We start from the raw sequence: 288,358 nt of genomic DNA, 5'->3' as shown, positions 1-288,358 counted from the left end.
TACTGCATGAACTATCTCCCGTTTAATTTGTTCAAAAGCTTGTCGTTGCTCAGGGCCCCATTTGAAATCATTCTTCTTCCGGGTCACTTGGTAGAGAGGGCTTACGATCAGACTGTAATTTGGAATATGCATTCTCCAAAAACCCACAACGCCTAAGAAAGCTTGTGTTTCCTTTTTGCTAGTTGGTGGAGACATGGCTGTTATTTTGTTAATCACATCCATTGGGATCTGACGACGTCCATCTTGCCATTTTATTCCTAAAAACTGGATCTCCTGTGCAGGTCCCTTGACCTTACTTTGTTTTATGGCAAAACCGGCTTTCAGGAGGATCTGGACTATTTTCTTCCCTTTCTCAAAAACTTCCTCTGCTGTATTGCCCCACACGATGATGTCATCAATGTATTGCAGATGTTCTGGAGCTTCGCCCTGTTCCAGTGCAGTCTGAATCAGTCCATGGCAAATGGTAGGGCTGTGTTTCCACCCCTGGGGCAGTCGATTCCAGGTGTACTGAACACCCCTCCAGGTGAAAGCAAACTGTGGCCTGCACTCTGCTGCCAAAGGGATTGAGAAAAACGCATTAGCAATATCAATTGTAGCATACCATTTGGCTGCTTTTGACTCCAGTTCGTATTGAAGTTCCAGCATGTCCGGCACAGCAGCACTCAGGGCGGCGTGACTTCATTCAAGCCACGATAGTCTACTGTTAGTCTCCACTCTCCATTAGACTTTCTCACTGGCCATATAGGACTGTTAAAAGGTGAGCGAGTCTTACTGATCACTCCTTGGCTCTCCAGTCGACGAATCAGCTCATGGATGGGAATCAGGGAGTCTCGGTTGGTACGATATTGCCTCCGGTGCACCGTTGTGGTAGCAATTGGCACCCGTTGTTCTTCAACCCTCAGCAACCCCACAACAGAAGGGTCCTCTGAGAGACCAGGCAAGGTAGATAGCTGCTTAATTTCCTCCGTCTCCAAGGCAGCTATACCAAAAGCCCACCGGTACCCTTTTGGGTCCTTGAAATACCCTCTCCTGAGGTAGTCTATGCCAAGGATGCACGGAGCCTCAGGGCCAGTCACAATGGGGTGCTTTTGCCACTCATTCCCAGTTAGGCTCACTTCAGCCTCCAAGACAGTCAGCTGTTGGGATCCCCTGTCACTCCACAAATACAGATGGGTTCTGTCCCGATATAGCTTGATGGCATTAGGGTACACTGTGCACCGGTGTCTACTAGAGCCTTATACTCCTGTGGGTCTGATGTGCCAGGCCATCGAATCCACACAGTCCAGTAAACCCGGTTGTCCCTTTCCTCCACCTGGCTGGAGGCAGGGCCCCCTAATTCTGGTCATAATATTCATTACCCATTTCTTGTATATACGAGTCAGGAGTTTCTTCATTAAAATCAGAAGTAAGATCAGCCCTTTTACTCTGTCTGGGGAATTGTCCACTGGAAACCGGAGCAGCAATTTTCCTGGAAGAACCCCCTTTGGTGATTGTTTTTCCTTGCAACTCAGGTACCCGTGCCTCTAGGGTTGAGGTAGGTTTTCCATCCCACTTCCTCATGTCCTCTCCGTGGTCACGCAGGAAAAACCATAGAGTGCCCCGTGGTGTGTACCCTCTATATCCTCTCTCTTGAGCAGAAGAACGCTGACTCCTAATAGCTGAGACACTGGTCCGTATAGGTGGGGAGTAGGACATATCTTCTTTGAACCGTTGGAACTCCTGGGACAGTTTCTCCACAGCTGAGACAAGGGAGGAAGAGATACTTTCTTCATATTCCCGGAGGTTACTAGCAGCTTCATTCACTGTTGGACCGTCTCCGTCTTTCCAGGTCAGTATTGCCAATGAGTTGGCACACGACGGTGGTGCGTTTCGTACCAACTTCCGCCACATAGGTCTTGTGCACTGGACCTCATCTGGATCTGTGGGTGACCGCACGTCATTCAGGTCACTATAAATCACTTCCAGCACAGCTAATTCCCTCAGGTACTGGATGCCTTTTTCCATGGTGGTCCATTTCCCAGGGCGATATACAACATCTTCCTTGAAGGGATATCTTTCTTTTATAGCTGACAGGAGTCGCCTCCAGAGGCTGCGGGCTGGTTCCCCTTTTCCAATTGCTTTGTCAATGCCCCCTTCCCTAGAAATAGATCCCAGCTGCTTGGCTTCCTTACCCTCCAATTCCAGGCTACTGGCCCCACTATCCCAGCATCGGAGCAGCCAGGTGACAATGTGCTCCCCTGGACGACGGCTGAAATCTTTTCGCATATCTCGCAGCTCACTTAGGGATAGGGATCGGGTGGTTTCTGTCTCATTTACGAGTTCTTCCTCTTCCTCTCCCTGTGATAGCCCTGCTCTTTCATCTTCCCTTTCTAAACGAGCTGACTTTCGCTTCCAGGATTTCTTTTTATGTATAGGGGCGACTGATACTGACACGGGTTCGTTCCCTGTTTGAACCGCAATGCTTGTAACGGAGTTATCCGGAGCAGCTGCAACTGCAGTGCCTGTCGCAGGGGTAGTCGGAACAGCCGCAGTGCCTGTCGCAGGGGTAGCCGGAATAGTCGCAGTGCCTGTCGCAGGGGGGGCTGGAGCAGCCGTAGTGCCTGTCGCAGGGGTAATCGGGACAGCCGCAGCGCCTGTCGCAGGGGTAATCGGGACAGCCGCAGTGCTTGTCGCAGGGGTAATCGGGACAGCCGCAGCGCCTGTCGCAGGGGTAATCGGGACAGCCGCAGTGCCTGTCGCAGGGGTAGCCGGAATAGTCGCAGTGCCTGTCGCAGGGGGGGCTGGAGCAGCCGTAGTGCCTGTCGCAGGGGTAATCGGGACAGCCGCAGCGCCTGTCGCAGGGGTAGTCGGAACAGCCGCAGTGCCTGTCGCAGGGGGGACTGGAGCAGCTGCAGTGCCTGGCATTTTGCCACCGGATCCTTGAGGGTACTGAATAGTGTTGAACAGGGCTCGGTAGGCATGGGCCAGACCCCAGCACATGGCAGTGATTTGTGTCTCCCTAGAATTGCCAGGGTGACAGCATACTTTTTCCAAATAGTCTACTAATTTTTCAGGATTCTGCACTTGTTCAGGGGTGAAGTTCCAAAACACTGGAGGTGCCCACCGTCCTAGGCATTTGCCCATGCTATCCCATACACCCTGCCACTCATAACTATCCAGCCTTGGGGCAGATCTCTGAATTATGTTCTTAAATTGCTTACTAACCTTGGACAAGATCGAAACAATATTCCCAAGCAATACCAATAGAAGTATCTTAACTACCCAAGGTTGTTCAAAATACTGAAAAGTTATTGTAATGAAGGAGGAAGCATTGTAGAAGAAAGTAGTGAAGGTACAATTCTGCATTTCCTCCATAAAAACCTCTCAGAGGCAGAGGTATAATTGCGAATTGTCTCCATAAGCTGATACCCGACATACAATAACAGTTTCAGTACAGCACTTAGATACCAAAATAAACCCAAGGTCACTGTTTTAATAACAAATCTCACAGGCAAAACATCACCAATTAAAGCAGAGCACAGCAAACTGCAAAAACCAACACCGATCTTTAACATGTACAGCAAAAAAATGAGCATGGTGCAGATCAGGTAAACCAATGCTAGGAACAGATGGATCAATATCACGTCCCACAACTACTAACAGATCTGAATTCCTTAATACACTCTGGTTAATCTGTTATTATCTCAACCCTTCGAGCCCCACGTTGGGCGCCAAAAAGGACTGTCGTGGTTTAGCCCCAGCTGGCAACTAAGCACCACACAGCCGCTCTCTCACTCCCCCCCGGTGGGATGGGGGAGAGAATCGGAAGAGCAAAAGTAAGAAAACTCGTGGGTTGAGACAAGAACAGTTTAATAATTGGAACAAAATAATAATAATAATAATAATAATGAATTATAATGAGAAGGAATACAATGAGAGAGAAAGAGGAACAAAACCCAAGGGAGGGAAACAAAAGGGAAAGGGAAAAAAAAAATAATAAAATAAAATAAAATTATACAACCGCTCACCACCCGCCGACCGACGCCCAGCCAGTCCCCGAGCGGCGATCGCAACCCCCCGGCCAACTCCCCCAGTTTATATACTGGGCATGACATCATATGGTATGGAATAGCCCTTTGGTCAGTTTGGATCAACTATCCTGGATGTGCCCCCTCCCATTTCTTGGGCGCCTGGCAGAGCATGAGAAGCTGGGAAAAAAAAAAGGTCCTTGACCAATGTAAATACCGCTTAGCGACAGCCAAAACATCAGCGTGTTATCAATATCATTCTCATACTAAAATCCAAAGCACTGCACTATACCAGCTACTAGGAAGAAAATTAACTCTATCCCAGCTGAAACCGGGACACCACCCCTGGGGCAATCGATTCCAGGTGTACTGAACGCCCCTCCAAGTGAAAGCAAACTGTGGCCTGCACTCTGCTGCCAAAGGGATTGAGAAAAATGCATTAGCGATATCAGTTGTGGCATACCATTTGGCTGCTTTTGACTCCAGTTTGTACTGAAGTTCCAGCATGTCTGGCACGGCAGCACTCAGCGGCGGCGTGACTTCATTCAGGCCATGATTGTCTACTGTTCGTCTCCACTCTCCATTAGACTTTTGCACTGGCCATATAGGACTGTTAAAAGGTGAACAAGTCTTGCTGATCACTCCTTGGCTCTCCAGTCGACGAATCAGCTCATGGATGGAAATCAGGGAGTCTTAGTTGGTGTGATATTGCCTCCAGTGCACCATTGTCGTAGCAATCAGCACCTGTTGTTCTGCAGCCCTCAGCAACCCCACAACAGAAGGGTCCTCTGAAAGACCGGGCAGGGTTGACAGCTGTTTAATTTCCTCCATCTCCAAGGCAGCTATACCAAAAGCCCACCGGTACCCTTTTGGGTCCTTGAAATACTCGCTCCTGAGGTAGTCTAGGCCAAGGATGCACAGAGCCTCTGGGCCAGTCACAGTGGGTTGCTTTTGCCACTCATTCCCACTTAGGCTCACTTCAGCCTCCAATACAGTTAGCTGTTGGGAACCCTCTGTCACTCTAGAAATACAGATCGGTTCTGCCCCATATAGCTTGATGGCATTAGGGTACACTGTGCACCGGTGTCCACTAGAGCCTTATACTCCTGTGGGTCTGATGTGCCAGGCCATTGAATCCACACAGTCCAGTAAACCTGGTTGTCCCTTTCCTCCACCTGGCTGGAGGCAGGGCCTCCCTAATCCTGGTCATAATATTCATTACCCACTTCTTGTACATACAAGTCAGGAGCTCCTACATTAGAATCAGGAGTAAGATCAGCCCTTCTACTCTGTCTGGGGAACTGTCCACTGGAAAAGGGAGCAGCAATTTTCCTGGAAGAACCTGTGGGATAATAGCTGGAGGTGACTTAGAAATTAAACTTATATTCACACTTTTAGGTAAGGTACAGCATTGAAGACGACAAAATGCTGTCCTTTGATGAACGTTGCTCATTATAACATCATTATAATACCAAAACACACTTCCATCCCAAAAGCTACCCGCCTCCAAAGGTGCGACCACCCCTCACTGAGCTTGTGCTTTGAATTTTCCTAGTTTATACCTTTAAAAGCAAAGCGAGAAAAACTTTACACCAATCCTAAACAAAGGTATGTATTACTAGAGTCACTCAAGCTCCACCTGAAAGGTGAAAAATAGTATAAAATGGCTTAAGAGAGAGAGAGAATGTTAGGGAAGACACCATCGCGTACCACTCTGACCTCTGGGATCCATCGATGGGCTGAGCCTCTCTTCCCCCTCATCGGGATGCCTTTGGGTAAGATTCGAACACTTGATTATTCCAAGTGCCTCCCCGGGAAACTTAGAAATCTCTCTAGAGTCGCTTTATTATCTTTTAACGCGTTTGTAGCCGGCGGTGTCGCTCATACTCTTGGTATTTGCACGTGCTTTGCAGACAGTGAATTTATCACCGGTAATCCAAAAGAACCTGTGTGTCTCTTGCTCTAATAAACTGCACTCTTCATTGATCTAGCCATGGTAGTTCTCATTGAACGCAACCAGACTCTTTAAGTGTGGCCGTGGTAGTTCATGCAACACGACTAGACTGGGGGTGCATCGCGTTATTTTTGAATCCATAATCGTGAAAGTTCAGTACACTGAACGCGACCGGACTTATAACGTTGTCAAATTACTTTAATGCTGTTGCCTTAATCAACTTTGTGAAGCTGTTTCAGTGAAAGCCCTGAGAGGGCTCTGACAGGCAAACGTTGACTCTGATGGGTGGCTACCTATACCGTCCTTAGAAAAATAAACCGTTGACCAAGTCTGAGACTGGATTTAGCCGCACCTAGACTCCTCTCTGAGAAGGAGTTTAGAAAGCAAGGGGGTCCTGTCTGAACCTCGTGACTCAACGGGAGGGTTTCCCCCCCAGCCACTCCTCAGACTCCTACACAACAGTAACTTTTAATGCAACACCCAGCAGGGTATTATTTGGGCTCCCCCTCTTGCCATTGCCTCTCTGAGCTCCTTTGTGAGTGTGCAGATGAGCTTTTATCACGTAACTTAACAGAGGGCATCCAAATACACTTTAAAATCATTTAAAAATCATGATGCTGTATGTCATATACACTTGTATTTCTGGGTGCTTTTTCTAAAATAATCTATGCTGTATAAACATACTCAGAGATTTTAATATTTTGGTCACTCAGAATAATCTACCTATATTTTAGAACCATTATGGTTACTACATTAGTGAGGGTTGTTTGATTGCATATGTGCAATATGCACTTGCTTTAAAAGGTACACTTCAGTTAAAAATTAAGTAGTGAAATTTTATAGCAGAGCATATTAAAAAACTTAGCTATTCACAGTACCTCATCCAAATTACTTAAAATGCAAGCCATTCAAGTATGCAGAGTTTCAAAGGAGACTGAACTAAACACTGTGCAAGTTCTAGAAATTATACAGATGTAGGCTTTTATCCTAGAAAGGCTTAGTATTTTTTTTCTTTAATGTCTGAGAGAAGCTAAAGTTGTAAAGAGACCTTCCATGCTATTAGTTACCCCACGACTGTGAGGTCGTTTACCCAGTGTGCGAGACGCCAATATACACACAGGGCAGAGGTATTTTATTTCATGTCTGTGCAGAGATGGGTGCTAGGTGGTAGCTCCACAAAGCTAGCACAAAGTTCGGTCATGCAGGTACAGTATTTATACAGTCCAGTTATGCATATGCATAAGTAATTACACAAAGCAGTTTTCTATTGGTCTACATTTCTCTTGTTTCAACTTAAAGCTACAGTGCTACTTTAATATTCTGCGCACGCTCAAAGGTGAGGGGTCTCTGCTTGGGCCGGGGTCTCCAGCTCAAGGGGTGTGACTTTTAGTATTATAATGAGGATAGTTTGCATGAGGGTTCTTCTTATCACACTTCTACTAGTTGTTTCAGATGGTTCCCAAAACATCTTAATTAGCTTACATATTTCTCCAGGATGTGCTTTACTCCCAAGGACAGTAATTCTTGTTTAGACATTCCACTTTGCAGCCTGAATCCCCCTTATCAGCTTTACGTAAGCCTTGGCCTTCCACCAGCTCCTGTTAGACTACACTGTTAGACTACATTAAAGTGCAATATTACAGCTGAATTTTCAATCTGCATAGACAGTGCCTCCTGACTGAAAAAAAAAAAAGAAACTTCTCTTGTAATCTCAGATAGTTAACAAGAATGACAGAGCTATAAAGTAAATCACTTACTTTTTTCACAACTCTTTCCTTAAATAAATGCAGAAAAGAGACTTTATCTGGTTCAGACATTGCTCTAAGGGAGTTGCCATAACTCCCTTATTCAGTGAGAGTTTGGGAGAGAAAGGAAGGTGAAGAGGCAAAAAGGTAGTAGGTGACAAACTTAAAGATTGCTGTGGAACAAAGTTTCAGGAAAATGGATCCAGACCAAAACTCAATTACTTAATGAAAATGATCCTGTTTCACTGTTAAAGCTTCTGGTAACCCATTAGAATAAGTCCCTAACCTATAAATCACCTTGTATTGCATCCTCAGGTGATGACCTAAAACCCTTTTAGAAACTTCCAGTGAAGTTTCTAAAACCCCACTAGAAACTTCCAGTGACTAGTTTCTTCCTTTTTTAGTTCAGAAAAAGAGTGGCCAAAATAAATCCTCCCCTTTATTATAGGTCTGAAAAATATCGGAAATTACTATATGTAACCAAATGCCAAAGGATGGCCCCCGAGCGGTTAGCTCTCGCTGCCACCCCGGGCCCCCCTGCGGGTCCTGGAAGGCAGTGGGCCCTGGGCTCTGGGCCCTGTCCCGGGCCCTGGGCTCTCCCGAGTTTCAGGAGAGGAGAGATCTCCTGTGACCTCTCCGATGGCCTGTGGGCGTCATCAGAGCGTCGGAGCGTCGCTGGACAGCTCCGGAGCGCAGCGCAGTGCCCATGTTCTGGAGACGGCGCAGATGTGTGCGGCGGCGGCGGGGCCGGGAAGCCCCGCCGCAGCGGCCCTTTCCTCGGCAGAGGGCGATCCCGGAAGCGAGCTCAGCGAGCGCTCTCCCCGCCCACCTCGGGACCCCCCAGGTTTCTGTGGCGTGGGGCACCCCGGCGGCGGGGCGGGGGGCGAGGGTAACCCTTACCTGCGGGAGTGGTGGGAGACGGGATCCCCGTGCGGGAGGGGGCAGGGCGGATGGGGGATCTCTCCCCCACCTCACGCCGCAGCCGGTCTCCCCCGACGAGATGCTCCTTGTTTCGGTCCTCCCGACCAATCGGACGCAGCGGCTGGATTCTACGGAAGCCGGGATGGGCCCTTCGTGGCGGCAGCAGAACTCTCCCCTGCCGACCATAACGCATTGCGCAGGGTGCACCACCACCACCTGGTCCTCCTGCGGCTTTAACGCCTCTGACATGGAAACACCATTGCAGTTCCAGCCGGGCTTCTGCTCCGAACAGCAGCAGCAGCAGCAGCAGCAGCAGCAGCAGCAGGGCCAGGACAAGCAGAGTCTTCTCCAGCAGCCACAGCAGCAGCAGCAGCAGCAGAGCCCATGCCTCCAGTGCAACAACTGCACCTACTATGGGGCCGCTGCGGCAGCAGCGTGGGATAACCTGCCCTCGCTGCTCCGCACTTCTTCGCCCCTCTCGGGCGCCTTCAGGACTCACTCCTCGCCGCTCTCTATCTCCGCCTCCTCCCGGCAGGGCAGCCAGTTGAACGTCAGCGAGCTCACCCCCTCCAGCCATGCCGGCTCGTCCAGGCAGCCCCACCAGTACCCCCAGTACCCCCAGTGCCATAGCCTGCAGCAGCAGCAGGCAGCCAGTCCCAGCAGCAGTGTCAGCAGCGGCAGCACCCACCATCACCACTACCAGCAGCGTCGGGAGAGCCATCCCTTCGCCGAAATAGCCATGAGCAGCTGCAGGTACAACGGCGGCATCATGCGGCCGCTCAGCAACCTGAGCTCATCCCGCAGGAACCTGCACGAGCTTGACTCCGAGTCTCAGCCGCTCCAGCCACCGCTCGCCAGCCCCATAGCCGCTGCCCCGGAGATCGTGGTCTCCAAGCCCGAGCACAACAACTCCAACAACCTGGCGCTCTACAGCTCCGGCGGCACGAACAACGGCGAGGGCAAGTCCAGCAAGAAGAAGAACCAGAACATCGGCTACAAGCTGGGGCACCGCCGGGCGCTCTTCGAGAAGCGCAAGCGCCTCAGCGACTACGCGCTCATCTTCGGCATGTTCGGCATCGTAGTCATGGTGATCGAGACAGAGCTGTCCTGGGGCGCCTACACGAAGGTACCTGCCACGCCGTCGGGCCGCCTTCCTCTCGCTCTCGGCGCCGTCGGCGAAGCCCGACCCACGCTCCCCCGTCCCGTCCCGTCCCGTGCCCCTGCCGCGGACTCCGTGTCCGGCCCGGCCCGCGGGCGAGGCCGGCTCGCGGGAAGGCGGCTCCGCAGCCAGCTGCACTCTCCTGTCAGCCGTTCAAATCCGTGAGGTCTAGCCGCCCCGCGCCGCCGTCCTCGCGGAAAGGCGGCTGCCGCCCGGCCCCGACGTCACTTCATTTCTCTTAGAGCCCAGCGCAGCAGGACTGTTCGGCCTTCGCCGGGCCCCGACGTCACTTCATTTCTCTTAGAGCCCAGCGCAGCAGGACTGTTCGGCCTTCGCCCGGCCCTGCCGTGAGGCGTCCCTCGCCCTGAGAAGTGCCCTGACCCCCCGGCACCGCCGTGTGGGGCCCACTGGTCCTCCGCCCTGAGACGAGATGCTCCCCCCGCGGTTCCGCAACCGTGAGGCGAGGTGTCCCCCTTCCCCGGCCCCACCGTGAGGCACCCTCCCGGCCCCGACACCGTAAGGCGAGGCGACCCTCCCTCCTCCCATTCCGGGCTCCGCTGCTCGCAGTGGGGCTGGGGATCCCGGCGGGGTGGGAACGGTCCCGTGTGTGTGGGTCTCTGACGGACAGTGGTGTCTTTCTGTTGCAGGAGTCTCTGTATTCCCTCGCTCTAAAATGCCTTATTAGCCTCTCCACGATTATCCTGCTTGGGCTCATTATTGTATACCATGCAAGGGAAATTCAGGTAATGTTTCACTTTATTAATTGCTGAGTGTTTACATATCTGTGGTTGCAGAGTCAGTTTTTCTAAAGGCTTTATTGTGGAGGAAATATAGCCTTTCTAAAGGCTATATTTGCACTTCCCGCTGATTCAGAAAACAAAAATAATCACTTAGTGCTTCCTGAAGTTCAGTGAATGTATTTCATCCCTGGAGAGAAATAAGATAGGCTACAGGGACACATTCATGCTAGGAAGCATTGCCTGTTAGGGACTGTTACCTGCGATTATGCTAGTAGGATCACTTAGTTCTGAGGTTATAGCACACTTTCTCTATGACATACCTTCTGTAGCAGATGTAGGGCAACAGTCTTATTTCCCAGTGACTAAATGTCATACTGTGCATTTTCTCTGGATAGCAGGGCTGATTATTAGGAAAGAGGCATCAGTAACTTCTAGGTATGTAATCTTCACTGTGCTGTTTCAGATACTAGCATACACTAGAATATTTAAAAGAGAGGGGAACCTTATGTTGGATTTTTTTAATTTAATGCCATAGAAATTACAGCCACTAGGAAATGTGACAGAGGAAAGCTGTCAAGACAGGTAGGGCTAAAGGTAGGGGGAATTTAATGATCAAAGCTATAGAGTAAGTCTAAAAATACTGTCACATGTCCTGTCCCAGGTACTTAGTTCTAATTTCAGTTGTCTTTTTTTTGGATCAAGAAATTACAATTTGACATTTCAGTTAAATTGAAACATATAAGAGAGAGAGTTTTCAAAGTTTTGAAGTGAAAAATACCTTATTTGTAGATACATTGGTGGTTTTGCTATGTCTAATTAGAGATACCTTGGGCTACAGGCAGAAATGACAGTTTTCAAGGGCAAAGACATCTTTTTCAGCAGTACCAATTAAAAAAAAAGATAAATTAAGAATTGTATAGTACCCTTCTTCTATGCTGTAGTTCTAATATGAAAGGGCACCATAGTCTCCTACTTAGACTACTGTTAGAGAGGTATTGTGTTACTGAAGACTCTTTGCCAAATGGGATCCTGTCCTGCAGTCCTTACATATGAAAACCACTATTTCTGGCTCAGAACCCAGTTTCTTTGCATTAATATCAAAGATGGGCAGCTGTTTAACATTATTGTACTCAATAAACAAGTGTCTGGTGACAGAGTATCACTATAAACTATTGGAATACTGATGAAGAGGTTTCTTTATTTGTGTAAAAATAAATAAATGTAGCTGCTGCAATGTAGGAGCCTTGTTCTCCAGTGTACCTTGCTATAAGTGGTGCTTGAGGCACTAAGAACAAAGCTGAAAAAGCCAAGCTCTGTAAGTATTTGAATTATTCTATGTATTTTCAAGAAACTAAATAGAAAACAATACACAAGATAACCAAATAGTCATAGGTTTCTGTATGCATAAGCTTACAGTAGGTAGTTACTCCAACATTTGCATATTTTTTTCAGCTAATTAGATACACATTTTCATTCTTTCAGAGATTTGTTATGGATCAGAAAAATCAATCTTTTAAAAAACTTCAGTTGTATTTCTGATTTTTTTTAATTGATCATTTTAAAGAACTCCTTCATGTATGAGACTACATGGAAGGAGTTGTGCAATCATGTGACTTAATCAAGGTTAATGTAGTTTTCAACACCGCCTGACAGTATAGAATACAAGCATACCTGTTTGTAAAACAGTAATACTCTATGTTTTTGTCTGAGAGACACTGTAGGCTGCAGTGCTCATGTCAGAGCCTGGAGTAAGCTGCAGCTCCAAGGGGCTCTGTCATTCATCTTGAAAATGAAAGGGAAGTTTTGTTTTCAAGGACACTATTGGAAGGAAAGGCCATTGTACCACCCTTAGCTGTTAGATATCTGATAGATTTTTAATTTAGGCACAGTATGTTTATATATGCACACTTGACTTTTTAAAAAATAAGATGAAAAACACACAGAGAAATATTTACATCCATCTATGGTGCTAAATTTATGTTACACCTTAACTCTGAAAACAAGAAGTATCTTTAAAATACTTTAGCTTAGAAATGTACAGAACCTACTCCAAGTGAAAGAAAATACTGCATAAGCCCGATAATGTAACGATTTTTAAATAATCTTTAAAACTGACTGTTTTCTGAAGGGATACTTGCCTTTAATTCAGGCAAATATCCTGCTATGTGCAGTGGAATATTTATTGAATCAGGTCTGTAGAATCATGCCCATAGATGGTTGATTGTGTCCTGGAGCACCAGCTGTTTGCTGATCTTGTTCAAATTTGATCATTCCTTTCTTATTCTTCTCTGAAAGGTACTTAGACTTTATCAGTAAGTATAGTGTAAATTTGCAGGAATTCATCAAGACAATACATTTTGTTGTACAGAACAGAATGGCAATGTATTTTGCTTGCAGTGTGGTATGTTTCATAGTCTGATAGGAGCAAACCTACCTGAAAGAAAAGTAGATTTTCCTGCAAAACACGAACTAAAATATGTTGGGAAATAAGATGAAAGTTTAGCAATTAGTAGTGCTTGCAGATTTAATATTTAGAAGCACCTGGTGACATAAAATGTCTGCTAACCAAAATCAGCTGCTGCTTTTTTTTTCAGTAGTCTGTGCCCTTGATTTCTTGGTAGGAAGTCTGAACAGCCACGCTGCAAGCAACTCTATGGTAGTGCCTAACAGTATAGCAGGTGACTGTAGTCTGTCCATTTAAAAGACCTTGCCTATGTGTTCTGTTTTGAAAACAATCAGCTCGTCAGTTAAATCAAACTGTGAGTTTGCTTGTCCCAGACCTGCTGAACATCCTATTTTAAGGGAGTTGGAAGGGAGATTTAAGACTTATAGGGATTCTTCACAAGAATATTATATGGATGTGAGATAAATGGGGGGGTTTTTTTTCCTTTTTTGTTTTCTTCTTCTTTTTTCTTTTTTAGTTTATAAGCAGTAGAGGAACAGGAGCACCTTCAGTATATAAGGGGGTGGGGGGTGGGGGGTGGGGGGGTGTCCTCCGCCTCCTTTTCAGCACCGCAGACAGCTCCGCACGTTGCACGTTATCCGGGGCGCCCTTGGCTGGGCTGGGCCTGGCTCAGAGCAACCTGTGCTGCGGGGAGGGCGGCTGCCAGCCTCCCCAGCTTCCCTCCCGCAGCACAGCCAGGTGAGTTCTGCTGCTGCCTGACGGCACATGCATAATTTTGGACATATTTTTAGCCTTGCATTCTAAACCTATTAGCAAAACAGATTCATTTTTGCATTCTATGAAACAGCTCTGCATTTGACAGACCAAAGTCTCCAGAATGGCATAGCTGCAGTATTTAGACAAAAATAACTGTTTGGCTGCTGTGCAGATTTTGTGAAATATTGGAAATGTTAAAATGCTTTCTTCAAATAGGTTTTCAGTGATTGCAGCGTATTAGTTATTCTGTATTATTAGCTATTAGTGTTATTATTAGTATAATAATAAGTACAATTAGTGTTATTATTAGTTATTCTGTATTATTAGTTATTAGTGTTATTATGTATTATTATTATTAGTTAGTGTGATAGTTATCCTGTTATTCAGGTGCTATTATATTTATTAAATGTGACTTAATGTTAAGACTATAATAACAAACAAATGAAACCAGGTAGTTTTAAATGATAATTCTTAGCCTACATTATCATTTCCAGAAAAGAGGATAAAACCACAAACAATGCTTCCTTCACCTCCCTCCCTCCCTCTCCCAGGAAAAAAGCCAGATGAACAACAGTAATGATGTTGGAACCAAGTATGGTGACAACCCCAAATCTGTGTATTCTCCTTTTGGTTCATTGTTGTCATGCTTGTAATGTTGTTAAAAACATCACACTTGGGAGATTATGAAATATTTATTACTCACTCTCTAAGCTTGTGTGGTTGTTGATTCAGTTTGGAAGACTGGTAGGAAAAATGTAACTCATTGTTATCCCAACCTAGAACAGGTATTTCTCTGACTACTGTTCCAGCTGAGAAATACACTTTCGAAGAGGTGGAGGAGGGAAGAGCTAAGAAGATAGTATCATCCGATTATCATAATAATTTACAATGTATAAATTGCCCACTTCATGCATAAACAGTTTGTTACTTCATGATATTTTACATAATTAAAATAGCAGCATACAACATGATTAAAATTGTTGTTTCTAGACAACTTATTGTCCCATTCCACATTTCCCTAATGCAATTTGCTGTTAGATTAATAATTGGGTGGAAGTTAAGAAACTTTTTGATAACAGTTCACATGGTAAAGCTGCAATTTTTTTCTACTTTTACTGAGAAAGTAGACCTCTCTGTCTCTCTCTTGTGCTGCTGGAGATAGATAGAAATGCTTTTAAAATGTACAGTTCCTGAAGTTTTACTGGCACTTCCTTATATTACTCAAAACAAAGGATTAAAACCAAAATTCTCTAAGGTTGCTAATAAGATGTCTTTAATTCCCTTTCTTGGGTATTCTGTCACAGCCTGGTATTTCCTGAAAGATGGCTGTCACAGGGTAGGAGGACTATGTCCACTGGGATACTTTTGCTTTGGTGCTGGACTACTTAGGGTATCCCTTCTGTAAATAAATGTTGCCCTTCTATTGCCTTTCTTGAATAATGGTAACCTGTGTTCTTCTGGACTGAATCTGAACCTCTTCTCCCTCTTCCCTTGATACAGATGCTCTCACTCATACAGAAAAATGAAAATTGTTGTTATTTGGCAGAAATTAATAGAAATCTTCATTTTTTTGTATGTGAATTGAGATTTCTGAACACACATAAATTGGACTGTCAGTTCATGCTCAAGTAGAACTCCTATGGAAAGTCATGCAAACTTCAAAGTTAAGGTTAAGCCATTGTTGTCACAGCAGAGTTCATTTTTAGAATTCAGTCCATCACTTTCCAGGTCTCCAGGGAGAAAGCACCCTCAGTCCCTAGATTGTTCTGAAGTGGTGGGAAAATCATGTGATACTGATGGATTTGGAATGAAACATTTTCAGTCTTCATTAACATTATGGAAAATTATCACACATGTGAGCCCAAATATCTTGCTGAAGACTCAAGAGTCTTTTCTCCTTTTCCCTGTCTCCCGAAACCTTGAAGAAATGGAGCAGGCAGTACTAGGAAACATAAGTGGATGTTAATAAATACATTTCTTGACTTATTTATTGTGCAAATAAATTCCATAATGCATGATTCTAATAAACACTGCTTATGGGGCTTTAATTATCTTACTGGAAAGTTCTTCAGAAAAAATCCTGCATTCCCTAAGAAATATGAAGTTAAACTCCCTTACAGTTTCCCATCACAAGCACTAATGGGTATTCTGCAGGCAAACTTGTTTATATCTATGTAATCCTTTTGCCTTCCCTGTGGTGGTACATGTTTATCTCCTTGTCTTTCTTCTTCTGTTGACTCCATGCCAAAAGAAACAAAAGTCTAGCTTGCCTTTGCTTAAGTACGCTGAATCATTAGCTAAGACTGCTGCTGCAAAAACAAATGAAGATTAAGAGCACAGAAAGCAAGTCTGTTGAATAACAGGTGAAAATCAATAAATAAACTTTGAGTGATAATTTTATTCTGATCTAAAACCTGTTGAAAATTACTGAAATTTTTCTGTTTATTTTAATAGGCCTTGGATCAGGTGACAACAAATCTCATCATGTGCCAGTTTTGGTCCAGGATATAGTAGCTTCATGTACAGGCTTGAAAATTACCTTGTGCCAGTGAAGCTTAATACACATTCCATACAACAGAAAAGCATGCTGATTATAAGAAATCTAGAGACATCATATCTGTTAAATTATCACTTTAGGAGTATTTATTTGATAAATATTTAGGTTTAGTTCCATTCAGTACATTTTTGAATAGATTATATCTGCAGAGCATGTTGACCCAGGAAAAGTTACAGGTGCCCACTGTCTCTGAAAAGCAGCACTGTAATGCATAAGACACAGAAGGCAGGATAGAAAATTCTTTAACATTGGTCAAGCATCTAATGAACAGTGACTGAAAGGATCTGAGGCCTTTTGCATGGAAATTAAATGTAGAAGATGCTTGTTTCCAGCAGCCTCCCTTAGGACATAGGAGGAGGTCGTATCTAATGGTCAGGCCACTGAATGGTTGGCCTGACAATATCTAGCATTGTTCATTCAAATGCACCCTTGTTCTGAGCATTTTTTAGTGAGGCTGTTAGAAGTTTATCAGGACATCAGGTTTATCTTTCCTTAAAAATACATTCTTAAGTCTAGAGTCACAGGTGTTACTCCTTTGGCAGAATGAATAAATTAGCTCATTTTATCTAGCTTCAGATTCAGTATTTCTTCCTTTAACTTCTGTTTCCCCTATTCCCTTGCAAAAATATTGCCAATTTCTTCAGTGAATATATCCCTTTTTAATTGGTTCTAGTTTTCCCGGTAGTAATGAAGCTGATCTTCCCTGAAGAGAATAAGGCTTCTCTCACATTGGGAACAGTGGCTGATGGCAGCCGTGTTGGGAGATGGCAGTTCTTCATGCAGTGATCTGTAAAACAAATTAATTTTTGTGATGAATGAAGAAAACTAAATCCTAAATCAATAATTGTAAAAGGATCATTTAAAATTAACAACATAAAAATACTGAAATGTAGATAGTTCACCTCAGTGAATTTTGCTTCCACAAGAATATTGTAGAATTAGAGTTACTTTATTTCTGAGATACTTGAAATGGGGAAAAATATGACAGAGAGCACTAGGTTTCTTACAAGATGCATTCTAAAATTAGTTCTGTATAAAAGTACTGATATTTTGTGGGAAGATGTGCTATGTTCTTCATACACAGTCTTGGAATTGCTGCTTCAGTGCAAAACTAAATTAATCCCTAACTCTGGAATCTGACTAATGTTTCTATCCCAGTACTGCTAAGATTAGTGCACTAGTTATAGCAGACCACCTACAAGACCAGAAAAGGGTTTTAAAGAGATGTTTTTGTTTTGGAAATATTTTATTAGTATACTAATTTTTTCAATGTGGTCATTTGTTGTTCCTATTTGTGAAGGTGCAAAGGGAACCTAAGCAATCCATTCAATATTTCTTTGCCACTTTCCCTTTCAGGTGTAATAAAGCTGGCATAGCTAACGTCCAGCTACACTCTCAGCAGTGAGAGTGAGCCAGAACAGGCCAGTAGAAGTAGGGGTAGTGTGGAGCGTCAGCAGATGGAAGTCAGGTTCTAAACAAGTTGTATTTAAGTTAGCTTAGCTGGTGGAATGTTTTGTGAAGATTTGCTACAGGCAAATAACCTGCTCTGTCCTTAGATTCCTGGGAACAACAGCATGGTTTTAAAACTATGTATGTTTTTCATTCCGTCTCTATCAATTGTATGGAGCAGCTACTTTGGATTGCTCTGGGTCACCCAGTCTATTTACTAGCAAACATATCTGTTATGTAATAACATGCATTTCCTTTTCTTTTTTAGTCTTTACTTTTTAAATAACAGAACAATACATAGTATGAAACAATAAAAATACTTCTTTAGTGCACTGGTCCCATTTTCCCGTTTTGCATGTTTGTGCAAAGGAAAGGAACAGGACTCCTACCTAAACCATTCTTGCTGTATTAATCTTCCTCCACTTATGCTATATTCAGAGCTTTACTAAGTCGTGTTCCTTCTGCATCTGCTTGGAGAACATTTTTGACTGTCAACCCCGGTCACAGGAGCTTTTGGGAACTGTTGGTGCTGGATGGAAGTTTTCTAAATGTTGTAACTTAAGGAGCTTATTCTCATTGTGTTTTACCTTGCTGGAGGGAGTGGGGTCTGAATATATTATATAATAGAATAAGTGTTAAATGAAGAATATTATTTAAATGAAGAAATACCTTTAGTGGACACTGACTTTGAAAGAACTCCTTATTCAGTAACTTTAATTCAGTCACTTACTGATGGGTCTACTGAGTATCTCAAATGAATATGGTAACCCCGAGTGGTGGGCTTCTATTTCTGGACCTCTGATTTGGTTCAAAGGCTCATAAAAATTCATATAAGTAAATATCTCACCATTGTTTAAAAATCTGAGGAAGCTCAAGTGTGATTGTTCCATCAAGAGTCCAAACTAAATTAAAGTAGGAGATTGCCTCATGAAATATCTTTTTAATAATGCTTTTCTCGGGAGTTTCTTCTTCTCTGTAGCACTGGGGAAGAAATCTGGATATCTAGGAACATCCTTTTTTTTCCCTTGGAGTCCTTGGATTTCACTTCTTGACACTATCACCTGCATAGAAGGTTACTGGGAAGAAAGAATGGCAGTTTTAGGAGCATCCCACCCTCTTTGGGTCCCTGAAGCACATACATACAGGGAGAACTACATGAAAAGAAATTCCATATGTCCCAGCAATTGCTGAGTGTTGTAATGGTTCCTTGGCACCACAGGCTGTCAGGGATTAAGCCATTTCACAGTTGTTTGAGACAAATGATAGAGCTGAAAGTCTGGCCTGTAGCATTTAAAAATATTGAGCAATGCCTCAGAATATCTTTGGAGAGAGAAAGCAAAAAAGAATACTGTCAGTATCTGATTTAGAACAGAAGGAAAATATGGGGAGGCAGAATTTAACCTTATGTTAGTTTATGTGATCGTGTCCTTTCTTTGTTATCTCATAGAGTATTTGGGCTAGTGTTTTTATAATGATCCGAGGGACAGAGGTTAAAAAAGACATGGACAAACCTGATAAGTGTGTTGAGTAACACATATACGTTTATTGAAATGGTTGTGGCTATGTTCCTCCCTGCGTGCGCCCTGTCATAGTAACTATGATGTATATTATTCAGGTGTATTTTAATGTGCAGGTTTTGATGCTGCACATTGGAAAATATGGTACACAAAGACCATAAGTAGTCTGAGCCTCAGTTACACATCTCTTCCTGAGATGGTCAGATTTAATGCTGTCTTTGAGGGAAGCATTTCGAGCCTACTTAGCCACCAGCACGCATTAACATGAAATTTTCTTTACATGCACTGACATACACAGTGTGTATAGTAAGATATCAATAACCATGAAAAACTCATTTTGCATAGAGATACCAAATTTAAATAAATATGCTATGCAAAAAATCATTTTTATGATGAAACTAAGTACCAGACTTCTACAATCATTCTTTTAAATTGGCATTTTTATAATTAGGGGGGTGTGTGTATGTGCATATACATGTATGAATGATAGTCTAACTTCCCCATTTGAACAAACTAAGAATGTTTCATTCGTGTAGATAGCTATATCCACAAGATCTTGTGGATCAATTTCTAATGACCTACTAGAAAATTTGGTCTTAACTCTGGATGTGGGAAACATTCTGGAAAATATAAGATAACAAGGCTTTCATGTAGTTTTGTCAAAAACATTATTCTTTGCCTTCTGTGCTTTGCATGCAGAAGGTGTTCGATGCCTCATGGCTTTATATAAGACTTAAACTTGCTAACTTCTCTGCTCTGTGGCACTGTATTCAGGATGTAGAGTCCTCAGGAATTCCTACAGGCTCTCCAAGATCGAGGACAGGCCTTTGGATAATTTATAGACCACTTGATTATATGCCTTCTGATGATGGAAGAAGGCGTTTTCATCCCCTAGTTAGGGAAAGGCTTGAGATGTCTATCTCCAACCACCATATGATTTTCAATCATTTGTACTTAATAGCTTCTTCCTCTCTGAGGACTATAATGCTGTTTTTAGTTGCCTAAGTGATATTTTGGGGACTAGAAGCTATAGAAAAATGTTTGGTCAAAACTTTGGTAGAACAGCAGCCACAGAGGCTATATTTTACTAGTCTGTGTCGTAGTTCCATCAGTTCTTTTATAAGGGTAAAGCGACTCCAGTATTTAAGCATTTAAAATTTGGATTTTTAAATGAAACAATTTCCACAATGCCTTTGTGAGTACAGTTGAATCTCCTTCTGCAAGGAATGCCTCAAGGAGTACAGCTGATGCTACTTTATCATTGTTTATCGCTTCCTTTTTATTCCTTACAGCAGAGCACTGATACTGTTTTCACATTTGTTCTTCTACTGGGATTGTAAAGAAACTGGCCAATTTCCTTGTACTTTGCATTCACCAACATCCTCAGATAGCCTGCTAGGAATTTGTTTTCATATACTAATGATTTACAAAATTAATTTCTCTACTTTTCTTTTAAGTAGCTTCAGGGAGTCTCTGATCTAAGTTGTCATTGTGTGCAATCTGTCTACTCTGAATTTGTTTCTCTTTTTCTAATCTGGTGTTATATGAATTTAACACAAATTGTTATGTAAATACACAAACACCCATTAATATCTATGATGTGCTATCTGTTTTTATATTTATACTGTGTGGTGTTAGAAACATCAAGTTTATTTATAGTTTAAGATTCATGTCTTATTTTTACATACCACATCTTGGAAGTGCATTATATAATTTCAGATGAAAATAACTTTTAAAAATTTGTCTTATAGAGTGCAGGCTTAGTAAAGGTAGATGGTAGTTCTGTATTTGAAGAAGCTTTACAGAACATTGATGAAGAACTTAAATTAGATTTCAATGTTAGACTAATAATTAATAAGAAATTTGAAAGCTATGAGCAGGCATAACATCTTTGACCTTGACTGGAGTTTGGCCTTCTGCATAGGCTGCAGGACTCAATTTTATAGGAAGAGCTTGTTCTCTTTTTATTACTAGCATCATTCCCCATTCGAATGGGGAGTAGTATCATAAAATGAATGCATGGTTATTATAACAGAATTGACTGAAAGCAGCTGAGAGGGGATATATATATATATATATATATATATTTAAAAAATTTAAAAATATACACACACACCCCCCCCTTTAAATTGTGCTGTTCAGCTGTTCTTTCTCTCCTTCATTCATTTTCCCTCCTTGCTTTCCAAATAGTAAATGTACACAACCAAGCAAGCAGGAACACGCAAATACCACTGCATTTTCCAAATTAAAAATTAACAATTGCATTTAGTAGGTTTTGCAAGCATATAAAATGTACATGAAATCCTGTACTAATTTCTATCTATTTTCAGTACATCCCAATTGACTTTTATCCACAGCCTATTTTGTTCCAGAATATTTGATATTCCTGTATTTCATGGACTGAATTTAGAGACACGGATTTGTATGGAAATTTACCTCATAAATATGATTTTGAAATGTTACTATTTTTTAAAATAGGAATATTTGTACTGGATCTGTGGTCTTCTGTGGCTTCTGGTGCTTTCTACCTTCTGTGTTTTCACCTCCTAAATCTCATTATGTGACAGCTGAAGACATTATCACTTTCAAATATTATTTTTCTTAGAAGCAATGGGCTTAGCCAAAGTCAAGGGAAGTTGATAAGGATTTTCTGTGCCTGCAAACATAACCCATTCCACTTAGCACTACTGAGAAACTTCTTTCTTTGTAGCATATTAGGATTTCTTCTGCTGACAACTGAATATGTTCTTAAGTATATGTTTCATAATGATATCCTAAAGTTTTTTTAAAAGTGATTAAATATAATTTTCTTTTATGAAAATTGTAATATCAAATTTTGATGTCTAAGTTTAACTCAACATTCTTCTATTCTCATCTTTTGAATCGAATCAATACTTAAGGTATCATTTTTCTTGAATTGCCTTTCTGCATATAGTATTCATATTGAAATCTGTGAAGACGGTAGGTAAAAAGGGAGGACAAAAGACCATTGCTTTTCCAGCATATTCTGCAACTTTAAAAGAAATTTTTAAAAACTGCTGATTTACATGTTATTTGATATGTATCTGAGAACTGAAATGGTCAGCTGTGTCATTCGTTTATTCTTTTCTTCAGAAAACCACACAACATTTGAGGGATTTGATATTATCTATCTCATATTCAGTTAAACTGGTTACTATTCATCTGTATTCTGGGTGCTCTAAATACCTGGACCTCTTTATAGCTGTTTTATCATTTGTGTGATCTGACTGACAGCATTTAGAGGCTAATCACAAGAATCAAATGCACTTGAGCCTCATTGCATTTTGAAAGTTTGGCCCTTTATATCAAATAGTACATTTGCTAAGTGCAAACCAACTGTCTTTTGGTAATAAATAAATAGATAGATTTGCCTTCCTACCAGTATGAATTTCATTTTTATATCTAGCATACAAAGTCTTCAGAAAGACCACAGGTAAAAGAAAGTGTATGTGCTCATGTTGCATACATTGAATTCACTGAGTGTGTTTCTTTAGCTTAATTCAACACTATGTTTCTTTGGCTTTAATAGTATTGCAGTGGAGGTAAGAACTATACCTAAAATAAAGAGAAGGAACATGAAGGAGCAAAAAACAGGTCCAAAAATAAAAGAATTTGGGTTGGATTTTTTGTTTTGTTTGTTTCTCACTGTGGTTAACTTCTTTCTTTCTTTTAGTGTCACTCCAACTACAATAAAGCTAATTTATTGTTATCACTTTCTTAAACAAAGAACTGGAGCAATTTTCTGGAAGACAAACTGAATGTGTTGGGAGGAAGACGTAGAATGTGTTTTTGGATCTCTAAAGGACATATACAGAGAGTTCAGGCTTGCATTTCTAAACTTTTGAAGGATGGAAAGGGGGAAAAAGCAATGCAGATGAGGAATTGCTTGTTTGGCCCTGTATATGGTGTGTAGCATGCTGGAAATAGTTTTCTTACGTTTGGAAGGACATTCTTTGTGTATTTCACCTTCTCACCCCTTAAATTACTTCTAAGTTTTTGAATAATCTAATTTTTAAAATCCTACAAAAGTTTTTTATTTCCGATTATATATTTACTGAACAGCCTTGTCTAGATTCAGACTAGAAGTGGTGTGAAGGTCTTCTCCTGTTGCTGAGATTGCATGTTCTTTGTCATTATGGATTATTTTCCTTTTTTGAAAAGTTACCTTGCATATCCCTACTCTCTACTAGTGACAAATATTGTTCAATTAAGTATTTAGTTAGTAAATCTTCAGGAACAACATTTACTAAACAGTGTGAAGTGGTTTATTACTTTTGTTCCTGGGTGGTAAACTGAAGGCTTTGATTCTGCAAGGACCTACATACATGTGCATTTAATTTTCAGCTACTAATAGACCTCACCTGGCTACCTAGGCTACTCTGGTGTTTGCAGGCCTCTGCTTTTCATTTTTGGTTTTTTGAAGGTGTGACTACAGTTCATTTAGACATGGTCAACCTAGCTTTAAAACAGCTAGTTCAGGTATTGCTAGTAGTTGAGGTACAGTTGAACTGATTTTTCACTATGAGTTATCTTTTAGTGTCTTTATGTAGTTTCTTGGATGGTTTTGCAGCCTGCGTTGGTCTATATTGGTACCTGAAATTTGAAGAAAGCTTGAATAGTTCTACTGAAGCTATAATCTCTCCTGTCTGAAGCATTGATGTGCTCTAAAGAAGTCTTAACGTTGTACTGCAGAAAGCATTTTCAATTTGTAATTTAGATTTCCGTCCTGAAAAACCTTTCTTAAATGCTTCTTGAGTCTATGAACTTTGAATAAGCAATTGATTTTGAAGGGACGAGGTTTAAATTGGCACAGAGTTTTGTTTTATCAAAAATGACAATTAAACAAAAATATGAAAAAATCTTAGTAAATAATATGTGGAAATTCAGTTTCATATACAGTTTTAAAAATAGTGCACAAAAACATTCTTTTTGGCTTAACCAAAATCACATTCACTTAGTAGTGACTTAGTAATGTCATTTGCTGAAATGGCATATTTATCTTGGTTTTAGTGGTCATTAGCAGCTCTGAAAATGATGGTATTTTAAAATGGAATAATAACAACGTTTGTTAATGGCATACTAAAGTTAACCTTATATTTTATCATTTCAGTTATTCATGGTGGACAATGGAGCAGATGACTGGAGAATAGCCATGACTTATGAGCGTATTTTCTTTATCTGCTTGGAAATACTTGTATGTGCTATACATCCCATACCTGGGAACTATACATTCACATGGACGGCCCGGCTTGCCTTTTCTTACGCTCCATCCACAACAACAGCTGATGTGGATATTATTTTATCTATACCAATGTTCTTAAGGCTGTATCTTATTGCCAGAGTTATGCTTTTGCATAGCAAACTTTTCACTGATGCATCATCTAGAAGCATTGGAGCGTTAAATAAGATAAACTTCAATACCCGTTTTGTTATGAAGACTTTAATGACAATATGTCCAGGAACTGTACTGTTGGTTTTTAGTATCTCATTATGGATAATTGCTGCGTGGACCGTCCGAGCTTGTGAAAGGTAAGGTTGTTCTGTTTGGTTGGTTGGTTCTGCCTGTCTGTCTTGTTTTGCTGCTTTGGTTTTGTATTTGAAGGACCTAAATATTTAATGGAATGGAGCTTCCTGGTCTTTGATATGTTGAGTGCGGGTTGGATTTCACTCTGTCACAGACTGTCAGAAATGCTTTGCCTTTTAATCTGAAGGACTTACGTAGAGAAGTTTGTGCCACAACGTTTATTGTAGTATTGCCAGTCGATTTCAATGTTTTCATTTAACTTTGCTAAAACACAGTGGGATACCATAAAATGTCTTTTAACAACAGTTACTGTTGTTGATATTCTGTGTTGATAACAGCTTTCATTTATTGTGTATGCGAGTTAAATTTATTGAGAGTAATGTAGATAAAATAGCTATGGAAAATTCCATTGAAAAATGTATTTTTTTCAATTAGACTTTTATTGTCCTGTTTCTTAAAAAAAAAAAAGAAAGAAAGTGAAAAAATGTTATTGGGGAGTTGGCAAGATCAAGAAAGGGTGATGTACTGGTTTTGACTGGGGCAGAGTTAATTTTCTTCACAGTAGCTCGTATGGTGCTATGTTTTGGATTTGTGACCAAAATAGTGTTGATAGCACACCCATGTTTAGCTATTGCTGAACAGTGCTTACACAGCATCAAGACCTTTTCTATTTCTCACTCTGCCCGCCCCCAGTGAGGGGTGCACAAGGGATTGGGAGGGGACACAGCCGGGACAGCTGACCCCAACTGACCAAAGGGATATTCCATACCATATGACGTCATGCGCAGCATATAAAGCTGGGGGAAGAAGAAGGAAGGAGGGGACGTTCGGAGTGATGGCATTTTGTCTTCCCAAGTAACCGTTACACGTGATGAAGCCCTGCTTTCCTGGAAAAGTAAGATGGGAAGTAGTGAATGAATTCCTTATTTTGCTTTGCTTGTGCATACAGCTTTTGCTTTCCCTATTAAACTGTCTTTATCTTAACCCATGCATTTTCTCACTTTTACCCTTCCGATTCTCTTCCCCATCCCACTGGAGGGGGACTGAGTGAGCAGCTGTGTGGGGCTTAGCTGCCTACCGGGGTTAACCCACAACAGAGGAACGGGGGAGGGAGGGAGAGAGAAAAACAGAGGGGAAAGAGATAATTAGGGGTGAGAAAGAGATGGAGAGAGATCAAAAAGAGAGAAAGCAAGACAGAGAGCAACAGAGACAAAGAAGGAGAAAGGAAAAGTTAGAAAGAGACAGAGAAATAAAGAGAAGGGGGAAGAAAGATAAAAAAGAGGGAGAGGAAGAGAGAGGTAGAGAGAGTGGAAGAGAGAGAGAAAAAGAGGAACAGAAAAGAGAGCTACTAAAAGAAAGATAAATAGTTCTGAGGGATGGAGAGAGAGAGTTAAAGAGAGAGAAGGAAAGGGAGGGAGAGTAAGATAGGAAGAGAGAAAGAGAAAGGGAGGGAGAAATAGTGAGAAAGAGAGGGGGGGAAAGAGGGGGAGCAGACAGACAAACCAAGAGAGACAGCAAAAGCGAGAGTGTGAGAGAGAAAGAAAGCATGAGAAAGCACACAAGAGACCAAGCGAGCTGAAGAGAGAGAAAGTGGGAGAGAGATAAATACTGAGCAAGCAAGAGAGAGAAAGCGAGGGGCAAAAGCAAGAGACCGAGCGAGAGAGAGAAAGCAAGAGAGGGAAAGAGAGAACGCGATGGAGCAAAAGCAAGAAACCATGTGTGTGAGTCAGCACAGGCAGGGCCCAGGTGTCCATTTGGGCTTGTGGGGTGTAGGGCAGGGTGATTTACAGAGGCACATAATAAACACATGTAGAAAAAGGAATAAACATATCCCTACAATAATGCTTTGAATCAGGTCTCCCACCTATCCTGTCAGGGAATTAAACCACTCAGCTAGCCAGGCACCACCAGTAGATTGTTTCATTTGATGCATTAAGTCCTGGAGATGTTGAATGTCGCTGGCTGATTCATCAGTTATGTTGAAGCAACGCATGCCTTCAAAATCGGAGTGGCGTTTATGGTGTCGAAGGAGGAGATAGTCCATCGCCAATCGATTTTGTAATGTTCATTGGCATACGGCCGTTACCTACTCAGAAAAAATAGCAATGAAAAACATTAATATCAAAATCACTTAGCATAGTATAATTCTGTAATACTGCTACTGGGGTTGGCACGCCAATGAAACACGTTGTCAAGAGATCTGCAGCTGTTAATCTTCCCTTAATACAAAAGGCAGATGAGTTAGTTACAGTAGAGGCCAACCAAATCCAAGTATTTACATGTTGATCTCGCGGAAATGTATCCAGGGCATGTGCTTGTAGTACAAGACGACAAAGCACGATGAGCCAACCTGTGATAAGGGAGGAAAACAGGAGTGTCATCTCCTTCCAGTAATAGATATGCCGTTGCTCCAGCTCCTTCAGCTAATATTACTCCGGGTTTGATAACTTGATGTGGGGTAATTGCCCACACAGATTGAAGAGCTATGGCTTGCGCTTTTTCAGATTGAACTTCAATTTGGTGTTGGGTTCGTGACACCAATAACACCGTTCCAATGCTATCTCCTCTAGATAAGGCACAGGTATTCGTCGAAGATACCTGAAATACAAGAACTCGAGAATCTGATATCAACAGAGGATGTAAAATAAGAGGAGAAGTTGGGGTACAGAACCATACAGCATTCTCAGGGGTTATTATATGAATCTTCACATCTAGACTAATAGGTTGCGGTCCCACCACGCAATCTGTTGGTGTAAACAATTCCATTTCCCCTGTAGTTAATATTTTGGGAGAGATACCATCTGGAAGAACGTCAATCCTCACCATGTTTTGTACTGGAGGTGTTGTAATATGATCATAGGGTGTTTGATTATGAATATTCCGGCTGTTTAACAAAAAAAACCTGCTTTAGTAAGATGTGAACTCCAATGTTGTAAAGTTTTAGTACTGGTTAGCTTTTTTAATTGTTCCTTCAGCATCTCATTCATTCTTTCAATCAAGCCATTAGCTTGGGGATGGTAGGCGATGTGGAATATCCAATCTACCCCTAGCCCTTGAGCCCAATCTTGGACATTATGCCCACTAAAGTGTGTTCCTTGGTCACTTTGTATTTGGTGAGGAGGTCTGTAATGATGAATGAGTTGTTCTAATGCTTCGGTTGTGCTATGTTGATTAGCATATTTGGTGGGTTTAGCAAAAAACAGTCCTGACACTGTATCCGCAGCAGTGAATACATATCGCCACCCCCTCGAAGGGGGCAGGGGGCCAATGTCGGCCCAGTCATCTGCCACAATCCCTTCAGAGGTGTATCTGCTGTGGCACAGACATAACTACGGCCACAGATGCTTCAGGGTGTCCTGCTCCCATGTGGACTCATCCACGGGTCACAGTCCCTTTGACTCGAGTTCACGCTGGAGTTCCAGCCTGTCCAGTACAGCAGCACAGAAACAGCAGCGATGCCCTGGCCATCTGCCAGCCCAGACACATGGCCATTGCTGTTATCAAAATGTTCCCAGGCACAGCAGAGTAAGGTGATCAGCAGTACAGCAAGAAGCAAAAGCAAAAAGCAGCCACTAATGAGCACTAGACTCTAATATATAGTAAGGCAAGCAAGCCCCATGGCAAGCACAGGAGCCTGCCTGTGCTAAACAGCAATAACAGCTATAAATTCAATCCAGCACTTTCCAATCAAATCTGTCATCATCTTGAACTCTTTCAGACCCCTGTTGGGCGCCAAAAAGGACTGTCGTGGTTTAGCCCCAGCCGGCAACTAAGCACCGCACAGTCGCTTGCTCGCTCCCTCCCCCAGTGGGATGGGGGAGAGAATCGGAAGGATAAAAGTGAGAAAACTCATGGGTTGAGATAAAGACAGTTTAACAGGTAAAGCAAAAGCTGCGCACGCAAGCAAAGCAAAACAAGGAATTCATTCACTCCTTCCCATGGGCAGGCAGGTGTTCAGCCATCTCCAGGAAAGCAGGGCTCCATCACGTGTAACGGTTACTTGGGAAGACAAACACCATAACTCTGAACGTCCCCTCGTTTATTAGCAATACGCACTACCAACCGCTCTACAGTACCTTGCAGCCCATGGCACCGCTCTGCTTGAGTAGTAATTACTTCTTGCGCAATCGCCTTTGCATCTTGTAAAGTCCTGACTTCCCTTTCCAACTCTCTCATTTTACTCCGTAATGCCACAGCTTCACGGTCAAGAGCTCTAAGACCGGTAACTAATAACCATCCCAATCTCCCCACTAACTTGCGAGAAGACTCCAATGCCGCTTTCCATGGCAATCCACGCATAGCCGTTTCAATTGTCTGGGGGGAAGTAACCACCGCCCCGTCATCTATTTCAGGCCATGCTTCCGGCGGAGCCCATGTAGCCAGGAAAGTGGCCACGGGGGTCCAGCGCTCAGTACTGGGCCATCCCGGAATACGGGGAGTCACTGTCGTGGCCTCCCCGTTCCCCGACTTTTTTGCCGGCCGTGGCATGGCTGTTCCTGGATCCTGCCGACTATGCCAAATGTGTGGGTCAGCACAGGCAGGGCGCAGGAACAACCACAAAACCACAGATGAAATGCAAAGAGTAAATTTATTTTCGTTACCTCGCCAACTGGGGGATCCCTGAAGCAGCACCCGGGCAGAGGCACGCAAGCGGGGACGCAGGCACCGCTGAGCTCGGTCCATGCTGGAGGATCACCGAACCTGCTGGTTTTGCCTGTTTATCAGGGATTCACGCAGGCGTAGTTTACCACTGTGCTTTGATCTTTCCCATAGCAGGGCAGGATTCTCAAGCGTGTTCAATAGGGTGCCTCTAAGTCTATCACAGGCCTATGTTGTCTAAACACAGATGTTCTAACAAGGATAAACAACAATTAGAATGTTATATGTATTTTTCTACACCCCAGCTGCAAGTCACTTGAGCATGTTTACAGTCCTCCTCGCCAATCTTCAGTTATTATCCCACACCATGTGAGAGCAAGAGCAAAAGCTAGAGGAAGAGAGAGCAAGAAAGAAAGCGAGAAAGGAAGAGGCAGCAAAATGGAGGGGGAGAGCAAGAGAGGGAGAAAGCAAAAGCGAGAATGTGAGTGCGAGACTGAGAGTGAATGAAAAGGTGAGATCGATAAAAAGCTAGAGAGAGAGAAAGGCTAGTGAAAGATAGAGAAAGCGAGAAACAGACGTGTTTCTTTTCCTCTTCCTTTCCCTGTTTGCCCACTTTGGAAACTGTTTAGGGAGTTATTTGTGACAGCTAGCTGATATAAATCAGCAGTTAAAATGCAAGCTGACTGTTATGGTCAGGTTACTTTTGGAAGTTATTCATTGCATTACTTCTCAATTTGTTATGGAGAAAAATAGCTTATCTTATAAACTGAATGTAGATATTATCTTGACATTGCTGCTTTTATTGTTCATATTGCCAGAACTGTGGAATGCAGTTTGTTACAGTAGATGCTTAGTGTCAATGTTGTTCAATTATGTTATGGCAAGACTAATCATGTTCTGAAAATGCTAACAGTGACATATTATAGTTTCAAAATATTTCCCATACCTGGGACAGAAGGAACATTCTAGGGGTGGGTTGACCTTGGCTGGCCGCCAGGTGCCCACCCAGCTGCTCTCTCACTCCCCCTCCTCAGCAGGACGGGGGGAGAAAATACAATGAAAAAGCTTGTGAGTCAACATAAGGACAGGGAGATCACTCAGCAATTACTGTCATGAGCAAAACAGACTTGACGAAGATTAATTTAATTTATTGCCAATTAAAAATAGAGTAGGACAGTGAGAAACAAAGACAAAACTAAACCCACCTTCCCCCCACCCCCTTCTTCCCGGGCTCAACTTCACTCCTGACTCTTCTACCTCCTCCCCCACCGAGCAGCGCAGGGGGGTTGGGGAACGGGGGATGCAGTCAGTTCATAATGCTTTGTCTCTGCCACTCCTTCCTCCTCATGCTGTTCCTCTGCTCTAGCGTGGGGTCCCTCCCACGGGATAGAGTCCTTCATGAACTGCTCCATCGTGGGTCCTTCCCACAGATTGCAGTTCTTCAAGAACTGCTCCAGCATGGGTCCTTTCCATGGGGTGCAGTCCTTCAGGAACGGACTGCTCCAGCATGGGTCCCCCGCAGGGTCACAGGTCCTGCCAGGAGCCCGCTCCGGCGTGGGCTCTCCACGGGCTGCAGTGTGGATATCTGCTCCAGTGTGAGGTCCTCCATGGGCTGCAGGGGGACAGCCTGCTTCACCATGGTCTTCTCCACGGTCTACAGGGGAATCTCTGCTCCGGCACCTGGAGCACCTCCTCCCCCTCCTTCTTCACTGACCTTTGTGTCTGCATAGTTGTTTCTCTCACATTTTCTCTCTCCTCTCTCTCACAGCTGCTGTGCAGCATTTTTTACCCTTTCTTAAATATGTTATCAGAGAGGTGCCAACAGCATCGCTGATGGGCTCAGCTTTGGCCGGCGGCGGGTCCATTTTGGAGCCAGCTGGAACTGGCTCTATCCGATGTGGGGGCAGCTTCTGGTGTCTTCTCAGAGAAGCCACCCCTGCGGTTTCCCCCGCCCCGCTACCAAAAATCCTTGCCACGTAAATGCAGTACAAGAAGTAACAAAGTGTTAGAAGGAAAGATGTTTTGCCTTCTAAATTCATTGCAAGCGACAATGCGCTCTCTCATTTTGGCCCAAAATACAGGAATTCCAATATTCCGACACTAGTATTTCCGGAAAGGTTCAATTTTATTTCTGCACTGAAACCCAGACACCTTTTTGAACTTTGTTTATACTAGTATAACAGTGATGTTATACCAGTACAGAGCTCGTAGGCTGATAAATCAAAAACATTCCCGAATTAGAAAATAGAACATGAATTTACTTGTAGTTATTTTTCTATAAAACAGTGGGTTTATCTCAGTGATATCCAATATTTGTTTTTAAGCCTTGTTCTGTATTAAGTAAAATCCATTGGTAAAATTCCTATGGGTTTCCACGAGTGGTCCACTGAATCCAAGTATGTTAATTGAAAACTGAATCTATTGCTGCAACATAAATTGGACAACTATTTCAGATTACTTAAGTTGCGAGCTTTTGGGTCAGGGGCTATCTTTGTTCTATGTTGCGCACTGCTTAGCACAGTGGTATCAGAGAATAACACTTCCATATAATATATTGCAGTACTAATAAATGTAATTTTTTTTTTTTGGGGGGTAAATAAGAGCTAAACACTTCTGAAAGCTCCTGATGTTCAGATGAAGATGAATGCTTTCATGTGCTGATATGGCAGTTTAAGACTAACTATTCAGTTTCGACTGATGCTGAGTGTGCTGACAGCTTGTGCTGAGAACACTGCCCAGGCAGGAGTAATACCCGAAATCGGCATTGTTTTCTCCTTGGAAACATGCTGCCTGAAGTGGAGAAGGCTGAGGTGAGAGTCTGTAGTCTTAATTCACTCACAGAGGGGAACACATCCGCCAGGTGGTGGGACCTTAAAATCCACCATTTAGTAGCGTCAATCAATTTGACTCCTTTTAGATCTGTACTAGCACTATGCACAATGCTATGCTGTGAACATATATCAGGTTGAGTTGGAACGGGCTGGCACTAAGCAGGTGTCGCTGTGCTATGCTCTCATTTATGGGGTGTGTGTGGCCAATGTGGGACACAGTGCATAAGCATATCTTCTGATGCCAAGCTGAGACAGCGAAAGAGACCAGTCTCTGACCACTGGGAAGAAGGATAAAAAAATATTTCTTATGCCCTAGAGTGCCAGCTACCTGACTAGGACGACAGCAGGAACAGGAATAGATGATGTTAGTGTCACAGGGCTATAGCCTGGTTTGGAAGCTGATGCAAAGCCTGTGGAAGCCAATGGACTTTCATTGACTTCAAGGCCTTTCACGATGGATGCAAAAATGGTTGTGTCCACTGTGTAGTCATGCAAATCATGCCAAGTGGTTGGGATGAGCCTTTGGATACAAACTTAAGCGTCAGTTGTAAGGAACTGTACATGTCTGAAAATATGCTTTGTAATGCTAGGAAATGATTAAGGGACTGGAGCATCTCTCCTATGAGGAAAGGCTGAGAGAGCTGGGACTGTTTAGCCTACAGAAGAGAAGGCTTGGGGGGGGATCTCATCAATGTATATAAACACCTGAAGGGAGGATGCAAAGAGGACGGAGCCAGGCTCTTTTCAGTGGTGCCCAGTGATGGGACCAGAGGCAATGGGCACAAACGGAAACACAGGAGGTTCTGTCTGAACATCAGGAAACACTTTTTTACTGTGAAGGTGACTGAGCACTGGAACAGGTTGCCCAGGGAGGCTGTGGAGTCTCCCTCCTTGGAGATATTCAAAAGTCATCTGTACATGGTCCTGGGCAACCGGCTCTAGGTGGCCCTGCTTGAGCAGGGAGGTTGGACCAGATGACCTGCAGACATCCCTTCCAACCTCAACCATTCTGTGATGCTGTGACGTTGGGATGCATGGCAGAAGAAAATCTGCAACCACTGTTACTGACACGTATTGGGTTTACGTGGCAAGGTTTTTTTTTGGGGGGGGCTGCAGGGATGGCTTCTGTGAGAAGACGCCAGAAGCTGCCCCCATGTTGGACAGAGCCGGTTCCAGCCAGCTGCAAGACGGACCTGCCGCTGGCCAAAGCTGAGCCAATCGGCAACATTGGTAGCGCCTCTGTGATAACATACTTAAGAAAGGGTAAAAACCACTGCACAACAGCAGCTGTGAGAGAGGAGTGAGAAAATGTGAGAGAAACAACCCTGCAGACACCAAAGTCAGTGAAGAAGGAGGGGGAGGAGGAGGTAGAAGAGTTAGGAGTGAAGTTGAGCCTGGGAAGAAGGAAGGGGTGGGGGGAAGGTGTTTTTAGATTTGTTCTTATTTCTCATTATCCTACTCTGTGATTAATTGGCAATCAATTAAATTAATCTTCCCCAAGTCGAGTCTGTTTTGCCCGTGACAGTAATTGCTGAGTGATCTCCCTGTCCTCGTCTTGACCCGCGAACTTTTAGTCATATTTTCTCCCCCGTGTCCTGCTGAGGAGGGAGAGTGATACAGCGGCTTGGTGGGCACCTGGTGACCAGCCAAGGTCAGCCCACCACAGGTGTGCACGAAGAGCAATTTATAATCGTCTTGGTGTGTTTATCAGAGAGAGAGGGAGAGGGAGAGATGTCTGACAGTTACTATGAAATAAAGCAGCTGTTTGATTTTTTTTAATTTGTTTTTTAAAGACTTATTTTTTTCCATTAATACACTAAATATTTACAAGTAACTTTGACTTGCAGAAGATTACAGAAGGTAGTCTGTGAACTGCAGAAGGTGAAAATACCTGTAAAATACATAGTGTATGCTGTCTTTGAAACAATACAACATATTGTAGTACATAAACAAGAAATGACAGAATGATTAAAGATAAAGCATTAGGACAGAAGGTTTGCTGGTGTAAGTGTTCAACAGAAGGATTTGATGTGAAAGAGAGAAGAAAAATATTAGTCCCATTGCAGCTTGATGCTGTTGGAGGGGAGAGGAGGATGTTGGCTGAACACTAGTTTTCCTTGTTTGGGCTTGTTTTCTACTGCTGCCACCTCTCTAGTAGGACTGGCATAGGACATGAGATTTAAAGAGGAGAAGCTGCTCTCTCTTTCCAACTCTGGAGAAGAGCATGGAAGAACATGGAAAGTATCTTGGTTAATAATCAGTCGTGTCAGAAAGTTCAATGGCTTCTTTTCAAATTTAATATTTGGCTATGGTACATCTCAGGGGGAAGCTTAAATGTGATTATAAAACATTGCATGCCAACTGCTGGGTTTGCAGTGGGGTTGTGGTAGGAGAATGTGGAGTTTACACCATTGCAGGTGCTGTTTGGCAAGTGCACCATCCATTTGCTGCTTCAGGCTTGCTTCTGGTAGTTACCAAGGGATGATGTTAATCTGTGTCCCTTTTCTTTCAGTCAGACACATTTTCTGTTGTTACTGAACAACCTAAATTTATCAGTTAGTTTAATTGACTTGACCTGAGAATTATCCAAAATGTTTTCCTTTGTGACCTAAGTGTCGACCAGGGGCTAGGCTGCGTATTTCTGAGTCTCCAGTAGCATATGTGGGAAATGACATTGCAAATGATTTACATGAAGTAATGGTCTTCTAATAAAAAACAAATTCTCTCTTACCTGTGTTTCAGAAAGAAGTTACCTGCTGTTCTAATTCCTTGAGTTAAAGGTGATCTCTTATGTTATCCTGTATTTTGAAGAATGCATTAGATAATAGCCTGAAAAATCTTCCCACAATCCATAATCGTAGAGATGCAACATTATCTGAAATTGAACAGTGAGATTTCAGATCAAATATTTGTGCCCAAGTGTCTTTTTACTTTATTTTTAATCATTCATCTTTTCAGAAAATCATCATACACCTTCAGACTAATGAGCTTCTAAAATTGTATCCTTGCCTGTGAAAGTGGAATCTTTTGCAGTTGATTCTTTCCAAGGCATTCAAAACATGATGTTACATTTAGTTAATTTACACCAAAGAGGCTTTTCAGCTCAGTAATACTTGCAGCATTAATTTTCTTCCTTTTCCAAGCATACCAGCATTTGCCAAAAGTTTTGCTTGATAATACTGCATTTAGAGTGGTATTTGCTCTAATGGTTACATCTCCTTGCAAGCAGATGGCATTGATTGCCTTCCCTGTTCTTTGTGTTGGAAGGCAGAAGACCTGCTGATGCAATCAGTGTACCTTCAGTGACTGTATTTCTGAAGGCAAGGCATGTGATTTCTCTTGATTTTTAGAAAATGAGATCTTGCATAGACAATCAGTCAAGAAGCAGATGCTGTGGCATGGTGTTCCGGTGTCCATTGGAGACACAACAATCTGCACCAGGAACTGCACAGTAGAGCAGTTAATTTTCATTTTCTTCAGAAGGAAAATAAAAAATGTAGACTCAAAGAATGTTAGTATGGTTTTAATAGGATCAGCCCTAATACTTTGCTATCATTCAGGTAACAGGCTATAGTTTTATGGATAGTATAGAACACTGAAGTGAAGGTTTTAGTATACTGACCAGAGTATGCTAGATGTATAAAAATATTTTATAAATTCATAAAAATATAGAAAATTAAAAGTGACAGATAGAGAATCCATCCTATAGATATGTTGTGACCTTGAACAAAGTCACTTAAGCTCTATTTGTCTGTTCCATGCATATAATAATATTTATCTTTATTGTTTGGTGTGGTATCCTTATACTGAATAATAAAATGGTTTGAACTTACCCAGCTATCACCCGACACTAAGGGGAAACCCGACAGGTTCTTTTAGGGATCCTTGGCAGAATGATGATGGTACTAAGTTGTAGTTACAATTAAAGCTTTATTTTTTAACAGGATTTTATGATTAGCATAGCATAGCATTTATGATCAGAGTAGCACAGGATTTTTATGAGCAGAATCAGTGTAGCACAATTTTATAAGTAGCACAGCACAGAATTTTATAGCACCGCTTAGCTTATGGTTTCTAATCACCTGGACCCTCTGCAGCAGATCGGGTCAAATCTTAATACTTGGCTTGCCGTATCAATATAGCAATCATAATCTAGACTCGAAAACACATAAAAGAACATGAGTCACTTAGTCCTTGGAGGAAGCAGATGACAGTGGAGACGTCCCTGGCCACCGGGAGGTCACGGGTCTCACTGTCCAGCAGCAGTTCCGGTCCAAGTTCCCACTTAGGACTTGTAACTGCTTGATTTTATAGACAGTGCTCTGTGTGCTGCTGCGCTTCCCTGTTCTGTGATGGGGTCATCACCACCACCTGGTTGGCCGGGTGCCTGGGACCTTCAAGGCCGGTAAGGAGGGGAGTAGTTGGCCTGGCACCCAGGAATCTTGAGGCCGACAGGGAGGGGAAGAAGAAGAAATCTGTTTGATTTGTCTACTTGGTTCACAGGACCTTCAGGGCCTGATAATGAGGGGAAAGGGGACTAATATGTGACCCGCTCGGTCACAGAGAATGGCCGTTTGCCTTATAAAATGGTGTTAGTTATGTCCTAACCATATTACCAGGGGTCAGGAGCAGGGGGTACCGGTCACAGTAATGTGAGAAAGCGAGCAAGAAAGTAGTTGTCGTGGTTTAACCCGAGTCAGCAACTAAGCACCACACAGCTGCTGGCTCACCCTCCCCTCTCCCGGTGGGATGGGGGAGAGAATCGTGGAAAAAGAAAAAGTAAAACCCATGGGTTGAGATAAAGACAGTTTAATAGGACAGCAGAGGAAGAGAAAATAATAATAATAATAATAATGATAAAAGAATGTACAAAACAAGTGATGCACAATGCAATTGCTCACCACCCACTGACCGATGCCCAGCCCATTCCTGAGCAGCGATTGCTGCCCCCCAGCCAGCTCCCCCAGTTTATATACTGAGCATGATGTCACATGGTATGGAATAGCCCTTTGGTCAGTTTGGGTCAGCTGTCCTGGCTGTGCCCCCTCCCAGCTTCTTCTGCACCTGGCAGAGCATGAGAAGCTGAAAAGTCCTTCACTTAGTGTAAGCACTACTTAGCAACAACTAAAACATCAGTGTGTTATCAACATTATTCTCATACTAAATCCAAAACATAGCACTATACCAGCTACTAGGAAGAAAATTAACTCTGTCCCAGCTGAAACCAGGACAGTGGTAAAGCGAGAAAGTGAGTGCCAGAAAGTGAGCAGGAGTGAGCGAGAGCACAAGAAAGTGAGTAACAGCAAGAGTATGAGAGCCAAGAGGGAGAGCGAAAATTTGAGAGGGAGAGAGCTAGAAAGCAAGCAAAGTGAGAGCATGAGAGAAAGTGTGAGCGCGAGGTAAGATGAGAGAAAGTATGAGCGCGAGATAAGATGTGAGCAAGGGGGCGCAAGCGAGTGCAAGTGAAAGAAAGCACAAGCAAACGCTTGTGCAAGAATGTGTGAGAGAGAAATCAAAAGAGAGAAAGTGCAAGAGGCCGAGAAAGCAAAAGATGGAGAGAAAATAAGAGCAAGAGAAATTGATGGAAAGCAAGAGCGTGCGAGAAAGCTTGAGAGTGAGAAAGTGAGTGCAGGCAAGAGCACAAGCAAGAGAGTGGAGGTGAGAGTGAGAGAGAGTGAGAAAGTGAGTGCAGGCAAGAGCACAAGCAAGAGAGTGGAGGTGAGAGTGAGAGTGAGAAAGTGAGTGCAAGAAAGAGAGTGAGCAAGAGAAAGCAAGCTCAAGGTGAGCGATAGCAAGAAAGCACGAGAGAAATCAAGAGAACAAGCGAGAGATAGTGAGAGCATGTGAGAGAAAGCAAGCGTGAAAGCAAGTGTGAGAAAGTGAGAAAACAAGAGCGAGCAAGCACAGCAGTGAGTAAGCAAGCGAGAGCGCAAAAGCACTAGAACAAGAGAGAAAGTGTGAGAGCATGTTAGAGTGCAAGTGAGGAAGTGAGAGCAAGAAAGTGAGAATGAGAGATAGTGAGAGAAAGTGGGAAATCGAGCACAAGCAGATGAGCAAGAGAGAAAGTGAGCATGAGAGAGAGAGCAAAAGTGACTGACAGCAAGAGAAAAAATGAGAGAGAAAGCAAGAGTGAGAGAAAAGCAAGCGCAAAAGAAAGAGCAAGTGAGAGTGCGCCAGAGAAAAGGTGTGAGATAGAGTGAGAAAACAAGAGATAAAGCGACAGAGAAAACGAGATAGCAAGAAAGCAAGAGAGCAAGAAAACTAGCATGAGAGCGAGCGCGAGAGCGGCTGAGAGCCTGTGAGTGAGAGGGAGACAGCATGCAAGAGAGCATGAGAGAGAGAGACAGCAAGAGCAGCACAGAGTTAAGGACAAGGTTTGTGACATAACATTGTCTCTTCTATCTAATTCTCACATCATAATGATTTCCAGGCTCATGTTCTCCTTACTTTGGGGAGACAGCTTTATTTTGAAAAATATTTATTGTGTGAAATATTGTTTCATAGTTTATTTTGTGCTAATTTATATTTGGACTTAAACTATACATTCTTTCACTTTTCCTACTCTTGCAGTACTGCCCCTCTCCCTCTAAGGTTTTTCTCTTTTTCTTCATCCTTTCTCCCTACATATTCTGGTGGATTCTCCTTTCTGCTCTCCCACTCTCCACAGAAAAGGAAAGCACTGTGCAAAGCTCTCCATGTTTGTCCTCTCCCTCTTTTCACTCCAGATGAATTCTTTGATGAGTAACATCAAGCACATGTAAATTCAGACAACTATCTCCTAAAAAAGGATTAAATGCAATCAGTTAATTTACTTTTGTCTTATTTTCAAGTCAGCTGATTCTGTTTTGTTTTTTTTTTTCCACAGACTGCCAGTCATCTTTCTTCAGGTCTTCTGATGTGGCCTAGATAATTTCTCTGTACATTTTCCTTGATTCTCTACCGCCAAACTACTAAAGCTAAGAATAAGTTAAGAAGGATGCAAAACAGACTGCTTCCACTACTGGAGCAGCAGCACTAAATCTTAACCACTGCCATGAAACCAGACATTCAGAAGCAGCCAAATGCAACAACCAAAGGCAACTTCTGAGGAAGGAGAGTCATTGAGAATGATCCGTGTGTTCTAGATGGGGAAATTAAGGTGATTGTTGATTGATTTAAGTCATCACTCTGATGCAAAGAAAAATGGCCAAAGAATTGCTTGATAATGATTTTTCAAACACAAGATAATTTTTATGAATCTGTGATGCTTCATAGCTCAGTTACCTGCATCTCATAACTTATCCTGCACCTCCCAAGCTACTCCCATGGTTACAGGCAGACAAAAATGTCTACAAAAGTAGCTCACATATTTCTATACTTAAGTATCATATATTTAACAATGATGCCCAGCTTTTACAAGATTAGAAGTGAGTACTTCAGACAACTAGGGACTACCACTGCTCCTTTCAAAAAAAGAAAGTTTTCAATATTCTAGTCCTGAAGATACAGCTAGATTTTGCCTGAGAGCCCTTATGATGGAATAAAGAGGGAAGAACAGGAAAACTTCACTGGCAGAATAACTGGGGGAAAAAGCATAATCTGTCTGAGGGTTCTCAGGAATTTGAAAAGTTGGAATTAACCTCTGGCTAAAAACTGTGATGCGATACAGACAAAAATCAATTATGCAAACTTTATTAAATGTGTTCTTCTGAGGATCTATCAGATATGTTTTTACCACACTATTACAGTGTTCAGTGTAATCACCCATCATGACCCAATTAACAGACAAAAGCACTGCAAACCACTCATGCAAACTGTCAATCCCCAAAAAGGGTAATCAATAAAATCATATTTGCTAACTGCTCAGACTACACGCAAAGAAACATGCACTTTTGTCTGCCAAGCTTTAACTTTAATGGTATTAGCATTGTAATAACTCTACTTATCTTTCAATTTTAGATCTGATTTTTCCTACAATAGCTCAACTTAGTACTCAGTTACATTTATGTAACATAGAATCACAGAATCACAGAATCGTATAGGTTGGAAAAGACCTTTAAGATCATCGAGTCCAACCGTAAACCTAACACTGCCAAGACCACCACTAAACCATGTCCCTAAGCACCTCATCTACATGGCTTTTAAATACCTCCAGGGATGGTGACTCAACCACTTCCCTGGGCAGCCTGTTCCAATGCTTGATAACCCTTTCAGTGAAGTAAAATTTCCTAATATCCAGTCTAAACCTCCCCTGACACAACTTGAGGCCATTTCCTCTCGTCCTATCACTTGTTACCTGGGAAAAGAGACCGACCCCCACCTCGCTACAACCTCCTTTCAGGTAGTTGTAGAGAGCAATAAGGTCTCCCCTCAGCCTCTGCTTCTCCAGGCTAAACAACCCCAGTTCCCTCAGCCGCTCCTCATAAGACTTCTGCTCTAGACCCTTCACCAGCTTTGTTGCCCTTCTCTGGACACGCTCCAGCACCTCAATGTCTTTCTTGTAGTGAGGGGCCCAAAATCGAACACAGTATTCGAGGTACAGCCTCACCAGTGCCGAGTACAGGGGGACGATCACTTCCCTAGTCCTGCTGGCCATGCTATTTTTGATACAAGCCAGGATGCCATTGGCTTTCTTGGCCACCTGGGCACACTGCTGGCTCATATGCAGCCGGCTGTCAATCAACACCCCCAGGTCCTTTTCCGCCAGGCAGCTTTCCAGCCACTCTTCCCCAAGCCTGTAGCGTTGCATGGGGTTGCTGTGACCCAAGTGCAGGACCTTGCACTTAGCCTTGTCGAACCCCATACAATTGAACTCGGCCCATCGATCCAGCCTGTCCAGATCCCTCTGTAGCGCCTTCCTACCCTCAAGCAGATCAACACTCCCACACAACTTGGTGTCGTCTGCAAACTTACTGAGGGTGCACTCGATCCCCTCATCCAGATCATTGATAAAGATATTAAACAGAACTGGCCCCAATACTGAGCCCTGGGGAACACCACTTGTGACCGGCCGCCAACTGGATTTAACTCCATTCACCACCACTCTTTGGGCCCGGCCATCCAGCCAGTTCTTTACCCATCGAAGAGTACACCCATCCAAGCCATGAGCAGCCAGTTTCTCCAGGAGAATGCTGTGGGAGACAGTGTCAAAGGCTTTACTGAAGTCTAGGTAGACAACATCCACAGCCTTCCCCTCATCCATTAGGCAGGTCACCTTGTCGTAGAAGGAGATCAGGTTGGTCAAGCAGGACCTGCCTTTCCTGAACCCATGCTGGCCTGGCTTGATCCCTTGGTTATCCTCTACATGCTGTGTGATGGCACTCAGGATGATCTGCTCCATCAGCTTCCCCGGTACTGAGGTCAGGCTGACAGGCCTGTAGTTCCCCAGGTCCTCCTTCCGGCCCTTCTTGTAGATGGGCTTCACATTTGCTAATCTCCAGTCAGCAGGGACCTCCCCATTTAGCCAGGACTGCTGGTAAATGATGGAAAGGGGCTTGGTGAGCACCTCTGCCAGTTCCTTCGGTACTCTCGGGTGGATCTCATCAGGCCCCATAGACTTGTCAATGTCTAAGTGCTGTAGCAGGTCACTAACCATTTCCCCCTGGATTATGGGGGCTCCATTTTGGTCCCCATCCCTATCTTGCGACTCAGGGGTCTGGGTACCCAGAGAACAATTGGCCCTGCTATTAAAGACTGAGGCAAAGAAGGCATTAAGTACCTCAGCCTTTCCCTCATCCTTGGTCACTGTGTTCCCACCCCCGTCTACTAGGGGCTGGAGATTCTCCTTAGCTCTCCTTTTGCTGCTAATATATTTGAAGAAGTATTTTTTGTTGCCTCGTACAGCTGTAGCCAGATTGAGCTCTAGCTCAGCTTTGGCCCTTCTAATTTTCTCCCTGCACAGCCTTGCTACACCTTTGTAGTCCTCCTGAGTTGCCTGCCCCTTCTTCCAGAGGTCATAGACTCTCCACTTTTTCCTGAGTTCGAGCCAGAGCTCTCTAGTCAGCCAGGCTGGTCTTCTTCCCCGCCGGCTCGTCTTTCGGCACCTGGGGACAGCCTGGTCTTGTGCCTTTAGGACTTCCTCCTTAAAGAATGTCCAGCCTTCCCGGATTCCTTTGCCCTTTAGGGCTGCCTCCCAGGGGACTCTGTTGACCAGTCTCCTAAACAGGCCAAAGTCTGCCCTCCGGAAGTCCAAGGTGGCAGTTCTGCTGACCCCCCTACTCACTTCTCCACGTATCAAAAACTCTATCATTTCGTGATCACTCTGCCCAAGATGGCCTCCAACCATCACATGGCTCACAAGTCCTTCTCTGTTTGTGAACAAGAGGTCCAGCGGGGCACCTTCCCTAGTTGCCTCACTCACCAGCTGTGTCAGGAAGTTATCTGCCACACACTCCAGGAACTTCCTAGACTGTTTCCTCTCTGCTGTGTTGTATTTCCAGCAGACATCTGGTAGGTTGAAGTGCCCCACAAGAACAAGGGCTAGCGATCGTGAGGCTTCTCCCATCTGCTTATAGAATAGTTCGTCAGTCTCCTCATTCTGGTTGGGTGGTCTGTAACAGACTCCCACCACAATATCTGCCTTGTTGGCCTTCCCCCTGATTCTTACCCATAGACACTCCACCCTATCGTCACCATCATTAAGCTCTAAACTATCCAAACGCTCCCTAACATACAGGGCTACCCCACCACCTCTCCTGCCTCGCCTATCCCTCCTGAAGAGTTTATAGCCATCCATCGCCGCACTCCAGTTGTGCGAGTCATCCCACCATGTTTCCGTGATGGCAACCATATCATAATTTTCCTGGTGTACAATGGCTTCCAGCTCCTCCTGCTTGTTGCCCATGCTGCGTGCATTGGTGTAGAGGCACTTCAGCTGGGCTGTCGTCCATGTCTCCTTCATAGAAAAACACCCCTTGTGTGCTTTGAGGTGTTTCACTGGCATTTCCCTCTTGGCTCCTATTGCCTCAGTATCCCCTAGCTCAACTCTGTTCAGCTGTGCCCCAGTGTACCCAGCACATCTCAGAGACACAGGCTGAGTGCCCTCGCTGGCACCCACTCCCTCTAACCGTGGCACGTCGTCCCTCAGCTTCCCTCGGGCAAGCCTGATATTATCCCCCTCCCCCTTCAAGTCTAGTTTAATGCTCTGTCGATGATCCCCGCAAGTTCCTGAGCAAAGATTCTCTTTCCCCTTTGAGAAAGATGAATCCCATCAGATGCCAGCAAACCTGGTGCTGTGTAGGCCATCTCGTTAAAAAAACCAAATCCGTGGCAATGACACCAGCCTCGGAGCCATGTGTTAATAGATTGGGTGTCTCTGTTCCTTCTAGTGTCACTGCCCACAACTGGAAGGAGAGAGGAGAAAATAACTTGTGCTCCAGAGTCCCTTACTAGCCGTCCCAAGGCCCTGAAGTCTCTTTTGATTGCCCTAGGACTTCGTGTTGCAGCTTCATCGCCCCCCACATGGAAGAGCAGTAGAGGGTAATAGTCCGAGGGCCATGCCAGGCTAGAGAGTATCCTAGTGATATCCTTCACCCGGGCCCCAGGGAGGCAGCAGACTTCCCTAAGAGGAGGGTCCGTCCGGCATAGCTCCACTCTAAGATTAGTCTTCCTCTCAAAGATTTTTTTTTCTAGTTTTTTTTCTGCTGTTCTCATTGAAGCTCATTTTTCCTATTGTTTTAGTATATATTCCTCTTTAAAATGAAGTTTAACATTAAAAATTCACTTTACTCAGACCAACCTCCCAAGCATCCACAATTTCAGAATTTGATCATGTTGTACATTTTCCGTTTCAGATTCTTTGGTAGCATTGAAAGAGGTGGAAACAATAGTGATGTTATCCATCAACAACTCTTTGGTTAGGAAATATTACCTGCACTATTGACCTTCATACTACGAAGATCCATTTGATCCATAAAACTTAACATTACTTTGTCATTGACCTTAAGGTTGTGGTTTTGGTGGTGGTTTTTTTTTTAACTGTGATTTACCAAATGAAAATACACTTTGAAACACACTTTGATTTTTTTCAGACCATAGTTTTGTGCTCTGGATAGCTTTTTCATCTTTTCAAAAGCAAATTATACAAGCTGACATGACCTAACTTTATCTGAAATTAACCTGTTTTTATCATCTCACATTTCTCCAGGTACTGTGGTTTTTGGAAATCTTTTTTATGCAGCTTATGGCCCTTCTGCTGTTTTCTTGTAATTCTTCTTAAAGATTATATTTGCTCACAAAAACCCCAAAATTATTTATGCTGCAGTCACTGAACCACTCAGAACCTTCCTCCATCTCCAGACAGTAACATCTGCATTTTGAGCAGTTTTGAGAACTGTTCTCTACTCACTCCTCCATTCTTCCCAGAAGAAACAATATAACTAGTAGAGCACTTTTAGAAAGAGTTTTAAGAGTTTGGCCATTACTTGTTTTGCAATACTTTCTAGTAGCCCCAATCAGCAATTAAGTCCCACTGCAATAAGCACGCTCAGCAAGAGAGAGCATCACCCAAGAAAACTGACCAAGTATGAGTCAGTGTATATTTTGGTATATTTTAAAATAGGCCATTAGTGTCCCAAAATTTAAGATTTGGCTCAGTATCCCAGTTTATGCACTTCTGCTTGATTCCAAATTTGCTTTGGTATAAAAGGTCTGTCAAACAGAAGATTAGGCGAGCAGCTCCGGTGCCGGCACGATCCACAGCGGAGCACTCTAGCATGGTGTAGCGATGGGTTTCCTGAACTGGGGAAACCTCAGGGGAGCGGAGAGACCCGCCAGGAGCCCGTAGCTCGCGTGAGAGCAGCTGACAAGACCTGAGCGGGGCCAAGAGCAACTGCGGCCAAGCGCCCACACCTATAAAAGAAAGCCCTAGGGAGCGCTAGCGACTAGGAGTGCCGCAGAGTGTGGTGCGCTAGCAAGGGCGCGGTGCGGCAGTTTGCACGGAAGGGCGCGCAGGAAGGACGCTGTAATTCTGCCAGCTCAACCAGGGAGCAATGGTATCTACCTGGCAGAAGGCCATGTCCTCTCTAAACTCTGCACTTGCCACAACTGACGCAGCTTCCCAGACAGAGCTCCGATGGGAACATGCTGCTACGCAGGTGTCAGGCTGCAGGGTGTGCCCTACTCTTATGCCAGTACTGGATGGTTGTAGTGAGCACACCTGTGGGAGGTGCACCCAGGTAGAGGAACTCCTTTGCTTAGTGGCAGAGCTCTGGGAGGAGGTGAGTAGGTTGAGGAGTATCAGGGAGACTGATAAGGAGATCGACTACTGGAAGCACACCCTACCTTCCCTGGGACAGACCTGTCAGGCAAACAGGACACATGATACGGAGGATTCCCTATACTCTTTGCACCTGGCAGAACGTGGTGACTTAAGGGATAGGGGGCAATGGTGACAAGTTCCTGCCTGGTGCAGCAGCTGCATCTCCTCTGTGACTACCTCACCTTCCCAGGTGCCTTTGTACAATAGGTATGAGGCTCTGCAAGTGGAACCGAACAACAATGAGGATGATGGTCCACCTAGGTTGAGGATGTCACCGAGGTTAAGTCGGCCGATGCCCTGCATCAAAACCACTTCCATTAAGAAAAAAAGACGAGTTATTGTCATAGGAGACTCTCTCCTGAGGGAAACAGAAGGCCCAATGTGCCAACCAGACCCGCTTCTTAGGGAAGTATTCTGCCTCCCTGGGGTCTGGGTTAAAGATGTGAAGAGAAAACTTCCTACCCTGGTATGGCCCTCGGATTGTTATCCATTATTGCGTTGTCATGTAGGCAGCGCTGAAGCTGCAATAAGAAGTCCAAGGGCAATCAAAAGAGGCTTCAGGGCCTTGGGACGACCGGATAAGGGATCAGGAGCACAAGTAGTATTCTCCTCCATCCTTCCAGTTGCAGGGAATGATGAGGGAAGAAACAGGAAGAGCCAGATGATCAATACCTGGCTCCGTGACTGGTGTCACCAGCCAAATTTTGGGTTTTTTGATCATGGGTCGGTCTACACGACACCAGGCCTGCTGGCAACAGACAGGGTACACCTTTCTTAAAGGGGGAAAAGGATCTTTGCACAGGAGTTATCAGGGCTCTAGCTTTAAACTAGATTTGAAGGGGGAAAGGGATAAAACCAGGCCTGCTAGAGATAAGCCTGGGGGTCATGCACCAATTTTTGAAGGACAGTGTGCTAGCGAGGTCCTTCAGTCTGCTCCACAATGTGCTGAGTACACTGGAGCACATTTGAAATGTCCCTGTACTAATGTGTGCAGCACCTTAGCCATCTCAATGGAGGTAAGGGATGGAGATCCATGCGGCAGCAAAGCACAAGGGTTATGGATGAGTTAGAAACCACGGAAGCACCTGAGAACAGTCACATAGGAATTAGGGCTTCTCCCCCAAAAAAGGTGCCAGGATCAATGGCCCAAATGAAGTGCATCTACATCAATGCATACAGCATGGGCAACAAACAGGAGGAGCTGGAAGTCATTGTGCAGCTGGAAAACTATGCTATAGTTGCCATCACAGAAACATGGTGGGATGACTCACACAAGTGGAGTGCTGCAATGGATGGCTATAAACTCTTCAGGAGGGGCAAGGAAGGAGAGGCGGTGGGGTAGCTCTGTATGTTAGGGAGTGTTTTGACTGTCTAGAGCTTGATGATGGTGATGAAAGGGTCGAGTGTTTATGGGGGAGAATCGAGGGGAAGGCCAACAAGGCAGATATCATGGTGGGAGTCTGTTATGGACCACCCAACCAGGATGAAGAGGCAGATGAAATATTCTATAAGCAGCTGGGAGAAGTCTCACAATCACTAGCCCTTGTTCTCATGGGGGACTTCAACTTACCAGATGTCTGCTGGAAATGCAATACAGCGGAGAGGAAAAAGTCTAGGAAGTTCCTGGAGTGTGTGGAAGATAACTTCCTGACACAGCTGGTGAGTGAGGCAACTAGGGAAGGTGCCCTGCTGGACCTCTTGTTCACGAACAGAGAAGGACTTGTGGGTGATGTGATTGTTGGAGGCCGTCTTGGGCACAGTAATCACGAAATGATAGAGTTTTTGATTATTGGAGAAGTAAGGAGGGAGGTTAGCAGAACTGCTGTCTTGGACTTCCAGAGGGCAGACTTTGGCCTGTTTAGGAGCCTGGTTGACAGAGTCCCTTGGGAGGCAGTCCTGAAGGGCAAAGGAGTCCAGGAAGGCTGGATATTCTTCCAGAAGGAAATCTTAAATGTGCAGCAGCAGGCCATCCCTATGTGCCAAAAGATGAGCCAGCGGGGAAGAAGACCGGCCTGGCTGAACAGAGAGATTTGGCTGGAACTCAGGAAAAAAAAAAAAAAGGGAGTTTATGACCTTTGTAAGAAGGGGCAGGCAACTCAGGAGGACTACAAGGATGTCGTGAGGTTATGCAGGGAGAAAATTAGAAGGGCCAAAGCCCAACTAGCCCAATTTAATCTGGCTAGTGCGGTAAAAGACAATAAAAAATCTTTCTATAAATGCATTAACAACAAAAGGAGGGCTAAGGAGAATCTCCACCCTTTATTGGATGTGGGGGAAACATAGTGACAAAGGATGAGGAAAAGGCTGAGGTACTTAATGCCTTCTTTGCCTCAGTCTTTAATAGTAAGGCCAGTTGTTCTCAGGGCACCCAGCCCCCTGAGCTGGAAGACAGAGATGGGGAAGCAGAATGAAGCCCCCATAATCCAGGGGGAAATGGTTAGTGACCTGCTACACCACTTCTTAAACACACACAAGTCTATGGGGCCGGATGGGATCCACCCAAGGGTACTGAGGGAGCTGGTGGAAGTGCTCACTGAGCCACTTTCAATCCTTTATCAGCAGTCCTGGCTAAATGGGGAGGTCTCAGTTGACTGGAGGTTAGCAAATGTGACGTCCATGTACAAGAAGGGCCAGAAGGAGGATCCGGGGAACTACAGGCCTGTCAGCCTGACCTTGGTGCCGGGGAAGGTTATGGAGCAGCTCATCTTGCGTGCCATCACACGGCATGTACAGGACACCCAGGTGATCAGGCCCAGTCAGCATGGGTTTGTGAAAGGCAGGTCCTGCTTGACTAACCTGATCTCCTTCTGTTGACAAGGGGACCCGCTTACTGGATGAGGGAAAGGCTGTGGATGTTGTTTACCTGGAATTTAGTAAAGCCTTTGACACTGTTTCCCGCAGCATTCTCCTGGAGAAACTGGCTGCTCATGGCTTAGATGGGCGTACTCTTTGCTGGGTAAAAAACTGGCTGGATGGCCGGGCCCAAAGAGTGGTGGTGAATGGAGTTAAATCCAGTTGGTAGCCGGTCACAAGTGGTGTTCTCCAGGGCTCAGTATTGGGGCCAGTTCTGTTTAATATCTTTATCAATGGTCTGGACGAGGGGATCGAGTGCACCCTCAGTAAGTTTGCAGATGACACCAAGTTTTGCGGGAGTGTTGACCTCCTTGAGGGCAGAAAGGCTCCACAGAGGGATCTGGACAGGCTGGATCGATGGGTGGAGGCCAATTGTATGAGGTTCAACAAGGCTAAGTGCAAGGTCCTGCACTTGGGTCACAACAACCCCATGCAATGCTACAGGCTTGGGGAAGAGTGGCTGGAAAGATGCCCAGCAGAAAAGGACCTGGGGGTGTTGGTTGACAGCCAGCTGAATATGAGCTGGCAGTGTGCCCAGGTGGCCAAGAAGGCCAATAGCATCCTGGCTTGTATCAGAAATAGCGTGGCCAGCAGGACTAGGGAAGCGATCGTCCCCCTGTACTCGGCACTGGTGAGGCTGTACCTCGAATACTGTGTTCGGTTTTGGGCCCCTCACTACAAGAAAGACATTGAGGTTCTCGAGCGTGTCCAGAGAATGGCAACGAAGCTGGTGAAGGGTCTAGAGCACAAGTCTTATGAGGAGCGGCTGAGGGAACTGGGGTTGTTTAGCCTGGAGAAAAGGAGGCTGAGGGGAGACCTTATTGCTCTCTACAACTACCTGAAAGGAGGTTGTAGCGAGGTGGGTGTCGGTCTCTTTTCCCAGGTAATGAGTGATAGGACGAGAGGAAATGGCCTCAAGTTGTGCCAGGAGAGGTTTAGATTGGATATTAGGAAAAATTTCTTCACCGAAAGGGTTATCAAGCATTGGAACAGGCTGCCCAGGGAAGTGGTTGAGTCACCATCCCTGGAGGTATTTAAAAGACCTGTAGACATGGCGCTTAGGGACATGGTATAGTGGTGGTCTTGGTAGTGTTAGGTTTACGGTTGGACTCGATGATCTTAAGGGTCTTTTCCAACCTAAATGATTCTATGATTAGTGTTACTACCTTTTTCTGCTTCTACCAACTTCACTCTTCTAATCATCTGGAAGATATCTATAGGCCACAGGGAAACATTGTTTTCTCAATGCAATTTTTTCTTTTAATTTATTAGAAGAATAGTGAGAACTCTGTATTCATAGAATCATAGAATGGTTTGGGTTGGAAGGGACCTTTAAAGATCATCTAGTTCCCACCCCCCTGCAGGGGGCAGGGACATTTTCCACTAGATTAGTTTGCTCAAAGCCCCATCCAACCTGACCTTGAACACTTCCAGGGATGGGGCATCCTCAACTTCTCTGGGCAACCTGTTCCAGTGTGTCACCATCCTCAGCGTAAAGAATTTCTTCCTTATATCGAATCTAAATCTACTCTCTTTTAGTTTAAAACCATTGCCCCATCTGTCATGCCAGTGACGGATGCACTCAACCTCTTAACCAAACTAACAGTTGTTTGGTACAGGCTCCAAAGGAGGTAAACACCTGAGCCGTGGCCAGACCAAGAACTCCTCTGGTCCCGATCTGTTCTCTGAAAACCCACAAAGAAGCTGAGTGGCACAGTGAGCATCGATGCATATGAGCTTGGAACACCGATCATGTGATTGACACATGAATAGCGGGTGGCTTTTCCAATACTCATTTATCAAGGAACAAAGAAGTTGTGGGTACTAGGAGACTCATGCATACTTTCCTATCGCATGTAATTTGACTATGAGCCAACCACTTTATCCCATAAATATGACAGCCAAAGTGAGCCTTCTTTGAGCTCTCCCTGCTAGGCAGCATGGCTGCATGGTGGTGATCTCCCCTTGAGCTGGGACACCTCTCAAGGTTGCTCCTCGAGGCAGAAAGACCTTTTACCAATGGCAGATCTGTGGTAAGCGACCGATATCGTGCATAACCTTGTAGTATGGTAACTTCAATTTTGTCTTGGTAACTGTGATTGCATGCTGAATTGATAAATCTTGCATATATAATCCCTTAGACATAAACCATTGTCCAAGTCTGAGACTAAGATTGGACCTAGCCACATCTAAGCTCCATCAGGAGTTTAGAAAGCAAGGGGGTCTACTCTGAACCTCGTGACTCAATGGGAGGGTCTTCCTTACTCTTTATATTCCTTCCATTAGACATAAACCATTGTCCAATTCTGAGACTAAGCTTGGACCTAGCCGCACATAAGCTCCATCAGGAGTTTAGAAAGCAAGGGGGTCTACTCTGAACCTCATGACTCAACGGGAGGGTCCTCTGTACCCTTTTGTATCCTCGGTCTTTCTGTGAATCATTCTAAGTCCAGTGTAACCCAATTTTCCTGTGTATGTTTCTTCCATGCAGTAATTAATAGAGTGAACCTTGCCATCGAACTTCGTTAAGTCACACTTTTACATCATCATATTAAAACCACTTTTGCTAATACCTTTGACGGTGATTTTTAAAGCAATCTAAATCACTCATTCGCGACACCCTTTTCCTGTCACTACAGGCCCTGGTAAAAAGTCTCTCTCCATCTTTCTTATAAGCCCCCTTTAAGTATTGAAAGGCCACAGTAAGGTCTGGGCCTGATATTTAGTAAAGATCTCACTTTGAGAAGTCAGTATTGTTCACATTCGATTTCATTTTAGTAGTCTGAAGAACCGTCTTGCCTTTAATTTTAATAGATTAGTTTAATGTAAGACATTATAATTATAAAAAATAAGACAAGATTAAGAGCTTTCTTATGTCTGAGATTTTGCTTCTTGTAGAAGTAAAAACAGGAAATCACTATATGAATTTAAGAGTTGTAATTAAGAACATTACAAATCCAACTTAAAAAAAATATGGCTCTTGAATGATTATGTACTATGCAAGTGTAACTGCAAGTGTAAAACAGTTAAGCAATGTTATCAGGTGCAATCACTTTCACAAGCAAGCCACCAGCTAGAAAAAGTACTAACAAATTTTTCATGTTTGAACTTGGCAAGACAGCCACCAGCCTCTCTATAGATGTAGCTATACAATTACTGTACAGGACCAAAGTAACAATATGCACAAAATGTACTAACAATTGTATGTCTGATTTCCTGAAACAACAGAAGAATCCTAACTGTCTAAATATTTCACAGAAGTATAAGATTCCTGCTTTCAGGTTTTAATGATTCCTGGTCTAAAGTTGTATTTTTAAATGTCCTCATTCTTCTACACAGCAAAAGACTCCACAAAAATAGGTATTTATATCACTCTCTTTATTTTTCAGCCAGAAATACATTTTCATAGGGTATTTCAATAAATAATGGTGTTTGTTTATTCCTTAGACAAAACCTCAATCTCTTTGGCATCTGACCATATTCTGTTTTTCAAACTAAAGGCTACATAGGAAAAGTTTATTTTAGAGATCTTTGTTCAATACATTAAATTTACAGAGGTGCAGTTAACTCTTTAAAATACACATCAGTTGTAAATATTCTAATAAGCCAGAAAACATTAACCAAACCAGTAAAACATAGTCTACTGGGCTCCTCTTCACTGCCTTCAGTTACAGTTGGTGGAGTAAGTGGCAGAATGAAAAGAATTCATTTTCCACAACACATGCACTGACTAGTGCTTGCTATTCATTCTGAAGGAGAAGCAAAAAACCCCTGAATTGTACCAGAAACAACTGATCAAATAAGTTATGTTTCAAAACAACGGGATCTTAATTTTAACTTCTAAATAAGTAAACCAAAACGAAGTTGCACACTGCTTCAGTAATAGATTGCACCTAAAAATGTCTAAAAATTTTTTAAATATTTAAACATAAGTTACTAACATGTTTTAAATATATCTAAGAATACAGCTGTCAAACCTGCATTTGATGTCATATTTGGACAAAAAATTCTTAAGCAACAAATCAAGCCAGTGTATTCAATCTACTCTGTTGAATAATCCGGAATCAACTCTTCAGGCCTGATATAGAAACACTTCACTTGCACTCCATCTAAAAATCTGCCTTCTGGAAATTAATAAAAGTGTTCAGTGCTTCAAATAAACTAAATTTCCAAAGCAATGCTAGAGTTATTTGACATCTTCCATTACTATACTATAGAGAAATCATGAATTAAAATGAAAAATTTTATTGACGTACTGATGCAGACATTCTAGTGTATTTACTGGATCTGAAGTGAATCCTTGTTTACATGTCAAGACAATGTAAAAAATAAGTCATATTAACAAAAAAACCAAACCCTTCACTCTCAAAAATATTTTTTAATATTCCAAATACTTATTCCAAACTAGTTTTATAAAACAGAGGAGGCAAAACAATTACTTCCATGCAGAAACTAAAAAAACCAAAATTTAATAGGTTTAAAGTAGCAAATGAACAAAGGTTTATTTTATGAGTGAATTTCCCCCTCACCACCAGTGCAAACCCAGTTTCAAAATGTTTGAATGGGATGGTTTAAAATAACAAGTGATCCAATTTAGCCAAGTTCACATTCCTTCCCATGATGTAAAAAATCATACATACATTTTATTGTAGAATATAGGAAGAAACAAAAAGATAACTTGAGTACTTATCCAAGAGCAATTTCTAACATCAAGCCAAAATTAGCAACAACCAAGCAGACCATCATTTTTTCAGTATTAAATTACCATAAATACTAGATAAGTGTACAACCCCCCCCCAATCCAAAAACCAGAAGCGTTTCTTTGTTAAAAGGTGTCCAAAGAAATATCCACCAGCTGCAGTCAAATTTGCATTAGAAGCTGCTTGCTCTGGAAAAAATTTTTCCCTCCAAGTATTTGCAACACAATGCACTGTCAAAATTCTGTTCAAATAAATTACTTTCTGATAACATTTAGCTGATACCACCTACAATGTGGACAGTCATGTACACAGTATGACAGTGGATTTTTGCAAAAACAGAGAAATAACCAGAAACTGGTTCTAAATTCTAGATTATAGTTCATAGTTCATGTGTTATTTCTTGCAAACATATGGTCCCCTCTAAGGGTAAGGTGTTGGAGCTGGTATTGTAGCATGTCTGTGTCAGCAGGTTCCTTGATGCTCATTTTGTCTAAATTGAGGTAGTCCAGGGATTTAGAGTGAGCCCCTTTACCTTTTAAAAGGCAAAGAGGCAGGGGACCATGAAGTGCCTTGTAAGGTTCATATGGTAAAGCCTTAGTGCATTTATCCCCTGAGCTGGGCATCCGTCTCCTCCTCCTCCCATTTACTGCTGGGATCTCATATGGCTGATAGTACCTACTTCTAGTTTTGTACAAATGGGAGGAACATGCAAGTCCTGAATCAAGCTGTTTAGAGTGTAAGTTAGGCCCGGATTCCCCTTTATTATCTTCATTTCCTGTATACTTTTGGGCTAATTTTAGCAGCTCCTCTCCAGTTGTGAAGCCAACCAGGTAGTTAGAATCCATACGAAGGATCTGATAGCCTGAAACTGTCCGTCGCATTGGTGAGCAGGGGGTACTGGAACATCGTGGTTTCTCTGCTTCTGTTTTGCCTGCAGAACTGACTTCTGCAAGAGGTACAGGGTGGGTAGATATGGTAGTTCTGGACTCTCCATTTATGTCCATTTTAAGCACAGTGCTATTCTCCTAAAAATAAAACAGAGATTGATTGCAAATAGAGCCTTTAGCCAATAAAGGAGCTGAGAGAGGATCTCAGAAATCAGATTTTTTATCACCCAGAAACCATAACCAGTACTTCTCTATTCAGTTTTGTCTTACACTCTACAGAGCGTCTCATAAAAAAACTGACATCTGCCTTTTAAAATTATTTTGGCCCCCTTTTTAATAACAAATACTATAAATATACTCTTGATATTCTTACTATAAATATACTCTTGATATTCTTAAATATGTTAAAAACATATTCTTGAGTAGTACAGTACAAAAAACTGAAGTATCTTTTCACTCTATTTTTTAATCCTTTAAGTCTATTTGGTCCTTTATAACCCCTTTCCTTTGAGGCTATCTACATCCATTAGCACATCCACAGTAACATCTCCTGTACTCAGCTGCATATATTTTCCATTCACAATAATATCAGTAAACATACCTTTAAAAAAAAAAGGCATCTAACAGTTACTACCTCAGGCATAACCATAGACTAGACCTGACCTACTGGGTACTGCAATGTTTCCCTGTGGTGGGTTGACCTTGCCTGGCCACCAGGTGCCCACCTAGTTGCTCTATCACTCCCCCTCCTCAACAAGGACAGGGGAGAAAAATACGATGAAAAAGCTTGCAGGTCAAGATAAGGACAGGGAGATCACTCAGCAATTACCGTCACGGGCAAAACGGACTTGACTTGGGGAAACTTTTATTGCAAATCAAAATCAGAATAGGATAATGAGAAATAAGAACAAATCTAAAAACTCCTTCCTCCCACCCCTCCCCTTCTTCCCAGGCTCAACTTCACTCTCGAATTATCTACCTTCTCCCCCTGAGCGGTGCAGGGGGATGGGGAATGAAGGTTGCAGTCAGTTCATCACACGTTGTCTCTGCCGCTCCTTCCTCCTCACACTCTTTCCCTGCTCCAGTGTGGAGTCCCACCCATGGGATACAGTCCTTCATGACATTCTCCAACGTAGGTCCTTCCCATGGGCTGCAGTTCTTCATGAACTGCTCCAGCATGGGTCCTTTCCACAGGGTGCAGTCCTTCAGGAACAGACTGCTCCAGCGTGGGTCCCCCACGGGGCCACAGGTCCTGCCAGAAAACTTGCCCCTGCATGGACTCCTCTCCACAGGCCTCAGTTCCTGCCAGGAGCCTGTTCCGTCATGGGCTCTCCACAGGCTGCAGATTCCTTTAGGGCACATCCACCTGCTCTAGCATGGGGTCCTCATGTGCTGCAGGGTGGATATCTGGTCCACCATGGACCTCCATGGGCTGCAGGGGGACAACCTGCTTCACCATGGTCTTCACCACGGGCTTCTGGGGAATCTCTGCTCCGGCACCTGGAGCACCTCCTCCCCCCTCTGCTTCACTGACCTTGGTGTCTGCCGGACTGTTTCATATTTTTCTCACTCCTCTCACAGCTGCTGTGAAGCATTTTTTACCCTTTTTTCAATATCTTATCACAGAGGCAGCACCAGCATCACTGACTGGCTCAGCTTTGGCCAGCAGCAGGTCCGTTTTGGAGCCAGCTGGAACTGGCTCTGTTGAACATGGGGGCAGCTTCTGGTGTCTTCTCACAGAAGCCACCCCTGCAGCCCCTCCCGCTACCAAAACACTGTGGGATTTTTGGTTAATGTACTTATAACAAAGTAAACAGTATTCTAGTGTTCAATAAATATACCATAAGATTCTTAGAAGTATCCTAAGAATAAGCAATATCCAGATTTCTATGGAATTTTGTTTGTTTGTTTGTTTATTATTTTAGGAAACAGACTACTTTGCCCTGACTTTTCTCCCCTCACAGCTATTCCACAATCTTCAGTTCAGTGCCTTTACAGATACAACTTTCCACTGCTAGCCATTACCATCTTTAACGTGGAAAGATAGGCTTGATATCACAGCAATTATATGCAAGTGGATCCCAGACCACTTTGAATTCTGCTTTGAATGTCATCTACACTATCTCTGTGTAGCTATTTCACAAAATGCAAAGGTCACATCTGTTTCCAATCCAGCTTTCCTTCATTGTCAGCCTCACCTTTGCTCTAAACAGTAGCTAGTGACTCTCTAGCAAATAGAGTTCAGAAAAAAAAATCTACATAGCTTTGTAATGTTTAAAGGTAACGAGACTCAAAGAAGAAATAAAAATTAGTATGTAAGTGTCCAGCAGAAAAAAAGTTCATTATAGGAAATTGTAAGACACATGAATGGTTTAGTAACATTTCACAAATGAGACTGCCTTTACAGCGTGCTATTACCAGTTTGCAAACTTTTAAAGCTGCTACTTGCTCCCATCCTGAGGCTTGAGAGGTCACAGACAGAGAAGCAAAGATGCAACAAGTAAGGGAAGGAAAGTACCACCTCCTTTTCAGTACTTTATTCAATCATTTGGAATTAGACACCCCTATATAAAATAGGATTAAAGCAAACAAACAAACAAATCCTCAGCAAGGTTAACCACTATTCAATTGTCTTAAAATAAGAGGGGAAGCTTCGTGCAAATCTCACTTGCAAAAAAAAACCCAAACCTATCCTAATGCAAAATTTAAGCCTACTTTGTTTCTGTTCAGGGATTGTGAAGGAGCAGCTTAAGTAACGCTCCCGCCTCTACTACCCTGCTTAGTCTCAAATCAACCTGCTGCTTCACTCCCATTCTAATTAAATAGGAGTAAACAAAATTCTCATAGTTTTGCTAAACAGGATTTTATTTGCCAGTCATTGACAAAAAACTTCTATTAGGGACACATTATTACTAAAGTTTCTTCAGTCTTAAATGTCCTTTTCCAGTTCTCACTATAATTGTGGTATACTTAGGATTCTTCACTACGAGTTTTGTACAGCATTGCTTTGACAGATTAGTAGATACTTATTTTAAGTATAAAGTCTTAAAATATTACTTATTACACTTTACCCAGCACGTTTTAAAACATTTTATATTAAAAAATGCAGATAATGCAGCAAAAATGAAACAAAAAATGAAAATACTATATTAAACGTAACACCGACATTTTTCACTGAAGAAAAAACTGCATTAAAAACTTAATAATGTTGCTTGTTATATTTAATTGGCTTTCCAAAATATATTTATGGAGTCAATTCAAACTTTCAAAATAGCAGAAACAAATGTTATTTCCTACTTTAGCACCGTATCTAGACAACAAGACAATAAATACAGTAAGGTTTCAGCACACAGAGTTAAAGATACTAATGACAATTCCTTATGTAGAAATTATCGTTCTGTCCTGGTTTCAGCTGGGATAGGGTTAATTTTCTCCCTAGTAGCTGGTATAGTGCTGTGTTTTGGATTTATGATGAGAATAATGTTGATAACACACTGATGTTTTAGTTGTTGCTAAGTAATGTTTACACTAGTCAAGGACTTTTCAGCTTCCCACGCTCTGCCAGGTGCAGAAGAAACCAGGAGGGGGCGCAGCCAAGACAGCTGACCCCAACTGGCCAAAGGGCTATTCCATACCATATGGTGTCCTGCTCAGTATATAAACTGGGGGGAGTTGGCCGGGGGGCAGCGATTGCTGCTCGGGGACTGGCTGGGCATCGGTCAGCGGGTGATGAGCGGTTGCACCAATTGGTTTTTTTGTTTATCCCTAGGTTTTGTTCCTCTCTCTCCCCCTCTCTTGTTGTTTTGCTTTTCATGACAATTTTTTATTTATTATTATTATTATTATTATTATTATTATTACTTTTCCACAATTATTGAACTGTTCTTATCACAACCCACGAGTTTTCTTACTTTTGCCCTTCCTCTTCTTTCACCTGTCCCACCAGAGGGGGAGGGGGAGTGAGCGGCTGTGTGGTGCTTAGTTGCCCACTGAAGCTAAACCACAACAGTCCTTTTTGGCACCCAACGTGGGGCATGAAGGGTTTGAGATAATAACAGATTAACCAGAGCGTATTAAGGAATTTAGATGTGTTAATAGTTGCGGGTCACGATATTGATTCATCTGTTCTCGATACTGGTTTACCTGATCTGCACCATGCTCATTTTTTGCTGTACATGTTAGAGATCGGTGTTGGTTTTTGCAGTTCCCTGTGCTCTGCAGTGATTAGTGATGTTTTGCCTGGGAGATTTGTTACTAAAACACTGGCCTTGAGCTTAATTTGGTATCTGAGTTTTGTACTGAAACCATTCCTGTACTTCGGGTACCACCTCGTGGAGACAACTAGCAATTATACTTCTTCCTCTGAGAGGTTTTTATGGAGGAAATACAAAATGGTACCTTTGCTACCTTATTCTATGATGTTTCCTCCTTTGTTACAATAACTTTTCCATATCTTGAACATCCTTGGGTAGTTAAGATACATCTATTGGTATTGCTTGGGAATATTGTTTCAGTTTTGTCTAAGGTTAGTAGGCAATTTAAGAATATCATCCAGAGATCTGCCCCAAGGCTGGATAGTTATGAGTGGCAGGGTGTGTGGGATAGCATGGGCAAATGCCTAGGACAGTGGGCACCTCCAGTGTTTTGGAACTTCACCCCTAAACAAGTGCAGAATTCTGAAAAACTAGTAGAATATTTGGAAAAAGTATGTCGTCACCCTGCCAATTCTAGGGAGACAGAAATCACTGTAATGTGCTGGGGCCTGGCCCATGCCTACCGAGCCCTGCTCAACACTATTCAGAAACCTAAAGGGAAAGAACAGGCCTCTGGATCTGGTGACAAAACGGCAGACACCATAGCTACTCCAGCCCCCACTGCGACAGCCACTGTGGTCACTCCAGCCCTCTCTTCGACAGGCACCGTGGCTGCTCCAGCCCCCCTGCGACACGCACTGCGGCTACTCCAGCCCCCTCTGCGACACGCACTGCGGCTAATCCAGCCCCGGAGACAGATAATGCAGTTGAACCAGGGAACCAACCCGTGTTGGTATCAGTCGCCCCTATACACAAGAAGAAATCTTGGAAGCGAAAGTCAGCTTGTTTAGAAAGGGAGGATGAAAAAGCAGGGCCATCACGAGGAGAGGAAGAGGAAGAACTCAAGGATGAGATGGAAACCACCCAGTCCCTATCCCTGAGTGAGCTGCGAGACATGCGAAAATATTTCAGCCGTCGTCCAGGCGAGCACATTGTCACCTGGCTGCTCCGATGCTGGGATAACAGAATCACAGAATCACAGTATCGTATAGGTTGGAAAAGACCTTTAAGATCATCGAGTCCAACCGTAAACCTAACACTACCAAGACCACCACTATACCATGTCATAAGCACCTCATCCAAACGTCTTTTAAATGCTTCCAGGGATGGCGACTCAACCACGTAACGGGGCCAGTAGCCTGGAATTAGACGGTAGGAAAGCCAAGAAGCTGGGATCCCTTTCTAGGGAAGGGGGCATTGATAAAGTGATTGGAAAAGGGGAACCAGCCCTCAGCCTCTGGAGGCGACTCCTGTCAGCTATGAAGGAAAGATATCCCTTCAAGGAAGATGTTATATGTCACCCAGGCAAGTGGACCACCATGGAGAGAGGTATCCAGTACCTGAGGGAATTAGCCATGCTGGAGGTGGTTTATGGTGACCTGAACAATGAGCAGTTATCCAAACATCCAAATGAAGTTAAGCGCACATGACCCATGTGGTGGACGTTGGTACGGAGTGCACCAGTGTCGTGTGCCAACTCATTGGCAATACTGACCTGGAAAGGCAGAGAGGAACCAACAGTGAATGAAGCGGCTAGCCAACTCCAACAATATGAAGAAAGTATCTCTTCCTCCCTTGTCTCATCTGTGGAGAAACTGTCCTGGAAGGTCCAGCGACTTGAAGAATATAGGTCCTACTTTCCACCTGTATGGACCAGCATCTCAGCTATTAGGAGTCAGCATTCCTCTGCTCAAGAGAGAGCATATAGAGGGTACTCGCCACAGGGCACCCTGTGGTTTTACCTGCGTGACCACGGAGAGGACATGAGGAAGTGGGATGGAAAACCTACCTCGACCCTAGAGGCACGGGTACGTGAGTTGCAAGGAAAAACAATCACCAAAGGGGGTTCTTCCAGGAAAATTGTCGAGTCTGTTTTGCCCGTGATATTGATTGCTGAGTGATCTCCCTGTCCTTATGTTGACTCACAAGTTTTTTTCGTTGTATTTCTCTCCCCCTGTCCAGCTGAGGAGGGGGAGTGATAGAGCGACTTGGTGGGCACCTGGCATCCAGCCAAGGTCAACCCACCACAGTGTGTACCCTGCTAACAAAAGTCAGTCAACTTGTGAAAATATCTACAAGCAGGAGGGAAGGAGGCAAGAGGTCTTTGTGGAACAATGACCCCCTCACTGGTGAAGAACAGTACAAAGGAAAATCAGGAGAAAAGTCTTCAAGTCAGCAACCAGTACTTCCATTTTAAAAGATTATTTCTTCAGATCACAGTTGCCCCTTCTTCTTGCTTCTCAAGGAGAATGAGAGCGATGTCAATTCAACACAATTTATAATTAAATCTTTACTATAGAATCAAAACAAGAAGATGAAGAAAATGGCATATGCTTTTCTTTGCTTCTTCTTCACACATTTAAAAAGAATAGGAAATAATTGAAAATAAAAGTTAACAAGAAAAGGATTCACTTGACCAACAAACATTAAAAGTGCTTCCAGAATACAGTTCACTAGATTAAGAGTTTACAAGATTTTCATTATTTTCTTTCAATTATAAAGCAGGCTTTCCATATAAATTAAATTATAAATTAATCTGACCCAATCCAGCTAAATATCAAAAAAGTTGGCTAAACCACAGAGAAAAGGAATAATGAATATGAAAGGGTTAAATCCCTGACAATCCCTGACTAAGACCTTACTGTGATACATAGACTTGCATTTTTTTTTAGTTTCACTGGCATCCTTGTTCTCTTTTGTTCTCTTCCCCTGCAAAGATAGTTTTAGTTACCTGCTGAGCAGAGTTGATTATAGGACATTTCCTGTAACTTCTTACCTGATAAGACTAAACAGGCCTTGAGCAAGCTCGTTAGGCTTCCTAATTAAATCACTGATAACAGGAACTCAGGACCTTTGTGCTGAAGATAAGCACCAAAGAACTAGCTTAAATCGACCCCCTTGTAACATTCGGAGGCCGAAGGACTGATGAGCTAACTCAATGACTATATATGGACAAAGGAAGCCCAAAGTTCAACTAGTGGACAATGTGAGGAAGACTATGGACGACCACCGGGGGGGGGTGTGTGAAAAGACCCTAACCCTAATTTTACTGTGCATGCTTGGACTATGTAAATGAATTATGGGAACTCATCACCATAAGACTGCCCTTTCCAGGAAATCTGATGAATACATATTATTTTCTGTATATGAACTGATGTGTTGTGCTGTGCTAACCTGGGGGAGCACTTGATACCCCTTTCATCAGATAAGGTACCCCTTATCTGATGAAATGACCGTAGGTACCCCGAATCGAGGTATTATTTCATTTAATAATACCTTAGTTACTTCTCTCGCTTTGTTTGTCCTACAAGGGAACGCCTCTGGCCATCCAGAAAAGGTGTCTGTGAGTACCAATAAGTATCTGTACCCCCCTTTTCTTGGAAGTTCAGAGAAATCAATTTGCCAGTGGTCCCCTGGTATATTTCCTCTCCCAATACTTCCTAATTGTGCCCGGTTACCTGTATTGGGATCATTTTTCAAACATATTTCACATTGCTGAGTCACCTGTTGAACTGTAGTATACAAATTTCTCCCTATTAATTTTTGATTTAAAAATGTATACAGGGAATCTGCCCCCCAATGTGTCTTATTGTGTTCTTCTTTAACAATTCCCCATACCTGTTTGGTATAATTCTGCCATCACTCAAGTGGGCCCATCCTTTGGAGGGAACCTGCCCTCCCATTTCTTCTATTAATTCTTTATCAGCCCTAGAATATTCAACATTTTCATGGTCACCTAGACTCCTACTTCTATTATCCGGAATTAAGGTTAAAATCTTTTGCATTCTCTCCGCTGCCTGTTTAGCCTCATAATCAGCCAACCTGTTACCTTTTTCCTGGTCAGTGTTACCCTTCAGGTGTCCTCGGCAGTGCGTGATGGTGACTTTGGTTGGCAATTGGACTGCTTCTAATAGGTGAAGGATTTCCTCGGCATGCTTGATCTGTCTCCCTTGTGTGGTCAGTAGTCCTCGTTCCTTCCAAATTGCTCCGTGAGCGTGGACAACTCCAAAGGCATATTTGGAGTCTGTCCATATATTTATCTTTTTCCCTTTTGCCAATTCCAGGGCCCTAGTCAGGGCAATAATTTCAGCCTTTTGAGCTGATGTTCCAGCAGGTAATGACTGAGATTCAATTACTTTGCTTGCTGTTGTCACCGCGTACCCAGCCTTTCGAATACCTTGTCGCACGAAGCTGCTTCCATCCGTGAACCAGGAGTCTTGTGCATCTTCCAGGGGTTCTTCTTTTAAGTCTGGTCTGCTAGAATATACAGTCTCTATGGTTTCCAAACAGTCATGTATCAATGATTCAGATGTCACCCCACTGAGGAAAGAAGCTGGGTTTGTAACATTAGTCACTTCAATATTAACATCGTCTGGTTCAACTAGAATAGCCTGATATTGTAAAACTCGGGATGGAGAAAGCCAATGATTCCCTTTTTGTTCTAGTACGGCTGATACTGTGTGTGAAACCAGCACTGTGATTTTTTTGGCCTAAGGTAAATTTCCGGGCCTCTTGGATATTTAGTACTACAGCTGCCACAGCTCGTAGGCACCCTGGCCACCCTTTGCTTAGAAAAGTAGGCCACAGCTCTTTTGTAGAGTCCCAGTTGTTGAGCTAGGACTCCCAGAGCTATACCTTGTTTTTTGTGGGAAAACAGCCAGAAGGGTTTAGTAACGTCCATAATTGTAAATCCATAATCTACACCAACCTGTCATTCCCAAGAAGGTCCTGAGTTTCTTTACTGTTTGAGGGAGGGGGATTCTGCAGATGGCTTCTTTTCGCTCCATTCCTAATTCTCGTTGTCCTCCAGATAGCTCGTATCCAAGGTAGGTTACTTGCTGTTGCACCATCTGAGCTTTCTGGTGAGAGACTTGATACCCATTCAGGCCCAAAAAGTTCAACAAATTAATAGTCCATTGAATACAATCAGACTTTGTTTCAGTTGCTATTAATAAGTCATCCACACACTGTAGAAGAGTTCCGTCTCTGGAGGGAGGATCCCATGTCTCAAGTTCTCGTGCTAATTGGTTCCCAAAGATGGTTGGACTGTTCTTAAAACCTTGGGGTAACACTGTCCAGGTAAGTTGGGTTTTCCTACCAGTAGTAGGACTTTCCCATTCAAATGCCAATAGGTTTTGGCTCTCCTTGGCCAGAGGCAAGCAGAAGAATGCATCTTTCAAATCTAATACTGTAAACCATATTTGTAATTTAGTAAGTAAAGTATAAGGATTGGCCACCACAGGGTGTAAATCTTTAAAAGTGAGGGGTTTTAGAAAGAACACCTTTTCCTGTTGGCCAGTAGCTCCCACTATAGTCACAAAGTCTTTACTCACAGATATCAATTCTTGATTTAAAACAGAGAAAGAAGCACCTGTGTCTACTAAGAATTCTACTTCTTTCTCTTGTCTCCCCAGTCCTCCTGTACTTTCAGAGAGCCTTCCCCTTCCTCGTCCTCTAAATCCTCCTCTATTCACCATTCCTCTCTGTTCCAAGGCTGCCTCCGTGCGGCGGGAGGTTAACACCACAATCCTTCTGCCACTCCGGGCGATTCCGCAAAGTAAAAAACATATCCGCATACATAACCTCATCCCATTTTCCTTCTCTCCATAAGAACAACATTAACTACAATATAGTATTATGATTTAAAGATCCATTAAAGGGCCATTTTTCACCATCTTCTAATTTGTACAGGGGACACCACTGATTACAATATTTGATTAGTGTTTTCTTATTCACACTCCCACCTGGTTGTCCCCCTATCTCTTTCCAGTGTGCTAAGATACATCCTAGGGGGCTTTTCTTTACAATACCACCACTTTGCTGTCCCCCCATTCTACCTTATTGATTCTGTACTTCCGTTATTCTCCCACAGATTATTTTAATAACCTCAACCTGTCGCGCTTTATCCTCCCACTCTGACCACGTTCCACAATTCTCACATTGAGTATCTCATCCAAATACAACCCATAAATTTTGGTCACAAATAAAACAATTCACGAGGAAAAGCGGTTCACATTCATTTTCAGGATGAGACACACAGGTCTCCAGGTTTTCCACACTCACTTTGCAGTCACACCGCGTCTCAGTCACTCACCAGTCACACCAGAGTTAACTCAGCTCATTCACACTTAATTGCTGATTTCACAGTGCCTAACGAATATATCCAAATTCAATACCAATAAACCAATATCCGAGTTTGGTGCCAGTAAATCCGTACCACCAACAGTACAAACTCATGCGGGTTTCATAAGTGTACCAATACCAAAAGGCACGTTATTGCAGAAGTACAAGGCTTAACCCGTGCCTGTACCAACGTACCAACAGTACAAACTCATGCGGGTTTCATAAGTGTACCAATACCAAAAAGCACGTTATTGCAGAAGTACAAGGCTTAACCCGTGCCTGTACCAACGTACTAAATGCCAAATGTATACCCTCAGGCACTAGTAGCCTGGTATACGGCGCTCAGCGTAGGACGTCTCTTACGACTTACGAGAACCTTCCAAATGACTGGTCCCAAATTCCAAAACAGAAAAGATTTAAATAATACCTTTTTCCTTTAGATGGTCCTTGTCTGCTCCCGCAGTGATCAGATTGAGGCGAGGAGTCCCTCCGGGAAATCCTGGGGGTACCCTAGGGAGTCCTGTTCTCAGCGGGTCCTGCAGCCGAGCAGAGCGGGTCCCATCTGGGGTGCCAAATTGTTGCCGTGAAAAGCCAAAATCAGGACTCAATAGTTGGGATTACTATTAAGCAGGTATTCTTTATTGCAGCGCTGGGCAGCACTGGGCATCGCTCCGCCACAAGTGCTCCCCCAGGTTAGCACAACACATCAGTTCATATACAGCAAAATCATACATATTCATCAGATTTCCTGAAAAGGGCAGTCTTATGGTGATGAGTTCCCGGAATTCATTTACATAGTCCAAGCGTGCACAGTAAAATTAGGGTTAGGGTCTTTTCACCCTCCCGGTGGTCTTCCATAGTCTTCCTCACGTTGCCCACTAGTTGAACTTTGGGCTTCCTTTGTCCATATATAGTCATAGAATTAGCTCATCAGTCCTTCGGCCTCCGAATGTTACAAGGGGGTCGATTTAAGCTAGTTCTTTGGTGCTTATCTTTGGCACAATCGTCCTGAGTTCCTGTTATCGGTGATTTAATTAGGAAGCCTAACGAGCTTGCTCAAGGCCTGTTTAGTCCTATCAGGTAAGAAGTCACAGGAAATGTCCTATAATCAACTCTGCTCAGCAGGTAACCAAAACTATCTTTGCAGGGGAAGAGAACAAAAGAGAACAAGGATGCCAGTGAAACTAAAAAAAAATGCAAGTCTATGTCTTAGTCAGGGATTGTCAGGGATTTAACCCTTTCAATACTATTTCTATTTTATTCTAAAATAGTCTAAAATACATACTCATATACTAAAATATTCTAAAATGCATACTCGTTATACATGATTCAAGGTGACAATATGATATTTCTCTGTAAAACATTAGGAAAGAACACAGGAAATAAAGTCACCCACCCAACACATGTAATTATAAGAGATCTGCAACAAGTGAAGCCAACAGATTTTTTATTAATTTTTTTTATTACATAATAGATATCCAAGATAAGAAGTGAGAGATACCCTGCCCCCAGCTTCCGGCACAAATCCCCCCCACCCCCCGCAGGGAGAAAACTTTACCATTTGCCCCGGAAGTCACTCCCCTCTTCTGGTCATGTCATCTGTTGTGATTGGCTGGCAGGACCAGCCACCCACACCAGTGTACCCAGAAGCATGACAGAAAAGGAAGCCCCCGCTTTTGACAACGTCATTCCCCATGTGTTTTCGCACTGCTTTGTGATTGGCTGACAGCTATTTTTGACACTGTCATATCCACATATTCTCAGATCTCCCTTTGATTGGCTGCCTGCTTCCTTTGCACTAGGAAGGGCTCAGATATAAAAATATACACATTTATATACAACAGATGGAATATAAACATATATAGAAATATATATATAAAGGAGTGTGCAAAGATGTATTAAATATATATTTTATTTATTTATCCATAGATGCATTATTTTCTATATATACTTATACATGTATCTACATGTGTGTGTATATATATACACTTATAAAGATATATAAATTAAATGTATATAAATGAGTAAAAGCATAGGTATAAAATGGCTAAAACATTCTTTAATAAGAGCTAATGGCATGAATAATTACAGTTTAAATCACAGCATCACAGAATGGTTGATGTTGGAAGGGACCTCTGGAGGTCATCTGGTCCAACCCCCCTGCTCAAGCAGGGCCGCCTAGAGCCGGTTGCCCAGGACCATATCCAGATGGCTTCTGAATATCTCCAAGGATGGAGACTCCACAACCTCCCTGGGCAACCTGTGCCAGTGCTCAGTCACCCTCACAGGAAAAAAGGGTCAATCAGTGACACTGGTGCTGCCTCTGTGATAACATATTGAAAAAAGGGTAAAAAATGCTGCGCAGCAGCTGTGAGAGGAGTGAGAAAAATGTGAAACAGTCCGGCAGACACCAAGGTCAGTGAAGCAGGAGGAGGAGGGGGTGCTCCAGGCACCAGAGCAGAGATTCCCCTGCAGCCCATGGTGAAGACCATGGCGACGCAGGTTGTCCTCCTGCAGCCCATGGAGGTCCACAGTGGAGCAGATATCCACACTGCAGCCTGTGGACAACACCACGCTGGAGCAGGTGGATATGCCCTGAAGGAAGCTGCAGCCCGGGAAGAGCCCAAGCAGAAGCAGGCTCCTGGCAGGAACTGCGGCCCATGGGGGACCCACGCTGGAGCATTCTGTTCCTGAAGGACTGAACTTTGTGGAAAGGACCCACGCTGGAGCAATTTGTGAAGAACTGCAGCCTGGGGGAAGGACCTACTTTGGAGAAGTTCATGAAGTACTGTATCCTGTGGGACCCCACGCTGGAGCAGGGGAACAGCGTGAAGAGGAAGGAGCGGCAAAGTACAAGAGTAGGGAGCAAAGTTGAGCCCAGGAAGGAGGGGTGGGGGGAAGGTGATGTTTTTAGATTTGTTCTTATTTCTCATTATCCTGCTCTGTGATTAATTGGCAATAAATTAAATTAATCTTTCCCAAGTCAAGTCTGTTTTGCCTGTGATGGTAATTGGTGAGAGATCTCCCTGTCCTTATCTCGACTCATGAGCTTTTTCATCTTATTTTCTCACCCTGTCTTACTGAAGAGGGGGAGTGATACAGCAGCTTGGTGGGCACCTGGCAGCCAGCCAAGGTTAACACACCACAGGTGCCAAAAGGTGGTGGGGGTGGGGCACAGACAAGTTAGAATGTGCCCAAGGGCTATGAACCCCTCCTAGGAATGACACCAAGCAGCCCCTGGGAAAACCCTGTCACATGCAGAAAAGAGACCAATCCTGTGAGCTGGACTGAGAAGCTCCTGCATCTGGGCCCAGCCCAACAGGATGACCATACAGTGTTACTGGGGCAAAATTTGGGCTTTGCGCAGTCCTGCAAGGCACAGGCAATGCTGGCTGCAAAAATGGAAAACCAGAACAAAATGCCAACTTCAGAAGAATATGCGTGTGAGGAAAATAAGAAAAAGACCCTAAGGCATTCCTGAAAAAGGCCACGCAAACCAGAATAACTGGCCAATGGGCCTGTGAATCGCAAACTGGATTTTGACTTGTCACACAGATACCTTTGCCCATGGTTGTGAGGGATCTTACAGCTACTACCTGTAAGACCATTATGGGGTGCAGGCTGGTGCTATATGTTGTTAGGAAAAACTCATTCTCTAAGTATTATACCAATTAGTCTTTATAGTATGAAATTGTATTAACTTTCTTAAGAGAGATATATATAGTTTACATTGTATACTGAATAGCCACACTTAAGCAAGCAAACTAAAGGACCCCAGCTCATCACAAGGAGGAGAAGGACAGTCCTGTCCTGGAGATAAGAACTTTGCTTCTTGGAATCTTAAAGCTGTCCACTACGGATAAAAGATACCCCTGGACAACCAAGATAATGCCAGCATCCTAGCCCCTCTAACACCTCTGTGAAACCCTCCCATTGTCTGGCATCACAGATAAGTAACTATAGCAAGACCAACTCCAGGAAAGTCTAGATCAATAAGGAAGCATGTGGATGATGACATCATAGAAATATAGTTGCTTTGCGAAGTTTTACTATGATTAGTAAACAGTAGTGTGTGTGTGTGTGTTAAGTAGCGATTAGTCAATTAATGTTGTACCTGAACGCTTGAAAGGTATAAGAACCATGTGTAAAACCACATTTGGGGTGCCCACGTTTGGATGGGACACCTCATGCGCATGAATAAAAGAATTACTCTTATAATTCTATACTTTGCATCCTAGTCTCTCTCCTCAGTCGGGAAAAAGGGTTGGGGGATTTTTAAGCCAAATGACAGTCTTGGATATCCCAAGACCTGTTTCTTCCTTTTACATGATGAACATTATTATGGTGTTAAGGATGTCAGGAATGTATTTAGGGCAAGAAACTTTTGTGAGCTTCGTCATACATTCTATAACCATGGCCACAGCTGTAAATGTTATTGCCAGCTCTGCTTGTCTCGCAACTATGCAGTTAACTTGGGGACAAGGATAAGGTGCCCCAGCTGCAGGCTGTTGTGCAGGTATGGGAAATGTTTACAGAGGCACAAGGCCCTGGCTATTAAAAAACAAATTGATTGTTTGGCTATGATTTTCTGTTAAAAGTGTAAGACCTATATAGAAAAATAGCATGAATGTAAAGGCTGGAAGTGCGGAATGTGCTATGAAGAGATCTGTAACGTAAACCAGTATCAGTGTTTCATGCCCGTGATCAAAACTCCAGAAGCAGGGCAGGGCTATATTATCTATGACATGGAATGTATGCAGGAAAGCAGAACACATGTCCCGAACTACATTTTTGCCATGGAATTACACTGGATGCCCCTTGGGATGAAGAAGAAGGGGCAGAAAGGAAAACTGAAGGAGAATGGGAGTTTAAAGGGGACACATACCTGACTTGCAAGAAGAACTGAGTTACTATTGCTAACAAGATGTAAAAAGTCTGAGGGAGGCCTGCAGATCATACAGGAATGAGATTATGGTGAATACCCATTGCACATTCTATGAGAAAGAGGATGATGAAAAGGTGAAGGTTTATCGCCATATAGATCCATTTCAGTATACGACGCTGGCCTCTACTTGCATGTCCACATACTGGTTTATGTTCCTTAAATGTAACACGGTTGCACTCCTCCCTCCAGATGACTAGCACTGGAGGAAAAAAGATATCAATCCCCCTCTATTCAATAGCTTAAGTATGCAACTGAAAAGGCAAATATTCAAATCCTTCATGCATTACAAGGTGGTGAATATCAAGTAGGATCCTACTTATTGGGTGGCTATGCAGTCATTGATGGGGTGCCAACAGCTTTTTAATTTAATGGGTGCTTTTTCCATGGCTCTATCAAATGCTACCATGAAAATGACTGGAATCCTCTGGTGGGGGCCACCTTCAGATATTTGTATTGCACAACACAACAAAAAATGGACTACCTAAAGAGAGCAGATTTTAACATCAGATCTATATGGGAGCAGGAGTGGGTCACTATGACAATATCATATGGGGAGCTTGCAGAGTTCTTAGCCAGGACCAAACTGTGTGAAAGGCAAGATGCTAACTACAATATGACTTGCTTAGAAGAAGGAACACTACCTGAGACTATGAGCTTTTACCTCAGGGTCAATGTGACCTGAAGACCCAACCTAAGCCAGCTCTCACCAGCTGAGAACACCCCATACAGACAATAAAACAACAGAAGATTTGCCTTTCAAAAAAACCCAGGCATATAACCATGGCCAGAACCACAATTGACCAGAATCCAGGATAAACCCCCACACACACCTGCATGGGACATCGGTTTAGAACAATGAAGATGAACACACCACTGACCATATGTCTACACCACCTGCACGGGACAAGCACGTACTGATTCTGCATGGGACAAGTGCATACTGATTACACGAGCAATAGTAACTGATTAGCCCACCCCTTAACATGAGTAATTTGACTGGTCTACGCAACTGTATTGTAACATATTTAAACCCTACTTTCCTCTGTATCAGGGTCCTCCATGCATTAGGCTGGGGCACTGCTATGCGCGTACCTAAAATAAGATAATAAATTCCCTTGGTAATTTTATGCTAAGTGTCCTTGTCTCCCTCCTTGGCTGGCGAAGAACTGACTTTTATAACTGCCCACACTGTGCAGAGATGTACTTTTCGGCAGCAGGACAAATGCCATTTGTCTGTATTATGAAGAAGTCCCTGATGAAAAGATACATTACAATGATTTCACTAGTCTCTATCCCTTCATCAGCAAAATAAAACAATACCCTCTGGGGTACCCCAAAGTTATTTTTGATAATTTTGACAACTTGACAGCCTACTTCAGGATGGTCAAAGTAAAGGTGTGCCCGCCTTATAGGCTCTTTTTCCCTGTGCTTCCCGTGAGGGTAAATGGGAAGCTATATGTTTCCCCTGTGCCACACTTGTGCTGAAACCTGCCAGGCTCTCTGCACCCGCAGTGATGAAGAAAGAGCCCTTGTGGGTACCTGGTGTTCCCCAGAACTGAACAAGGCTCTGGAGAAGGGTACAGTGTTTGTGAAATCTATGAGGTTTGGCATTTTGAAAAGAGAGGCAGCAGCCTTTTCTCAGATTATATAAAACTCTACCTCTGTCAGTGTGCTGGTTTTGGCTGAGATAGAGTTAATTTTCTTTATAGTAGCTTGTATGGGGCTATGTTTTGGATTTGTGCTGAAAACAGTCTTGATAATACAGACATGTTTTAGTTGTTGCTGCACTGGTCAAGGACTTTTCAGCTTCCCATGCTCTGCCAGGTGCACAAGAAATGGGAGGGGACACAGCCAGGATAGTTGATCCAAACTGACCAAAGGGCTATTCCCTACCACATGACGTCATGCTCAGTATATAAAGCTGAGGAAGAAGAAGGAAGGGGGGACGTTCGGAGTGATGGAGTTTGTCTTCCCAAGTAACCTTTACGCGTGATGGAGCCCTGCTTTCCTGGAGATGGCTGAACACCTGCCTGCCCATGGGAAGTAGTGAATGAGTTCCTTGTTTTGCTTTGCTTGCGCGCGCAGCTTTTGCTTTCCCTATTAAACTGTCTTTATCTCAACCCACGAGTTTTCTCACTTTTACTCTTCTGATTCTCTTCCCCCATCCCACTGGAGGGGGAGTGAGCGAGCAGCTGTGTGGTGCTTAGTTGCCGGCTGGGGCTAAACCACAACAGCCAGAAGCAGGAACCTTCAGGCTGCACGGCCTGGTGCACAGATAATGATGATATGTTGAAGCTTACAGGCAGAAAGAAGGTGTCATTTTGTGGCCTGAACATATTAAGAAAACCCCTGCTGAAATGCCAAGTTGCAAAGCAGTTTTTCTCTGTGGAGAAAATTTGGACAGAGATCCAACCTACCCAACACCACCATAGTAAGAGAACCAGATGAGGTCTATGGTTACCTATTTTCTCTAGCTTATGATGTGTCTTCTTTTAATTTTATTGACAAGGATGTGGCCATTGTCTCATGGAAGAACGCCAAAGGACACATGACCCTGGAGCATAACACTAACATTTTTATACCTTGCTTCACCACAGCATATGTGCGTTTAGAGCTTTACAAATTCTTAGATGCCCTGCAAGACAATTGCCTTTATCATGACACAGACTGTGATATTCGTGAGTCGTCCATGGGATTGAAACCCACCCGCTCAGGCACTATTTAGGCAAGCTGACAAGCAAGTTGCTGCCAGATGAGAACATTACTGAGTTTGTGTCATCAGGCCCCAAATCCTACAGCTACGTGCAGTTTGAAGTAAAGTGTTGTTTAAAGGTTAAAGGCATCATTCTAAATGCAGCAAACAGAGAAAAGATCAATTTTGAGGCCCTGAAGGATCTCATGTTGGATTACGGCATAAATCCAGACAGTGATGACCTTAAAAAGATCATGATAGAGTAGCATTCTATCGTCAGGAACAAACAAGCGGACAATAGAAACCTGGCACCCCCGGAACATGCAGAAGGTGATCTACAACAAGAGTACTGACTAAAAATTTGAAAAGCCTCCCCTATGATTTTTTATCATGGACACGCACTGGATGCACCCCTTTTCTGCTATTCCAGCAGGGCCTAGCAACTGTGCAAAAAGTTATTTTGTAAAAAGTATTTTGGAGAATGTTGACTGCTTGCTCTCTGTTATGCCTGAGAATATTGTGTGGTGTTACAGATGTTGGCAACCGTTGTATCAGGAACCACTCTATAAATATCCTTTTATCTAATTTGTGGAGGACTTACCTGAAAGCCTTACTGATAGCCATTTATTTCTCCCTAATGAAGTAAATATGGTCATGATATATGATTTGATGAACTGCTTGCATGAGCAACGAAATTGAGAAAGCTTTTACTATGTGCATCACAGGTATCTTAGCATCCTGTACAGTGTCCAGAATTTTTTTGCCAGGGTAAAAAGAGCTGCGCCATCACCCTCAACACAAAATATATGGTGTTATTTAAGAACCCCCAAGATAATCTCTAGGTTGTGTCCCTAGCCAGGCAGATCTATCCTAGCAAGGCCTGGTTCTTTTTAGAAGTGTTTGAAGATGCTATGAAGGTACCTGTGGTGGGTTGACCGCAGCTGGAGGGTAAGCCCCCACCCAGTCGCTCGCTCACTCCCTGCCACAGCAGGATGGGGGAGAGAATTGGAACAGAAAAAGCAAGAAAAAAAAAAAAGTGGGTTGAGATAAAGATGGTTTAATAAATGAAGGGGGGAAAAAAAAAAAAACACAAGTGATGCAAAACCAATTACCTGCCACCAGCAGATTGATGCCCAGACAGTCCCCGAGCAATGGCTACTCTGGAAAAACTCTCCCCCCCCCCAGTTTTAATTCTGTGAATGACATTATATGGTATGGAATATCTCTTTGGTCAATTTGGGTCAGCTGTCCCGGCTGTGTCCCCTCTCAGCCTCTTGTCCACCCCTAGCCTACTTGCTGCAGGGGCAGAGTGAGAAACAGAGAAAGCCTTGACTCTGTGTAAGCACTGTTCATGAATAGCTAAAACATTGGCGTGTTATCAACGCTGTTTTGGTCACCAGTCTGAAACACAGCACCATAGGGGCTGCTATGAAGAAAATTAACTCCATTCAAGCTAAACCCAACCCCCATATGGTACCTGGTTGTCAATTAAAATGCTTCGACCCCTTAGGCTTTTAGGCTAAGAATTGGTCTTTTCCCACCAGAGTGCTGGTCATTTACATATTGGGAAAAAAAAGACCAGTTTCAGCACTGACTGACACCCTGTGTTGCTATCAGTACAGACTTGGGAGCATGATGTCCTACTGTCTGAAGAGTAACCTGTCCCTCCTGGAAGTGTTGATCCAGTTCTCCCCCCGGAAGAGGAAAGCAATACTCTACTGCTGATGACCTGATAAAGGTCATTTCTGAAATTGCGCTGAATACCTTGAAGGGGAACATTCCATTAACACCCCACCAGATACGCATTCTGAAAAAGGGGCACGAATTCATTAAAAGCCTGAGTAGTAAAAGTGTGTCCTTCAAAAGAAAGAAGCTACTGGTGAAGGAAGCTGGTGGCTTTATCGGTCCTCTTCTAAGTTTTGCTCTTCTGCTCATCAGGGGACTTTTGGTAAAGCAGCGATCGAATGTGCAGAAAAAAATTTATCTGGTGCCTGCAAACTCTTTGGAGCAGCTAAGGATGCCACTATTACCCAGGGAAGACATGATGGCTGATGCAGTCCACTCTTTGGATGCTGAAATGGGACATTCTCCAAAAACCAGTCTTGACAGCCTACAAGAAAGCTAAAGTGTATACAGTCACTCTTCAAAAGTACTTGGCACACATGAAGGAGACTGATCAGGAAAGGGGGGAAAAAACCCTCTTTTTCCAGAACAAAACAAGGCAGAAGCAGAAAAGCCCTTTGGGACTCCTGAGAACCCTGACCCTGTTGTCCAGGAAATGTTTGATAATGTGCATCCACGATATAGGAAGAATGCACAAGTGCTCTAATGTGAGCACCCAGAAAGATGGCCCGGTTAGAAGGGGAAAACTGCTGAACAAAGGAAAAAGCCTGCCAGCCTGGGAGCTGTGAGCCTGGGAACCCGGCCCTGAAACCAGAAACATCCTTGCAAAGTGCAGCTGGCCTCTTTGAAGTATAGCTGGGGTACCTAGAAACCAGAGACATCCTGAGATACCACCAACAAGCACAAAACCAAGAAACTGTAACTGCAACTTATCATCTGAGAAGGTGGAAACAGTAATAAACTGGTCCGAAACCATCAGACAGAGAAACAGAAAACATCATCACTGTTCCAGGTGAAAAATAGAAATTAACATCACCTACTGGTTGCATCCTACGCCCTCTTATATCTCTATAAGATAAAAAGGACTTAATTTTTATCCAAAATGGAGCTTCTCTCTCTGAGAACTTCCTGTGCTGCACATAATTTTCCTTTCCTAAACAGGTTGAATTCCGCATGAACTTTCTATGAGATCTTGGACTCTCACCGGAGACACCTGTCTGACTCCAGACTCTGTGACATGGATCATCTCTGAAATGAGACTCTGTCTGTTATCTTATTGGTCCCCCCTTGGCCCCACTTTTGGGGTTGGTTTGGTTTGTCCTCCCCACCTTTGAAATGGTTTGGCCCCTTCTGAAATCAAATTCACTTGATACTGGTATTATATATCCACAAAAGTAATCTATCATAAGTATATCAGCTATTATATTGTTGATAAGTTGCTTCACTAATGTTAAGTTTGTAGTAACCTGTAATAGTATATACCTCCTTGGTTGTTGCTGTTGTTGATTGTTCCTATATTATTAGTTGCTACTATTATTGACTGTTGCCATACTAATGATGATTGATATTATATTATTGATTGCTGATAGTAATTTGTAATAGCTTGATTATATATATTCACTTTATTAATCATAGGTAAACTTGCTAGTGGTGATTTGTGTGGTATTTGTGGTAATCTGTAACAAAGCAGAGAAATTTAGAGCATAAAAGCCTCTGTGTCCTTGTGTATTACGGAATCCAATGAAATGACAGTTGCGATCTCTACACATCTGCAGGGCAGGTAACCCTTTAGGTCATGACATGCTCCTAGGTAAACTAGAGCAACACAAGTCTATTTCATCTTGGGACAACCAAGGAAGTTTTGTATACAAAGGAGATGTCATCAGGGGGTCCAGCCTGCTTGACTTCGTACAAGGCATCCTTCAGACTTGTACCCCTTTGTCATGGTTTAGCCTCAGTTGGCAAGTAAGCACCACACAGCCGCTCGCTCACCCTCCCCATCCAGTGGGATGGGGGACAGAAACGGAAGAGCAAAAGTAAAAAGAATCACGGGTTGAGATAAGAACAGTTTAATAATTAAAATAAAATAAAATACAACAACAAAAACAACAATAATAATAATAAATGGTAATGATAAGGAAAACAACCATGGAAAGAGAGAGACAGAAAAAAAACCCAAGAAAAAAAACAAGTGATGCAACTGCTCACCACGCACCAACTGACGCCCAGCCAGTCCCCGAGCAGCGATCCCTGCCCCCCTGCCAGCTCCCCTCAATTTATATACTGAGCATGACGTCATATGGTATGGAATAGCCCTTTGGCCAGTTTGGCTATGCCCTCTCGCAGCTACCTGTGCACTTGGCAGAGCATGGGAAACTGAAAAGTCCTTGATTAGGGTAAGCACTACTTAGCAACAACGAAAACATCAGTGTGTTATCATCAACATTATTCTCATACTAAATCCAAAACACAGCACTATATTAGATACTAGGAAGAAAATCAACTCTATCCCAGTCGAAACCAGGACGGTATCCAGCCCTTATTCTATACAATCTACGCCATGCCCAGGTTCCACCCTTTCTAATACATTCCAAGAAAACACCACCACTTTCCCTGTCTTTTGATATATACACACAGATATCATTCCCTTGGTCTATGGGCCATCCCTCTAAAATGTCCATTGAGTTCATTTAGTCCATGACTATGGGCTCCATCTGTCATAACAATCTTTCAGGGCAGAAGAGATGGTGTGTGGTGTTGGATTGTTGCATGCTGAAGCCAGTTCTGGTTCCATCACTGCTGCAATTTGCTCAGTTTCATCAAAGTTCATTCTTCATTAATCTGGGTGATTCTTACTGTAATACTGTTGATATGGCATACAGCAACCATAAAAGTGATGACATACAGTATTATATAGCAATTAACATCATACCAATCAGTTCATTGGCTATTCTCACCCAAAATCAAATCCCCTTGAGGTACACAGCGGACTTCCCCATCCTTCCGCATTACCCACCAAGTGCACCCAGGTCCTTGAGCAAAAGCAATCCCACGAATGGGCTTGCCTTTGCCCGAGGCAGGAGTAACCCAGACTGTCTTCCCCAGCATGTTTTTTATGTGCACTACAGGGACCTTATCCCCTTCTGCAGTACCTAAAAGTTTTGATTGGGCAGGGCCAGCTCGATTGACAGATCCTCTAGTGTTGAGTAACCAGGTGGCCTTTGCTAAATGTGTATCCCAATGTTTGAATGTCCCACCACCCATTGCTCTCAGTGTAGTCTTTAACAGTCCATTGCATCAATCGATTTTTCCGGAGGCTGGTGCATGACAGGGGATGTAATATACCCACTCAATGCCATGCTATTTGGCCCAGGTGTCTATGAGGTTGTTTCAGAAATGAGTCCCGTTGTCTGACTCAATTCTTTCTGGGGTGCCACGTCACCATAGGACTTGCTTTTCAAGGCCCAGGATAGTGTTCTGGGCAGTGGCATGGGGCACAGGGTATGTTTCCAGCCATCCAGTGGTTGCTTCCACCATTGTAAGCACATAGCGCTTGCCTTGGCGGGTTTGTGGGAGTGTGATATAATCGATCTGCCAGGCCTCCCCATATAAATATTTCATCCATCGTCCTCCATACCACAGAGGCTTTAACCGCTTGGCTTGCTTGATTGCAGCGCATGTTTCACATTCATGGATAACCTGTGCAATAGTGTCCATGGTCAAGTCCACCCCTCAATCACAAGCCCATCTATATGTGGCATCTCTTCCTTGATGGCCTGAGGTATCATGGGCCCACCTAGCTATAAATAATTCACCCTTATGTTGCCAGTGTAGATCCACCTGAGCCACTTCAGTCTTAGCAGCTGTCCTGGTTTCAGTTGGGATAGAGTTAATTTTCTTCCTAGTAGCTGATATAGTGCTGTGTTTTGGATTTAGCATGAGAATAATGTTGATAACACACTGATGTTTTAGTTGTTGCTAAGTAATGTTTACACTAGTCAAGGACTTTTCAGCTTCCCATGCTCTGCCAGGCGCACAAGAAATGGGAGGGGGCACAGCCAGGATAGTTGATCTAAACAGACCAAAGGGCTATTCCATACCATATGACATCATGCTCAGTATATAAACTGGGGGGAGCTGGCCAGGGGGCAGTGATCGCTGCTCGGGGACTGGCAGGGCATCGGTCAGCAGGTGGTGAGCAGTTGTATCACTGTTTTTTTTTTTCCCTTGGGTTTTGTTCGTCGCTTGCTCTGTTGTTGTTTTCCTCCTCATTACAATTTATTATTATTATTATGTTCCAATTCTTAAACTGTTCTTATCTCCACTCACCACTTTTCTTACTTTTGCTCTTCCATTTCTGTCCCCTATCCCACTGGGGGGGAGGGTGAGCGAGTGGCTGTGTGGTACTGAATTGCCGACTGGGGCTAAACCACAACAGTCCTTTTTGGTGCCCAACGTGGGGCTCGAAGGGTTTGAGATAACAACAGATTAACCAGAGCATAATAAGGAATTTAGATCTGTTAGTAGTTGCAGGCCATGATATTGATTCATCTGTTCTTGATACTGGTTTATCTGATCTGCACCATGCTCATTTTTTTGCTGTACATGTTAAAGATCGGTGTTGGTTTTTGCAGTTCCCTGTGCTCTGCAGTGATTAGTGATGTTTTGCCTGGGAGATTTGTTACTAAAACAGTGACCTTGAGCTTGATTTGGTATCTGTGTTTTGTACTGAAGCCATTCCTGTACTTCGGGTACCACCTTATGGAGACAATTAGCAATTATACTTCTTCCTCTGAGAGGTTTTTTATGGAGGAAATACAAAATGGCACCTTCGCTACCTTCTTCTATGATGTTTCCTGCTTCATTACAATAACTTTTCAGTATCTTGAACATCCTTGGGTAGTTAAGATCCTTCTATTGGTATTGCTTGGCAATATTGTTTCGGTTTTGTCTAAGGTTAGTAGGCAATTTAGGAATATCATCCAGAGATCTGCCCCAAGGCCGGATAGTTATGAGTGGCAGGGTGTGTAGCATAGCATGGGCAAATGCCTAGGACAGTGGGCACCTCCAGTGTTTTGGAACTTCACCCCTGCACAATTGCAGAACCCTGAAAAATTAGTAGAATATTTGGAAAAAGTATGTTGTCACCCTGGCAATTCCAGAGAGACACAAATCACTGTAATGTGCTGGGGCCTGGCCCATGCCTACCGAGCCCTGTTCAACACTATTCAGAACCCTCAAGGATCTGGTGACTAAACAGCAGACACCACGGCTGCTCCAGCCCACCATTGCGAAAGGCACTGCGGTCACTCCAGCCCCACCTGCGACAGATAATGCAGTTGAACCAGGGAACCAACCCTTCTCAGTATCAGTCGCCCCTATACACAAGAAGAAATCTTGGAAGCGAAAGTCAGCTCGTTTAGAAAGAGAAGATGAAAGAGCAGGGCCATCACAGGGAGAGGAAGAGGAAGAACCATGGATGAGATGGAAACCACCCAGTCCCTATCCCTGAGTGAGCTGTGAGTTATGCGAAAAGATTTCAGCTGTCATCCAGGCGAGCACACTGTCACCTGGCTGCTCCGATGCTGGGATAGTGGGGCCAGTAGCCTGGAATTAGAGGGTAAGGAAGCCAAACAGCTGGGATCCCTTTCTAGGGAAGGGGGCATTGACAAAGCAATTGGAAAAGGGGAACCAGCCCTCAGCCTCTGGAGGTGACTCCTGTCAGCTATGAAGGAAAGATATCCCTTCAAGGAAGATGTTATATGTCACCTAGGCAAGTGGACCACAGTGGAGAGAGGTATCCAGTACCTGAGGGAATTAGCCATGCTGGAGGTGGTTTGTGGTGACCTGAACAATGAGCAGTTATCCAAAGATCCAGATGAAGTCCAGTGCACACGACCCATGTGGCGGAAGTTGGTACGGAGCGCACCAGTGTCGTGTGCCAACTCATTGGCAATACTGACCTGGAAAGACGGAGAGGGTCCAACAGTGGATGAAGCAGCTAGCCAGCTCCGTGAATACAAAGACAGTATCTCCTCCTCCCTTGTCTTGGCTGTGGAGAAACTGTCCTGGAAGGTCCAGCGACTTGAAGAATATAGGTCCTACTTTCCACCTGTATGGACCAGCATCTCAGCTATTAGGAGTCAGCATTCCTCTGCTCAAGAGAGAGCATATAGAGGGTACACACCATGGGGCACCCTGTGGTTTTACCTGCGTGACCACAGAGAGGACATGAGGAAGTGGAATGGAAAACCTACCTCAACCCTAGAGGCACGGGTATGTGAGCTGCAAGGAAAAACAATCACCAAAGGGGGTTCTTCCAGGAAAATTGCTGCTCCCGTTTCCAGTGGACAGTTCCCCAGAGTCAAAGGGCTGATCTTACTCTGGATTTGAATGAAGGAAGTCCTGACTCATATGTACAAGAAATGGGTAATGAATATTACGACCAGGATTAGGGAGGCCCTGCCTCCAGCCAGGTGGAGGAAAGGGACAACCAGGTTTACTGGACTGTGCAGATTTGATGGCCTGGCACATCAGACCCACAGGAGTATAAGGCTCTAGTGGACACCGGTGCACAGTGTACCCTAATGCCATCAAGCTATATAGGGGCAGAATCCATCTGTATTTCTGGAGTGGCAGGGGGATCCCAACAGCTGACTGTCTTGGAGGCCGAAGTGAGCCTAAGTGGGAATAAGTGGCAAAAGCACTCCATTGTGACTGGCCCAGAGGCCCCGTGCATCCTTGGCCTAGACTACCTCAGGAGAGGGTATTTAAAGGATCAAAAAGGGTACCGGTGGGCTTTTGGTATAGCTGCCTTGGAGACGGAGGAAATTAAACAGCTGTCCACCCTGCCCGGTCTTTCAGAGGACCCTTCTGTTGTGGGATTGCTGAGGGTCGAAGAACAACAGGTGGTGACTGCTACCACAACGGTGCACCGGAGGCAATATCGCACCAACCAAGACTCCCTGATTCCCATCCATAAGCTGATTCGTCGACTGGAGAGCCAAGGAGTGATCAGCAAGACTCGTTCACCTTTTAACAGTCCTATATGGCCAGTGCAAAAGTCTAATGGAGAGTGGAGACTAACAGTAGACTATCGTGGCCTCAATGAAGTCACGCCGCTGCTGAATTCTGCTGTGCCAGACATGCTGGAACTTCAATATGAACTGCAGTCAAAAGCAGCCAAGTGGCATGCTACAAGTGATATCACTAATGCGTTTTTCTCAATCCCTTTGGCAGCAGAGTGCAGGCCACAGTTTGCTTACACTTGGAGGGGCGTTCAGTACACTTGGAATCGACTGCCCCAGGGGTGGAAACACAGCCCTACCATTTGCCATGGACTGATCCAGACTGCACTGGAACAGGGGGAAGCTCCAGAACATCTGCAATACATTGATGACATCATTGTATGGGGCAATACAGCAGAAGAAGTTTTTGAGAAAGGGAAGAAAATAGTCCAGATCCTCCTGAAAGCCAGTTTTGCCATAAAACAAAATAAGGTCAAGGGACCTGCACAGGAGGTCCAGTTTTTAGGAATAAAATGGCAAGATGGACGTCGTCAGATCCCAATGGATGTGATCAACAAAATAACAGCCATGTCTCCACCAACTAGCAAAAAGGAAACACAAGCTTTCTTAGGCATTGTGGGGTTTTGGAGAATGCATATTCCCAATTACAATCTGATCGTAAGCCCTCTCTACCAAGTGACCCAGAAGAAGAATTATTTCAAATGCGGTCCCCAGCAATGACAAGCCTTTGAACAAATTAAGCGGGAGATAGTTCATGCAGCAGCCCTTGGGCCAGTCCGGGCAGGGCAAGATGTAAAGAATGTGCTCTACACCGCAGCCGGGGAGAATGGCCCTACCTGGAGCCTCTGGCAGAAAGCACCAGGGGAGACTCGAGGTCGACCCCTAGGGTTTTGGAGTCGGGGACACAGAGGATCTGAGGTCTGCTATACTCCAACTGAAAAACAGATATTGGCAGCATATGAAGGGGTTCGAGCTGCTTCGGAAGTGGTTGGTACTGAAGCACAACTCCTCCTGGCACCCCGACTGCCGGTGCTGGGCTGGATGTTCAAAGGGAGGGTCCCCTCTACACATCATGCAACTGATGCTACGTGGAGTAAGTGGGTCGCACTGATCACACAATAGGCTCGAATACGAAACCCCAGTCGCCCAGGAATCTTGGAACTAATCATGGACTGGCCAGAAGGCAAAGTTTTCGGAATATCACCAGAGGAGGAGGTGACGCGTGCTGAGGAGGCCCCACTGTACAATAAACTACCAGAAAATGAGAAGCAATATGCCCTGTTCACTGATGGGTCCTGTCGTATTGTAGGAAAGCATCGGAGATGGAAAGCTGCTGTATGGAGTCCTATATGACAAGTGGTAGAAACTGCTGAAGGAAAAGGTGAATCGAGCCAATTTGCAGAAGTAAAGGCCATCCAGTTGGCTTTAGACATTGCTGAACGAGAAAAGTGGCCAGTGCTCTATCTCTATACTGATTCATGGATGGTGGCCAATGCCCTGTGGGGGTGGTTACAGCAATGGAAGCAGAGCAACTGGCAGCGCAGAGGCAAACCCATCTGGGCTGCAGCACTGTGGCAAGATATTGCTGCCCGGGTAGAGAACCTGGTTGTAAAAGTACGTCACGTAGATGCTCATGTACCCAAGAGTCAGGCCACTGAGGAACATCAAAGCAACCAGCAGGTGGATCAGGCTGCTAAGATTGAAGTGGCTCAGGTGGATCTACACTGGCAACATAAGGGTGAATTATTTATAGCTAGGTGGGCCCATGATACCTCAGGCTATCAAGGAAGAGATGCCACATATAGATGGGTCGTGGTCGAGGGGTGGACTTGACCATGGACACTATTGCACAGGGTAGCCATGAATGTGAAACATGCGCTGCAATTAAACAAGCCAAGTGGTTAAAGCCTCTGTGGTATGGAGGACGATGGATGAAATATTTATATGGGGAGGCCTGGCAGATCGATTATATCACACTCCCACAAACCCGCCAAGGCAAGCGCTATGTGCTTACAATGGTGGAAGCAACCACCGGATGGCTGGAAACATATCCCGTGCCCCATGCCACCACCTGGAACACTATCCTGGGCCTTTAAAAGCAAGTCTTATGGTGACATGGCACCCCAGAAAGAATTGAGTCAGACAATGGGACTCATTTCCAAAACAACCTCATAGACACCTGGGCCAAATAGCATGGCATTGAGTGGGTATATCACATCCCCTGTCATGCACCAGCCTCCGGGAAAATTGAACGATACAATGGACTGTTAAAGACTACACTGAGAGCAATGGGTGGTGGGACATTCAAACATTGGGATACACATTTAGCAAAGGCCATCTGGTTAGTCAACACTAGGGGATCTGCCAATAGAGCTGGCCCTGTCCAATCAAAACTTTTATGTACTGCAGAAGGGGATAAGGTCCCTGTAGCGCACATAAAAAATATGCTGGGGAAGACAGTCTGGGTTACTCCTGCCTCGGGCAAAGGCAAGCCCATTCATGGGATTGCTTTTGCTCAAGGACCTGGGTGCACTTGGTGGGTAATGCGGAAGGATGGGGAAGTCCGCTGTGTACCTCAAGGGGATTTTATTTTGGGTGAGAATAGCCACCACCCACCGACCAACGCTCAGCCAGTTCCCGAGCAGCGATTGCTGCACCCTGGCCAGCTCTCCCCAGTTTATATACTGAGCATAACATCATATGGTATGGAATAGCCGTTTGTCCAGTTTGGCTATGCCCCCTCCCAGCTTCTTGTGCAGCTGGCAGAGCATGGGAAGCTGAAAAGTCCTTGACTTGTGTAAACATTACTTAGCAACAACTAAAACATCAGTGTGTTATCAACATTATTCTCATCCTAAATCCGAAACACAGCACTATACCAGCTACTAGGAAGAAAATTAAGTCTACCCCAGCCGAAACCAGGACACCCTTCTAGCCTGAGAACACCTAAAAGCTGGCATGTTTTTATGAAAGTCATGGCTGCAGTGAATGTCCAGTCTTCTGCTATGGGTCATACAGCAATCCGGGATCTCTTGGAACAACTAAAAGTGAGAGAGGTGGACCAAGATGCACCACACACACAACCTAAGAAGAGAAAGATACCCAAAGCAAGCCCAGTGGCTCACCCTGTAAAATTTACTGTTGAAAATAAATATTCATAAAATCCTTAAACTTTGTTGTCTGTAGCGTCCATTTAAAAAAAAAAACATATGGGGGGTGTGGGATAATGGCTGAGGTGACTTAATTAGAACTTATATTCACACTTTTAGGTAAGGCACCTAAAAAAAGGCACCTTTTAGCAGCTTCAAAAAGGGGATTTATATCCCCAAAGCTTCCCACCTCCCCAGAAGCACAGTAAATCTCTTAACAGAAGTGGCATTGTAGACATGTCTACTGACATGCTGCTACTACACACATGTATGAAAGGAAACACTGGACAATCAATTTAACTCAAGTACAAAGAAACTTTGTTAACAGGGTATGAGGGGACTTGGTTGCCATTCAAGACTTCTCCCCCTTGAACATCACTGTCACTTCTATGCCCTTTCTCCTTTCTTCAGCTGCTATAGGCCCAGACAAAACACACAAACAGATAATAGTACAATTTGACTTCTCCCTCCTCAGTCAGCTGGAGCTGTTTGATATGTTCTATAAAGCTATCATCAACCTAAGGACAAGGAAAGACATAGCACCAGCCTGCACCCCATAATGGTCTCAGGTAGCTGCAAGATGCCCCCCCCAACCACGGGCAAAAGGAGCTCCCCCAACACCACCATCACCCACCCTCTGTGATACTCACCTCAAATTCTAGTTTGTGATTCATGGGCCCATTGGCCAGTTCTGGTTCACATGGTCTTTTTAATGAATCCCTTAGGGTCTTTTCCTTACTGTCCCCATGAATGTGTTCTTCTAAAGTTCACATTTTGTTCTGGCTGTCCAATTTCATGACTAGTGTTGCCTGTGCCTTGCAGGACCACGCAAAACCTAAAGTTTGCCCCAGTAACACTACATGGTCATCCTGTTGGGCTGGCCCAAATACAGAGGCCTCTCACTCCAGCTCAAAGGATTGGTCTCTTCTTTGCACGTGACAGGGTTCTCCTTGGTGGGCCTCCTAGGAGGGGTTGGTAGCCCTTCGGCACATTCAGACTTATTCATGCCCCCTCCATCCTTTTGGTGCCCCTCCACCCTCATGAAGTCCCCACCCCAGACATGTTAGGGCTTGTTCTGTAGCCTTTTAAAGTGGGGGACCCCAAACCTGCCTTTTACTCTTGTTTGCTTTCTATTCGCATTTAAACTTTAATTACTCATGCCATTAGCTCTTATTAAAGAATATTTTAGACATTTTATACCTATGCTTTTACAGATATAATTTCTATATCTCTAATCATGTATATATACACACACATATAGAAACATAAGTATATTAAATATTGCATCTATATAAATATCTATTTAAAACATATATAGAAATTTATATAAGGAGTGTGCTAATGTTTATATTTTTATATCTGAGCCCTTCCTGATGCAAAGGAAACAGGTAGCCAATCAGGGAGATCTGAGAATATGTGGGTATGACTGTCAAAAATAGCTGTCAGCCAATCACAAAGCAGTGTGAAAACACATGGGGAACAACATTGTCAAAAGTGGGGGGCTTCCTTTTCTGTCATGCTTCTGGGTACGCTGGTAGGGGCAGCTAGTTCTGCCAGCCAATCATAGGGCTGTCTGAAAACACATGGGTATGACAGTATCAAGAAATAGCTGTCAGCAAATCTCAGAACAGTATGAAAACACGTGGGTTATGATGTTTAACAAAATGGTGGTCCCCTGCACATTTAGGGGAAGGGTTTTCCTGGCCTGATTTATTTCTGGGTAAACTGGTAGGGGTTGCTGGTCCTGCCAGACAATCACAACAGATGACATTACCAGAAGAGGGGAGTGACTTTTGGTGGGCCAGAACCATCATATATGAACATTTTCCCCCATACACTACATTACTAAGTTGATGCTCCTAACCAACATCAAGATAGCTGTTTGCTATTACTCATCACTAAACTAGGACACATGTAAAAAGTTGATACATACATAGTGTAAAAGTAAAACATTGTTTCTCTAGTTAGTAACAATTCAAAACAGTAAGTTAAAAAGTTTTTCATTGTTATTGCATTTTATTTTTCCACATCTTTTACTTTCATCTTCTCATCAATTGAAAATTAAGTTTAACTTTCAAAGTCATCTTCCCAACATCTTCCCATCTTCCAAGTCAACATCCCAGTTTCAGGATAGTTGACTTGGGGGAAAAAAAACAACTGACTTGTCAGAAAACATTCAATTGACTTCATTTAATAAAGACAGAAGGAGAAAGCTAGAGTTTTAATGTATTACAAATTTCACTGAATAAATACTGCTTTTTTTTTTTCTTTAAAAACTAAATGCTAATAGCAGTAAAGGTCTTCACCACTTTTATGTTGGACAAGAAACATGTTTGGTAGTAAATTATGTTGTCATGCCTGAAAATACAGATATGCAGAAATTATTTTGAAACTATCAAACTAAACAAAAGCTATATTATACTCAGCCTTTTTCTAGGGACAGCTATTCAAAGACAGACACTATTTTTAAATAAGACTTACTCTTGAAGTTATTAGGGAAAAAAATATCATGTTTAATCAACACAGTTTACTTTGGGGTTTTTGGAGGAGGGTTTTTTGGATGTGTGTGTCCCAACTGAAGCACTTGAAATAACTAGTTCTTTGTCTTAATGCAATTGTGGTGGGTTAACCTTGGCTAGATGCCAGGTGCCCACCAAGCCACTCTATCACTCCCCCTCCTCAACTGGACAGGGGAGAAAAAATATGACGAAAGGGTAGTGGGTCAAGATAAAGGAGATCACTCAGCAATTACCATCACAGGCAAAACAGACTCAACTTGGGGAAATTAATTTCATTTATTGCAAATCAAACATCAGAGTAGGATAATGAGAAATAAAAACAAATCTAAAAAACACCTTCCCCCCACCCCTCCCTTCTTCTCAGGCTCAACTTCACTCCCAGCTTCTCTACCTCTTCCCCCCAAGTGGTGCAGGGGGATGGGGAATGGGGGTTGCGGTCAGTTCATCACATGTTGTCTTTGCTGCTCCTTCCTCCTCACACTCTTCCCCTGCTCCAGCATGGGGTCCCTCCTATGGGAGGCAGTCCTTCACAAACTGCTCCAGCACAGGTTCCTTCCATGGGGTGCAGTCCTTCAGGAACAGACTGCGCCAGCATGGGTCCCCCATGGGGTCACAAGTCCTGCCAGCAAACCTGCCCCTGCATGGGCTCCTCTCTCTCTCTCTCCATGGGGTCACAGGTCCTGCCAGCAGCCTGCTCCAGCACAGGCTCTCCACAGGGTCACAGCCTCCTTTGGGCACATCCACCTGCTCTGGTGTGGGGTCCTCCATGGGCTGCAGGTGAATATCCGCTCCACCATTAACCTCCATGGGCTGCAGAGGTACCACAGTCTTCACCACGGTCTCTGTTCCAGTGCTTGGAGCACCTCCTCCCCCTCCTTCTTCACTGACCTTGGTGTCTGCAGAGTTGTTTCTCTTACGTATTCTCACTCCTCTCTTCTGGCTGCTGTTGTGCAGCAGTTTTTTTCCCCTTCTTAAATATGTTATCACAGAAGCCCTACCACCGCCACTGACTGGCTCAACTTTGGCCAGCAGTGGGTCCATCTTGGAGCTGGCTGGCACTGGCTCTATCAGACATAGGGGAAGCTTCTAGCAGCTTCTCACAGAAGCCACCCCTGTAGCCCCCCCACTACCAAAACCTTGCCACACAAACCCAATACAGTGACATAATCTGCAGCAGGTACTGTTTCTTGGAAAGGTGCGTCTCATCTCACTTACCCCATCCACACTTCAGAAGGTCACTTCCTCAAGCTTACTAAAACTATGTAATAGAATGACTTCAAGTTTTACTCTCTGCCTCCTTCTCAAATGTCCCTCCCCATACTTAAATGCTATCTAAAAATTAGTGTTTGTTTACATGCAATGCCAGTACAGGACAAACATTAATATAAGTCCAACAGCTCACTCAAATATAATAAATATGATTTACACTTATAAGTAGTGCCAAGAGAAAACAGTGTCAGAGTCATTTAGATTGGAAGGGACCTTTTAAAGATCATCTAGTCCAACCCCCCTGCCATGGGCAGGGACGTCTTTCACTAGATCAGGTTGCTCAAAGCCCCATCCAACCTGACCTTGAACACTTCCAATGACTGGCCAAACATTGACCAGGAATACTCAGTTCATCTGACTTTACCATAATATATTGCATTTGCATCTGATTATGCAAGCCTGGTGACAAGACAGGCAGCATATGGTTGGTCAAAGATGAAGAGATTACAAAGAAAACCATGCTACAATGCCAGTACAATCATACAATAATTTAATTTCAATGATCACACAGCCATTGTCCACTTCTCTCAATTTCAGAGTCACTGCAAGTACCACCCCCTCCTCCATCCTCATAACCACTCTCTCAAAAAACAACAAACAAGAAAACCCCAAAACACCAACATACCACATAAGACAGAATATGTTTCAAAATACACCAACAGCAGCAACATTAAGTTGGGTGGTGGGAAAAGAAGTTTTCAACAAGGGAAACAACAGGGGAAAAGGAGGAGAGGAAAAAAAAAAAAACAAACCCCCCACCAATGCTGCACACCTCTATTCCTTGCACCTCTTTATGGGAATGTTCCAAGGAATTCTACTGTATTCAGAGCAATGTCAGAAGGCAGCCAACTACTGGTAGAAGCAGCAAGTCATTCTCCCATCACAGACCTTCTCCATCATTCCTACTGAGATCTGCTTAACTGCAGTCTTCTAAAATTAATTCATTTCTACATGCAGCTATGCAAGCATGTATGTACAGTGATGTACAGCACCACCCTAGACAGACACCTTAACAAGCCATGTTCACAGAAAACATATACTAATATACATTATTTGCTATTTTCTGTGCAATAGGTACACATGCACTTTCACTTATGTCAGCTAAAACCCTACATGAAATTGCATATAAATAATAACTAGATAAGAAAAATTAAGACCAAGACTATTTTCCTACATAGCTGTAGGACACTTGAAACATTAGTACTTTAACTGTTCAGAGACACCCCCTTCCCAATATCTTAATAGGCAAAAGAAACCTGCCAATAAACCAAAACCACTTAGCAAGCTTCATATTCTGTAAAGCAACATTTTAATCTACATTAGAGTGCACAAATGCAATCTGTGAGTATCATGGGTGATATAACTGACATTTAAACAGAGCTTTGACTCTCCATTTACCTTTCACTTAAAAAACCAAACCCATCACCTTTTACTACAGTGCAATATAAAATTACCCATAGAAAGCTGGGCACTAGTATACCTTGTTACTATTAGACTGAATAGTAAGGTTATAGTCAGGTTTAGCACTTGTATAAGAGTATTAAGAATGGTATAATTGGGACTGCTGTTGGTTGTAAGTTGCAACTTAAAAGAATTAAGCAGTTATGAACAGATACAGGTGCTAACATATGTTAATTCTGGCTTTCCCACCAGTTTAGACTTAACAATAGCTGGTGCAAAAAATACACTTGATCAATCTAACTACAAGCTTAAGGATTTACATAAAAATTCCCAAGTTTTCTGCACAGAGGTATCAGAATTAATACCTTTTTTCCCCTCCTAGATTTGCCAGAACAGCTTAATTGCTCTGCTCTTCACTGCTTAATTCTTATTTCCATTATGTTTTAAAGCATTTATAGGAAGAGAAGAAAATGTGAGTCAGGAGAGAACACAGGGCAAAACAGGCTTGCAGACCCTTCCACTGTGGCAGGAAGAGTTCACCAAATTCATTCCTGTCTTGCTGACAACACTATAATAGCAAGTACAGAGATAGGAACTCTACTCAGAGAAAAGGGAAGTGAAAACATATATATCAGGATCTCCGTGCTGCAGGAGAAAATCCTATCTAGATAAGAGCACCGGTAACTGCAAGGGCTCAAGAAGCACCGTGCAGCTATGAGAGGACGGCTGCTCAGCCACATGAAGAACGTGTCTGCTACCTACCCTGCACCCCTTGCCCCACGTAACCGTATTTCAGACGCCTCCTGACCGCTGGCTGCCTGGTCTCACGGCGCGGCCCCGGAGTGATCGAGGTCTATTCGAGAAGCGACTTCAAAAACAGGGAGCAGCTAGCGGAAGCTGCCAGCCCTGCCGTGGAGCTCAGCTGCGTTACAAGGGGGCAGCGGCGTTACCGTCTCCTGCTGAAGCGCCAAGCGCGAGCGCACCCCACCCCCACCGCTGCCGCACGCGGAAGCGTAACGCTGCACTAAGTGGATCGCCAGCTCCCTGCGCTCAGCACCCTGACGCGACAGGAAATCCGCAGTTAACGCCGCGGCCCAGCCAGTACACGCGCACCCGCCTGCCCGCGGCCCGACAGCCGGGAAGCACACACACTCCGAGCCGCACATCTGTGTGATTTAATCGCACCGCCCCAGCGGGCCCCACGGGGGACGCAGCCTCACACGACCTTCGCGAACAATGCTAGGCACCCCACTACCGCCACTCCGCAACACCGCCCACTGGCGCTTTACAGCACCCGCCCGCCGCCCTTCGGTCCCACCGCACGGCACCTTTCCCGCCAGCCCCCACAGCACCTTGGCCAGCCGCGCAGTGCGCTAAAGTCTGCCCGGCTTCCCACGGCCCCTCCCCAGATACCACCCGTCACCCGCGCTCCAGCAGGTACAGGCAGGGCCGCGGAGCCCGAACTGCAACCTCGTCGGCTCAGCGAACCGACGCCGATACCACTCCCACCTCCTACCAGGGGTCCAGGGCGGCAGAACTCCGACACGCAGCGAGAATAGGCAACAAGGCTCAGAGTACAATGCAGTCTACTACGCTCGTTAGGCCTAAGGGTGAAAATAAATCCCCCTCCCCTGCGCTCGCGGCCCGTGGGGTAATGGATGCTTCCAGCCAATCACAACAGACCATGTGACTGACAGAGGGGCGTGACATCCGGAGCAAATGGTACAACTGGCTGTCTGCAGGGGCGGGTATTTCACCAGAAACTGGGGCACTTGTCATTTCTTATCTTGGCTAAAAGTTGTCCCTGTACTACTCGCATATATATATATCATGCATACTTGGAAATTCCATTTTTCTTTTGCTGTCACCAAAACATGCTGTTGGAATTATGTACTTATAGAGCAAAGGTTTTTGGAAATAATTATTGTCAATGTTCAATAAAAAAGGTGAAATATTTAGTTGAAAGGGAAAAGTCAGGTTAAAACTGAGCTATGTAAGAGTATCTACAAAGGTGCCACATTGCACTATCTAGAGCAGGGGCAGCTAGCCTATAGACCTTGACCTGTATGCAGCTTACTGGCTCTTCCAGTGCAAGCTGGTTATCCTGCTGTATGCACTGGTAGCCCCAGATTACACACACAGTGGTGAGGAGTTGTCTCCCACCAAATTGTGCCCAGAGTCACCCTCTCAATTTTCTACATGGTTGTTCATAACCATATGACAATTTTGTATTCAGCTGAAGGGGCTTAAAAAATGTCACTTCACTATGCTCTTGAAGGTCCCCTAGAATAGTCACAGATACAGACAGATACCATGTTTGCAGAGACGGAAAAGGGGGGAAAAGTCACAGCAAGACTAAAACTAGAGATAAAGCTCATGAAAGGTACCAAGGAATTGTAGACATTCTTCACCAACTCCTGCTATTCCTTGAGATGGATACAAAACTATTCTAAGACACAAAAAAGCAAATAAAATATTAAACTGTTGCATCGCGTGGAGCAACATTCAGATGGAGCAAGAACAAAATTTAACACAGATTTTTTTTCAAAATTAAACAAAAGAAAATAAAATTATGCATAAGATATATGTTACGATCCTGTAGGCCACAAGTATCGTGGTTTAACCCCAGTAGGCAGCTAAGCCCCACACAGCCGCTCGCTCACTCTCCCCCCAGTGGGATGGGGGAGAGAATCAGAAGGGTAAAAGTGAGAAAACGCATGGGTTAAGATAAGGACAGTTTAATAGGGAAAGCAAAAGCTGCATGCCCAAGCAAAGCAAAATAAGGAATTCATTCACTACTTCCCATCGGCAGGCAGAAGGTTAGCCATTTCCAGAAAAGCAGGGCTTCATCAAGTGTAACAGTTACTTGGGAAGACGAATACCATAACTTTGAACGTCCCCCCTTCCTCCTTCGTCACCTAGCTTTTATAAAAGAGAAAATATGAGAAAAGGCTTGTCAGTCAAGATAAGGACAGGGGAATCACTCAGGAACTACTGTCACGGGCAAAACAGACTTGGCTTGGGGAAATTAATTTATTGCAAATCAAATCAGAGCAGGATAATGAGGAATAAGAACAAATCTAAAAACACCTTCCCCTCACCCCTCCCTTCTTCCCAGGCTCAACTTCACTCCCTACTCTTCTAGCTCCTCCCCCCAAGGGGCACAGGGGGATGGGGAATGGGGGTTGTGGTCAGTTCATCACACGTTGTCTCTGCTGCTCCTTCCTCCTCACACTCTTCCCCTGCTCCAGTGTGGGGTCCCTCCCATGAGAGACAGTCCTCCACGAACTTCTCCAACGTGGGTCCTTCCCACAGGCTGCAGTTCTTCAAGAACTGCTCCAGCGTGGGTCCTTTCCACAGGGTGCAGTCCTTCAGGAATGGACTACGCCAGCGTGGGTCCCCCACAGGCCACAGGTCCTTCCAGAAAACCTGCTCCTATGTGGGCACCTCTCCATGGGCCACAGTTCCTGCCAGGAGCCTGCTTCTGCATGGGCTCTCGCCACAGGCTGCAGCTTCCTTCAGGGCACATATCCACCTGCTCCGGCGTGGGGTCCTCCACGGGCTGCAAGGTGGATATCTGCTCCACTGTGGACCTCCATGGGCTGTAAGGAGACAACCTGCGTCAGTGTCACCATGGTCTTCACCACAGGTTGCAGGGGAATCTCTGCTTCAGTGATTCAGAGATTCAGTGATTCAGTGATTCAGAGCACCTCCTCCCCTCCTTCACTGACCTTGGTGTCTGCATAATTGTTTCTCTCACATATTCTCACTACTCTCTCACAGCTGCTGTTGTGCAGCTTTTTTTACCCCTTCTTAAATATGTTATCATAGAGGTGCTACCACTGTCACTGACTGGATCAGCTTTGGCTAGTGGTGGGTCCATTTTGGAACTGGCTGGAACTGTCTCCATCCAACACAGGGGCAGCTTCTGGCATCTTCTCACAGAAGCCTCCCCTGCAGCCCCCCTGCTACCAAAACCTTGCCACATAAACCCAATACAATACTTTACAGATTTGTCTTTTTTTTCCCCCACAAATTGTGTATTTTAACATTTAATAGACTAATATTTAATAACATTTAATGTGCTGACAGAATTATTGTGGTGGGAAATTCTTTGAAATGTCTAGGTACCAAAACAAAGGTAGATCCTGAAAACATCTCCCAAAGATTACATTTATGCTCCACACCAAATATTTGGAAAAAAACCCTGTGTCTTCCTGAAAACCCACAAATTTCAAACTTCTTTGTTTTCCATGCAAAAACCAAGGCCATTAACCTTTACCAAGATTAAGACTACTGTATTTCACTGTTATTGCAGTGCTCTTAAAATCATCTAAGATTTTACATGCAGAACAAAGATACATTGAGGTACTTGGGCTTTGTTTTCCCCACTTAAAAACTGGTTAACAGTATTGGATGCTGCTTCAACATGGAGAAAAACATAGACCATTACAGGTTAGCAGCTACTTTAGATTTTCTTTCCATTATCACCCTGACCAAAATATCAAGTACCTAAATCTTATGATAGCTTTGCTCACCAGTGAGTACCTGCATCAATAACAGTCAATTGCACTGACAATCGGGCTCCATTTCTGTTCCATTATCTGTAACTTCTTTTGTATTTATTATCCTTAGACAGCCTTTATGAAAAGATTTTTCTTCTTTGCTTTTCTATATTCCAAGCTTGTACTGTTATGGTGATTTGAGAATTAATGAAGTTACTAAATCACAAGGGCTGAAAGCTGAGCAATTGAAAGAATATTTAATTCTTTGGGTTTGTGCCCATGGATTTAATTCCAAAGCCTGACTGGCCAAACAACATATTTTATTAAATATTCAGTCTCTTTTCCCTTATTAGGGATTATAGCCATTATCCTGAAAAAAATTATTTTTGCTGGAAATCCATAAGGACATTTGTGGTTTTTTGGAAAAAAAGAGGAAAACAATTCTTGAAACATCCTAAACTCACAGTAGTGGTGCATAATATTAAAAATATATGTATCAAATTTAAAAGATATAGGAAAAATTGGTTTTAAAATTCTAAGACAAGTTAAACAACAACTGGTAACAGGAGAACATATATGTCACACTCAAAACTGAGTAACAGATTCCTATAATTGAAATTATCTTTGCAAAAGCTAACACTGCAGTAGAATAAAAGAAGCATAAATTTGGCAATGCAGCAGCACTGAGAGGGGTATGTTTGATGTAGTAGTATAACTTTTACATTGTAAAAGATCATAAAAAACCTGAACATTCTTATATTAAAACAGTCAAAAGTATATGTCATGGTTACACAAGTATCCATTCAAAGGAAACAATGTTTTGGAAATATTACGTCTATGTCTGCCATTGTTATCAGGAGAGCTAATAAAATTGGCTAGCAGGCAGAGCTCAGCCCCTTCAAGCTACTGCCTGCTAGAGCCTTCGAATCCTAAGGTTTTGTCTCTCATCTTGAGCCTGCCCTGACAACTAGCTCAAAGAGATACCCTCACTGCCGGGAATACTGGGTGAAGATGTCTGGTCCCTAAGCCCCTGCAGGTGCGTCTGCAGAGGATGCTGGGTGAGATATGAAAGAAGACTCAAGCCTCAATAGAGCAGCTTCTTTGTGTGGAGGCTCTAGAAAGGGCAGGCGCTGCTTCACCTCCCCTTTCCCCCTCCTACAACTATTCTTTTGCGGGTTGGGGGGGTTCCTCCATGTCTGCTTTTTGCCTCCCTCCCTGTTTTTCTGGGGATATGGATCCCTCTCTTTTTGCATTTCTTATGAAAGTTTTCTTGGAGGGTTGGGATAGTGCTTTTCACAGTGATTGTGCAAAGGTTAGCTTTCTTTTGTCCCGTTTGGGGGACAAGGCTCAGTCTTTGCATGCTCGAGGAGATGGGGTTTTGGATGATTCTACCTCCTTGCTTGTGACATTGACGGATTTCTTTGGGGGAAGTTGTGCTTCAACCACATTTTTGTAAGTGAAGCAAAGAGACAAAGCATTATGAACTGACCACAACCCCCATTCCCCATCCCCCCATGCCCCTCGGGGGGAGGAGGTACAAGAGTTGGGAGTGAAGTTGAGCCCGGGAAGAAGTGGGGGGGTGGGAAAGGTGTTTTTAGATTTGTTCTTATTTCTCATTATCCTACTCCGACTTTGATTGGCAATAAATTAAATTAATTTCCCCAAGTCGAGTCTGTTTTGCCTGTGACAGTAATTGGTGAGTGATCTCCCTGTCCTTCTCTTGATCCGTGAGCTTTTTCATCTTATTTTCTCCTACTCGCTGGCAGGGCAGTGTGAGAAACAGAAAAGGCCTTGACGCTGTGTAAGCACTGCTCAGCAATAACTAAAACATCCCTGTGTTATCAACACTGTTTCCAGCACAAATCCAAAACATAGCCCCATACTAGCTACTATGAAGAAAATTAACTCTATCCCAGCCAAAACCAGTACATCCGTATAACTCCCCCGTGTGGCCTGTCCATAAGCCTAACGGCACCTGGTGTTTGACAGTAGATTATCGTAAACTGAATGAAAATATTGGTCTTTTACATGTTGCCGTCCTATCTATCACGGATCTTGTTTTCACTATAGAGTGAGTGGCCCATCCTTGGATGGTGGCCCTGGATGTAAAGGATATGTTTTTCATGGTCCCATTACAACCTGAGGATCAAGAGAGATTTGCCTTTACCTGCGGTGGAATGCAGTACACTTTTACCTGATTACCCCAAGGATTCAAACATAGCCCTACATGGTCACATCAGGCTTTAGCTAGGGAATTAGAACAAGTCCCATAGGAAACAGAGGTAATAGTATATCAATATATAGATGACATTTTAATTGGAGGAGATTCCCCCAATAAGGTCCAAATAATGTGTGATCCCATCCTAGTCCATCTGGAAAATAAGGGAATTACTATCCCTGAAGCTAAATGACAGGGACCTAGCCAAACAGTTCGATTTTTAGGCATAACTTGGCAAAGTGGCAGGCAGTGTGTTCCCTCTGATACCTTGCAGCAAATATCAGAGTTGAGCTCACCCTGCAATAAGAAGGAGCTCTGACAAGTCCTAGGAACTTTAGGATTCTGGCGAGCTCATATTGCAGGCTTTAGTATAATTGCATGACCCTTATACGATCTGTTGAAGAAGCATGCTACCTGGGAATGCACAGTTATGAAGAGGCACTTTGTTTATTAATACACAATGTTTTAGAATATCAGGCTATGGGCCTGTCCTGGTTTCAGCTGAGACAGAGTTAATTTTCTTTATAGTGGCTGGTATGGAGCTATGTTTGGGATTTGTGCTGAAAACAGTGTTGATAATACAGAGATGTTTTAGTTGTTGCTGCACTAGTCAAGGACTTTTCAGGTTCCCGTGCTCTGCCAGGTGCAGAAGAAGCTGGGAGGGGACACAGACAGGATAGTTGATCCAAACTGACCAAAGGGCTATTCCATACCACATGACGTCATGCTCAGTATATAAAGCTGAGGAAGAAGAAGGAAGGGGGGACATTCGGAGTGATGGTGTTTGTCTTCCCAAGTAACCATTACGTGTGATGGAGCCCTGCTTTCCTGGAGATGGCTGAATACCTTCCTGCCGATGGGAAGTAGTGAATGAATTCCTTGCTTTGCTTTGCTTGCGTGCACGGCTTTTGCTTTCCCTATTAAACTGTCTTTATCTCAACCCTCGAGTTTTCTTACTTTTGCTCTTCTGATTCTCTCCCCCATCCCACCAGGGGGGAGTGAGCGAGTGGCTGCGTGGTGCTTAGCTGCCAGCTGGGGCTAAACCATGATAGGGCCCAATAATACCAGGGGCCCCCTTTAGCCTACATAAAGGACTCGCAGAAAAAGGATATCAACGGGGATTGTGGCAATGAGCTCCTGATAAGGCCCAATTAAGTCCCATACAGTTTGGGTCAAAGGGGTGGCAAGGTTCACAATCACAGTATTCGCCCTGGGAAAAATTGCTGCTGGCTACTTATGTAGCTCTATTAGATACTGAACCCATCACGTTAGACACACCCTTAGAAATACGGATGCCATTCCCCATCCTCAAAAGAATCAGAGTCTGCTCCCATTCCCCAGGGAATTGCACACTCCAGTACAATCCAAAAGATGGTAATATACATAGCACATCGCAGCTGGGTCAAGGGGAGAACAGGACTTACAGGGAACTTGACAAAGTACAATATCCAGTGGCAAGGGGATGCTGAGCCACCCCTTGACATGCCACCCTCACCCATTCAAAATGCACCACCCCCATATGATTTACAAAAGGATACCAAGGTTTGGTCTAACGTCTGGACCATGTCTGCTCAAAGGATTGAAGGGGAATGGAAGGGAAGGGCTGCCCTCCTGCGGCCCTTGGATGGGACAGCCAAAACACAAGAGACAGAGGAATCAGCTCAATTGGCTGAGCTCCAAGCGGTAGTGCTAGCTGCTGAATGGGGCACCTGCACAATGTAAACTGATTCCTATACAGTATCGGCTGGGGCAACTCAATGGCTCCCATACTGGAAAGCTGAAGGATGGAAAATTAAAGGAAGTTTTCCTTGCATATTACAAACACTCCTTTGAAGCACCGTGTGGAAGGTGCTCGACCACCAGGGTAACAAACATCTTGTTTCTGAGTGGTGGATATCTAAATTATCTAATATCCAAAAGGAATGAAGCAGTTTTGTTTTTCTTTCAGGTAACCCTAACTGCAACATCAGCAACTGAAAATTCAGATGATCTTCCTTGGATTCTTGATTCTACTGTATTCGGCCTCTTTGTGCTACTACCTGGTAGAGCCTTTGACTCCTAAAGTTTTCTCTCTTGCTTTGGGCCTGCCCTGACAGTAGAAATAGTATCTATTCCCATATGATTTATTAACATCTGCAATCCAAAACCAAAAGTTTAGTCATTTTTTAACAGATCTTATAAGGATATTTGGCTAAGTTGAAATATGGTAACAATTTATTTAAAACCTAAACAAAATGTCTTAAGTATGTCATTTAATAAAACCCTATCTTTATTTTTTATGTTGCAGTAGTAAAATGAATTTTAGAGAGTGTAACTTCAAATTCCTTGATTTGCTTTTTTGTCCAAATTCATTTTTAGCATAATTAAGCTGACTTTAGTAGGAATTAGTGGCAGTTCACACAGAAGGGTGCAAAGAAGGGGGCCTTAGCTGAATTCGTACCACACTAACAGTCTTGGATATGGTGGTGACATGTCACAGAGCAGTTTCCCCAGCAGGTGTTGCAGCAGCTGTCCCTGCCGGGGTAGAGTCTTCAATGCAGGCCAAGCTTCAGACTGTGGATGCAGCCCTACAAGTCCCAGGATGCAGGGAGTGCCTGGGGCCTTTCTGATAATGAGAGAGATGTCCCTCTGTCCTGTAGGAGGTGTGCTGTCTTGGAGGAGCTGTGCCACCGAGTGGAGGAGTGTGCTGGTTTTGACTGGGATAGAGTTAATTTTCTTTATAGTAGCTAGTATGGGGCTATGTTTTGGATTTGTGCTGAAAACAGTGTTGATAATACAGGGATGTTTTAGTTGTTGCTGCACTAGTCAAGGACTTTTCAGCTTCCCATGCTCTGCCAGGTGCACAAGAAGCTGGGAGGGGACACAGCTGAGACAGCTGACCCCAACTGACCAAAGGGCTATTCCATACCATATGACGTCATGCTCAGTATATAAAGCTGGGGGGAGAAGAAGGAAGGGGGGACATTTGGAGTGATGGTGTTTGTCTTCCCAAGTAACCGTTACACGTGATGGAGCCCTGCTTTCCTGGAGATGGCTGAACACCTGCCTGCCAATGGGAAGTAGTGAATTAATTCCTTGCTTTGCTTTGCTTGCGTGCGCAGCTTTTGCTTTCCCTATTAAACTGTCTTTATCTCAACCCTCCAGTTTTCTTACTTTTACTCTTCTGATTCTCTCCCCCATCCCACTGTGATGGGAGTGAGCGAGCGGCTGTGTGGTGCTTAGTTGCCGGCTGGGGTTAAACCACAACAGACCTTTTTGGCACCCAATGTGGGGCTCAAAGGGTTCGAGATAACTACAGATTTGATTGGAATGTGCCAGATAGATAGAATTTATAGCTGTTATTGCTGTTTAGCTATTAATTGGCAGGCTTCTGTGCTTGCCATGGGGCTTGCTTGCCTTACTATATATTAGAGTCTAGGGCTCATTAGTGGCTGCTTTTTGCTTTCGCTTCTTGCTGTACTGCTTATCACCTTACTCTGCTGTGCCTGGGAACATTTTGATAACAGCAATGGCCATACGCCTGGGCTGGCAGATGGCCAGGGCATTGCTGCTGTTTCTGTGCTGCTGTACTGGACAGGCTGGAACTCCAGCGTGCACTCGAGTCAAAGGGACTGTGACCTGTGGATGAGTCCACACAGGAGCAAGACACCTCAAAGCATCTGTGCCCATGGATAAGCCCATGCCAGAGCAGGTACATCTTGAAGCATCTGTGGCCATGGTTATGTCTGTGCCGCAGCAGGTATACCTCTGAATGGATTGTGGCCCAAGGATAAGTCCACGCTGGAGAAAGGTACGCCTCGAAGCATCTGTGGCTGTGGATGAAGTCCATGCTGCAGCAGGTACACCTTGAAGCATCAGTGGCTGTGCATGAGGTCATGCTGGAGCACCTCAAAGCGTGTGGCCATGGATAAGCCCCGGACAGAGCACGTACAGCCCTGGAGGGACTGCAGACATGGGTAAGGCCATGTTGGAGCAGGTTTACTTCTGAAGGGACTGTGGCTGTGGGTAAGGCCATGCTGGAGCAGGTCTATCTCTGAAGGCATTGAGGCCCATGGAGAAGGCCACGCTGGAGCAGGTGCACCTCAAAGCGACTGTGGCTGTGGATAAGTCTATGCCGCAGCAGGTATACCCCTGGAGAGACTGTGGCTCATAGATAAGGCTCCACTTGGAGCAAGTACTCCCCTAAGGGACTGCGGTCTGTGGATAAGTCCAAGTCAGAACAGGGGCAAGGGGAGGAGTTCATTGCAATGTTAAACCCGATGGTCTGGTCCAAGGGGACCAGGGGTGGAAACTGTAATGGATATACCTTTAACTTGTTGTAACCCATGATTTGAGTTGCATGTTATAGGAATTACTATAGCCGGAACCACCTGAACCAATGGAGGAGAAGCCTTACAAGAAGCAGTGCAAGTGCAGCAGTGACCCGACCTGAGCTGGCTTTGGTGCCCAGTAACTCCAAGCAACACACCACCTCTCCTGTCCTGAGTGACAACCATAAGAGATGGAGCCCAAAGTCAAGGACTAAATGAACTCAGTGGACATTTTGTGGACATTTATGGACATTTTACAGACATTTCACAGGGGTGGTCCATAGATTAAGGGAATGATATCTGTGTATTATATCAAAGGATGGGAAGGGTGATGGTGGGTAATGAGAACCTATTGGATAGCATGAGACCTGAGCATGACGTAAATGGTATGGAATAAGGGGTGGAGAATGTGCTGGTTTTGGCTGGGATAGAGTTAATTTTCTTTATAGTAGCTTGTATGGGGCTATGTTTTGGATTTGTGCTGAAAACAGTGTTGATAATACAGGGATGTTTTAGTTGTTGCTAAGTAGTGCTTATACTAAATCAAGGACTTTTCAGCTTCCCATGCTCTGCCAGGTGTAGAAGAAGTTGGGAGGGGACACAGCTGGGACAGCTGACCCCAGCTGACCAAAGGGCTATTCCATACCATATGACATGCTCAGTATATAAAGCCGGGGGGAGAAGAAGGAAGGGGGGACATTTGGAGTGATGGTGTTTGTCTTCCCAAGTAACCGTTAGGCGTGATGGAGCCCTGCTTTCCTGGAGATGGCTGAACACCTGCCTGCCAATGGGAAGTAGTGAATTAATTCCTTGTTTTGCTTTGCCTGCACGCGCAGCTTTTGCTTTGCCTATTAAACTGTCTTTATCTCAACCCACGAGTTTTCTCACTTTTACTCTTCTGATTCTCTCCCCCATCCCATTGTGAGGGGAGTGAGCGAGTGGCTGTGTGGTGCTTAGTTGCCGGCTGGGGTTAAACCACAACAGTCAGTAAGTATATGAATTTTGCAAACTTCTCAGAGATATGATTTCTACGAATGGGGCCACAACATAAATTGACATTAGTATGTGATATGAATGTATCCAAAGGGCTTTAGGTATGATGGTGACAACAACAAGCAGATGGACTCTTGTGACATGGAATTTCAATGTTCTGTAGAATTTGTAGAGTCTTTCAGAGAATCAGAACTGTAGAAACAATTTAAAAAGCTCCCAATAAACACAATGAAGCAACCTTACACTTCACACATGTTTTGAATTGGGAGGGCTATTGACTATAGGTGTAAGAGCCTTATATACAGTGCATTTAAGATTTGAAAGCAACTATACACACCATACATCTGTCATCTGATAAAAGGAAAATCCACCTTTCACGTTTTACAGTTTAATAAGGGATCATGTTATTAAGCAAGCTAGAATGACTTTTCCAACTACAGCAATGCCAGTGTAAATCCATGGTAACTATGTTTTGATGGTAAAATGAAAGCACTGATGATAAAGTATCAATGGAAAAAATATTTATTTTCCAAATATGGGCAAATAAAATTTAATTATTTAGAATCAGTTACTACATGAATCAGAAATTACATATATTTTATGGAGATGAAAAGTGCTGGTAACATCTTCAACTTGCACACTGCCAACTTTACAAGGTATGATCTTATATTTAGATGTAACACTGTCTCACTGGGCTTAATGGGTCAAAATTATTCAAATATTGGTTTCTGTAGAGTTAAAAGTAAGGTCACACACTTGATCCCCTCCCTGCCAAGTCCCTCTCTGCTTTTGCATAGGCTGAAATAGAAATATTGCATGTATTATGATAAGTTAAAGTTAAAGTTCTCTTATGAAATTACACCAAATTGTGAGAATAATACTAATAAAAAGGTAGTTAGATTAAGAATGATGTAATAGTCACCTGCTGAGTGCCTGCAATGGCTGTGCGAAATAGCATTAAAGCTGATGCAATTAGCTAGGTAAGATATTCCACGTAGGTGGCAGGATCCACTGATAATGAGGAAAAAAAAAAGCAGGGACAAGAAAGGAAGTCATTAAGTTTGTGTGATCTCCAAGTTCTGTAAAGACATCCAGAAAGGATGGATAAGTGAATTAAGGGAAGAAATGGCTTTCCCAGCTGTTCTGTGGTCCCATCCAATATTTTCAACATGTTTAACAGTAATAAAAATTTTGTTAGGGAAAAAAAGCCCAAAAAAACTCCATCCCTTGAGGAGGGACCCTTTACTGGAGGAAAGGCATGCAGCAATTCTCGCTTGTTATTTCTTAAGCTCCACCCCCATGAACTAAGGCAATCCCCATTTTGAAAATCCTGGTCAGAATTTTAGAGCTGTCAATCCAGTGTCCTTATCTTTTGCTTACCCTAAATGTCCCTTATAATGCATGATGGTTTTGATCTAGAGCAAATCCGCATTTTCATTGGTGATGCACTGGAGGAGCAGAGGAATGTGCAGATTAGTGGAAGAGTAAGAAACCAAAAGTAGAAATTGTAAAGCATGCCTCCTTCTAATATGTAATTGTGCTATCTGTGTGGAATAATTATTTGGTATTTCTTCTCCTTCCTCCACTATTGTGGAATGGTATCATAAAGTCTTAGAAATCAGCACAGGTCCAGCAGCAGTGGGATTCCAATTAGAGCATATAAATAAGTGACACAAGTTGCTGGGATGAATGTGGGATAGGTTGACCCTGGCCAGCAGCTAAGCACCCACACAGCCACTGGCTTGCTTCCCTCACCCCCACAGCAGGATGGAGGAGAGAATAGGAAGAGCAAAAGCAAGAAAACTTGTGGGTTGAGATAAAGACAGTTGAATAAGTGAAGGAAAAAGAAAGAAAAAAACAAAACAAGCCATGCAAAAACAATCACTCACCACCTCCCACAAGCAGACCAATGCCCAGCCAGCCTCTGACCAACAGCCGCCTAGGAAGACAAAAAACCCCACCCTCTTCAGTCTCTGCTGCATGTTGGATGTTATGACAGCGATAACATCCTAACCTTTCAGAAAACTTTCTATTAGCTGAACAGCTTGCTAATATAATCTGTAACAGTTCCTCTCTTCCATGCCTTCCTCCTCACACTTTTCCCCTGCTCCAGTGTGGGTCCTCTCCACAGGCTGCAGTCCTTCAGTATAAGCCTGCTCCAGCATGGGTCCTCCACAGGCCGCAGTTCCTGCTAGAACTTGCTCCTGTGTGGGGCCCTCTCCACGGGCCACAGTTCCTGTCACGAGAGCCTGCTCCAGCATGGCCTGTCCACAGGCTGCAGTTCCCTTCAGGGAATATCCACCTGCTCTGGCGTGGGGTCCTCCACAGGCTGCAGGGAATACATGTTCCACCATGGTCTCTTCCACAGGCTGCAAGGGAATCTCTGCTCCAGTGCCTGGATCACCTCCTCCCTCTCCTTCTTCTCTGACCTTGGTGTTCGCAGGATTGTTTCTCACATTTTTTCCCATCATTCCTCACATTGCCATGCAGCCTTTTGCCCCTTCTTAAATATGTTTTCACAGAGGCACCACCAGCTTCGCTGATTGGCTCAGCTTTGGCTAGCGGTTGGTCCGTTGCCAAGCCAGCTGGAACCGTCTGTGTCTGGCATGGGGCAGCCCCTGGCCGCCTTCTCACAGAGGCCACCCCTGCATCACACGCACCACCCCCACCCCCCTAACCTTGTCACATAAACCCAATACAGTGTGCTACAGCAAAATGAAGTCTGGATGAGTCTGATCAGTAATTTTAGGGCACTGCGAGGGCCTACAGCTCCCTGGGGGTCACAGAGGGGGAATCCCCAAGCCAGCAGGGCATGGGCCTCGCCAACCAGGGCTTGCCCTACTGCCTCCAGTGAGGGAGCAGGGCAGGCCGGAGGGAGGGCACCTTCTTAAAAAGAATTTCAAGAATTAGGGTGATCAGGAAGTTGAGCTTCAGGGCCCTGCTATGCCACATACTTTCTGTGCAAGTAGCAGTCACAAATACACTCTGTGCCTCAAGGCACATCTGACAGAGAGCGCCAGCTCATTCACAGCAAGGTCAAGACACATAAGATGTCCCTTTCTCTCATCCACATCATCCCTCACAGCCTACTCCAGAGCTGCTTTATCTCAGAAATATATACACAACAGAAAGAGGGTATCCTTTTAATAATTTGAGGAGCAAGTGGTAACAAAATTGCCTTCTTACCACAGCTTCTGGGTTCGTACTGTTTTTGCGCCTAGGAGCAGATATCAAGCTCAAGTTTTGCAATATTGAGACTCAGCCAGTGTGGGCTTCACAGAGGCACTGAAGATGACAGCAGTTCTCACACTTGCCACCTGCAGAAGGAGGGACAACAGAATCCCCATATTATATATGAACCCCAGGCTGGTTCATTTTTCATCTCTAATGTAAGCAATGGCAGAGAGAGAGAGTTTGATTAGGGCATGCTAGAATAAAGTGGGAGAGGAGGTCCCAGCAGAGTCAGCTGCATGTCAGGCTCCCAATTCAGTCTGCCCAGCCCTGCCACTGCACGATGAAGATCATCGTGCAGTCAGATCCTAGTCTTACAGAAGAAATCATATGGGATGGGGAAGAGGTGATGTGGGGGGTGAGGAGAGAAAGAAAGCAGGGAGAGAGGGAAACAGCCCTTTTCCTTTATAATAGAGCAGGTTCAGTTCACAACTGACACTTGGCTCTTCGTTACAGCGAATTGTACAGAGGCAGCCTTTTCACCAATTATTAATGATCTGCTAAAGCAGCCACTCTAAAGTCATGTATTTCCAAACTGTACAACTAGGAAATATCTTAATGAAATGTGCTGTGGTCCAGATCCACAACTGGTATAAAGCAGACAGTGAACATTCACACCGGTCCCCTCCTACAAAATCCTTAGCTCCTTACCCCAAGCTATAGTAGTCCATACTTTCAGCACTGAACCCCTGTGGTGGGTTGACCCTGGCCAGCAGCCAAACACCCACCCTGCCTCTCACTCACTCCCTTCTCCTGTGGGATGGGGAGAAAATAGAAAGAAGGCAAGACGACTCGTGGATCGAGATAATGACAGTTGAATAAGGAAAGCAAAAGCTGTTCACGCAAGCAAATAAAAAAAAGGAATTAATTCACTACTTCTCATCGGCAGGCAGATGTCCAGCCACTTCCTGGAGAGCAGGCCCTCATCATGCTTAACGGTTGCTTGGGAAGACAAATGCCATAACCACGAATGTCTCCCCGTCCTCCTCTTTCCCCTGAGCTTTTATTGTTGAGTGCGACATCATATTGGTCAGTTGGGGTCCGCTGTCTTGGCTATGTACCCTACCAACCTCTTGCTCGCCCCCAGCCTACTTGCTGGGGGGGGGCAGGGGAAGAGAGTGAAAGCCTTGACAGTGTGCAAGCACTGTTCAGCAATAGCCAAAACAGTGGTGTGTTACCAACACTGCTTTAGCCACAAATGCAAAACAAAGCACCATACGGGCTGCTATGAAGAAAGTTAACTCCATCCCAGCCAGACCTAGTACAACCCTCCAGTTCAATTCCTGATGAAACAGCTGGAAGAGATTAATTTTAATCCTAAACTGAAAGAGCTATGGTACACATCATGTATACACATCGAGGTTTCTTTGGCCAAAAGAAATGTGTAACCCACCGGTTAGCATGTTAGAGGGTTCCCTTCTGTGTCTTATCCAGTGAAGATGCTAGTTGTTAGAGCTACCAATTACAAAATGTTATTTCAAACCTTATCAGCAGTTTATGCAAGTAGCCCGGCAAGTCCCTGATGTCCTGTGTGTCAGCCACATTACACATAAAAGGAAACAAAACAGAAAAAAAATAAAAAATCAAAGACTTTTTGGATAGGTACTGTGTATATTTGACACTTTAAATAACTCATATGTCTATGCAAAGTGTAATGACAGGTTAAACAAACATCTAGCTTTTCTAAACCAAATTACCAGTAAATGTCAGTTCTATATTTGAATAACAGAGGTGATCAACTTGCATCCAAATTGAACTTTTGAGTCTGTGAAAGTTTCAGTTGAAACAGAAAAGGAGGATTCAAGCTGCTTCATATCTAGACACGTTGGTTGCTTTTGTATTTAATAAAAAATAGCTTTCCCAGTTAGAAAATAGGTTCAGGGAGGGGGCAGGTTGCTTTCTTCAATACTATAGGAATAATTTTCTAGAGAAGCCCCTCAATAGGAATAGTGATGACAAGAAGTTTAACTGATTTCAAGAGGTAGCCACTACCTAAATTTTATGAAACTGGGGCCATCTACAGCAGAGGGCTGGCTTCTATAATTTATAAAGTCATTTTTCCTAGGTTAAAAATATTTCACCCTCTAAAAAGGTAAATATAAAAACCTAGATAAACCACCTATTTCAGTGGGATTTGGATGAGCCACCAGAAGATAGCTGACTGAATGCCACTATGTCACTTACTTTTTCTCTCATCTAACTCCGTCCGTATTTTCAAGATCACCTTCCTTGATGTTCGAGTCATTTATCCACTGTACCATGAACATGTCTTTAATTAGAAAGAAAAGCCCACAATGTCTTTTATTCTTATTAAGTGAAGTATAGAGGCTATTCTTCAACACATATAATGAATTATCCCATTTTGGATACACAACAGCTTTATCTGAGCTTTTCACTTGCTTTCTTCTACTATGCTATGACAGACACCACAGCATTTCTGTTACAGAAAGTTTTTTGTTTGTAAACTTCCATAACTTCACCTTGCTTTGTTCTATTCACCCAGAAGCAATGGAAGAGTAACTGAAGGTTTTCATCCTCTCTTTCCCACAAGGGAAAGTCTGGCCTCACCCTTGATCTCTGGACGACATCAGTTTAGGAGATTTTAGACTGACTATTGATGAGCAACTTGCCATGGATCCCACCCAGAACATGAGAATCCATTCTCAAGTGGGAAAGCAGGAAGAAAATCTGAAATTATTTCCTTTTTTTATTTCTAGCCAAATGCCCAGAGATGAGCACAGAAGGAAACAAGCCAAGTGAAATCATGGACTTCCTGAAGGAAGTGAGGATTTTGGCAGGTACAACACTGTGGAAAGGATTTCATACACCATCATTTGGAAATTCATATTTGAACACCCAGCCAAGCTACTGCTGCAAGGTCTTAATCATCTTTGCTCTTACCAAAAATCAAATTGCACCTTTTTTAAATAATTCAAAACGCTAAATACTACCCCCTTTTTAATGTTGTTTCATTGTTGCTTTTTTTGCTCACAAACAATATTTTTCTTTTAATCTATTTTGGAAATGTATTTTTTCTTACTGTGACTCTGCTTTCACTGAATGGCATCTTTCTGTGTATATACTCAGTATATATATATATACTTGCTTGGACAAGACTGTTTCCTTTAGTGCTTTCTAAAAACTCCTAGATCTTGTGCAGAATATGCTTTGAGTCCAAAATACTGTTATAGAATGGAATTTCCTTGCTTTTTTTCCCCATTTCTTTTGGGTTTTTTTGGTCATTTCTTTTTTGTTTTAATTTTTCTAACTATCTTTCTATATCTTTGGACACTTTTACGAGCACAGAATTCTCAGTGACTTTAAACAGGAGTCTGGCATGAACAGGAGTAATAGGATAAGAGCCAAACCAGCTTTCTAATACCTTTTATTGTAGCCTGTAGGTATTGTATCTTCATTGGATGTTGTTATGTGAGCTTTTAAAATATCTAGCCATTAGCTGTCACTTCAGATATTTTATAGTGTTTCTTTTCCTCTCAGAAATCTAATTTTTCCTGTCTGTTGAGCTTCCTGTGCTCCTATTGGTATAGGTCTGATTAAGTATTTATCTCGTTCTTGCAATTAGCGGGTTTAGAAAAAAAATCTGTTTTCCAATAATAATAATTCCAATAATAATCATTGTGTCACGGTTTAGCTTCAGTCAGCAATTAAGCACCACACAGCCGCTAGCTCACCCTCCCCCCCGGTGGGATGGGGAAGAGAATCGGAAGAGCAAAAGTAAGAAAACTCGTGGGTTCAGAAAAGAACAGTTTAATAATTGGAAAATAAGAATGATAATGATGATGATGATAATGATGAAGATACTACTACTACTACTACTACTACTACTACTACTACTAAAATTTTAACAAAAAGGAAAACAATGAGACAGTGAGAGAGGAACAAAACCCAGAAAAAAAACAAGTGATGCAACCGCTCACCACCCGCCGACCAACGCCAGCCAGGCCCTGAGCAGCGATCGCTACCCCCCAGCCAACTCCCCCAAGTTTATATAGTGAGCATGACGCCATATGGTATGGAATAGCCCTTTGGCCAGTTTGGATCAACTATCCTGGCTGTGCCCCCTCCCAGCTACTTCTGCACCGGGCAGAGCAGGGGAAGCTGAAAAGTCCTTGACTAGTGTAAACATACTTAGCAACAACTAAAACATCAGTGTGTTATCAACATTATTCTCACACTAAATCCAAAACACAGCACTATACCAGCTACTAGGAAGAAAATTAACTCTATCTCAGCTGAAACCAGGACAGTGCACTTGGTGGGTAATGCGGAAGGATGGGGAAGTCCGCTGTGTACCTCAGGGGGATTTGATTTTGGGTGAGAATAGCCAATGAAATGAATTGTATGATGGTAACCATTGTTACATTGTTACCAACCACTGTACTTGGTAACCATTACGCGTGATGGAGCCCTGCTTTCCTGGAGATGGCTGAACACCTGCCTGCCCATGGGAAGTAGTGAATGAATTCCTTGCTTTGCTTTGCTTGCGTGCGCGGCTTTTGCTTTCCCTATTAAACTGTCTTTATCTCAACCCTCCAGTTTTCTTACTTTTACTCTTCTGATTCTCTCCCCCATCCCACCGGGGGGGAGTGAGCGAGCGGCTGTGTGGTGCTTAGTTGCCGGCTGGGGCTAAACCACGACAGTCCTTTTTGGCGCCCAATGTGGGGCTTGAAGGGTTTGAGATAATGACAGATTTGATTGGAATGTGCCAGATAGATAGAATTTATAGCTGTTATTGCTGTTTAGCTATTAATCAGCAGGCTTCTGTGCTTGCCATGGGGCTTGCTTGCCTTACTGTATATTAGAGTCTAGGGCTCGTTAGTGGCTGCTTTTTGCTTTCACTGCTTGCTGTGCTGCTGTACTGCTGATCACCTTACTCTGCTGTGCCTGGGAACATTTTGATAACAGCAATGGCCATACGCCTGGGCTGGCAGATGGCCAGGGCATTGCTGCTGTTTCTGTGCTGCTGTACTGGACAGGCTGGAACTCCAGTGTGAACTCGAGTTGAAGGGACTGTGACCTGTGGATGAATCCATGTGGGAGCAGGACACCCCGAAGCATCTGTGCCCATGGATAAGCCCATGCCAGAGCAGGTATATCTTGAAACGTCTGTGGCCATGGTTATGTCTGTGCCACAGCAGGTATACATCTGAAGGGATTGTGGCCCAAGGACAAGTCCCTGCTGGATAAGGTGCACATCAAAGCATCTGTGGCTGTGGATGAAGTCCATGCTGCAGCAGGTACACCTCGAAGCATCTGTGGCTGTGGATAAAGTCCATGCTGCAGCAGGTACACCTTGAAGCATCTGTGGCTGTGCATGAGGCCATGTTGGAGCAAGTTTACTTCTGAAGGTACTACATTCTGTGGATAAGTCCAAGCTGGAGCAGGGGCAAGGGGAGGACTTCATTGCAATGTTAAACCTGATGGTCTGGTCCAAAGGGACCAGGGGTGGAGATTGTAATGGAAATACCTTTAAATTGTTGTATCCCGGGATTTGAGTTGCATGTTGTGGGACTTACTATAGCAGGAACCCCTTGTTGCTAGCCAGGCTAGGAGCAAGGGGAGGAGTTTATTGCAATGTTAAACCCTATAACCTGGCCCAAAAGGACCAGGGGTGGACATTGTAATGGATATACCTTTAACTTGTTGTAACCCAGGATTTGAGTTGCATGTTATAGGAATTACTACAGCCGGAACCACCTGAACAAATGGAGGAGAAGCCTTACAAGAAGCAGTGCAAGTGCAGCAGTGACCTGACCTGAGCTGGCTTTGGTGCCCAATAACTCCAAGCAACACACCACCTCTCCTGTCCTGAGTGACAACCATAAGAGATGAAGCCCAAAGTCATGGACTAAATGAACTCAGTGGACATTTTGTGGACATTTATGGACATTTCACAAATATTTTGTAGGGGTGGTCCATAGACTAAGGGAATGATATGTGTGTATTATATCAAAGGATGGGAAGGGTGATGGTGGGTAATGAGAATGTACTGGATATTGTGAGACCTGAGCATGACGTAAATGGTATAGAATAAGGGGTGGATACTGTCCTGGTTTCAGCTGAGATGATAGAGTTAATTTTCTTTATAGTGGCTGGTAATGGGCTATGTTTTGGATTTGTGCTGAAAACAGTGTTGATAATACAGAGATGTTTTAGTTGTTGCTGCACTGGTCAAGGACTTTTCAGCTTCCCGTGCTCTGCCAGGTGCACAAGAAGCTGGGAGGGGACACATCCAGGACAGTTGATCCAAACTGCCCAAAGGGCTATTCCATACCATATGACATCATGCTCAGTATATAAAGCTGGGGAAGAAGAAGGAAGGGGGGACATTTGGAGTGATGGCGTTTGTCTTCCCAAGTAACCATTACGCGTGATGGAGCCCTGCTTTCCTGTAGATGGCTGAACACCTGCCTGCCCATGGGAAGTAGTGAATGAATTCCTTGCTTTGCTTTGCTTGCGTGCGCGGCTTTTGCTTTACCTATTAAACTGTTTTTATCTCAATCCTCGAGTTTTCTTACTTTTACTCTTCTGATTCTCTCCCCCATCCCACTGGGGGGGAGTGAGCGAGCAGCTGCGTGGTGCTTAGTTGACGGCTGGGGCTAAACCACGACATGCACCCAGGTCCTTGAGCAAAAGCAATCCCACGAATGGGCTTGCCTTTGCCCGAGGCAGGAGTAACCCAGACTGTCTTCCCCAGCATGTTTTTTATGCGCGCTACAGGGACTTTATCCCCTTCTGCAGTACCTAAAAGTTTTGATTGGGCAGGGCCAGCTCGATTGACAGATCCCCTAGTGTTGACTAACCAGGTGGCCTTTGCTAAATGTGCATCCCAATGTTTGAATGTCCCACCACCCATTGCTCTCAGTGTAGTCTTTAACAGTCCATTGTATCGATCGATTTTTCTGGAGGCTGGTGCATGATAGGGGATGTAATATACCCACTCAATGCCATGCTATTTGGCCCAGGTGTCTATGAGGTTGTTTCGAAAATGAGTCCCATTGTCTGACTCAATTCTTTCTGGGGTGCCATGTCACCATAAGACTCGCTTTTCAAGGCTCAGGATAGTGTTCTGGGCAGTGGCATGGGGCACAGGGTGTTTCCAGCCATCCGGTGGTTGCTTCCACCATTGTAAGCACATTGTAAGCCTTGGCGGGTTTGTGGGAGTGTGATATAATCGATCTGCCAGGCCTCCCCATATTTCTATTTCAGCCATCGCCCTCCATACCACAGAGGCTTTAACCGCTTGGCTTGTTTAATTGCAGCGCATGTTTCACATTCATGGCTACCCTGTGCAATAGTGTCCATGGTCAAGTCCACCCCTCGACCACGACCCATCTATATGTGGCATCTCTTCCTTGATAGCCTGAGGTATCATGGGCCCACCTAGCTATAAATAATTCACCCTTATGTTGCCAGTGTAGATCCACCTGAGCCACTTCAATCTTAGCAGCCTGATCCACCTGCTGGTTGTTTTGATGTTCCTCAGTGGCCCGACTGAGGAACATGGGTACGTGAGCATCTACGTGACGTACTTTTACAACCAGGTTCTCTACCCGGGCAGCAATATCTTGCCACAATGCTGCAGCCCAGATGGGTTTGCCTCTGTGCTGCCAGTTGCTCTTCTTCCATTGCTGTAACCACCCCCACAGGGCATTTGCCACCATCCATGAGTCAGTATAGAGATAGAGCACTGGGCACTTTTCTCGTTCAGCAATGTCTAAAGCCAGCTGGATGGCCTTTACTTCTGCAAATTGGCTCAATTCACCTTCTCCTTCAGCAGTTTCTTCAACTTGTCGTACAGGACTCCATACAGCAGCTTTCCATCTCTGATGCTTTCCTACAGTACAACAGGACCCATCAGTGAACAGGGCATATTGCTTCTCATTTTCTGGCAGTTTATTGTACAGTGGGGCCTCCTCAGCATGCATCACCTCCTCCTCTGACGATATTCTGAAAACTTTGCCTTCTGGCCAGTCCATAATTACTTCCAAGATTCCTGGGCGATTGGGGTTTCCTATCCGAGCCTGTTGTGTGATCAGTGCAACCCACTTACTCCACATAGCATCAGTTGCATGATGTGTAGAGGGGACCCTCCCTTTGAACATCCAGCCCAGCACCGGCAGTCGGGGTGCCAAGAGGAGTTCTGCTTCAGTACCAACCACTTCCGAAGCAGCTCGAACCCCTTCATATGCTGCCAATATCTCTTTTTCAGTTGGAGTATAGCAGACCTCAGATCCTCTGTGTCCCCGACTCCAAAACCCTAGGGGTCGACCTCGAGTCTCCCCTGGTGCTTTCTGCCAGAGGCTCCAGGAAGGGCCATTCTCCCCGGCTGCAGTGTAGAGCACATTCTTTACATCTTGCCCTGCCCGGACTGGCCCAAGGGCTACTGCATGAACTATCTCCCGCTTAATTTGTTCAAAGGCTTGTCGTTGATCAGGGCCCCACTTGAAATCGTTCTTCTTCCAGGTCACTTGATAGAGAGGGCTTACGATCAGACTGTAATTTGGAATATGCATTCTCCAAAACCCCACAATGCCTAAGAAAGCTTGTGTTTCCCTTTTGCTAGTTGGTGGGGACATGGCTGTTATTTTGTTAATCACATCCATTGGGATCTGACGACGTCCATCTTGCCATTTTATTCCTAAAAACTGGATCTCCTGTGCAGGTCCCTTGACCTTACTTTGTTTTATGGCAAAACAGGCTTTCAGGAGGATTTGGACTATTTTCTTCCCTTTCTCAAAAACTTCTTCTGCTGTATTGCCCCACACGATAATGTCATCAATGTATTGCAGATGTTCTGGAGCTTCACCCTGTTCCAGTGCCGTCTGGATCAGTCCATGGCAAATGGTAGGGCTGTGTTTCCACCCCTGGGGCAGTCGATTCCAAGTGTACTGAACGCCCCTCCAAGTGAAAGCAAACTGTGGCCTGCACTCTGCTGCCAAAGGGATTGAGAAAAATGCATTAGCGATATCAGTTGTGGCATACCATTTGGCTGCTTTTGAATACAGTTTGTACTGAAGTTCCAGCATGTCCGGCACGGCAGCACTCAGCGGTGGCATGACTTCATTCAGGCCATGATAGTCTACTGTTAGTCTCCACTCTCCATTAGACTTTTGCACTGGCCATATAGGACTGTTAAAAGGTGAACGAGTCTTGCTGATCACTCCTTGGCTCTCCAGTCAACGAATCAGCTCATGGATGGGAATCAGGGAGTCTTAGTTGGTGTGATATTGCCTCCAGTGCACCATTGTCGTAGCAATCAGCACCTGTTGTTCTGCAGCCCTCAGCAACCCCACAACAGAAGGGTCCTCCGAAAGACTGGGCAGGGTGGACAGCTGTTTCATTTCCTCCATCTCCAAGGCAGCTATACCAAAAGCCCACCAGTACCCTTTTGGGTCCTTGAAATACCCTCTCCTGAGGTAGTCTAGGCCAAGGATGCACGGAGCCTCTGGGCCAGTCACAGTGGGTTGCTTTTGCCACTCATTCCCACTTAGGCTCACTTCGGCCTCCAATACAGTTAGCTGTTGGGATCCCCCTGTCACTCCAGAAATACAGATGGGTTCTGCCCCTGTATAGCTTGATGGCATTAGGGTACACTGTGCACCGGTGTCCACTAGAGCCTTATACTCCTGTGGGTCTGATGTGCCAGGCCATTGAATCCACACAGTCCAATAAACCCGGTTGTCCCTTTCCTCCACCTGGCTGGAGGCAGGGCCTCCCTTGTCCTGGTCATAATATTCATTACTCATTTCTTGTACATACAAGTCAGGAGCTCCTACATTAGAATCAGGAGTAAGATCAGCCCTTTTACTCTGTCTGGGGAACTGTCCACTGGAAACGGGAGCAGCAATTTTCCTGGAAGAACCTGTGGGATAATATCTGGAAGTGACTTAGAAATTAAACTTATATTCACACTTTTAGGTAAGGTACAGCATTGAAGACGACAAAATGCTGTCTTTTGATGAACTTTGCTCATTATAACATCATTATAATACCAAAACACACCTCCATCCCAAAAGCTACCTGCCTCCAAGGTGTGACCACCCCTCACTGAGCTTGTGCTTTGAAGTTTTCCTAGCCTATACCTTTAAAAGTGAAGCAAGAAAAACTTTACACCAATCCTAAACAAAGATGTATGACTAGAGTCACTCAAGCTCCACCTGAAAGGTGAAAGATAGTATAAAATGGCTTAAGAGAAAGCGAATGTTAGGGAAGACACCATCGCGTACCACTCTGACCTCTGGGATCAGTCGACGGGCTGAACCTCTCTTCCCCCCCATCAGGACGCCTTTGGGTAAGATTCGAACACTTGATTATTCCAAGTGCCTCCCCGGGAAACTTAGAAATCTCTCTAGAGTTGCTTTATCATCTTTAACACGTTTATAGCCGGCAGTGTCACTCATACTCTTGGTATTTGCACGTGCTTTGCAGACAGTGAATTTATCACCAGTAATCCAAAGAATCTCTGTATCTGTTGCTCTAATAAACTGCACTCTTTATTAATGTGGCCGTGATAGTTCATGCAACACGACTAGACTGGGGGTGCAGTGTGTTTAAATTAATGCTGTCGCCTTTACTCTGATGAATGGCTGCATATACAGTCCTTAGAAAATAACTGTTGACCAAGTCTGAGACTAGGACTGGACTTAGCCACACCTAGACTCCTCTCTGAGAAGGAGTTTAGAAAGCAAGGGGGTCCTGTCTGAACCTCGTGACTCAACGGGAGGGTTCCCCCCCCTCAGCCACTCCTCAGACTCCTACACGACGGTAACTCTTAACGCACCAGAACCCCCTTTGGCGATTGTTTTTCCTTGCAACTCACGTACCCGTGCCTCTAGGGTCGAGGTAGGTTTTCCATCCCACTTCCTCATGTCCTCTCCGTGGTCACACAGGTAAAAATACAGGGTGCCCCATGGTGTATACCCTCTATATCCTCTCTCTTGAGCAGAGGAATGTTGACTCCTAATAGCTGAGATGCTGGTCCATACAGGTGGGGAGCAGGACCTATCCTCTTCGAGTTGCTGGTCCAGTTTCTCCACAGCTGAGACAAGGGAGGAAGAGATACTTTCTTCATATTCCCGCAGTTGGCTAGCCGCTTCATCCACCGTTGGTTCCTCTCTGCCTTTCCAGTTCAGTATTGCCAATGAGTTGGCATACAACACTGGCGCACTCCGTACCAACTTCCGCCACATGGGTCGTGTGCGCTTAACTTCATCTGGATCTTTGGGTAACTGCTTGTTGTTCAGGTCACCACAAACCACCTCCAGCATGGCTAATTCCCTCAGGTACTGGATACCTCTCTCCATGGTGGTCCACTTGCCTGGGTGACATATAACATCTTCCTTGAAGGGATATCTTTCCTTCATAGCTGACAGGAGTCACCTCCAGAGGCTGAGGGCTTGTGCCCCTTTTCCAATTGCTTTGTCAATGGCCCCTTCCCTAGAAAGGGATCCCAGCTCTTTGGCTTCCTTACCCTCTAATTCCAGGCTACTGGCCCCACTATCCCAGCATCGGAGCAGCCAGGTGACAACGTGCTCACCTGGACGATGGCTGAAATCTTTTCGCATATCTCGCAGCTCACTCAGGGATAGGGATCGGGTGGTTTCCATCTCGTCCACGAGTTCTTCCTCTTCCTCCTCCTCTCCTTGTGATGGTCCTACTCTTTCATCCTGCCTTTCTAAACGAGCTGACTTTCGCTTCCAAGATTTCTTCTTGTGTATAGGGGCGACTGATAGCGGCACGGTTTGTCCTCTGGTTCAGCCGCAGGGCCTGTCGCTGGGGTTGGAGTAACCGCAGTATCTGTCGCCGAGGTTGGAGTAGCCACGGTGCCTGTTGCCGAGGGGGCTTGGAGTAGCCACAGTGCCTGTCGCAGGCGGGGCTGGAGTAGCTGTGGTGTCTGTCGCTTTGTTGTCAGATCCAAACACCTTCTCTTCCCCTTGAGGGTTCTGAATAGTGTTGAACAGGGCTCGGTAGGCATGGGTCAGGCCCCAGCACGTTGCAGTGATTTGTGTCTCTCTGGAATTGCCAGGGTGACAACATACTTTCCCCAAATATTCTACTAGTTTTTCAGGATCCTGCACTTGTTCAGGGGTGAAGTTCCAAAACACTGGAGGTGCCCACCGTCCTAGGCATTTGCCCATGCTATCCCATACACCCTGCCACTCATAACTATCCAGCCTTGGGGCAGATCTCTGGATGATATTCCTAAATTGCCTACTAACCTCAGACAAAACCAAAACAATATTCCCAAGCAATACCAATAGAAGTATCTTAACTACCCAAGGATGTTCAGGATACTGAAAAGTTATTGTAACGAAGGAGGAAACATCATAGAAGAAGGTAGCGAAGGTGCCATTTTGTATTTCCTCCATAAAAAACCTCTCACAGGAAGAAGTATAATTGCTAATTGTCTCCATAAGGTGGTACCTGAAGTACAGGAATGGCTTCAGTACAAAACTCAGATACCAAATTAAGCTCAAGGCCAGTGTTTTAGTAACAAATCTCCCAGGCAAAACATCACCAATTAAAGCAGAGCACAGGGAACTGCAAAAACCAACACCGATCTCTAACATGTACAGCAAAAAATGAGCATGGTGCACATCAGGTAAACCAGTATCAAGAACAGATGAATCAATATCGTGACCCGCAACTATTAACACATCTAAATTCCTTAATACGCTCTGGTTAATCTGTTATTATCTCAAACCCTTCATGCCCCACGTTGGGTGCCAAAAAGGACTGTTGTGGTTTAGCTTCAGTCAGCAACTAAGCACCACACAGCCGCTCACTCCCCCTCCCCCCCTGGTGGGATGGGGGAGAGAATCGGAAGAGCAAAAGTAAGAAAACTCGTGGGTTGAAATAAGAACAGTTTAAAAATTGGAAAATAATAACAACAACAAAAACAATAACAATAATAATAATAATTTTAAAATTGTAATGAAAAGAAAACAATGAGAGCAGGAGAGAGAGGAACAAAACCCAGAAAATATCCACGTGATACACCCGCTCACAACCCACCGACCAACACCCAGCCAGTCCCCGAGCAGTGACTGCTGCCCCCCGGCCAACTCCCCCCAGTTTATATACTGAGCATGATGTCATATGGTATGGAATAGCCCTTTGGCCAGTTTGGGTCAGCTGTCCTGGCTGTGCCCCCTCCCAGCTTCTTGTGCACCTGGCAGAGCATGGGAAGCTGAAAAGTCCTTGACTAGTGTAAACATTACTTAGCAAGAACTAAAACATCAATGTGTTATCAATATTATTCTCATACTAAAATCCAAAACACAGCACTATACCAGCTACTAGGAAGAAAATTAACTCTATCCCAGCCGAAACCAGGACACATTGTCAAATGAGATCTGCAGTAATTCTTTCTCTCTCTCACTTCATACCAACACATACACACACACACACACGCGTACATATGTAAAAACAGCCTCTTTGGCAAAGCAGCAGCAGGACCTATGGCAATCAGTAAGAGTAGTTCCACCCAGCATCTAATGAAAAGGTAGAGAAAAACCACACCCCAAACCAAAACAGATGTTTGTCTTAATGTCTTTAATGTCTTAGCAGTTCTGAGCTGTCCATGCTAATTTCTTTGTGATATGGAGGAATATAACAATTCAATTTGCATCAATAATTTATTTTATTTCTGAAATTTAATACTAATTTTTAAAAGTAAACTTTAAAAATATTTAAAAAGGAGAGATGTTAAATTAAATTGCATCTTTCTATTCTGGTTCATTTATCAGTGTCATAGAGAGGAAGGTTTACCTCTCTCACTATGAAGAAGCAAACTGTTACCAATTCGTATTTTAGACCTTGAAACTGTGATAAGATATCCCAATTGTACAATGGAACTTAAATAAAATCTATGATTAGTTTTAGAACATGCTGTATGATTAGTCTGACTTCTTGTGGTAAACATGGGAATATTCATTTGTTTATTGGCATAATGAAACTATCAAGCAAGTAGATGAAATATCCAAAAGACAGTAACAGCAGTGTCATTGCCAAGTTCTACAAATAAATAGGCTATCAGCAGTAGATATATCAAAATTGGGATTGGTGACTGATATAGATATATATATGAAACAAATGCAATCATTTCCCAATCCAGAAGGCAACAATCACATATTTTAGTTTACCAAGATTTTTAAAAGATCAATAATCTTGCATGATCAGAGTAGATGAAATTGTTGACTTCTAAATAAAACATGCAGATTTACAAATTTCTTAAGAATCTTTCAGGGTAAACTAGATCCTGAGAACTTTATCTTATTTTAAAGAGGACACTTAAAAATATCTTTAAGCAAATATTAAAGACATGGCATGAACAGAGAAGGAAGGATGAAAGCTAAGCATATCTAAATCTTTAATTACTTCACAGAACATATTCTGACAGTACATTTGTGCAGGACTTTTATCTACACACTGAAAAGAACATAGGTTCCCTAAGATTTTCATTTTATAAGATGTGTTTTATAAGATTCAGATGTGTTTGAAAACACAGGCAAAATAGGACCACTGAGAAACAATTATGACACCATGTTTTTTCAAACAAACATTGGAAGAACCGAAGCTCTGTTAAACAGTGCGTTCATTCTTAAAACTAAAAGCTTCCCTTTTTGGTCTTGGGTGCTCACGAGAACTGACTGCAATAGAGAGTGTTAGAGGAAAATATATCATGCTGGACACAACAGCCTGAGAAAGGCGAGGCTGCTGCCGCTCCATGTCCCTAGGTCCAAACAGTAGCAAGGCTGAAAATGCATTCCCGGCAGGGACACGCACAGAGCACACATATACACCACATATATGGCCAGCCACACAGATCACCGACAGACACTCAGAGCACTCACACAAACAGAGACAGCACCAACAGCCTCATTCTACTCATAGCTGGCCCCTGGATCCCAGTCTCCCCAGCTGCTGGCACCTGGATATATGAGCCCCCGAGGCCGCAGTCCCGCTCCAGTTGCTGGTACAGACCATTGAGTGCTCACACACGCACAGAGCTGGCCGGGACTTCCCAGGTCTCAGTAGCTGACCCCTCCCAATGCTCTCACCCTTAGAGATACACAGGCGCTCTCACACCCAGACCTGGACCTTAGAGACTCACTCACCCGCTTGCTCCCAGTCGAGACGCACTCGCCCACTTGCTCCCAGTCCACTTCACCTACTCCCCAGCTAGTCCGGCATGATCTTCACTAGTGATCACACTCACTCACACACCTGCACTTGCTCCAGTCGCTGGCACCATGGATACACGGGCCCTCCGACTCATGGTCTGACTCCAGTTGCTGCACTCACACCCCCATACACACACATACACACAGAATAGAGAGCCCTCAGCCAGGAAAGAGTTAGAAAGGAATTGAATAAGAAGATAGGACAGACTGCGCTGATCAGGCGCAGGGCATAGCCAGACAAGTGTACTGACCAGCAAACTATTTACATGCGACTGGCCCTTTTTATCCCCTTACCCCTCTATTTGTCCACAGTTGTTCCTCCCCAAATCACCTAAACCACTCCCTTGTCCTGCCTTTGGTTCCTCCCCTAAACATCCCATAGTAAGTCCTGTGTGATCCCATCCCGAACTGCTTTTCCCCTGCATCTCCTAAAAAGTCCCACCCCTAGGCAGCAACCTCCTTTAGTCCGAAAGGTGATCTGGAAAGCTGCTCCCCATGACTCATCTCGATGGGTTTCATGCCTGGACAATGGGTCTGATGGCTCTGCTGGGACAGCTCTAGGAGGGGCCCAGAGAAGGTGTTCATTCCTCAGGAGTCCTTGATTTGGGTTCCTGCCTGGTATTTTGTGCCCCTGTGCTCCTCTGGACTTGTGCAGATGGGCCTTTGATTGACTGATGGCCCCTGTGATGGGCCTGGGAGTAGCCCGGTGTGGAATAATTGCTGGAGGTGACTTAGAAATTAAACTTATATTCACACTTTTAGGTAAGGCACAGCATTGAAGAAGCTTCCCAGGTGGAATGTGGCTGACATCCAAGGAATCCATTCCACGGAAGTTCCCTAGGCCTGCAACCTTAGATGTCGGCAACGCCAGGGGAACTTGGTGTGTTGGCTCTAAGAGGAACTGCTCGGACGGTGGAGCAGTGTGGCGATACCGCGGACAGGCTCTGTGATTATATGGGAACTTGAAGGTACTATGGAACCGATAAACTGCATATTATGCTACCCTGGGCCAACAGCCTGTCACATTTTTGACAAAATGCTGTCCTTTGATGAACTTTGCTCATTATAACATCATTATAATACCAAAACACACTTCCATCCCAAAAGCTACCCGCCTCCAAAGGTGCGACCACCCCTCACTGAGCTTGTGCTTTGAATTTTCCTAGTTTATACCTTTAAAAGCAAAGCGAGAAAAACTTTACACCAATCCTAACAAAGGTATGTATTACTAGAGTCACTCAAGCTCCACCTGAAAGGTGAAAAATAGTATAAAATGGCTTAAGAGAGAGAGAGAATGTTAGGGAAGACACCATCGCGTACCACTCTGACCTCTGGGATCCATCGATGGGCTGAGCCTCTCTTCCCCCTCATCGGGATGCCTTTGGGTAAGATTCGAACACTTGATTATTCCAAGTGCCTCCCCGGGAAACTTAGAAATCTCTCTAGAGTCGCTTTATTATCTTTTAACACGTTTGTAGCCGGCGGTGTCGCTCATACTCTTGGTATTTGCACGTGCTTTGCAGACAGTGAATTTATCACCGGTAATCCAAAAGAACCTGTGTGTCTCTTGCTCTAATAAACTGCACTCTTCATTGATCTAGCCGTGGTAGTTCTCATTGAACGCAACCAGACTCTTTAAGTGTGGCCGTGGTAGTTCATGCAACACGACTAGACTGGGGGTGCATCGCGTTATTTTTGAATCCATAATCGTGAAAGTTCAGTACACTGAACGCGACCGGACTTATAACGTTGTCAAATTACTTTAATGCTGTCGCCTTAATCAACTTTGTGAAGCTGTTTCAGTGAAAGCCCTGAGAGGGCTCTGACAGGCAAATGTTGACTCTGATGGGTGGCTACCTATACCGTCCTTAGAAAAATAAACCGTTGACCAAGTCTGAGACTGGATTTAGCCGCACCTAGACTCCTCTCTGAGAAGGAGTTTAGAAAGCAAGGGGGTCCTGTCTGAACCTCGTGACTCAACGGGAGGGTTTCCCCCCCAGCCACTCCTCAGACTCCTACACAACAGTAACTTTTAATGCAACACCCAGCAGGGTATTATTTGGGCTCCCCCTCTTGCCATTGCCTCTCTGAGCTCCTTTGTGAGTGTGCAGATGAGCTTTTATCACGTAACTTAACAGAGGGCATCCAAATACACTTTAAAATCATTTAAAAATCATGATGCTGTATGTCATATACACTTGTATTTCTGGGTGCTTTTTCTAAAATAATCTATGCTGTATAAACATACTCAGAGATTTTAATATTTTGGTCACTCAGAATAATCTACCTATATTTTAGAACCATTATGGTTACTACATTAGTGAGGGTTGTTTGATTGCATATGTGCAATATGCACTTGCTTTAAAAGGTACACTTCAGTTAAAAATTAAGTAGTGAAATTTTATAGCAGAGCATATTAAAAAACTTAGCTATTCACAGTACCTCATCCAAATTACTTAAAATGCAAGCCATTCAAGTATGCAGAGTTTCAAAGGAGACTGAACTAAACACTGTGCAAGTTCTAGAAATTATACAGATGTAGGCTTTTATCCTAGAAAGGCTTAGTATTTTTTTTCTTTAATGTCTGAGAGAAGCTAAAGTTGTAAAGAGACCTTCCATGCTATTAGTTACCCCACGACTGTGAGGTCGTTTACCCAGTGTGCGAGACGCCAATATACACACAGGGCAGAGGTATTTTATTTCATGTCTGTGCAGAGATGGGTGCTAGGTGGTAGCTCCACAAAGCTAGCACAAAGTTCGGTCATGCAGGTACAGTATTTATACAGTCCAGTTATGCATATGCATAAGTAATTACACAAAGCAGTTTTCTATTGGTCTACATTTCTCTTGTTTCAACTTAAAGCTACAGTGCTACTTTAATATTCTGCGCACGCTCAAAGGTGAGGGGTCTCTGCTTGGGCCGGGGTCTCCAGCTCAAGGGGTGTGACTTTTAGTATTATAATGAGGATAGTTTGCATGAGGGTTCTTCTTATCACACTTCTACTAGTTGTTTCAGATGGTTCCCAAAACATCTTAATTAGCTTACATATTTCTCCAGGATGTGCTTTACTCCCAAGGACAGTAATTCTTGTTTAGACATTCCACTTTGCAGCCTGAATCCCCCTTATCAGCTTTACGTAAGCCTTGGCCTTCCACCAGCTCCTGTTAGACTACACTGTTAGACTACATTAAAGTGCAATATTACAGCTGAATTTTCAATCTGCATAGACAGTGCCTCCTGACTGAAAAAAAAAAGAAACTTCTCTTGTAATCTCAGATAGTTAACAAGAATGACAGAGCTATAAAGTAAATCACTTACTTTTTTCACAACTCTTTCCTTAAATAAATGCAGAAAAGAGACTTTATCTGGTTCAGACATTGCTCTAAGGGAGTTGCCATAACTCCCTTATTCAGTGAGAGTTTGGGAGAGAAAGGAAGGTGAAGAGGCAAAAAGGTAGTAGGTGACAAACTTAAAGATTGCTGTGGAACAAAGTTTCAGGAAAATGGATCCAGACCAAAACTCAATTACTTAATGAAAATGATCCTGTTTCACTGTTAAAGCTTCTGGTAACCCATTAGAATAAGTCCCTAACCTATAAATCACCTTGTATTGCATCCTCAGGTGATGACCTAAAACCCTTTTAGAAACTTCCAGTGAAGTTTCTAAAACCCCACTAGAAACTTCCAGTGACTAGTTTCTTCCTTTTTTAGTTCAGAAAAAGAGTGGCCAAAATAAATCCTCCCCTTTATTATAGGTCTGAAAAATATCGGAAATTACTATATGTAACCAAATGCCAAAGGATGGCCCCCGAGCGGTTAGCTCTCGCTGCCACCCCGGGCCCCCCTGCGGGTCCTGGAAGGCAGTGGGCCCTGGGCTCTGGGCCCTGTCCCGGGCCCTGGGCTCTCCCGAGTTTCAGGAGAGGAGAGATCTCCTGTGACCTCTCCGATGGCCTGTGGGCGTCATCAGAGCGTCGGAGCGTCGCTGGACAGCTCCGGAGCGCAGCGCAGTGCCCATGTTCTGGAGACGGCGCAGATGTGTGCGGCGGCGGCGGGGCCGGGAAGCCCCGCCGCAGCGGCCCTTTCCTCGGCAGAGGGCGATCCCGGAAGCGAGCTCAGCGAGCGCTCTCCCCGCCCACCTCGGGACCCCCCAGGTTTCTGTGGCGTGGGGCACCCCGGCGGCGGGGCGGGGGGCGAGGGTAACCCTTACCTGCGGGAGTGGTGGGAGACGGGATCCCCGTGCGGGAGGGGGCAGGGCGGATGGGGATCTCTCCCCACCTCACGCCGCAGCCGGTCTCCCCGACGAGATGCTCCTTGTTTCGGTCCTCCCGACCAATCGGACGCAGCGGCTGGATTCTACGGAAGCCGGGATGGGCCCTTCGTGGCGGCAGCAGAACTCTCCCCTGCCGACCATAACGCATTGCGCAGGGTGCACCACCACCACCTGGTCCTCCTGCGGCTTTAACGCCTCTGACATGGAAACACCATTGCAGTTCCAGCCGGGCTTCTGCTCCGAACAGCAGCAGCAGCAGCAGCAGCAGCAGCAGCAGCAGGGCCAGGACAAGCAGAGTCTTCTCCAGCAGCCACAGCAGCAGCAGCAGCAGCAGAGCCCATGCCTCCAGTGCAACAACTGCACCTACTATGGGGCCGCTGCGGCAGCAGCGGGGGATAACCTGCCCTCGCTGCTCCGCACTTCTTCGCCCCTCTCGGGCGCCTTCAGGACTCACTCCTCGCCGCTCTCTATCTCCGCCTCCTCCCGGCAGGGCAGCCAGTTGAACGTCAGCGAGCTCACCCCCTCCAGCCATGCCGGCTCGTCCAGGCAGCCCCACCAGTACCCCCAGTACCCCCAGTGCCATAGCCTGCAGCAGCAGCAGGCAGCCAGTCCCAGCAGCAGTGTCAGCAGCGGCAGCACCCACCATCACCACTACCAGCAGCGTCGGGAGAGCCATCCCTTCGCCGAAATAGCCATGAGCAGCTGCAGGTACAACGGCGGCATCATGCGGCCGCTCAGCAACCTGAGCTCATCCCGCAGGAACCTGCACGAGCTTGACTCCGAGTCTCAGCCGCTCCAGCCACCGCTCGCCAGCCCCATAGCCGCTGCCCCGGAGATCGTGGTCTCCAAGCCCGAGCACAACAACTCCAACAACCTGGCGCTCTACAGCTCCGGCGGCACGAACAACGGCGAGGGCAAGTCCAGCAAGAAGAAGAACCAGAACATCGGCTACAAGCTGGGGCACCGCCGGGCGCTCTTCGAGAAGCGCAAGCGCCTCAGCGACTACGCGCTCATCTTCGGCATGTTCGGCATCGTAGTCATGGTGATCGAGACAGAGCTGTCCTGGGGCGCCTACACGAAGGTACCTGCCACGCCGTCGGGCCGCCTTCCTCTCGCTCTCGGCGCCGTCGGCGAAGCCCGACCCACGCTCCCCCGTCCCGTCCCGTCCCGTGCCCCTGCCGCGGACTCCGTGTCCGGCCCGGCCCGCGGGCGAGGCCGGCTCGCGGGAAGGCGGCTCCGCAGCCAGCTGCACTCTCCTGTCAGCCGTTCAAATCCGTGAGGTCTAGCCGCCCCGCGCCGCCGTCCTCGCGGAAAGGCGGCTGCCGCCCGGCCCCGACGTCACTTCATTTCTCTTAGAGCCCAGCGCAGCAGGACTGTTCGGCCTTCGCCGGGCCCCGACGTCACTTCATTTCTCTTAGAGCCCAGCGCAGCAGGACTGTTCGGCCTTCGCCCGGCCCTGCCGTGAGGCGTCCCTCGCCCTGAGAAGTGCCCTGACCCCCCGGCACCGCCGTGTGGGGCCCACTGGTCCTCCGCCCTGAGACGAGATGCTCCCCCCGCGGTTCCGCAACCGTGAGGCGAGGTGTCCCCCTTCCCCGGCCCCACCGTGAGGCACCCTCCCGGCCCCGACACCGTAAGGCGAGGCGACCCTCCCTCCCCTCCCATTCCGGGCTCCGCTGCTCGCAGTGGGGCTGGGGATCCCGGCGGGGTGGGAACGGTCCCGTGTGTGTGGGTCTCTGACGGACAGTGGTGTCTTTCTGTTGCAGGAGTCTCTGTATTCCCTCGCTCTAAAATGCCTTATTAGCCTCTCCACGATTATCCTGCTTGGGCTCATTATTGTATACCATGCAAGGGAAATTCAGGTAATGTTTCACTTTATTAATTGCTGAGTGTTTACATATCTGTGGTTGCAGAGTCAGTTTTTCTAAAGGCTTTATTGTGGAGGAAATATAGCCTTTCTAAAGGCTATATTTGCACTTCCCGCTGATTCAGAAAACAAAAATAATCACTTAGTGCTTCCTGAAGTTCAGTGAATGTATTTCATCCCTGGAGAGAAATAAGATAGGCTACAGGGACACATTCATGCTAGGAAGCATTGCCTGTTAGGGACTGTTACCTGCGATTATGCTAGTAGGATCACTTAGTTCTGAGGTTATAGCACACTTTCTCTATGACATACCTTCTGTAGCAGATGTAGGGCAACAGTCTTATTTCCCAGTGACTAAATGTCATACTGTGCATTTTCTCTGGATAGCAGGGCTGATTATTAGGAAAGAGGCATCAGTAACTTCTAGGTATGTAATCTTCACTGTGCTGTTTCAGATACTAGCATACACTAGAATATTTAAAAAGAGGGGGAACCTTATGTTGGATTTTTTTAATTTAATGCCATAGAAATTACAGCCACTAGGAAATGTGACAGAGGAAAGCTGTCAAGACAGGTAGGGCTAAAGGTAGGGGGAATTTAATGATCAAAGCTATAGAGTAAGTCTAAAAATACTGTCACATGTCCTGTCCCAGGTACTTAGTTCTAATTTCAGTTGTCTTTTTTTTGGATCAAGAAATTACAATTTGACATTTCAGTTAAATTGAAACATATAAGAGAGAGAGTTTTCAAAGTTTTGAAGTGAAAAATACCTTATTTGTAGATACATTGGTGGTTTTGCTATGTCTAATTAGAGATACCTTGGGCTACAGGCAGAAATGACAGTTTTCAAGGGCAAAGACATCTTTTTCAGCAGTACCAATTAAAAAAAAAGATAAATTAAGAATTGTATAGTACCCTTCTTCTATGCTGTAGTTCTAATATGAAAGGGCACCATAGTCTCCTACTTAGACTACTGTTAGAGAGGTATTGTGTTACTGAAGACTCTTTGCCAAATGGGATCCTGTCCTGCAGTCCTTACATATGAAAACCACTATTTCTGGCTCAGAACCCAGTTTCTTTGCATTAATATCAAAGATGGGCAGCTGTTTAACATTATTGTACTCAATAAACAAGTGTCTGGTGACAGAGTATCACTATAAACTATTGGAATACTGATGAAGAGGTTTCTTTATTTGTGTAAAAATAAATAAATGTAGCTGCTGCAATGTAGGAGCCTTGTTCTCCAGTGTACCTTGCTATAAGTGGTGCTTGAGGCACTAAGAACAAAGCTGAAAAAGCCAAGCTCTGTAAGTATTTGAATTATTCTATGTATTTTCAAGAAACTAAATAGAAAACAATACACAAGATAACCAAATAGTCATAGGTTTCTGTATGCATAAGCTTACAGTAGGTAGTTACTCCAACATTTGCATATTTTTTTTTCAGCTAATTAGATACACATTTTCATTCTTTCAGAGATTTGTTATGGATCAGAAAAATCAATCTTTTAAAAAACTTCAGTTGTATTTCTGATTTTTTTTAATTGATCATTTTAAAGAACTCCTTCATGTATGAGACTACATGGAAGGAGTTGTGCAATCATGTGACTTAATCAAGGTTAATGTAGTTTTCAACACCGCCTGACAGTATAGAATACAAGCATACCTGTTTGTAAAACAGTAATACTCTATGTTTTTGTCTGAGAGACACTGTAGGCTGCAGTGCTCATGTCAGAGCCTGGAGTAAGCTGCAGCTCCAAGGGGCTCTGTCATTCATCTTGAAAATGAAAGGGAAGTTTTGTTTTCAAGGACACTATTGGAAGGAAAGGCCATTGTACCACCCTTAGCTGTTAGATATCTGATAGATTTTTAATTTAGGCACAGTATGTTTATATATGCACACTTGACTTTTTAAAAAATAAGATGAAAAACACACAGAGAAATATTTACATCCATCTATGGTGCTAAATTTATGTTACACCTTAACTCTGAAAACAAGAAGTATCTTTAAAATACTTTAGCTTAGAAATGTACAGAACCTACTCCAAGTGAAAGAAAATACTGCATAAGCCCGATAATGTAACGATTTTTAAATAATCTTTAAAACTGACTGTTTTCTGAAGGGATACTTGCCTTTAATTCAGGCAAATATCCTGCTATGTGCAGTGGAATATTTATTGAATCAGGTCTGTAGAATCATGCCCATAGATGGTTGATTGTGTCCTGGAGCACCAGCTGTTTGCTGATCTTGTTCAAATTTGATCATTCCTTTCTTATTCTTCTCTGAAAGGTACTTAGACTTTATCAGTAAGTATAGTGTAAATTTGCAGGAATTCATCAAGACAATACATTTTGTTGTACAGAACAGAATGGCAATGTATTTTGCTTGCAGTGTGGTATGTTTCATAGTCTGATAGGAGCAAACCTACCTGAAAGAAAAGTAGATTTTCCTGCAAAACACGAACTAAAATATGTTGGGAAATAAGATGAAAGTTTAGCAATTAGTAGTGCTTGCAGATTTAATATTTAGAAGCACCTGGTGACATAAAATGTCTGCTAACCAAAATCAGCTGCTGCTTTTTTTTTCAGTAGTCTGTGCCCTTGATTTCTTGGTAGGAAGTCTGAACAGCCACGCTGCAAGCAACTCTATGGTAGTGCCTAACAGTATAGCAGGTGACTGTAGTCTGTCCATTTAAAAGACCTTGCCTATGTGTTCTGTTTTGAAAACAATCAGCTCGTCAGTTAAATCAAACTGTGAGTTTGCTTGTCCCAGACTTGCTGAACATCCTATTTTAAGGGAGTTGGAAGGGAGATTTAAGACTTATAGGGATTCTTCACAAGAATATTATATGGATGTGAGATAAATGGGGGGTTTTTTTTTCCTTTTTTGTTTTCTTCTTCTTTTTTCTTTTTTAGTTTATAAGCAGTAGAGGAACAGGAGCACCTTCAGTATATAAGGGGTGGGGGTGGGGGTGGGGGGGTGTCCTCCGCCTCCTTTTCAGCACCGCAGACAGCTCCGCACGTTGCACGTTATCCGGGGCGCCCTTGGCTGGGCTGGGCCTGGCTCAGAGCAACCTGTGCTGCGGGGAGGGCGGCTGCCAGCCTCCCCAGCTTCCCTCCCGCAGCACAGCCAGGTGAGTTCTGCTGCTGCCTGACGGCACATGCATAATTTTGGACATATTTTTAGCCTTGCATTCTAAACCTATTAGCAAAACAGATTCATTTTTGCATTCTATGAAACAGCTCTGCATTTGACAGACCAAAGTCTCCAGAATGGCATAGCTGCAGTATTTAGACAAAAATAACTGTTTGGCTGCTGTGCAGTTTTGTGAAATATTGGAAATGTTAAAATGCTTTCTTCAAATAGGTTTTCAGTGATTGCAGCGTATTAGTTATTCTGTATTATTAGCTATTAGTGTTATTATTAGTATAATAATAAGTACAATTAGTGTTATTATTAGTTATTCTGTATTATTAGTTATTAGTGTTATTATGTATTATTATTATTAGTTAGTGTGATAGTTATCCTGTTATTCAGGTGCTATTATATTTATTAAATGTGACTTAATGTTAAGACTATAATAACAAACAAATGAAACCAGGTAGTTTTAAATGATAATTCTTAGCCTACATTATCATTTCCAGAAAAGAGGATAAAACCACAAACAATGCTTCCTTCACCTCCCTCCCTCCCTCTCCCAGGAAAAAGCCAGATGAACAACAGTAATGATGTTGGAACCAAGTATGGTGACAACCCCAAATCTGTGTATTCTCCTTTTGGTTCATTGTTGTCATGCTTGTAATGTTGTTAAAAACATCACACTTGGGAGATTATGAAATATTTATTACTCACTCTCTAAGCTTGTGTGGTTGTTGATTCAGTTTGGAAGACTGGTAGGAAAAATGTAACTCATTGTTATCCCAACCTAGAACAGGTATTTCTCTGACTACTGTTCCAGCTGAGAAATACACTTTCGAAGAGGTGGAGGAGGGAAGAGCTAAGAAGATAGTATCATCCGATTATCATAATAATTTACAATGTATAAATTGCCCACTTCATGCATAAACAGTTTGTTACTTCATGATATTTTACATAATTAAAATAGCAGCATACAACATGATTAAAATTGTTGTTTCTAGACAACTTATTGTCCCATTCCACATTTCCCTAATGCAATTTGCTGTTAGATTAATAATTGGGTGGAAGTTAAGAAACTTTTTGATAACAGTTCACATGGTAAAGCTGCAATTTTTTTCTACTTTTACTGAGAAAGTAGACCTCTCTGTCTCTCTCTTGTGCTGCTGGAGATAGATAGAAATGCTTTTAAAATGTACAGTTCCTGAAGTTTTACTGGCACTTCCTTATATTACTCAAAACAAAGGATTAAAACCAAAATTCTCTAAGGTTGCTAATAAGATGTCTTTAATTCCCTTTCTTGGGTATTCTGTCACAGCCTGGTATTTCCTGAAAGATGGCTGTCACAGGGTAGGAGGACTATGTCCACTGGGATACTTTTGCTTTGGTGCTGGACTACTTAGGGTATCCCTTCTGTAAATAAATGTTGCCCTTCTATTGCCTTTCTTGAATAATGGTAACCTGTGTTCTTCTGGACTGAATCTGAACCTCTTCTCCCTCTTCCCTTGATACAGATGCTCTCACTCATACAGAAAAATGAAAATTGTTGTTATTTGGCAGAAATTAATAGAAATCTTCATTTTTTTGTATGTGAATTGAGATTTCTGAACACACATAAATTGGACTGTCAGTTCATGCTCAAGTAGAACTCCTATGGAAAGTCATGCAAACTTCAAAGTTAAGGTTAAGCCATTGTTGTCACAGCAGAGTTCATTTTTAGAATTCAGTCCATCACTTTCCAGGTCTCCAGGGAGAAAGCACCCTCAGTCCCTAGATTGTTCTGAAGTGGTGGGAAAATCATGTGATACTGATGGATTTGGAATGAAACATTTTCAGTCTTCATTAACATTATGGAAAATTATCACACATGTGAGCCCAAATATCTTGCTGAAGACTCAAGAGTCTTTTCTCCTTTTCCCTGTCTCCCGAAACCTTGAAGAAATGGAGCAGGCAGTACTAGGAAACATAAGTGGATGTTAATAAATACATTTCTTGACTTATTTATTGTGCAAATAAATTCCATAATGCATGATTCTAATAAACACTGCTTATGGGGCTTTAATTATCTTACTGGAAAGTTCTTCAGAAAAATCCTGCATTCCCTAAGAAATATGAAGTTAAACTCCCTTACAGTTTCCCATCACAAGCACTAATGGGTATTCTGCAGGCAAACTTGTTTATATCTATGTAATCCTTTTGCCTTCCCTGTGGTGGTACATGTTTATCTCCTTGTCTTTCTTCTTCTGTTGACTCCATGCCAAAAGAAACAAAAGTCTAGCTTGCCTTTGCTTAAGTACGCTGAATCATTAGCTAAGACTGCTGCTGCAAAAACAAATGAAGATTAAGAGCACAGAAAGCAAGTCTGTTGAATAACAGGTGAAAATCAATAAATAAACTTTGAGTGATAATTTTATTCTGATCTAAAACCTGTTGAAAATTACTGAAATTTTTCTGTTTATTTTAATAGGCCTTGGATCAGGTGACAACAAATCTCATCATGTGCCAGTTTTGGTCCAGGATATAGTAGCTTCATGTACAGGCTTGAAAATTACCTTGTGCCAGTGAAGCTTAATACACATTCCATACAACAGAAAAGCATGCTGATTATAAGAAATCTAGAGACATCATATCTGTTAAATTATCACTTTAGGAGTATTTATTTGATAAATATTTAGGTTTAGTTCCATTCAGTACATTTTTGAATAGATTATATCTGCAGAGCATGTTGACCCAGGAAAAGTTACAGGTGCCCACTGTCTCTGAAAAGCAGCACTGTAATGCATAAGACACAGAAGGCAGGATAGAAAATTCTTTAACATTGGTCAAGCATCTAATGAACAGTGACTGAAAGGATCTGAGGCCTTTTGCATGGAAATTAAATGTAGAAGATGCTTGTTTCCAGCAGCCTCCTTAGGACATAGGAGGAGGTCGTATCTAATGGTCAGGCCACTGAATGGTTGGCCTGACAATATCTAGCATTGTTCATTCAAATGCACCCTTGTTCTGAGCATTTTTTAGTGAGGCTGTTAGAAGTTTATCAGGACATCAGGTTTATCTTTCCTTAAAAATACATTCTTAAGTCTAGAGTCACAGGTGTTACTCCTTTGGCAGAATGAATAAATTAGCTCATTTTATCTAGCTTCAGATTCAGTATTTCTTCCTTTAACTTCTGTTTCCCTATTCCCTTGCAAAAATATTGCCAATTTCTTCAGTGAATATATCCCTTTTTAATTGGTTCTAGTTTTCCCGGTAGTAATGAAGCTGATCTTCCCTGAAGAGAATAAGGCTTCTCTCACATTGGGAACAGTGGCTGATGGCAGCCGTGTTGGGAGATGGCAGTTCTTCATGCAGTGATCTGTAAAACAAATTAATTTTTGTGATGAATGAAGAAAACTAAATCCTAAATCAATAATTGTAAAAGGATCATTTAAAATTAACAACATAAAAATACTGAAATGTAGATAGTTCACCTCAGTGAATTTTGCTTCCACAAGAATATTGTAGAATTAGAGTTACTTTATTTCTGAGATACTTGAAATGGGGAAAAATATGACAGAGAGCACTAGGTTTCTTACAAGATGCATTCTAAAATTAGTTCTGTATAAAAGTACTGATATTTTGTGGGAAGATGTGCTATGTTCTTCATACACAGTCTTGGAATTGCTGCTTCAGTGCAAAACTAAATTAATCCCTAACTCTGGAATCTGACTAATGTTTCTATCCCAGTACTGCTAAGATTAGTGCACTAGTTATAGCAGACCACCTACAAGACCAGAAAAGGGTTTTAAAGAGATGTTTTTGTTTTGGAAATATTTTATTAGTATACTAATTTTTTCAATGTGGTCATTTGTTGTTCCTATTTGTGAAGGTGCAAAGGGAACCTAAGCAATCCATTCAATATTTCTTTGCCACTTTCCCTTTCAGGTGTAATAAAGCTGGCATAGCTAACGTCCAGCTACACTCTCAGCAGTGAGAGTGAGCCAGAACAGGCCAGTAGAAGTAGGGGGTAGTGTGGAGCGTCAGCAGATGGAAGTCAGGTTCTAAACAAGTTGTATTTAAGTTAGCTTAGCTGGTGGAATGTTTTGTGAAGATTTGCTACAGGCAAATAACCTGCTCTGTCCTTAGATTCCTGGGAACAACAGCATGGTTTTAAAACTATGTATGTTTTTCATTCCGTCTCTATCAATTGTATGGAGCAGCTACTTTGGATTGCTCTGGGTCACCCAGTCTATTTACTAGCAAACATATCTGTTATGTAATAACATGCATTTCCTTTTCTTTTTTAGTCTTTACTTTTTAAATAACAGAACAATACATAGTATGAAACAATAAAAATACTTCTTTAGTGCACTGGTCCCATTTTCCCGTTTTGCATGTTTGTGCAAAGGAAAGGAACAGGACTCCTACCTAAACCATTCTTGCTGTATTAATCTTCCTCCACTTATGCTATATTCAGAGCTTTACTAAGTCGTGTTCCTTCTGCATCTGCTTGGAGAACATTTTTGACTGTCAACCCCGGTCACAGGAGCTTTTGGGAACTGTTGGTGCTGGATGGAAGTTTTCTAAATGTTGTAACTTAAGGAGCTTATTCTCATTGTGTTTTACCTTGCTGGAGGGAGTGGGGTCTGAATATATTATATAATAGAATAAGTGTTAAATGAAGAATATTATTTAAATGAAGAAATACCTTTAGTGGACACTGACTTTGAAAGAACTCCTTATTCAGTAACTTTAATTCAGTCACTTACTGATGGGTCTACTGAGTATCTCAAATGAATATGGTAACCCCGAGTGGTGGGCTTCTATTTCTGGACCTCTGATTTGGTTCAAAGGCTCATAAAAATTCATATAAGTAAATATCTCACCATTGTTTAAAAATCTGAGGAAGCTCAAGTGTGATTGTTCCATCAAGAGTCCAAACTAAATTAAAGTAGGAGATTGCCTCATGAAATATCTTTTAATAATGCTTTTCTCGGGAGTTTCTTCTTCTCTGTAGCACTGGGGAAGAAATCTGGATATCTAGGAACATCCTTTTTTTTCCCTTGGAGTCCTTGGATTTCACTTCTTGACACTATCACCTGCATAGAAGGTTACTGGGAAGAAAGAATGGCAGTTTTAGGAGCATCCCACCCTCTTTGGGTCCCTGAAGCACATACATACAGGGAGAACTACATGAAAAGAAATTCCATATGTCCCAGCAATTGCTGAGTGTTGTAATGGTTCCTTGGCACCACAGGCTGTCAGGGATTAAGCCATTTCACAGTTGTTTGAGACAAATGATAGAGCTGAAAGTCTGGCCTGTAGCATTTAAAAATATTGAGCAATGCCTCAGAATATCTTTGGAGAGAGAAAGCAAAAAAGAATACTGTCAGTATCTGATTTAGAACAGAAGGAAAATATGGGGAGGCAGAATTTAACCTTATGTTAGTTTATGTGATCGTGTCCTTTCTTTGTTATCTCATAGAGTATTTGGGCTAGTGTTTTTATAATGATCCGAGGGACAGAGGTTAAAAAAGACATGGACAAACCTGATAAGTGTGTTGAGTAACACATATACGTTTATTGAAATGGTTGTGGCTATGTTCCTCCCTGCGTGCGCCCTGTCATAGTAACTATGATGTATATTATTCAGGTGTATTTTAATGTGCAGGTTTTGATGCTGCACATTGGAAAATATGGTACACAAAGACCATAAGTAGTCTGAGCCTCAGTTACACATCTCTTCCTGAGATGGTCAGATTTAATGCTGTCTTTGAGGGAAGCATTTCGAGCCTACTTAGCCACCAGCACGCATTAACATGAAATTTTCTTTACATGCACTGACATACACAGTGTGTATAGTAAGATATCAATAACCATGAAAAACTCATTTTGCATAGAGATACCAAATTTAAATAAATATGCTATGCAAAAAATCATTTTTATGATGAAACTAAGTACCAGACTTCTACAATCATTCTTTTAAATTGGCATTTTTATAATTAGGGGGGTGTGTGTATGTGCATATACATGTATGAATGATAGTCTAACTTCCCCATTTGAACAAACTAAGAATGTTTCATTCGTGTAGATAGCTATATCCACAAGATCTTGTGGATCAATTTCTAATGACCTACTAGAAAATTTGGTCTTAACTCTGGATGTGGGAAACATTCTGGAAAATATAAGATAACAAGGCTTTCATGTAGTTTTGTCAAAAACATTATTCTTTGCCTTCTGTGCTTTGCATGCAGAAGGTGTTCGATGCCTCATGGCTTTATATAAGACTTAAACTTGCTAACTTCTCTGCTCTGTGGCACTGTATTCAGGATGTAGAGTCCTCAGGAATTCCTACAGGCTCTCCAAGATCGAGGACAGGCCTTTGGATAATTTATAGACCACTTGATTATATGCCTTCTGATGATGGAAGAAGGCGTTTTTCATCCCCTAGTTAGGGAAAGGCTTGAGATGTCTATCTCCAACCACCATATGATTTTCAATCATTTGTACTTAATAGCTTCTTCCTCTCTGAGGACTATAATGCTGTTTTTAGTTGCCTAAGTGATATTTTGGGGACTAGAAGCTATAGAAAAATGTTTGGTCAAAACTTTGGTAGAACAGCAGCCACAGAGGCTATATTTTACTAGTCTGTGTCGTAGTTCCATCAGTTCTTTTATAAGGGTAAAGCGACTCCAGTATTTAAGCATTTAAAATTTGGATTTTTAAATGAAACAATTTCCACAATGCCTTTGTGAGTACAGTTGAATCTCCTTCTGCAAGGAATGCCTCAAGGAGTACAGCTGATGCTACTTTATCATTGTTTATCGCTTCCTTTTTATTCCTTACAGCAGAGCACTGATACTGTTTTCACATTTGTTCTTCTACTGGGATTGTAAAGAAACTGGCCAATTTCCTTGTACTTTGCATTCACCAACATCCTCAGATAGCCTGCTAGGAATTTGTTTTCATATACTAATGATTTACAAAATTAATTTCTCTACTTTTCTTTTAAGTAGCTTCAGGGAGTCTCTGATCTAAGTTGTCATTGTGTGCAATCTGTCTACTCTGAATTTGTTTCTCTTTTTCTAATCTGGTGTTATATGAATTTAACACAAATTGTTATGTAAATACACAAACACCCATTAATATCTATGATGTGCTATCTGTTTTTATATTTATACTGTGTGGTGTTAGAAACATCAAGTTTATTTATAGTTTAAGATTCATGTCTTATTTTTACATACCACATCTTGGAAGTGCATTATATAATTTCAGATGAAAATAACTTTTAAAAATTTGTCTTATAGAGTGCAGGCTTAGTAAAGGTAGATGGTAGTTCTGTATTTGAAGAAGCTTTACAGAACATTGATGAAGAACTTAAATTAGATTTCAATGTTAGACTAATAATTAATAAGAAATTTGAAAGCTATGAGCAGGCATAACATCTTTGACCTTGACTGGAGTTTGGCCTTCTGCATAGGCTGCAGGACTCAATTTTATAGGAAGAGCTTGTTCTCTTTTTATTACTAGCATCATTCCCCATTCGAATGGGGAGTAGTATCATAAAATGAATGCATGGTTATTATAACAGAATTGACTGAAAGCAGCTGAGAGGGGATATATATATATATATATATATATATTTAAAAAAATTTAAAAATATACACACACACACCCCCCTTTAAATTGTGCTGTTCAGCTGTTCTTTCTCTCCTTCATTCATTTTCCCTCCTTGCTTTCCAAATAGTAAATGTACACAACCAAGCAAGCAGGAACACGCAAATACCACTGCATTTTCCAAATTAAAAATTAACAATTGCATTTAGTAGGTTTTGCAAGCATATAAAATGTACATGAAATCCTGTACTAATTTCTATCTATTTTCAGTACATCCCAATTGACTTTTTATCCACAGCCTATTTTGTTCCAGAATATTTGATATTCCTGTATTTCATGGACTGAATTTAGAGACACGGATTTGTATGGAAATTTACCTCATAAATATGATTTTGAAATGTTACTATTTTTTAAAATAGGAATATTTGTACTGGATCTGTGGTCTTCTGTGGCTTCTGGTGCTTTCTACCTTCTGTGTTTTCACCTCCTAAATCTCATTATGTGACAGCTGAAGACATTATCACTTTCAAATATTATTTTTCTTAGAAGCAATGGGCTTAGCCAAAGTCAAGGGAAGTTGATAAGGATTTTCTGTGCCTGCAAACATAACCCATTCCACTTAGCACTACTGAGAAACTTCTTTCTTTGTAGCATATTAGGATTTCTTCTGCTGACAACTGAATATGTTCTTAAGTATATGTTTCATAATGATATCCTAAAGTTTTTTTAAAAGTGATTAAATATAATTTTCTTTTATGAAAATTGTAATATCAAATTTTGATGTCTAAGTTTAACTCAACATTCTTCTATTCTCATCTTTTGAATCGAATCAATACTTAAGGTATCATTTTTCTTGAATTGCCTTTCTGCATATAGTATTCATATTGAAATCTGTGAAGACGGTAGGTAAAAAGGGAGGACAAAAGACCATTGCTTTTCCAGCATATTCTGCAACTTTAAAAGAAATTTTTAAAAACTGCTGATTTACATGTTATTTGATATGTATCTGAGAACTGAAATGGTCAGCTGTGTCATTCGTTTATTCTTTTCTTCAGAAAACCACACAACATTTGAGGGATTTGATATTATCTATCTCATATTCAGTTAAACTGGTTACTATTCATCTGTATTCTGGGTGCTCTAAATACCTGGACCTCTTTTATAGCTGTTTTATCATTTGTGTGATCTGACTGACAGCATTTAGAGGCTAATCACAAGAATCAAATGCACTTGAGCCTCATTGCATTTTGAAAGTTTGGCCCTTTATATCAAATAGTACATTTGCTAAGTGCAAACCAACTGTCTTTTGGTAATAAATAAATAGATAGATTTGCCTTCCTACCAGTATGAATTTCATTTTTATATCTAGCATACAAAGTCTTCAGAAAGACCACAGGTAAAAGAAAGTGTATGTGCTCATGTTGCATACATTGAATTCACTGAGTGTGTTTCTTTAGCTTAATTCAACACTATGTTTCTTTGGCTTTAATAGTATTGCAGTGGAGGTAAGAACTATACCTAAAATAAAGAGAAGGAACATGAAGGAGCAAAAAACAGGTCCAAAAATAAAAGAATTTGGGTTGGATTTTTTTGTTTTGTTTGTTTCTCACTGTGGTTAACTTCTTTCTTTCTTTTAGTGTCACTCCAACTACAATAAAGCTAATTTATTGTTATCACTTTCTTAAACAAAGAACTGGAGCAATTTTCTGGAAGACAAACTGAATGTGTTGGGAGGAAGACGTAGAATGTGTTTTTGGATCTCTAAAGGACATATACAGAGAGTTCAGGCTTGCATTTCTAAACTTTTGAAGGATGGAAAGGGGGAAAAAGCAATGCAGATGAGGAATTGCTTGTTTGGCCCTGTATATGGTGTGTAGCATGCTGGAAATAGTTTTCTTACGTTTGGAAGGACATTCTTTGTGTATTTCACCTTCTCACCCCTTAAATTACTTCTAAGTTTTTGAATAATCTAATTTTTAAAATCCTACAAAAGTTTTTTATTTCCGATTATATATTTACTGAACAGCCTTGTCTAGATTCAGACTAGAAGTGGTGTGAAGGTCTTCTCCTGTTGCTGAGATTGCATGTTCTTTGTCATTATGGATTATTTTCCTTTTTTGAAAAGTTACCTTGCATATCCCTACTCTCTACTAGTGACAAATATTGTTCAATTAAGTATTTAGTTAGTAAATCTTCAGGAACAACATTTACTAAACAGTGTGAAGTGGTTTATTACTTTTGTTCCTGGGTGGTAAACTGAAGGCTTTGATTCTGCAAGGACCTACATACATGTGCATTTAATTTTCAGCTACTAATAGACCTCACCTGGCTACCTAGGCTACTCTGGTGTTTGCAGGCCTCTGCTTTTCATTTTTGGTTTTTTGAAGGTGTGACTACAGTTCATTTAGACATGGTCAACCTAGCTTTAAAACAGCTAGTTCAGGTATTGCTAGTAGTTGAGGTACAGTTGAACTGATTTTTCACTATGAGTTATCTTTTAGTGTCTTTATGTAGTTTCTTGGATGGTTTTGCAGCCTGCGTTGGTCTATATTGGTACCTGAAATTTGAAGAAAGCTTGAATAGTTCTACTGAAGCTATAATCTCTCCTGTCTGAAGCATTGATGTGCTCTAAAGAAGTCTTAACGTTGTACTGCAGAAAGCATTTTCAATTTGTAATTTAGATTTCCGTCCTGAAAAACCTTTCTTAAATGCTTCTTGAGTCTATGAACTTTGAATAAGCAATTGATTTTGAAGGGACGAGGTTTAAATTGGCACAGAGTTTTGTTTTATCAAAAATGACAATTAAACAAAAATATGAAAAAATCTTAGTAAATAATATGTGGAAATTCAGTTTCATATACAGTTTTAAAAATAGTGCACAAAAACATTCTTTTTGGCTTAACCAAAATCACATTCACTTAGTAGTGACTTAGTAATGTCATTTGCTGAAATGGCATATTTATCTTGGTTTTAGTGGTCATTAGCAGCTCTGAAAATGATGGTATTTTAAAATGGAATAATAACAACGTTTGTTAATGGCATACTAAAGTTAACCTTATATTTTATCATTTCAGTTATTCATGGTGGACAATGGAGCAGATGACTGGAGAATAGCCATGACTTATGAGCGTATTTTCTTTATCTGCTTGGAAATACTTGTATGTGCTATACATCCCATACCTGGGAACTATACATTCACATGGACGGCCCGGCTTGCCTTTTCTTACGCTCCATCCACAACAACAGCTGATGTGGATATTATTTTATCTATACCAATGTTCTTAAGGCTGTATCTTATTGCCAGAGTTATGCTTTTGCATAGCAAACTTTTCACTGATGCATCATCTAGAAGCATTGGAGCGTTAAATAAGATAAACTTCAATACCCGTTTTGTTATGAAGACTTTAATGACAATATGTCCAGGAACTGTACTGTTGGTTTTTAGTATCTCATTATGGATAATTGCTGCGTGGACCGTCCGAGCTTGTGAAAGGTAAGGTTGTTCTGTTTGGTTGGTTGGTTCTGCCTGTCTGTCTTGTTTTGCTGCTTTGGTTTTGTATTTGAAGGACCTAAATATTTAATGGAATGGAGCTTCCTGGTCTTTGATATGTTGAGTGCGGGTTGGATTTCACTCTGTCACAGACTGTCAGAAATGCTTTGCCTTTTAATCTGAAGGACTTACGTAGAGAAGTTTGTGCCACAACGTTTATTGTAGTATTGCCAGTCGATTTCAATGTTTTCATTTAACTTTGCTAAAACACAGTGGGATACCATAAAATGTCTTTTAACAACAGTTACTGTTGTTGATATTCTGTGTTGATAACAGCTTTCATTTATTGTGTATGCGAGTTAAATTTATTGAGAGTAATGTAGATAAAATAGCTATGGAAAATTCCATTGAAAAATGTATTTTTTTCAATTAGACTTTTATTGTCCTGTTTCTTAAAAAAAAAAAAGAAAGAAAGTGAAAAAATGTTATTGGGGAGTTGGCAAGATCAAGAAAGGGTGATGTACTGGTTTTGACTGGGGCAGAGTTAATTTTCTTCACAGTAGCTCGTATGGTGCTATGTTTTGGATTTGTGACCAAAATAGTGTTGATAGCACACCCATGTTTAGCTATTGCTGAACAGTGCTTACACAGCATCAAGACCTTTTCTATTTCTCACTCTGCCCGCCCCCAGTGAGGGGTGCACAAGGGATTGGGAGGGGACACAGCCGGGACAGCTGACCCCAACTGACCAAAGGGATATTCCATACCATATGACGTCATGCGCAGCATATAAAGCTGGGGGAAGAAGAAGGAAGGAGGGGACGTTCGGAGTGATGGCATTTTGTCTTCCCAAGTAACCGTTACACGTGATGAAGCCCTGCTTTCCTGGAAAAGTAAGATGGGAAGTAGTGAATGAATTCCTTATTTTGCTTTGCTTGTGCATACAGCTTTTGCTTTCCCTATTAAACTGTCTTTATCTTAACCCATGCATTTTCTCACTTTTACCCTTCCGATTCTCTTCCCCATCCCACTGGAGGGGGACTGAGTGAGCAGCTGTGTGGGGCTTAGCTGCCTACCGGGGTTAACCCACAACAGAGGAACGGGGGAGGGAGGGAGAGAGAAAAACAGAGGGGGAAAGAGATAATTAGGGGGTGAGAAAGAGATGGAGAGAGATCAAAAAAGAGAGAAAGCAAGACAGAGAGCAACAGAGACAAAGAAGGAGAAAGGAAAAGTTAGAAAGAGACAGAGAAATAAAGAGAAGGGGGAAGAAAGATAAAAAAGAGGGAGAGGAAGAGAGAGGTAGAGAGAGTGGAAGAGAGAGAGAAAAAGAGGAACAGAAAAGAGAGCTACTAAAAGAAAGATAAATAGTTCTGAGGGATGGAGAGAGAGAGTTAAAGAGAGAGAAGGAAAGGGAGGGAGAGTAAGATAGGAAGAGAGAAAGAGAAAGGGAGGGAGAAATAGTGAGAAAGAGAGGGGGGGAAAGAGGGGGAGCAGACAGACAAACCAAGAGAGACAGCAAAAGCGAGAGTGTGAGAGAGAAAGAAAGCATGAGAAAGCACACAAGAGACCAAGCGAGCTGAAGAGAGAGAAAGTGGGAGAGAGATAAATACTGAGCAAGCAAGAGAGAGAAAGCGAGGGGCAAAAGCAAGAGACCGAGCGAGAGAGAGAAAGCAAGAGAGGGAAAGAGAGAACGCGATGGAGCAAAAGCAAGAAACCATGTGTGTGAGTCAGCACAGGCAGGGCCCAGGTGTCCATTTGGGCTTGTGGGGTGTAGGGCAGGGTGATTTACAGAGGCACATAATAAACACATGTAGAAAAAGGAATAAACATATCCCTACAATAATGCTTTGAATCAGGTCTCCCACCTATCCTGTCAGGGAATTAAACCACTCAGCTAGCCAGGCACCACCAGTAGATTGTTTCATTTGATGCATTAAGTCCTGGAGATGTTGAATGTCGCTGGCTGATTCATCAGTTATGTTGAAGCAACGCATGCCTTCAAAATCGGAGTGGCGTTTATGGTGTCGAAGGAGGAGATAGTCCATCGCCAATCGATTTTGTAATGTTCATTGGCATACGGCCGTTACCTACTCAGAAAAAATAGCAATGAAAAACATTAATATCAAAATCACTTAGCATAGTATAATTCTGTAATACTGCTACTGGGGTTGGCACGCCAATGAAACACGTTGTCAAGAGATCTGCAGCTGTTAATCTTCCCTTAATACAAAAGGCAGATGAGTTAGTTACAGTAGAGGCCAACCAAATCCAAGTATTTACATGTTGATCTCGCGGAAATGTATCCAGGGCATGTGCTTGTAGTACAAGACGACAAAGCACGATGAGCCAACCTGTGATAAGGAGGAAAACAGGAGTGTCATCTCCTTCCAGTAATAGATATGCCGTTGCTCCAGCTCCTTCAGCTAATATTACTCCGGGTTTGATAACTTGATGTGGGGTAATTGCCCACACAGATTGAAGAGCTATGGCTTGCGCTTTTTCAGATTGAACTTCAATTTGGTGTTGGGTTCGTGACACCAATAACACCGTTCCAATGCTATCTCCTCTAGATAAGGCACAGGTATTCGTCGAAGATACCTGAAATACAAGAACTCGAGAATCTGATATCAACAGAGGATGTAAAATAAGAGGAGAAGTTGGGGTACAGAACCATACAGCATTCTCAGGGGTTATTATATGAATCTTCACATCTAGACTAATAGGTTGCGGTCCCACCACGCAATCTGTTGGTGTAAACAATTCCATTTCCCTGTAGTTAATATTTTGGGAGAGATACCATCTGGAAGAACGTCAATCCTCACCATGTTTTGTACTGGAGGTGTTGTAATATGATCATAGGGTGTTTGATTATGAATATTCTGGCTGTTTAACAAAAAAACCTGCTTTAGTAAGATGTGAACTCCAATGTTGTAAAGTTTTAGTACTGGTTAGCTTTTTTTAATTGTTCCTTCAACATCCCATTCAATCTTTCAATCAAGCCATTAGCTTGGGGATGGTAGGCAATGTAGAATATCCAATCTACCCCTAGCCCTTGAGCCCAATCTTGGACATTATGCCCACTAAAGTGTGTTCCTTGGTCACTTTGTATTTGGTGAGGAGGTCTGTAATGATGAATGAGTTGTTCTAATGCTTCGGTTGTGCTATGTTGATTAGCATATTTGGTGGGTTTAGCAAAAAACAGTCCTGACACTGTATCCGCAGCAGTGAATACATATCGCCACCCCCTCGAAGGGGGCAGGGGGCCAATGTCGGCCCAGTCATCTGCCACAATCCCTTCAGAGGTGTATCTGCTGTGGCACAGACATAACTACGGCCACAGATGCTTCAGGGTGTCCTGCTCCCATGTGGACTCATCCACGGGTCACAGTCCCTTTGACTCGAGTTCACGCTGGAGTTCCAGCCTGTCCAGTACAGCAGCACAGAAACAGCAGCGATGCCCTGGCCATCTGCCAGCCCAGACACATGGCCATTGCTGTTATCAAAATGTTCCCAGGCACAGCAGAGTAAGGTGATCAGCAGTACAGCAAGAAGCAAAAGCAAAAAGCAGCCACTAATGAGCACTAGACTCTAATATATAGTAAGGCAAGCAAGCCCCATGGCAAGCACAGGAGCCTGCCTGTGCTAAACAGCAATAACAGCTATAAATTCAATCCAGCACTTTCCAATCAAATCTGTCATCATCTTGAACTCTTTCAGACCCCTGTTGGGCGCCAAAAAGGACTGTCGTGGTTTAGCCCCAGCCGGCAACTAAGCACCGCACAGTCGCTTGCTCGCTCCTCCCCAGTGGGATGGGGGAGAGAATCGGAAGGATAAAAGTGAGAAAACTCATGGGTTGAGATAAAGACAGTTTAACAGGTAAAGCAAAAGCTGCGCACGCAAGCAAAGCAAAACAAGGAATTCATTCACTCCTTCCCATGGGCAGGCAGGTGTTCAGCCATCTCCAGGAAAGCAGGGCTCCATCACGTGTAACGGTTACTTGGGAAGACAAACACCATAACTCTGAACGTCCCCTCGTTTATTAGCAATACGCACTACCAACCGCTCTACAGTACCTTGCAGCCCATGGCACCGCTCTGCTTGAGTAGTAATTACTTCTTGCGCAATCGCCTTTGCATCTTGTAAAGTCCTGACTTCCCTTTCCAACTCTCTCATTTTACTCCGTAATGCCACAGCTTCACGGTCAAGAGCTCTAAGACCGGTAACTAATAACCATCCCAATCTCCCCACTAACTTGCGAGAAGACTCCAATGCCGCTTTCCATGGCAATCCACGCATAGCCGTTTCAATTGTCTGGGGGGAAGTAACCACCGCCCCGTCATCTATTTCAGGCCATGCTTCCGGCGGAGCCCATGTAGCCAGGAAAGTGGCCACGGGGGTCCAGCGCTCAGTACTGGGCCATCCCGGAATACGGGGAGTCACTGTCGTGGCCTCCCCGTTCCCCGACTTTTTTGCCGGCCGTGGCATGGCTGTTCCTGGATCCTGCCGACTATGCCAAATGTGTGGGTCAGCACAGGCAGGGCACAGGAACAACCACAAAACCACAGATGAAATGCAAAGAGTAAATTTATTTTCGTTACCTCGCCAACTGGGGGATCCCTGAAGCAGCACCCGGGCAGAGGCACGCAAGCGGGGACGCAGGCACCGCTGAGCTCGGTCCATGCTGGAGGATCACCGAACCTGCTGGTTTTGCCTGTTTATCAGGGATTCACGCAGGCGTAGTTTACCACTGTGCTTTGATCTTTCCCATAGCAGGGCAGGATTCTCAAGCGTGTTCAATAGGGTGCCTCTAAGTCTATCACAGGCCTATGTTGTCTAAACACAGATGTTCTAACAAGGATAAACAACAATTAGAATGTTATATGTATTTTTCTACACCCCAGCTGCAAGTCACTTGAGCATGTTTACAGTCCTCCTCGCCAATCTTCAGTTATTATCCCACACCATGTGAGAGCAAGAGCAAAAGCTAGAGGAAGAGAGAGCAAGAAAGAAAGCGAGAAAGGAAGAGGCAGCAAAATGGAGGGGGAGAGCAAGAGAGGGAGAAAGCAAAAGCGAGAATGTGAGTGCGAGACTGAGAGTGAATGAAAAGGTGAGATCGATAAAAAGCTAGAGAGAGAGAAAGGCTAGTGAAAGATAGAGAAAGCGAGAAACAGACGTGTTTCTTTTCCTCTTCCTTTCCCTGTTTGCCCACTTTGGAAACTGTTTAGGGGAGTTATTTGTGACAGCTAGCTGATATAAATCAGCAGTTAAAATGCAAGCTGACTGTTATGGTCAGGTTACTTTTGGAAGTTATTCATTGCATTACTTCTCAATTTGTTATGGAGAAAAATAGCTTATCTTATAAACTGAATGTAGATATTATCTTGACATTGCTGCTTTTATTGTTCATATTGCCAGAACTGTGGAATGCAGTTTGTTACAGTAGATGCTTAGTGTCAATGTTGTTCAATTATGTTATGGCAAGACTAATCATGTTCTGAAAATGCTAACAGTGACATATTATAGTTTCAAAATATTTCCCATACCTGGGACAGAAGGAACATTCTAGGGGTGGGTTGACCTTGGCTGGCCGCCAGGTGCCCACCCAGCTGCTCTCTCACTCCCCCTCCTCAGCAGGACGGGGGGAGAAAATACAATGAAAAAGCTTGTGAGTCAACATAAGGACAGGGAGATCACTCAGCAATTACTGTCATGAGCAAAACAGACTTGACGAAGATTAATTTAATTTATTGCCAATTAAAAATAGAGTAGGACAGTGAGAAACAAAGACAAAACTAAACCCACCTTCCCCCCACCCCCTTCTTCCCGGGCTCAACTTCACTCCTGACTCTTCTACCTCCTCCCCACCGAGCAGCGCAGGGGGGTTGGGGAACGGGGGATGCAGTCAGTTCATAATGCTTTGTCTCTGCCACTCCTTCCTCCTCATGCTGTTCCTCTGCTCTAGCGTGGGGTCCCTCCCACGGGATAGAGTCCTTCATGAACTGCTCCATCGTGGGTCCTTCCCACAGATTGCAGTTCTTCAAGAACTGCTCCAGCATGGGTCCTTTCCATGGGGTGCAGTCCTTCAGGAACGGACTGCTCCAGCATGGGTCCCCCGCAGGGTCACAGGTCCTGCCAGGAGCCCGCTCCGGCGTGGGCTCTCCACGGGCTGCAGTGTGGATATCTGCTCCAGTGTGAGGTCCTCCATGGGCTGCAGGGGGACAGCCTGCTTCACCATGGTCTTCTCCACGGTCTACAGGGGAATCTCTGCTCCGGCACCTGGAGCACCTCCTCCCCCTCCTTCTTCACTGACCTTTGTGTCTGCATAGTTGTTTCTCTCACATTTTCTCTCTCCTCTCTCTCACAGCTGCTGTGCAGCATTTTTTACCCTTTCTTAAATATGTTATCAGAGAGGTGCCAACAGCATCGCTGATGGGCTCAGCTTTGGCCGGCGGCGGGTCCATTTTGGAGCCAGCTGGAACTGGCTCTATCCGACATGGGGGCAGCTTCTGGTGTCTTCTCAGAGAAGCCACCCCTGCGGTTTCCCCCGCCCCGCTACCAAAAATCCTTGCCACGTAAATGCAGTACAAGAAGTAACAAAGTGTTAGAAGGAAAGATGTTTTGCCTTCTAAATTCATTGCAAGCGACAATGCGCTCTCTCATTTTGGCCCAAAATACAGGAATTCCAATATTCCGACACTAGTATTTCCGGAAAGGTTCAATTTTATTTCTGCACTGAAACCCAGACACCTTTTTGAACTTTGTTTATACTAGTATAACAGTGATGTTATACCAGTACAGAGCTCGTAGGCTGATAAATCAAAAACATTCCCGAATTAGAAAATAGAACATGAATTTACTTGTAGTTATTTTTCTATAAAACAGTGGGTTTATCTCAGTGATATCCAATATTTGTTTTTAAGCCTTGTTCTGTATTAAGTAAAATCCATTGGTAAAATTCCTATGGGTTTCCACGAGTGGTCCACTGAATCCAAGTATGTTAATTGAAAACTGAATCTATTGCTGCAACATAAATTGGACAACTATTTCAGATTACTTAAGTTGCGAGCTTTTGGGTCAGGGGCTATCTTTGTTCTATGTTGCGCACTGCTTAGCACAGTGGTATCAGAGAATAACACTTCCATATAATATATTGCAGTACTAATAAATGTAATTTTTTTTTTGGGGGGGGGGGGGAAATAAGAGCTAAACACTTCTGAAAGCTCCTGATGTTCAGATGAAGATGAATGCTTTCATGTGCTGATATGGCAGTTTAAGACTAACTATTCAGTTTCGACTGATGCTGAGTGTGCTGACAGCTTGTGCTGAGAACACTGCCCAGGCAGGAGTAATACCCGAAATCGGCATTGTTTTCTCCTTGGAAACATGCTGCCTGAAGTGGAGAAGGCTGAGGTGAGAGTCTGTAGTCTTAATTCACTCACAGAGGGGAACACATCCGCCAGGTGGTGGGACCTTAAAATCCACCATTTAGTAGCGTCAATCAATTTGACTCCTTTTAGATCTGTACTAGCACTATGCACAATGCTATGCTGTGAACATATATCAGGTTGAGTTGGAACGGGCTGGCACTAAGCAGGTGTCGCTGTGCTATGCTCTCATTTATGGGGTGTGTGTGGCCAATGTGGGACACAGTGCATAAGCATATCTTCTGATGCCAAGCTGAGACAGCGAAAGAGACCAGTCTCTGACCACTGGGAAGAAGGATAAAAAATATTTCTTATGCCCTAGAGTGCCAGCTACCTGACTAGGACGACAGCAGGAACAGGAATAGATGATGTTAGTGTCACAGGGCTATAGCCTGGTTTGGAAGCTGATGCAAAGCCTGTGGAAGCCAATGGACTTTCATTGACTTCAAGGCCTTTCACGATGGATGCAAAAATGGTTGTGTCCACTGTGTAGTCATGCAAATCATGCCAAGTGGTTGGGATGAGCCTTTGGATACAAACTTAAGCGTCAGTTGTAAGGAACTGTACATGTCTGAAAATATGCTTTGTAATGCTAGGAAATGATTAAGGGACTGGAGCATCTCTCCTATGAGGAAAGGCTGAGAGAGCTGGGACTGTTTAGCCTACAGAAGAGAAGGCTTGGGGGGATCTCATCAATGTATATAAACACCTGAAGGGAGGATGCAAAGAGGACGGAGCCAGGCTCTTTTCAGTGGTGCCCAGTGATGGGACCAGAGGCAATGGGCACAAACGGAAACACAGGAGGTTCTGTCTGAACATCAGGAAACACTTTTTTACTGTGAAGGTGACTGAGCACTGGAACAGGTTGCCCAGGGAGGCTGTGGAGTCTCCCTCCTTGGAGATATTCAAAAGTCATCTGTACATGGTCCTGGGCAACCGGCTCTAGGTGGCCCTGCTTGAGCAGGGAGGTTGGACCAGATGACCTGCAGACATCCCTTCCAACCTCAACCATTCTGTGATGCTGTGACGTTGGGATGCATGGCAGAAGAAAATCTGCAACCACTGTTACTGACACGTATTGGGTTTACGTGGCAAGGTTTTTTTTGGGGGGCTGCAGGGATGGCTTCTGTGAGAAGACGCCAGAAGCTGCCCCCATGTTGGACAGAGCCGGTTCCAGCCAGCTGCAAGACGGACCTGCCGCTGGCCAAAGCTGAGCCAATCGGCAACATTGGTAGCGCCTCTGTGATAACATACTTAAGAAAGGGTAAAACCACTGCACAACAGCAGCTGTGAGAGAGGAGTGAGAAAATGTGAGAGAAACAACCCTGCAGACACCAAAGTCAGTGAAGAAGGAGGGGGAGGAGGAGGTAGAAGAGTTAGGAGTGAAGTTGAGCCTGGGAAGAAGGAAGGGGTGGGGGGAAGGTGTTTTTAGATTTGTTCTTATTTCTCATTATCCTACTCTGTGATTAATTGGCAATCAATTAAATTAATCTTCCCCAAGTCGAGTCTGTTTTGCCCGTGACAGTAATTGCTGAGTGATCTCCTGTCCTCGTCTTGACCCGCGAACTTTTAGTCATATTTTCTCCCCCGTGTCCTGCTGAGGAGGGAGAGTGATACAGCGGCTTGGTGGGCACCTGGTGACCAGCCAAGGTCAGCCCACCACAGGTGTGCACGAAGAGCAATTTATAATCGTCTTGGTGTGTTTATCAGAGAGAGAGGGAGAGGGAGAGATGTCTGACAGTTACTATGAAATAAAGCAGCTGTTTGATTTTTTTTAATTTGTTTTTTAAAGACTTATTTTTTTCCATTAATACACTAAATATTTACAAGTAACTTTGACTTGCAGAAGATTACAGAAGGTAGTCTGTGAACTGCAGAAGGTGAAAATACCTGTAAAATACATAGTGTATGCTGTCTTTGAAACAATACAACATATTGTAGTACATAAACAAGAAATGACAGAATGATTAAAGATAAAGCATTAGGACAGAAGGTTTGCTGGTGTAAGTGTTCAACAGAAGGATTTGATGTGAAAGAGAGAAGAAAAATATTAGTCCCATTGCAGCTTGATGCTGTTGGAGGGGAGAGGAGGATGTTGGCTGAACACTAGTTTTCCTTGTTTGGGCTTGTTTTCTACTGCTGCCACCTCTCTAGTAGGACTGGCATAGGACATGAGATTTAAAGAGGAGAAGCTGCTCTCTTTCCAACTCTGGAGAAGAGCATGGAAGAACATGGAAAGTATCTTGGTTAATAATCAGTCGTGTCAGAAAGTTCAATGGCTTCTTTTCAAATTTAATATTTGGCTATGGTACATCTCAGGGGGAAGCTTAAATGTGATTATAAAACATTGCATGCCAACTGCTGGGTTTGCAGTGGGGTTGTGGTAGGAGAATGTGGAGTTTACACCATTGCAGGTGCTGTTTGGCAAGTGCACCATCCATTTGCTGCTTCAGGCTTGCTTCTGGTAGTTACCAAGGGATGATGTTAATCTGTGTCCCTTTTCTTTCAGTCAGACACATTTTCTGTTGTTACTGAACAACCTAAATTTATCAGTTAGTTTAATTGACTTGACCTGAGAATTATCCAAAATGTTTTCCTTTGTGACCTAAGTGTCGACCAGGGGCTAGGCTGCGTATTTCTGAGTCTCCAGTAGCATATGTGGGAAATGACATTGCAAATGATTTACATGAAGTAATGGTCTTCTAATAAAAGACAAATTCTCTCTTACCTGTGTTTCAGAAAGAAGTTACCTGCTGTTCTAATTCCTTGAGTTAAAGGTGATCTCTTATGTTATCCTGTATTTTGAAGAATGCATTAGATAATAGCCTGAAAAATCTTCCCACAATCCATAATCGTAGAGATGCAACATTATCTGAAATTGAACAGTGAGATTTCAGATCAAATATTTGTGCCCAAGTGTCTTTTTACTTTATTTTTAATCATTCATCTTTTCAGAAAATCATCATACACCTTCAGACTAATGAGCTTCTAAAATTGTATCCTTGCCTGTGAAAGTGGAATCTTTTGCAGTTGATTCTTTCCAAGGCATTCAAAACATGATGTTACATTTAGTTAATTTACACCAAAGAGGCTTTTCAGCTCAGTAATACTTGCAGCATTAATTTTCTTCCTTTTCCAAGCATACCAGCATTTGCCAAAAGTTTTGCTTGATAATACTGCATTTAGAGTGGTATTTGCTCTAATGGTTACATCTCCTTGCAAGCAGATGGCATTGATTGCCTTCCTGTTCTTTGTGTTGGAAGGCAGAAGACCTGCTGATGCAATCAGTGTACCTTCAGTGACTGTATTTCTGAAGGCAAGGCATGTGATTTCTCTTGATTTTTAGAAAATGAGATCTTGCATAGACAATCAGTCAAGAAGCAGATGCTGTGGCATGGTGTTCCGGTGTCCATTGGAGACACAACAATCTGCACCAGGAACTGCACAGTAGAGCAGTTAATTTTCATTTTCTTCAGAAGGAAAATAAAAAATGTAGACTCAAAGAATGTTAGTATGGTTTTAATAGGATCAGCCCTAATACTTTGCTATCATTCAGGTAACAGGCTATAGTTTTATGGATAGTATAGAACACTGAAGTGAAGGTTTTAGTATACTGACCAGAGTATGCTAGATGTATAAAAATATTTTATAAATTCATAAAAATATAGAAAATTAAAAGTGACAGATAGAGAATCCATCCTATAGATATGTTGTGACCTTGAACAAAGTCACTTAAGCTCTATTTGTCTGTTCCATGCATATAATAATATTTATCTTTATTGTTTGGTGTGGTATCCTTATACTGAATAATAAAATGGTTTGAACTTACCCAGCTATCACCCGACACTAAGGGGAAACCCGACAGGTTCTTTTAGGGATCCTTGGCAGAATGATGATGGTACTAAGTTGTAGTTACAATTAAAGCTTTATTTTTTAACAGGATTTTATGATTAGCATAGCATAGCATTTATGATCAGAGTAGCACAGGATTTTTATGAGCAGAATCAGTGTAGCACAATTTTATAAGTAGCACAGCACAGAATTTTATAGCACCGCTTAGCTTATGGTTTCTAATCACCTGGACCCTCTGCAGCAGATCGGGTCAAATCTTAATACTTGGCTTGCCGTATCAATATAGCAATCATAATCTAGACTCGAAAACACATAAAAGAACATGAGTCACTTAGTCCTTGGAGGAAGCAGATGACAGTGGAGACGTCCCTGGCCACCGGGAGGTCACGGGTCTCACTGTCCAGCAGCAGTTCCGGTCCAAGTTCCCACTTAGGACTTGTAACTGCTTGATTTTATAGACAGTGCTCTGTGTGCTGCTGCGCTTCCCTGTTCTGTGATGGGGTCATCACCACCACCTGGTTGGCCGGGTGCCTGGGACCTTCAAGGCCGGTAAGGAGGGGAGTAGTTGGCCTGGCACCCAGGAATCTTGAGGCCGACAGGGAGGGGAAGAAGAAGAAATCTGTTTGATTTGTCTACTTGGTTCACAGGACCTTCAGGGCCTGATAATGAGGGGAAAGGGGACTAATATGTGACCCGCTCGGTCACAGAGAATGGCCGTTTGCCTTATAAAATGGTGTTAGTTATGTCCTAACCATATTACCAGGGGTCAGGAGCAGGGGGTACCGGTCACACCAACAGAGGGGGTCCAGAGGAGGCGTAAAAGTGCAGGAAATGTGGTTATTCTGTACACTTACATTATGCTTTCTTATTCTTTGGGAAGATATTCAGGAAATGTGGGCCATCCTTTGCAGAAGGCTTTGTGACTGTACTACAGATCTGTTCCTACTTCTGTTTGATCACAGCTCCTATACCCAAAGGGGAAATTAACTGGAGCTGGGTGGACCACTCCCAAAGTAAGACTTTGGATCCGAATACATTTTTAAGGGATTTCTGATCAATGTAGTTGGAAGTCTTTGTGCTCTTCTCCCTTGAGGGAATAATGACTCAGTTTCTTGAACTCAAAAGTTGCAATCTAGAGAAGCCCAAAACTATTTTTCCAGTAATTTGACCTTTACTCACATCTTTTCTTGAGTTCTAGAAAAGGTGACATTCAAATGTAGTTCTACTATCAGAGGAAAGTTTTTCTTGTGTCTTAAATTTGTCTTGTCTATCCATTATTGTAATGAATGTTTTGTAGCTCCAGAAATACTACGTATGTATAAAGTGGTCCCAACTCTACTAGAGGGACACACATCTTCAGTTCTGTGTCTAATCCTCTTCTTCCTCTCCCAAACAAAACTTTTTCTGCAGTGTATCTATGACTTGTTTTTTCTTTAATGTTATGGACTTTTGCTAATGGAATAAGGTGTCTTTGACCTATAAGCTGGTGGTCATTACTCATTTAAAATGAGAGACAAAGAATGAAAAAATGGGTTCTTTTTACTATCCTTTGTGGTGCTTTCAAATGATAATCTCGGGGACTTTTATGAAGCAGGACAGATGAAACAGTCAAGATACCAGAAGCAGCTGTAGCTCTGTGATCACATTTGTACATGAAGCTTTACATGTGTCTTTGGATTCAGTATATGTAAAGTCTTGCAGAAGGCCAGTTCTGTCAAGCAAGTGAAAGGAGGAGAATTAATAGGCCCCTAAGGGTAGCATTATTATCTCTAAATAATTATCATAATAATCGTCATTAAAATGAGAATGATCCCTACAGGGTTGATTGATCCTTAAGAGTTATGCTGTCCCGAAAGCAAACAGCAAATAAACTTGAAACTGCAAAATTAGCAAAATCAAAAAGCCCCATTTTATCCTCTTTTTTTTTTAATGAGAAAGTAAGGGGAAGAAAGTAGAGGAGTCAGACTCCGTATAATCTCATACTCCCAACGCTACAGAGTTTGATGGTAACATGTCAAGACCTAAAACAGAGCATCTGGCACTTTTAACATAAAATGGTGAAAGTGTCTTAAGTATTTTTTTTCCAGGTGTATTTGGATGGGCAATACTTCTGTCTTCAAATATGCAGAGGTTCATATAAGCAAATGAGAATTATATTCTTTAATTACCATGACCACAGTTAAGTACCACAGCTGTATTATGTTTCTGATAGACTGACTGAAATTATGGTATTCTCTCAACTTGTATTTGCCATGAGAGACTTGGGACAGAAGTCTGTTACCATAGTTTATCAGTATACCCATTCACTCCAGTATAAGGCATACAGAGAGAAACAAAAATTCATCTTATGCACAGATAACCTTTTTTGTTCTCTAGCAAATAAATGTCTCCTGGTTATTCATTATTCATTTAGTTAAGGTTGTTTGTGACAAGTTTAATTTCTGAAATCTGGGAGTTTGGAACACTGAAATCTCCAATCTGAATGAGTCAAACGTGATTATCATCAGCTGTCTTTCAAGTGTAACTCCAGGGTGTATTGGCAGGCATGTAGGTGCTAAGAGGAAAGCAAACCCAGCCATTTTATCTTTGTTTCTTAGCAAGATATACTAACCAGCAGGAGAAATGAATAGTTTGCCTATTTCAGCCGTATACTGAACTAAATTCTTCTCTGGTATAGGTCAGGTAATTGTACCATATACAGTACTTTGAGAAGATTCTATATGTTAATGTGGCTGTAAAATTACTAATACTACTAGGTTTGGTGGGTTTTTTAGATTCATACCATCACAGAAACTCACCTTGAAGTATTTTTCTAGCCTTCTCATCAGTGTGATGAAAAGAACAGAATCGAAAAAGGGAGAACACTTTTTAAAAAAAATATTGACAGCCTCACGCTAATGTTTAATGCATAAAAATGCTTTCTTTGCTTCATTTGCTTTATAGCAATATATAGTTATGTTTTTATACTTCCTTATATTTCATAAAATTAAATGTACCAGTTGTCCCCAATACATTAGTAACAGATTGTTAATGAAATCTAGCATAACTTTTGGATGACTCTCAAGTACACACTTCATGTTTGGAATTGTCTTTATAAATATTCAGTAAAATATGTCTAGTTTCAAGCAGTGTGACTTATGGAAGCATTAAACTAAATATAACCTTTCATCTTTTCATAAAAGATATTAAAATATATTCAAGGAGCAAGTATAGTTTGCACTGATTTAAGATAAATACACGGCTCTAGCATTGCCCATGATATGGGGCATGAGCCTAGTCCAAAATCTGAGGCAGTCAATGAAATTGTTTCCACTGACCACAGGCTTTGGCTCAGACCCAAAGTTAGCTAAAAATAATTCTGCCTAGATTTTGTAAAATGGTTTCTTCCACAGTGCTGTACTATATAGCGTATAGTTTTATTCTGTATTTCTAGAACATACATTTTGATGAATCTGTAGATTATTTTGTTTTTTAACTCAAAGGAAAATGATATTGGCTTGGCCTTTGTATTGTCATCTGTTTCCAGTGTGCTTTTCATTAGAAAACATGTTCATGTTGGTAAAATTTGTAAGGGTACATGCATGAGAGAGCATCTGCTCCCTTAAGGTTATCTGACCAAGGACCTTGTCAAATGGGATGACAAGGAAAAGGGGGAAGCAATACATATAGAGGCACAAAGTTGACTGACAAACTTGAACAGAGACAACAAGAACCAAACCTGGTCAGTTACACTAATTGATAAGGGCATGTGGAGTGTGAGAATGTTTATTTCAGTAAGATTATCTGATTAAGGTCTTTGTCAAATGGGATGGTAAAGAAAAGGGGGAGGCACAGACCTGACAGACAAACATAATGGGGACAAAGAGGAGAAACCAACCTTTTCAGTCACACTAATTGATGGGCTATCAAGAAACTGCGGGCATCACTTCAAAGAGGGCCAACCTGGACTTTGCAACTGATAAGGATGCAAACCTCCGGGTCCCAGATATGGGGGGGGCACGTGGGCGCGGTGGGTGTCGGTGGAACTATGCAAACTGATGAAGGAATATGCAGGGAAAGGGAATCAAGGAGGAACAGCGGAGGAATAGACAGAAAGGGGTATAAAAGGGCCTGGTCACATGTAAACTGTGGTGGGTCAGTATGCTTGTCTGACTGAGCCATGTGCTTGATCACTGCAGTCTGTCCTATCTTCTTATTAAATCCTTTCTTAGCTATCTTTCTGTGTAATCTCACTCTCTATCCCATGTGTGTGAGTGCTGTAAGGATGAGGTGCCAGCTAATGGTGAGACTGGCATGAGTGGATTTGGGGCCAGCAACTGGAGTCAGACCAGGGGTGTAGGTGCCCCCAGGCCTGTGGTGCTAGCACCTGGAGTGAGCGAGGGTCTCGGCTTTAGTACTCGGAGGGGCTATAGCTCTTAGGAGCACCTTGACGCATCCTACAGACTTTGTGTCCGGAGTGCCAGTTACTGGGGGGACCAGTGTGAGTGGATTTGGTGTCAGCAACTGGAGTCAAGCCAAGGGTGTAGGCACCCTGGCCTGTGGTGTCAGCAACTGGAGCGAGTGGGGGTCTCAGTGCTAGTGGCTGGAGGGAGTAAGGGTCTCCAGCACCCAGGATGGGACCAGCGTGTGTCCCAAGTGCCAGCTACTGGGAGGGACTGGCACGAGTGAGGCAAGTGAGGGGCTCAGCGCCAGTGGCTGTGAATCTGGAGCGTGTCGTGTGTGTGCCTTCACTAGTGAACTTCTATCTCTACCAGCCAAAGAAGAGGAAGGGGACTTGGCTGTCTATGCTACTTGGCTGTCTATGCTACTTGGCTGTCTATACAACGCTACAGGCTTGGGGAAGAGCGGCTGGAAAGCTGCCTGGCAGAAAAGGACCTGGGGGTGTTGGTTGACAGCCGGCTGAACATGTGCCGGCAGTGTGCCCAGGTGGCCAAGAAAGCCAATGGCATCCTGGCTTGTATCAGAAATAGTGTGGCCAGCAGGAGTAGGGAAGTGATCATGCCCCTGTACTCGGCACTGGTGAGACTGCACCTCGAATACTGTGTTCAGTTTTGGGTCCCTCACTACAAGAGAGACATTGAGGTGCTGGAGCATGTCCAGAGAAGGGCAACGAAGCTGGTGAAGGGTCTGGAGAACAAGTCTTATGAGGAGCGGCTGAGGGAACTGGGGTTGTTTAGCCTGGAGAAGCAGAGGCTGAGGGGAGACCTTATTGCTCTCTACAACTACCTGAAAGGAGGTTGTCGAGAGGTGGGGGTCGGTCTCTTCTCCCAAGTAACTAGTGATAGGACGAGAGGAAATGGCCTCAAGTTGCATCAGGAGAGGTTTAGATTGGATATTAGGAAAAATTTATTTACTGAAAGGGTTATCAAGCATTGGAACAGGCTACCCAGAGAGGTGGTGGAGTCACCATCCCTGGAGGAGTTCAAAAAACATGTAGATGTGGCACTTCGGGACGTGGTTTAGTAGGCATGGAGGTGTTGGTTTGACGGCTGGATTAGATGATCTTAGAGGTCTTTTCCAACCTTAATGATTCTATGATTCTATTCTATGATTCTATGCTTATGTTTTATGTGAGTCCTATATGTCGGTGCTGTTGAAGGCAGTGCCTTGTCTGTGGCAGTATGTGTAGCTGTCTGTGTCAATGTCCTATGTGTATCCTTTGTGTGTCTGTGTGTATGTGTGTGTCTCTGGGCTACATGCTCAGCTTTACTACTGGTTGAACCTGCAAACCGTGTCCATTGGCCTGGGGCAGAGACCCTCTGGTCTGGGCTCCAGCAGCCAGACAGGACAAATCCCTGGGCCTGGAGGTGCTGGAGATGGCAGCTGCTTATAATGTCTCTTAACAAAATTGTTTATATTTTTGAGATGTTTGGGCATAAAGAACAAATTTTATGACTGTGAGCTTGTACTTTACTGCTTTTTATGGAAGGCAATACATCAGGTTCTGCTGTAGGGGAAAAAAAGAATTAAAAAATAATAATTTGCATGATGATAAATGAAATTAGATCTGTGAGAGAAAAATACTGTCAGACTGCTCAGTTTGTCACAAAGTTTTCTCTGAGAATTCAGCATTATCTTTGCTGTGTAATTTCCCCTCCTCCTCTTCCCTCCCCTTTCCTCACATACACATACAGGAGAAAAGAAAAGAAAACCTTTATCTAGTTCTGCTATGTTATGTCAGAAAAAATGGTAGTTGGCTTAGTTTTAAGTGCATAAGGATTAGTTCTGTTTCTAATTTCTAAAGCTTCTATTTCTGAACTTTTTCTTCAGCAAATTACTTCAGATTCTTTAGATGTCAATTGATTCCAGTTGATGAGCTCAACTTTAAAAACAACCAACCAACCAACCAAAAAACAGAACAAAACACAAACCCTTCCTCCTTCTGAGGGGGGGTTGTGTATAAAGTAGGAGCACAGTATCTCCAGAGAAAATGTAAAATGCAAGATAAAGGAAAATTTTAGGAGTGAATTAGTTGCTAGTGAATATAACAAATGAATCACAGTAGAGCTCATTAAGGAACTTCCTTTGATTTTGAATGATTGATATTCCAATAATAACGCAGCTTTAGCTAGTGCTGTTACAGACTTTGAAAAATTAAAGCAAATCTTGTGAAAAATGAGATTCATTCTTACTGTATCAACAAATTTCAAACATTATACTGTGTTACAAAATTATGGCTGCAGAAAGGAAATATATATGCATATATTTATATATTTTAAAATAAGATTACAAATTAGAACACTCAAAAATAAAATTTTGCTTTAAGGTTGCTTATGTCACTTCAGTTTGGTTCACTTATATTCATGCATTAGAACATTCTTTTAACTGAATATCTATTTACAGTAGTGTCTCTTATTGAACCTCATTTCATAAAGATGATATACAGAACTACAGAAAGAGCAGCTCTTGGGTATTTTGGATTTTATTTCTATTAGTCAATGTATGTGTGGTCTCTGTACTTTCTTGATTACTTGCTGAACTTTGCTTTGAAAGCAGAACTATTGTGTACTCGGAGTGGTTTGTCAAGGATTAGAATTGACATGTCCCCTTCCCCAACTCTGGCCCTGATCCTTTTAGGCAATATCTCTGTCCACTGTATTGGAGAGTCATGCTCTCTCCATTTCTAATTCAATTTAAAGTTGAAATAGCTTCAAAAAGAAAGTCTGAGATGATTTCACAACCTGTATCCTAACAGCTAGGACAGTAAGATGGAGATGTTGAGCTGAATCAGCTTTGTGCTTGAGAAGAGACTTAAAACAAGTTTGCTATCCATGGTGAATGATCTGATTGTTGAGCTGCTAGAAGAAAAAAAAAAGGTATCAACAGCTCGTTTTCCTGTGTGTTGTGGGAAGCCTGATCGGTTAGTTGTTCTCTATGAATTTTTCCATCCATGTTGATTGGTTTATGGATACTGAGGCATTTGAAAGGCTATTTTGGTGCTTTGGGCAATGCCAGTATTTTTGGCCAAGTGAAGAATTTTTTTTGTTATGCAACTTTTGGATGTCTAATTTAAGAAACACAGCTTCTTATTTTTAAACATACTTGTCATTACAGAGAACTTTGAGTTCATTGGTTTTTAGTTGCAGCTTTGAGGATCCAGGTCTTCGGCAAATCAAACTCTGAAGTATGGATCTGAAAGCTTAGAATGTGAAGACAACAACAACAACAACAGAGCTGTAACACATGTGGTTAACTTCATGCAGCAAGTCTGTCAGAACACTATGAAAAATTAAAATCTGATTTTTTATTTCCAAAAAATGAGGCAGGAAACTGTATGAAAATAAAGTATTTTGTGCTACTGTTGTCCATCCCTGGTGCAGAGCTGTACTTTGCACTGAAAAATTTAATAGCATGGTTTTCAAAAGGGTAAAAAGTAGCATATGATCATGGAGTTAGTGCATCATAATACATGTGCCCAAAGAGGAGGAATTAAGATTGCTCCAGTCCTTGCTGTTAGTTTTGGTGCCTATTGATGCTTTTGCTCAAACAACTGAAAACAATCACTAGTGTCTGAGTTTGCCAGACCAGAGTGGTATAGAGCACTGTATTGGGTTTACGTGGCAAGGCTTTAGTAGCGGGGGTGGGGAGCTGCAGGGGTGGCTTCTGTGAGAAGAGATCAGGGGCTGCCCCCATGTCGGACAGAGCCAGTTCCAGCCAGCTCCAAGACAGACCCACTGCTGGCCAAAGCTGAGCCAATCAGTGATGTTGGTAGCGCCTCTGTGATGACATATTTAAGAAAGGGTAAAAAAAAGCTGCACAACAGCAGCTGGGAGAGAGGAGTGAGAAAAAAATGTGAGAGAAACAGCCCTTCAGGCACCAAGGTCGGGGAAGAAAGAGGGGAGGAGGTGCTCCAGGCGCTGGAGCAGAGATTCCCCTGCAGCCCGTGGAGAAGACCATGGTGACGCAGGTTGTCCCCCTGCAGCCCATGGAGGTTAATGGTGGAGCAGATATCACCCTGCAGCCCGTGGAGAACCCCACGCCAGAGCAGGTGGATGTGCCCTGAAGGAAGCTGTTACCTCGTGGAGAGCCTACGCCAGAGCGGGCTTCTGCCAGGAACGGCGGCCCATGGAAAGGAGCCCACGCAGGGGCAGGTTTTCTGGCAGGACCTGTGGCCCCGTGGTGGACCCACACTGGAGCAGTGTTTTCCTGAAGGACTGTATCCCGTGGGAGGGACCCATGTTGGAGAAGGTCGTGAAGGACTGTCTCCTGTGGGAGGGACCCCATGCTGGAGCGGGGGAAGAGCGTGAGGAGGAAGGAGTGACAGAGATGAAGTGTTATGGACTGACCGCAACCCCTATTCCCCATCCCCCCTGCGCTGCTCGGTGGATTAGGAAGGTAGAGGAGTTAGTTAGGAGTAAAGTTGAGCCTGGGAAGAAGCGAGGGGTGGGGGGGGGAGGTGTTTTTAGTTTTGTCTTTGTTTCTCACTATTCTACTGTATTTTTAATTGGCAATAAATTAAATTACTCTTCCCCAAGTCGAGTCTGTTTTGTCTGTGATGATAACTGGTAGGTAATCTCCCTGTCCTTATCTCGATCCATGAGCTTTTCGTCATATTTTGTCCCCCGTGTCCTGTTGAGGCAGGGCAGTGATAGAGTGGCTTGGTAGGCACCTGGTGGCCAGCCAAGGTCAACCCAGCACAAGCATGTTTAGTTACTCTGTGCAGTCTGGACATCTTAAAGTTGGGAAAAGCTAGGCATTTGGGTTTTTAAAATCTAGGGCAACTCTATGGAACATATGACAACTGTTTCTGTTTTTATTGGACACAAAGAATAACACCAAATATAAATGAATTTCAACAGAGCTGGAAAAAGCTGCATCCCTGAGCCTGGTCCATAGCTTCCTTATGGAAGCTAGATTTACCAGGAAAAAAACATTGTTTGAATAGAAAAAATAAAATTAGTCCAAATAATTAACATTTGTCAAAGTTTTGCACAAAGGATAATTAATATGTTTTCTGAAATGGCAAAAATCAGTTATGTAACCTTAATGATGCTGTTATTGTTAGTCCCAGCTATAGTCTCTGAGAGAGAGAAAGAGATATTCTTACTGGCTTTACCTTGTTTTCTATTTCTCTTGTGTGTTTTTGATTTAAATGAGTCACGTTTAGCAACAATTAACCTGATCCTTTTTCTTTTTTGCTGATTTACAGGGTAAGAGAATGTTAATTTGGTGATTTGAACAACAGCTGCGAAGAATATTTTGAGATTTTTTTTCTGGGTTTGAGGGTTCTGGTTTTGTTATTTTTTTTCCTTTTGAGACAGTTCATATAAAATTCCCAGAAATTACTTTAAGGAAAAAGCAATATAGGGTAAATAAGCTCCATGAAGAACATAATTGTTCTGAAGCTCTCAGGTCTTAATACACAGAACAGAAAACCTTTTGGACTTGAAAAACTGGCTTCTTCCTTCTTACTCCTTTGTCCATCTCACTAGGAAAAACACCTTCCTCTACCATTTTTTGTATACACATTCCCTTTAAGGACAGGTTATATCGTTCATTTTTATCTTTTGTGCCTGCCAAGTTATGAAAATGGATATTTCTCCTCTTGAATCAAGTTCTCGGTAACCTGGTCCCAAAAGCCATTTACGTTGTGCAGGCTGTGCCAGAATCTGTGTGCAGAGTGAGTACCTTGAGGCTTCTACCTGGCTGCCTGGGAGGGTTTCCATTAGCGGGGGGTGGGTGTGTGTGTGTGCGCACGTGCATGCGCGTGTGTCAGTGGCATAGGCCTGGCTCTTGCTCTGTTGTGGGGGTGGGATGTGACCAGGGCTCAGGCTCAGATTCAGAAACTCAGAAGTGCATTTTGGCTCCCAAGTCTAGACATAGAGTCGTATCCAGTCACGGGCCTACACCAGTTGTTCCTGCTTGCTTATTCCAGCTTCCTCTTTTACCACTTTGAAGGAGTCATGCCTTTCAGGCTTTGTCTGCAATGCTGGATTTTAAAGACAATGCTTGGCATGTTGCTGCCCTACCATGAGGTATAACTTTGCAACTAACTCCTTCTGCTTTTAAAGACAGAGGTTTATATAATTCATTTTTATAATTATTTCTGCTTTAAATCAGATGTGAGTCACAAACAGATTAACAGATCTGTCATAGCTGCCTATAGGCAAAAATTCATCCTAATCTCTGATATTTAGTATTTGCCTTGTGCTATGAAACCTTAAGAGTAATATCTTTTATACATTTTTATCTTGCTACTGCAACCTTGGCTGTTCTTGTTATGCATATAACTCAATTCAGTTTTGAATCCTCCTAAAATCTAGGATAGTGTCAGGAAATACTATATGTTAATAATGGTGCTTCCTTTTATCCATATTTAACTTGTTTCTTTCTTTTTCATTGGATCAGTCATATCAAATGCAACGTGTATGAATTCTGTTTTCCAAATCATACATAGTTTTAATGAAAAAGGTCTTTTCAATAGCTTGGATCAAAGAAAAAAAATACTGAACTGTTTGAAATCTTGAAGTCAGTTTTACTCCTGTATAACAATTTTATTGTTACCAAAATAGTTTATCCTTAAATAATGCTTTCTTCTCCTTTCCTCTAGGATTGCTAATTATAAGATTAATTGGGTAATTGAACATGCAGTATTATACAACCTATATACTGTAACAGAACTGTGTTCTAGGTGTGTTTCCTTCTTTGTGATTTGAGGCAGAAGAGATGAAGTACAAATTTGTTTTACTTGTCTTGTTTTTGTCTTGTTTTTTTAAGGAACTAAATGCACTGTGACATGTTCCTTTGCTGTAGGACAAATATTTCAGGCTACAGAAAATATATTTCACAATGATATAATTTGCAACAACATTTTAATTTTCTTCCATTGTTTATTAAAAATTACTTTTATGAAATTGTCTCTGAGAGGTAAGCCAAATCTTAATCCTAGGCAAATGCTTAACCAAGAGGATATTGGTTATTCTGGGACTAGATTTTAGTAAGAGAAGCATTCTATAATCTGCTGGCTAGTACACTTTTCTGAGGAACTGGAACATGGATTTTTCCTTGGCTATTGGGTAAAAGTACTGGCCTAGTCTATTTAGTTCATAGAGACATTAGGACTGGGAATCCCAAGTGAAAGACAATACCTTCAGAATATCTCACAGTTAGGAGCTTAACTCTCTCAGAGTTGGTGTTATTGTGGTGGTTGACCCCAGCCAACAGCCAAATGCCCGTTCCCCTCTCCCACAGGATGGGGAGAAAATAGAAGGAAGGCAAGAAGAGTTGTGGATCAAGGTAATGACAGTTAAATAAGGAAAGCAAAGGCTGCACACTCAAATAAAGCAAAAAGATGAATTCATTCATTACTTCCCATCGGCAGGCAGGTCCAGCCAATTCCTGGAAAGCAGGGTCTCAGCACACATAATGGTTCCTTGGGAATACAAATGCCATAACCATGAATGTCCTCACTTCCTCCTCATTTCCCTGAGCTTTTATTGCTGAGCATGATGTCATATGGAGTATTGGGTTTATGTGGCAAGGTTTTGATGGGGGGCTGCAGGGGTGGACTCTGTGAGAAGAGCTCAGGGGCTGCGCCTGTGTTGGTCAGAGCCAGCTCCAGCCAGGCCCGCAATGGACCCACTGCTGACCAAAGCTGAGCCAGTCAGCAAAGCTGGTGGTACCTCTGTGATAACATATTTAAGAAAGGGTAAAAAACACTGAGCAGCAGCTGTGAGAAAGAGGAGTGAGAAAAAAATGTGAGAGAAACAGCCCTGCAGGCACCAAGGTCAGTGAAGGAAGAGGGGAGGAGGTGCTCCAGGTGGAGCAGCAGGTGGATATGCCCTGAAGGAAGCTGTAGCCAGTGGAGAGCCTACACTGGAGCAGTCTCCTGGCAGGACCTGTGGCCTGTGGAGAGGAGCCCATGCAGGAGCAGGTTTTCTGGTAGGACCCATGCTGGAGCAGTCTGTTCTTGAAGGACTGCACCCCGTGGAGAGGACCCACGCTGGAGCAGTTCGTGAAGTACTGTATCCCGCGGGAGGGACCCCATGCTGGAGCAGGGGAAGAGCATGAGGAGGAAGGAGCAGCAGAGATGAAGTGTTATGAACTGACCTCAACCCCTATTCCACATCCCCCCTGCTCCACTCATTTGGGAGGAGGTAGAAGAGTCAGGAATGAAAGAGTGAAGTTGAGCCTGGGAAGAAGGGTGGGGGGGGTGGGGGGAAGATGTTTTTAGTTTTGTCTTTCTTTCTCACTATTCTTCTCTTTTTTTAATTGGCAACGAATTAAATTAATCTTCCCCAAGTCGAGTCTTTTTTGCCTGTGCTGGTAATTGGTGAGCGATCTCTCTGTCCTTATCTTGACCCACAAGCTTTTTTCATCTTATTTTCACCCCCTGTCCTGCTGAGGAGGGGGAGTGAGAGAGCAACTTGGTGGGTGTCTGGCAGTGAGCCACGTTTAACCCCCACATGTTGTATGGAATATCCCTTTGGTCAGTTTGGGCCAGCTGTCTTGGCTATGTACCCTCCCAACATCTTGCCCACCCACAGCCTGCTTGCTTTGAGGATGGAGATGGGGAGAGAAAGTCTTGATGCTGTGCAAGCACTGTTCAGCAATAGCCCAAACTTTGGTGTATTATCAACACTGTTTTAGCCACAAATCCAAAGCACAGCACCGTACTGGCTGCTATGAAGGAAGTTAAATCCATCCCAGTCAGACCCAGTACAGTCATGTAAGGCAAGCCCTCAGTCCTGGTATTTCCAACTGACTACTAAAATTTATTGAATCTAGACGTACATTGTTTTTATGTATTCTTTTTTGTAATTATTTATTCTTTTTTTCTGTACATTTCTATAATTATCACTATGTAGGGCTGAAATTTTGTCAGGATGTAACAATTTGCACAAAATGTAGAAAAAACCAAAAGCATTGCTTCCTATTTTCATCTTTGTAAGAAAACAGTTTTCCATCTGAAGTCAGGATGGTCATGTTCAAAACCCAAACATGGGTATTAAAGAAATGTCTTTTACATATTTGTGTAAGCATTTATTTGTATTTAAGTCAGTTACAAGCTTTAGAATATTCATTGTGGCTTTAGGTCATTTTTTGTGAGCTCATCCAAAGCCTATGGGTCATGTCACTTATGTGATATTTTGAAGGGACTTGTATGATACATAGGCTTTCTTCTGCCCTCCTGAATGGCATGAATACATTTCTCTCTGTGTATCCATATATTTCATGCCTGTAATTTGCAAGGTTTGTTAAGTGAAGACTGAAATCCATAACATTTAATGTAGATTGGGGGAAAAAAGTAATGCCAGATCTCTTTGTGTTGTGCAGAGCTCTGTGTTGATGAGTTAAATCAATCAGATTTGGTGGTGTTTTTGTTACTACTCCTGTAGCTGTGTGGTGGGTTGACTCCAGCCAGCAACTAAGCACCCAGAAGCTGCTTGCTCGCTATCCCCCACCGCAGGATGGGGGTGAGAATGAGAAGGGGGAAAGTGAGAAAAACTTGTGGGTTAGGATAAAGACATTTTTATAAGTGAAGCGAAAAAAAAAGAAAAAAATCTAGTGGTGCAAAGGCAGTCCCTCACCATCTCTCACCAGTAAAACAATGCCCAGCCAGTCTCCAAGCAACGGCTACTTTAGAAGGACTACCCTCCAGGTTTTATTGCTGAGCATTATGTTATATGGCACGGAATATCCCTTCGGTCACTTTGGGTAAGCTGTCCTTGCTGTCTCCCCTCCAAACCTCTTTCCCACCCCTAGCCTACTTGCTGCAGGTGCAGAGTGAGAAACAAAGACCTTGATTCTGTGCAAGCACTGTTCAGCAATAGCAAAAACACTAGTGTGTTATCAACACTGTTTTGGTCACAAATCCAAAACACAGCACCACACAGGCTGCTAGAAAGAAAGTTAACTCCGTATCAGTCAGACCCAGTACAATCTCTACCCTTTATTCCATACCATTTGCAACATGCTCAGGTCCCACATTACCTACACATCTAAGTATTCTCTGACCGTACCATTCATATATTGTTTCATTCCTATACTTACTCAAACCTTTCCACTTACCTAACTCACACTGCATTGCAATATTTGATCCTTCTATCCCATACATTTCTTTTCCTTTCCCATTGTATTTCTTATTTCCAAAATTCCCTCTTACCAACTCTTACAGCTTATACTACATACTTAAACCATCTTTATATCCAACAGTCAGGTTTATACATCCTCATTAATGACCATCTGCTGCCCCTTGACATATACACAGATATTAATCTCCCATTCTATGGACCCCCTACCAAATGTCCGTAAGAACAGTTGTGGTGGGTTGACCTTGGCTGGCTGCCAGGTGCCCACCAAGCCACTCTATCACTCCCCCTCCTCAGCAGGACAGGGGGTAGAAAATAAGATGAAAAACTCATGAGTCGAGATAAAGGCAGTTTAATGAAGGAAAGCAAAGTTTGTGCTTGGAAGCAAAGGCAAACAAAAAGATTTATTCTCTACTTCCCATCAGCAGGCGATGTCCAGCCACTTACTGGTAAGTAGGGCCCCAGTATGCACACCAGTTGCTTTGGAAGACAAATGCCTTAATAACGAATGCCCCCTGCTCCTCCTCCTTTCTGTTAGCTTTTATTGCTGAGCACGATGTCATATGGTATGGAATATCCCTTTGGTCAGTTTGGGTCAGCTGTCCTGGCTATGTCCCCTCCCAACCTCTTGCCCACCCCCAGCCTACTGGCCTTTGGGGGTGGGGTGGTTTGGAGAGACGGCCTTGATGCTGTGTGAGCACTGCTCAGCAATAGCCAAAACATTGGTGTGTTATCAACACCTTTCTAGCTACCAATCCAAAGCACAGCACTATGAGGGCTGCTATGGGGAAAGTGAACTCCATCCCAGCCAGACCCAGTACAACAGTCAATAACTTGGGCCACATCTGTCAAGATGGGTGTTCAGAAGAGGAGAAGCAGTGTGTTGGATTGTTGGGCACCAAGAACGGCTTGGGTTGGGTCACTGCCACACTCACCTGGTTCCTTGTGAGGCTCATTCTTTGTCGGTTCAGGTGGTTCCTGATGTAGTACTTCCTATAACATACGACTCAAAGGATTATTTTCCCCCGAGGTTAAATCTCCTTGAGGTACACACCGGGTCTCCCCATCCTTCCGCATTACCCACCAAGTACACCCAGGTCCTTGAGCAAAAGCAATCCCACAAATGAGTTTGCCTTTTCCCAAGGGAGGAGCAACCCACAGTCTTTCCCGCACTACAGGGACCTTATCTCCTCCCACAGTATGTAGGGGCTTGGTTTGGGCAGGACCAGGGCAGTTAGCAGATCCTCTGGTGTTAACCAGCCAAGTGGCATCTGCTAAATTTACACCCCAGTGTTTCCATGCCCCCAGTGCCCAATGCTCTCAGCATAGTCTTTAACAGTCCATTATATTCTTCATTCTTTCCAGAGGCTTGTGGGTGATAGGGGATGTGATACGCCCAGTCAGTGCCGTGTTTCTTGGCCCAGGAGTCTGTGAGGTTATTTCAGAAATGAGTCCCATTGTCTGATTAAATTCTTTCTGGGGTACTGTGTTGTCACAGAACTTGCCTTTCCAGGCCCAGGCTGGTGTTTCAATTGTGGCATGGTTCACAGGGTATTTCTAGCCAGCCGGTAGTCACTTCCACCATGGTGAGCATGTGGCACTTGCCTTGACGTGTTTGTGCCAGTGGTCCAATATAATTGATCTGCTAGGCCTCCCCATATTGATATCCTGGCCACCATCCTCTGTTTCAGGGAGACTTTGCTCATGTGGCTCACTTGATTGTGGCACGTGTTTAACATTCATGGGTGACCTGCATGATGGCCTCCATGGTCAGGTCCACCACTCAATCACAAGCCCACCTGTATGTTGCATTTCTCCCTAGACGTCCCAATGTTTTATGGGCCCACTGAGCTATGAGTAGCTCATCCTTATGTTCCCAGTCCAGGTCTACCTGAGCCACTTCAATTCTTGCAGCCTAGACTACCTGCTCATTGTTTTGATGTTCTTCAGTGGCATAGCTCTTGGGCATGTTAGCATCTACATGATGTATCTTTACCTTACAGCAGTGTTTTCTACCCATGAAGTGATGTCTTGCCACAATGCAGCAGCCCAGATGGGTTTACCTCTGTGCTGCTAGTTGGTCTGTTTTCATTGCTGTAGCCACGCCCCACAGGGCATTTGCCACCATCCATGAATCAGTATAGAGATAGAGCACTGGCCACTTTTCTTGATCAGCAATGTCTAAAGCCAGCTGAATGGCCTTTACTTCTGCAAACTGACTCAATTTGCCTTTTCATTTGACATTTTCTGCTACTCGTCATGTAGGCTTCCTCCTTCCTTTAAACATCCAGTTCAGCACAGGCAATCGTGGTGTCAAGAGGAGCTGTGTTTCTGTACTGACTACTTCTGAAGCAATTTGAACCCCTTCATATGCTGCTAATATCTCTTTTTTTAGCTGGCATGTAGCAGGCCTCAAATCCTCTATACCCCCAGCTCCAAAACCATAGAGGTCAACCTCAAGTCTCTCTGGGTGCTTTCTGCCAGAGGCTCCAGGTGAAGCCACACTCCCTGGCTGTGGCGTAGAGCACATTTTTCACATCTGGTCCTGTCTGGACTGGCCCAAGGGCTACCGCATGAACTATCTCCTGGTTAATCTGTTCAAAAGCTTGTCACTGCTCAGGGCCACAGTCAAAACAGTTCTTCTTTTAGGTTATTCGATAGAGAGGGCTCGCAAACTGACTGTAACTTAGAACATGTGTTCTCCAAAAACCCACAACACCTAAAAAAGCTTGGGGCAGTTGATTCCAGGTGTATTGGACACCCCTCCACATGAAAGCAAACTGTGGCCTGCACTCTGCTGCCAAAGGAATTGAGAAAAATGCACTGGCATATTAGTTGTAGCATACCACTTGTCAGCCTTCAACTCCAGTTGATTTTGGAGTTCTAGCATGTTTGGCAACACTCAATGGTGGCATGACCTCATTCAGGCCACAATAGACCACTGTTCCCTTCCACCCTCTGTCAGTCTTTTGCACTGGCCATATGGGACTATTAAAGGGTGAGTGAGTCTTGCTGATCACTCCTTGGCTCTTCCAGTCGATGAATCAGCTCATGGATGGGAATCAGGGAGTCTCAGCTGGTACGATATTGCTGTCGGTACACTGTCATGGTGGCAGTCGGCACCTGCTCTTCTTCAACAGGCAGACAATCCCACAACAGAAGGGTCTTCTGAGAGACCGGGCAAGATAGACAGCTGTTTAATCTTCTCTGTGTTCACAGTGGCTACAATAAAGGCCCACCGGTACCCTTTTGGGTCCTTGAAATACCCTCTCCTGAGGTAGTCTATACCAAGAATACACTGGGCATCTGGGCAAGTCACAATGGGGTGCTTCTGACACTCATTCCCAGTTAGGCTCACTTTGGTCTTCAATACAGTTAGCTGTTGGGATCCCCCTGTCACTCCAGAAATACAGATGGGTTCTGCCCCTGTATAGCTTGATGGCATTAGGGTACACTGTGCACCGGTGTCCACTAGAGCCTTATACTCCTGTGGGTCTGATGTGCCAGGCCACTGAATCCATACAGTTCAGTAAATCTGGTCATCCCTTTCCTCCACCTGGCTGGAGGCAGGGCCCCTCTATTCCTGGTCAGAGCATTCATTACCCGTTTCCTGGAACTGCAAACCAGAAGTCCCTTTATCAGGATCAGAAGTAGGATCAGCCCTTCCAGTGTGTCTGGGGAATTGCTCTACAGCAAATGGAGCAGTCATCTTCCTGGATGGACCCTTTTTGTCTGCTGTTTTTCCTCACAGTGGGCTTCTAGGTTTGAGGTAGGTGCACCATCCCACTTCCTCATGTCCTCCTCGTGGTTGTGCAGCTAGAACCACAGGGTGGCACACAGCATGGGTACATGGTTCCCTTTCCCTTCAGCAGAGAAAGGCTGACTCCATGTGCTATACTTGATAGCTGAGACGCTGGACTGTAGGGACAAGGAGGAAGACATATTCTCTTTGAATTGCTGGAACTGTTGAGACAGTTTCTCCACAGCCGAGATGTAGGCCCATAGGGTCAGGGAGGAAGAGAGATTCTCTTTGAATTGCTGGAGCTGACAGGCCAGTTTATCTACCGTTGATGCCTCAATGTCTGTCCACTCCATTATCACCAGGGTGCTGGCATACAATGTCAATATGTTCCGGTACAAACTTCTAACACATGAACCGCATGCACTGGACATCATCTGGATCTTTGGAGGTGTGGTTGTTGTCCAGGTTGCTGTAGATCACCTCCACCACCGCTAAGTCCCTATTATACTGGACACCTTCCTCAACAGTGGTCCACTTGCCTTGGTAGTTTACAAGATCTTCCTTGAGGGGATACCTTGCCTTCATGCTCGACAGGAGTTGCTTCCAGAGGCTGCAGATTGTTGTTCCTCTTCCAATCCCTTTGTCAGTTCCCTGGTCCCAAGTGAGGGATCCCAGCTGCTGTACTTCCCTACCCACTAATTCCTGACTGTTGACTCCAATATCCCAGCACTGGAGAAATGAGGTGATAATTTGCTTGCCTGGCTGGCGGCTGTAATCTTTCCGCATATCTTACAGCTCACTCAGGGATAGGGATCAGGTATTTTCCAGCTTGTTTATGATTTCTGTCTCTTCCCTCTCCTGTTAGTGCGGCTGCTCTGCTGCAGAACAGGCTGCCTCTTCTGATTCTTCCTCCTGCTCCTTCTCAGGAGGAGCTTCTTCCTCCCTTACTAACCAAGTTGACCTCTGCTTCCATTGTTTTTTGTTGACTACAGGAGTGACTGTTATAGTCGAGGGTTGGGTCTCTGGCTTAGCCACAGTGTCCATTTGTATGTCCTCAGGTTCAGAGACCTTCTCGTCCCTTTGAGGTTGCTGGACACAGGCTCAGTACATGTAGACAAGGCCCCAACACAGTGCTAGAAGTTGTGTCTCTTTGGTATAGGCAAGGCATCCTTCCTTCCAGTGGTGTGCCACTTCAACAGGATTCCATGCCTGTTTGGGTGTGAAGTCCCAGACCATCGGAGGTAAAAATCACTAAGCATCTGCCCAAATTCTCCCACGAACCTTGCCACCCATGACTCAACTGCCTCAGAGCACAGCCCTGTGTGGCATTTTCAAGCAGGTGGTTAACTTTAGGAAAAGCTGAAATCAGATTTATGGCAAACACCAATATGAGCATTCTGGTTATGCAGGACTGTTCAAGAAGCTAAAGGGCCATTGCAACAAGGCAGGAAACATCTTCTGTGGAGAAGAAAGGGGAGGTTCCATTCTTCATTTTCCCCACCACGTGTCTCCTGGAGGAGGAGAAAGGTGTAATTGCTGATTGTCTCCATGAGATGGTTCCCATGTTATCCCAGAAGTGTGAGGTCGTTTACCTGGTGTGCGAGACGCCAATATACACACAGGGCAGAGGTATTTTATTTCATGTCTGTGCAGAGATGGGTGCTAGGTGGTAGCTCCACAAAGCTAGCACAAAGTTCGGTCATACAGGTACAGTATTTATACAGTCCAGTTATGCATATGCATAAGTAATTACACAAAGCAGTTTTCTATTGGTCTACATTTCTCTTGTTTCAACTTAAAGCTACAGTGCTACTTTAATATTCTGCACACACTCCAAGGTGAGGGGTCTCTGCTTGGGCCGGGGTCTCCAGCTCGAGGGGTGTGACTTTTAGTATTATAATGAGGATAGTTCGCGTGAGGGTGCTTCTTATCACACTTCTACTAGTTGTTTCAGATGGTTCCCAAAACATCTTAATTAGCTTACATATTTCTCCAGGATGTGCTTTACTCCCAAGGACAGTAATTCTTGTTTAGATGTTCTGCTTTCCAGCCTGAATCCCCCTTATCAGCTTTACGTAAGCCTTGGCCTTCTACCAGCTCCTGATAGACTACACCCAGAGTACTGGAACGGCAGCAATGTAGGGCCCAAATACCAGATTAGGCTCCAGGCCAGTGCTTTTATCATAGCTCTCCCAGGTGAAACACAACAAAGTGATAAACAGCACAGCAAACAGCAAAAGCCAAAAGCAGCCATTTACAAGCCCTGGAGTTTGATGTACAGCAAGAGAGGGAGCACTCCAAGGAGCAGGTGAGGGACCAAATAAACCAGCACTGAAAGCAAACAAGTCAACATCATGACCTGCAACAGCATAGTCAAGATAAAAACAGTTTAATAAGTGAAAGGGAAAAAAAAAACCAAAGACCCAAGTCACTTACCACCTTTCACCAGCAGATCGATGCCCAGCCAGTCCCTGAGCAATGGCTACTTTGGAAAGACTCCCCACCCAGTTTTATTGCTGAACATGACTTTATATGGTATGGAATATCCCTTTGGTTAATTTGGGTGAGCTGTCCCAGCTGTGTTCCTTCCCAGCCTCTTACCCACCTCTAGCAGAATGGGAAATGGAGAAGGCCTTGATGCTGTGCAAGCACTATTTGGCAATAGCTAAAGCATCCGTGCGTTAACACTGTTTTGTTCACAAATCAAAAACACAGCACCATATGAGCTACTATGAAGAAAAGTAACTCCATCCCAGCCAGACCTAGTATACGCTGTTGTGATTATCATTATTTGTGTCACTGTCATCCTTAGGAGCTCCAGCTGTGGACTGCTACTGCATTGTTCTAGATGCTGCAATAACAGAAAAACCTACAAAAGCTTGTATAAAGTATGTGAGAAAGACAACATTGACACCAACAGAGAGAAGAGTACAGGCAAATAGAAAATGGAACAATTTAGTCTGGAATGATCGCTGCAGTCTTTGGCAGTCCAAGAGTTTTTAGTTTTTTGTAACCATTAGGGCATAGGTGAGACTTTGAAGAACAGAATGAAGGTATTTTGCAGATATTTATAGGGAATATATTGCAAGTGAGAGAACAGGGAATTTCCTGAGAGTGTCTTTGTGCTCACTCTGCATTTCTGCTCCATCATTCAGAGTGAGGTCTGGAAAGGAAGAAAACTGAAGTAATTATTTCAGTGGTGGAAAGCAGGTTGCCTGTGGATTTATGAGCTAATTACCTAGTGGCACTCTGTGACCCACTGTGAGACAGTGATTTGGGGACTGGTTAAAATAATACCCTTGAGGATCCAACAGCACAGATAACTAACCTGAGGCTTCACAGCAGCTGCGGGGGTTATTTCAACCTTGAGGCTGAAGTAGCAGCCAGGTAGTCTCTGTTGCAGAGCTACTCTGTGTCTGGGAAGCAAATTTCCATCTACATTAATGTTAGGCCTTTTTTCCTCACAGAGTGAGTGGTAACAGCAGGTTTCATACCTAAAACATGTCCTTATGGCTTCCCAGTTGAGTTGATATATATGCAATGTGAAGACTAGATTATTCATTCCATTAGAATGGTAAAACTAAGACAACAAATAGCACATCAGGAAATTACATTTAGCAGTTGATTTTAACACAAAAGGGAGGTTTTCTTATTTTTAAGGTGAAGATCTTGTGATGATGAGGAATACAGTGGCATACAGTTCTGTTTATCTTAAACATGCTGAAGGAGAGGGAAGATCCTAGGTTGTTTAATTCAGCATTCACATGACAGTTCATTATTAGATTACTGATTACAGACTTAAATTTAGGCCAAGGAGATAGAGATCTGCTCTCTGCTTGTCCACACATCCTTTTCTGTCTTCCGTATATGCTTCAAACTGGATCAACTATAGTAGACTGATGTCTTATACAACTGCAGAGGATCAACAAGACTTGTACCCCCTATGAAAAGATTCTCTTAAAAAACAAGAGGTTTCTGCTATTTTAATAGTAATAGCAGAATACTAAAATATAAAATGGCGTGAATATCTGTACTACTTGTGCTATTGTTGTATCTTCTGTTTCTTTACTGTTGATGTCATTGTATTTGAGTTTTATATAATCACTTATAAGTGCTTTTAAAAAGAAATAAGTGTAGATTACAAGAATAGCTTTATCACCAGTGTATTGGGCAAGGTTTTGGGAATGGGGGGGACTGTAGGGGTGGCATCTGTGCTGGACACAGCCGGTTCCAGCTGGCTTGGCAATGGACCCACCGCAGGCCAAAGCTTAGCCAATCAGTGAAGTTGGTGGTGCCTGTGTGAAAACATATTTAAGAAAGGGCAGAAAACACTGCACAGGCAGAGGAAAAGAGAAAAAGAGAGTGAGAAACAGCAGTGCGAACACCAAGGTCAGAGAAGAAGGAGAGAGAGAAGGTGCTCCAGGCACCAGAGCAGAGATTCCCCTGCAGCCTGTGGAAGAGACCATGACAGATCAGGTATTCCCCTGCAGCCCATGGAGAGGTCACGCACTGGAGTGGGGGAAAAGTGTGAGAAGGAAGAAGTGGCAGAGAGGGACTGTTATGTTGTTGTGGGTTAACCCCGGTAGACAGATAAGCACCACACAGTCACTTGCTCACTTCTCCCCACCTCAGTGGGATGGGGGAAGAGGAAAGGAAGAATAAAAACAAGAAAACTTGCGGGTCAAGATAAAACAAACAAACAATTAATAAGTGAATGATAAGTGGAAGAAGAGGGAAGAAAACAAAACAAGTGATACAAAAGCAATCACTCACCACCTCCCATGGGTAGACCGATGCCCAGCCAGTTCCTGAGCAAAAGATGGCTAACCCCCTAAAGCCCCTTCTTTTCCCTTTTATTGCTGAGCATGACATTATATGATATGGAATATCTCTTTGGTTAGTTCAGGTCATCTGCCCAGTTGTATCCCCTCCCAGCCTATTGTGCAACCCCTCCTCCCCCAATCTATTCACTGGGAGGACAGAGTGAGAAACAGAGAAGGCCCTGATGCTGTACAAACACTGTTCAGCAATAGCTAGAACATTAGTGTGTTATCAGTACTGTTTTGGTAAAAAATCCAAAACACAGCACCATATGAGCTGCTTTGAAGAAAATTAACTCTATCCTAGCCAGGCCTAGTACATATATACTGACCGTAACCCCCATCCCCTCTGCGATGCTTGGGGGGACAGGTAGAAGAGTTGGGAGTGAAGGAGTGAAGTTGAGCCTGGGAAATGGGGGGTTGGGGGGAGGTGGTTTTTTAGTTTTTTTTTTTGTTTCTCATTACACAAACCTATTTTGTCCCCCCCATCTTGCTGAGCAGGGAGGTGTGAGCAGCTGGGTGGACATTTGGCTGTTAGCCAAGGTCGATCCACCACACACCAGTTAGTGAGATTTCTTTCTGACAGCACAAAAATTTAACAGAACTTTTCATCATAAAGAAATTGTTTTCTTTTTCTTTTCAGGTACCATGATCAACAGGATGTTACAAGCAACTTCCTTGGAGCAATGTGGTTGATTTCAATAACGTTTCTATCCATTGGATATGGTGACATGGTACCTAATACATACTGTGGGAAAGGAGTCTGTTTACTCACTGGAATAATGGTGAGTGTTTCAGAATTTATTCACTGGATATGAGATTAAGTTTGTTGGAATTAATCCCCAAACTCATGGTAGTCATAACAAATATTTATTTGATAACTTTTAAAGTGTATAGGCTTATGTCCTGGTTTTGTCTGGAATAGAGTTAATTTTCTTCCTAGTAGCTGGTATAGTGCTGTGTTTTGGATTTTGGTATGAGAATAATATTGATAACACGCTGATGTTTTGGTTGTTGCTAAGTGGTGTTTACACTAGTCAAGGACTTTTCAGCTTCCCACGCTCTGCCAGGTGCACAAGAAACTGGGAGGGGGCACAGCCAGGATAGTTGATCCAAACTGGTCAAAGGGCTATTCCATACCATATGACGTCATGCTCAGTATATAAACTGGGGGGAGTTGGCTAGGGGGTAGCGGTCGCTGCTCGGGGACTGGCTGGGCATTGTTTGGCAGGTGGTGAGTGGTTGTATCACTGTTTTTTTTTTTTCCTTGGGTTTTGTTCCTCTCTCTTTCTCTTGTTGTTTTCCTTCTCATTACAATTTTTTATTATTATTATTAGTTGTTGTTGTTGTTCCAATTATTAAACTGTTCTTATCTCAACCCACGAGTTTTCTTACTTTTGCTCTTCCGATTCTCTCCCCCATCCCACCGGGGTGGGGAGGGTGAGCGAGTGGCTGCGTGGTACTTAATTGCCGACTGGGGCTAAACCATAACAGCTTACTTGCACCATTCCATGGTCTTTCATTCCATGATAATGGAATGGAAGGCTTTCATCCTCTGTAGGTAGAATGAAGAGCTGCGTAATAAAATACAGAGAAACAATTTCACCCTGATGCCATTCTCAGCGTCAAAATCTCAATAGAGTCTTTCATTAAATGTTAGGATATCACATCTTCTTGACTGTCTTTGGACATGTGTAATTGGACCACTTCTAATAACAAACCTACAGCTCTGCTATTTGCTTCTTAATGAAGTTACTTGCATGTGTAGAATTGTGATGGTGGCTAGTCTCCTAAAGCATTTTGCTTGTGCATAGTTTTCTACATTGTTTCTTATGTCTAATAATATATGGTCCATAGTTTTCCATTGCTTTAAGTGGATTTATGTAGTGCAGTTTTCATTATAAGAGTTTGTTACCATTGATTTAACTGTTAGACCATACATGTTAAAGGAGAAGCCACTGCCCGAGCATTCACACACCCTTCAGGGAGTCGCACACACACCACCCGAGACTTTAACTGCTAGGACCAGAGTCCCTTTGCAGCGGGCAGCTCCATTGAGCTGACGGGTGCCCCTTTTTGACTCCTCGCTCACACACACACTCACTCACTCTCGGGCGCTTTCTCTCCCCTCTGGCTCGACCCTAGGTTTCCCGAAGCAGAGTCTCCGATAAAACATATGTCAGACGAATTTATTGATTGGTACAGTGGTGAAAACAGCTCGAGCTGGGTGCCTCTGGAGAGGGACCCAGAACAAAGAAATCCCTGGGCAATTATACCCTTACAATCTAAATTCCCCTCCCCTCAGGAGACAGTTCGGACCAATAGTAATATTAGGGTCTGGGGTCTTCCCGTTCTTCATTGGGCCCTTTCATTGTCTCTAGGCGGGCCAATTCTTCTCTTATCTCTAAGGTTGTAACTTCTGCTAAGGTTGAAGCTTCCTTATCTTTCTGGTTTGCACTGGTTTCAGGGGCCTTCCTTCATGTAGCCAAGTAAAAGTTCAGTGTATGGTCAGTGAATCTGGGTGAAAGTTCACAGCTTGCGGCCTAAGGTTTCAGCAAGCCTTGATACTCATGCTATGTATTGGATTCCATTTGGGCTAGAAAGTGACTACCACAACAATACATATTCAGTACATATTTATTAGCTGTACTTTGTATCTAATTTCAATTTTTTTTTGTATTGTAGCATTTGGTCCAAGTTAGGTAGGGAGTAGGGCAATAAATTATAATGGAAATTTCTGCATATTTACAGCAAATTAGAAGTAAAAAAGCTCCTGATCCTGCAACTTTTATTTGTATCAAGCTCCCATGTAAATTTCCCTGTGAGTGAGAAGTTCAGGATGGGCATCATATATAATATATATGACGGTAAAATCCATTGATCATAAAAGTAATGCAGCTTCAATATCTACCTTCTATTAAAACAGGTATATTTGGATTATGGCTGAAAACAAATGGTGGCAAGAAGTTTCCCTTTTTGAGCAGGTGTTTTAGTAAATCTGTTGTTTATAAAAGTATGTATTTTATGTTCAGAGAGTAAAATAGATCAATGCATTTTTGTAGTGTTGAAGACTTTTTTTCCAAATGCTTCTTTTTTATTTTTTGACAACTGACAGGTTTCAGGTCATTGACCTTTATTGAGAAAGACTTTCAGTAAATTTTGGTAGCGTCAAATGCATATCTTTTCAAATACAGAGTTTGCAATCTGGTGAAAATACAGGTGGAAAGCACAGGAATGACTCAGAAGGCTTTTCTAAAGGCTGTTGACTAAACTCATATCTGCTGTCTTCTGGGGTATTTGCCTTTGTTCTTCATTCTGAGATTAATTTTGATGCCAGACAGAATAAAACATGGTCATAAGTTCATTAGGAAAAAAAGAGAACATGCAGCATATATTGCCACAGGGATGTGCAGAACAAGTACAGAACCCTGTTATAATGCTTTCCTTCTTCCCAGACAGTGTTCAGAAATAAGAAGCAAATGCTTCAAGATGCAGATGTTAGATCATTATCCCTCCTCATTATCATCTCTGACTACATCCTTGACAACAGATCTCTTAACAACAGCTAAATTCTAGGTTAACTTGCCTTGAATATTTACTCAAAACAAATTATTCAGCATTCTTGGCATTTTCAGCATGAAAAAAAATTACCGTAACAGAAATCTTAGAGTTTCCAAGCCCTGCAGAAGTGCAATGAAAATGTTAGTATTGATACTAATCATCCATGGGTTTCACACTGCTATTGGGTTTATATTGATGCAAATGACAGCAGCATCTGGACTGGTCTTAAAATTTTAATGGTTGTGGGTAGGCTGTACGATTTTATTATGATGAAAACAAGGTAAAAATAAAATAACAGAAACAGTCTCTAGATTATTGCAAGTTTTTTCTATGCGCTCATGAATGAACCACACAGAAGGTGAAACTGTAAGCTGTATTTGTCATTTTGCTTATGACAGCACCATTTGGAATCAGGTGTAAAATTATTTACAGCAGCTGTTTCCGTTGCTTTAGTGAAAAGCTACAGTACTGGTTAATATATATTGATTACACATATAGCATTTCTTTTTCACAACTGAAACAAGATCCCTTTGAAAATTAGGTTTGTAAGAGGTACAGATGATATTCACCTTCATGTCTTTGATTCATTGTTTTTTATGATTAAAAATTCTGCAGCTACGTTTGAAGCAGTAAGGCTCCAAACACTCAGTAGTACTTACATAGTCAGGATCGTTTGGGATAAATATGAGTTTGGGATAAATACCTCCAGAGACAGAAAGCATTCTTAACAAAAAAGGGGTCAGGTAGTTAGTGTGTGATGGTAGTTAAAACAGTAATGAAAATCTGACCCCTAATTAAATTTTAAAGGACATCAGCAATATGGCTTTGGCAAGCTGTCATCTTTGAGAAGAAAATTATGAAGCAATGTGAGAAATTTGGATGTTGAAATTACTGCTTTTTTTTTTTGGTAAAGGATCTGAAAGATATGAAGTATGAAACTGAACATATTAATGAACATATCCTCCAGTCTAAACTCCAAGACCAAAAAGTTCATAGCTCTTAAATATAATTCTTTAAAAGCAGCTACTCTTCTGAAACTTGTACAGTAACTAATTCATGTTTATTGTGGAAAAGATAAGATCCTAAAAGAACAGACTTACCTATTTCTATTTCAAGAGGAATGACTGATAGTCTAATTAAAAGACAAAGAATAACTGTTTAATGACTATAACAAGTAAAATCAAACCATCTATGTGATTTCAAGAGGAAAAATTTAATTCCCTAGCATCTAAAGTAGCAAGTAGATTACTGTGATCAGTACCCAATACCACTGAATTTTTGCTTTTGGATAAGGCCCCTGTTAAAAAGTATAGAAGGGAAAATAAATAGAAATACTTATGAATACATGTTTAAGTTCAGGGAAACATCTGTAAATGACTGGTTACAAGAGTGGTTATACAGACCACTGAAGAGTTAATATTGGCTTTGCAGAACTGGTGGCCCAAGGAGGGCTCCTTTTGTGTCTTGACCCCATAGAAGGGAGAGAGCCCAGGTGTGCCCTGGCTCTCCTCCCACTTTTGCCTCAGGAATTGGTTTCTGTGGAATAGAAATTGGACTGCTATTGGACAGGCTAAACCCTGCATTGTGCTTCTGCCAGGGAAGTAGACTTTATGCAGTCTGCTGATGGCACCAAGTTGTGCTGGCTATTAAAACTGAAGCTATTGCTATCTTGAGACACTGGTTCAGGTGACATGTTTTAAATTCTCCTGGAAAACAGGAAAATCTTTACATATTATTCTGATGATACTAAAAGAAAATAAGCAGTTGAGAATCATTAAGAGTAAGCCAGTAAAGAAGTCTAATTAATGTATTAGAAAAATTAAAATAAGCAAAAAAGAAAACTGTGAACCATTTGTATTCTGGAAAAAATAAGGTAAATATTTAAAGAATGCATTCTGTCATATTGAACAATTTATTTTTGATCTTGCAAAGCACTTAAATATGTTAATCTTTAATAAAAATATTGAAACAATGCAGTACAGAGTTGGTGGCATTGGTAAATGCAGAGGCTGTTTATATACTGGCAAGAGAAACTGAACTGGGTACCTCTCTAAATCACCTATCAGTGTTTTTCTGATGAGACTTCACTAGGAAGCAGTCTATTCAGACTATGCAGTCTATGCAGACTAGCAGACTATGGACCAGGTAGATGATAAATTGGATAGTAAATGTGCTTCCTGTCTTCTCTATACATTAATTAGGCCTGCAGAGAGTGATTGATGAATAGAAATATGAGTGCCATCTTCTGTATCAGAACAAGATATAGAATAGATGGGGAGACCCACACCGTTTTCACCAGGACATGCAGCTTGTCTGAGTTTTGGCTACCCACTGAATATGCAGTGGTTATCAATGCATACCTGCCAGATCTCTCAGTTCTTGGTCAGCAGGCTGAGCTCAGCTACAGGTGGAGCACTTTATTTGTGCTGTTATTAACTTCAGTGGCACTGCTTATACATGGATAGTATTTTCACCTGTTAACTATTTTATAGAGTCAGGGCCTTGGAGTGTTTTGCCAATTTTTTCTTGCTTTATGAGGAGTATATAATGAAGATAACAAAAATGTAAAGAAGGGAAGTAGAAATTGGTAGAAGTAAAAAGAGAGGCAATCATTAGAAGCTATGGGAAGATGCATAATTATTGACTGTGGAATGGGAAGAATTGGAATGAATGAATGAAGTATTAAAAATATATGAAGAATATGGAGGATATTGAATAGCTCCTGGTCTAGTATGAGAATAGGGAGTTTATTTGTCTATATTAAAAGTCATTACATTTAGAACAAATAAGTAGAAGTAAGATAAAATGGATGAGTTACAATTAACTGTTTTATCACAGGATGCACAGAGTAGTTGGCTATAGCTTGAATGAAGATTGCTTTCGATGAAATAGATATCCTGTAGGATTTTCATGCTGGCCTCGCTGTTGCTGAAATTGCAGCTTAAATGCTTCTCATTGAAATGAATTCCAAATAGATTATTAAGCCCATCAAACAAGGAAAAAAATTATGAGGATATTCTTAAAGTTGCATCATAGGGGTGGGCGAGGAGATTAGATGTTTCTTTTTGAAAATTTTTAAGTAGCATCTTTTAACTATCGGATCTGGACCCCACCCATGTAGGTGAATAATTCTTATTGGAGCAGTCACAATGCAGTCAGTGTGTACAATCTAGCCTTCAGAATACTAGCTTTTTAATTCTAAATACTGAATTAAAAATTACTCAGATACAATTATAAAACTTCTCTTATGGCAATTTTTAAAGTCCATGTAGAAGTCTGCATTTGGTTTAAAAGAACTTCAGCTCCTTTCCTACATGTGCTAAAAAAGCCACCAGAATGAGGTGTTTATGCTGTATGACAAGAGGAAGTCTTCATATAAGGTTAAATTGTGTTGTTTGCTCATGGGGTTTCATCTCAGACCACCCTGGTCTTATCAACAAATATAAAGAAACATGCTGTCTGCATGAGGAACATGGTACCTAGAATAGCATAATTTTGAAACATCTGATTTCTGTTGGTAGCAAAATCTGATCTGTAACATCTTTGAAATTTAATAGTTACTAGATTTTAAGAAAAACAGAAAAAAGTAGATTCTAACTTCAGAGCTAACATTGGCTGAAGATCTTCTGGGAAGATTCCTAAACAAAAGAAGGTAAACATCAGATCTGAGCAGTGAAATGTGAAAATTATTTTATAGATCCTTCTATGGATAATGTACATAAAGGTCATAAATTATTTTGCATTTTAATGTCTAGAACATTGTGGGATTTTTAGGAAAACTTTTCTTTACGCTGTTTAATTCTGTAATTATTTGCAGAAACACAGAATTGTTTATGAAACACAAAAATGTATTTGGAATTATGCTCAAAGCGCTGAAAAGGTATGATTAATACACTGCCTTGTGGGTAGATATGTATGACTGAACTGATAGAAGCAACTCGATTTTCTGTGATAACAGTAAGAGAATAATAGATTGTATTGCCATTTAAAGGTTTACTTAGAACATTTTGCACATTTATCAAGAATCTGTAATATTTTTATCATTTCTAGTGTCTGGTGGCAAAAGGTCAAAGCAATGTGGTGAATAGTTTTGTCGATGAGAATCTCAAAAATCTAGAACACAGCTCAGTTTTTACTTCCTGAGAGTATAGGAAAATATGAAAAGCTTTTCATGCAGATTGGTAGCATTTCAGGTCCACTTCTCAGATATATGGTAGAATATAATTAATTTTATTCTGAGAATTCAATAATAAACATCAGTCACCTCAGGATTCAGAACAGTTTGTGTTTAATCCTTCTAACACAATACAATCTAATTGGAAAATCTGTCAAGCAGAAACATAAAATGGAGAAGACAGTTAAGGATGCTTGAGTTATTAGGGTTGAAACTATTAAAAGTTGGGCTGGTCAGAATTTCTTTAGCTCCTTTATTATTGTTGTTCCAGCACATCAATTTGCCAAAGTGGAAACTTTTCTCAGGAACACTTACTTCTTCTGTGTTATTTTATGGCTGTGGCTTCTTGGGATGAAATTTCTAATTGAAGTAAAGAAAAGAGAACATATAATGATTAAAATGAAGTTGAGAAGCTGCAGAGAGATTGAGCAATCAGTCCCTGAGGCAGTAGTGGTTAGTGCAGTAATCTGGAATATGAGAGAACAGCAGAGGCTTTCTTTTACCTCTATTTGAGTAAACAAAGTCTTCTGGAAGATGTAACCATATTTTAGAATTATAAAATAAAATAAAATAAAATAAAACAAAACACTCCCTCAGAAGCTCTTCATTTCATCCCAATAGAATAGGGAAGAATTTTAAGTGTCAGAGGACAGGAAAAAACTGTTTCCAATTTAGATCTAATTAGAAATTATGGTTGCATTTCATCAAGTTCAAAGGCAGTCAGTTACTGACTGGAATAAACAGCAATTCTCCCAAGATATCTTTTTTCTACATATATATGACTGGAGCTGGCTGATTTATAGAAAAACTTTTGTTTTGTTTTGAAAAAATGTAACTTGGTTTGATTCCATCTGCAATAACTTTGAATTTTAATGCAACATTTTTTTTATATACCTTTACATGTATTTTCATGAAACTTTTGTATTTACACTGTCTGGGTTGCATGATTTTCCATGACAGATGTTGGACAAGAGCATCCTTGGTAGCCATCATCCTGAAATATTAAACTAATGTTTATCATCAGCATTATAGGCTGTTCTGCCTGCTGGTTAAAGGAAATAAAATTTCACCTCCTTGCTCAGAAAAAAAGTTTTTGCATGCCAGGTGGAAAGATTTCACTGTGACTGTCATGATCTCCAGGGGGCTTTTCAGTTGTTATGACCATTGAAGGTTTCCCAGAAGCCTGCTATCAGCATGCATTCAGTTCTTGGGCTTATCTGAGTTAGCACTACCATCATTTACAGGTTTCCTTGTAGAATAGAGAGTGTCTTAGTTTTATAAACCGTTACTTTCTATGCTCTCACAGGAGCCTTTCCCAGTACTGATCTTGCATTATTAAAAAAATGTTTACTTCACGCTTATCTCCTGCACCAGTACCCCTTACTGTGTCTGGGAGTATCTAATCAATTTCATAATTTGTATATGACATTTAATACTCTTCATATGATTTTTTTTTTCCAACATTGCTAAAAACCTTACAGCCTAATGAGAAGTAAAGGAATATGTTAATCTGCTGTATTAGAGACTAGAAGCTGTTTAAATTTTGGAACCAAATTCTAGCTGTGTTACGGGCAAACTCCACTGAACACAACAGTAGCCAGAAAAATATTGAATGTATGAAAGTATAAATAATGCAAAACTATTTTAGCTCACATTTTTGGCTGAAATGGTATAGTTCTCCTATTATTCATCCTACTCTTTCAGTGATGCAATGTTACACATCTCTCCCAGTAAACAACAATGACAAATGCAAAAATGCATTTATATGGCACTGTTTCCATAGACTCTGTCTGTCTCATGGATGTATTCCTCCCTCAACTTTTGCATTGCTTGTTTTGGAGAGGGTTTTTTTACTTCAAGCAAGATCTTTTTTTATTATTTTTATTGTATTGGGTCTGGCTGGGATGGAGTTAACTTTCCCCATAGAAGCCCTCATCATGCTGTGCTTTGTATTTGTAGCTAGAAGGGTGTTGATAACACACCAGTGTTTTGGCTACTGCTGAGCAGTGCTCAACAGCATCAAGGCTGTCTCTCCAAACTCTCCCACCTGCAAAGGCCAGTAGGCTGGGGGTGGGCAAGAGGTTGGGAGGGGACATGGCCAGGACAGCTGACCCAAAATGACCAAAGTGATATTCCATACCATATGACATCGTGCTCAGCAATAAAAGTTAAGAGAAAGGAGGAGGGGAGGGGGGCAGTCATTATTAAGGCGTTTGTCTTCCGGAGCAACTGCTACATGTACTGAGGCCCTACTTCCCAGGAAATGGCTGGACATCGCCTGCTGATGGGAAGTAGAGAATAAATCTTTTTGTTTTCCTTTGCTTCCATGTGCAGCCTTTGCTTTTCTTCATTAAACTGCCTTTATCTCAACCCATGAGTTTTTCATCTTATTTTCTCCCCCTGTCCCGCTGAGGAGGGGGAGTGATAGAGCGGCTTGGTGGGCACCTGGCAGCCAGCAAAGGTTAACCTGTAAGCCCACCTTCTAGAGAGCCAAATGAACAGTGTATCTGTTAAAATTCATACAGGCTTTTCATTTTATGCAGAGCAGCAGGAAGAATGTTATGCCTTTTCTGGTGCAGAGCTAAGTTTCCCACCAGAGCCATATGTCTGCAAAGCAGACCTTCTCTCTCCCTCAGTGGATCCCAAGGGAAATGAGAAAAAAATGTGGCTGCTGCCTTCTTTCAGCTACAGACAAGTATAGCAGGACATTTTCGTGACAACTACAACACTAAACATTGCAATTCACTTCCAGTCCAGCTAAACCAAAGCTGCCAGGAGACTTTCAGCTAGCCACTGATACACCGTATTGCTTCCTTTCTCACCAATAGCACCCTCCAGGCATATATATCATCTCCAGGCAGTCAATATGGTTGCAGAAATTGTTCAATTAATTGTTGTCATTTTCATAGAATCATAGAATGGTTTGGGTTGGAAAGGACCTTCAAAGATCATCAAGTCCAACTCCCCTGTCATGGGCAGGGACATCTTCCACTAGATCAGGTTGCTCAAAGCCCCATCCAACCTAACCTTGAACAATTCCAATGATGGGGCATCCACAACTTCTCTGGGCAACCTGTTCCAGTCTCTCACCACCCTCATTGTAAAGCATTTCTTCCTTATGTCCAATCCAAATCTATCCTCTTTCAGTTTAAAACCTTTGCTCCTTGTCCTGTCACTACAGGCCCTGGTAAAAAGTCTGTCCCCATCTTTCTTAGAAGCCCCCTTTATATATTGAAAGGCCGCAATAAGGTCTCCCCGGAGCCTTCCCTTCTCCAGGCTGAACCACCCCAACTCTCTCAGCCTTTCCTCATAGGAAAGGTATTTCAGACCTCTGATCATTTTTGTGGCACTCCTCTGGACCCGCTCTAACAGGTCCATATCTTTCTTGTACTGGGAACCCCAGAGCTGGATGCAGTACTCTTGGTGGGATCTCACGAGAGTGGAGTAGAGGGGGAAAATCACCTCTCTCAACCTGCTGGCCATGCTTCTTTTTATGCAGCCCAGGATATGATTGATTGGCTTTCTGGGCTCAAGCACACACTGCCAGCTCATGTCTAATTTTTCATCCACCAGTATCCTCAAGTCCTTCTCCACAGGGCTTCTCAATCCATTCATCCCCCAGTCTGCATTGATGCTGGGGATTGCCCTGACCCAGGTTCAGGACCTTGCACTTGGCCTTGTTGAACTTCATGAGGTTCCCATGGGCCCACTTCTCAAGCCTGTCAAGGTCCCTCTAGCAAACCAGCTGCACCACTCAGCTTGGTGTCATCTGCAAACTTGCTGAGGGTGCACTCAATCCCACTGTCTATGTCATTGATGAAGGTATTAAATATTATTGGTCCCAGTACAGACCCCTGAGGGACACCACTTATTACTGCTTTCCACTTGGACATTGATCCATTGACTATAACTCTTCGGACGCAGACATCCAGCCAGTTCCTTATCCATCTAACAGTCCATTCATCAAACCCATATCTCTACAATTTAGAGGTAATAATGTTGTGGGGGACCATATCAAAGGCCATACAGAAGTCCAGGTAGATGACATCCATAGCTCTTCCCTTGTCCACTGATGTAGTCACATTCCATCATAGAAGGCCACTAGGTTGGTCAGGCAGGACTTGCCCTTGGTGAGGCCATGCTGGCTGTCTCGAATCACCTCCCTGTCCTCCATGTGCCTTAGCATAGCTTCTAGGAGGATCTGTTCCATGATCTGTTCCATGAGGTGAGGCTGACAGGTCAGTAGTTCCCAGGGTCCTCCTTTCTACCCTTTTTAAAAATGGATGCAATGTTTCCCTTTTCTCCAGTCACTGGGGACTTTGCCTGACTGCCATGACTTTTCAAATATGATGGAGAGTGACTTGGCAACTACATCAGCCAATTCACTCAGGACCCTGGGATGCATCTCATCGGGTCCCATGGACTTGTGTATGTTCAGATTCTTCAGGTGGTCTCGAACCTGATCTTCTACGATGGGAGGGCCTTCATTCCCCCAGTCCCTGCCTTGAGGTTCAGGGATTTAAGAGATATGGGAAGAGAGATTACCACTGAAAACTGAGTCAAAAAGATTGTTGAGTACCTCAGCCTTCTCCATGTTGGTTGTCAACAGTTCTCCTGTCGTATTTAGCAAGGGGGGGTACATTTTCTTTAATCTTCCTTTCTGACCAACATACCTGTAGAAGCCCTTCTTATGATTCTTCGCATCCCTTGCCAAATTCACCTCCAGCTGTGCCTTAGCTTTCCTAATCCCATCCCTACATATATGGGTAGTGTCCCTATATTCTTCCCAGGATACATGTCCTTTGTTTCACTGCCTGTGCATTTCCTTCTTATACTGTAATTTGACCAGAAGGTCCTTCCCTGGCCTTGCTGGTCTCCTGCCTTCCTTGCCCAATGTCATTCATGTGGGAGTCGAGAGCTCTTACACTCTAAGAAAAATGTCCTTAAAGAGCTGCTAGCTCTGTTCAGTTCCTTTATCCCTGAGGGCAGCTTCCCAGGGGGTCCCATCCACTAATTCCTTAAACAACTGAAAGTTCACTCTCCTAAAATTCAGGGTCTTGACTTTACTTATCGCCTGGTGAGGAGGAATTAGGCATAGCAGGAGTGAAAGGGTTAACAAGATTGAAGTACTGAGAGTTTGGGTTATGCCTGAGGGAAGGAGGCTGTGTGTCAGGTGTAGGAGTGGATAGCATTGGAGAGAGATAAGGCGAGCTCGTGATTTTTTGTTGTGAAGAAAGGAACTGCAAAGTTGCAAAAAGATAGCCAATTGTATTAGCTGAAGGAACGCATGAAGGACGCATGAACAAGACATATAAACCAATAAGAGTTCTCTCAGTAGTGCATGTACAAACAATTAGAAAGTATATAAGCCATGTAATAGTTCAATAAAGGGTCTTCGATTTACCCCTCGATCGGAGTCCGTGCATCAATCCGCTACAGCCTGGCCCACACCCCTCGAGATCATGAATTCCACCAGGGCATGATCACTGCAGCCCAGGCTGCCACCAATCTTGACATCTCCAATTAGTTCCTCTGTGTTCATAAGCAACAGGTCCAGTAACGCATCTCCTCTGGTCAGGCTGTCTATCACCTGGATTAAGAATTTATCCTCAACGCACTCCAAGAGTGTCCTGGACTGCTGTAAGCTTGCTGTGCTGCTTTTCTAGCCTATGTCAGGGTGATTAAAGTCCCCCAGCAGGATCAGAGCCTGCAACCATGATGCTGCTGTAGTTTAAACAAGAACACTTCATCAACATCCTCCCCTTGATCAGGCGGCCTGTAGTAAACACCAGACATGAGGTTTTCTTTGTTGGCTTGACCCCTAATTTTTACCCATAATCTCTCAACCTGTTCATCGCTGATTTTCAAAGACAGCTCTGTGCAATCAATCCTTTTTTTTTACATAGAGGGCACACCCCCCGCCCCTCCTTCCTTGCCTGTTCCTCCTGAACAGGTTATAGCCATCAATTGCAACACTCCAGTCGTGTGATTCATCCCACCACGTTTCAGTGATAGCGATTAGATCGTAGCTTTCTAGCTGCACAGTTGCTTCCATCTCCTCCTGTTTGTTACTCGTGCTGTGTGCATTGGTATAGAGGCACTTCAGCTGGGCTATTGACCTTGTCACCTTTTTGTATCATAGAATGGTTTGGGTTGGAAGGGACCTTGAAAGGTCATCTAGTCCACCCCCCCTGCAATGAGCAGGGACATCTTTCACTAGATCAGGTTGCTCAGAGCCCCGTCCAAGCTGACCTTGAATGTTTCCAGGGGTGGGGCATCTAACACCTCTCTGGGCAACCTGTTCCGGTGTTTCACCACCCTCATCGTAAAAAATTTCTTCCGTAAAAAATTATATCTAGTCTGAATCTACCCTCTTTTAGTTTAAACCCCCTTTTCCTGTCACTACAGGCCTTGGTAAAAAGTTGTCCTTGTTTCAGCTGGGATAGAGTTAATTTTCTTCCTAGTAGCTGGTATAGTGCTGTGTTTTGGATCTACTATGAGAATAATGTGATAACACACTGATGTTTTAGTTGTTGCTAAGTAATGTTTACACTAGTCAAGGACTTTTCAGCTTCCCATGCTCTGCCAGGTGCACAAGAAGCTGGGAGGGGGCACAGCCAGGACAGCTGACCCCAACTGGCCAAAGGGCTATTCCATACCATATGACGTCATGCTCACTATATAAACTGGGGGGAGTTAGCCGGGCAGCAGCGATTGCTGCTCGGGGACGGGCTGGGCATCGATCAGCATGTGGTGAGCAATTGTATTGCGCAACACTTGTTTTGTACATTCTTTTATCATTATTATTATTATTATTGTTGTTGTTGTTTTCCCTTCCTTTTCTGTCCTATTAAACTGTCTTTATCTCAACCCACGGGTTTTACTTTTTTTTTTCCAATTCCCTCCCCCATCCCACTGGGGGGAGGGGGGGAGGGTGAGTGAGCATCTGTGTGGTGCTTAGTTGCCGACTGGGTTTAAACCACGACAGTCCTTTTAGTCATTGAAATACTAATGTAATCTTATTTCTTCTTTAGAAATTCCTGTACACTCTAGACAATTGTTAAGAACAGGGCATTCTGCATTTATTTACTAATATTCTGGGTTTTAAAATTGTTCTGATCACCCCCTTTGTTTATGCACTAGAAATGGGATGTGCTTGAATTTTCAACCCCTGAAGGAAAAAAAGCAGAACTTTTAAATAATGCTGCTCACCAATTATTTTGATGCCTTGGCAGTTTACTTGCCTGCAATTGCTGACTTCTATTATTCTGAACTGACATAGCTGTAGCATGTTTATCAGGGATCAATCACCTGATGCCTACCATATTTCTACAGCAAAGGAGAAACTTCCATTAAAAGCTCTTCAAAATGCAGTAGTAACATCTTGGGGGTTTGTTTTATTGTTTTCAGGGTGCTGGGTGCACTGCACTGGTGGTAGCTGTGGTTGCAAGGAAGTTAGAACTTACCAAAGCTGAAAAACATGTGCATAATTTCATGATGGACACCCAGCTAACTAAAAGAGTAAGTCACACTTTATATTCACGACTGAAAAAGGAAATGTGTGTTAAATTTATTTCTGCATTTGTTTTAAATGGTTTCATGCTCCATTCTCTTATTGAACTTTTTCATGGGTGTGATTTTGCAAGGTGCTATGTGGAGGAATTGAATGCCCTGAGCTTCTCTTTGAAGTTGAGGGTAACAGCAGGTTCTCAGAAGATTTTGAAGATTTGAATATTCTTCTATAGAGGGTCCTTGCAGCTGGAAGATAATTGATGTAACCATCAAAAGCTGTGAAACTAGAGACTAATATATTAAACTGACAAAATTTCATGCAGCATATGAGAAGAATATATAGAATTTTAAGGTTTATTCTATTCAGCTATTCTTCATATAAATCTAAATATCAGTTTAATAGTGCATCCAAGTGGTGTTTTGGTAGTTTCAGACTCATGAAACTCAAAGGAAATGAAAAGCAAACAAAACAAGCAACCAAATCTGAGATGTACCTCAGATCACAAATCCATTACACAGCTACTAGAGAAGTTTCCTCACAACCTGAAGATCTTGTGGAAATGCAAGGACTAGAGATCTTGAGGAAGTCTCTAAAATCTGATTCTGCTTCCACTGAAGTCAGGATCAAGGTTCTCCAATGCTTTTATGGTTTCAAGGTTGGGAGCTCCTGCTGGGAAGAGCTACTGCATAGCATTCCTAAAATGTCTTTACCTATACATTGGGTTAGCGCTGACACTGCAGTGACTGACATGATATAAAGCCAGAGGGAGAGAAAATACAGATCAATAATAACTGTTTGCCTTTGCAACTAGCCTAGTAATTCTGTCATTAATCAACATTGCATTGAAATTCTTTGTCTATTGCTTTCAAGTATTCTTGGGAATATTGGAAGGTCTAGGAAGGAACTGTAGGTATTCTTATGTTTAACATTTTATAGAAAGCCTCATTTTAAAAAAATTCAAAGCACTCATCAAATAGAACATTGGCTACATTTATTGACAAGTTGATTTTTCATGTCCTCTAAGAATGATAAGAAAGAAACCAGAATAAAGAAAAATATAAAAAACAAAACAAACAAAAAAACCTGTTCTAACAGCTCTGAAAATTTAAAAGACTGTTAAATTGCTAAGAGAAACAAAGGTAATAATGATACAACAAGAAAGAGAGAAATTTTATGGTCCTATAAAAGGCAACTAGTTAATTGCCATACAGATAAGAAATTAATAATCCTTCACTGTTTATTGTCATAAACAACAAATGGTCCTAACTCTTTTCAAAAGGGAGAAGTAATTCCCAGATGCAAAGAGAGCTTATCCCAATATCACTTTTATAAACAACATGGAAATTGCTCAGCAGTCCCTTTGGTCTGATAATTGCTTTCTGGCCTCACTGCTGCAGCTTCTTCATGTACCCACTTCCCACAGTTAGGCAGTCTTAAGTGCTTTAGAAAGACTTTACATTAGGAAAGGTAAAAAAGAACATAATGCTGTTTTTGTCAGCCTGGTGTTTTTCTTTTATGAAACAGGTGAAAAACGCAGCGGCCAATGTACTCAGGGAAACATGGTTAATTTATAAAAGTACAAAGCTGGTTAAAAAGATAGACCATGCAAAAGTAAGGAAACATCAACGAAAATTCTTGCAAGCTATTCATCAGTAAGTACAATTTTACTTTGTTTTTCCTGTCCAAGCACTCTCTTTCTCTCCTCCCCTCTCGTTCTCTTTTCCTCATTCTCTCCTTCTTGTTCTCATTCTGCCTCTTGTTTTCTCTCATTCCCTTTCTGTATCTATTCCTCTTTCTCATTCCCTCCTCGTTCTCTTTCACTCTCTCATTCTCTTTCACTCTCTCATTCTCTTTCACATTCTCTCTTTCTTGTTTTCTTGTTGTCTCTCTCTCTCTCTCCTTCTCTTTCCCTCTCTCTGTTTCTTTCTCTGTGTTTCAATATATCTTTCTTTCTCTCTCTCTCCCTTTCTCACTCTCATTCTTTATTGTTCTGTCTTTTTGCTCTCATTTTCTTATTCTCTTTTATCTCTTACTCTTTCTCCTCTCTCTCTTCCCCCTCTCTTTGCTCCTTTTTCTTTCTCCCCCCTTCTCCTTTTTTATCTCTCTCCATCTCTCGTGTGTGTCACCCCCGTCATTCTCCCTTCCCCTTCCCTGTCTTTCTCTCTCTGTCTCTCTCCCTTTCTCTTGCTCGCTTTTTCCCTTTCATTCTGTTTTGTTCTCTCCTTCTCTCTCCCTCTCTTTCTTCCTCTCTCTAGCTCCTGCTCTGTGTTTCTTTCTGACAAAATTGTGGTGCTCTTCCCCCCATCTCTCTCCTTTACATTGTCTTGTGTTCAGTCTCTCGGCCTCTCTCAGTTTCTTGTTCTCTCTCTTTCTCCTCCTCTTTGTTCCTCTTCCTCCGCCCCTGCTCTCTCTCTTTCTTTCTCTTTCTTCCTCTTTCTTCCTCTCTTGCCCACTTCTCTCCCCCCTTCTCTCATCGTCACTCATTCTTTATTGCTCTCTCTTTCTATCTCTTGGTTTCTCTTTTTTCTTTCTTGCTCTCTTGCTCACTCCACCCCCCACTTTCCCTCTCTTTCTCCTTTTCTTTCTCTCACAAACTCTCTTCCTCCTCTTTGCGCGGTCTTCCTCTCTTGCACACACTCTCCTTCCCTCACACATGCACTCTCTCCCTTCCTAGAATTGTGCTCTTGAGTTTGAATTTTCTCTTTCTTTCAGAGCAAGACAAAGATAAGGTTTTACTGTAGTATCTATTTAGAAAAGAAAATACTCTGGTTATGTGCAGCACAGGGTAATGCAGAATTGTTGAGAGTGTTTGTAGGAGTTTTCTAAGTCACAGCCAACTAAAATTGTACAGTGATTCAGTTACTCTTCCTTGGACTACATGGGAGAAATAAAAAGACTTTTGTCCCCAGCAGCCACAGACTCATCATAAGGAACATCCAGGACCCATGCTGCTATTTGTCTGTTCTATTTGAGATCCCTATCCAGCCTGTGGCAGCCTTTTGTATGACCTGTGAAATGGGTTTTCCATTACATACTGGGGAGATGTAGATCGATTAAGGTTCATTTTAAACTGCTGTTTTGATAATTTCTAAGTATGGTTCTGTTTGTGACCCAGGCTGTGAGGAGAGCTGGGGGCAGCAGCCAGCTGACCCACCTACATTCCTGAAAAAGATTCCTATGATGTGTCATCATCTTGCATAAAAGGGAGGAAGGGAAGGCTAGGTTATCAAATTTCCTGTTAGTAAAATGAGGATAACAGTCATTAGTTCTCTGTCTCATAGCAATGTTGTAAGGACTAGGTAGCTAAGCTTTGAAGATATGAAGTATTCTACGAACCTTAATTACTATATCATATTTAGCAAACTTTCAGGGTTAAATGTTACTGTGCTCTTCTAGAAAAGCTTGAGGCAATAGAGTCCACAAAAGCTGAGGCATTTTTGGGTAGATAAAAAGGTTTTTTTAATCAGTTCTGTCATCCTGCTTACCTTAAAGGATTGGGAGGATGAGAGGAGTGGCAGGGGTTGTGGGGTAGAAGGTGGCATGTCCTGTATGTCCTTTGCTGGACTTGAATCCCTGATTGCAAAGGTTACTCCATAACATTTTAACCTTGCTATTTATTTTGTGTGTGTGTGTGTACATGTACACACACTTGTGCATGAAAAGAGGAATCTAAATTAAAAAGCATAGGAGGTTTGATCTGCATCTTTATATATCATTCAGCCCTGAAGAGCTTCACAAGCTGTAAAGTGGCGTTCTGCACCTGCTTTAAAAATTCATTAATCATGTAGGGGGTGGGGTGGAGAAGGTGGCACCAGTGATATTTTCCTAGCTGTGTCAGCCAAACTTTGAACACCTATGTTAATAATGCATTTCCCTCTGTCCTTTAGCACTTTGCTTCCCATTCCAAAACTTGTTGTATTTAAGCAAGAAAATTGGATAATTTTCTCAGTATGCTGTGGAATGGACCATGGATAGAAACATTGCTCTAGCAGTCTTCATTCTTCCAGCTGCAGAAGAGTATTGTGTGCAATTTGTTTTCTCTCCCCTTGCATCTTTGAACTTTTCGCAAGGGAACAAGGGACCTCGTAGTAGTAAATGGCTCTCTTACGTCTTTCTGGATTCTTAAGTTTTTTATTGGTTCCCCTCCCTCACCTTTCCAATCATTGGGCTGGAGACAGGAATAAAAGGTATGAAGTTTCAAGGCCAATTTTATACAAGAAATCAGAGTAGATAATGATAACAGTCTCAAACTCACAATCACATCCCTAAAAGGTCTAAAAACATTGTCTGTGACTGCTACCTTCAGCTGGTCTCAGTCTTTTTTCTCTCTCGTGCACACTTAATAAGGTGAAGGTGAAATCAGTACTCTAAACAATAATATTAAAAGACATTTTATATATTGTATAAAGAAGAAAATCTGCAGGGGATAGTTAATGGGAAGGTTTGAAGGTACCATAGGTACCATGGATTCCCTCATCATGAACATGAGAGAATTAGACTCCAAATGCGGCACTTACTGATTGGAAGCAATAGCAACTCCGTAGGACTTTCCACCTGCTGAATAGAGCCCACTGTGCTCATTTGGTTGTTTTAGTATATTTTACAGTTTGTCTTCTTTTGCTTTGTCTTTTTATTTCAACAAAATGAAAATAGAGCTCGGAAGTAAGTTGTATGAGCTGTTCCTTCCTAAATTTGCAGAATTTATCACTGCATGCAAAAAATAGAGTCTTTATTTGTGAACTTCAACGGTCTGATTGCTGCCATGAAAACACGATCCAGAATCATGATCTTTTGCCGTGATAAGTGAAGTTCATAAAATCAAGATGTTACATATTTCCTCGTAATGAATTTAAGAACAAAAGTCTGCCATTTTTATTTTAATCTGGCTGCTGCAGCTAAAGACTTACCATTACCTAGAGATACGTTTTCCAGTCTGTGACAGGTTTTGGGTTGGTTACCATGAGGTATTATCACATTGATGTCAGCTGGTACTTTTTTTTTCTTTCTACAATAACAATGGATTGCTCAAAATTTTAAAATTTGGCATACTAACAGGCAAATATATGTTTCAAAGAATCTTAAGAAAAGCAGAAAATATATATTCTGCAAATTATTTGAGAGTGCTCACCAAAACACTAGGATTATCATTGTCTAGTCAAATCATTACATGCTTATCTCTGAGTAAATATATTGTTCTGGGGCAGTAATGATATAACTGATTACTTTGGAGACTCCTCCATAATATTTGCTTTAGAATATCTCCAGCTTGTAGCCTCTGAAAGCACTATTTCTATAAACTGCATTTACATTGTGCTCTGAAGGAAGCCTCCAGGGGAAGAAGAGTGTATGACATTCCAGTAACAAGCTGCTGGAATTTCAATTTTATATGAACAATTGATTTCTACCTTAACAGAGTTATTCCCACATATTAAGAAAAATATTTCACAGCATTCTTTTTCATGGAGGTTAGCCTAGATGTGAAAGGAAAATGTATGGTAACTAAATAACTGACACAAACTTCTGATTTTGGAGTATCTCCCCAAAGGCTTTTATTTTAAAAAAAACATTAAAAAACCCAAAACTTGATACATTGTTGAACTTAACAGCCTTCATCTGCTTCTCAGAATTTAAGTGGTAATTTGTATACGTTTTCTCCAATTTAGTTTGGAAAAGTAAATGTCCCTGAATAGGACTCTTTCCCTCCAATTCTGCATCCAGGTTAAAATAATTTATAGCCATCTTGGAAACATCAAGCTATTTGAGATGAACAGATTGGTTGGCTTCCAGGAGTTTAAGGAAATAATCCTGATCCCACTGAAGGCCTTGGAAGTTTTGTCATTAATTTAAATAGGGTCAGAATTTCATCCCCCATATTCAAAATTCAGAGAGGGCAAAACAATTTTTCACATTAGGGTTCAGTTGGAGCACTTTGAGGCATACAAAGCCTTGAAGTGAAAAAGAATACCCCTTTGCAACTGCTGTGGCTGTACTATACAGGCTGGCAGTGGCATGGAGCTCTTTTGTGCCATTGCCAGAGTTTTAGTTTTTGCTTTACAAGAACAGTTTTATATGCTTTTGTGCAGTCATGTTTGCTTTGTAAGATATATATAGCTAAGACAATAAATGAGAACTAGGCGGAGTATGTGTTAGCAACCTATGTGCCACAAAATGCTGCCAACCTTATTTTCATTTGAGAGTTAACCAAATGGATAGCTTGATTGCCTGTTGAGCTACTAGTAGACTGCATGGCATCTATCACACATTTTATAAATTGATTTGTTGCTTTTGAGAAATGCTATTTCTTGCTTAGAACATCTACCAGAAAAATCATTGAAAGTCCAAGTAATTCTACTTTAGGAAACATTTAAAAACCCCACTTAAGAGATAAATTGCTTATTTTTGAAAATCACATCTAAAACCCACTCCTTTAGTAGTTAATCTGAAAAACATGGAGTTTGATTCAGGAAACACATAGAAAGGTCAATTACATATCTTTCAGAGTATGTGCATCACTAATTAATAATAATGCAGTTAGCTAAGCATTAAAGAGAAAATATACCCTTGATTCTTCTTTCATAATTTTTACAGCAGTCTAGTTTAAATAGTGCATTGGAAAAGTATGTCTAATGTAAGTTTAAAATGTAACCATATTTAAATTCACAAATGTTCAGAGCGGTAAGAAAATTAAATGTATTGGCAAGCATGTTGGTTATTTAGCTGCCGGTCAGATGGAAGTTCTGTTTAAAGTAATGAGAAACTCACTTATCACTGTATTTTCATCAGGTTAAACCACCTGCTAATCCAATCCATTTCTGACAGAACAGGGCTAATACCTGTATCTAGTCATGTAGGCATGGGAAGATTCTTGATTGCTACAACATCAATGACAAAAAAAAACATTTGTTCTATGTTTCTTCCTATATCTACTTGTAATGATACTGAGGCTTTTAGGAATGTTTTGGCTTTCTTTCATATAGTCTGGATAAATTGTTATCTCCCTTTTTGAATGCAACTTAACCCATGGCAAGCAGTAGTCTCAAGGACATGACATTTCCTTACTCTTTTTCTTTTGCGGTGTTGAAGAGGCATGCTTTTCATTGTACCAGACACACGACCAATTCTGACTTTATACAAAGCACTTGAGGCATTGTCCATGCAGTTATCTGTTCTTGTAAGTTTTATGCATGCTTTTTAGAAGTCCTAAGATGACCACACAGGTGCACGCATGCACACACAAAAATCTGACTTAAAATTCCACTTTTTAGATTAAGAAGTGTAAAAATGGAACAAAGGAAACTGAACGATCAAGCCAACACTTTGGTGGACCTGGCAAAGGTTAGTAGGCAATTATTGTTGTTTTGTATCAACATTCATCCAAATGAAGAGTTCGTAAGTGAAAATGTTATGAATTATACATTCAAATATTGTTAACAAGTTTGTTAATTCTAGAAAATGAAAACATATATTTGTTTTGGGTTAACATTTATTAAGTAAAACATCTCGTTTATGACTCTGACCAAGGTTTGAATGTATCTTTTATTTTTGAACATTTGGAAAAGATTTCATAACTGAGGGGCTGTTGCTGAGAGCTGCTGAAACAGATTGCAGTGATCATGGCAAATGCTTAGGATGAACTTTGACTAGGCAATGTTTGTGTAGTCCTGTATAATAAAGAGGTTTCAGTCTGGAGACTGGAGACAGAACTACCATCTTCATTTATTGTTATTTATATTACTGTAGCACTTCAGGACTCTTAACACCTGATTCCATTGATACAGGTACTGTATAAAAGCAGAAGAGAAAAATATAGTCTTAGTTCCCAAACAGTTTACAATCCCCATATAGGAAAGACAGTGGGGAACAATGAGGCGTTATTAGTACAATACTATCATAACAAGTGATCTTGGCACACCAGAAATCTAAGTATTGTCACTGGTTTTGGTAGGTTTTGTAGTAAATAATATCCTAAAAAAGGGGGGGGGGGGGGCTTGAAAGAAACCCCTATATCAGATTTGTACATATTTTCATGGAGCTTTTACTAAGTCAAGAGATGATGCAAAGGTGGGTTTTTTTAATGTTGTAGTAGTGGGGAATGTATGGTGGCATCATGGACTTCTTAGAGCCAAGACCTATTGCCTCCATATTGATGGGATGGAAGAGCCCGAGGTCATAAAATGTCAAGACTAAGATTGATGAGATCCCCCCTGAGCCTTTTCTTCTCGAGACTAAACAGTCCCAGCTCTCTCAGCCTTTCCTCATAGGAGAGATGGTCCAGTCCCTTAATCATCTTAGTGGCCCTGTTTTGCACTGGGAGGTTCTGGTCCGTTATGATCCCAGTAAGAAAGGCACTTAGACTCTGTAAGGTATCATTCACAGTGCTATTTATCTAACACTATAAGGAGAGAATAGCATCCCTTTAGATGCTGGGAACCCTGAGTGGTGTAGCATTGAACAGAACTCCAACTCATGTGCAGCATGCCATGCAGACCCCGTCCATAGCCGAGATTATTCCCTTTTGGTCTTTCAAGCCATTATAGGATTTTTCTTACAAGGAAACAAATCTATTTATAATTTCTACTGCCAAAGAGAAAGGATGTTCACGTAAGAACTTCTTGCTGTGCTTGTAGATAAAGGCAAAGCCACGCAAGTGGCATAATCACCAGTACCAACTGGGAGCTGCCTGCAGGATCCTCTGTTACAATGAGCTGGCTGAGTTTATCCTGCGGCCAAAGGATTTGTGCAGCACAACACAGGCCTGAAGGCCACGCTGTATGTGCACCATAGTGCAGCATGGCACAGCATAGCACAGGCCTGAGCCCAGAACTGGACACAGGACTCCAGGTGTGGCCTCACCAGTGCTGAGTAGAGGGGAAGGATCACCTCCCTCAACCTGCTGGCAATACTTTCTCTAATGCAGCCCAGGATACAATTAGCCACCTTTGCCATGAGGGCACACTGCTGGCTCATGTTCAACTTGGTGTCCACCAGAAACCCCAGGGCTTTTTTGTGTAGAACTGCTTTCCAGATGGGCAGCCCCCAGCATATACTGGTTGTTCCTCCCCAGGTGCAGGACTTGGCACTTCCCCTTGTTGAACTGCATGAGATTCCTGTCAGCCCACTTCTCCAGCCTGTCGAGGTCCCTCTGGATGGCAACATGACCCTCTGGAATATTAGCCACCATCATCTGTGAACTTGCTGAGGGTACACTCTGCCCCATCATCCAGATCATTAATGAAGGTGTTGAACAGGATCGGACCCAGTATTGACCCCTGGGGTACACAGCTAGTGACTGGCCTCCAACTAGACTTCGTGCCACTGATCACCACCCTCTGGGCCCAGCTGTTCAGCCAGTTGTCTGCACATCCAGCCCAAACTTCAACAGCTTCTCTATGAGGATCTTCTGGAAGACAGTGTCGAAGGCCTTACTGGAGTCGAGGTAGACAATATCCACTGCTCTCCCCTCATCTACCAGGCCAGTCGTTTCCATCATAGAAGGTTATCAAGTTGGTCAAGCATGACTGACTTCCCCTTGGTGAATCCTTGCTGACAACTTCTGATGTCCTTCATGTGCCTAGAGATGGTTCCCAGGATTAGCTGCTCCATCACCTTCCCAGGGATGGAGGTGATGCTGACCAGCCTGTAGTTCCCTGGTCCTCCTTCTTGCCCTTCTTGAAGATAGGAGGGACATTTGCTTTCCTCCAGTCCTTGGGCACTTCTCCCAATTGTTGTCATTGTTCAAAGATTATTAACAGTGGCCTTGCAATGACATCAGCCAACTCCCTGAGTACTCAAGGGTGCATCTTATCAGGGCCCATGGACTTATGTATGCTTAAGTATTCCCTTACCTGATCGTCTTCCACCAAGGCTAAGTCTTCCTTGCTCCAGACTTTCCCCTTGGTCTCTGGGACCTGGGATTCCTGAAGGCTGGTCTTGCTAGTAAAGACTGAGGCAAAGAGGGCATTCAGTACCTCAGCCTTTTCCATGTCCTGTGTCACCAAGGCCCCTGCCCCATTCAGCAGTGAGCTCACATTTTCCCTAGCCTTCCTTTTGTCACGTGTGTACTTATAGAAGCCATTCTTTTTGTCTTTGACATCCCTTGCCAGATTCAATTCCAGGTAGGCTTTGGCTTTCCTCACTGTATCTCTGCATGCCTGGAAAACATCTCTGTATTCCTCCCAGGTTACCTGTCCCTGCTTCCATCCTCTGTATACTTCCTTTTTTATGTGTGAGTTCTGCCAGGAGCTCCTTGTTCATACACACAGGCCTCCTGGCATTTTTCAATCATAGAATCATAGAATAGCCCAGGTTGGAAGGGACCTCGAAAGATCATCTGGTCCAACAGATCGTGGGAAAGGGAGCCTAGATGAGATTATCTAGCATCCTGTCCAATTGCATCTTGAAAACCTCCAGTGATGGGGACTCTACCACATTCCTGGGGAGGTTGTTCCAGTGATTGATTGTTCTCACTGTAAAAATTTCTTTCTTATATCGAGATGAAACCTCTCCTGGTGCAACTTGTGCCCGTTGCCCTTTGTCTTCTTCATGTGACTCCTTGTGAAGAGAGACTCTCCGTCCCCTTCGTAGCTGCCCTTTAAGTACTGGAATACTGTGATGAGGTCCCCCCTGAGCCTACTCTTCTCCAGCAAGAAAAGACCTAACTCCTTCAGTCAATTTTTGCCTGACTTCCTGCTTGTTGGGATGGACTGCTCTTGAGCTTGGAGGAGGTGATCCTTGAACATTAACCAGCTTTCTTGGGCCCCTCTTCCCTCTGGGGCCTTATCCCATGGGACTCTACCAAGCCAGTACCTGAAGAGGCCAAAGTCTGCTCTCCTGACATCCAGGGTTTTGATCTGGCTTTTTGCCCTGCTCCCTCCCCTCAGGATCCTGAACTCCACCATCTCATGGTCATTGCAGCCAAGGCTGCCTTTGACCTTCACATCTCCAACGAGCCCTTCCTTGTTTGTGAGTATGGGGTCCAGCAGAGCACCTCTCCTTGGTCGCTCCTTTGTCACTTGGATCAGGAAGCTGTCGTCGATGCTCTTCAGGTATCTCGTGGATTGCTTATGACCTGCTGTGTTGTCCCTCCAGCAGATATTGAGGTGGTTAGAGTCTCCCATGAAGACCAGGGCCTGAGAACGTGAGGCAGCTCCTAGTTGTCTGTAGAGGGCCTCATTCACTTGTTCTTCCTGATCAGGGGGCCTGTAGCAGACACCTACTACAGTGTCACCCTTACCTGTCTTGTCTTTCATCCTTACCCATAATCTCTCAGCTGTCTCCTCATCCATCCCCAAGCAGAGCTCCATGCATTCCAGCTGCTCTCTCACATAAAGGGCAACTCCTCCTCCTCGTCTTCCTGGCCTGTCTTTCCTAAAAATACTGTATCCTTCCATTGCAACACTCCAGTCATGGGAGCTATCCCACCATGTCTCTGTGATCCCAACAAGATCATAGCCTTGCACCTGCATGCAGAGCTCTAATTCCTCATGTTTATTCCCTATGCTATGTGCATTAGTGTATATGCACTTCAGAGAGGCACCCCAGCATGTTGATTTCCCAGAAAGAATCTGTTGGGTGTTTTTTTACCATAATGGTGCCTTGTAGGCACTTCCTTGCTTATATGCAAATGTTGGAGGTGACCCTGTTTAAGCCCTATTTTGTTGATTTTGCATTCCCTTTCAGTCATATCACTCCAGGCATTTTGCTCGTCAACCCTGTCTATCATTCCCTTACAGGGCTGCTGGTAACTCCCTCACCTGTCATTCCTAGTTTAAAGCTCTCCTTACCGGGTCAGCCATCCTACTGGCAAAGATACCTTTTCCCCACTTGGTGAGGTGGAGCCCCTATCTCCCAAGCACACGTTCATCCTCAAACAGGGTCCCATGGTCATAGAAACCAAAAGCCTGTTGCTTACACAAGCTCCACAACCAATTGTTGACATGCTGTATCAGTGCCTTCCTCCTTACACCCTTTCCCCTCACTGACAGGATTGAGGAGAATACCACTTGGGACTCCATGCCCCTGACTATCACCCCCAAAGCTCAATAGTAACTTTTGATACTCTCCTGGTTGCCCCTGGTGCTGTCATTGGTGCCCACACAGAAGAAGAGCAGGGGGTAATAGTCAGAGGGTTGGAAAAGCTTCAGCATTCTCTCCACAACATCCTGGATCCAGGCCCCCAACAAGCAACAAACTTCTCTAGGCAATAGGTCAGGTTGGCAGATCGGTGCCTCCATATCCTACAGCAGGGAGTCACCCATTACTATCACTCACCACTTCCTCCTGGTGGTCTTGCATGGTTCAGGGTCAGTTGGTCCAGATGCTTCGCTTGAAAGCATATCCAGCTCCTCCTCAGCTTTGAGGACAGTGAACCTATTTTGTAGTTGTAAGCCCTTAGGGTGGAGCAGGAGCCTTCCTCTTGGTGCTGGAAGTCACCAGCTTCCATTCATTGCCTTCCCCAGAGGTTGCACTTACCATTCTGCTAGGGACAGACTGCTTGTGTCTCCATCGCACCTGGGGTCTGGGGCTCTTGAAGCTGTTGTGTCTCTGAGAAGATACTGTCTATCTCTCTCTCTGATGCTGTGCAGCCTGCTGACTTCCTCCTGTAACTTCTTCAGGATGGAGTTCTATTAGTGAGAAAATATTTATATATATATATACACACACACATATGTACAATGTGGAACTGTGGTGGGTTGACCTCGGGCGGCTGCCAGACCCCCATCCAGTCGCTCTCTTACCCCCCCTCCTCAAACAAGACAGGGGGAGAAAATAAGATGAAAAAGCTTGTGAGTCGAGATAAAGACAGGGAGATCACTTACCAATTACTGTCACAGGCAAAACAGACTCAACTTAAGGAAGATTAATTTAATTTATTTCCAATTAAAAATAGAGTAGGATAGTGAGAAACAAAGACAAAAACTAAAACACCTTCCCCTCACCCCACCTTTTTCCCAGGCTCAACTTCACTCCTTCATTCCTGACTCCTCTACCTCCCCTCTCTGCCCCCCCAAGCAGCGCAGGGGTAATGGGGTTAGTGTCAGTTCATAACAGTTTCTCTCTGCTGCTCCTTCCTCCTTACACTTTTCCTCTGCTCCAGCATGGGTCCTCTCCACAGGCTGCAGTCCTTCAAGAAAAAATCTGCTCCAGCATGGATTCTCCATGGGACACAGTTCCTTCAGGAATTAACCATTTGCTCCAGTGTGGGGTCCTCCATGGACTGCAGTGTGAATATCTGCTCTGGCGTGGTCTCTTCCATGGGCTGCAAGGGAATATCTGCTCCAGCGCCTGGAGTACCTCCTCCCCCTACTTTTTCTATGACCCTGGTGTTTGCAGGGTTGTTTCTCACGCTTTTTTTTCCTCACTCCTCACTGCCTGTCCAGCGTTCTTGCCCTTTCTTAAATATGCTTTCACAGAGGCACCACCAGCTTTGCTGAGTGGCTCAGCTTTGGCCAGCAGTGGGTCTGTTGCCAAGCTGGCTGGAACCATCTGTGTCCAGCACAGGGCAGCCCCTTATCTCTTCTCACAGAGGCCACCCCTGCAGCCCGCCCCTGCTACCAAAACCTTGCCACTTACACCTAATACATGATCCTTCCAGCAGCTGGGCTCAGACACTCAGTCTGCCCAGTAGCTCCCCCCAGAACCCATTGTCCCCAGTTGCTGCCACCTGGATATATGAGCCCCCAAGGCCACAGCCCTACTCCAGTTGTTGGTACAGACTCTCTCGTGCACATACGCACGCACGCACGCAAGCACAGACCTGTCTGGGGCTCCCCTGATTCCCTGGTAGTCAACCCCCCTCATGGTCTCGCCCTTAGAGACACACACACACACCCTCCCCAGCAGGTTTCATCCATAGAGACACACAACCCACCCCCCCATCCCCCCAGCACCTGGCTGGAACTCCCCTGGTCCTTCTAATAGCCAGCTTCTCCCGTGGTCTTACCTTTGGACACACACCACACCCTCCCCCGACTCTCAGGCCACTTCACCTACTCACAGGCTAGTCCGGCTTGATCTTTGCTAATACTCACACACTCGCTCACACACCACAGTTGTTCCAGTTATGGGCACCACAGACACATGGATCTCTGGCTCCTGGTCCCACTCCAGTGGGACTTGGTTTCACTCACTCTGGTCTCTCCAGTTGCTGGCAACACACACACGCACACACAGAGACACACAGGCCCTCCAAGCCATGGTCTGATTCCAGTTGCTGGCACTCACACTCCCATACACAGGCATGCACACCAAACAGAGAGTCCCTCACCCAGGAAAAGAGTTAGAAAGGAATTTAATAAAATAGGACAAACTGCATGGATCAGGTGCAGGGCATAGCCAGACAAGCATACCAACCAGCAAAGTATTTGCACACAACCAGCCCTTTTTATCCCCTTACCCCTCCATTTTCCCACACTTGTTCCTCCCCAAATCACCTAGATCCCTCCCTTTCCCGGCCTTTGGTTCCTTCCCTAAACATCCCATAATGAGTCCTGTGCAATCCCAAAATACTCTTCCCCTGCATCCTATAATGTGTCCCATACCCCAAGGCAGCAACACCCCTCAGTCCAAAACATGTTCTAGCACTGACTCATCTTGATGGGTTTCACACCTGGACACTGGGGCTGAGACTCTTCTCGGACAACTCTGGGAGGGGCCTGGACAGGGGGTCCCTTCCTCTGAGTCCTTAATTTGGGTTCCTGCCTGCCATTGCAATCAGCCCAGCTGATTGCAATGGATGCGCATATATATTACCCAGCGGGCAGGCATGCAGCAGCATGGTGACCACCTGGCAAAAAGCCGTGTCCTCTGCTTCTCCTAAGCTTCTAGCACCTGGTAGAACCAATGCAGCTACACAGACAGAGCTCCTGTCAAAGCATGCGACCACACAGGCTTCAGACTGCGGGGTGTGTACGAGGATATTCCTGGAGATGGAGGGTGATAGCAAGCATGCCTGCGGGAGGTGTGACCAGGTAGATGAACTGCTCTGCCTGGTGGCCCAGCTTCAGGAGGAGGTGGGCAGACTGAAGAGCATCTGAGAGTCTGAGAAGGAGATTGACCAATGGAGCTGTGCTCTGCCATCTCTGGTACACAGAAGCCAACTCAGCATGGCCACTATGGAGGTAGGTCCAGGATGTGTTCTGCACCAGGAGGAAGGCAGCATTACAAGGGATAGAGAGAGGTGGAAGCAGGTTACTGCACGGATCTGTAAGAGGAACCACTCCTTACACTCTCAGCTACCTTTACAGAATAGGTACGAGGCCCTGGGTATGGTAGACAAAGCGCATAATGAGATAGAAGAGGAGGAACCTATGCAAGAACTCTCGCTAAGGTCAACCAACCCCTCGCAACAAGACTTGCATTAAGACCAGCGCCGAGAAGAAACAATGGCAAGTTAAGGTCATCAGTGACTCCCTCCTGAGTGGAACGGAAGCACTGATTTGCAGACTGGACCCTCTTTTCAGGGAAGTTCGCTGCCTCCCTGGGGCCTGAATCAGGGATGTCATCAGACAACTGAAGGACTTAGTACAGCCTTTGGACTATTACCCACTCCTGCTCTTTCATGTGGGTACTAATGATGTTGCAACAAAAAGTCCAAGGTGGATCAAAAGAGATTTCAGGGCCCTGGGAAGAATGCTAAAAGATTCAGGAGCACAGGTAGTGTTTTCCTTGATCCTCCCAGTAATGGGGAGAGACTTTGGAAGAAACAGACGAACCCAAAATACCAATACTTGTGACTTTCCATTTGTGGACACCGAAATTGTAAGGGACCAGCTGTATCAGCTGAATGTTCACAAGTCCATGGGGCCTGATGGGATGGATTCCAGAGTACTGAAGGAGCTAGCAGATGTTATGGCAGGACCCCTCTCGATCATCTACCTAAGATCTTGGGAGTCTGGGGAGGTCCCTGCTGACTGGAAGCTAGCCAGTGTTATTCCAATTTACAAGAAGGGAGTAAGGGAAGACCCAGGGAACTACAGACCTGTTAGTCTAACCTCAGTTCCTGGAAAAATTATGGAGAAGATCATACTGGGTACTACTGAAAGGCATTTAAAGAACAATGCAATCCTCAGGCACAGTCAACATGGGTTCACAAAGGGAAAGTCCTGTCTATCTAATTTGATATCCTTCTATGATAAGGTCACCTGCCTAGTGGATGAAGGGAAGGCGGTGGATGTAGTTTTTCTGGATTTTAGTGAGGCTTTTGATACTGTCCCTCACAGCATCCTTCTGGACAAGTTGTCCAACTGTGAGATGAGCAGGTACATGGTGCACTGGGAGAAGAACTGGCTGAACAGCAGGGCTCAAAGGGTTGTAGTGAATGTGTTATCCCACAAGCGTGGGGTCATTTACCCGGTGTGCAGGACGCCAATATACACACAGGGCAGAGGTATTTTATTGCATGTTTGCACAAAGATGGGTGCTAGGTGGTTATTCCACAAAGCTAGCACACTCTACTAAAGAACTATTGCATATTTATCTTGTTACATGATTAGTAAAAACCTGCCCAAGTTTATGTTTATTGCTTAGCAATTACTACTCCATTTATCATTGGTTAGTTCTATGTAAATTAGCACACATGCTCCTTGCAGGCGTGGGGGGGCAAGTCTTTTCAGTCTTGTATTGAGTTGGTGGTCGCGATCTCCCCCTGCCGCCTTTACCTTTTCCCTAGTTACCGCAGTTTTTTTCTGACTTCATGTTTCTTTGGCACTCCCCCAGTCTTCCGCGCCTTCTAGGGCAGGATGTTCCCCTTTTATCAGTCTTTTAGTTCCTCTTCAAGGGCACAGTCGTTAGCAAGGCATGCGTTGTTTATACAAAAAGTATCTTGTTTCACAAGGCCTTTAGGGCCTTTTTATGGCCCTTACATCAAATGGGGCTACATCTGGCTGGTGACCAGTCACCAGTGGTGTTCCTCAGGGCTCAATTCTAGGGCCAGTTCTGTTCAATATTTTTATCAGTGATCTGGATGCAGGAGCTGAATGCACCATTAGCAAGTTTGCTGAAGATACTAAACTAGGAGGTGCTGTTGACTCTCTTGAGGGACGGGAGGCCTTGCAGAGGGATCTAGATGGATTGGAGCATTGGGCGATCATCAGTGGCATGAAATTTAACAAGAACAAATGCTGGATTCTGCACCTGGGACGAAGTAACGCCAGGAACAAGTAAAAATTGGGAGAGGAGTGGCTGGAGAGCAGCCCCGCAGAAAGGGATCTGGGGGTGCTAGTTCACAGTAGGCTCTGGGGCTGAGGCTCTCCTGGGCCTACCTTTTGCTTTGGGAGTGCACTACTCACAAATATTATTTTTGCATCTTCATCAGAGATTTGATGCCATTTACCCAGTGTGCAAAATGCCAATATACACACAGAGCAGAGGTATTTTATTGCATATTTGTGCAGATATGGGTGCCTGTCTCAAGACAGCACACCCACCTTTCAAATTAACAGTTATTTATACACAAAGCATTAACATATTCAACTTCCTAATACGTATGCAGTATTCTTCTATTAAATGATTGGTTAAAATCTCTTTGCCTAGCATGTAAATTAGTACCCATGCTTAGTTGTTCTTCTTCAACCTCATCATTTGAGTCAGTGGTATAATTGGGGTAGGTGGTCCGCGAGTCGGTGGTCACGATCTCCCCCTGCCAGAATTACCTTTCCCCTAGTTTCCTACCTTTTTGGCAGATCTAAGGGGTTCTTCATGGTTTACTAACTAGGCTAGTAATACATCAGTTGTTACACTTCTGCTTTTCGACAGCCACATCCTGCTTATTAGACAAAGGTACATTGTCTAAGTTCCTATGGAGATAGGGTAGGGCTCTACAGTGGATTTCTATAGCAGCATCAACATTTTGTGAATTGTATACTTACATTTTATTATTACAATTCCCCCCTTTGAGACTTATCAAAATCCAATTTTTCAACAAGTCTCACCTCCATTTTGTACAACTAACACATAAGACTGAGATATTTGTTTAGTGATTAGACTTTTTAAGCATCCAAACATGACACAAACAATTATAATTATTACGAAGATAATTAAATTCTGTAACAGACTTTGTAACCATCCTCTTAGGGAGAATCCTAAACCATGTAAAATCTTATTAAGCCATCCTGTTTCCATTGCCTCCCTCAAATTACGGCTTGATTTTGCTACGCGTTGAATAGCGTCAAGTTGCCTTTCTAAATTTTCAGTTACGTTTGGGATATGTACACAACATTTGTCATAATTTAGTTTCAAGTAACCACAGACACCGTGCTCATGCAGTAACAAGAGATCTAATGCTAGATTATTCTGAAGAGTCATTCTTGAAGTGGCTTGTAGTTGTACATTTAAGTCATGCGGAGGGATTTTTGTGGCATTCGCTAATGCTTCGATTTGCCCTGTCAAATTATGTAAACAAACACGATTTCTAAAAGATGTTATTTAGGGGCTAAATATGGATTCTAATATCCATCCTACCGTTGTTCCAGTTGATGGATGTTGCCAAGGGTCTGTATTGGATTGTTTAACTTTTCCCCATAATTCAGGAGTTAGAGGTTGTTTTCTCTACAAGGGACGGAAGGTTAGCATTCCTAGGGTGATTTGTCTCCTTGGTCCTTTTAAAGATAACTGGGTTGACCAAACCCCATCACTGCTTACCCACACAGTATGTCCTATAGGGAGAATAATTTCCCATTCACAATTTATGACTTTGTCTTTAATCATCATCCCTGTCCAGGTGTCTTTTATGGATGTTGAATAATTTCGACATAAGCATAGAATCATAGAATCATAGAAACCTTTGGATTGGAAGGGACCTTTACAGGTCATCTAGTCCAACCCCCCTGCAAGAGCAGGGACATCTTTCACTAGATCAGGTTGCTCAGAGCCCCATCCAACCTGACCTTGAATGTTTCCAGGGATGGGGCCTCCACTACCTCTCCGGGCATCCTGTTCCAGTGCCTCACCACCCTCACTGTAAAAAATGTCTTTCTTAAATCCACTCTAAATCTGCCCTCCCTTAGTTTAAAACCATTGCTCCTTGTCCTGTCACAACAGGCCTTGCTAAAAAGTCTGTCCCCTTCTTTCCTATAGGCCCCCTTTAAGTACTGGAAGGCTGCTATAAGGTCTCCCCACAGCCTTCTCTTCTCCAGTCTGAACAACCCCAACTCTCTCAGCCTGTCCTCGTAGGAGAGGTGCTCCAGCCCTCTGATCATTTTTGTGGCCCTCCTCTGGACCCGCTCCAACAGGTCCATGTCTTTCCTGTGCTGAGGAATCCAGAGCTGGATGCAGTACTCCAGGTGGGGTCTCACCAGAGCAGAGCAGAGGGGCAGAATCACCTCCCTCGACCCGCTGGCCATGCTTCTTTTGATGCAGCCCAGGATACGGTTGGCCTTCTGGGCTGCAAGCGCACATCGTTGGCTCATGCCCAGCTTTTCATCTACCAGTACCCCCAAGTCCTTTTCCACAGGGCTGCTCTCAATCACATCATCTCCCAGCCTGTATTGAAACCAAGGATTGCCCCGACCCAGGTGTAGGACCCTGCACTTGGCCTTGTTGAACTTCATGAGGTTCACCTGGGCCCACTTCTCCAGCTTGTCCAGGTCCCTCTGGATGACATCCCGTCCTTCTGCATGTTAACTGCACCACTCAGCTTGGTGTCGTCTGCAAACTTGCTGAGGGTGCACTCGATCTCGCTGTCAATGTCATTGATGAAAATATTGAACAGCACATATTGATCCGTAAACATCCCAATCGAAGAGCTCTAGCTAGAATAGAACCCTATTCTTTGGGGTTCAGATACCTTTGTTGAGCAGTCATAGACTCGAGTACAGTTCCAATTATAAGCATTAGGGACTCCTATTTTGCTCACAGTCAAATTTGAAGGTAAGATTACATTTCTATTCTTCTCTTTTGATTGGTCTCCTATCCAATCTATGCACCAAGGAGTTGGTTGCATATAATGCCATTCTCCTTCCTCAGCAGTCTTCCAAACAGAGGGGAACTGCATTCCCCAAGGAAATCGATCACAAGATTCTGCTGCTTTAACTGTTCCTGGCTGTTGTGTTTCATTAATGTGCCAACACAAATTCTTAGATTCATCTCCTAAAATTTTCCATTTTCCCAGTCCAAATACCTTTTCTTTTTTAAACTGAACTCTAATATTCCTGTCCCATTGGTCAGCATGGTGTCAAAAGTCCGGTTTAAATCCAGAGTTAAAATTCCCCAATCTAAAGGGGATGCTGCTGACTTTGGTAATGGTAAACATGCTGTGGATTCATTGTGGATTCTCCCAAAGGATTGCACAAGTTGAAGGACTAAATTGCTATGACAACTGTACATGAGTTGGTAAATCAGTAAGACTAATTCCAGTTTTAATTTTGTCATGTTTGGACCTGTTCACACACAATGTGCTATAATTTTTCTGAATATAAATCACTATAACCAGTAAAACAAAAAGTATTATTATAACCACTACTAAGATTGCTTTTATATACTCTATACCTTGATGCTGCCTTCTAATATCCCAAGTACAATTCATTAAGTACGAGAAAGTGTTAATTTTAAAGGTCCTGTTTCTCTAGAAGTCCATTGCTTCCACTCCAGAGATGGTGCTTTCTTGACTCTCATATAATGAATCCAAAAGTCCACTCCATCCACTTTTACTGCACTGTAAGTTTTCAGTAACACAGCATATGGTCCTTTCCATTTTTCCTTTAGTGGCTCATCTTTCCAAGTTCGAATGTAGACAAGGTCTCCTGGCTGAAAAGGATGGACAGAGGTGTCTAAAGGCAAAGGTGTCCTCTGATTTAAATACCTATGTAACAAAGATAAGATCTGTGAAAGAGAAATTAAATACTCTTTAACTGTTTCCTGTCCTTTAATGTACATTTGATCCTCTTTTATTGTGAGTGCATTAGTAGGATATAGTTTTCCATACGTTATCTCAAAGGGGCTTACTCTTTCTCTGATTCTTGCGGTTACCCTAACTCTCAATAGGGCCAAGGGTAGGGCTTCTACCCATTTGAGGTGAGCTTCCTGACATAATTTTGAAATTTGCCTCTTAAGAGTCTGATTCATTCGCTCTATCTTTCCACTGGACTGAGGTCTCCATGGGGTGTGGAGGTCCCATTTTATCTTCAAAATTTTTGATACTCCTTGTACTACTTCTGCTATGAAATGAGGTCCATTGTCAGAAGATATTCCTTCTGGAATACCAAATCTAGGAATTATTTCTTTTAACATTATTTTAATTACCTCTCTTGCCTTATTGGTGCAACAGGGGAAAGCTTCAGGCCAACCAGAAAAAGTATCTACCAGGACTAACAAATATTTATACTGGTTACATCTAGGTAACTCTGAAAAATCTATTTGTCAGTGCTCCCCGGGCGTCATTCCTCATTTTACATTTCCTCCTATTGTTTTCTTTTCCACCTTTGGATTGTTAGCACAACATATTGGACATTTTTTTAACACTATGTCTGCAATACTTTGCATTTTTGCTCCTATAACATTTTTTTTTGCAGTAAGGACCAATACATCTGAGCCCATATGTGTTTCTTGGTGTAATTTCTTTAATACAAATTCCATTGTCCTTTCGGGGATTAGAAGTTGTTTTAAAGGTGTCTTCCACCATCCCTGTTCATTTTTAATTCAATCCAATTGTTCAGCTAATTGATCTTCCTTTTCAGTGTATTGTGGTGGAGTTAGATCTAGACGACATCCTGGGATAAAAACTCCTTCCACATTCGACCTTTTCAGAGCTGCTTCTTTTGCAGCTGTATCTGCTTTCCAATTTCCCCTGATTATATCACTGTTCCCTTTTTGGTGGGCCCTGCAATGAATTATTGCAACTTTCTTTGGCTGTAATACAGCTCATAACAATTTTATAATTTCAGTTCCATATTTAACAGGAGTTCCTTGTGAGTTTAAAAGTCCCCTTTTTTTCCAAATTGCCCCGTGAGCATGGGCAACTCCAAAAGCATATTTTGAATCTGTGAAAATATTAGCCTTTTTCCCGGTACTTATTTCTAGAGCTCGAGTTACAGCGATCGATTCCGCCTTCTGGGCTGATGTATTATAAGGCAAAGATTTGGCTTCCAAAACATGGTCTCTGGTCACTATTGCATATCCAGCACATCGCTTTCCTCTGGACATGAAACTGCTTCCATCTGTATATAATTCTAAATCAAAATCAGAAAGAGGAGTATCCTGTAAATCCGGTCAGCTGGAATAAACTTGTTTGATTGTTGTCAGACAATCACGTTGTAATTCATCTTGTTCTGAGATTGGCAGCAAAGTCGCAGGATTTAAAGTGGCAGATATTGAAAGGGTAACATCATCCTGCTCCAGCAAAACAGCCTGGTATTTGGCCAGCCTGCTATGAGAAATCTAATGGTGTCCCTTGTTTTCTAGGAGAGAGATCACAGCATGGGGTACAAACACGGTCATGGGTTGTCCCAAGGTCAGTTTCCTGGCCTCTTCAATTAAGATCACTGCTGCAGCAACAGCTCTCAGACAGGCAGGCCATCCTTTACTGACTTCATCTAATTGTTTAGAGAAATACCCCACAGGTCTCTTCCAGCTTCCCAACATTTGAGTTAGGACTCCTAAAGCTACCTGTTGCCTCTCATGCACATACAGCTGAAAGGGTTTTTCTAAATTTGGAAGTCCTAACGCAGGAGCTTCCATAAGTCTTTTCTTGATTTCATCAAAACCCTTTCGACACTCAGCAGTCCATTCAAATAGTCCCTCCGGACCCTTGATGGCAGCATATAGTGGTTTAGCGATCAGTCCAAAATTAGGAATCCACAACCGACACCATCCAGCCATACCCAAGATCCCTCTCAGTTGTTTTTTTGATGTAGGTACAGCAATTCTACAAATTGCCTCCTTCCACTCTGCGCTCAATTTCCTTTGTCCCTGCGTGATTTCAAATCCCAGGTATCGAACTCTATCTTTTGCTATTTGTGCCTTTTTTTTTTTTGGAGACGCGATATCCTGCAAGTCCTAAAACATTCAGCAAACTAATTGTAGCTTCAAGACATTCACTGCAATTGCTTGAGCCAATTAATAAATCATCAACATATAGCAACATGGTTATGTGTCCATTATTACCTTGCCATTGTTCCGATTCTTTTGCCAATACATTACCAAATAACGTTGGGCTATTTTTGAATCCTTGTGGTAGTACAGTCGAACATAATTGAGTCTTGCGTCCAGTGGTCGGGCTTTCCCATTTGAAAGCAAAGATGACCTGACTCTGTTCATCCACCAGAAAGCAAAAGAAAGCATCTTTTAAATCTAAAACTGTAAAATATATATTATTTTCAGGGATGGAAGCAAGTAAAGTATACAGGTTTGGCACCACAGGGTGGGTATCAACTGTTCGAGTGTTAATTTCCCGCAAGTCCTGTACCAACCTATATTCTTGAGAATTAGGCTTTCTTACCGGCAAAATGGGAGTATTACATTCCAATTGGCACTCCCATAATAGCCCATGCTCTAAAAAGGAGTTAATGAGTGGTTCCAGTCCTTTCTGTGCCTCTAATCTGATAGGGTATTGTTTCTTTCTTACTGGTTGGGCTCCAGATTTCAACTCAATTTTGATTGGGGTAACGCCTTTTGCTCATCCCGGTTTCCCCAATGCCCATACCAGCGGTATCACTGCATTCAATACTTCTTTGGGAATGTCTGCATTTTCATCCTTTTCACCTTGAGTCAGCAGACACACTTGTGCTTTCCAGGCGTTTTCTGGGGGAATGTGTAGCTGTACCAAATTTTCAGAAAAAGTTATTTGTGCATTTAATTTGCACAGCAAATCTCGCCCCAGCAATGGCAAGGGGCACTCTGGCATATAAAGAAATGAATGAGTTACCGTAGCATTTCCAATAGTACACTCCATTGGTTGTAAGAATGACCTTAGAGTCTTTTTCCCGGTGGCACCAATTACACTAGTCTTAATTTTACTTAAAGGTCCTTTACAATCAGTAAGTACTGAGTGAGTTGCTCCACTATCTATTAAAAAAATCTATTGTTTTGTTCCCCAGCTTTACTGGAACCAGAGGATCGGCTGGGGAAACTTTAATAAATTCCTTTGGTCCCCTTCAATTGGATCCTATCTCTGCCAATACCTCAGCAGCTGCCTCTGTTCCTCTTTCCTGATTATTCGAAAGGCGTGGGCAATCTTTTTTCCAGCGGCCCTCTCACTTACAATACGCACACTGATTTGCTCCTAAAGGAATATTACCATGACTTTCCCCAGTATTTCCACGATTTCCTCCTCTACCTCGAAATCCTCCTCTAAAGTTTCCTCTGCCTCTTCCTCTGCCTCTTCCTTGTCCTTCTGAGAAGGCAGCCAACAAGGAAGCTTGCAATTTTGATTTCTTTTGTTTTTCCTTTTCCTCTACTTCATCCCGGTTATTATAAGCTTTGTAAGCAATTGACAACAATTGGGATATTGTCATACCATCAGCACCATCCACTTTCTGTAATTTCTTTCTAATGTTGGGTGCTGCCTGACCAATGCACAACACATTAAGAAGTCTAGAATTATTCTCATCTTCGGGGTCCAAATTAGTCCACTTCTGAGCTGCTTCACGTAATCTTTCATAAAAGACCAATGGAGGTTCTTCATCTCCCTGTCGTATTTCATACAGTTTTGCCCAATTCTGTGGTTGCTGGATTCCATGCTGGATTCCATATAGAATATATTTTTTGTATTCTCTTATTCTCTGTAGCCCTCCACCAGTGTTTGGATCCCACCCGGGATCCCTCCTTGGGAAATAGGTGTCTATGTTAGGCACTCCTCCATGTTCCTGGGTTACTCCTTCTTTAGCCTTTTCTACAACTGTTCTTCTCTCCTCTGTAGTAAACAAATATTCCAAAAGAGCTTCCTCATCATTTTCCTCTGTACCATTCCTTTTTGTTTTACAGCTTGTACAACAAGAATTGCTATCCTTTTTCTTGACCAGATAGATACCATTTTGATATTTAGAACCCACAAATCTACAACTTTTTTCTAACTTCCCAATCATTTCTTAAGGCAAAGAACAAATCTACATAAGGTATTTCATCCCATTTTTCAGTCCTTCGACAGAATAACATCAAGTGTAATATAGTATTGTACTTAATAGATCCATTTTCAGGCCATTTTTCACCATCATCCAATTGATATCGTGGCCACCATTGATTACAATATCGTTTTAATTTATCTTTTGTCATGGGGTCCCCTCCAAATTTATCCCAATATTTCAGGATGCATCCTAAGGGAGAACAGAGGGGAGTCTCCTGAGAAGTAGCACTGCCCATATCGGTACCGAAAAAGAATTTCCTAACTCACCGTTTCATACACAAACCAAAACGAGGGATGTCTCCCTTCGTATGCTACTGCTGCGTACCTTTCCTGGTATGTCTTACGCAGAGCCCAGATTGGACAAAATGTCCCCAAATGCAGGCTACTTCCCAAAAGGACTTTTCCCTTCTTCCCTTGGTCAGAAAAATACCTCTTTTCCAATAGCGTTGCACCATTGTGTTGCTTACCACCCGACTGCAGGAGTGGAGCCGATGGAGTCCCCGATCAACAGGTCGGTGTGCGCTGGAGTCCTCTCAGTTCTGTTCCCCGTGTCGGGTACGGCAAGACGAACCAGGCAAGGCTGTCAGCGCAGTCCCATCTGGGTTGCCAAAATGTTGTCCCAAGAATTGGGGTTTGTTTGCCCAGTGTGCAAAATGCCAATATACACACAGAGCAGAGGTATTTTATTGCATATTTGCGCAGATATGGGTTCCTGTCTCAAGACAGCACACCCACCTTTCAAATTAACAGTTATTTATACACAAAGCATTAACATATTCAACTTCCTAATGCATATGCAGTGTTCTTCTATTAAATGATTGGTTAAAATCTCTTTGCCTAGCATGTAAATTAGTACCCATGCTTAGTTGTTCTTCTTCAACCTCATCATTTGAGTCGGTGGTATAATTGGGGTAGGTGGTCCGTGAGTTGGTGGTCGCAATCTCCTCCTGCCGGGATTACCTTTCCCCTAGTTTCCTACCTTTTTGAAGAGATATTCCATACCATATGACATCGTGCTCAGCAATAAAAGCTAAGAGAAAGGAGGAGGCCCTACTTCCCAGGAAATGGCTGGACATCGCCTGCTGATGGGAAGTAGAGAATAAATCTTTTTGTTTTCTTTTGCTTTTGCATGCAGCCTTTGCTTTTTTTTTATTAAATTGCCTTTATCTCGACCCACAAGGGTTTTTTCATCTTATTTTCTTCCCCCCGTCCTGCTGAGGAGAGGGAGTGATAGAGCAGCTTGGTGGGCACCTGGCAGCCAGCCAAGGTCAGCCCACCACAGTTGTTTAAGTAGGATTTCAACGTGTTATTTTTGTAAGCTGTTAGTAATTTAAAGAATGAGCATAATTTGTTTTCCTTCAAGGTACTGCAAAAAATAAACATGAGGTAGTAATTTACTTCTATCTTTTGTTGAAATGCTAGAACAGCCCATTTTTAAATCCTGAGATCTTGTTGTATCCCACAAAGCCAAGAGGGGTAGTCTGAATCTAGAATACCTTGCAGTTGCAGTAAAGTGTTCTGGTGATAAGGAAAATAGCAGATAGGTATAATAAACCATAGAGGTCGTTTCCATAGCCTGTGAGTGATTATGTTCTACTGCTGCAGGCAATGTCTTTCATATGAGACATAAAGCTACTGTCTTTAACAGCTTTTGGTCATTATAACTGCTGTGACACTTTATTAAGCATCGAGAGTTCATCCTAAAGGCCTGGAATACTTTCAAATCAAACTGAATTGCTTTTGTCTGTTGTCCTTTCTCTAGCCTTTTTTTTTGTGGTGGGAGAGGGTTTTTTTCTAATATTTCTCTTCCATGGTAGCTTTTGTGCCACTTTGCAAGTGGTGAGGAAACCACTCTGTATTATTAATCTCATACCATCTTGGCATTCTTGCTGTAAGCAGGCGCAATTCAGAGTTATGCCATTGAATCAACATTTCGCCCAGAGTGTTATCCTGACTTACTAGGCCAAAAGACTTCTTTTTTTCTCTTCCTGTTCTTGCCATTTATACCCAATGCACTATCGTATGGAGTAATTTTCTTTTCCTCCCAGAGAAGCCTCCTGCATATTACTTGTTCCTTCCTCCCCTCCTTCACAAGAAGGAGATGGAAGAAGAGTTGTCTGTTTTCTGGGGAGGTTCTTTCTGTTGTATCACATAGGGTAGGGCAGCTCCTGCCTAGTCCTTTTGTCAAAAGGCCAAGCACATTTCTGCAGTGCTCAGCCTTAAGCTGTATTGGCCATCTTCCTCCTCTTTTGCTCTTCATGGGATGTGAGGGAGCAAAGAAACTGTTATTATCCCATTTTTTTTCCCCTCATCTCATTAGAGAGTGAGACTCCAACTATTTTTTCCATGAAGTTCACTCAATGTGGGGATGGAGAAAATGGGGAGAAGGAACAGCAAATCTAGAAATCTTGGTATGGAGGACAGGTGAGAAATGGGATGGGGAAATGCAGCAAAATTACAAGGGACTTTTTTGAGGGGTTCTTGAGGGCTGTTGGGCACAGAAACTTTGATAGCTCAGAACTAAATGAAGAGGATTGGGTCTTAGTGAGGGAGCAGATGAATTTATTGAAACAATCTATCAGTGGAGTGAAATTGGAGACTAATTATTGGAAGCTTTTGCAAAATTCATTGGATGCATCAGTAAGTAAGTAGAAAGTACAGATACTTTTTTTTTTTCTGACAGTATGTGAATAAGGATTTCCAGTGAGTTAGTTTATTTTTCTGTTTAGTAGTGGAATTTGTATTTGGGAAGCTAGATTCAGAGATGTTCTTCTGTATTTTCTGGAGATAGTAAAGCAGGTATAGAGAAGGAATGGGGAGAGAGTAAATTAATGGGAGAAATACATTAAGAATGGAAGAAAGCTGTGTGACTAAAATTCTAGTAAGCTTCAATGTGAAACGAGACTGCTTTACACACTAACAGCTAAATTTGGGTGAACCTGAAAGTTAAACACAGCCTCAGTATATTTAATGTCATTTTATTTGCATTTTTTTAAAGAACCTGTGAAGCTTGGTTTAAAACAAATACTGAAGCAGCAGAATTTAGTAATGGTGCCAGACTAAATGATACCTGGAATATATGCAATATATGCTGTTTCTGGTTACCTGATTAATTTTAGCCTCCTCTCCTTTCCCTTAAAAAAATTAAACAAATCCCTTAAACAAATGCCGGATTCTGCACCTGGGACAAAGTAATGCCAGGCACAAGTAAAAATTGGGAGAGGAGTGGCTGGAGAGCAGCCCCGCAGAAAGGGATCTGGGGGTGCTGGTTGACAGTAGGCTCAATATGAGTCAGCAGTGTGCCCTGGCAGCCAAGAGGGCAAACCGCATCCTGGGGTGCATTAAACACAGCAGAACCAGCCAGTCACAAGAGGTCATTATCCCGCTGTATTTAGCATGGGTGCGGCCTCACCTTGAGTACTGTGTGCAGTTCTGGGGCCCTCAATTTAAGAAAGATACTTGAATGTGTCCAGAGGAGGGCAACAAAGGTGGTGAAAGGGCTGGAAGGCATGTCCTATAAGGAGCAGCAAAGGACTCTGCGTTTTGTCTAGTTTGGAGAGGAGGCTGAGGGGTGACCTCGTTGCTCTCTACAGCTTCCTGAGGAGGGGAAGTGGAGAGGGAGGTGCTGATCTCTTCTCCCTGGTATCCAGTGACAGGATGCGTGGGAATGGTTCAAAGCTGCATGAGGGAAAGTTCAGACTGGACATTAGGAAGCATTTCTTTACCGAGAGGGTGGTCAAACACTGGAACAGGCTTCCTAGAGAGGTGGTTGATGCCCCAAGCCTATCAATGTTTAAGAGGCATTTGGACAATGCCCTTATCAATGTTTAAGAGGCATTTGGACAATGCCCTTAATAACATGCTTTAACTTTTGGTCAGCCCTGAATTGGTCCGGCAATAAGACTAGATGATTGTTGTAGGTCCCTTCCAACTGAACTATTCTATTCTATTTGATTCAATTCTGCCCCCGCACTCCTCTGGGCTTGTGGAGATGGGCCTGTTTATGGGCTGCTGGCTCCTTTTATGGGCCTGGGAGCAGCCATGGCAGGGTATTATTCAGCTCCCCCACCTGCCATTGTCTGTCTATGCTCATTTGTGGGTGTGCAGATGAGATTTTATCACATAACCTAACACACACTACTTGCCTGTTGTTAAGTTTTGTTTTTAAAAAAAACCATAAAACAATAACAAGACTTACAGTGCTGAGCGCATTCAATGTTTCACATTAGACTGCATTATATAACAGTTATTTTATATGAACTTCATTTGAAGCTTCATTAGAAGTTTTTATACACTTCTTTTATACACTTTTTTTATACACTTCTTTTATACACTTTTTAGGCACCTCAAAACCCAGATCAATTTAAAGTGCAACATCAAGGCAAACATAAAACTCTTCAGTGTTTGTTCCTCTTTTGCAGTAGAGAACCACCTGACAACTTCAGTTACTGAAAATACATTTCACTTTGCTTCTGGCAACTGATAAGGACTTTTCAGATATTATTTAATGTAGATTAGTTTTCTTTCAACAATTATGCTAGCATCTTGAAACAGGGCAGAGAAAATGCATTATAGACACTTGTCTGATACTTCTGTGCTTTGCACTTCAGGTAGTCATTCAATTAATTTTTCATTCCTTTATAATGGATTATAAGCTTCAGCCAGTTTATCTACTGAATTATGACCAGTTATTTTAAATTTAGGTTATGTCTAATGTGAAGTCTCAATCTACAAGAGGGAGAAATTCAGTCATTAGTTTTAGTAATTTCCCTGCATGAATTGCAAGAGAAACAAATGGAAGTCAACTAGAAAGTGACAGATTTTATGAAATAACATACTTCAGATTCCATTTGTACTAAGCATTATGACATTTTAAAGTTTACCCTATAGACTTTCTGATACCAAACACCATTTTGTAGAGGTCAGATAGACAGGGGAAGGTAGAAGTAGAGGAGTGTACACTTGAGTTTTTACTCCTTGCTCTACATTTCAAAAACAATCTACCCAACTACTCTTATTACAACAGGTTCAAGCACAGTTTAAGGTGAAAACAAGCAAATTGTTTTCTTTTTAAAAGTATGAAGGTGTTTAAAAATCAGAGGAAATGGAGAAAAGTGAAGGGCGCATCACTGTGCTTTGGAACCTTTGGTCTCCTTGTGACTTACACAACTAATTCTGTTCATAAATCTTATGATGGTGCATTTCTAAGCATCTACACTTCTAAAAAGGTCTGGTGTTTTGTCGAATTCAATAAGAGCTTGACATTTAAAACGCTACTCAAAATATTAATGTTACATTTTTGCTCAATAAATTTAGCACCAGTAGGGAGTCTGTCATGCATCTGCAAGTAAAATTATTTCACAAGACTAGATCTTGTTAGAATACTCATATCTTCTTTTTGTGAAATGCAAAAGCATTTAAGAACCCTTGTAGAGTTGCACTGCATGTTACAATATTTGTAAGATCTCTCTAAACCTTTTTTACATCCTTCTACTTTCAGACTCAAAACATCATGTATGACATGATTTCTGACTTAAATGAAAGAAGTGAAGATTTTGAGAAGAGAATTGTTACTCTGGAAACTAAACTGGAAACTTTAATTGGTAGCATTCAAGCTCTCCCTGGACTGATTAGCCAGACAATCAGCCAACAACAGAGGGATCTCCTCGAGGCTCAGATACAAAATTATAAACATGTTGCCTACAGTGCTGAGCGATCATGGTCTTTGTCAAGAAGAAGGAGATCCTCCTCCACAGCACCACCGACTTCATCAGAGAGTAGCTAGAAGAGAATAAGTTAACCACAAAAAAAGACTTTTTGCCATCATATGGTCAATATTTTAGCTTTTATTGTAAAGCCCTATGGTTCTAATCAGTGTTATCTGGGTTCTGATGTCGGAATCCTGGAAACCTGGACACAACATTTAAGGCCAAAATGAGTGAAAACTGTTCCCCCCCTCAGATGCACAGTGAATGCACTTCTTCTTATTGCTATATTAGATTGTTCCTCCTGTGATTTCACTAACTTTTTATTCATGCACTTCAAACAAACTTTATTACTACAGTATATAATAATAATAAAAAGGTGAATTTCTGCACATATTTGCTTGGTTACTTGGACTTTAACAGTTAAAAAAAAGCTCATGATCAAAAGGCTTAATTCTAAAACTTTAAGAAACAAAATTCAAATGTAATTATCCTCTCAGTATAAAAACTCATTCTCTAAACTGCACTGGAGGGAGGGAAATAAAAATCAAAACAAAAATTAAAAAATAAGTGTTCATCTAACACTGTGCTGTGTATGTATAGTCATTTAAAAGGTCACTGACAGCTTCAATTTCTGAAGTGATTAATTAAAAATATAATTTACCCTAGAAATCAGAAAGACAGTAATGCAGAAAGTCAGAGCAGAGAAGTGCTAGGCAAGACAGAAGAGCTGTTCTCCCAAACACCCAAAATTCCACAAACCAAATACATTACCTTTCATAATCTGAAAACCAGCACACACTTTAAGCCTTTTCAAAATTCCTTTTCAGCTTTCCTTGTTTGAATCTTGTACCACAAATTCCTTTACTGAATTTTTATTTCCAAAACACAAGCTTCTTCACAGTGGTCAGTATATTAGGTCATCAAAAGGAGAAAGTAGCATTATGGCAGATCTCCAAAACTGCTTCTGTAACTGAATATAGATTTTTCTTTGAATGATTGTTTACAAATAACAAAGTATCTCTCACAAGAAGCACATGGCATATTTACTGTATTACAAATTGAAAAGCCTCATGCATACTTCAATTTAGTATTGGAAAATTCAGCTTTCACTTGCTTCTGAACTTCTCCTTTTCACTGCATTCCAGATACTGATTCCTTTTATCAGTTACTTTGGAGTCTTGTTGCTAATCGCATTTTTAATGACTCTTAGAAAAGGTATCATCTTGCCTGTAAAGACTTAAACATAATATCACAAACAGGTCCATTCACCATGCTTAAAACTAAGTACATTAATTTAAATAGTATTTTTAAGTTATATTTAAGTCTTTGCAGGATCAGAATAATATGTTCACAGCATAATATGCTTGCAAAATGCTCTGCAGATCTTTATTCTGCAAATCAGTATCTATTGTAAGTCTGCAGATCTTCCCAGATAGGCCTGGGCAACTCAGCTTTTCTTTACCTCCTACAGCTCCATAAAGTTGGCATTGATGCAGAAGGAGCTTCATTATCTAAAAGTTAAAGATCCAGCTTAGGAGCTCTGAACACCTTCTGGAAGCCCATACATTTCCTCATGAGCTATTTAAAACTTTTGGCTACCTAGACTGGGTGCTCTGAATCACTGTCATAATTAGAGGTCAAAGATAGGGGATAGGCATATTGTTTTCCTGCTGTTCAGTTTTTAAGACTCTTTCCATGTCAGATCATACATGGACATTCAAAGGGATGCATTAGATACTAAAACAATATTTAAGCATAAAATAAATGGTTTAAATGAGTGCCTAATATCTAGAATAAAACCTATTACCCATATCAGTTCTACAAATGCAAATTGCCTGAAAGCTCTTTTCCCCTCATTAATTTATGAAATATTCTCAATAAGTTTTATCTTCAGAAATAATATTTTCTAATTAGTAAGTTTGTTCTCTCCGTTTATCAAAGTTGTTGTTCATATTGTTTCTTCTTTTTTTTAAAAAAGGCAGAATAAAAAAAAAAGCAAGCACCTCCTTTTGGCCTTTCTACTCCACCCTTCTCAAAATAATTATTATTTGGAATTATTATTATAATTCCCTCACCACTTAAAGAGGGAAACGGAGGAAAGAGCTAACACTGCAGTGTCTCACTTTTAAAAACCTAGTCCCTAGGAGCATATCTACATGCTCAGGTAGAAACAGTAACAAATTTCCTCCACCAACAGTCCTGACTACCTAGATACATGCCAGATGTAGCCCAGGAAGAGCACTGCCATATTAGTATAGTCCTGAGGTGGAGCTTATACACATTCAGAGCCAACCATTTATGTATGTTGAACTCTATGTATGCATAATAATAAAATTAACCTACATTGGTCAATCAGGGCTTAAGGCAATAGGGATGCACTGTTTGTGTTTAATAGTATCCATCACCTTATACAGAGAAAGTTGTCAAACTATTATGAAAGTGTGAGGGCTGCTCATCACACAAAAATTAAAGTATTTTCTTTTAAAAAGAACTCAAAATCTATAGTAGAAAGAAGGAGAAAACATGAAAGAGCTTGTGGTAGATTAACATCTCAAAAGCCAATCTTGCCAGGCATCTAGCCTCCAGAAAAATTGCAAGAGATGAGGTTTCAAGTGCTCTCAAAACAAAAAATTAAAAAAACCCCTACCTCAGGAGCAGTTTTGGACTCTTGAAAATGTCCTTTAAAAAACCTTTACAATGTTCTGAGTAGCAAAAGTCTGCCCAAAATGAAGTGTGGCAGTACTCTAACACTCCAAAGTGAGTGAGAATCCAGATTCCTTTATGAGAAGTTAGAAAGGTCTATGGAAACATGGTCAGCACATGAACTTCACATGTGTGTATAAGAAAAAGAAATCTTAAGAATCACCCCTAAATTTAACCTGCAGTTTCAAACACTTGTGGCATACAGGGTGTGGTGGGCTGACCCAGGCCAGCAGCCAAACATCCACCCTGCCTCTTGCTCATTCCCCTCTCCCAGGGGATTGGGAGAAAAATAGAAGGAAGGTAAAAAGACACGTGGATTGAGATAATGACAGTGTGATAGGGAAAGAAAAAGCTACATGCACAAGCAAAGCAAAAAGAGGAATTCATTCACTACTTCCCACTGGCAGGCAGATGTCCAGCTACTTCCTGGAAAGCAGAGCCTCAGCATGTGTAACAGTTACTTGGGAAGACAAACACCCTAACCACGAACATACTCCCTTCCCCCTCCTTTCCCTGAGCTTTTATTGCTGAGCATGACATCATATGGTATGGAATATCCCTTTGATCAGTTTGGGTCAGCTGTCTTGGCTATGTCCCCTCCCAACCTCTTGCCCGCTCCCAGCCTACTGGCCTTTGTGGATGGGGAGAGAAAGCCTTGGCATTGTGCAAGCACTGTTCATCAACAGCTAAAACACTGGTGTGTTATCAACACTTTTAGCCACAAATGTAAAGCGCAGCACCATATGGGCTTCTATGAAGAAAGTTAACTTCATAAATCAATCCCAGCTGGACCCAATACATAGGATAACGTTACATTAGATATCATCAAAGCTACAAAACTTTAATTTCATAAACATCACTCAGCAGAAGTTATCATTTCAAAGGCCAATCACTGAAAGCGTCATTGCAAAACATGCACACACCAACATATAGGCTTTGATTAAAAGGTCTCTTAACCGTATATGCCACCTACACTCCCTCTGTTGCTCTTGCACACCCTCAGCCCTTTGCACTACGTATTTTCCTCCAGCAGCTTCTGAGCACTGGGATCCAGGGCTACCTCTGTCAGTGTCCCTGGGACAGAGCCACCAGTACAGATCTGAAGGGCAAGATAGCCCCCGGGCACCTGAGAGGCATGTGGCCTAGCACGCATAACAAGAGAGAACAGATAGCAAGATCCAACCTGAGAGAGGTCACGGACCCCTAGACATCACCTCAACAAGGCAGCGGTGCACATAACCTGGGAGTTATTATGACTCCAATCATTCTTCTGTCCAGAGATATCACTATATTTCTCAAATGAATTTATGGACCTAAAAGAAAAATGTTTTTCCTATCACATCTCAAGCATGATAGGACAGCATTCATTTTGACAGGTCTGTGCCATTGCTGCAAGGAAAACACAGGCAGGGTCTGCTGCTCTACTGTAAGGAAGGTACAAAGCTGTGCCACTCTGCAGGACCTTCTCAGAAAACTGCCCACTTTCAAGATCAAAACCAACAGCACTCTGCTAGTACCAGTTATCATGATTCAAGGGGAACAAGCCTTACTAAGGTTTTCTGGCTGGCCTGTAAGATTTAGGAGCTCAGCTTCTAAGTGGTTAAACAGTAAACCCTACTCCCTGAAAAGAAAAGAGAAAAGAAAAGAAAAGAAAAGAGAAGAAAAGAAAAGAAAAGAAAAGAAAAGAAAAGAAAAGAAAAGAAAAGAAAAGAAGAAGCAAACAACAAAAAAAGTTTAAGTCTTGTATTAAGATAGACATCAATTTTTGTCTGATGTTCCTTAGCACTTATTGATATCTTTGTTCGCTGGAGTTCAGATTCTGACTTGTGCTATGGGAACATGAGACAAAAGACCTATGGATACACTCCCACACACACGAGTTCAGAATACAGTCCCAATGCTGAAATGTGCTAGTAAGCCATGTAGCTTCACTAGCTTCCTTTGAGACAGAGCTTTAAGTAAGTTTAACTAATAACTGTGAATCAAACGTACTGCATTATTAGTGCTTTCAAAACTTTTTTAAAGCAATGCCTGCTGTTGGGCTCAGGATTCCTTGAGTAGTGTACTGACTTTAGGTAGCTGACCTGGCATCATTGCAGGTTCATTTCCACTGAAGTGCCAAAAAATGTCTATGCCCATTGAATTCACCTGGTCAGTGGATACTATTAACATCTTCTGCTGGATGCTCAGCACATCCCAAATCAGGTCCTCAGAGAAGCAGCTTTCCCATGAATTCCCAAAATACTTTGGAAGATAATGCAGGAACATCTGGAAGAGTTTCCATTCTTTCAGCCTTTTTAGTTACAACCTACATGCAGAGAAAGCTACTCAGGTATCAGTAGTGCAGTGGTAGGAAGTTAGGCCATACTTAATTCAGTTATCGAGTGCATGAAAAGAAACTTAAAAATTGTACATAGAAATAGACTGCTTTCCCAGTCTTGCTCAAGATTCATGGTTATATTTCCTGCCTTGCTACCCTGTTTTCTGCAGCCTACAAAATATATTTAGTGAGTCTGTTATATTTATTTTCAATTTGAAGCAACTACTGTAATACAGCAGCATGAAATAAGTGCACTTTCAGAACAGCAGAATGGAAACCATAAGAGAAATGGGCAAGTAGTGGGTAGGCTTTCCAAATAAGTTTTGCAACTAATTTCAGAGAGGTAGAAGTAGGACAGAGAAAGGGCTAGATCCTCAAGTGGCACAGTTTGGAACCTCTCTGATGATGGTCAATGGATACGTCTCAATTGTCCTTTGAAGGCCATGCCCAAGCCTGCCATGGAGAAGACACAGACCTTCTCTACAGTCAATGTAGACATGATCTGGTGTCGTGGCAGTGCAAGAGTCTCTGTTCACAGTCAGTGTGACCATCCACTTCACCTGTCAGGGTAGTCAGCTTCTTGCTCAAAGATCTCCAGCTGTAGTATATAATACTCAAAGAGGATTAGACATAAAACTACAGACAGCTAGACTGCTACCATAGAAAATATTTGCTTTTAACTGTTTAACATTTATCTTCTTTTTCCCCTGCATTAAAAAGATCAATCTCCCTCTCCCTCTCTCTTTTTTTTAAAGCTGTCTTCCCCCTCCCCCCCCTTGATCTTTGCTCAGTGGATGCAAGAAAGACATTGTCAGATGCAGAGGCCTTTTGTAACCTTCTAGGTTGGTGGAAAAAACACCTGTTATTTGTATGAAATGGCCAGATACTAGCTGGTGGCATATGAATGCACGATTCAGGTTATGAAGTTCTAGCTGCGTTGACTTGCACTATTTGCCCTGCAAGAAGCTAAAGAACCTTGCACTGCTTCACATGTTGTTTGATAGTTTATCGAACATTTATAGCTCAGTTTGACTGAGTGCATGATACATGAGCTGAGCAAGGCTAATCTTTGGTTCTAAGAGTTTTGACCATTGCAGCTGGTTTGGTTTTTTTCCCCTCTGCTTCCATCCCACGGCAAGAAGGTAACAGCAAGCAGAAAAACTCTAAAAATCATCTCCAAGACAAAACGCTACTCAGGGCTACCTCAGTTTATACTTGCTCCACAGCTTGGCTTTATGGAATAAATAATAAAACTCACCTCAAAGATTAAGGAAAGCTATCTGATGCCTGACCTTTATTCCTTTTCCTGCCAAAAGAGGATGCATTGCTTGTGCAAGGTATGTCAAATATTTCATAGAATGATAGTATTAAATACCAACATATTCTAGGAATATAGTGGCAGCCATGTCAGAAGCATGTGGGGAAGTGAAAAGTGGGTTGATGATATATTTAGAAAATAGACTTCTAGAAAAGAAGAGCACCAAGGCTAGGTACAAGGCAACTGCACAAAGGAGTCCAGCAGGGGAGGTAGTGATTTTGGCCTTGTGAAGAATGAAGAAGCAATTTCCCACTGCTCACTAAATCATTTAAGCAGAGGCAGAAGTTTCCCTGAAGCTGCACATGTATTACTGCTCCAAGTAACTTGTAAGATGACTGTCAAAAATCTTGATGGCAAGTAAATTCATATTTCAGTTGCATACCCTGGCAGTCTGTACCATTTCTTGTAGATAACTCACCCAAGAAACAGGAGTCACAGAGAAAAATAGGTTTATCTATCCAAATTAATCTATAGGAAACACTACTCTTTTCCCTGAGATTAGATTTCTATCCCCTCAGGGGTGGATGTACATAACCCACACCTGTTAATATACTTGGAGTTCAGTTCTTCTGCCCAAGAAGTTTCCTCTAGTTGTTTGAGGAAAAAACAGCTGAAATAACCCAAAAGCTGGGTAATAAGGTGTCGTGGTTTAACCCCAGCCAGCAACTAAGCACCACACAGCCTCTCACTCACTTCCCCCTGGTGGGATGGGGGAGAGAATCGCAAGGGTAAAAGTGAGAAAACTCGAGGGTTGAGATAAAGACAGTTTAATAGGGAAAGCAAAAGCCGCGCATGCAAGCAAAGGAAAACAAGGAATTCATTCACTATTTCCCATTGGCAGGCAGGTGTTCAGCCATCTCCAGGAAAGAAGGGCTCCATCATGCGCAATGATTACTTGGGAAGACAAAATGCCATAACTCCGAACGTCCCCACTTCCTTCTTCCCCCCAGCTTTATATGCTGAGCATGACATCATATGGTATGGGATATCCCTTTGGTCAGTTGGGGTTAGCTGTCCCAGCTGTGTCCCCTCCCAACTTCTTGTGCTCCCCCAGCCTACTCGCTGGTGGGATGCTGTGAGAAGCAGAAAAGGCCTTGACTCTGTGTAAGCACTGCTCAGCAACAACTAAAACATCTCTGTATTATCAATCAACACTGTTTTCAGCACAAATCCAAAACATAGCCCCATACCAGCCACTATAAAGAAAATTAACTCTATCCCAGCCAAAACCAGCACATTCTCCACCCCTTATTCCATACCATTTACGTCATGCTCAGGTCTCACACTATCCAGTACATCCTCATTAACCACCCACCCCCTTCCCTTCCTTTGATATAATACACAGCTATCATTCCCTTAGTCTATGGACTACCCCTGTGAAATGTCTGTAAAATGTCCATAAATGTCCACAAAATGTCCACTGAGTTCATTTAGTCCTTGACTTTGGGCTCCATCTCTTATGGTGGTCACTCAGGACAGGAGAGGTGGGGTGTTTCTTGGAGTTATTGGGCACCAAAGCCAGCTCAGGTTGGGTCACTGCTGCACTTGCACTGCTTCTTGTAAGGCTTCTCCTCCATTGGTTCAGGTGGTTCCGGCTGTAGTACTTCCTATAACATGCAACTCAAATCCTGGGTTACAACAAGTTAAAGGTATATCCATTACAATTTCCACCCCTGGTCCCCTTGGACCAGACCATTGGGTTTAACACTGCAATGAAGTCCTCCCCTTGCCCCTGTTCTGACTTGGACTTATCCACAGACCACAGTCCCTTAGGGGAGTACCTGCTCCAAGGGGAGCCTTATCTATGAGCCACAGTCTCTCCAGGGGTATACCTGCTGCGGCATAGACTTATCCACAGCCACAGTCGCTTTGAGGTGCACCTGCTCCAGCATGGCCTTCTCCATGGGCCACAATGCCTTCAGAGATAGACCTGCTCTAGCGTGGCCTTACCCACAGCCACAGTCCCTTCAGAAGTAAACCTGCTCCAACATGGCCTTACCCATGGCTACAATCCCTCCAGGGGTGTACCTGCTCTGTCCTGGGCTTATCCATGGCCACATGCTTTGAGGTGCTCCAGCACTCATAGGCAAGGAAGGTTTTTCATTTCTGCGAGAGGATTAAGTTCAGCTGTCTCATTTTCTATATGTGCTCAGATGACCAGAATATAAAGATACTTACTAGAGCAAGAACTGGCATGCAGATTTCTTCTCCAGTTCCTTTCCAGGTGCATGCTATAATGGCTGCACATCAGTCAACTTCATTGCACCTGTGACATGATGCTGGGATAAAATCACCATAGATAATAAGAAAGTATCAAGTACATATTTTCCGACAGTCTCTCTCTTGCTTTACTGGATAGGAGGAAGCCCTGGCGACTTGGTGCTTTGCTCCTTCCTCTTTATGGAGTCAGAGGCTGTCCAAACATTTGTATCAGGCAACACTCTGCAAGTGTAATATTGAAAAGAATAAAGCAGTTTCTGGTGGGATTTGGAAGTGACGTGGACACAAAGTAGCTCAATGATACAAATGCCAGCAATGCTGTTGTGGGTTGACCCTGGCTGGACACCAGGTGCCCAACAAGCCGCTCTATCACTCCCCCTCCTCAACTGGACAAGGGAGAGAAAAATACAATGAAAGGCTCGTGTGTCAACATAAGGACAGGGAGATCACTCAGCAATTACTGTCACAGGCAAAATAAATGTGACAGGGAAATTAATTTTAATTTATTACCAATCAAAGGTCAGAGTAGGATAATGAGAAATAAAAACAAATCTTAAAACACCTTCCCCCCACCCCTCCCTTCTTCCCGGGCTCAACTTCACTCCCAACTTCTCTACCTCCTCCCCCTGAGTGGCGCAGGGGGACAGGGAACGGGGGTTGAGGTCAGTTCATCACACATTGTCTTTGCCACTCCTTCCTCCTCACACTCTTCCCCTGCGTGGGGTCCCTCCCATGGGAGACAGTCCTCCATGAACTTCTCCAACGTGAGTCCTTCCCATGGGCTGCAGTTCTTCACGAACTGCTCCAGCATGGGTCCTTTCCACAGAGTGCAGTCCTTCAGGAACAGACTGCTCCAGCATGGGTCCCCCACAGGGTCACAAGTCCTGCCAGAAAACCTGCTCCAGCGTGTGCTCCTCTCCACAGGGTGCAGTCCTTCTGGAACAGACTGCTCCAGCATGGGTCCCCTGCGGGGCCACAGGTCCTGCCAGAAATCCTGCTCCAGCGTGGGCTCCTCTCTCCATGGGATCACAGGTCCTGCCAGGAGCCTGCTCCAGCACAGGCTCTCCATGGGGTCACAGCCTCCTTTGGGCACATCCACCTGCTCCAGCGTGGGGTCCTCCACGGGCTGCAGGGGAACAACCTGCTTCTCCATGGTCCTCGCCATGGGCTGCAGGGGAATCTCTGCTCCGGTGCCTGGAGCACCTCCTCCCCCTCCTTCTTCACTGACCTTGGTGTCTGCATAGTTGTTTCTCTCACATATTCTCACTCCTCTCTTCTGGCTGCTGTTGTGCAGCAGTTTTTTCCCCCTTCTTAAATATGTTATCACAGAGACGCCCCCACTGTCACTGATTGGCTCAGCCTTGGCCAGCAGCGGGTCCATCTTGGAGCCGGCTGGTACTGGCTCTATCGGACATGGGGGAAGCTTCTGGCATCTTCTCGCAGAAGCCACCCTTGTAGCCCCCTTGCTACCAAAACCTTGCCACGCAAAATCCAATACAAATGCCTTGAGGCCTAAAGCCTCTGTTACATCCCTTTTGTGAAGTTAGTCCTAGGCTTTTTTCCTCCCTCAAAGTTTCTGAAGAAAGAGAGAAAAAAAGGCCTATAGCACTTCTAAAAGAGGAAGCAAAGAGATAATTTCTTTAAAAGCTCTTCTACTACAACTGAAAGAATGAACAAGCATATTTTTCCATAAATAATGGAATAATTCTGAACTTCAGCGATTAATTCCACAGGGAGCCAACATCAGCCAACAGATCACTGGAGCAAAAAATTCTGCCTGGCAGATGTTTGTACAGTAACTTGACAACTGATGCTGCTCCCCAACTGTAGCTGGCAGTACGTGTCCAGCCTTTTGGCCTGCCCACTTGTTCATCTTATAGCATTATTATACCAGCAAGAGGCAACAGCCAGATTATGTATGAGAATCAGGTCCATTGCACTAAATTCTGAAGAACTCAGAGTATTTCAGCTACTTTGCCATTACAGTCTTGATTATCTGTAAACACTACAGATAATGAGTGAAGTTTATGTTAACACCAACTGATGCCTAAACTCTGGATTTCAGTACTATAATCAGAAACTTCTATATGTAACAGAAATCCACAAAACCCTCTCAAAGTAAAGAATAGCAGGTATTTAGAAAAATCAAAGGGAATGTGCCTTACTGTACTTTTTGTTGCTTTAGGAAAACAGGTTAGCTTAAAAGGTCACAGAGATGATACTTAACATTCTACTAAAAAGTGCTGGCTTTACTATTAAAGAATGTGTTTATATTTTTATTGCATGTTATGTTTAACATATTGCAATAAGCAAACAAGAAGACAATGACAAAGTTGGTTGTGGCTTGACTGCCACATGTACAAAACCTAGCAAGCTGGTAAAAGCTAGATTGAATGCAATTTGAGTGATGGTTATAGGAAAGATTAGTCTGATCAAGGTTAAAATTGCTTAGACATGAAAATGGACAGAACAGTTATAACAACTAAATGGTCAGAGTTTAAGAGCATTAACTACCATTTTAATGCAAATTTCTCATAAAAGATTTTGAGTAGCTGTTGTCCTATTAGTGATGAACTAGGAGACAAGGAGTATTTTACTTCAGCTGTGATTTAAGAGACAGACAAATGTAACAAGAGTGAGCTTAACTCCAAGAGAAGGAGTGGGGTGATGAGCCCAGAGAGTACTCCTTGCCAAATGCCTACATCCTTCCCCCCTCCCCCAATTTACCTACTCCACTTTGTGTATTTAGGCATTTTCCTTCTAACACCATCCTTCCTACCTCCTCACCAGAACAAGCTGACTCACTACAAAAATATTTGTTGAATGACTTATTTCTCCCTGTTATTTAGGAGAGGCTTTGGGTACCAAATCCAGGTCTGAGGATTCCACTAGACAGCTTGACTGTCTTGGGAGGAGGTATGAAAAATCCATCCAAACTCTTTTGGGACCCCAGCTTTAAAAGTACCATAAAAATTATTTTTAAAATCTCAGTTCCCCCTCAATTCAAATGGGGTCAACATCTCTCTAATCTCCCAGTTCACTGTGGGCATAATATATGAATTTTTGCAGTAGACACTCATGCAAACACAGGTGCTGGAAAAGTACTAGGTTATATAGTAAATGAAGGGAAAAAGCTAAAACATCAGTGTTACTGCAGTTCATTTTTCACTTGCAAGAAGTTAATGATATGTAAAATGCTGTAAGTGCTTTTATTTACAAGAGATGCAAACATTTCAGAGGTAATTTGCAACATGCAATCATTTGGGCCTAACCAGTCACTTTTAAAAAGCACATGAAGATTTCCTGCTGAAATATTTATGCAGCCTCACTGATTGTGACTATACTAGACTCTACATGAAGTTCATGGGATGAATTAACATGTTATACTTCTCCCTTACTTCTTTCAGATTTGCATTATTTGACTATTCCTTGAATTACTGGCAAGGGATTAGTGCTGTAGTTTGAATAAATAATTCCATGTAGAGTTCTAAGAATTTTTTTTTTAAACAGGGATGCTACTTTCAAGCCTTACGCCAAAAAATGCTCCTGCTTCACTGTTGATGACCTACTTTCTTTCAGACCTGCATACACTTGTCATTGATATTTTCTTTAAGTAGTGCCAAGCACATAAAAGTCTAGCATGGATACCACTTGCCCATCAACTGATCTGAAATAATGTTTTTGCTACTCAACACCTCACTCCTCCCCCCAGCCAAAGTTAAAAATGCACTGAATTACAGAAAGCTTACATTCATGGCCATGAACCACTCTCTGATGGTTCTATAACCAATGAAGACAAAAGCAAAGACAAGCAGAAGAAAAGTCTCAAGTATGCCAATAACAGGGAATGGGTGGGGAAGAGGATTACAAAAAAGAGTAGTAAGGGTATTGGTTAAAAACAAAAAAAAAATTAAAAATCCCCATAGAAGCAATTTGGAAACAGAGGGTATGAAGAAAAGTCAATCTCAAAGAAGTGTAAATAAGATATAACAGCAGTAAGGTCATGCCAGTGCCCAGAAATCAGAAGGTGTTCTGCAAGAGTACCCAGGTCAGATGATTGTCTTTGCTTTTGCAAGACTTGAAAAGTATTGACATCTGGAAATCTGAACAAACCGTCCTCCTCCTACTACTCTTTTGTACCCCAACCTTGGAGTGTCAATACCAAAATCTGATGAAAAGTGCCTGTTGTAGCTCTTTTCAGAGCAGCATTGTTGAATTGTACATTCTCTCTTTATTTTTTAAGAAAGAATAATTAGTTCTTGGGCATTCTGCTTTTAAACTATACTAGAGAGGTTGAAGTAATCCAGGCACAGATCCATTCATACACTAGATCTTCATACCTGTAACATCTTCCAAAGGAAAGAAGATTTTCTGCTGCATGCTTGTTCCTCTGGGGGCAAGGAGGGAAGTCCACTACTGTAGCATCTTCTAGCAAATAACAGCCTTTGAGGAAAAGCAAACCAAAACCGTGACTGTTGTGTCTCTCCCGGGCACCAGGCCATGGCACAGAGGCCCTGCCACCTTGCTTCTGCAGAGGAACTGTGAGAACAGTCAACTGCAGAGGGGACACGGGGGAACAGTTCAGCATCACATCAGCTTTTAACACTTAATTTTGTTCTTTACAGGAGCAAAGACCAAACAAAAAAATAAATTAAGCCTTTCAAATGTATTCCTGGTAAAGCACAAATGGGTGTATGGTATGCTGGTAAGGGCACAGGAATGGGATATTCCCGGAGATCCTGGCTCAAGCCCTGCTTTGCAGCACATGTAAGACTAGCATTTTGCTACAAATCCAAGAGTGGTAGTTGATAATTGCCTTGGACACGTTTCAGCCCCATACTCATTAACAATTCAGCTGAAGTATCCCTCACTTTTTCCAAGTCATGAAGGAGAAAAACATGTCTTCGTGAAACATTCTGGCCTCAGTCAAAAAACTAATTTCCCTGAAAACCAACTTCACTCTACAGAGTGTGTGCCTCTTCCCATGCCATGGTTTAGTTGACAGACCCAAAGTGGAGAAGAATTTACTTGTTTCAAGTAGACTAACTTAGCAAGGCAGGGCCCTAAGGACTCCTAGCATCTGTAGACTGAGTCAGAGAATGACCCATAATACAAACTTGTCATTATATTTAATTTGCTTTTAGCTATAGATCAGCTGTGCCAATCAACTGCCAAATAGGCAGTTAATTTTTTTCTCTTCTGAGAAGGGAAACAAACTGCAGTGCACTAATACAGGTGAATTTTGTTACTGAAGAGTTCACAGGGCACAAAGATGTACAGCATTATTTTCCTCATCCCTTGCAACAATTAGCACCTTTCTCTGTCAGTTACATTGCTGTTCAAAAGCCCAGAGCCTTTTGATTGTATAATACGTCTTTTTACAGTAAGTGCAACTCAGAGTTTTTTGGGTTTATTTTCCTTAAGATACAATTTTCTTCACTTAATGGTGGTGCTTATACATTATTCATTTGTTTTTATTCACTTCAGTAACAGAAGAATATTTATTTGGCTTTTCTTTGAACTGGAGTCAAAGGCAGCCAAGTGGTAAGCCACGATTGATATTGACAATGCATTTTTCTTGATTACTTTGGCAGCAGAGTGCAGGCCGCAGTTTGCTTTCACTTGGAGGGGCGTCCAGTACACTTGGAATCAACTGTCCCAGGGGTGGAAACACAGCCCTACCATTTTCCATGGACTAATTCAAACTGCACTGGAACAGGGTGAAGCTCCAGAACATCTGCAATACATTGATGACTTCATCGTGTGGGGCAATACAGCAGAAGAAGTTTTTGAGAAAGGGAAGAAAATAGTCCAAATCCTCCTGAAAGGCGGTTTTGCCATAAACCAAAGTAAGGTCAAGGGACCTGCACAGGAGATCCAGTTTTTAGGAATAAAATGGCAAGATGGGTATCTTCACATCCCTATGGATGTGATCAATAAGATAACAACTGTCTCCACCAGCTAACAAGAAAGAAGCACAAGCTTTTCTGGGCACTGGGGGTTTCTGGAGAATGCATATTCCGGGTTACAGTCAGCTTGTGAGTCCTCTCTTTTGAATCACCCATTGCCTGAGGAGGTGGCTTGTGCCCGAGGCACCACCATATTATAATGAGTTATCAGAAGATGAAAGGCATTATGCTCTGTTTACCAACAGATCTTGTCATGTTGTAGGAAACCATCAGAAGTGGAAAGCTGCTGTGTGGAATCCCACATGACAAGTCACAGAAAACATCAAATGAAAAGGAAAAATTAATCAGTTTGCAGAAGTTAAAGCCATCTAGCTTCCCTAGACATTTCCGAATGAGAAAAGTGGCCAATATTCTGTCTCTATACTGACTCATGGATAGTGGTAAATGCCCTGTGTGGGTGGCTACAGCAATGGCCACGTGCCTGGGCTGGCATATGGCCCTGGCATTGTTGCTGTTCCTGTGCTGCCATACCAGACATGCTAGAATTCCAGTATAAACTGGAGTTGAAGGGACTGTGGCCCATTACTAAGCCCACACTGGAGCAGGAAGTACTACAGCAGGAGCCACCCAAACCAATGGAGGATGAGCCTCATAAGGAACTGGGCAAGTGCAGCGGTGACCCAACCTGAGCTGGCTTTGGTGCCCAACAACTCAACACAACACACCGCCTCTCCTGTCCTGAGTGACCACCATAACAGATGGAGACCAAACCATAGTCTGAATAAACTCAATGGGCATTTGATGGACGTTTGATGGACATTTGATGGGGGTGGTCCATAGACTAACAGAATGATATCTGTGTATATATCAACAGACAGGAAGGGGGATGGTGTTTGATGAGGATGTGTTGGATAGTGTAGGACCTGAGCATGATGCAAGTGGTAGGGAATAAGGGGTGGAGACTGTACTGGATCTGGCTGGGATGGAAATTGTTAAAGGATGTTAAAAGCAGCCATCTCTACCAACCGCTCTGGCTCAGGACTCCCTCCTGCCTGGATGCTGGATCCCAGCCCAGTGCTCCAGGTACGTGGGGTCTCTGTCCAGGCTGAGGTATGCTGCCACTTTCCCATTTGCAGGCTGAACCAGTAGCAAAGCTGAGCATATATACCAGAGACACAGACACACAGAGGACACTGACATGGCTGGTTGCACAGATTGCCACAGACAAGGCGCTGCCTTCAACAGCACCTACATACAGGACTCACATAAAACATAAGCATAGACAGTCAAGTCCCCTTCCTCCTCTTTGACTGGTAGAGATAGAAGTTCACTAGTGAAGGCACACACATACCACTCTCTAGGTTCACAAGCACACACACATTCATAGATCCCTTGAGTATCAGCACATCCCCCTCTGTCCGTCCGGTATCCCTGCCTGGATCCCGGGCCCTCTTACCCACTTCACAGGTTCCCTACTCGATGGCTAGTCCAGCTTGATGCATGCATGCACTCACACACTCGTCCCACAGACACTACACATTCACAAGTCCCCCTTGGCATAACAGAATGGGCCCTTTCCCACCTGATAACCAGGCCTGGCCCAGACCCAAGGCCCCCCCTACTCGCCGGCTAGTCCAGCTTAAAGTTTGTTAGTGAATACACATGCACACCCCATGCACACCAGGTTTGGGGAAGATACAAACAGTCATCCCCTGCCCAGCAGCCAGCACCAGGCACACAAGCTGTGACCCATGGTCTTGCTCCAGCTGCCGGTGCTGAGCCCCTCAGCCTCACTCATGACGGGCCCCCCAGTAGCTGGCACTCCAGGCTCAAAGTCTGTAAGACCCTCTCTAGATCCAGAGAGCTATGGCCCCTCCAACTACTGATGCTAGGACCCCCCACTCGCTCCAGTAGCTGACACCACAGGCTGCAGAGCGCCTACACCCCTGATCTGACTCCAGTAGCTGGCACGGAATTTCACTCACACATACACAGAAGTCTCACCAGTAGCTGGCACTTAGTCCTTGCAGCACACATACACATGGGATAGAGTGACATTAGGCAGAGAGATAGTTAAGAAAATATTTAATAAGAAGATATAAGAAGATAGGAGAGATTGCGGTGGTCCGGCACAGGGCTCAGCCAGACAAGTGTTCTGACCACCCCCATTTTACATGCGACTGGCCCCTTTTATACCCCTTTCTGTCTACTTCCTCTTTGTTCCTCCTTGCTCCCCTTTCTCTTGAAGGTTGTCTCATCAGTTGGCATAGTTCCACCGACCCCAACTATGACATCATGGACCCTCAGATTTGCATCCTTATTAGTTGTCTAGTCCTGGTTTGCCTGCAGTTTCTTGATAGCCCGTTAATTAGTATGACTGACCAGGTTTGTTTCTGGTTATTGTCTTTGTTAATGCTAATTGGTCAGGTTTTATGTCTGTGTGTTTGTCTCCCTCCCTTTCCTTATCCTCTCAACTGAAAAAACAAACATGCTTATGCTACACATATCCTCACCAATTAGTGCGACTGACCAGGTTTGAACTTGTCCCAACCTCCCTTAACATGTGTCAGTCAGGTTTGTCTCTGTATGTTCTTGTTTATGGCTCCATTGACCACAGATCCTTAAAGGAGAAGACACTCTCCTTCCACAAGCCCTTACAGAGTTAATTTTCTTCATAGCAGCCCATATGGTGCTGTGCTTTGCATTTGTGACTAAAACAATGTTTTGGCTATTGCTGAGCAGTGCTTGCACTGTGTCATGGCTTTCTCTTTTTCCCATTCTGCCCCCCCGCCCCCCGCAATGAGTAGGCTGGGGCTGTGCAAGAAGTTGGGAGGGAACACAGCCAAGACAGCTGACCCTAACTGACTAAAGGGATATTCCATACCATATGATGTCATGCTCAGCAATAAAAGCTCAAGGAAAGGAAGAGGAAGGGGGATGTTCGTGGTTATGGTGTTTGTCTTCCCAAGTAACCATAACACGTGCTGAAGCCCTGCTTTCCAGGAAGTGGCTAAGCATCTGCCTGTCAATGGGAAGTAGTGAATAAATTCCTTATTTTGCTTTGCTTGCACGCATCTTTGCTTCACTTACTTATTAAACTGTCCTTATCTCAACCCAAGAGATTTTTCTCGCTTTTGCTCTTCTGATTCTCTCCCCCATCCTGCTGGGGAGTGAGCGAGAGGCAGGGTGGGTGTTTGGCTGCTGGCTGGGGTCAACACACCACAGTTGGGTGTATGTGGCAAGGCTTTGGTAGCGGGGGCTGGGCTGTAAGGGTGGCCTCTGTGAAAAGAGGTATGGGGCTGTGCTGTGCCTGACACAGCCGTTTCTATCTGGTTCCATCCGGCTTGGCAACAAACCCACTGCAGGCCAAAGCTGAGCCAATCAGTGAAGTTAGTGGCACCTCTGTGAAAACCTATTAAGGAAAGGGCAAAAATGCCAAACATGCAGTGAGGGGAAAAAAAGTGAGAAACAAGCCTGTAAATACCAAGGTCAGAGAAGAAGGAGGGGGTGGAGGTGCTCCAGGTGCCTGCAGCCTGTGGAAGACACCAGGTATTTCCTTGTAAGGAATACCTGGAGCAGGTATTTCCCTGCAGCCCATGGAGAGGACAATACTGGAGCAGATATCCACACTGCAGCCCATGGATGACCTCACACCAGAGCACTTGGATACTTCCTGAAGGAATTGCAGCCTTTGGAGAAGCCATGCTGGAGCAGATTTTCCTGACAGGAACTGCGGCTCATGGAGAGGACCCATGCTGGAGCAGGGGAAAAGTGTGAGGAAGAAAGAGAAGCAGAGACACTGTTATATACTAACCTTGTTCTCCCAAAAATCGGGGTTCGTTTACCCGGTGTGCAAAATGCCAATATACACACAGAGCAGAGGTATTTTATTGCATATTTGCGCAGATATGGGTGCCTGTCTCAAGACAGCACACCCACCTTTCAAATTAACAGTTATTTATACACAAAGCATTAACATATTCAACTTCCTAATGCATATGCAGTGTTCTTCTATTAAATGATTGGTTAAAATCTCTTTGCCTAGCATGTAAATTAGTACCCATGCTTAGTTGTTCTTCTTCAACCTCATCATTTGAGTCGGTGGTATAATTGGGGTAGGTGGTCCGTGAGTTGGTGGTTGTGATCTCCTCCTGCCGGGATTACCTTTCCCCTAGTTTCCTGCTTTTTTGGCAGATCTAAGCAGTTCTTCATGGTTTACTAACTAGGCTAGTAATACATCAGTTACACTTCTGCTTTTCGACAGCCACATCCTGCTTATTAGACAAAGGTACATTGTCTAAGTTCCTATGGAGATAGGGTAGGGCTCTACAGTGGATTTCTATAGCAGCATCGACATTATGTGAATTGTATACTTACATTTGATTATTATAACCTTAACCCCCATTCCCCATCCCTGTTGTGGTCATGCATCGCTGGGGGCAGTGTTGGTGAGGAGGTAGGGGATTCAGGAATGAAGGAGTGAAGTTGAGCCTAAAAAAAAAAAGTGGCGGGGGGAAGGAGTTGTTGTTTTATTTTTTGTCTTAGTCTTACGGTATCCAAATCTATTTTAATTGGCAATAAATAAATTAATTTTCCCCAAGTCGAGTCTGTTTTGCCCGTGACTATAATTGGTAAGTGATCTCCCTGTCTTTATCTCGACCCACGAGGGTTTTTCCATCTTATTTTCTCCCCCTGTCCTGTTGAGGAGGAGTGAGTGAGAAGCTGGTTGGGAGACTGCCTGCTGGCCAAGGTTAACCCACCACACATAGCAAAAGCAACAGGCTCCTGAACTGAACAGGTGTGATCACCAGATACAATCCATCCTCACATCATTTAAAGTATGAGCCACCTTCTCTATTTTGTTTCCTTTGGCTGCACTGATGGGTTGGAACTGGCTGCAATATCTCCCAGCAGGTTTCTGAATAGTAAAAGTCATTTGGCTGCAGACTTCATATTGTATGCATTGCCTGTGCTCAACTATTGTTTTTTCTGCCCTTGAATTTTTTCAGTACTTGCTAATCACCCTGTGGGACAACACATGACAGAAGTCTGAAGAGGACGACCTTATTCTCTAACAAAGCACCTCCATTCCACAAGCTGTGCTGTTATCATATATACAGATAGTACATAACACACAGCTAGAAAAAAGCCATTATCAAAAGAAGGCATCTGCAAACAGTTTGTATCAAAAGGCCCTCCTGCTCAGACTTGACGCCCAGTCAAATCCTCTTTGCTTAAGTCAAATTATATTAGTATTCAGATGATTCTTACTGATAATATGTCAAGATAGGTTTATGCTGGCTGACAAAGATTGGGGTTTTCTTGTGTTTGGGGTGTCATTGCACACATTGAGGCTGTCCCTACCCTCTCCCAAAAACATCTAAGTCTATATACACTTGAAAGCTGGGGGAAACTCATCCACAAAGGTCACCTATGGCAAAGTTTGGAGATCCTGATCTAGAATGGAGCCCTAGCTACTAGACCACCTGCCTCTCAGGAGAGCATTTCTTGAAAGGTCTCTGCTAAGCATACAGGATTTGTGTATCATATTTCAAAAAGACATAACCTTTCATATATGTTGCCTGCAAATCCTTGACACCTAACTTTGGCAGTCAAAGTCACACAGGATATATAAGGAAATGCCCAACATCCACATGACCAAAGTTTTCATTAGGCCAGAGCCTGCCTTTTTTGTTTGTTTTTTTGTTGTTGTTGTTTTAAAAAGGACTAATATATCAGTGTATCAATTTTATCAATACTACCTTTAGCCTATTTTGAAACAGTTTAAGTGCATTAGTCCCAAGATGTCTTTTATCAAAGACACAACCAATCCAATTGTGGTGGGTTGACCCTGGCTGGACGCCAGGTGCCCAACAAGCTGCTCTATCACGCCCCCTCCTCAACTGGACAGGGGGAGAAAAATACGATGAAAGGCTTGTGGGTTGAGATACGGACAGGGAGATCAGCAATTACTGTCAGGGGCAAACCAGACTCGACTCGGGGAAATTAATTTAATTTATTGCCAATCAAAGGTCAGAGTAGGATAATGAGAAATAAAAGCAAATCTTAAAACACCTTTCCTCCCACCCCTCCCTTCTTCCCAGGATCAACTTCACTCCCGACTTCTCTACCTCCTCCCCCCCAAGCAGCGCAGGGGGACGGGGAATGGGGGTTGTGGTCAGTTCATCACACATTGTCTCTGCTGCACTTTCCTCCTCACTCTCTTCCCCTGCTCCAGTGTGGGGTCTGTGACAGTGTGCTCCCCCCCCCCCGCCCCCCAACCTGACCTTTATGTCCTGTAATCCCGCTCAAGCAATAACCACCAGTGGTGGTCGTAATGGATGCGTCTGGTCATGATGGCTGCATCTGGCTCAAAGTGGATTCAGGAGACAGATAACAACACAATAGCCTAGGGCTATTGTGCAATACGCCCACCTAACCACAGTGAAGAAACTAAAATCTGTGGTTGGTATGCAAATATGACTATGGGTCAATCGTCTTACCCCCATAACTAGTGAGCAGCCCAAGAGCCCTTTGAGCTCTCCTGCACGGCAGCGGGCTGCACGCCAGGATCTCCCCTTGAGCAGGGACGCCTCTCAAGGTTACTCCTCGAGGCTGAGAGATTCCTTGCTGCAACAGATCCTTGGTAAGTGACTAATAGCATGCTAAACTTTGAAATCTTAGCTAAGTGATATAAAGGATTGATTGCGCATATATAATCCTTTAGACATAAACCATTGACCAAGTCTGGGACTAGGACTGGATCTAGCCGCACCTAGACTCCTCTCTGAGAAGGAGTTTAGAAAGCAAGGGGGTCCTTTCTGAATCTCATGACTCAATGGGAGGGTCTCCCTGACAGTTTTGTCTCATCCTCTATGCAGTAAATAATCAACTGTACCTTGCTATCGAATCTTGTTAAACCACTGTCGCATTTACCATTGAACTTTGTTAACTCCCTGTTTTATATCAATACAGTATATTTTTGCTTCTCTCTTACGAGTGAAGTGCATCACTCCACCCACAACAGGGTCCCACCCACGAGAGACAGTCCTCCATGAAATTCTCCAATGTGGGTCCTTCCCACAGGCTGCAGTTCTTCACAAACTGCTCCAGCGTGGATCCTTTCCACAGGGTGCAGTCCTTCTGGAACAGACTGCTCCAGCATGGGTCCCCTGCGGGGCCACAGGTCCTGCCAGAAATCCTGCTCCAGCGTGGGCTCCTCTCTCCATGGGATCACAGGTCCTGCCAGGAGCCTGCTCCAGCACAGGCTCTCCATGGGGTCACAGCCTCCTTTGGGCGCATCCACCTGCTCCGGCATGGGGTCCTCCACGGGCTGCAGAGTGGCTATCTGCTCCATTGTGGACCTCCATGGGCTGCAGGGGGACAGCCTGCTTCACCGTGGTCTTCCCCACGGGCTGCAGGGGAATCTCTGCTCTGGTGCCTGGAGCACCTCCTCCCCCCCCTCCTTCTTCAGTGACCTTGGTGTCTGCATAGTTGTTTCTCTCACATTCTCACTCCTCTGTCTCCCAGATGCTGTTGCGCAGCAGGTTTTTTCCCCCTTCTTAAATATGTTATCACAGAGGCGCTACCAACATCGCTGATTGGCTCAGCTTTGGTCAGCGGCGGGTCTGTCTTGGAGCCGGCTGGCACTGGCTCTATGGGGGAAGCTTCTGGCATCTTCTCGCAGAAGCCACCCTTGTAGCTCCCCCTGCTACCAAAACCTTGCCACAAAAACCCAATAGACCAATCTACACAAACACTTTTCTCCAAACACAGCATTCAACACCCTCCACGTAGATCCCAAAACCTCACAGATAAGCAGTCCCATGAGTGGAGGGACCACAAACCTGGCTGCTCAACAGACCTTGTGTGAGGATCCTGCTCTTGCATGGATGTTGTCATGCCACAGCTCTTCCACAAAAATCAACTTTAATCGGTCTTCTCTTCCCACAGCTGCTAAGGTCCTACAAGTTTTGTAAAAATGTTTGCTTTTCCTCTTCTACTCCACTGATAAATTTTGCTGAAATTAGCCAACTGGTTCAAGAGTAATTGGGAAGAAGGGACAGATTGCATAATCGCACATGCCTTGCCACTTTATGAAGCCCAGCTAAAGCACTTTATTTACTTCCAAAGCTACTACTCTCTACCAAAACTATCTATCTAGCTAGCTATTGTACTGTTCTTGGGAACACAGAACTGGGAAACACTTCTAGAGTCACAAAATCTGTTTTCCCTACAATTGCAGGGAATTCTAAAATGGACGTCTAGCTCAGAAATCTCCACACGGTTCTTTTTACACACTTACTTCTTACTCATAACTATAGATTTAAGGCACATAGTAAGAAATTGGAAGTTGCAAATGATAAGGTACTGCCAGAAGAGAGATCAAGATCATTGCAAGGTCATGATATTAGCAGGTATTTGTTAATTAAATCTCCTGTCTGATGTGAAGAAATTATGCGCATGCCACCTGTCAGAGGCAGGCGGGGGGGTGGGGGGAAAGGAATAAATCCCTGCAATCAAAACTAAAAAAAAGTTCTGTCTCAAAATCCAGTGGTTTCTAAGTCTGAGGGTGGGCATCAGACACCTGAAAATGTAATGTCCTTTGCAGAATCAGCACACCAGCCTCCATTAAACAAATGGACACATTTTTTTAATGTAGCTAAACCCAGGAATTTTTGCCCATAGACTCCTAATGTAGTCTTCATGCATGCATTACAGGACTATTCAGAAGGCATTGGCAGTTCCTTAGGAGTTGGAGTCCACAGTGTCTAAGATATCTCAGATTCTCTCCAGCTTATAATGTAATTTTTCAGACCAGAGGAATCTGGTTATCTAAATATTTAAGTACATCTATGTATGCTCATATATACACAAAGAAGTCTACATTCTGCTCTCAGCCCACATTTACTACTGATGCTTTTATTACTCCTCAATGCAATGCAATATTAGCAATCTATTCTATTTTTTCAATGTTCCTGTGTTCACTGTTATGGTAGGTCACCTCAACCCACCTCCTAAAGACCTTAAAACATGAAGGCTAGGTAACCAATAGGTAATAAGCTGTGCAGTTCTCTTTAGCCTGACAACAAAGCTGAAGATTCTTCATTCCCTCATCTCCACTCTACCAGACACCCCAAACATGCGCTTTCATGGAAGAAACTCCCACCCACAACACAGTAGTGACCTCCTAAACACTTATAACTAAGCAACACACCTTCATCGGTGGGATGTATCCCACTGTACATATGAAACTGGAAACAATTTATAGGTATTCCTACTAATTCTCATCTTTTTGTGCACATCTCCTTGGCAGTCATATCCAAGATTGATTTCTTTGCGGTGTTAGTCTATAGTTCTCAAGACCCTAATCATGTTACTGCAGCGCATATGGATGTACATTGCATTCATACACACAAAAAAACACCCCCACAGACCAAGATCCCTTTCCCCAAAAACAATTAGCATTAATGCTTGATTGGGAATATAAATCTTGCAAATATTACTTTGGTACATCAGTGATGAAGTCTCCTTTCTAGGACACTTTTAACTCAAGAGTTTTTACAAAAGGGCCCAGTTCATTACATCTGAACATATGTCTAGCTTCTACTTGCCACACAGAGAAAAAGAAATCTTTGACAGAATGATATTATGTAAAAAATAATTGTAAAGAAAACAGAAGTCAATAAATAAACCAAATGTTTGATATGGTACAAGGTATACCTTGATTTTCCTAAACATAGTAAAAAAACTTCAAAGTTTTAATGCTGTTACAAAGACTTACTATTAGCCTTCATACAAGCTATGTGGTCACAAACTTCTGGGTGAACAAATTTGTGGAGAAATATTGACTTATTTATGTGTCCACATATAGTTCTGAAACCCATATTACAATACATAAATAACTAGCTAAATCTCTGAGCTTGGAGAATTCATTAGCTTCTGTTAGAGGAAAATATATCATGCTGGATCCAACAGCCTGAGAGAGGTGAGGCTGCTGCTGCTCAATGGCTTCCAGTCCAACCATTAGCAAGGCTGAAGATGTATTCCCAGGAGGCACATGCACACAAAGCACACATATATACCACATATATACATGGCACTCACAAGAACACAAGCAGCACCAATGGCCTCATCCTGCTCCCCTCTCTGGCTGAGCAGGATGAAGGTCAACTAGTGAGAATATATATATATGCATATATACAAGGTGAATCCCTTCAGCAGCTGGGCTCAGACAGTCAGTCTGCCTAGTAGCTGGCCCCTGGATCCCAGTCTCCCCAGTTGCTGGCACATGGACTTACAAGCCCCCGAGGCCACAGTCCCACTACAGTTGCTGGTATAGACTGTCACACACACACACACACATACAGTTGACTGGGATTTTCCCCAGTCCCAGTACCTGACACCCCTCTCCCCCATGTTCTTGCCCTCAGAGATACACAGGTGCTCTCACATCCTGAGTTGACCGGGAGTCCTGTGCTCCCATAGCTGATCTGCCTGTGCTCTCACCCTCAGAGATACACAGACACTCTCACACCCAGACCTGGACCTTAGAGACCCACTCACCTACTTGCTTCCAGGCCACTTTGCCTGCTCCCCAGCTAGTCTGGCTTGATCTTTACTAGCGATGCTACGCTCACTAACGCACCTGTACAAGCTCCAGTTGCTGGCACCATGGACACATTGGCCCTCCGACTTGTGGTCTGACTCCAGTTGCTGGCACTCACACCCCCTTACACACACATGCATGCAGAATAGAAAGCCCTCAGCCAGGAAAGAGTTAGAAAGGAATTTAATAAGAAGATAGGACAGACTGCGCTGATCAGGTGCAGGGCATAGCCAGACAAGTGTACTGACCAGCAAACTATTTACGTGCGACTGGCCCTGTTTATCCCCTTGCCCCTCTATTTTTCCATTCTTGTTCCTTCCCAAATCACATAAACCCATCCCTTGACCTGCCCTAATTTCCTCCCCTAAACATCCCATAATAAGTCCTGTGCAATACTGACTTGCTCTTCCCCTGCATTCCATAATGTGCCCCATACCCTTTGGCAGCAACCTCCCTTAGTCCGAAACGACTTCCCATCTGTCTGCTTATGGGAAGTAGTGAATGAATTCCTTATTTTGCATATACTCCTATGTGCTCTCACATTTAGAGATGCACAGGTGCTTTCACACCCATAATTAGATGGGACTCCCCTGGTCCCATATCTGACCACCCTGTGCTCTCACCTTTAGAGATACACAGACGTTCTTACACCCAGAGTTGGCTGGGACTCCCCTCATCCCATAGCCGACCCCCCATGGTCTTGCCTTTAGAGCTCTCACACACAGTTTTGCAGGGACTCCCCAGGTGTCATAGCTGACCCCCTGTGCTCTCACCCTTAGAGATACACAGACACTCTTACAGCAAACATTGACCAGGACTCCTCTGGTCCAATAACTGAACTCCTTGCTCTTGCCCTTAGAGATAATCAGGCGGTCTCACTACAAGAGTTATCTGGGACTCCCCCAGTCCTAATAGCTGACCCCACTGTGCTGTTGCCCTTAGAGATACACAGGCTCTCTCACTTCCACATTCTCCCCTATGCCCTTGCCCTTAGAGATACATAGGTGCTCTAACACACAGGGTTGTCTTGGAGTCCCTTGGTTCCGTAGCCATCTCTGCTGTGCTCTTGCCCTTAGAGATACACAGGCGCTTTCACACCCAGAGTTGGCTGGGACTCCCCAGACCCCAAAAGCTGACCCCCCCTCTACTGTCCCCCTTTAGAGATACACAGGTGCTCTCACACCCAGAGCCAAACGGTACTCCCCTGGTCCCCAAATCTGACCCACCTGTGCTCTCACCCTTAGAGATACACAGTTGCTCTCACACCCACAGCTGGCCCTTAGAGACCCACTCACCCTGTTGCTCCCAGGCCATTTCATATATTCACCCGCTAGTCCAGCTTGATTTTGCCAGTCCTGGTATTTTGCGCTCCTGTGCTTCTCTGGGCTTGTAGACATGGACCTTTAATGGGTTGCTGGTCCCTGTGATAGGTCTAGGAGTAGTCCGGCAGGGTATTATTTGGGGTCCCCCTCCTGCTACTGTCTCTCTGAGCTCTTTTATGGGTGTGCACGTGAGCTTTTATCACATAACCTAACAGCTTCTATCAAATTTCCTGATGCTTCACACATATTTATATTACTTGGACAGTACTTTGCATCCATAAACAATAGTGTACCATTCTAAATTTTGAAAATCTTGGCCATTAAAACTAGTTTTTTATGTCTTCTGTGAATAAATGGAATTGCAGCTTGTCATGTTGGATTGGGTTTACATGGCAAGCTTTTGGTAGTGGAGGGGGGGCTTGCAGGGGTGGCTTCTATGACAAGAGACCAGGGGCTGCCCCTGTGACAGAGTCAGTTCCAGCCAGCTCTGTAACGGACCCACCACTAGCCAAAGCTGAGCCGATCAGCAACACTGGTGGTGCCTCTGTGATAACATATTTAAGAAAGGGTAAAACCACTGTGCAGCAGTGTGTGAGAGAGAGGAGTGAGGAAAAAAAAAAGTGAGAAACAACCCTGCAGACATCAAGGTCAGCAAAGAAGGAGGCAGAGGAGGTGTTCCAGGTGCTGGTGCAGATATTCTCCTGCATTCCATGGAAGAGACAATGGTGAAGCAGGTATTCCCTGCAGCCTGTGGAGAGGACCACGCCAGAGCAGTTCTTGAAGAACTGCAGCCCATGGGAAGGACCCCACGCAGGAGCAGGGGAAAAGTGTGAGGAGGAAAAAGCAGCAGAGGAGAACTATTATTAACTGACCGCAACTCCCCGATTCTCCATCCCCTCTGTGCTGATTGGTGGGGGGAAGAAGGTAGAGGAGTTGGGAATGAAGGAGTGAAGTTGAGTCTGAGAAGAAGGGTGGGGGGAAGTTGTTTTAGTTTTTGTCTTTGTTTCTCACCATCCTACTCTATTTTAATTGGCAATAAATTACATTATTTTTCCCCAAGTCAAGCCTGTTTTGCCCATTACAATAATTGGTGATTTCCCTGTCTTTATATCAACCCATGAGCTTTTCCATCTTATTTTCTCCCCCTGTCCTGTTGAGGATGGGGACTGAGAGAGCGGCTGAGTGGCCATCTTGCAGCCAGCCAAGGTCAACCCACCACACATGTAAACTGAAGATGATTGTCTGTTTTGATCGGTTGACTGTATTCGGTTTGGTTGGGATGGAGTTCACTTTCCGCATAGCAGCCCTCATAGTGCTGTGCTTTGGATTGGTAGCTAGAACCCTGTTGATAACACACCAATGTTTTGGCTACTGCTGAGCAGTGCTCACACAGCATCAAGGCTGTCTCTCCAAACCCCCCCCAACCCTCCAAAGGCCAGTAGGCTGGGGGTGGGCAAGAGGTTGGGAGGGGACACAGCCAGAACAGCTGACCCAATCTGACCAGAGACATATTCCATACCATATGATGTCATGCTCAGCAATAAAAGCTCAGCAAAAGGTGGAGGAGGGGGAGCATTCGTTATTAAGGCATTTGTCTTCTGAAGCAACCGCTACGTGTACTGAGGCCCTACTTCCCAGGAAATGGCTGGACATTGCCTGCTGATGGGAACTAGAGAATAAATATTTTTTTCTTTTTTTTTTTCTTCCGTGCGCAGCCTTTGCTTTTCTTTATTAAACTGCCTTTCTCTTGACCCATGGGTTTTTCATCTTATTTTCTCCCCCTGTCCTGCTGAGGAGAGGAAGTGATAGAGCGGCTTGGTGGGCACCTGGCAGCCAGCCAAGGTCAACCCACCACAACCCTTTAGGACAAGTTCTTGTATTTGATTTATCTGCTCCTTCTGTGACAGATACTAAGTCTCTATTCACTTAAATATACTGAATTTTAATTGAAACCCTGTATCCATGACAAAGAGTCTTTTTTGTCTTTCAAAGTTTAGTAGACATTTAGTAAACAAAATGGGAAAATTGAAGGAGGAAAATTAATTTGCTTTTCCTCCCAAATGTGAATCCTGGACAACAAAGAATGCAAGAGGAAGCGCTGTTTAGCACTAGAGCACTTAAAGAAGACAAGCTTTCTCCTGCAAGATTTCTTCAAGTAGGTTTCTGTTGTCTGCTAACAAAATTTGTAGGCTAAAGAACAAAGATCAGCTGTCCTTCCAGTCACTCCAATGATTCCTGGATTTAAATGGCTGGCAGGACAGTAACAGAAAACAAAAAGAAAACCAAAGCCTTAGCAATAAGATTAAATTGGACATGAAAATAAATAGTGCTGCTTTAATTACAGTTTTCTCTGACAGAGAAAGAGTCTCTCTCAAACATGTTTGAAAGCCAAGAAGGTATAATTAAATCAACTCAGGTTGCTACAGAACTGCTTTTCTTGAAAGAAGTTAATGCTAGAAAGTAAATATGAACTTCATTTTAAATATTATATTGCAAAATAAAACTTAACCGCAGGTATCGGACAGCATCCCTCTACCTATTCGCACATGAAACATTACCTTGGTAGCTGGAGAACAAGATACAACACCAACTGTGACTGAGAATTAACGTGAAGACCTACTGGTGACGAGCAGAACAGGGAACCAATGCTATTGTTTCTCTTGTAGCCCCTGGTCCCCTAATACATCAGTGTCAAATGCAACCTCAGTATCACATAAATCCAAGGATGCTTGGCTTGTGCTTTATAGCATCTGATGCCACTACGGATTATGGTAAGCCAGCCAGTTTTCTTTCAAAAGTTTTGTATATTCAAACAATAGCTTCCTTTACATTTAGGGAAGTCCCATTTATAGCAAAAAGCAGTGTAAAAAATAAAACCAGTTCCTAAACAGCCTGCTTCAGAAGAGAACATGGATCAAAAGCTTTATGTGGGTCTTTCTTTTCCTGTGTGCTTCCTCTATGAGATAACAAAGGAAATGGTAACCAAATGCTTTCAAGCAAATGATCTTTGTGAAGGGGAAGGGAGGGAAGAGGAAGAAGGCAAACCCAAATCACTTCTGCAGCTGTATCTTGAGAAGTGTAAGTCAGAGATGCTACATTTCTTAAGAAGTTACTGAAATCACAGTTTTAAAAGAAATAATTATTATTGAAAGCTGTTTTGTCTGGCTAAACAAATAACTACCTAAGTCTAGACATGTCTAGACAATGATATTTCTAGCCATGATTACACAGGGTTACTAATTCATTTCTGTAAGTTCCTTCGTGGACAATGTTCTAGTATAAACTAAACTATTTTTTTTCCAGAAAAGCTGAATAGCAGAGGCTCCCAGTGTAAAGGTAAGCCTTGCATATTTTTAGAGTGTGCAACTAGAGTAAGAAACACACAGAGGGTCCATCTGTCCTTAATACAAAGCAGTAATAAAGAGGGTCCAGGCCCTTTGCAATCTTATCTTGCTACTATCCAGTCTTGATCAGAGGCTGTTGCAATTAGGGGCTTTGGTTTAGGTTTATTGCACTCACAAAGAAAAAAAAAAGAAGAAAAAGAAAAATAAAAAAAAGACATTATTTAGGACTCTAGAAATGCTGTATGTGCCACTTACAGCTATGTCTGCCCAGCAATAAATGGAAGCGGGGTGGGGACGAAAGGAATAGATAACTTGATTTGGTTATCCTAGATGACAGTAACGTTTCTGGCCTGAACTGCTTCTTCACAGGTATATAATGCAGTTCTCCATGGACCCCGGACTTCAGTGCCTGGCACTGGTATTATCTAACAGTGTTTCCACATGCTTAAGCCACCTGGCACTGATGCAGTGTCCTTATGAACAACAAGGAAAGCATCTAAACAAATCTCATTAGTGAGTAATAAATCTTGATCCTTTATCTTTGTAACATATTTACTCAAATCATGGTATAAAATACTAGCCAAAATAGGAAGATTTGTTTCAGCTACAGCAGTCAGCATCATTTCTCTCAAAAAACACAGAACCAGAATTAAGGGACATATGCTGAACAGTTAGAGAGAAATTTCTGAAGAGTATCAAGAGTTTGATGACTGCCATTAAACCTTTGACAATGTCCATTTCACTCTCCTTCGTGAATGTGGAAGCACTCAAGAAAAATGAATAATACAGTAACATATAGGCCTCTAATAGAGCACAACTGCTGCTTTAGGATAGATAACACAGAGGAGTTGCAAAGGCCTCTTCTCTGCACACAGAATAATGAACAATTTGGAATTACTTTGTTCTCCCACTTCAAGAGTGTTACGGTTTAGCCCCAGTCGGCAATTAAGTACCACACAGACGCTCGCTCACCCTCCCCCCACGGTGGGATAGGGGAGAGAACCGGAAGAGAAAAAGTAAGAAAACTTGTGGGTTAACATAAGAACAGTTTAATAATTGGAACAAAATAATAATAATTTTAAAAAATTGTAATGAGAAGGAAAACAACGAGAGAGCGAGAGAGGAACAAAACTCAGGGGGGAAAAAAAAAAATGATACAACCGCTCACCACCCGCCGACCGACGCCAGCCAGGCCCCGAGCAGCGATCGCTACCCCCTGGCCAACTCCCCCCAGTTTATATACTGAGCATGATGTCATATGGTATGGAATAGCCCTTTGGCCAGTTTGGGTTAGCTGTCCTGGCTGTGCCCCCTCCCAGTTTCTTCTGCACCTGGCAGAGCATGGGAAGCTGAAAAGTCCTTGACCAGTGTAAACATTACTTAGCAACAACTAAACATCAGTGTGTTATCAATATTATTCTCATACTAAAATGCAAAACACAGCACTATACCAGCTACTAGGAAGAAAATTAACTCTATCCCAGCTGAAACCAGGACAGCATCCACACCTTCTTCTATACCATGTACGTCATGCCCAGGTCCTACCCTTTCCAATACATTCCAATTAATCACCACCACTTTCCCTGTCGTTTGATATATACACACAGATATCATTCCCTTGGTCTATGGGCCATGCCTCTAAAATGTCCGTTGAGTTCATTTAGTCCATGACTTTGGGCTCCATCTGTCATAACAGTCCTTCAGGGCAGGAGAGATGGTGTGTGGTGTTGGATTGTTGCATGCTGAAGCCAGTTCTGGTTCCATCACTGCTGCACTTTGCTCGGTTTCATCAAAGTTCACTCTTCATTAATCTGGGTGATTCTTACTGTAATACTGTTGATATGGCATATAGCAACCATAAAAGTGATGACATACAGAATTATATAGCAATTAACATCATACCATTCAGTTCATTGGCTATTCTCACCCAAAGTCAAATCCCCTTGAGGTACACATCAGACTTCCCCATCCTTTCGCATTACCCACCAAGGGCACCCAGGTCCTTGAGCAAAAGCAATCCCACGAATGGGCTTGCCTTTACCCGAGGCAGGAATAACCCAGACTATCTTCCCCAGCATGTTTTTTATGTGCACTACAGGGAATTTATCCCCTTCTACAGTAGGTAAAAGTTTTGATTGGGCAGGGCCAGCTCGATTGGCAGATCCCCTAGTGTTGACTAACCAGGTGGCCTTTGCTAAATGTGCATCCCAATGTTTGAATGTCCCACCAACCATTGCCCGCCCTGTTGTCTTTAACAGTCCATTGTATCGATCGATTTTTCTGGAGGCTGGTGCATGATAGGGGATGTAATACACCCACTCAATGCCATGCTATTTGGCCCAGGTGTCTATGAGGTTGTTTCAGAAATGAGTCCTGTTGTTTGACTCAATTCTTCCTGGGATTCCATGTCGCCATGGGACTCGCTTTTCAAGGCCCAGGATAGTGTTCCAGGCGGTGGCATGGGGCACAGGGTTTGTTTCCAGCCATCCAGTGGTTGCTTCCACCATTGTAAGCACATGGCGCTTGCCTTGGCGGGTTTGTGGGAGCGTGATATAATCGATCTGCCAGGCCTCCCCATATTTCTATTTCAGCCATCGCCCTCCATACCACAGAGGCTTTAACCGCTTGGCTTGTTTAATTGCAGCGCATGTTTCACATTCATGGATAACCTGTGCAATAGTGTCCATGGTCAAGTCCACCCCTCAATCACAAGCCCATCTATATGTTGCATCTCTTCCTTGATGGCCTGAGGGGTCATGGGCCCACCTAGCTATAAATAATTCACCCTTATGTTGCCAGTCCACATCCACCTGAGCCACTTCAATCTTAGCAGCCTGATCCACCTGCTGGTTGCTTTGGTGTTCCTCAGTGGCCTGACTCTTGGGTACGTGAGCATCTACGTGATGTACTTTTACAACCAGGTTCTCTACCTGGGCAGCAATATCTTGCCACAATGCTGCAGCCCAGATGGGTTTGCCTCTGCGCTGCCAGTTGCTCTGCTTCCATTGCTGTAACCACCCCCACAGGGCATTTGCCACCATCCATGAATCAGTATAGAGACAGAGCACTGGCCACTTTTCTCGTTCAGCAATGTCTAAAGCCAGCTGGATGGCCTTTACTTCTGCAAATTGGCTCGATTCACCTTTTCCTTCAGCAGTTTCTACTACTTGTCGTATAGGACTCCATACAGCAGCCTTCCACCTCCGATGCTTTCCTACAATACGACAGGACCCATCAGTGAACAGGGCATATTGCTTCTCATTTTCTCGTAATTTATTGTACAGTGGGGCCTCCTCAGCATGCATCACCTCCTCCTCTGGTGATATTCCAAAATCTTTGCCTTCTGGCCAGTCCATGATCACTTCCAAGATTCCTGGGCGATTGGGGTTTCCTATCCGAGCCCATTGTGTGGATCAGTGCGACCCACTTACTTCACATAGCATCAGTTGCATAATGTGTAGAGGGGACCCTCCCTTTGAACATCCAGCTCAGCACCGGCAGTCGGGGTGCCAGGAGGAGCTGTGCTTCAGTACCAACCACTTCTGAAGCAGCTCGAACCCCTTCATATGCTGCCAATATCTCTTTTTCAGTTGGAGTATAGCAGACCTCAGATCCTCTGTGTCCCCGACTCCAAAACCCTAGGGGTCGACCTCGAGTCTCCCCTGGTGCTTTCTGCCAGAGGCTCCAGGAAGGGCCACTCTCCCCGGCTGCAGTGTAGAGCACATTCTTTACATCTTGCCCTGCCCGGACTGGCCCAAGGGCTACTGCATGAACTATCTCCCGCTTAATTTGTTCAAAGGCTGGTCGTTGCTCAGGGCCCCACTTGAAATCGTTCTTCTTCCAGGTCACTCGATAGAGAAGGCTTACGATCAGACTGTAATTTGGGATATGCATTCTCCAAAATCCCACAACGCCTAAGAAAGCTTGTGTTTCCTTTTTGCTAGTTGGTGGAGACATGGCTGTTATTTTGTTAATCACATCCATTGGGATCTGACGACGTCCATCTTGCCATTTTATTCCTAAAAACTGGATCTCCTGTGCAGGTCCCTTGACCTTACTTTGTTTTATGGCAAAACAGGCTTTCAGGAGGATTTGGACTATTTTCTTCCCTTTCTCAAAATCTTCTGCTGTGTTGCCCCACGCGGTAATGTCATCAATGTATTGCAGATGTTCTGGAGCTTCACCCTGTTCCAGTGCAGTCTGAATCAGTCCATGGCAAATGGTAGGGCTGTGTTTCCACCCCTGGGGCAATCGATTCCAAGTGTACTGGACATCCCTCCAAGTGAAAGCAAACTGTGGCCTGCACTCTGCTGCCAAAGGGATTGAGAAAAACACATTAGTGATATCACTTGTATCATACCACTTGGCTGCTTTTGACTCCAGTTCATACTAAAGTTCCAGCATGTCTGGCACGGCAGCACTCAGCGGCGGCATGACTTCATTCAGGCCACAATAGTCTCCACTCTCCATTAGACTTTTGCACTGGCCATATAGGGCTGTTAAAAGGTGAACGAGTCTTGCTGATCACTCCTTGGCTCTCCAGTCGATGAATCAGCTTATGGATGGGAATCAGGGAGTCTCGGTTGGTACGATATTGCTGCCAGTGCACTGTTGTGGTAGCAATTGGCACCTGTTGTTCCGCAGCCCTCAGCAACCCCACAACAGAAGGGTCCTCTGAGAGACCGGGCAAGGTTGACAGCTGTTTAATTTCCTCCATCTCCAAGGCAGCTATACCAAAAGCCCACCGGTACCCTTTTGGGTCCTTGAAATACCCTCTCCTGAGGTAGTCTAGGCCAAGGATGCACAGAGCCTCTGGGCCAGTCACAATGGGGTGCTTTTGCCACTCATTCCCAGTTAGGCTCACTTCAGCCTCCAATACAGTCAGCTGTTGGGATCCCCCTGTCACTCCAGAAATAAAGATGGGTTCTGCCCCTATATAGCTTGATGGCATTAGGGTACACTGTGCACCGGTGTCTATCAAATCCTTATACTCCTGTGGGTCTAATGTGCCAGGCCATCGAATCCACACAGTCCAGTAAACTCGGTTGTCCCTTTCCTCCACCTGGCTGGAGGCAGGGCCTCCCTTGTCCTGGTCATAATATTCATTACCCACTTCTTGTACATACAAGTCAGGAGCTCCTTCATTAGAATCAGGAGTAAGATCAGCCCTTTTACTCTGTCTGGGGAACTGTCCACTGGAAACGGGAGCAGCAATTTTCCTGGAAGAACCCCCTTTGGTGATTGTTTTTCCTTGCAGCTCACGTACCCATGCCTCTAGGGTTGAGGTAGGTTTTCCATCCCACTTCCTCATGTCCTCTCCGTGGTCACGCAAGTAAAACCATATGGTGGCCCATGGTGTGTACCCTCTATATCCTCTCTCTTGAGCAGAAGAATGCTGACTCCTAATAGCTGAGATGCTGGTCTGTACAGGTGGGGAGTAGGACATATCCTCTTTGAACCGTTGGAACTCCTGGGATAGTTTCTCCACAGCTGAGACAAGGGAGGAAGAGATACTTTCCTCGTATTCCCGGAGGTGACTAGCAGCTTCATTCACCGTTGGACCATCTCCGTCTTTCCAGGTCAGTATTGCCAATGAGTTGGCACACGACTATGGTGCGTTCCGTACCAACTTCTGCCACATAGGTCGTGTGCACTGGACCTCATCTGGATCTTTGGGTGACCGCACGTCATCCAGGTCACCAGAAATCACCTCCAACACGGCTAATTCCCTCAGGTACTGGATACCTCTCTCCACAGTGGTCCGTTTCCCGGGGCGATATATAACATCTTCCTTGAAGGGATATCTTTCCTTTATAGCTGACAGGAGTCGCCTCCAGAGGCTGCGGGCTGGTTCCCCTTTTCCAATCGCTTTGTCAATGCCCCCTTCCCTAGAAAGGGATCCCAGCTCTTTGGCTTCCTTACCCTCTAATTCCAGGCTACTGGCCCCACTATCCCAGCATCGGAGCAGCCAGGTGACAACATGCTCGCCTGGATGACAGCTGAAATCTTTGTGCATATCTCGCAGCTCACTCAGGGATAGGGATCGGGTGGTTTTCGTCTCGTTTACGAGTTCTTCCTCTTCCTCCTCTTCTCCCTATGATGGCCCTGCTTTTTCGTCCTCCCTTTCTAAACGATCTGACTTTCACTTCCAGGATTTCTTTTTGCGTATAGGAGCAACTGATACTTACACAGGTTGGTTCCCTGGTTTAACCGCATCATCTGTCGCAGTGGGGGCTGTTGTGACCACAGTGCTTGTAACAGAGTTGTCCGGAGCAGCCGCAGTGCCTGTTGCAGCGGGGGCTGGAACAGCTGCAGTGCCTGTCGCAGGGGAGGCTGGAGCAGCCGCAGTGCCTGTCGCAGGGGGGGCTGGAGCAGCCGCAGTGCCTGTCGCAGGGGGAATCAGAGCAGCCGCAGTGCCTGTCGCAGGAGGGGCTGCAGTAGCCGCAGTGACTGTCATTTTGTCACCAGATCCTTGAGGGTTCTGAATAGTGTTGAACAGGGCTCGGTAGGCATGGGCCAGACCCCAACACATTGCAGTGATTTGTGTCTCCCTAGAATTGGCAGGGTGACGACATACTTTTTTCAAATATTCTACTAATTTTTCAGGATTCTGCACTTGTTCAGGGGTGAAGTTCCAAAACACTGGAGGTGCCCAGTAACTTAGGCGTTTGCCCATGCTATCCCACACACCCTGCCACTCATAACTATCTGGCCTGGGGGCAGATCTCTGGATGATATTCTTAAATTGCTTACTAATCTTGGACAAGATCGAAACAGTATTCCCAAGCAATACCAATAGAAGTATCTTAACTACCCAAGGATGTTCAAGATACTGAAAAGTTATTGTAATGAAGGAGGAAACATTGTAGAAGAAAGTAGTGAAGGTACAATTCTGCATTTCCTCCATAAAAAACCTCTCAGAGGAAGAGGTATAATTGTGAATTGTCTCCATAAGATGATACCCAACATACAATAATGGTTTCAGTACAGCACTTAGATACCAAAATAAACCCAAGGTCACTGTTTTAATAACAAATCTCACAGGCAAAACATCACCAATTAAAGCAGAGCACAGCAAACTGCAAAAACCAACACCGATCTTTAACATGTACAGCAAAAAAATGAGCATGGTGCAAATCAGGTAAACCAATGCTAAGAACGGATGGATCAATATCGCGTCACACAACTACTAACAGATCTAAATTCCTTAATATGCTCTGGTTAATCTGTTATTATCTCAAACCCTTCGTGCCCCACGTTGGGTGCCAAAAAAGGACTGTGGTGGTTTAGCCCCAGCCGGCAGCTAAGCACCACTCAGCCACTCGCTCACTCCCCCCCGGTGGGATGGGGGAGAGAATCGGAAGAGCAAAAGTAAGAAAACTCATGGGTTGAGATAAGAACAGTTTAAAAATTGGAACAAAATAATAATAATAATAATAATGAATTGTAATGAGAAGGAAAACAACAAGAGAGAGAGAGGAACAAAACGCAAGGGAGGGGAAAAAAAAAAAAATGATACAACCGCTCACCACCCACCGACCGACGCCCAGCCAGTCCCCGAGCAGCAATCACTACCCCCTGGCCAACTCTACCCAGTTTATATACTGAGCATGACATCATATGGTATGGAATAGCCCTTTGGTCAGTTTGGATCAACTATCCTGGCTGTGCCCCCTCCCATTTCTTGGGCACCTGGCAGAGCATGGGAAGCTGAAAAAGTCCTTGACCAGTGTAAACACCACTTAGCGATAGCCAAAACATCAGCGTGTTATCAATATTATTCTCATACTAAAATCCAAAGCACAGCACTATACCAGCTACTAGGAAGAAAATTAACTCTATCCCAGCCGAAACCAGGACACTCATTTACAAGTTCTTCCTCTTCCTCCTCTTCTCCCTATGATGGCCCTGCTTGTTCATCCTCCCTTTCTAAATGAGCTGACTTGTGCTTCCAGGATTTCTTCTTGTGAATAGGGGTTACTGATACTGGCACGGGTTGGTTCCCTGGTTCAGCCATAGTGCCTATCACTGGGTTTGGAGTAGCCGCAGTGCCTGTTGCAGGGGTTGGACTAACTGCAGTGCCTGTTGCCAGGGTTAGAGTAGCTGCAGTGCCTCTCTTCTCCCTGAGGGTGCTGCATAATACCGAGCGGTGTGTGGTAGATACTAGCCAAGGCCCTTCACAGTGCAATAAGTTGTGCCTCTTTGGAATAACCATGGCATTTTTTTTTTCAAGCATTCTATCACTTCATCCAGATCCTGTAGTTGTTTGGGAGTGAAGTTCCAGACCATTGAGAAGTTCTCTAAGTACTTGCCCGTATTATCCCACATGCTGTGCCACCCATGACCACCCAGCCCTGGGGCAGATCTCTGGGTGATTTTTTTTAAATAGTTGTTTAACCCTAAACAAGATCTGAACCACATTCAGCAGACATAGCAATAGGAGCATGCTGGCTTGAACATCCCAAGGATATTCAAAATTCTCGAGAGCTGGTATAACTAGCCTGAAGGAGAAAGGGAAGGTGAAAGAATGGGGGAAAGCATCCGCCCAGTCTTCCCCATAGATTGGTTCTCTGAGGAGAAAAGGTGAAGAGTGTCATTATTAATAATTTCCGAGACATGTCGCCCGAGGTACGGACATGACAGCAATACCAAATACAAATAACAAATTAGTCCTTTTACCAGTAATATTATAGTATCATAAGCCGATGTTACACGGTACAGCAGAATGATAATCCTGACCCATCTCCCAGAAGTGATAAACAGCACTGCAGGGAATATATACTGCAAGTGAGGATTTACATAGTACAACCATGTGAACAAATAAAACAACATTGTGACTAGCAACTACTAAACTAATATAATAAATGCTTATAAAAAATTTATTTTAACACGCTCTGGTCAGATCTGTTGTTATCTCAACCCTTTGTGCCCCACGTTGGGCGCCAATAAGGACTGTCATGGTTTAACCCCAGCTGGCAACCAAGCACCACACAGCCGTTCGCTCACCCTCCCCCCCGGTGGGATGAGGGAGACAATCGGAAGGGCAAAAGTAAGAAAACTCGTGGGTTGAGATAAGAACAGTTTAATAATGGAAATAAAATATAACAATAACAATAACAATAATAATAATTTGTAATGATAAGGAAAACAACAAAAGAGAGATTGGAACAAAACCCAGAAAAAAACCCAAGTGATGCAACCACTCGCCACCTGCCGACCAATGCCCGGCCAGTCCCTGAGCTGCCCCCGGCCAACTCCCCCCAGGTTATATACTGAGCATGACGTCATATGGTATGGAATAGCCCTTTGGTCAGTTTGGGTCAGCTGTCCTGGCTATGCTCCCTCCCAACTTCTTGTGCACCTCCTTGCTGGCTGAGTATGGGAAGCTGAAAAGTCCTTGACTTAGTATAAGCACTGCTTAGCAACAACTAAAACATCAGTGTGTTATCAACATTATTCTCATACTAAATCCAAAACACAGCACTATACCAGCTACTAGGAAGAAAATTAACTCTATCCCAACTGAAACCAGGACACCCCTCTTGAGGAAGTTGTAGACTGCAATGAGGTCACCCCTCAGCCTTCTCTTCTCCAAGCTGAACAAACCAAGTGACCTCAGCTGCTCCTCATAAGTCTTGCCCTTGAGACCTTTCACCATCTTGGTCGCCCTCCTCTGGACACACTCTAATAGTTTGACATCCTTCTTATATTGAGGCACCCAAAACTGCACACAGTACTCAAGGTGGGGCCGCACCAGTGCAGTGTAGAATGGGACAATCGCCTCTCTTGACTGGCTAGCTATGCTGTGCTTGATGCACCCCAGGACACGGTTGGCCCTTTTGGCTGCCAGGGCACACTGTTGACTCATATTCAATTTGCCATCACCCAAACCCCCAGATCCCTTTCCGCAGGGCTGCTCTCCAGCATCTCGTCCCCCAATTTGTACATATAACCAGGATTACCCCATCCCAGGTGGAGAATCCGGCACTTGCTCTTGTTAAATTTCATATGGTTGGTGTTTCCCCAGCTCTCTAGTCTATCCGGATCTCTCTGTAAGGCGTCTCTACCCTCGAGGGAGTCCGCAGCTCCTCCTAGTTTAGTATCGTCGGCAAACTTACTTAATGTACATTTGACTCCTGCATCCAGATCATTTATAAAAGCATTAAAGAGCACTGGCGCTAAAATTGAGCCCTGGGGAACCGCACTAGTGACAGTGTATCACCTGCCAGCAGAGCTGGATGATCTGGATTAACTTCCTTTGATCAAATGTCAACAGGACTGCAATCTACAACCCTGCAAATAGACTTTGATGACCCTATTATTATCATCTGAACCTGTCAATTGCTTTTAGAAATTGTAGCTTTGTTTGCTCTGGGATTTTTCATTTGGGTTTATATTATTAGTGGTCATATACTAACCCATAAGAATTGTTATATGATGAGACCTTAAAGAATGAAAGATTATGAGGGGTATGTGGCTCTAAGGCCTATAAGATACTGCCTGGTAATTGGACTGGCACTTGTACATTAGGATGGGTTGGGTTTTTTTCCTTGGCATTTCAATACATCTAGACCTCTTCTGGAATGATGGGCACAACTTACCCCAGCGTACCAAACAAAGTATAAAATTCTCTGTGCAAAATCCACTTGTTAAATATTTGACAAACTGGCTTTCACCAGTATGCACGAACATTCCTCCCCTGGCTAGGAGTATCAGAATTATAAAGGGCTATCGCAAATATATCTACTATAATGGAAGAGATGACGATTCCAGCCTTACAGTTAGAGATAAAACAAGCATCTTGGGTAGCCCTGTAAAATAGAATGACATTAAATTACGTGCACATTGCTCAAGAAAGGTATATGTATACTGGTTAACACCATTTGCTGTACATATGCAGACTGAAATCAGAAAATAGAAATGAACATACACAAAATTTGAGATAAACGTCAGATACTGCATGACATACCTAGAGAAAAACCTTTTTGACTTATGTGGGTGGCTCCCAGACATGAATGGATGGTTAGGAAAAACTGCTTAAGACAACACTGAAGTACAATTTGTTGGGATAATTAACTTTGATGGTTATGTATGTATTAGTTCAATTGATCTTATGTTGTAGCCAATCGATATGTGAAAGGATAGAACAAGGCATAACGCAAGCAGAGGCCAGAACAATAATGCTGAATATGTTTGAGGATAAGGAAGAAGAAAAAGAAGTGCTTGGACTAATGACTATAAATGATTATAAAACCTAGAGGCAAGAATGGAAGATGGGACAGCACAGCCCACGCGGTGATTGATCCTGGACTGCCAGGAGTTGTGAGCAGGGTGTCTGTGGCCCTTCTACCATACTCTAGACCTTTAAGAGCAAGAGCCTCCTTATCTGAAGGTGCCTGAAATTAACTTGTAAAAAAATGAAGAAAGGAGCAAAGGAAATAAACCTAGGTGAGGCTAAGCAAATGTTTTTGGAAATAGAAATTGATAGAAAGAAGCATAATGAGGAATTTGAAATACTTGCAATGATGAATGTGTGTGAGTAATAACTACTCACAAAGGGGGGAATGAAGGGGAAATTCAAATTGTAACTGATCATTAATGGTAATTTGTGACCAAGGAATGACCTGGCATGAAAGGCAAGAAGGCCCAACTGCAAGAAGGGGTTAAACTGGCTGGAAGCAGGGATGCCAGAGACAGAAGGACTCCCTGTAAGGGAGTGCAGTTTCCCTTGGTGATGAGGTAAGAAACAGCCTCAGCATTGTCTTGTAGCCATCCTGGAATTCGAGTGCTCAGGGGCTACCTTTGGGCAGCAGAGCTGGGCAGGGGAATGGATCCACGGCCAGGCTGAGGTGCCCCATACAACCGCTCATGGGACTGGTGCTGGTGTAAGTGTATATAAGGAATCTGCTTGTGACGCATCTTCGCAGACTCCTTGTAGAACCACTTATTGCGGTAGGACTCTGCCCAATGCATTGTTTGGGGGTTTTTTAATATTTAAGCACAAACGTGTGTTTAATTCACCTCGAGGGGGGTACCATAAAAATTCCCCAACACATGCAAGAGCTGAGACTATACTACAGCACATTTATTATTGTGATTCCTAAAGTGCTGCATAAATAAGACACCCTAGTAATTTGTTAAGGCTCTACCATACTGTCTACATACTGTCTAAGCAGAGCACTATTAACCTTGATTTTCTGGAAATTGGTTTTGCTCTGTAGCCTTTGTATTCTTTGACTTTGTAGTCAAGAAATCCTCTTAATCTTGTTTACTAAAATCTGATGTGCACTTCAGCAACCCAAGGTAGCTATACTGTAGACATGACTAATTCTTACATAACTACATTTGTAAGATTTTTCAAAATCTTTAGGAAATGTATCACACCTTGTACTGATTAGTATTTATAACCAGCTTATCCAAATGGATTTAGCACAGTATTGATTACAGCTCTATGACTTGCATGCTGCTTTATATCATTGGTGAACAATTCAGTTATGCGAGTTCTTTTTTTGAACATTCCTACAAGCCAGTGTTTATTTTGTGTTCATTCAGTAAGTTATTAAAACTATTGGATATCTATAAAATGCATTATTTTATAAGAAATGCATATGATACAATAGCATTTTTATGTTAGGTTATGTGATAAAAGCTTGTCTGCACACCCACAGAAGAGCATAGAGAGGCAATGGCAGGTGGGAGAGCCCAATAATACCCTGCCAAGGCTACTCCCAGGTCCATCACAGGAGCCAGCAGCCCATCAAAGGCCCATCTCCACAAGCCCAGAGGAGCACAGGGGCATAACGGCATGCAGTGAACCCAAATTTAGGACTCGGAGGAATGGAAACCCTGTCTGGGCCCCTCCCAGGGTTGTCCCAGGAGAACCTCAGCCGCAGTATCCAGGCATGAAACCAATAAAGATGAGTCAATGCCATTTGTAGTACAAAGAACTATGAGGAAAAGTTGATCTAACAGCAAAATGAGAAAGAATTACTAGTCTAGAAATATATGCCTGGTTTAGACAACAAGAGAAGAAAAAAGTTGGACATACTGCCAAAAAAAGCACATTCCTCTACCACTTTCCTTCTACTCTCCTCCAAGAAGTCCTATTGTACCATAATTGAAAAGCACCCCAGATTTCAGTCCTGCACTATCATTTTCACAGCAGCTTCTAGGGTGAAGAGCACAGGACCAGGTACTCAGGTAGGGAGGTGGAACAGGGAAAATACATAAGACTTGGCTTTTTCTCAGTTGTCCTACAGGTAAGTCTCATACCCAGGCCTGAAGCATCTGTTCTTCTGCTCGCTTCCTCCATATCATCTCTTATTTGTGCAGACTGGTCCTTCTTTTAAATCTAGCTGCTACCAGCATCCTCCTCAACATTTGGATTTTCTTCTCACCTCTTCCCACCTTGCAGGTAGAGTCTTATGCATCAAACATCCATACTTGGCTTACACCTTGCATCTCCCTCTCACAATCCCCTTGTTTGCCAGCAATGCTTGAGCTGCCCACAGAATAGCTTGCTTCTCCTGGTCCCGTTCATGTCAGATGTGTGCAGCATGAGCACAGCTTTTAGACTGGGCCCCCTCCAGTGGGAGCATGCAGGCAGACATCAGGTCTGAACTGGGATGGACCTGAGGAGGGAGATGAGCATCCAGCAGCTCAGGGTAGGGAACCTGTGGAAATGCATACACAGATGCCTCAAGAGAGGTCTGAGAGATGCAGAGAGGCTCTAAGGTTTGGGATGGAGTGGGGTCCTGTGCTGCTCCAGGGCTCCAGCATCTCCAAAAGGATGGCCCGAATCATAGCCCACATCACTACTGCAGCTCATCTTCAGGACATACCTTGTTACTCTTACTAATTTTAAGAAGTTAATTAGACTATAGCTGCTGTATTGGGTTTACGTGGCAAGGTTTTGGTAGCAGAGGGGGTCTACAGGGGTGGCTTCCGTGAGAAGATGCCAGAAGCTGCCCCCATGTCCAATAGAGCCAGTTCCAGCTGGCTCCAAGACAGACCCGTCGCTGGCCAAAGCTGAGCCAACCAGCGACGGTGGCAGCGCCTCTGTGATAATATATTTAAGAAGGGGTAAAAACTGCTGCACAACAGCAGCTGAGAGAGGAGTGAGAATATGTGAGAGAAACAACTATGCAGACACCAAGGTCACTGAAGAAGGAGGGGGAGGAGGTGCTCCAGGCACCGGAGCAGAGATTCCCCTGCAGCCCATGGTGAAGACCATGCCGGAGCAGGTGGATGTGCCCAAAGGAGGACTTGTGACCCCATGGAGAGCCCACGCTGGAGCAGCCTCCTGGCAGGACCTGTGGGCCCGTGGCGGACCCATGCTGGAGCAGTGTTGTGGTTTAACCCCAGCCAGCAACTAAGCACCACACAGCCGCTCACTCACTGCCCCTCCAGTGGGATAGGGGAGAGAATCAGAAGGGTAAAAATGAGAAAAATGTGGGTTGAGATAAAGGCAGTTTAATAAGGAAAGTAAAAGCTGCGTGCACAAGCAAAGCAAAACAAGGAATTCATTCACTACTTCCCATCGGCAGGCAGGTGTTCAGCCATCTCCAGGAAAGAAGGGCTCCATCATGCGTAATGGTTACTTGGGAAGACAAACGCCATAACTCAGAACATCCCCCCTTCCTTCTTCTTCCCCCAGCTTTATATTGCTGAGCATGACGTCATATGGTATGGAATATTCCTTTGGTCAGTTGGGGCCAGCTGTTCCAGCTGTGTCCCCTCCCAACTTCTTGGGCACCCCCAGCCTACTCGTTGGCGGGGAGGTGTGAGAAGCAGAAAAGGTCTTGACTCTGTGTAAGCACTGCTCAACAAGAATGAAAACATCTCTGTGTTATCAACACTGTTTTCAGCACAAATAAAAAACATAGCCCCATACTAGATACTATGAAGAAAATTAACTCTATCCCAGCCAAAACCAGCACAAGCAGTCCATTCCTGAAGGACTGCACCCCGTGGAAAGGACCCATGCTGGAGCAGTTCATGAAGAACTGCAGTCCATGGGAAGGACCCACGTTGGAGAAGTCCGTGGAGGACTGTCTCCTGTGGGAGAGACCCCATGCTGGAGCCGGGGAAGAGAGTGAGGAGGAAAGTGCAGCAGAGACAATGTGTGATGAACTGACAGCAACCTGCATTCCCCATTCCCCTGCGCTGCTCGGGGGGGAGGCGGTAGAGAAGTCAGGAGTGGAGTTGAGCCTGGGAAGAAGGGAGGGGTTGGGGAGAAAGGTGTTTTAAGGTTTGTTTTTATTTCTCATTATCCTAATCTGATTTGATTGGTAATAAATTAAAATAAATTTCCCTGAGTCGAGTCTCTTTTGCCCATGATGGTAATTGCTGAGTGATCTCCCTGTCCTTATCTCGACCCTGTAGAGATAATGAGGTTGTGAATGATAGATGAGAGGTTAATTTGATAGATGAGTGGATAATGAGGATGTAGAATGATAATGAGTGGTTAATGAGGTTGTAGAATCTCTTCAAAACTGTAGAAGACACTGTAATGAGGAGATAGTGATTTCAAGCAGAATGTAGGCAGAGTATAACCATAGGCCTTGGTTGTTGTACGAGGTTTGGCTGCAATGGAGTTAATTTTCTTCATAGCAGCTCATATGGTGCTGTGTTTTAGATTGGTGACCAAAACAGTGTTGATTGATAACACACCAATGTTTTAGTTATTCCTGAACAGTGCTTGCACAGTGTCAATGTCTTATCTGTTTCTCACTCTGCCCCCGCAGTGAGTAGGCTAGAGGCGGGCTAGAGGTGGGCAAGAGGGGACACAGCTGGGGCAGCTGACCCGAATTGGCGAAAGGGATATTCCATACAATATAACACCATGCTCAGCAATAAAGCTGGAGGGGACTTTTTCCAAAGTAGCCGTTGCTTGGGGGATTGGCTGGTGGTGAGTTATTGCTTTTGCATCACTTGTGGGATTTTTTTTGTTTTTTTCCCTTCACTTAAACTGTCTTTATCTTGATCCATGAGTTCTTTTTTCTTGCTTTTGCTCTTCCCATTCTCTCCCCCATTCTGCTGGGGACGAATGAGAGAGCAACTGGGTGGGGGCTTACCTGCCAGCCAGGGTCAACCCACCACAGTTGTAGAGCCCTATATGTGAACATGAGTAACCATTATATAACTTGAGCATATACCATGACTGTCTTTCTTTAACTTGTTCCTATGGAGATGTGGTGGAGCGTCTCAGCAAACCTCAGTGACCACTGGATGAACTTAACTGATTAACTGTAATGGAGAAGCCTGTACATGGTTCCTACTTAGTACACGTGGATGTCATCATCTACATATCTTGTCTTATTTTGAGATTAAGCAGCATATCTACATGTAACATTCCTTTACCTGACAGCAGAAATGATGAGGAGATTTGTTTACATGTAAGAAAATCTTACAAAAGCTCTAAAGACCACAATGCCAATAAATCTGGCCACAGACAGGAATTCTGTGCAGCATGCTGTGATCAATGTGAAGGGGCTTGTCTGATGCTGCAATAGCTGGGGTTTCCAGCATCAGAAAGGAGCAAGATTGATATTACCTTTTCTATTGCTTCTATTAACATCAGAAGGGACATAAGATTGTTACCACCTTTTCTATTACTATTACTGCTCTCACCTTTTCTACTACTTCTATTCTTTACACAATAAACTAGTTAATTAGCCTTGAGTGTCCATGCCTTTCACGAAAGAACTGTCATCTCCTTGATACAAAACTGCAGCCAGTTACAGGCATCTTATTTGTTACTTAAAGGAAAGCAGGAGCTCTACAGCCCTCCAGCTATGCTCTCTCTCCTATGGTGGGCTTCATTAACTTAGCAGGCTGCATGACATAAGCTGGCATGTGAACCCACCTACTACACTTGCATAGTGATACACAGCACTTGGACTACAGGGTCCATGATGGTGATTGCAATGCCTCAAGATTTTCAGTCTTTCTACCTACAGAGGCACTGATCCAGTATTCTCTACATGGGAAAAAGAAACTCACCTACCTCAAAATCGTACATAGATTACACAAGATAACTCTTGTAAAGCATGATTGATAGACTTCTAAATACTATAAAGAATATCAAAAGCTGTGGTGGGTTGATGCTGGCCAGCAGCCACTCACCCTGCCTCTCTCTCACTCCCTTCTCCTGCAGGATGGGGAGAAAATAGAAGGAAGGTGAAAAGACTTGTGGATCAAGATAATGACAGTTTAATAAGGAGAGTAAAAGCTCATGCACAAGCAAAAAGAGGAATTCATTCACTACTTCCCATTGGCAGGCAGATGTCCAGCCACTTCCTGGAAAGCAGGGCCTCAGCACGCATAACAGTTGCTTGGGAAGACATAGCCATAACCACGAATGTACCCCCTTCCTCCTTTCACAGAGCTTTTATTGCTGATCATAACGTCATATAGTATGGAATATCCCTTTGGTCAGTTTGAGTCAGCTGTCCCGGCTATGTCCCCTACCAATCCCTTGCCCACTCCTAGCCTACTGACTTTTGGGGGGGGGGGAAGAGAAAGCATTGATGCTGTGTGAGTACTTTATAGCAATAGCTAAAACACTGGTGTGTTATCAACACTGTTTTAGCCACAAATGCAAAGCACAGCACCATACAGGCTGCTATGAAGAAAGTTAACTCCATCCCAGCCAGACCCAGTACAATCTCTACCCTTTATTCCATACCGTTTGCATCATGCTCGGATCCCACATTACCTGATACATCTAAGTATCCTGTGACTGTACCATTCATATGTTGTTTCATTTCTATACCCTACTCAAACCTTTCTGCTTACTTAACCTAGCCGACACTGCATTACAATATTTGATCCTTCTATCTTTCCTTTTTGTTTTCCTTTCCATTCTATTTCTCATTCCCCAGATTTCTTCTTACCAACACTTAAATCTCATACTACGTACTTAAACCATCTTTACATCCAACAGTCAGGTTTATACAACCTCATTAACCACTATCCCCTGTCCCTTGACATATACACAGATATTCCCCCATTCCATTGCCCACCCCCAAGTGTCCATAAGAACAGTCAGTGACTTGGGCCCCATCTGTCAAGGTGATCACTCAGGACAGGGGAAGCAGCATGTTGGATTGTTGGGCACCAAGACCGGCTTGGATTGAGTCACTGCCGCACTCACTAGGTTCCTTGTGAGGCTCATTTGGTTCAGGTTGTTCCTGATATATGACTCAAAACATGGATTATTTTCCCCAAGGTTAAATCTCCTTGAGGTACACATTGGATCTCCCCATTCTTCCACATTAGCCATTAATGGGGAGCTGCCACAAAGGCAGCCTGGTAAATATACTGACAAAGAAGGATATCTCCTTAGCTGGAGTCCAGAGACATCCCTGATAAGCTCAGTGGAAACCTCCTTGATGGGGGTTAGTTGGCAGAACAAAGGAACCCTCATGAGGGCAGGACAAAGAACCATGATAACAACCTGACCTTCTAGGAAAACAGGAGTCAGCAACAACTATTCCGGGAACTGATGTCCTACGCCCACTTATGTATCTACACCAACAAGGTATAAAAAATAGCTTCCTACCTACCCAAAATGAGCTTCTCTGCAAGAGCTTCTCTGCATGAGATCTCCCAGACAGATGAGATCCTCACCAGGGACACCTGGCTGAGTATGGACTCTGATGCAGATCATCTTTGAAGTGAGACTTTTTCCATCGCTGATTAGCCCCACTCCAGGGAGTGGTTAGGTGAGTGTTGTACCAGCAACACTTCACATAATATATTTATATGCACACAGGTAAAGATTTATAAGTATATACTTGCTTCACTAGTTGGAATTCTGTAATAACTTGTAATAGATATATATTTGCTTTACTCTTGTAATATATATACACTTGCTTTCCTAGTAGTAATTTTGTAGTGACTTGTAGTGTGTGTATATATCTATATTTGTTTTACTAATAGTAGCTTTGTAGTAATTTGTAATAAAGAAATTCTCAGAAACCCAGACCTCCATGTCCTTGTGTATTGCAGAATCCTGAGAACCCCACGGTCACAATCTTTACACACCGGCAGATCAGGTAGCTCTCATAGGTCATGACCATGACTGCTGCACCCACCAAGTGCACACAGGTCCTTGAGTAAAGACAGTCTCATGAATGGGCTTGCCTTTTCCCAAGAGAGGAGCAGCCCACACTGCCTTTCCCAGCCACTTCCCTACATATGCTACAGGGACCCTATCTCCTCCCACAGTATGTAGGGGTTTTGTTTGGGCAAGACTAAGGGTGGTTAGCAGATCCTTTGGCATTAACTAGCCAAGTGGCTTCTGCTAAATTTCCATCCCAGTGATCCATTCCCTGGCACACACCACTCTCAGCATAGCATTTAACAGTCCATTGTATCACACAGTCTTTCCAGAGGCTTGTGGGTGCTAGGGGATGCAATACACCCAATCCATGCCATGTTTCTTGGCCCAGGAGTCTATGAGGTTATTTTGGAAATGAATCCCATTGTCAGACTCAGTTCTTTCTTGAGTACTATGTCACCACAGAATTTGCTTTCAAGGCCCAGGATGGTTTATTGGGTAGTGGCATGGTTTACAGGGTATGTTTCCAACCACTTGGTAGCTTCTTCCACCATGGTGACCACATAGCGTTTGCCTTGGTGGGTTCATGGCAGAGGTCCAATGTAATCAATCTGCCAGTCCTCACCATGTCAATATCCCAATGTATTGGGTCTGGCTGAGATGGAGTTAATTTTCCCCATAGCAGCCCTCATAGTGCTGTGCTTCGGATTGGTAGCTAGAACCCTGTTGATAACACACCAATGTTTTGGCTACTACTGAGCAGTGCTCGCACAGCATCAAGGCTTCATCTCCAACATTCCCCTGTCTCACCCAGTAGGCTGGGTGTGGGCAAGATATTGGGAGGGGACATAGCCAGGACAGCTGACCCAAATGACCAAAGGGATATTCCATACCATATGACGTCGTGCTCAGCAATAAAATCTAAGGGAAAGGAGGAGGGGGGGGACACATTTGTTATTACGACATTAGTCTTCCAGAGCAACTGCTATGCATACTGAAGCCCTACTTCCCGGGAAGCAGTTGAGCATCACCTGCTGATGGGAAGTAGAGAATAAATTTTTTGTTTTCTTTTCCTTCCGTGTGCAGCCTCTGCTTTTCTATTTTAAACTGCCTTTATCTTGGCCCACGAGTTCTTTTCCATCTTATTTTCTCCCCCCCGTCCTGCTGAGGAGGGGAGTGATAGAGCAGCTTGGTGGGTGCGTGGCATCCAGCCAAGGTCAACCCACTACACCCAGCCATTGCCCTCTATTCCAGGAAGACTTTACTCGCATGGCTCACTTGATTGCGACATGTTTCGCATTCATTGATGACTTATGCGATGACTTTAATGGCCAGGTCTGTTAAGGGATGTTAGGAGCAGCTGTTACCTCCCACAGCTTTGGGCCCAGGACTTCCTCCTGCACGGTTGCTGGATCTCACTACGGTGCACCTGGGGTCTCTGTCAAGGCTGAGGAATGCAGCTGCCACTTTCCTATTTGCAGGTTCAACCAGCAGCGAAGCTCAGCACATATCCCAGAGACAGACATACACAGGACACCGACACAGCTGGTTACACAGACTGCCACAGACAAGCGCTGCCTTCAACAGCACCTACATATAGAACCCACATAAAACATAAGTATAGACAGCCAAGTTCCCTTTCTTCTCTTTGGCTGGTAGGGATAGAAGTTCACTAGTGAAAGCACACACACGATGCTCTCCAGATTCACAAGCACACGCACATTCACAGATCCCCTGAGTAGAAGCACATCACCCTCTGTCTGTCCAATATCACTTCATGGATCCCAGGCCCTCCTACCCTCTTCACAGGTCCCCTACTTTCCGGCAAGTCCAGCGTGATGCTCACTATCAAACATGCATGTGGTCACACAATCATCTCACAGACACTCCATGCTCACAAGTTCCCCTCAGCATACCAGCATGGATCATCTGCCCACCTGATAGCCCTGCCCAGACCCAGGGCCTCCTACTCACCAGCTAGTTCATCTTGAAGTTTGCTAGAGAATGACGTGCACACACAGACCAGGTTTGAGGAAGTGTTGTGGGTTAACCACAGTAGGCAGCTAAGCTCCACACATCCACTTGCTCACTCACCTTGCAGTGGGATGAGGGAGAGAATTGGAAGGGCAAAAGTGAGAAAACTCGTGGCTTAAGATAAAGACAGTTTAACACATAAAGCGAAGCTGTGCACACAAGCAAAGCAAAATAAGGAATTCATCCACTACTTCCCATTGGCAGGCAGATGTTTAGCCACTTCCTGGAAAGCAATGCTTCATCATGTGTAATGGTTAACTGGAAAGACAAACAGAATCACAGAATCACAGAATAGCTGAGGTTGGAAGGGACCTCTGGAGGTCATCTGATCCAAACACCCTGCTCAAGAAGGGCCACCTAGAGCTGGTTGCCCAGGACAATGTCCAGACAGCTTTTGAATATCTCCAAGTGTGGGATAATAGCTGGAGGTGACTTAGAAATTAAACTTATATTCACACTTTTAGGTAAGGTACAGCATTGAAGAAGATTCCCGGGTGGAATACGGCTGACATGCAAGGCCATTCCATGGAAGTTCCCTAGGCCTGTAACCTTAGATGTCAGTGATGCCAGGGGAGCTTGGTGTACTGACTCTAAGAAGGTACTGTTTGGAGGGTAGAGCGGTGTGGAGATGCCGCGGCCAGGCTCTGCAATTAAATGGGAACTCTGGACTTAGCCGCACCTAGACTCCTCTCTGAGAAGGAGTTTAGAAAGCAAGGGGGTCCTGTCTGAACCTCGTGACTCAATGGGAGGGTCGTCCCCCCCTCAGCCACTCCTCAGACTCCTACATGACAGTAACTCTTAACGCAACGGAAAATTGGCGTAGTTGGCAGGATTACCATGGATAAACTGCTGCTAAAATACGAATGTGCCCCTTCCCAGGCTGGGAAGGAGTGGGCTCAACAATTTTGGAAGTATTAAAAGAAAGTGGTAGAACGCATTAAGCAGTGTCAGGCTGCGCAAAGGCTAGTAGCAAAAAAAGGTAAAAGGATAATTGGTGTGGTGTTAGGAGCCTGTTGGTCTTGCGCTCAGCAAGAAGCTAAGAGAACCCCTGTTCCCAAACTAATTTCCAATGTGGAATATTTAATTTTAGAATCGGAAAATGAGGTGTTGAAGTCATCATTGGCCTTTGAGAGGGAGACAGGAAAAACGCTAAGAACCCGAGTTGATAAACTCGTGAATGAAAATGATAAACTTGTGAGTGAGAATGATAAACTTGTGCATGAGACTAATAAACGTGTGAGTGAGAATAATAGACTCGTGAGTGAGAATAATCATCTTAAACAATTGCTGGAAAGGGTTAATAGGCTGCTAGACAAAATGCAACCTTCTGCTCCAGTTGAGCAGATTCGTAGATTAATGCGTGGTGCAAACCCCGAAATTTGGGATGATGATCTTTGGTTTGACAGTAATGATGATGAGGTCGAAGGGACCTCCAATTCCGAGCCTCAATTGATTTCCTTACAACCTTTGGTTAAAACTGAGACCGCTGTTGAAGTCCGCACTACTGTGCGAACAATTCCATGGTCACCATTGGTCCAATCTCTGGGTAAAAGGAATAACCCAGCCAGGGAGAATTGCCTAGCTGGAAAACCCCCAACCCACAAGGAAAGTGCACCTTCTGCACCAGGCCTAATTGATGAGGCAGAATTTCAACAAAAAAAACTTCCACCCCTGGGGAGGGCAGTGAGACACCCTGCTTGGCGGGTATTAGCAATTCAATGGCTCTCTGATGAATACTCTGACCCTATCATTGCCATTCCCATTGGACCCCGAAAAATATTGGTAAACTTTCTTATTGACACCGGGGCCCAAATGTCAGTACTTATCCATGAAACAGCACAAGCCCTAGGCATAAAACCTGGCCAACACAGGGTTAAATACACAGGAATTGATGGTGCGGAAAAGGAATGCGCTACCGCAAGAATCTCACTCTGGTTAAGATTAACCAGGGTAGAGGCATTAGCCGGTGCTGCATATACTAACATTCTAGGATTTGACATACTGCGTGAGCGAATGTGGAGACTCCCCAATGGAACTGTGTGGCGTTTTGCAAGCAATAAAAAGGAAGCAGGCATAGTGAAACTGAGCCTGTCACAAACACCTATACCCTTACCCCCCTCTAAAATCACTAATGTTCAGCAATATCCGCCTCCAGCAGCGCTTATGGGGATTGACAGGGTGGTAACGGAATTGGAAAAAAGAGGCATCATTAAAAGGACTCATTCACCTTACAATTCACCGGTGTGGCCAGTAAAGAAACCAACCGGGCAATGGCATTTTACAGTGGATTACCGACAGTTAAACGCTAATACTGCACCCCTGGCTGCCGCAGTTCCAAACATGACAGAAATAGTGATGTTGATACAGGGAGCTGCCCATCCCTGGATGGCTGTCTTGGCAGGAAAAGTACACCCCAGTGGATCTCACCCTCTTTTTAACCCTGCCGGTTAAATACAACCGAGCACGTTTGTTTCCTTTTTGTGTTCACAGGAATCCTGAAAGAAGACGACTCCGTTTGAAATAGATGTCTGCAAAATGCGGCAAGGGGAGTTGTATTGGATACTTTAAATTCGGCAGCATTTTGCAGACAACTCCTTTGATGTGTAGAAAATTTAAACTTAGCTACTGTAGTTATGCATGATTCCCATGTGTCCTCGAGACACGAGTGGAGCTGGGATAATGGATGGCTTCCACTCCTGAAGGGAAAAGCAGGAGAAGAAATCCGGGTAGGGTGTAGAATGATCAACGGATCGACCCATGAAAAGGTCACATCCATGACAATATCCAGCATTTCCAGAAATCCAGTAGCATACGTGTGTATGGCAACAACACTATACAGGGCCAGGGCTGTCAAAGCAACACTGTATAGGGCTGTCATTCCAGTTCAGAATAGATATGGAGTTAGGAATGTACCCATTTTCACCATGGTATCTTGCAATGACCCTTGGGACCATGCATTGTCATGATACAGTGCAAGCATTGGAACACTACAAAACAGAAGGAACTTAAGTCTCTCCACTCTAGTTATGCATGGAACCGAAGTATACTCAAGAGATGAATGGAGTTGGAATGGACACTCTTCGGATGGCTAGACTTCAAGCCATTACAGGGTGGACAGATCAGCTGCCGAGTAACTAGTGGGTCCACTTACCATAGGCCAACTGAAATTAAAACAGTCTATACTGACTCTTCCAGACCAAAAAATTACAAGGACTGTCTTTGGGGTTACAGAGGCACCGAAGGAACCTCTGCCCCCACAAATGTCTGAAAATGTACTGACTCGGCCTCCCATTAGTCTAACTCCTTTCATCTTCAACACAGGCCCTTACATAATTAAAAATACAGGTCAGCAACAAGTGCTGTTTAATCCATCATACTCCCTCAAACGGGTGGAATTAACAATGCAGACTAATATCTCTGCAATTAAACCTACCTGTTCAGCATTCCTGAGTACATCTTACGCAGGATGGTCAGCATAGTTACATAAAGGACTCTCATCTCTCCAAAACGATCAAAGAGAGATGTGACTGGTGTCTTAGGAACGGGACTGGGAGTCTTGAACAGCATAGATGCTGAAGTACGTGCTAATAAATTAGCCACAATAACCAATGATTTAAGTGCCCTGAAACACCCTTTACAATCTTCTCTTTCAACTCTGGGAGCTAACCAATGGCTCTTATCAGATATATTGCCTCAGTGGGGAGAGGTAAATGAGAAAGACCACCAGTTGATTGTGGATGCACTTTGAGAAAGAATTCCAACCCTGGTGGTATCCAGTTGATTTCACCTACGACCCTACTGATGGCAAAGCCACAGCTTTTGTCTTAACAATATGCAATGCTTCGGTGTACACCATATACCAAATCATTGTGTTGGGGTTGAATCACAATGGAGCTATACTCTATCCATTAGAACATAGAGTATGGGCCCAACAAAATGTGAACAAATTGCAGGCTATTGATGTGAATGCATGCGTTGTACGGGAACAACAAGGATTTATTTGCGAGAGTAACACCCTCAAAGCCAAAGACATTTGTCTTGACACGGAACAAAATGTTTGTCATTTTGAAATACAACCAGATGAAGCCCCTGAACCTGTACTTGTATATATCGGGAAAGGGTGCGCTTGCATGAGAACCTTTTGTGATTTTGTATTTGTAGATAACGTTACTGTAGATATGAGTAATCAATCAAATATTTGTGTTTGTAATTTTACCAAAATTATGGGATGTGACTTCTAACTATTCAGCTCCTGTCACAACTCACCAACTGCTGCAAGCTAACTATACACTGTATCAGGACTTACTACCTGCTCATATTGGAATGAACCTCACATTGGTGAGAAAACTACTACAACACAATGACCTGAACCAACTGCTAGAACGTGCCCGGAATAATCGACATAAGACGTTAGTCACCGTCCACCATGACGCGGAAGAGATACATCGCATCTTAGAACGAGTGAAGCAGGATGGAGGACACTATTGGTGGGACACTTTGCTAGGATGGTCACCAACCGCAACCAGAATTCTCAATAAGATGCTTCGTGCCATTGTTGTTCTGCTAGTGCTCACTGTGTTATGCTTTGTTCTAACCATCGCGCTGTATGTTAGACCTTGGACTATGGTGAAGCATTTGTCTCATCAAATATCCCCACAAGATGTATACGTGCTCGATAATCCTCACCACGGGAACGTATATGACACACCCGAGGCATTCCGAATATTGTGAAGCTTGAGTGACTATAGTCACGGGGTGGATTATGTGGGATAATAACTGGAGGTGACTTAGAAATTAAACTTATATTCACACTTTTAGGTAAGGTACAGCATTGAAGAAGATTCCCGGGTGGAATGCGGCTGACATGCAAGGCCATTCCATGGAAGTTCCCTAGGCCTGTAACCTTAGACGTCAGTGGCGCCAGGGGAGCTTGATGTACTGACTCTAAGAAGGTACTGTTCGGAGGGTGGAGCGGTGTGGAGACGCCACGGCCAGGCTCTGTGATTAAATGGGAACTCAAAGGTATTGTGTGTGACCAGTAAGCTGCACATTTGCTACCCTGGGCCAACAGTCTGTCATGCTTCTGACAAAATGCTGTCCTTTGATGAACTTTGCTCATTATAACATCGTTATAATACCAAAACACACCTCCATCCCAAAAGCTACCCGCCTCCAAGGTGTGACCACCCCTCACTGAGCTTGCGCTTTGAATTTTTCCTAGCCTATACCTTTAAAAGCGAAGTGAGAAAACTTTACACCAATCCTAAACAAAGGTATGTATGACTAGAGTCACTCAAGCTCCACCCGAAAGGTGAAAGATAGTATAAAATGGCTTAAGAGAAAGTGAATGTTAGGGAAGACACCATCGCGTACCATTCTGACCTCTGGGATCAGTCGATGGGCTGAGCCTCTCTTCCCCCCCATCAGGACGCCTTTGGGTAAGATTCGAACACTTGGTTATTCCAAGTGCCTCCCCGGGAAACTTAGAAATCTCTCTAGAGTTGCTTTATCATCTTTAACACGTTTATAGCCGGCAGTGTCACTCATACTCTTGGTATTTGCACGTGCTTTGCAGACAGTGAATTTATCACCAGTAATCCAAAGAATCTGTGTATCTGTTGCTCTAATAAACTGCACTCTTTATTAATGTGGCCGTGATAGTTCATGCAACACAACTAGACTGGGGGTGCAGCGCATTTAAATTAATGCTGTCGCCTTTACTCTGATGAATGGCTGCATATACAGTCCTTAGAAAATAACTGTTGACCAAGTCTGAGACTAGGACTGGACTTAGCTGCACCTAGACTCCTCTCTGAGTCTAGGAGTTTAGAAAAAGGACTTTAGAAAGCAAGGGGGTCCTGTCTGAACCTCGTGACTCAACGGGAGGGTTCCCCCCCCCTCAGCCACTCCTCAGACTCCTACACGACAGTAACTCTTAACGCAACACCAAGGAGGGAGACTCCACAACCTCCCTGGGCAACCTGTTGCAGTGCTCAGTCACCCTCACAGGAAAAAAGAATTTGCTGATGTTCAGATGGTACCTCCTGTGTTTTTGCCTATTGCCTCTTGTCTTGTCACTGGGCACCACTGCAAAGAGCCTGGCTCTGTCTTCTTTGCACCCTCCCTTCAGGTATTTATATACATTTGTATTGGGTTTGGCTGGGATGGAGTTAACTTTCCCCATAGCAGCCCTCATAGTGCTGTGCTTTGTATTGGTAGCTAGAACAGCTTTGATGATAACACCCCAATGTTTTGGGTACTGCTGAGCAGGGCTCACACAGCATCAAAGATGTCTCTCCAACCCAAACCCCCCAAAGGCCAGTAGGCTGGGGGTGGGCAAGAGGTTGGGAGGGGACATAGCCAGGACAGCTGACCCTAACTGACATCGTGCTCAGCAATAAAAGCTCAGCTAAAGGAGGAGGAGGCGAGGAATATGTTATTAAGGCATTTGTCTTCCTAAGCAACCGCTATGCCTACTGGGGCCCTACTTTCCAGGAAGTGGCTGGACATTACCTGCTGATGGGAAGTAGAAAATAAATCTTCTTGCTTTGCTTTCCTTTGCTTCCACGCATGGTCTTTGCTTTTCTTCATTAAACTGCCTTTATCTTGACCCACGAGTTTTTCATCTTATTTTCTCCCCCTCTCCTGCTGAGGAGGGGGAGCGAGAGACTGGCTTGGTGGGCACGTGGCAGCCAGACAAGGTCAACCCACCACAGTCCTTTGTGGCATCCAATGTGGGACATGAGACAACGACAGTTTTGAATTGAGTGTGCTTGCATTGGATTTGCATGAGAAGGTTTTGGTAGCGGGGGGCTACAGGGGTGGCTTCTCTGAGAAGATGCTAGAAGCTTCCCCTATGTCTGATAGAGCAAATGCGAGCCAACTCCAAGATGGACCTGCTGCTGAGCCAGTCAGCGATGGTGGCAGCGCCTCTGTGATAACATATTTAAGAAGGGGAAAAAAAACTGCTGCGCAACAGCAGCCGGAAGAGAGGAGTGAGAATATGTGAGAGAAACAACTATGCAGACACCAAGGTCAGTGAAGAAGGAGGGGGAGGAGGTGCTCCAGGCACTGGAGCAGAGATTCCCCTGCAGCCCGTAGTGAAGACCATGGTGAAGCAGGTTGTCCCCCTGCATCCCATGGAGGTCCACAATGGAGCAGATAGCCACTCTGCAGCCCGTGGAGGACCCCATGCTGGAGCAGGTGGATGTGCCCGAGGGAGGCTGTGACCCATGGAAAGCCCGCGCTGGAGCAGGTGTCCTGGCAGGACCTGTGACCCTGTGGAGAGAGAGGCCCATGCTGGAGCAGGTTTGCTCGTAGGGCTTATGACCCCGTGGGGCACCCACACTGGAGCAGTCTATTCCAGAAGGACTGCACCCCGTGGAAAGGACCCATGCTGGAGCAGTTTGTGAAGAACTGCAGCCCGTGGGAAGGACTCACGTTGGAGAAGTTCGTGAAGGACTGTCTCCCATGGGAGGGACCCCATGCTGGAGCAGGGGAAGAGAGTGAGGAGGAATGAGCAGCAGAGACAACGTGTGATGAACTGACTGCAACCTCCATTCCCCGTCCCCCTGCGCCACTCGGGGGGAGGAGGTAGAGAAATCGGGAGTGAAGTCAAGCCCGGGAAGAAGGGAGGGGTGGGAGGAAGGTGGTTTTTTAGATTTGTTTTTATTTCTCATTACTCTACTCTGACTTGATTGGTAATAAAATTAATTTCCCCAAGTCAAGTCTGCTTTACCCGTGTGTGCTGGTTTTGGCTGGGATAGAGTTAATTTTCTTCATAGTAGCTAGTATGGGGCTATGTTTTGGATTTGTGACCAAAACAGTGTTGATAATACAGGGATGTTTTCGTTATTGCTAAGCAGTGCTTACACAGAGTCAAGGCCTTTTCTGCTTCTCACACCTCCCGCCAACAAGTAGGCTGGGGGAGCACAAGAAGTTGGGAGGGGACACAGCTGGGACAGCTGACCCAAACTGACCAAAGGGATATTCCACACCATATGATGTCATGCTCAGTATATAAACTGGGGGGGAGTTGGCTGGCGGGCAGCAACTGCTGCTTGGGAACTGGCTGGGCATGGGTCAATGGGTAGTGAGCAATTGCATTGTGCATCACTTGTTTTGTATATTCTTTTATCATTATTATTATTTTCCCCTCCTTTCCTGTCCTATTAAACTGTCTTTATCTCAACCCATGAATTTTACTTTTTTGTTCCGATTCTCTCCCCCATCCTACTGGGGGGGGGGAGTGCGCAAGCGGCTGTGTGGTCTTTAGCTGCCTGCCGGGTTAAACCACAACACATGTGGAAAGATTACAGCCGCCAGCCAGGTGAGCGGATTGCTGCCTGGCTGCCGTGATGCTGGGATAACAGGGCCGACAGTCAGCAATTGGAAGGTAGGGAAGCCCAACAGCTGGGATCCCTTGCTAGAAACCAGGAAATTGACAAAGGAACTGGAAAAGAGGCAGCAATTTGCAGTCTCTGGAGACAGCTCCTCTCAAGTGTGAGGGCAAGATATCGTTCCAGGAAGATCTTGCATATTACCAAGGAAAGTGGGCTACTGCTGTGGAAGGCATCCAGTACCTGAGAGATTTAGCTGGAAGTCATCTACGGAGACCTAGAAAATGACAAGGTCTCCAAAGATCCAGATGACGTCCTGTGTATATGGGCCTTGTTGAGGAATGTGGTCCAAAATGCCCCAGTATCTTATTCCAACAGCTTGGTAACAATGTATTGCCCAGATACAGATACACCAGCTCTGGAGAGAGCATCTTTCTGGCTCTGAAATTTTAGAGAAAATCTCTGTCCCTCCTTAACCCCATGGACCAACGCCTCAGATGATTAGATGGAAAAAGGCAATCAGCGATCTCCCAGACATGGAAGAAGGACTGAGATCACCTCCCTTGATTCTGGTGAGGGAACCTCTGGTCTGACATTGCAAGTGTCAGATGGTGAATACTCTGACCAGGAATAGAGGGTCCCTGCCTTTGGCCAGGAGCAGGAAAGGGATGACTGGGTATACTGGACTGTGTGGATTCAATGGCCTGGCACATCAGACCCACATCAGAAGTATAAAGATTTGATAGACACTGATGCACAGTCTACCCTAATGCCATCAGCATATAGGGGCACAGAACCCATCTGGATCTCTGGAATAACAGGGCGATCCCAACAATTGTCTGTATTGGAGGCTGAGGTGAGCTTAACAGGGGACAAGTGGCAAAAGCACCCTATCGTGACCAGCCCAGAAGCCCCATGTAGCCTTGGCATAGACTGCATCAGGAGAGGGTATTTCAGTGACCCAAAAGGGTACTTATGGGCTTTTGGTGTAGCCACTGTGAACACAGAGAAGATTAAACAGTTGTCTACCTTTCCTGGCCTCTTGGAAGATCCCTCCATTGTGGGCTTGCTGTGAATTGAAGAACAGCAGGTGCTGACTGCTACCAGGAAGGTGCACCGGTGGCAATATCGGACTAACCGAGACTCCATGGCTCCCATCCACGAGCTGATTCATTGACTGGAGAGCCAAGGAGTCATCAGCAAGACTCACTCACCCTTTAATAGTCCCATATGGCCAGTGCAAAAGTTTGACGGAGGGTGGAGGTTAACTCCACAATAGTAGACTACTCCACAATAGTAGACTATTGTGGCCTAAACAAAGTCACGCCACCACTGAATGCTGCTGTATCGGACATGCTAGAGCTCCAATATGAACTGGAGTCAAAGGCAGACAAGTGGTATGGTACAATTGACATGGCCAATGCTTTTTTCTCAATTCCTTTGGTAGCAGAATGCAGGCCAAAGCTTGCTTTCATGTGGTGGAGGGGTGTCCAATACACCTGGAATTGACTGCCACAGGAGTGGAAGCACATTCCTACCATTTGTTATGGAGTGATCCAAACTGCACTGGAACAGGGTGATGCCCCTGAACATTTACAATACATCCATGACATCATTGTGTGGGGCAACAAAGCAGAAAAAGTGTTTGAGAAGGGAAAAGAATACTCCAGATTCTTCTGAAAGCTGGTTTTGCCATAAAAAGATGCAAGGTCAAAGGACCTGGGAGGTGCACCCAGGTAGAGGAACTCCTCAGCTTAGTGACAGAGCTCCAGGAGGAGGTGAGTAGGTTGAGGAGTATCAGGGAGTCTGAGAAGGAGATAGACTACTGGAAGTGCCCCCTACCTGCCCTGGAACAGACCTGTCAGGCAGGCAGGATGTATGATACGGTGGAGCCCCTATCCTCTCTCCACCCGGCAGAACGCGGTGACTTAAGGGATAGGGGGGAATGGCAACAAGCTCCTGCCCGGCACAGCAGGCGCATCTCTTCTGTGACTACCTCACCTTCCCAGGTGCCCTTGCATAATAGGTATGAGGCTCTGCAAGTGGAACCAAACAATCATGAGGACAATGGTTCATCTAGGTTGGAGGTGTCGCCAAGATTAAGTCGGCCTGCGCCCTGCATCAAAACCACTTCCATTAAGAAAAAAAGATGGGTTACTGCCATAGGAGAGACTCTTCTGAGGGGAACGGAAGGCCTAATATGCTGACCAGACCCACTTCTCTAGGGAAGTCTGCTGCCTCCCTGGGACCCGGGTTAAGGATGAGAGGAGAAAACTTCCTACCCTGGTACTGCCTTCATTATTATCCATTATTGCTTTTTCATGTAGGCAACGCTGAAGTTGCAATAAGAAGCCCAAGGGCGATCAAAAGACACTTCAGGGCCTTAGGATGGTTGGAGGCTGTCTTGGGCAGAGTGATCACAAAATGATAGAGTTTTTGATTATTGGAGAAGTGAGGAGGGGGGTTAGCAGAACTGCTACCTTGGACTTCCAGAGGGCAGACTTTGGCCTGTTTAGGGGCCTGGTTGACAGAGTCAGCCTTGGGAGGCAGTCCTGAAGGGCAAAGAGGTCCAGGAAGGCTGGACATTCTTCAAGAAGGAAATCTTAAAGGCGCAGGAGCAGCCCATCCCTATGTGCTGAAAGACAAGATGGCGGGCAAGGAGACTGGCCTGGCTGAACAGAGAGCTTTGTCTGGAACTCAGGGGGGAAAAAAAAAAAAAGAGAGAGTTTATGACCTTTGTAAGAAGGGGCAGGCAACTCAGGAGGACTACAAGGATGTTGTGAGGTTATGCAGGGAGAAAATTAGAAGGGCCAAAGCCCAGCTAGCCCAACTTAATCTGGCTACTGCAGTAAAAGACAATAATGTTTCTATGAATGCATTAACAGCAAAAGGAGGGCTAAGAAGAATCTCCATCCTTTATTGGATGCAGGGGGAAACATAGTGGCAAAGGATGAGGAAAAGGCTGAGGTACTTAATGCCTTCTTTGCCTCAGTCTTTAATAGTAAGACCAGTTGTTCTCAGGGTACCCAGCCCCCTGAGCTGGAAGACAGAGACAGGGAGCAGAATGAAGCCCCCATAATGCAAGGGGAAATGGTTAGTGACCTGCTACACCACTTAGGCACACACAAGTCTATGGGTCCAGATGGGATCCACCCAAGGGTACTCAGGGAGCTGGTGGAAGTGCTCACTGAGCCACTTTCAATCCTTTATCAGCAGTCCTGGCTAACCGGAGAGGTCCCAGTTGACTGGAGGTTAGCCAATGTGACGCCAATCTGTGAAGGCTGTGGATGTTGTTTACCTGGACTTTAGTAAAGCCTTTGGCACCGTTTCCCACAGCATTCTCCTGGAGAAACTGGCTGCTCATGGCTTGGATGGGCGTACTCTTCGCTGGGTAAAAAAACTGCCTGGATGGCCGGGCCCAAAGAGTGGTGGTGAATGGAGTTAAATCCAGTTGGCGGCTGGTCACAAGTGGTGTTCCCCAGGGCTCTGTGTTGGGGCCAGTCCTGTTTAATATCTTTATCAATGATCTGGATGAGGGGATCGAGTGCACCCTCAGTAAGTTTGCAGACGCCACCAAGTTGTGTGGGAGTGTTGATCTGCTTGAGGGCAGAAAGGCTCTACAGAGGGATCTGGACAGGCTGGATCCATGGGCCGAGTTCAATTGTATGAGGTTTAACAAGGCCAAGTGCCAGGTCCTGCACTTGGGTCATAACAACCCCATGCAATGCTATAGGCTTGGGGAAGAGTGGCTGGAAAGCTGCCTGGCAGAAAAGGACCTGGGGGTGTTGGTTGACAGCCAGCTGAACATGAGCCAGCAGTGTGCCCAGGTGGCCAAGAAGGCCAATGGCATCCTGGCTTGTATCAAAAATAGTGTGGCCAGCAGGACTAGGGAAGTGATTGTGCCCCTGTACTCGGCACTGGTGAGGCCGCACCTCGAATACTGTGTTTGGTTTTGGGCCCCTCACTACAAGAGAGACATGGAGGTGCTGGAGCATGTCCAAAGAAGGGCAACGAAGCTGGTGAAGGGTCTAGAGCAGAAGTCTTATGAGGAGCAGCTGAGGGAACTGGGGTTGTTTAGCCTGGAGAAAAGGAGGCTGAGGGGAGACCTTATTGCTCTCTACAACTACCTGAAAGGAGGTTGTAGCGAGGTGGGTGTTGGTCTCTTCTCCCAGGTAACAAGTGATAGGATGAGAGAAAATGGCCTCAAGTTGCGCCAGGGGTGGTTTAGATTGGATATTGGGAAAAATCTCTTCACTGAAAGGGTTGTCAAGCGTTTGAACAGGCTGCCCAGGGAAGTGGTTGAGTCACCATTCCTGGAGGTATTTAAAAGACATTTGGATGAGGTGCTTAGGGCCATGGTTTAGTGGTGGACTTGGCAGTGCTAGGTTAACAGTTGGACTTGATGATTTTAAGGGTCTTTTCCAACCTAAATGATTGTATGATTCCATGCATCTCCTCCCCCATGAAAACTTTGTAGCCACCACAGGATAAATTACAATTTATATGCTTAAGCCAGAAACAATCAGGTCTGGCTAGACAATGAGAAAATCTCTGAAATATTTAAACCATAAAACTGGAAAAACAGAACATTACATTTTATTGTAGGTTCGGGAACTGCAAACACATTTGCAAAGAATGCAGGCAACAGGCCCATCCAGGCCAAGTTGTCTCACTTCTGCAAATTGACCCATTAACCCCAGCACAGGAGAGCTGAGCACAAGCAGCAGTAGCAATGACGTTTCCAAAGCCAAGGTGACCTATTGTGTTTTGCAATAATGCTTCTCATTATCTGGGAGAAGCAGGCTTCATTTTGCACAGCTGCTGTGCAGGCATGCGATTAACTCCGAAATATCTAGAATCCCTGGAGAGTGTTCTGGAGTCCTAAGCAGGCCTATGAGCTTGAGCTGCAGAAAGAGATAAAGCACTAATGATGAAAGTCTCTCAGTTACAAACCAGATGCCAATTTACAGTAGTTTACTTAAGGTTTCCACATGTAGCCAGTGAATGAATGATGATGTATTTTGTATAATGCATATGGAGTGTGGGGTCCTGTGTAACTTGTGCAGCATTCTCTCTTCTAGATTGCAGAAATCAGCAGCATAGGGGTAAGGATTAATAATTATGTGCATGCATGGTACTTTCTAAAGATTACTTGTGTTCCATTAAACCTCTGTGATGAAATGACTGGCTTGGTACATGAGGGAAGAGCAGTGGATATTGTCTACCTCGACTTCAGTAAGGCTTTTGACGCTGTCTCCCATAAGACCCTCACAGGAAAGATGTTGATGTACAGGCTGGATGAGCAGACAGCAAGGTGGGTTGGAAAGTGGCTGAATGGACAGGCCCAGAGGGTGGTGATCAGCGGCATGAAGTCTAGTTGTAGGTCAGTAAGTAGCGGTGTACCCCAGGGGTCAATACTGGGTCCAGTCCTGTTTAACAACTTCATTAATGATCTGGATGATGGGGCAGAGTGTACCCTCAGCAAGTTTCCTGATGACACAAAACTGGGAGGAGTGGCTGATACACCAGAGGGTCGTGCTGCCATCCAGAGGGACCTCGACAGGCTGGAGAATTTGGCTGACAAGAATCTCATGCAGTTCAACAAGGGGAAGTGCCAAGTCCTGCACCTGGGGAGGAATAACAAATAGGAACATATAGAGACACAAACCTGACAGTAAAACATAACGGAGACAAGGACAAGAAAACCTCTCGGCAGTCACACTAACTGATGGGCTATCATGAAACTACAGGCAAACTGGGACTTTGCAACTAATAAGAATGCAAACCTGAGGGGCCAGGATGTTGGAGGGGGGGCAGTGAAACTATGCCAACTGATGAAGTCATGTGCAGGGGAATGGAACTGGGGAGGAAAGAAGGCGGAATTGACAGAAAGGGCTATAAAAGGAGTGGGTCGCATATAAAATAGGGCTGGTCAGTATGCTTGTCTGACCCAGCCCTGCACCTGATTGTTACAGTCTGTCCTATCTTCTCATTAAATCCTTAACTATCTCTGCATAATCTTACTCTATCCTCTGTGTATGTGTGCTGCAAGGACTAAGTGCCAGCTACTGGTGAGGCCAGTGGGAGTGGATTTGGGGCCAGCTACTAGAGTCAGACCAAGGGTGTAGGCACCCCCAGGCAACTGGAGCAGGCAAGGGTCTCAGCATCAGTAGCTGGAGGTGCCATAGCTCTCTGGATCATCTCATGTGTCCTACAGATTTTGTTTCTGGGGTGCCAGCTACTGGAGGGTATGAGCGTGAGTGGTTTTGGGGCCAGCTACTGGAGTCAGACCAGGGGTGTTAGCACCCCAGGCCTGTGGTGTCTGTAACTGGAATGAGTGGGGGTCTCAGTGCCAGCTACTGGAGCAAGTAAGGGTCTCGGCCACCAGCCACTGGGGCAGGAATGGTGTGTGTCCCAAAAAACAGCTACTGGGAGGGACTGGTGTGAGTGAGGCGAATGAGGGGCAAAGCACTGGCGGCTGGAGCAGGACGATGGGTCATAGTGCATGTTCCTGGTGCCAGCTGCTGGGGCAGGGAGGGAAAGTGTTTGTATCTTCCCCAAACCTGGTGTGCATGGTGGTGTGCATATGTCATTTGCTAGCAAGCTTCAGGCTGGACTAGCTAGTGAGTAGGAGACCCTGTGTCTAGGCAGGGTTATCAGGCAGGCGGAGCATCTGTGCTGGTATTCGGGGGCACCTGTGAATGTGGAGTGCCTGTGGATTGAATGTGTGAGTGCATGCTGAACTAGTGCACTCTGAACTAGCTAGGAGAGCTGTGGAGGGATTAAGAGGGCTTAGGATCTGGGCAGGGGTATCGGGCAGACAGAGGAGCTGTGCTGGTACTGTGGGGATCCACAAATGTGCATGTGCCTGTGAATCTAGAGCATGTCATGTGTGTGCTTTCACTAGTCAACTTCAATCAGCTCAAGAGGAGGAAGGGGATTTGGCTGTCTATGCTTATGTTTTATGAGTCCTATATGTAGGTGCTGTTGAAGGCAACCTTGTCTGTGGCAGTCTGTGTAGCCAACCGTGTCAGTGTCCTGTGTATATCTATGTGTCTGTGCATATGTCTCTGGGATAAATATTCAGCTTTGCTACAGGTTGAAACTGAAAATGGGAAAGCAGCAGCCACGTCCCTCAGCCTGGGGCAGAGACCTCTGGGTCCCCAGGAGCACTGAGCTGGGCTCCAGTGGTCAGGCAGGAGGAAGTTCTGGGCCCGGAGCTGCTAGAGGTGGCGGCTACTCCTAACATACCTTAACATGATGTACACAAAATATTCTCAGCAAAGTATTTTTCAGTCCTGGGATTAGGATGTTCTATGTGTATGGTGTAGGCAACAATGTGCATTTATGTGTGGAAGACACAGGAGGGTCCATGTGTCAGACGGTGTGGTGGAGAAGGTGGTCCCTAGGCAAATTAGTCTCAGCCCTGTGGTGTGTTAACCTTGGATGGCTGCCAGGTGCCCACCAAGCTGCTCTCTCATTCCCACTCCTCAGCAGGATAGGGGGAGAAAAGAAGATGGAAAATCTTGTGGGTTGAGATAAAGACAGGGAGATTGCTTACCAATTACTGGCACAGACTCGACTTGAGGAAGATTAATTTAATTTATTGCCAATTAAAAATAGAGTAGGATAGTGAGAAATAAAGACAAAAGTAAAAACACCTTCCCCCCACCTTCTTCCCAGGCTCAACTTTACTCCATTCCCAACTCTTCTACCTCCTCCACCCCCTCCAACCAGTGCAGGGGGATGGGGAATGGGGGTTGTGGTCAGTTCATAACACTTTATCTCTGCTGCTCCTTCCTCCTCAAACTTTTCCCCTGCTCCAGCGTGGAGTCCCTCCCATGGGATACAGTCTTATTAAGGCTGCAAGCATAGTGAAACAGGTAGGAAATGAGTGACTTCAAGTAGTCAATGCTATCACAAGAGAGTTCATGTCTTGGCACTTGAGAGTCATTGTCACAACTGCAGCCAACTCTTAGTGTCACTGAAATCACACCAAAACTGTCACCAAAATCGGGAATAAACCTCTTAACACAATGTAGCATTAAGAAGCAGGCATTCTCTTTATTGCAGCGCTGGATGCACGGGGGATCCTTCTGCCTAACGTGCATACCAGTTTACACAGATCTAGGTTCATTTATACAGTATATCCCCATATGCATAGGTTTTCACACTACTAGGCGGGACTATGTTAATTAGTAGCTTACATAATGATGATTCAGCATAACGCATGCTCAGTTTTTCACGTGGGGGTCCTCTGGTGGTCGCTGGTGGTCATAGACCCCAAAACCATGCTTTTCAGGTCATGAATTCAGGGTCATTCTTCCTTTTAAGGCTTAATTTTCTCCATTGTTAAATATCACATGCTGGAAGATCCAGTTTCACCAGGATATTCTTGGGTTTTCTTTTGTTCCTTCTTGGTTGGCCCTTTGAACTTTATTCTTTACATGTTCCTCACTTATCTTCCAACAACAGTAAAGCTGTTTCTTTTTTATTTCTTCCTGAAAAAATGCCCTATTGGTTAATGTCATGGTTTAACCCCAGATGGCAACTAAGCACCACACAGCCACTCGCTCACTCCCCCTACAGTGGGATGGGAGAGAGAATCAGAAGAGTAAAAGTGAGAAAACTCGTGGGTTGAAATAAAGTCAGTTTAATAGAGAAAGCAAAAGCTGTGTGTGCAAGCAAAGCAAAATAAAGAATTTGTTCACTACTTCCCCAGGTGTTCAGCCATCTCCAGGAAAGCAGGGCTCCATCACGCGTAACGGTGACTTGGGAAGACAAATGCCATAGCTCTGAACGTCCGCCCTTCCTTCTTCTTCCCCCAGCATTTTATTGCTGAGCATGACGTCATATGGTATGGAATAGCCCTTTGGTCAGTTGGGGTCAGCTGTCCCAGCTGTGTCTCCTCCCAACATCTTGTGCACCCCCAGCCTACTCGCTGGTTGGTTGGTGTGAGAAGCAGAAAAGGCCTTGACTCTGTGTAAGCACTGCTTAGCAATAACGAAAACATCCTTGTATTATCAACACTGTTTTCATCACAAATCCAAA

The 288,358-nt window shown here is 43.7% G+C and overlaps 3 protein-coding genes and 1 long non-coding RNA gene across 19 annotated transcripts; 2 read left to right on the top strand and 2 right to left on the bottom strand.

The window, feature by feature from the left end:
* Positions 1–3,137: 3,137 nt before the first annotated feature.
* LOC140651518 (uncharacterized) lies at positions 3,138–8,706 on the bottom strand. The gene is made up of 3 exons (XR_012042413.1): positions 8,607–8,706; positions 5,718–5,776; positions 3,138–4,795 (listed from the first exon to the last, which is right to left on the bottom strand). It is a non-coding gene; the product is annotated as an uncharacterized lncRNA (long non-coding RNA).
* On the top strand, positions 8,707–39,156 carry LOC140651517 (small conductance calcium-activated potassium channel protein 2-like). Its single transcript, XM_072861072.1, has 4 exons — positions 8,707–9,753; positions 10,434–10,529; positions 24,341–24,759; positions 39,050–39,156. The coding sequence occupies exons 1-4, from the start codon at positions 8,707–8,709 to the stop codon at positions 39,078–39,080; spliced, it is 1,593 nt and encodes a 530-aa protein (XP_072717173.1). The 3' UTR covers positions 39,081–39,156.
* Positions 39,157–51,654: 12,498 nt separating this feature from the next.
* On the bottom strand, positions 51,655–123,653 carry LOC140651516 (macrophage immunometabolism regulator-like). Of its 16 annotated transcripts, XM_072861059.1 has the most exons (5): positions 90,433–90,765; positions 89,686–89,845; positions 64,725–64,859; positions 62,883–63,044; positions 61,108–62,507 (listed from the first exon to the last, which is right to left on the bottom strand). In XM_072861059.1, the coding sequence occupies exons 4-5, from the start codon at positions 63,022–63,024 to the stop codon at positions 61,723–61,725; spliced, it is 927 nt and encodes a 308-aa protein (XP_072717160.1). In that variant the 5' UTR covers positions 63,025–63,044; positions 64,725–64,859; positions 89,686–89,845; positions 90,433–90,765; the 3' UTR covers positions 61,108–61,722. The 16 variants fall into 16 exon arrangements, 13 of the variants coding, with proteins under 13 accessions (XP_072717166.1, XP_072717167.1, XP_072717170.1 ...); XM_072861065.1 differs by lacking the exons at positions 61,108–62,507; positions 62,883–63,044; positions 64,725–64,859; positions 89,686–89,845; positions 90,433–90,765 and adding exons at positions 51,655–53,999; positions 102,839–102,888; positions 104,136–104,266; positions 123,597–123,653; XR_012042410.1 differs by lacking the exons at positions 61,108–62,507; positions 62,883–63,044; positions 64,725–64,859; positions 89,686–89,845; positions 90,433–90,765 and adding exons at positions 101,494–102,397; positions 102,839–102,888; positions 104,136–104,266; positions 123,597–123,653.
* Positions 123,654–123,689: 36 nt separating this feature from the next.
* Positions 123,690–220,376, top strand: LOC140651515 (small conductance calcium-activated potassium channel protein 2-like). Its single transcript, XM_072861057.1, has 8 exons — positions 123,690–124,740; positions 125,423–125,518; positions 139,329–139,747; positions 174,757–174,898; positions 189,259–189,369; positions 190,886–191,013; positions 196,627–196,696; positions 219,916–220,376. Exons 1-8 carry the CDS (start codon positions 123,694–123,696, stop codon positions 220,198–220,200), a joined length of 2,298 nt encoding a protein of 765 aa, XP_072717158.1. The 5' UTR covers positions 123,690–123,693; the 3' UTR covers positions 220,201–220,376.
* Positions 220,377–288,358: the final 67,982 nt, after the last annotated feature.

The sequence above is a fragment of the Ciconia boyciana genome, chromosome 4 (genome assembly GCF_034638445.1).
Source record: "Ciconia boyciana chromosome 4, ASM3463844v1, whole genome shotgun sequence".
Classification (NCBI taxonomy): Eukaryota; Metazoa; Chordata; class Aves; order Ciconiiformes; family Ciconiidae; genus Ciconia; species Ciconia boyciana.
Note: the sequence above shows the minus strand (reverse complement) of the source record. Positions and strands in the feature narration are given on the sequence as shown.

Bases quoted from the DNA above. Each gene is read 5' to 3' on its own strand.
- LOC140651517 (XM_072861072.1), top strand. From the start codon at position 8,707: ATGCTCCTTGTTTCGGTCCTCCCGACCAATCGGACGCAGCGGCTGGAT. The intron at 9,754-10,433 runs GTACCTGCCACG...TTTCTGTTGCAG, and splicing joins CCTGGGGCGCCTACACGAAG to GAGTCTCTGTATTCCCTCGC. The intron at 24,760-39,049 runs GTAAGGTTGTTC...TTTTTTCCACAG, and splicing joins ACCGTCCGAGCTTGTGAAAG to ACTGCCAGTCATCTTTCTTC.
- LOC140651516 (XM_072861058.1), bottom strand. From the start codon at position 63,762: ATGAGGTTATGTATGCGGATATGTTTTTTACTTTGCGGAATCGCCCGG. The intron at 62,508-62,882 runs GTTGGTGTAGAT...TTACAAACCCAG, and splicing joins GACCTTCTTGGGAATGACAG to CTTCTTTCCTCAGTGGGGTG.
- LOC140651515 (XM_072861057.1), top strand. From the start codon at position 123,694: ATGCTCCTTGTTTCGGTCCTCCCGACCAATCGGACGCAGCGGCTGGAT. The intron at 125,519-139,328 runs GTAATGTTTCAC...TTATCATTTCAG, and splicing joins ACCATGCAAGGGAAATTCAG to TTATTCATGGTGGACAATGG. The intron at 191,014-196,626 runs GTAAGTACAATT...TCCACTTTTTAG, and splicing joins TTCTTGCAAGCTATTCATCA to ATTAAGAAGTGTAAAAATGG.